This window comes from Schistocerca serialis, chromosome 8, assembly GCF_023864345.2.
Source record: "Schistocerca serialis cubense isolate TAMUIC-IGC-003099 chromosome 8, iqSchSeri2.2, whole genome shotgun sequence".
Taxonomy (NCBI): domain Eukaryota; kingdom Metazoa; phylum Arthropoda; class Insecta; order Orthoptera; family Acrididae; genus Schistocerca; species Schistocerca serialis.
This window is the reverse complement of record NC_064645.1, coordinates 106,767,238-107,055,595: the sequence shown is the minus strand read 5'-3', so window position 1 is coordinate 107,055,595 and position 288,358 is coordinate 106,767,238. Positions and strand designations below refer to the sequence as shown.

The 288,358-nt window shown below is 41.0% G+C and overlaps 2 protein-coding genes across 2 annotated transcripts; one reads left to right on the top strand and one right to left on the bottom strand.

Moving 5' to 3' along the window:
• Positions 1–53,421: 53,421 nt before the first annotated feature.
• Positions 53,422–132,609, bottom strand: LOC126416527 (E3 ubiquitin-protein ligase RNF14-like). The gene is made up of 8 exons (XM_050084274.1): positions 132,365–132,609; positions 132,160–132,290; positions 115,999–116,416; positions 113,639–113,904; positions 79,067–79,225; positions 76,536–76,764; positions 65,118–65,290; positions 53,422–54,378 (listed from the first exon to the last, which is right to left on the bottom strand). Exons 1-8 carry the CDS (start codon positions 132,531–132,533, stop codon positions 54,142–54,144), a joined length of 1,782 nt encoding a protein of 593 aa, XP_049940231.1. The 5' UTR covers positions 132,534–132,609; the 3' UTR covers positions 53,422–54,141.
• A 229-nt stretch (positions 132,610–132,838) lies between these two features.
• LOC126416312 (ribonucleoside-diphosphate reductase large subunit) lies at positions 132,839–214,399 on the top strand. The gene is made up of 14 exons (XM_050083973.1): positions 132,839–132,992; positions 135,917–136,005; positions 147,935–148,112; positions 156,881–157,041; positions 169,501–169,703; positions 171,801–172,026; positions 173,224–173,465; positions 188,844–189,045; positions 189,134–189,283; positions 189,499–189,720; positions 190,718–190,930; positions 205,804–205,899; positions 205,973–206,161; positions 212,474–214,399. Exons 1-14 carry the CDS (start codon positions 132,950–132,952, stop codon positions 212,687–212,689), a joined length of 2,430 nt encoding a protein of 809 aa, XP_049939930.1. The 5' UTR covers positions 132,839–132,949; the 3' UTR covers positions 212,690–214,399.
• Positions 214,400–288,358: the final 73,959 nt, after the last annotated feature.

Below are 288,358 nucleotides of genomic sequence, written 5' to 3'. Positions count from 1 at the left end.
TGTTAATTACATCCGGAGATATTGTAACCTAAAGTTGACACTTGAGTACCACTCCTCCGCTGTTCGATCGTGTGTATCGGAGAGCACCGAATTACGTAGGGATCCAAAGGGAACGGTGATGGACCTTAGGTACAGAAGAGACTGGAACAGCACATTATGTCCACATGCTAACACCTTTTTATTGGTCTTTTTCACTGATGCACATGTACATTACCATGAGGGGTGAGGTACACGTACACACGTGGTTTCCGTTTTCAATTACGGAGTGGAATAGAGTGTGTCCCGACATGTCAGGCCAATAGATGTTCAATGTGGTGGCCATCATTTGCTGCACACAATTGCAATCTCTGGCGTAATGAATGTCGTACACGCCGCAGTACATCTGGTGTAATGTCGCCGCAGGCTGCCACAATACGTTGTTTCATATCCTCTGGTGTTGTAGGCACATCACGGTACACATTCTCCTTTAACGTACCCCACAGGAAGAAGCCCAGAGGTGTAAGATCAGGAGAACGGGCTTCATCGGTAAACAGGTAGAACTGCAACGCATTCTCTGTTAATGCCCATTGACAGAATTTCACTCGATGATTAAAGTCATCACCTTCTAATTGCTGATGTAGCGACACATGAAACGGGTGAAAGCGGTGACGATGCAGTATGCGCATGACACTACTTTGACTCAGTCCACTGGCTCTCGCAATGTCCCGTGTACTCATGTGTGGGTTCATGGCAACAGCAGCTAACACACCAACTGCGCCCGCTTCTCCTGTGACGGGCCTGTTACGGACCGGTTTGCGTGCTACGACCATACCTGTTGCATACAGTTGACGGTAGATGTTTTGCAATGTGCGGCACGTTGGATGCTCTCTGTCCGGGTACCGTTCTGCATACACCCTGCAGGCTTCAGCTGCATTTCGTCGACACTCGCCATAGATGAGTATCATCTCCGCCTTTTCAGAGTTCGAATACACCATGGACACAGTTCCTACAACACTACACTATCACAGACGTCTGGTAACACGGTGTACTACAGTTGGTCTGCGTGCGGAGACGAATGCAGAATAACAATAGCAGCAAGCGCTACATGCGGACACTGCGACAGCTAGACCAAACCACAACAGTGCACTACAGCCACACTCGAAAACACGGTCGTCATCGTAAACGTGTCCCTGCAGATGCTGCTCGCCGACCGTGGCCCGTGTTTGTTACAACACGCAACTGAACGTCGGAGGTTTCAAGCGTCAACTTTAGGTTACAATATCTCCGAATGTAATTAACATTTTACAATGCAACAAACGGCACTGATTACGTATTTGTTTATATGTTCAGATGTGCTAACAAAACTGACGTGGTTCCATTTAAAAAAACGTATGTTTGTGTTAAAAAACATACTTCTGTGCATTTTTGTATGGCTTGTATTAAACAATTACACTAGTCCCTCTCCTAACGTTCGGTCTGTGGAATCGGTTCGTCAGTATTTGATGTGGTTTACGAAATATATCCAGCGGTAACGTTAGGTGACTCACCCTGTATATACATATATACACAGGGTGTTACAAAAAGGTACGGCCAAACTTTCAGGAAACATTACTCACACACAAATAAAGAAAAGATGTTATGTGGACATGTGTCCGGAAATGCTTAATTTCCATGTTAGAGCTCATTCTAGTTTCGTCAGTATGTACTGTACTTTCTCGATTCACCGCCAGTTGGGCCAATTGAAGGAAGGTAATGTTGACTTCGGTGCTTGTGTTGACATGCGACTCATTGCTCTACAGTACTAGCGTCAAGCACATAAGTACGTAGCATCAACAGGTTAGTGTTAATCACGAACGTGGTTTTGCAGTCAGTGCAATGTTTACAAATGCGGAGTTGGCAGATGCCCATTTGATGTATGGATTAGCACGGGGCAATAGCCGTGGCGCGGTACGTTTGTATCGTGACAGATTTCCAGAACGAAGGTGTCCCGAGAGGAAGACGTTCGAAGCAATTGATCGGCGTCTTAGGGAGCACGGAACGTTCCAGCCTATGACTCGCGACTGGGGAAGACCTAGAACGACGAGGACACCTGCAATGGACGAGGCAATTCTTCGTGCAGTTGACGATAACCCTAATGTCAGCGTCAGAGAAGTTTCTGCTGTACAAGGTAACGTTGACCACGTCACTGTATGGAGAGTGCTACGGGAGAACCAGTTGTTTCCGTACCATGTACAGCGTGTGCAGGCACTATCAGCAGCTGATTGGCCTCCACGGGTACACTTCTGCGAATGGTTCATCCAACAATGTGTCAATCCTCATTTCAGTGCAAATGTTCTCTTTACGGAAGAGGCTTTATTCCAACGTGATCAAATTGTAAATTTTCACAATCAACATGTGTGGGCTGACGAGAATCCGCACTCAATTGTGCAATCACGTCATCAACTCAGATTTTCTGTGAACGTTTGGGCAGGCATTGTTGGTGACGTCTTGATTGGGCCCCATGTTCTTCCACCTGCGCTCAATGGAGCACGCTATCATGATTTCATAAGGGATACTCTACCTGTGCTGCTAGAACATGTGCCTTTACAAGTACGACAAACATGTGGTTCATGCACGATGGAGTTCCTGCACATTTCAGTCAAAGTGTTTGTATGCTTCTCAACAACAGATTCGGCGACCGATGGATTGGTAGAGGCGGACCAATTCCATGGCATCAACGCTCTCCTGACCTCAACCCTCTTGACTTTCATTTATGGGGGCATGTGAAAGCTGTTGTCTACGCAACCCCAGTACCAAATGTAGAGACTCTTCGTGCTCGTATTGTGGACGGCTGTGATACAATACGCCATTCTCCAGGGCTGCATCAGCGCATCAGGGATTCCATGCGACGGAGGGTGGATGCATGTATCCTCGCTAACGGAGGACATTTTGAACATTTCCTGTAACAAAGTGTTTGAAGTCACGCTGGTACGTTCTGTTGCTGATTAATGTGATTTGAAGAGAAGTAATAAAATGAGCTCTAACATGGAAAGTAAGCGTTTCCGGACAAATGTCCACATAACATATTTTCGTTCTTTGTGTGTGAGGAATGTTTCCTGAAAGTTTGGCCGTACCTTTTTGTAACACCCTGTATATATAATGTTTCTGTGATGATGTGATTATTAATTACACTCCTGGAAATTGAAATAAGAACACCGTGAATTCATTGTCCCAGGAAGGGGAAACTTTATTGACACATTCCTGGGGTCAGATACATCACATGATCACACTGACAGAACCACAGGCACATAGACACAGGCAACAGAGCATGAACAATGTCGGCACTAGTACAGTGTATATCCACCTTTCGCAGCAATGCAGGCTGCTATTCTCCCATGGAGACGATCGTAGAGATGCTGGATGTAGTCCTGTGGAATGGCTTGCCATGTCATTTCCACCTGGCGCCTCAGTTGGACCAGCGTTCGTGCTGGACGTGCAGACCGCGTGAGACGACGCTTCATCCAGTCCCAAACATGCTCAATGGGGGACAGATCCGGAGATCTTGCTGGCCAGGGTAGTTGACTTACACCTTCTAGAGCACGTTGGGTGGCACGGGATACATGCGGACGTGCATTGTCCTGTTGGAACAGCAAGTTCCCTTGCCGCTCTAGGAATGGTAGAACGATGGGTTCGATGACGGTTTGGATGTACCGTGCACTATTCAGTGTCCCCTCGCGATCACCAGTGGTGTAAGGCCAGTGTAGGAGATCGCTCCCCACACCATGATGCCAGGTGTTGGCCCTGTGTGCCTCGGTCGTATGCAGTCCTGATTGTGGCGCTCACCTGCACGGCGCCAAACACGCATACGACCATCATTGGCACCAAGGCAGAAGCGACTCTCATCGCTGAAGACGACACGTCTCCATTCGTCCCTCCATTCACGCCTGTCGCGACACCACTGGAGGCGGGCTGCACGATGTTGGGGCGTGAGCGGAAGACGGCCTAACGGTGTGCGGGACCGTAGCCCAGCTTCATGGAGACGGTTGCGAATGGCCCTCGCCGATACCCCAGGAGCAACAGTGTCCCTAATTTGCTGGGAAGTGGCGGTGCGGTCCCCTACGGCACTGCGTAGGATCCTACGGTCTTGGCGTGCATCCGTGCATCGCTGCGGTCCGGTCCCATGTCGACGGGCACGTGCACCTTCCGCCGACCATTGGCGACAACATCGATGTACTGTGGAGACCTCACGCCCCACGTGTTGAGCAATTCGGCGGTACGTCCACCCGACCTCCCACATGCCCACTATACGCCCTCGCTCAAAGTCCATCAACTGCACATACGGTTCACGTCCATGCTGTCGCGGCATGCTACCAGTGTTAAAGACTGCGATGGAGCTCCGTATGCCACGGCAAACTGGCTGACACTGACGGCGGCGGTGCACAAATGCTGCGCAGCTAGCGCCATTCGACGGCCAACACTGCGGTTCCTGGTGTGTCCGCTGTGCCGTGCGTGTGATCATTGCTTGTACAGCCCTCTCGCACTGTCCGGAGCAAGTATGGTGAGTCTGACACACCGGTGTCAATGTGTTCTTTTTTCCATTTCCAGGAGTGTATATATATGACGAATAAGGCGTCAACCTTTGCAATAAGCAACCATTATCTTTTTTATAATCTTAGGTTGGAAATTTATCTATGGCACATATCAAATTGGAGGTTGTTGTTATTGTATCTTACCCTAAATGTTTGAGGAACATAACACACAAAATTTTGGCTTGTGCAATCATCTCTAGCAGCTATATTTAATCTGGGAGGGAAGGGAAAATAACTGGAGGCATGACAACTTCACTGTGTTCGTCCTTTTTTTGTACAGTTATCTCAAATAAGATCTGTCAGTTCTAATTTCCGAATAAAAATACTTGTTCTAAAATATGAAAAATTAGCAGAGTTGCAGATGGTGGATCTTTGAAAGTAGCTAGACAAGAACCAAAGAAGGTAGTAGGAAGAACTTTATGGGTTAAAAGTAGATAATAAATCTCAAATTAGGATCATAAATTAAAAATAAAAACAAATAATTTCAGAATAAAAATATAAACTATACATCTGGGAGGGAAGGGAAAATAACTGGAGGCATGACAACTTCACTGTGTTCGTCCTTCTTTTGTACAGTCATCTCAAATAAGATCTGTCAGTTCTAATTTCCGAATAAAAATACTTGTTCTAAAATATGAAAAATTAGCAGAGTTGCAGATGGTGGATCTTTGAAAGTAGCTAGACAAGAACCAAAGAAGGCAGTAGGAAGAACTTTATGGGTTAAAAGTAGATAATAAATCTCAAATTAGGATCATAAATTAAAAATAAAAACAAATAATTTCAGAATAAAAATATAAACTATACATTTGTTTATTTTATTTTCAGTTAATTACATCAGAGAAATGAAATAATTAGAAAAACTGTCTCTTGTGCATGTTGTTTAGTATCACACACATCCTTTCTAATCGTCCTGCTGGCTGTCCCCCTGCCAATACGAATGAAGTCTCCAATGGACAGAAGGAAATTACCAGAGGCAAAATATTTGGGTGTCTGTAGTAACTGGTTCATTGATGGAGCAGATTCATCTTTGAAAGAGCAGAATAAATTACATGAGACAAATCAAGACAAATTTAAAAACATAATTTGCTTGCCATTCCTTCTAGTGTTATGATTATATAGATTCAATAATGGAACATTTGTCTTAACTGAATGACAAGTACCTATGTTCTTATAAACACAAAGATAACAAATACTTTATGATAAATATGAATGTGGTTATGTGGATCATACTAATAACTGAGGAATACAACAGCCATTTGATGTAACTTTCTTAAAACAGACTGACTTCCCTGTTAATTTTCCTGTGTTACACTTGGCTTGAGTGTACACAAATAATTTACATGTTTATGGGAATAATGCGAGGTGGTAGACAATTTTGTTGCTCTGAAACTCTCATTAAAAGATGGAAAGTTGTTGTCCCAATGGGAGATAAGAGTGAATAATATTTTCTGCTATATATATGTCTGAGTGAACTTGGGACATTAGTGCACTATCAGACGTTTTGTTACATTAAACACTCATAAAACATCATGGAGTTCAGAAAAATGGTACTTTACACAAGTACACTATAATATATTTCAATTTATCTTCAGCTAGCAACAGTTAGATATAAAGGAGGACACTGAACATAACTTGATGCTGAAGGAAAGTTAAAAACATAGCATTCCAGGCACTCCTTCCACATTCTACACCTTTGCAGATTCAGTAACTAGATTCCTGTTGTGCACTTATATCATTCAAATATAACTATTATTTTATGATAACTACGTGTGGACTTAATGGATAATATTATTAATCGAGAAACACAAAAGCTATGTTTCATAGCTGAGGAAATATCAGCTTTTTAAAAAGATCCTAACTTTCCACTTAATTTACTGTGCTAAACTTAGCCTGTCTAAGAATAAATTCACAGGCTTCAGTTAATAATGTTATGTGGGAGACAATGTTGCTACTCTGAAGCATTCATAGGTTGTGATCATAATATTTTCACTAAAATGTGGAAAGTTGTTCTGACACTATTGTGGTGTTTACAAAAATGAGTTTTCCCAATAGAAAACAGCGTGCAACAACATTTTTCGCTGTTGATGTAATGTGGCTGAGTGGAACTGGGACGCTATACGTTGTATCAAAACGTTATGCAACACGAGAAATTGATGTTTTGTCTAAAACAGGAGAAGCTATTAATATAAACATTTCATGCAACTGGTGTAGATTTTCGATTTGGTTAAGTCTATTATGGCACTGTCTGCCAAATAAGACGAAACAGTTCCTTCCATAACTGCAGCGAAATAAACAAGAATATTTTACATGAATCACCATTTCAGTGTTCCTGACTTAAATAAACAACACGACGGAATTAACGAAGTACTGAAATCAAGTGCATATTACTGGAAATAAACAGTACTACTTAAGAAGAGAGAGAATTAATCTCACCTGTACCTTATATGCTCCAGTTTCTGACGGACAAGACTGAAAAGACATAGTACGGTTTTCTTTGACAAGCGAAATCTGGATATAAATTCGGAATCGGCCTCGTCTAACTTTTTCTTCCTTCCTCATTCTCAGGTACAGTTCAGACACAATTTCGTCATTGTTGTCTGCATCTGACACTATTTCTGTCATCTTGGCAACTTACTCCTCAGTTAAGCTCGCTAACTGGACAGATATCGGCGGTAAACTTATTTCGAGTTTATTCTCTGGTTACTCGTTATTCTGGGTTCGTACAACGTGTTTCTCGCCCTGTTCCGAGAACAGAGCTTAATAGTCTGCTAACCGGAAATGTGCAACCGGCACTGTGTTATCCCGAGCTTATTCTCCGGTTAGGCGTTATTCCGGGTTCGTATAACGTGTTTCTCGAGCTATTCCGAGAACGGAGCTTAACCTAGCGCTGTGCAAAAGATACTCGTGTTCTAACAGGCTCGTGGTTTCCCGATACGCCGCAGCTTTCGATACAGAATCGAGCTTGTTCGAACAATCACATCACAAAACTTCCTGGTAGTTTAAAACTGTGTGACGGACAAAGACTCGAACTCGGAACTTTTACCTTACCCGGGCAAGTGCTCTGCCAACTGAGCTACCCAAGCACGGCTCACGCCCCGTCCTCACAGCCTTAATTCCGCCAGTACCTCGTCTCCTACCTTCAAAACTTCGCAGAAGCTCTCCTGCGCACCTTGCAGAACTAGTACTCCTAGAAGAAAGGATACTGCGGAAACATGGCTTTGCCACAGCCTTGAGGATGTTCCCAGGATGAAATTTTCACTCTGTAACAGAGTGGACCCTGAAGGTCCCGAGTTGTAGTCTCAGTTGGGCACACAGTTTTCATCTGCCAGGAAGTTTCATGTCAGTGTACAATCCGCTGCAGAGTGAAAATTTCATTCTGGAACCACGTCACATTTTACTCGCTTGCCTCATGTGCAAAGGATGCGAAAGAAACTACACTCCTGGAAATTGAAATAAGAACACCGTGAATTCATTGTCCCAGGAAGGGGAAACTTTATTGACACATTCCTGGGGTCAGATACATCACATGATCACGCTGACAGAACCACAGGCACATAGACACAGGCAACAGAGCATGCACAATGTCGGCACTAGTACAGTGTATATCCACCTTTCGCAGCAATGCAGGCTGCTATTCTCCCATGGAGACGATCGTAGAGATGCTGGATGTAGTCCTGTGGAACGGCTTGCCATGCCATTTCCACCTGGCGCCTCAGTTGGACCAGCGTTCGTGCTGGACGTGCAGACCGCGTGAGACGACGCTTCATCCAGTCCCAAACATGCTCAATGGGGGACAGATCCGGAGATCTTGCTGGCCAGGGTAGTTGACTTACACCTTCTAGAGCACGTTGGGTGGCACGGGATACATGCGGACGTGCATTGTCCTGTTGGAACAGCAAGTTCCCTTGCCGGTCTAGGAATGGTAGAACGATGGGTTCGATGACGGTTTGGATGTACCGTGCACTATTCAGTGTCCCCTCGACGATCACCAGTGGTGTACGGCCAGTGTAGGAGATCGCTCCCCACACCATGATGCCGTGTGTTGGCCCTGTGTGCCTCGGTTGTATGCAGTCCTGATTGTGGCGCTCACCTGCACGGCGCCAAACACGCATACGACCATCATTGGCACCAAGGCAGAAGCGACTCTCATCGCTGAAGACGACACGTCTCCATTCGTCCCTCCATTCACGCCTGTCGCGACACCACTGGAGGCGGGCTGCACGATGTTGGGGCGTGAGCGGAAGACGGCCTAACGGTGTGCGGGACCGTAGCCCAGCTTCATGGAGACGGTTGCGAATGGTCCTCGCCGATACCCCAGGAGCAACAGTGTCCCTAATTTGCTGGGAAGTGGCGGTGCGGTCCCCTACGGCACTGCGTAGGATCCTACGGTCTTGGCGTGCATCCGTGCGTCGCTGCGGTCCGGTCCCAGGTCGACGGGCACGTGCACCTTCCGCCGACCACTGGCGACAACATCGATGTACTGTGGAGACCTCACGCCCCACGTGTTGAGCAATTCGGCGGTACGTCCACCCGGCCTCCCGCATGCCCACTATACGCCCTCGCTCAAAGTCCATCAACTGCACATACGGTTCACGCCACGCTTTCGCGGCATGCTACCAGTGTTAAAGACTGCGATGGAGCTCCGTATGCCACGGCAAACTGGCTGACACTGACGGCGGCGGTGCACAAATGCTGCGCAGCTAGCGCCATTCGACGGCCAACACTGCGGTTCCTGGTGTGTCCGCTGTGCCGTGCGTGTGATCATTGCTTGTACAGCCCTCTCGCAGTGTCCGGAGCAAGTATGGTGGGTCTGACACACCGGTGTCAATGTGTTCTTTTTTCCATTTCCTGGAGTGTATAAACTAGCCACTGTAAGCTAAGGCACAGCACAAATTTCTCTGTTTCGTGAAACAGTGAAGGAAACAGCACAGACTCTTATTCTGCTTGAATAATATTAAAATACCTTTTCCTCAGACAGCATGTATGGATATATAAACATTTATGGCGATTTTCAAGTAAAGATAACAAAGACAAAAATGTTGTTCTTAAAAAATTTTGCTTGACTGAATTCAGTATAAAATAGTATATAACATTATACAGATTTTACTCAGTTTGAGAAGAAAAAAGTAGCAACATTCAGATGGAATAATCAAGACAACTAATCAGGAATTAGATGTTGAAAAAAACGAATGTATCATTACAAAGTGACTTTAATTTTTATCGCGAGGATAAATTACAGTGGAGTGACCCTTCTTGCAGATAGTACCATCAGACCTCACCAGATCGCAGGACGACAGGAAGCTCGAGAATTACACAGAATCATGGTGCCAATATTTTATTTATTTAGTAGTTGGTGTTGTTACGCGGGCCTTACACCCTTGAAGATACTTTACTCCATGTTTCACAGTTTTCTTTATTGTCAAAATCCATAGCGCATTAAAAACGTTAAGACAGCACATCGTGATAGTACCAACAAATGTCAGTAGATCAAGCCTGATCAAAAGATCGAACAGAACCGGAGATTTCCCGAACTATGAGGTAAACTGCTCGAATACTTCGAGTTGTGTTCAAACACAGCCGTGACTTAACTGGCTGTTAACTGGAGATTGAACAAGACTGAGATAACCTTTCGATACCATGAGTGTAGAGATCACTTGGTTTCGAGGCAGAGAACTCGTCTAGCCATGTTCAAAGCGCATTTTCATCCAGAAAGGAAGTTCCTAGAAGGTTGTTCAATAGAGAGCGGAAAAGGTAAAAATCTAAGCGCGCAATATCAGATGAATAACATGGGTGTGGAATGAATTCCTAACCCAACTCCTGTACAGTAATTTTTCTCGGTCTAACAGAATGCAGGAGGGTGTTATCAAGGAGTATGATCACATCACGCAGTCTTACTGGTCGTTGTTCTTAGATTACATCTGCAAGACTTCTCAGTAGTTGACAATAATTGTCACTTTGGGAAAGCAATTCATAGCACACCACACTATCATTGTTCTAAATCAGATGCATAATGTTATCTTTTGTGAATGCACGCAGGTCTTTGCATGAGGAATTGCAGCTTTGTTTGGGCTTAAGGGGGGTAGGACGTCAAACGGGCCGACTTGAAGCAGGAGAGGCACCAAAGGAAATTTTAATTTCCACTGTCTGTACATTTACAAATAAACTCTTAAAACTTCGTCAGCAGGACCAGGAAGGTTTCGGGATTCACATTCATAGCAGTGGAAGTTCAAAAACGCAACAAAATAATCTTTTTACATGTGAATTTTCATTATTTTTTCACTTACTATTGGCTGCATTTGTTGCTATAGGTACAGTTCTCTTCATAAGTAAAAGAGATTCTTCGATGAATTTTGCACAGCCATACTTACAGGTGTGTGAAACTCTAGAATTTACTTAATTTATGAAAAATTGAATGATCTGTTACAGTTTAGACTTTGTTTGTAAAAAACTCTAATTGTATAGTTAATTATCTCGATTTTTACCACAGTTTTAATAGATTTGGAAAATTCTAGAGTTTCATACACCTGTAAGTCTTCATCGAAGAATTTCTCTTACTTATGAAGTGTTGTGACGTAACAAGACTGTTACGCCACACTGAAGTAGCCGAATGAAAGGCATGCGTACACACACGCCGACTGCCGTCAAGTCTGGAACAAGATACGTTATGACTGCTATCAAGAAAATACGTAGCTTTGGAATATACTTAACTTTATTTACTCCTTGTGATACATCTCCCTTGGCTATACAAATGAGACTCGTAAGATACATGCACTGTTACAATTGGCGCCTTGCTAGGTTGTAGCCATGGACTTAGCAGAAGGCTATTCTAACTGTCTCTCGGCAAATGAGAGGAAGGCTTCGTCCGTATTGTCGCTAGCAATGTCGTCCGTACAACTGGGGCGAGTGCAATATCGTATCTCGAGACCTGCCTTGTGGTGGCGCTAGGTCTGCGATCACACAGTGGCGACACGCGGGTCCGACATGTACTAAATGGACCGTGGCCGATTTAAGCTACCACCTAGCAAGTGTGGTGTCTGGCGGTGACACCACATGAAGAGAAGTGTATGTATAGCAGCAAATGCAGTAAGTGAAAAAAATGATGAAATTTCACATTTAAAAATACTTATTTTATTATGTTTTTGAACTTCGACTACTATGAGTGTGAATCCTGAATCGTTCCTCGTCAAGCTGACAAAGTTTTATGAATTTATTTATAAAAGTATAAACAGTGAAAATTAAAATGTCCTGTGGTGCTTCTCCTCCTCCAAGTCGGCCCGTTTGACGTCCTACCTCCCTTAACCATTTCTTCCTTTTCCTTCACATATGGCCACCTGCTGATTTTTGTGATTTTAGCTTAGAGCATGCAGTATCCGTACATCCAATTTTGGAACCTTCTCCATTGCATGCAAATGTCACATGATGGTGAAATTATCACAGTTTATCGCATTAGTAATACAACAAAAAAAGTGTCACCCCACTCTCCATTGTTGCCAAATTTATTCATGATGACATATCCAAGATGGCGGCGATAGATATGGCAACATGACAATGACGTCATAGTGGGAAGTTCAGATTTTGGTGGGAAGATAGGTCAATTGGGCTACTTCCACTAACCTAACACCCTCCCCTCCCCCCTCCCTACCTCCAGAAAATGGCAGGAAGTTCAAATTCCATCAGGATAATGCAACACACCACGGCTACCACTACTAATCTAACAGTACCTCGAGTGTTATACTGACGTCACATCTCTACATAAATAAGCACCAAGTCATCCTCTGCACCGTGCGCACGTGTTCACCATTGCTGGTGTGATCCCTCTCTCTATCTGCGGTCCAGCAAAGACTTAATTGTCGAGCGACTCACACTCGCAGACGCTGCAAAAATCTGTTCCATTGCTTCCCAGAATAGCACAGCCTGCTTTCTCCCTAGCGATCCTAATGGGACATGTGAGCTGCATCTAGATGTGCAAGCATGCTTACCTGCCCAGCGTGGCTGACGGATTGCCATGAAATGCACATGTGGTGACTCACCATCTAAAAGATTCTCAGTATTATACTGGTGTCACATGGCTATGTAAAATAAGAGTCAAGTCGACCTCTCAGCAATTGTATAGTGTCCCCAGAAATAGTTTACGGTCGCTTTTGTAGGAGATTTGGTGATGTCTCAGCTTGTCTACATGAAAATTCTTGCCCTAACAGAACCTGTTTACGAAAAAATAGTGCATAATAACGCTGATTGTGTGCCTAACATGGCATCCCATCCATCATGTGTTACCCTTCCTGCTTTCAACATATGCAAACGTTCTCACTACTATGTAGAGAGTCCTATGTCCAGGAACAAAAGATATCTTGTGAATGAATGGAGCATTTTGATTGGCTCTTATTGAATTTACGCGTTGAATTACTGATGCCGCCAGTGTGGAAGCACCATCCACCTTTTTTTCTTTCTGCAGACGAGACTTTGAGCGGCAAAAAATAAAAAAAACTATTTTTTACAGATCACCACATTGCACCGACAATTAAACCAAGCAAAGTGGCCTACAGATCGTCTAATATGTAAAGAGTCTTATTCAATTACACCACTCTGCCACTGAGGGCTGGAGCTTGAACATTAAAACGTGAAACCGATCTCCAACCTGGCAGTATATCACCGCGTACCATGTCGATATAGTTAACATACAATTTGTATCCTGCGCCATACAAAAATCGCCCCTTTTACATCATTAGTATAGCTATCGACCGCCAGACACTTGTACATATACTGTGCAGATGGACAGCTCGGTATATACTCCTCACTGCACTAGGTATTTCCCCATGAGGTCATGTGATCATCCATTCCCCACGCGTGACCAAACGCCCTCACTGGACCAAAGTCACTCTCAGAACTGTCTGGCAAAGACAGACTCGTTTCCCCTCAGCACAAACGCATTACTGTTTCTGGTCCGGACCTGCTTGCTTGCCTGTTTTCTACACACATCTCCAGACTCTGGGATTACAAGAACATATGTAACTTCGCATGGTTTTCCAGAATATCATACCATTTTTGCGGTACTTATCGTTATCAAGCACATCACTTGTTCAACATAATTCCAAAGATATAGACTGGAAATTATTTGTCTACAAACCCTTAACTTTAGCGAGGTGGAGCATGCTGTAAACCACTGAGTAACTAGAAACTTATCACGTCTGCAAAGATCTTTATGTGAGAACACGAAAAAAAAGAGGATACTTATATTTCCATTCGCGAATCAGTTCACTATTCGGCTATCTAGAGCACGAAACAGTTAAGTCAGCTACACCCCAACAGGCCTCTTCATTCGGACAGCTCCTACAGTTAACAGGAAATGTTAATCATTCCCACCACAGGCCACCAGCACTGCACGCAGCGACTGAATCGTCCTAGGAAAAAAAACGGCCTCATATATATTGTATCCCTGTACTTACAATTAAATATTACGATCGCGGCCTCAAGAGGATGATATTTGACAATGAGTGAAGTATCGGAAATACACCCTGCTGACGGCTGTGGCTCTGGAAATAGAAATATCTGTACCATTCTTATGACTTTCCATATTCTTCCCTTTGCTATCACAGTATTCCACATCTAATCTATACCTTCCTTATGACTGGACATAGTACTTTCCTTTGCTCATGTCTTAACACAAACACATACTTTATAAGCCTGATGCTCAAGGCGAACCTACCATGAACGCCCTACTACTAAGTAGAATACTTCGTCAGTAACTGATTGCTGGCGATACGAAATAATACAGACCGAAAATCAACGATGAGTGGACATGTCTCATAAGTTTATCTTGCGAGTGCTACAACTGTGTCATAGAAACAGAGGCGTAATCGTCTTACAAACCACTATACGTTAAAAAAAACACAACTATATTACCATCACAAGCGGTCTTGGTTCTACAGCTGCACACAAGCATCCATGTTAAAAGCTATAACGGTTTTATAAATCCACATATGGCATTGCATTACCTACGAATGATGTGATTTTTCCAGACAAATACCGTGACACTGAATATAGACGATGACGCCGGAGTGTGTATTATCAGACCAGCAGTGCTGTTAAACGTTGCCGACGGTGCACCCTCGTAATAAAATTACTGAATTTTGAAAGTGATTCGGTTAAGGAGCGTGGTATGAAACCGGTATTTGCAACTCCCTCACGCCGCCGCCATTAGATATTTCTCCAGTATTTGTAACGCATTCTGTCTCGATGTCGTATCAGAGGTTCTGTGATATATCCACTGAGTTATAGGCGATGATTGATTAAGAAGGATAACAAACAGTAGTAGATGGTGTGCTGATTGAGGTCGTAAGAAATGTACACTATCTTTTTAGATCTCTAGTGCTACACTTTCGGTAGAAATGATGTCTATCATTTGGAATCAAGTCTTTCCATTCAACCACATATCTGTGTTGGATCTATGGAGACGTCCTTTAATGATTACAGCCACTAGTTAATCCTACTTCTGGCACTCTCATCTCTCGAAACGAGTCACCTTTCTCGAACCTATCTGCTACAGAAAAATTCCAAAGTTGTTTTAGGTAGTCCCTATGCATCTTGCAACAGCCCCACATACTCTACGCTACCATCCCTGCAGCTTTGTGCATGTGATCATTCTAATGTAAGTCGGAACTGAGCAGAAGTCAGAGAAAGCTATATCTACCACCTTCTGTAACCCTTGTAGAAACAAGCTAAGCTGAGTTACTGTGACAGAACTGTGTTTTGACCATTTGATGGAAACGAAGCCTGCTCCTACAACACAAAGTAGTATAAAATACAGTACGGGAACTGCTGGAGGGACTTGGATTTTGCTACAGCATTGTGGTACTTCTCCAAACTACAAACAGGTACTACAGCTCCATGTCCCTCAGGGCCTATTCGCGTCTATCACTTCTATTCTGTACCATCCACCAGAGAAAAATTATGAACTATAAAAGCTGCACTAACTTCATCCGATAGAAAACTCGATAAGATTTTTACCGCATCTCTATCATCTCATATATTAAAAACAAATACCGCACGCGTGTCGGCATCAAGTACATGTGATGATCCTATTGAATATACAGATATTATAATGAAATGAACACCCTTAGGTGCTTACAGGCGTTGACATACGTCAATGGGGACAGATGAAAAGTGTGCCCCTGACCGGGACTCGAACCCGGGATCTCCTGCTTACATGGCAGACGCTCTATCCATCTGAACCACTGAGGACACAGACGATAGTGCGACTGCAGGGATTTATCTCTGGCACGCCTCCTGTGAAACCCACATTCTCAACGTATTGTCCTGCACTACATTCGTAGTATATATACAGGTATTGATCCACTGCACAGACCAGTTTAATGTTTCATCACCTGTACTGTAAGAGGATGAGCATATCCACAGACTTTATGGTAAGTCGCAAGAGATGTTCCCTGTGAACCTGTGTCATTGTTTGAAAAATTGTTTTTTTTCTGCTGTATCACTCTTTGTACACTGCCATATGTTTTGTTTTTCCACCACGACTTCGAGGTCTTCGTCAGGTTCTAGACTGACGTTAACACATTCGGATCCATTGCTTCTTACAGAAAACTAGACATCACATGGTATAAGTCATATTGTTACTGCTGCTACCATAACATACCACACACATTGGATGATTTTAAATAAAAGGCAGTTACAACTTAAGGAAACTGGAAGAGTTTGGCGGCGTTGTTCAGAGCTTCCAAACTGCAGTCCAAAGGTGATTGACAACCTCACAATTACACTCATCTGTCACAGTGACAGAATAGCTGATGGCTCTACATTCCATTTTGACTGATTCCTCATATTGCAGTCATGTACATGATCACTGTTTTGGTGCTAGCATTCCCCAGATGGTGTTGCCACTACACCAAAACTCTTTCGCCAACTCAAACAAGTGATACCAATCAATCATTATGTGGTAACCAACAGCGTACCAGTGGATGGATGGGATGGAAAAAACACTGCCGATATACTGTTATAATAAGCATTACAGTTGATAGTGCAAACAATTTTAGCGATTTTACAGTAATTTCAACACCAACCAATGATGCGACAGCATGTTTCCCCAATTTCAACATCATAGCTAAACCGCCCATTCTGTACTTTGCTAGTATCATTGCGAATGTAGATAGATGACTGTGCAGTACGTCCATTCATTGTTAATTCTCAAACATATACATCATCAAAGTATACCAGACAGCTCTCTACAGATTTCTAGCACTTTGAGCATAGTGCTTAATTAACAATCTGTCTCTATGTGGATGGGAGTCACAGAGCATTCTCACAGTCTTAGGATAAAATTAGAGACTGAAAGACCCCCTCGCACTGTCATTGACCAACCCGCCCCGCAGCACCGTTACCGATTTAATCTGCAGCCGCCCAGAAGTAGACCGCTACATTCCACGTCTCATGAATGAATGGCGCTTGCCGAGTCCTCGCCCATCCAAGTGCACAAGATTTCTCCACATGCACCCATGTCGAAGAGGTTAGCACTCCTGTATAGTAACTGATTTGAATGTGTTGTGATGCAATAACAGATAGTTAAGACAAACAAGAAATGGATGATTTTTATGCATGATGGAGCTCCAGACAGATGGAGTTTGAAGCATTTTACGTAAATCAACTATGCTAACAACTTTAAAGTATTGTTGTAGTGTCTTGTATCAGTACCAGGAGGGTATTGGGAAGAGACAACATAAACACACACACTCCTAAGGCTACACGGTTCAGCACTTAAAACAGGCTATAATGTTAGATCACTTGAGTATCCGACCTATCAGTGGTGTGGAATGCAGAGCTGTTAATATTCCAATGTAAGAAACATATTTCCAACGCATGACATACATCTTTCTTGCAGGTTTCTCTACGATAAACTACGGTAACAAACTGTAAAACGAAAAGACTAATTCCTTAAAACAGTGGCTCTGTGTGATACATGCACAATATAGATTTCCAGAGATGTACAGCATCCACTGTTCACATCCGATAACGGTTAAGAAATTATACTACGCCCACATGAGTCGTATATAAAATCATCGTTAGTAACGATAAACGCATAGCAGCAGCGTCCAACATGTGAAATTACAAGTCATGCAACTCTGTAAACTTCACATCTCCAAGCAGATGTATACAACGGTATTGCAGTGTTTCACAAACACCTATCGTTAACTTAATTATGAAACTGAAGTATCGATTTTACACCCAAGATGCGACAGGTGAATGGAGTACATCACATAAATCTTCGTTCGTTTAGATGATTGTGTCACGTTTCAACACACATGAGATGGAAGTCCTCTGATGACCGAGAGGTTTATTGTTAACAATTGCAAGTAGACACTGTTCTAACACCCACACAGAACACGGAGTTGTATATGAGTCGAACACAGGCTATGTCACACAACTGATGCATCCTGACAGAACATCAGGAAAAATGGTCAAATGACCTGCAACAACTTCTCCCTCTCTCTCTCTCAAGAATGCATCATCAGTCTAGCATTAAATCGCACCTCGTTACAACCCCATCTCAACCGACCACTCCACCCACTCCATGTCATCCTTTAACGCAGATGCAAGTAAGTTTAGAAGCAGATGGTTCTCTGTCTTCCTGAAAAGCGCCAAATACAGTAGTCAACTCACGTGTATCACTGTTACCTCAATAGACATACAGTAGAATGCTGCCTTGACGGAAAAAATGTGACTGCTTCCCTGGTTCCCTTCGCTTACATGTCGACGTTTTCTCGGATTTCTCTTGCTGTAGCATATTTGTTCCCATGTACAAATTGACCTGCACCAACCAATTCTTTCGATTTTATGAGTTCTACCCATGCGATCATGACATAACCTCTCATTCCATGTTCTAAAATTGCTTGTAAAAGTAGTAAATGTAGCGCAAATGCACTGATCTGGGGGCATAGTATACAGTCGCCTCCACACCACATATTCCACATTTGCTGAGCATCTGCTCTGTTTTCCGTGTGTCTGTGTATGTGCATGTGCCTGTGAATGGGGTATGGGGTGCCACATTAGGACCGCAAGGAAGAGGTAAGAATTTCCATGCAGACAAGTTGAGACATCACCAGAGCTCTTACAAAAGCGACCGTAAACTATTTCTGGGGACACTATACAATTTCCTAGAGAGCGACTTGACTTTTATTTTACATAGCCATGTGACACCAGTATAATACTGAGAACCTTTTAGATGGTGAGTCACCACACGTGCATTTCATGGCGATCCATCAGCCACGCTGGGCAGGTAAGCATGCTTGCATGTCTAGATGCAGCTCGAATGTCCCATTAGGATAGCCAGGTAGGGAGCAGCCTCTACTATTCTGAGAAGCAATGGAACAGATTTCTGCAGCGTCTGCGAGGGTGAGTCACTCGGCAATTAAGTCTTTGCTGGACCGCAGGTAGAGAGAGGGATCACGCCAGCAGCTGTGAACACATGTGCATGGTACAGAGGATGGCTAGGCGCTTATTTATATAGTGATGTGACGTCAGTATAACACTCGAAGAAGTGTAATTGTAGACACGACTTTCAAATGCCGTCAGCAGCGGCGCGAGAGCAAATGGCTATTGTTCCAGCGCTGGCTTGCCTCCAGCTGGCCTTGCAAAGCACGTATGCTCGTTGAAGCCTCTGATAGTTGCGGTTGATGGCAGTTCGAAAGTGTTTATTTTTTTACGTGCACTGGATTATTTTCGACTATTTAAGAGTTGTGAGCGTTACACATGCATTATCTTTTGACAGTTTGCGAATTGTTTTGGTGTCTATTACATTATTTTGTGAACAGGTGTGCAGTGCATGATTTCAGCAGTTGATGATTAGCAAGCGTGTTTGCAGTCTTTTAGATGTATTATTTTGACAATTTACGAGTTGTTTGCCTCTCTGCACATCCGTGTACTGCATTATTTCGGTGACTTACGAGTAGTTTGCAGCTCTGTAGGGTGTGCAATGCATTATTTAGGTAATTCACGAGTTGTTTGTGTGTCTGTACATCAGTGTACTGCATTATTTTCGTGATTCACAAGTAGTTTGAAGCTCTGTGTGCTGGCATGTCAGAGCGAGTGTTTTGTATCAGTATAATAAATGTACTATGTCAAATCCATCCCTAAATAAATTGTTCCAAAATAAATAAAGTACACACCTTCCTCTCTCCAGCAGCCCATCACAGACTAATTCCTTTCCCTGCCATTTTCCCCCACACTGTCATCTCCGATTATGTCACAAAGTTACTACTGTGCCCTCTGGTGGCAGTACTGTGTACTAGGTCTGTTGGACTCCGGACCTCATGGTGGACACACTGGATGGAGGTACTGCCTCTAACTGTTTAAATAAAGACTGCCTGCAAAATGAAGGCTTACATCCATCCTATCCAGCAGCCTCAAATGGGCTGAGTCCTTTTCCTGCCACCCCCCCCCCCCTCCCAGACCGCCATCTCGGATTACGTCACGGAAGGGACGACAGCGCCTTCTGGTGGAGTACTGTGTACTAGGTCAGTTGGACTCCAGACCTCGTAGTGGACACTGGATGGAGGTACTGCCTCTATCTGTTTAAATAAAGACTGCCTGCAAAATAAAGGCTTACATCCATAATATCCAGCACCCCCGAATGGGCTGAGTCCTTTTGCCGCCATTTTTCGCCGTCCAAACCGCCGTCTTGGATTACATCATGGAAGGGATGACAGCGACCTTTGGTGGCAGTACTGTGTACTAGGTCAGTTGTACTCTAGCCCCATGGCGAATACACTTGATGGTGGTACTGCCTCAAATTGTTTAACTAAAGTCTGAAAATAAAGACATACATCCATCCTATCCAGCTCAGGCTGAGTCCTTTACCCGCCAATGTTTAGGAAGAGGTGGTTGTCAGATGATGTAGGTTAGTGGACGTAGCCCAAATGCCCTTTTTTCCGCCACTTTCTTAGGTTAGTAGAGGTAGCCATGGTGTGTTGCATTGTGCTGATGGAATTTGAACTTCCCGACATTTCCTGGTGGTGGGGAGGGGGGGGAGGGGAGGGTTTAGGTTAGTGGAGGTAGGCCAATTGATCTATTTTCCCTCCAAAATGAGAACTTCCCGCCATGATGTCATTACGACATTGCCATATCCATCACTAGCATCTTGGATCCGCCATCTTGAGTAAATTTGGCAACAGTGGAGAGTGGGGTGCCGCTCTCTTTGTTCTACTACTCATATTTGCCAGTCCTCAAGTATACTGACATGGACAATCGTGGATTAATGCGTTTAAACGATCTTCATGGGTTCTGGCGTAACCGCAAGCAACGGAACGAAGATGTGGAACGCAGGAACAGAGAAGGCAGTGAGGAAACTTCGACCAACGGTGCATGGATCTAGACTGCACTGCACCAAGAGCGACACCTTGAAGAAGAGAATATAAGCTACGCTCCTACTAGCCTCAGCCGCTCAGGTCGGCCCGAGTCTGTAACGTATATCTGTGCTACGCTATCAGATTGTCGTGATCCGTATCAAGTGCTTACTGGTCTTTACTGTTTTCATGTCACCTCTCGTAGCAGAGAAAGTTAATTACTGCGAATTTGCTTTCTAGAAATAAAACTACTAATGTTATTTGTTTGAATTGTCGTATAGCATTCCGAGAACTTAACATCCTCTAGGCACTCTATAAGCAATGAGTGGGCATGACCCCACAACTGGCGACGAGTCATCAACTGAACTACGTGCCATAACTTTGCAGGCACCTTAATTCTCTCTTCTCTTTACTTTGCAGGGGCGCTCGCTTTGCTTTAACAGTTTCTTGTCGTTTTTGCTAATAAGTGTTTTCATGTGGGAGTTGCGAAAAATTTCTTTGATATATTTTTCATTTGTGTCTTCCAACATGCCCACCAATCCTGTCCTGCCCCTTGCTCAGGTGCCGCAGTTGCAAATATTAGATGCCACACAGCTAATGCAGTTGTTTCAGTTTCAGATGAACCATATTTCTACCCTGCTCAACACGGTGCAGAAGCTACTCGCCAACGCTGCGCGTCCAACGTAACAAGCACCGCCTACTACAGCTGTTACACCGCCTTTTCGACAGTTTATTGAAAAAGACGAGGAATGGCTCGAGTGGCTCCACCAGTTCAATGCGCATATGGTAGCTCACAACATCCCAGGTACTGTGAAACTTCCTTATCTATTATCAATGTAGGAAGTGCAGTGTTCAGACTTATGCAGAAGTTACACCCTAACGCCACTCTGAGTGAACTGTCATACGAACAAGTAATTGCTTTGTTAACTAACTACTATGACCAACAAGTGAATGTGGTGGCAGCTAGGTATCAATTCTTTAATTGCAAAAAACGGCCAGAACAAACATATCGCGAGTGCGTAAGAGTTTTGCAAGGTATGACAAGAAAATGCAAATTCAAATGTGCTTGCAGTTCTTTATATTTAGGTGTTATGTTGCGTGATACGGTAGTGTACAATGTGCCTGATGACAAAATCAGAGAACAAATTTTGAAACAGTCCAATCCATCATTTCAGCATGTAGTGCACATATTAGACCAGTACGATTCCGGTGCCTTGTCGGCTCATACATTTGAGCAGCCAACTATTTGTAGGGTTGACTCCCTTAGTTGTGATCGCCCCATTCCGTACCGGTGGCGTGTGCTAGCTAACCACACCGGATAAACAACCTTCCATGCCGCATAAGCAGTTCGCTAAACAGGCGGCCACACAGGCGAACAAAATTAATTCTTGGCCTCGCTGTTATACACAGCACAAACGCCAAGACTGCCCCTCCCGACAATCTCAGTGTTACTCTTGTGGTTGGAAAGGATATGTGCAATCCATATGTTTGCAACGGAACAAACATCAGAATTCAGCCCACTCACAAAATTCTCGTCACAAGGCCCGTATCATTAATGCAGTATATTCTAAGTCTGCAAGTAGCAAGGCAACCAGTGGTTGCTCAAGATCAATCCCTCCAAAACCCAGGCAATCATTGTAGATAAAACCACCCCTTCCTTCCGCCTCCTTGATTTCTATCTCACCGTCTATGGCCGTCCTATCGCCCTCACTCCAACCCTTAAGTACCTTGGCGTCACCCTCGACCGTCGCGTCTCCTGGACTCCCCATCTCCGGACAATCCAAGCTGCTCCCGACTCCGTCTCCTCAAGCTCCTTTCCGGCCGTACGTGGGGTCTTGACCCCTCCGCCATCCTCCACACCTATAAATCCCTCATCCGCCCTATCCTTTGTTATGCCCATCCGGCCTCCCCCTACCTTTTATAAATCCCTACAAATCCTTGAACGCCATGTTCTCCACCTCACCTATCGCATCCGTCTCCCCTCCCCCACGCTGATCCTGTATGATCTCACCCCCTTCCCCCACCTCCTCCTTTTCCTTGAAAGGATACGGATCCTGTACACCTCCCGCAAACTCGATCCTCCTCATCCGCTTGTCTCACCCATCGTCTCCACCCCCGCCCGCTGCCGCGCCTGTATTCCCACGTCCCACCCGGTCTCCATCTCTCCACCCTCCTTACCCTCTCCCAAGGTGGCTTCCGCCAGCTCCCCCTCCCTGATGATGTCCTCCTCCCCTCCATCTACCCCTCCTATCAACTTTGATCCTCCCCCCCCACTTCCTGTGTCCTTTCCTTTAGCCACCCTCCCTCCCTTCTCTCTCCTTTTCCCCCATCCCCCTTCCTCCATCCCTCTTCCCCTGGGCTTCCCCTCCATCTTCCTCCATTCCCCCTATCTCCTCTGCCCATGGCATCTCTGCTCTCCCCTCTCCCTCTTCTACCCCCCCTCCTCTCTTGGCAGGTCCCCGGACTCGCACACGCTTCGTGGACTTTCGTGCGCCGGAGATCATCGCCATTAGTGTCTCGTGTGTGTCGTCGTGTTTAGTGTTTAGTGTTCACCGTCGCACTCCATCGTTCACCTGTGCCATCGCCATCTTCAGTGTTTGTGCATCGTATCAACAGTTTGCAGTGTGGATTATCGTCAAGTGTGAACGGCTCTGTGTTTGTCTTTATGTGTCTACTGTTTTATTGCCCACCATTCAATAACTTATGTGTATTCTTACCGGTTTTTCTCATTGTGTATTCTATGGCTGAAGAGCAGCGTAGAGTGCTGCTGACAGCCTGCCTGTTGTACAGGTTTTAAAATAACAATAAAGAAAAAAAAGTAGCAAGTGTGCAGTTTCTACAGTAATACATCAGTCAAATAAACTTTTTTTCATTTGCTTATTTGTGAAGAACGTGTGAAATTTCTGTTGGACACGGGTGTCTCTGTCACATTGCTAAATCATCGCATATATGAACTGTTAGGCTCAACACACCTGTGGGGTACTTCAATGTGTTTACAGTCATGCAAAGGCAAATAACCCCCAGATGGGTGTCGAGTACAACGCATCCATTGATTCTAGTTACATTTTGTACTTACATGTTAACAACTTATACGAGTACGCCATGCAGCAATCACTGTTGATTGGGGTGTTTCGCTGGCTGTCCAAAGAGGAATGCAAGGGATTAGGTGGACAAATAATGTGTCTTATGGCTGATTCTGATGTAGGGTATGTGCTTGAGGCAGAGATCGCATACCCTAATAATTTGCTTGGAGAGACAAGCGACTTGCCATTATGTCCAGAGCAACAAATTCTGCGAGGAACCACCATCCCTAAACTGCTGACTACTGTTGGGGATAAGCAGAGGTACATCATTCATTATTGTAACCTCCAGCAGTGCCTCAGATTAGGGATGAAGCTTGTTAGTCACCCGGGCAATCTCCTTCAAGCAGTCCCCATGGTTGAAGGAGTATATTGAACTAAATACCGAAAAGAGGGCGGTCGCGATTAATGATTTTGAAAAAGACTTTTATAAATTAATGAATAATTCCATTTTCGGGAAAACTATGCAGAATGTGCGAAATGAACGCTATATAGTGATTAGAACCGAATGGGATGGGCATTATGGCGTGAGAAAATGTATTGCCAGGCCAAATTTTAATCAGTTCACCATCTTCAATGAAACCTTTGTTGCTTTGGAGATGTCGAAAACTGCAGTAGAGTTTATGAAGCCCATCTATTCGAGGATGTACATACTGGATATCTCCAAATTCTGCATGTACCGATTCCACTATGAGTTTCCAAAACCTCATTTCGTAGAACCAAAGTTACTGTATATGCATACAGACAGCTTTATCTACTGGATAAAGAACTGCGATCCATATGAAATAATTAGGTGCAATGGTAAAGAATTCAACACGTCTTCTTATGAGGCCAATAATCCTTATGGTATTGTTCAGCAGAACAAGAAGGTTATCGGTCTCATGAAGGATGAGTGGAATGGTTTACCAATTGCAGAGTTTGTGGGATTGAGATCCAAAATGTATGCATATCGTACAACAGATGGCAGCACTCAGAGGCAGGCAAAGTATGTTAGATGCATGGCATCTCGTGTTCTTATGGTCGAGGACTATTTGCAATGCCTGTATGGTCGCAGCTTCGAAGGCGTTCACCCACACATGTTTCAACAAACTAGCATTCAATCACGAGGTCACAAGGTGTACACTGTGCTACAGTCTAAAGTCGGATTGTCTCCTCATGATGATAAAAGAGTCATTTGTGAGGATGGGGTGGAAACCATCCCATACTCACACTATTTACTTGAAACGAAAGTAGGGGTGGGGGACTGGTTTGATAGAGAGGGAATGAGTGTGTGAATGCAGTGAATGGGGGTTATGCACAGAAATAGTATAGCTCTTTTATCATAGTGTAAATATTGAATGAGAGTGTTGTGTGGTGTGTATCACTTTGTATGCTTCCGTATATGTCTGAGTGTCTGAATGAGTGTAGGAGCCTGTGTTACATTTTTATGTGTGTTTATTTAAATATATTAATTATTTTTTGAAAGAAAATGATAAAAATGAAAAAAATTAAAAAGTAAAAAAAACTATATTTATGTAAATATTTTTTGAACATTATTAGTACGTAATATATGAAGAAAAGATAAATTTTCCTGCTTGACTTCTAATTTCTATATGAAGAAAAAAAATAAACTTTTCACACCTCATGTGTGCTTCCGTTTGAGTTTGTATAGAAATTAGATTTTAGTTTGCAAGTTTCACCTACCGCTAGCCATCCAGTCAGAACTAATTATAAGTATGTGAGTCTCACTAATTAAATTTTTTATATATGTTCACTTGCTTGTTATAGTGGACAAATGTTTAGAGCCATGGACTTCAGTGAAATATATATATATATATATATATATATCTTCACCTCGTTCTTGCAGTGGAAAATGTTTAGAGCCACTTACTTCAGAGAAATATATTTTCATTTGCTTATTCTAGTGGAAAATGTTTTAGAGCCATAGACTTCAATGAAACATATATGTTCACTTGCTTGTTGCAGTGGAAAAAATGTCTAGAGCCATTATTTGAATGAAATATATTTTCAATTGCTTGTCATAGTGGAAAATGTTTCAGAGCCACCCACTTCAAACAAATACATTCACTTTTAGTGAAAAGTATTTTCTTTTTTCGGGTGGAACTTCACTAGCAATAGTATTTACCTTGTAAGATAGTGTAATTAGGTTTTAGTACCTCTGTATTAGTTGTGAAATTATATATATATATATATATATATATATATATATATATATATATATATATATATATCAATTATCTGAGCAGAATGCTCATATTTCTGAATAATATAAGGTCTGAGAAAACGTATCTTCAAACAGCATAACGTTGATATTTTTCGTCAAAAACAATTCATGTATCTGTAAACTCATATATAAATGTGAAAACTGAATCATGTTACTGTAAATTGATATTTTTCAAATAGTGTTAAAAAATTCTGCATTCAATATTAAATTCACTTATTTTATTGTAAAAATGTTGAATTTTGTTATTATTATTTCACCCTCAATCATGATCATCCTTTTTTATTTAAAAATATGATAAATGTACTTTCTGTATTGAAAACGTGGATACAGCCACATTGCACTACAGATAGACATATAAGGTTTTACTGGCAGTGCACCTAAGCACTTCCTTTCAGCCCCTGATGCTGGCAGCTGCGTGGCTGGCATATGACGCATCGCCACGCAGGTGAGGTGAAGCTGGTCTGTTATTGACTCAGGTAACATTACTCAGCGCATCAAGGCTGTGGTAAGCGCCTCAGACAGTTCCATTGGAATTCGCTTCATATGCAATACCCGCCAATAAACTTACATTCTACGGACGTTGGGTGTCATAAAAAGAAAGAAAACGAACAAATTTTATAAATCATTATTTATTTGTAATCCAAGCCAAAAGTAATTTTACATTCTCATAGGCAGATACAAAAGCACTTTTTTCGTAAATGTTCTTGAGTCGATGGATAGATCGACATCCATACAATTCCAGATCTTGAATAGAAGCAAATTTAAATATTCGACACAGCCAGGTAATCTTTGCATCACCTTTAACGTAGATGATTGTCTCCTTGTGATCAAATACTAGGAGCACTCGCGCCAAATCTTTATAAGAGATGTCAGGGTCATCCTGGTGAATTCCATTATAGAAGTGTGTTAACCACATTGCACTTCTGCATGTTTTAATTCACTTCACTTCCTTGAATGGTTTCGGCGATGAAACTCTTGATGAAAATGTTCCTATGATTCCATCACTTTTTGGAAATGCTATTAACGCACAGTTTATAATTATGAATCGCCTGCTTTCGTCATAGTAAAGTCCTTGTATGTCAGCTACGACCCTCACATCTTGGGGTAACATCGTGATCTGCCTTAGAGCTAGCAGAGCAGAGCACCAATTAATTTATACAATTCGTTGCACTACACCAGTGAGCGAGCAGTACTTAACAATATGATCATGCAGAACTAGAGCATACACTGCAGTGTGATCTGGGAAGTTTTTTGAAGATTCAAATTCATCCCGTACATCTACAGGCCTTGTTTTAATTATCTCTTTCTGTTTTCAACAGTCAATCACGATTATTGGTGCTAGCTTCTTGAAGCTCTGTGGACTCAGTAGGCATCCTCAATTTTCAACGCCTTCATAATAAGATGCTCGGAATCTTGCATACATGTCAAATGCAAGACTGTATACATTGCTGTCCCACTGTTGATGTAGATTCTCGTATGGGTAGTATTCGGAATTCAGGTAGACTCTGGCGTTAGTTAACTTGCAGTGGTCGAATTCAGTTGAGTCCTTTGATACATTCCCACGCCTTTGAGTCTGAAATGCGAGTATGATGAATCGAGGTGCATCCAATTGCACTGATGTTTTAATAGCCAAGATGCTGTAGACAGGACTGGGTATTAAAAAGCTCCAATGATCGGAAGGTTAGTGGTAGATAGGTGTCGGCATTCAGAACTTTTAAGAGCTTCATGTGTTCCTCATCAGCAACAGTGATGTGAGGCATTTTCCACACTATGCTATTAATCTTTATTTGAACATTCTCTGCAGCTGTTTGAACGAATGAATTCGCGTCACTTGCACTCCGCAGCAAAATAAGTTCCTGTTTAGCGTTCATAATAATTCTTTGCATGTCCTCAAAATAACCCATGAGCATTTTCAATGGCACGCATGCGGTAAATCGACTGTATCTCCCCTCACCATCCGGCACCTATGAACCATCCCACATTGTCCAAGCTGCTTGAATCAGAGGCTGAGGCTGAAACGTATGTCTTAAGGGTTGACATTATGCCGACATTGCATCCGCAATCTATTTCTATACTGTTAAGTTCATAACGTATCTCTTGAAACAGGAATGCTAGAGCATTTCGCGTGAATTTCGATAGCGTTACCACAGTGCCGTCGGCTTTCTTAAATGTACAGTTCAGATGCAGGAAGCTCTTGCAAGGCAATGTTAAGGCGCCCTGATGCTGGATAACAATCCTAATTTCATCATTTTTGTTAAATGTGCTTGAAGTGTAGGGTTTGTATGAGTGGTATTCATGACATATAATTCGATCATCACACTCTACTGACTGAGTTATGCTGAGCGACATCATTTTGCAGTTGAAACCTGCTGAAATAAGGAATTCGTAATTAAGGCATAGTATCACCTTGCCCTTCAGCAATACACTGACGGGTTGTGAGGTCGGTGTGCTAGCTTTATACCTTACTCCCATCTTGCCTTAGATGCAAGCGTACAATGATCTCCTCGAAAGTTAACAAGCTGATTATTCTGGTCAACATTACGCAGTTCTAGGTAATCCAATGTCTGAACTGTCACTGCGAGATATATAGCGTTTGTGGGGGCTTGAACTATTTTATACCCAGTACCAACAGTAGAGAAGAATCCGTAAATTGAGTAAATCAACTTATCGTTGAGGTATGAGTTTGTGGAAATATTGCTCTCAACGTGGATTGTGCTGACTGGTAGTATATCTACAGCTTGATCCGATTCGTAAAATTTACTCGCATCTTTCACGAAAACACGATCCTTTGCAAAACCTAGCAGTGGACCTACTGAGTCTAAAGTCGATCGTAGCACTCTCTGTCCGTATTTCAGATTTAACAGTATTAATGTTTGCGCATAGTTCAATACCTTTTCCTGACTGTTTTAAGACTTCGTTTAAATCATCAATATCGTAGGCATCAGGTTGTATTTGTTGAATCTCCTTCCAACCATCCATTTCCAGATGCAGTTCACTGTTGCTCTTAGTGATATTTGGAATGCTGTTATACGTCTCCAGACCAATCAGTGCAATACTCCAGTCTCCTGCACTTAAATCAATCGGTGGAAAGTAATTTGCACGTAATACTGATCCTCACTCTTTTAAAGTCAGAGTGTACGACATTGCATCTAAACCTCAAATGATAGGTGTGCGTTCAATGATGGCTCTTTTATACGTGTGGATGTTCGTACCGGCTCTGACGAGGAGAGATGAAAGCGCGGATTCCAGACTTCTCACTGCTTGGTCTAAATATAGTGCACATTCCAGAGGTTCGCTGATGCAGGCGAAGGCTAATTTGTCATGGCTGTCATGAGGAACATAACACAGAGATGCCCGCACATTTATGTGTTAAAGTTCTGATATCGCCGAAAATTGTAGAAAACACGTCTTGTGCTGGTAAAGTAGCGTTGTAATTGTTCAGGTGGCTGTAAATTCCCAAATGAATCGAAATATTTTACTATATTTGCACTTTTCTTAACATACGCCACCCAATGGGTACCTGGGCCCCCAGCAACAACTAAATTTACAATTCCGCACTCATTAGTCCGCCACATGGTTTTCGGTCATGTATACCGCATTAAGAAGCCACGGAATCCAGGAATGTGAAGTTTTTCTTTAACAATATTAACGAAATCTTTATTCGTGAGTGCTCGATCAGGTAGGATAACTAACGGACTTTTTTTTATTTATGAAGAGACCTAGTCCTTTCCTGTATGGTTTCAAGTAGAGACCCTTTCCGATAGCTGCTGCTTCCATGGCCCAATTATGTCTTCTGGCTTCCTCTAGATGGGTATGTGCATTTTTTACCGTATTGGCTACGGCTGCAGCTCCACCTGTAATTGAGCCTACCGCAAACAGAGCTGCAAGGGCTGGAACGAAGAACGGAATAATTCCACCTGATGTGTTTGGTAGTGGTAGGACCCTAGGTGGTTTAACTGCAGTCTTCTTCTTCTCGTTCTTCTCCCCCCCCCCCCCCCCTCTCTCTTCAACACACGTTTAGCTGCACACATCGATGCGAGAATACAGTTTTTCAAACAACCGGGTTTCTTCTTTTTCACCCCCAAAGCCGTTCGCGCTGCATTCATAATTCGTTTGAAATTCATCACCCCCAAGCCCAACTTAATTTTTCCACGCATGGTAGTAGTGTATCCCGTACCGCTCCATCACAGTCTTGAAATGTTCATTGTAAAACTCACCGTGATTGGTTTGAAGATTGTCCAGGCATCAATTCGTTCCTGTCTGCAGCAAACGCTCAAACACTACAGCAACATCTCTACCAGTTTTAGTTTTGACAGATAATACCCTTGCGAATTTAGAGTATGTATCAATAACCATTAAAATGTATTTGAATCCATTATTCTCATGTGAATATTGACTCATATCTACAAGATCAGCCTGCCACAAGTCATCCAGCCCTGTAAACATAACATGCCTACGAGGGTATGTTTTGCGTGCTGGCTTGTGCAATTCTCGAACTACCGTCTCCATCCTTATGCAATGATACCTCTCTCTCGAAGCTCAGAGATTATCGAAACAACCTCATTCGAATGAGCTGTATTGCCCGCAGCAGCCGAAGCCATCAACAGTCAAAGTCTGTCTATTAGTTCATCCAGCTCATCATAATATATATACTGCGGGAGTTGATTGCTCACACCTTTATGCTGAAAGTCTACACCCTCACCAATGCTTTTACTTTGCTCATTCAGTAAAGATTGTATAATGATTGCGTATTTAGAGTTTTGCGGGTTTCTCAGTGTTCCGTCACGATTTTTATACAGCTCAGTCAATTGTAGTATTTCACCATACACTTTGCGTCCATTGGTAGAGTATTTTAAGTTTTTTGAGGCCTTAGGAAGATTAGATTCATTAAGCGAGGTGTTTCTTTAAACTCTGTATCCCCGATGCGTATTGTGCTATCAGATAAACTTATAGTTTGAGATCCTAGCATGTACGGTCTCTCCCGGCTGACACCAAATGTTCTATCTATCTTACCTGCCCCATGCTGGTTGGTGAATTCTGTGACTGGATCATTATCACGCGAAGCCATCTTACTGATAGAGTCGGTAACAGGTTTAAAAGTTTCTCTTAGTGTTTGTTCACGATCCGTATGTCTCAACCTCAGCAAAAGTAATTTCTCTCGAACCGCTTTGCACGCCTGAATGACTTTATGCTCTGTCGACATCTCGGAGCATACTAATCAGAGCTCTACATTTCACATGCTTTTATATATTGTTTGTTGTTGTTCTTCTTATTCTTGTTTCCTACACCTCCTTCTTCAATAACAACAACCTCAGCTTCTATCTTCCCCTCAAATGCGCTAATTCTATTCTCTAGCCGATTTTGGTTAAGCGCAAGAAGTTTCTGAGTGTCCTTTAATTCCCTTACAACCTTACCGAGTCTTGGCTCAGGATTCAGTGTACATGCGAGCATTCTGTCTATGCACACTTAATGTTTCAGACTGAGCATCTGCCATGAATGCGAATTTATCCATGGTGTAGTATCTACTGACGCACTCAGCTATTTTGTACGTTTGTATCCGGAGAAACTCCTGGAAGTTCTGGCTATACCTACTATCATTCATTTTCCGACTTTTATCAATAACGAGATACCCGTATTGTGAGTGGTTCCACCAATCAGCACATATCTTTACAAATTCATTGTATGACATGTTGGTCCCTACATGAGTGTGGTAAACGTGTTTTAAATTGAGATTGTCTTGTTTGAGGGCTATTATGAGGTTGGCATTATCCCTCACCAACTGTTTTGGGATCCTGGAATATGTCTGACTCTGATAAAATACGTCAACACCCATATGACGACCAAAGCTGAAATATCTACGAATTTGATCCTGCTTTTCAACAGCCACATCATCAAATATGAAGACAGTGTTAGGCTATACCTCTTCACGTGGGGGATTGTCGTCACTTTCACTGAGTGCTCTGTACGTTACACCATCTAATATTTTCTGCAGTAACTGGTACTTGGGTTGAAAGAGTATTTTGGAGAAGACGTAAAGGTGCTCGAAGCAGACTCCATCTATGTGTGTTAACAGAGCCATGAGGACATTTATCTTACCACAGTTGGAAGGACCTACAATTATCACTCGTATGCTGTTGGGAAGCAGTGCTCCATTCTTCTTCTTCTTATTGGTCTTCTGGTCTTGGTCATCATCACAGGACGAGTCACCTACAACAAAGTCCTTGTGGCGAGAGCGCTTCACCCAGCCTTCCATGATACCTACTGTGCTAGGTGCTGACGTGCAGTAGGCTTTTATATGATAAATAATATGTGTGTGTAGCCACTCTAGCACAGTCACCTTACCAACTGAGCTACAACGGCTACACTATAGAATGAACTCCAAGTGGTATATTTAAAGGGAAGAGTGTCACATACATTAACGTATACTAAAGTGCATTAAGGTATGTGACATTTTTGTCTAGAGAAATAAAAAAGACAAAGAGAAATTTAATATTATAAATATATTTATTAATTCACGATATACAATTATGATCAGCATGGAAAACAGTAGGTTCATTCTTTTTCAAGTGGTGCAACAGAAGTACAGTATTTCGAAAATAGTTGTTTCTTATAACCCTCAAATTCAGCATGTATATCTCGTAATGTTGTATGTGCATCGCAATTGTCTGGTATTCCATCAGTAAATTTGAGTTCAATATTTTCAACACCTATTCGAGGAATGGCACAAGACTTCGACACTGCAGTTGTACAGGTACTAAAACAATGATCTGTATCTTCTATGTGAATGCTACAGTATGAGCCAGTTAATGTCACTGTATACAGCTTGAACATATGGGCACGTTCTATTTAGTCTCTCTACTGTAGTAGTTACTGCCATGTCTAGATTGAATAAGTTATCAATAGTCGAGTGCTGCATGAAAATACTATGACACTCAGCACTTTTAATTCTTAATGTAGCATCGTCATACATTGACAGAATACTCACAGTTAGACTGCTGCAGTACATGTCCTGGTAGAAGTGGGATGGAGCGTATTCGGTGGTCATATGCTTCTTGATGTATGTTTTTACACGACAGAGTTCATCCCACTCATAGTCAGAAAACCTAACTTTAATATTTTTTGGCACATTTTCGAGCACTAGCACAGTTGACAGGCTACAGTCTTGTGAAACTTCAAGTCCTACATGAAGACACTTTGAACCACTAACTGTAACACATAGCATGAAGCGAACAGTATAGGCTTTGGTGCACTGGAGGTCGGTATCTCCTCATCCACAACATCCACACCAGCGTGGTTAGCCTGCTGTTCGTGCATTGATGGTTGTACATCTCTTGTGCTATGATCAATGGATGGCGCATACGAACGAGTCCAGTACTGTGAAGCCCCCTCAAATGCAGTCCCTGACACTGACATTAGCACCTCGCTATCCTGCTCCAGCACGCTGGAAGCTGTACTACAGGATCCTGCGTGGAAGAGTCCGAGGTCACCAAGTGTGCGGGCCCCGACAGGCTGGAACCTGCTGACTTCACGAGTGAAGCTAGTGGACAAAGAAGAATATTCATAAGCATAATATGCTGCTGTTACAGAAATAATAATAATAATGATAGTAATAACAATAACAATAATAATAATAATCCCCGTGCAGGTCCGAGAAAAGAATAGGCCTCCGGTATGTTCTGCCAGTCGTAAAAGGCGACGAAAAGAACAAACCACTAATAGGCCTAACCCCCCTTTTAGTGTGATTAGTTGGTTCAGGACAGAGCTAATGAAGCCTCGGACAAGTGCTGTCATGGTCGGGGATGACGCTTGAACCCTATGCCCGTCCACAATGGCAACGAGACTGCTAGCCACACGGCAAATGATTTAAATCCAAATAGAGGTGTTTTGCAGGATATGGTTCCTGCAACCACTCTAGAAGGAAAACAAAGACAGAGGATGAGATGGTCAGATGAAGTTAACCGACACCTCATGTTCTGTTATTTCGAAGCAACAAACTTAGGAACCAACACAACTGGATACAGATCACAAGTATACACAACATTTATTACCAGATACACGGAATTAAAATTTTTAACAGAACAACGACTGGCTGATCAGATTCGTGTAATAATAAAAAATAACAGGATACCCCAATCAGAATTAGAAAACATCAAACAACAAGTACAACAAATACTGGAACAAAATAATGTGCAATCAGAAGAAGTAGAAAATACAGTAATGGACTCAAACATCCCAGAGCAAACAAACAAAGAACAACATGCATCAATTAAACAATCAGAGGAAAACGAAATCTTAAGACAGCCACCAGAACAAGCACAAAAAGAACATGAAGAGACACACATGTTAGATATAGAGGAAAAATTTAAGTTGACATATATAGAATACAAAGACACAAATACAGACATTAGACCACTCTTGCATAGACCACCAAATAACCCACAAGTCGAAACAACAATAACAACTATCAAAACAATCATACACAACAAAATAAATGAAAATACAACTATGGAAGAGTTACAACTACTGGTTTATGTAGGAGCATTCACTACATTAAATATACACACTAGGCACAGATCAGAACCAATCAACACACAGAAGAAACCCCAAACACCACCTGGGCAACACAGGCTACAGATCAGAATAGAAAAACTGAGAAAAGACATCGGACAGCTAACACAATTTATAAGAAATGAAATATCAGACAAAAACGAAAAACGTTAGGTAAAATCTCACAACAAGAAGCGATAGAGCAATTAGATGAAAAGAAACAGAAATTACAAGAATTGGCCAAACGACTTTAAAGATACAAAAAAAAAAGTGAAAATAGAAGGAAACAAAACCAAACATTCAACACAAACCAAAAGAAATTTTACCAGACAATAGATAACACACACATTAAAATAGACAATCCACCAAACATAACAGACATGGAACACTTCTGGAGCAACATATGGCCAAACCCGATACAACATAACAGACATGCATGGTGGATACAAGCAGAAACAGACCCGTACAAGATGATACCACAAATGCCTGAAGTGATAATTTTGCAACATGAAGTCACCTGAGCAATTAATTCTATGCACAATTGGAAAGCCCCTGGAAAAGATAAAACAGCAAATTTCTGGCTAAAGAAGTTCACCTCTACACATTCACATCTAACTAAATTATTTAACAATTACATTGCAGACCCATACACAGTCCCTGATACACTTACACAAGTTATAACTTATCTGAAACCTAAAGATCAAACAGACACAGCAAACCCAGCAAAATATCGCCCCATAACATGCCTACCAACAATATACAAAATATTAACCTTAGTCATACACAGAAATTAATGACACATACAACACAGAACAAAATTGTAAATGAAGAACAAAAAGGCTGCTGCAAAGGAGGCAGAGGATGTAAAGAGCAACTGATAATAGATAGAGAGGTGACATATCAAGCTAAAACTAAACAAAGGTCACTGCACTACGTATACATTGATTACCAAAAAGCTTTTGATAGTGTACCCCACTCATGCTTACTACAGATATTGGAATTATACAAAGTAGATCCTAAATTAATACAGTTCCTAAACATAGTAATGAAAAATTGGAAAAAACACACTTAATATCCAAACAAATTCAAATAATATCAGATCACAGCCAATACAGATTAAGCATGGAATATACCAAGGAGACTCGTCCTTTCCGGTTCTGCCTTGCCTTCAGCAAACAGAAAGAGTCACATTGAGCAAAAAGGAAGGAGGAAGGGGATTTATGGACAAAAAAAACCTACATTATGGACAGGTAGACAATTTAAGAAAACTCTTTATCGAACGAGCAGAAACTAGCAAAATACACAAAGCAATCACTCATACAAATACATAGGTTACACCACTCCAATTTTATAACCACTTCTACAACCCTTTAGATCACATAACATCAACAGATACGAAGAAAGTAAATTGGAAAAAGAAAACACCACATGGCAAGCACCTGTATCATCTAACACAGCCACACATCGATCAAGATGCATCCAACACTTGGCTAAGAAAAGATAATATATACAGTGAGATGGAAGGAGTCATGATTGCAATATAGGATCAAACAATAAACACCAGATATTACAGTAAGCATATTATTAAAGATCCCAATACCACAACAGATAAATGCAGACTTTGCAAACAACAAATAGAAACAGTAGACCACATCACAAGCGGATGTACAATACTAGCAAATACAGAATACCCCAGAAGACATGACAATGTAGCAAAAATAATACATCAACAACTTGCCATACAACATAAACTAATAAAACAACACGTTCCCACATACAAGTATGCACCACAAAATGTACTGGAGAATGATGAATACAAATTATACTGGAACAGAACCGTTATAACAGATAAAACAACACCACATAACAAACCTGACATCATACTCACCAATAAAAAGAAGAAATTAACACAACTGATCGAAATATCCATACCCAATACAACAAATATACAGAAGAAAACAGGAGAAAAAATTGAAAAATACATCCAACTCGCTGAGGAAGTTAAGGACATTTGGCATCACGATAAAGTTGACATTATACCAATTATACTATCAACTATAGGAGTCATACCACACAGTATCCACCAGTACATCAATGCAATACACCTACATCCAAACGTATATATACAACTACAGAAATCTGTAATTATTGATACATGTTCAATTACCCAAAAGTTCTTAAATGCAATGTAACATATACCGTACAGTTAAAAGGAAGTCACGCTTGATCAAGGTCCGGGTCACTTTCCATTTTTAACCAGACATAACGTCTGAGACAGGAAAGAGAAATAATAATAATAATAGTAATTTTGTGAAATAGATATTTACTTTTCTGTTGCTTCCTCCTCCTATTCTGCTGCTGCTGCTGCGGTGACTAATACTTCGTCTTGACTGACTGACTGACCTGAACAGAGATCGAGCAGCTGCTGAGTCCTCCTTATATACCATCCACCTACGTCGTCATGATGCTGTGTTCATATTGGCTGAATCGTGTGATCTCATGACCTATCGAAGCGCCCCTCTAGTGGCGAGCTTGCGAACTAGATGAGTTCTTCGGTCTGCTGGATCGGAGGCAGTCGTCTCTTGTGGTCTGGGAGCTTATATGGTGCTTTTATAAAAGGCAGACAGTTGCAACAATAGCGGATGTTTCCATGAGATGGGTAATGCATCTGTAAGGCATCTCACTGCAACGCATTTATTTGCAGGACCGTATTCTTTCTCTTCATATGTTCGAGCATTAATGTGCACTTCCATCCGCATATAGGAGGCTATGGGGGCAGTCCTCAACTGTATGCTTACAAACATCATAGCTATTAAATTCAACCTACTCAAACATCAATAACGCATCGATAGAACACATTTGGCATGACCACGAGGATGGGGTGCGAGTGGCTGATCTTTAATGGTATATACAGAGTATACGAATATGCTTGGACCGAAGTGAATTTACATCAACTTGACGTCTCTTCCGTTTTGGGAGAGTGAATGCTTCATGATGAATATCTTGGCAGTTTGCGCATGTGCATGAGCATGTGCTGGTTACGATATGCATCCTGGCTCCATTCCTCTGCATTGCCGAAATTTGCAGAACAGAATTATTGCACTTATACCTCCTACACTCCTCCATTATCAGACTCTTCCATACGTGAAGTAGTGAACTGTGGCTACAGTCCTCCCTCGAATGTCTACATACACTCCTGGAAATTGAAATAAGAACACCGTGAATTCATTGTCCCAGGAAGGGGAAACTTTATTGACACATTCCTGGGGTCAGATACATCACATGATCACACTGACAGAACCACAGGCACATAGACACAGGCAACAGAGCATGCACAATGTCGGCACTAGTACAGTGTATATCCACCTTTCGCAGCAATGCAGGCTGCTATTCTCCCATGGAGACGATCGTAGAGATGCTGGATGTAGTCCTGTGGAACGGCTTGCCATGCCATTTCCACCTGGCGCCTCAGTTGGACCAGCGTTTGTGCTGGACGTGCAGACCGCGTGAGACGACGCTTCATCCAGTCCCAAACATGCTCAATGGGGGACAGATCCGGAGATCTTGCTGGCCAGGGTAGTTGACTTACACCTTCTAGAGCACGTTGGGTGGCACGGGATACATGTGGACGTGCATTGTCCTGTTGGAACAGCAAGTTCCCTTGCCGGTCTAGGAATGGTAGAACGATGGGTTCGATGACGGTTTGGATGTAGCGTGCACTATTCAGTGTCCCCTCGACGATCACCAGTGGTGTACGGCCAGTGTAGGAGATCGCTCCCCACACCATGATGCCGGGTGTTGGCCCTGTGTGCCTCGGTCGTATGCAGTCCTGATTGTGGCGCTCACCTGCACGGCGCCAAACACGCATACGACCATCATTGGCACCAAGGCAGAAGCGACTCTCATCGCTGAAGACGACACGTCTCCATTCGTCCCTCCATTCACGCCTGTCGCGACACCACTGGAGGCGGGCTGCACGATGTTGGTGCGTGAGCGGAAGACGGCCTAACGGTGTGCGGGACCGTAGCCCAGCTTCATGGAGACGGTTGCGAATGGTCCTCGCCGATACCCCAGGAGCAACAGTGTCCCTAATTTGCTGGGAAGTGGCGGTGCGGTCCCCTACGGCACTGTGTAGGATCCTACGGTCTTGGCGTGCATCCGTGCGTCGCTGTGGTCCGGTCCCAGGTCGACGGGCACGTGCACCTTCCGCCGACCACTGGCGACAACATCGATGTACTGTGGAGACCTCACGCCCCACGTGTTGAGCAATTCGGCGGTACGTCCACCCGGCCTCCCGCATGCCCACTATACGCCCTCGCTCAAAGTCCGTCAACTGCACATACGGTTCACGTCCACGCTGTCGCGGCATGCTACCAGTGTTAAAGACTGCGATGGAGCTCCGTATGCCACATCAAACTGGCTGACACTGACGGCGGCGGTGCACAAATGCTGCGCAGCTAGCGCCATTCGACGGCCAACACCGCGGTTCCTGGTGTGTCCGCTGTGCCGTGCGTGTGATCATTGCTTGTACAGCCCTCTCGCAGTGTCCGGAGCAAGTATGGTGGGTCTGACACACCGGTGTCAATGTGTTCTTTTTTCCATTTCCAGGAGTGTATAATGCAGCTACTGAAAGCTGCTCTATCCTTCACATTCATCTCGGTGATCGAACGCATGATGATAGTTTGACGACAGCTCAGCAAAGACTGAATGTGCACCACCAATTCCGGTTGTCTGAGTGGCGAAAAAAAAAAAGAAATGTCGTCGTCTTGGATAACAGTACTCGCATCATCAGCTGATGTCAAGACAGCGTCCTCTGTGTTCTAAGCCACATGGTGGATGGAGGATGCTAAGTTCACCGGACTTGGATACGATGTGACGTCATTATGATGTATACACGCTACATCGAAAACGATAGAAACCATATATCGACTATTCGACTTTTGTGAACTTTCGAGAGGTTGTGACAGGGTAGCGCTGTGCTCTGCGCCATTCGTTTGGATATGTTTTGCGTTCCTTGCGTTTAAATCGTGTATTGTACTGTGTTTGTGTCCTGTGCGTTGTTTTTCGTTTGCTCGTCTCTAATTATGTGTTCAGCATTCGAGAGACTAATGAGAGAAAAGCTGAAAGAGTTCAGCATCTTTGACGACTGGCAATTGCGTGGTTATTGTGAATCTCAAGCAGAAATTGATGTACTTCTGACCCAGCTGAAGTGCGTCGGTTATTCGTACTCGGTGAGAAGAAGCACTCAGCAGCCAAAATCTTTAGATGCATCAAGACACTAACCTTTGGTTAAGATTACATTGAGAAATCCACTTCCCCTCGTATTTTATCTCCGGTCGACGATTTTTCTTCAACAATGCCTCATATTTTTCTTTTTAAGTTTGAAATTCAATCATTCTACACACCAGTCATTAATGGACACTAAGGTACCTGTCTCTGCGGTCCGAGTGTAAAATTACTTTGAATTATGGTTGATAAAAGACTATCTTGGGATGGACATATAAATTACTTAGCTAACAAACTAACTTGCATGAGTTCTCTTTCAGCTATATAAATGAAGAAAAAAAGTCAGCAAGAGTATGCTGCTACAATCTAATATGTACTGACAAGACCAATTGTATGAAACCATACTAAAATATTGATAATAAATAAATATTATTTTCGGCGTAAGCATTCAATACAACAATCACACAATCTAATCTGGTCGGGACATAAGAAGACTTCACTTTTTTACGAAACGTGTTGTCCGTGGTGTTTTCAAGGCCACGGTCAGGAATATTTCTATTAATATCCAGCTTTTTTACTTTTATTTTGGCGAAATACATATACGCTGCCACACTGACCTGTTATCAGAATCGCACGTGTCAAAACAAACCACTAGCTGACGACAGTTTAGAATCTCGAACGTTCGTAAAAGTCGATAGGTGTGTTAATCGACTAAAGTGTATTACGTCATAATGACGTCACATCATATCCAGGTCGGGTGAACTTAGCATCCTCCCGTGGTGGATATACGGGGTGCAGCCATCTTGATTGACGTCACAGTCGCCATCTTGGATGGTGTCATGGTGGCGCTCTCTGGTGGCGACGATATCAACTAAGCCAGTTGGGCTCTAGAGCTCATGGAGAACACACATGCTTGAAACTGGTTAAATAATAAAGAAAAGCCCATTTTTCCTGTCTTTTTCTTGGTGTGATGCATTACCATGTTGGAATTGGAACTTCCCGTCATTTCCTGGGGGGTTAGGTTACTGGAGGTAGCACAATCGACCTTCTTCCCCCCAAAATTCAAACTTCCCGCCAAGATCCACCATCTTGCATGACGTCAGCGCCGCCATCTTGAATAATGGTACTTTGAGGTAGCACTCCCCTTCTTCCAATACTGAATTGATCTGTCTTTTTTTTCAGCTGTCAAATAGACATTTTATCTTTCATAGCAATTTATAGGTTGCTATAGGCAATGTATTACGTAAATTCACCACAAAAAGGATTGGTCCTATTCTCTTAATATATTTCCTTTTAACAATTTTATATGGATAACTGTATTCGTCTTTTAAAGTATCACAATTGGTTTCTATCACAGTTATCAATTTTAAAAGTCTGCTACATGCATTTTACCTAGTGCGTTTTTATCAGATTATGTTTTTTGCATAAATGATGACTACATCTAATCCCACAGTAGTGACATCTAGGGGGGATGTAGGCAAACATATTTCTGGTAGCTATTGTACTTCAGTAGCCAGTTGCGATAATGACTGTGTGGACAATGTGGCCTTTTCTATACCTTATTTTAGATCTATGTGACGATGCTGTGCTGATTATATGTTTTGACGATGCCAGTATGGCCTTATCACTTTAAGACATGGTGTAAAACAGGTAAGTTTCACGGTATTTTATCTGAACATTTCCCCGATTGTTTTGATAGTATATTGTGATACTTATTGCTGTATTATGCTGAAAGACACATTGCTCACTAGGTGTATATATTTGTATATTGTAGATCTGAGAATGGTCATTACGGACTGAAACTGGTCATCATCTAAAGAATTGATATTGTGATCAAAGACTGGAATAAAAAAACATTTGACAGTATCAGATCACTGTTTGTATACGCGACCATGTCGCACTTGGTGAAACTAGTGCCATGTCTGGCTTATAACAGAGTCAAAAGGCTCTGTAAACTGAAGCAGAAAATCAGTACTGAGGTAATGAATATTACATTCAACAAGCAGTGCCTTGCAGCAGGCGTCACACCGAATTATGAGAAAGTGAACATTAAACAACAGTCAGCCTTCGCCTTGGTAATCAAAGCCAAAAGTGAGAGGAACTGGATTAAGTCCCAATTACGTGAATCGTGTAACCATAAAGTCTTTCTAAGTAAAGAAGCTTTCGATTTACATTTGCAGTTAAGTAACGAACTGTCTAGTACTCTGTTTCAGTTTGTTTTGGCAAGAAATTTGTGTTGGATGTGGATGGATGGAGAGGGTTGGTTTTAAGGGCGCACGACGGCAAGGTCTTCAGCGCCCGCTCACTACCAGATTGTGACGGGTGTCAAGAAAAGGCTCAGAACAATAAGATAAAAAGCAAAACGTAAGACACAGGAAACAAGCTTGGAAAAATATGTGCCTACCCACACCGAAGCGTGGGATGAAGCATGCCGCCAACAGTAAAACATGGGCAACCCAGGAAGAAAAACAGAGTAAGAATTAATGTTGAAAGAATAGAAAAGAGGCACAACAAAAAGTTAGGTGTATTGCTAAAGTATCAGAAGACTAATGTTGTAAAAAGTAAAGATGGCGTTGAACAACATCGCTTTTATGATATAGTAGCTAACTTGACAAATATCGAATTGAATGAGGATGAAAATACTCTGCTGAATAAAGGTTTACAACATAACGTCACTCCTAATCCTGATAATCGAACCATTACAAGAGTCACAGTCGAAACTGAAATGGCGTGCAAAGCAGCTAAGATGACGAAACTAGAAGTTACGGACACAGCCGCTAAAGTTAATAAACCTTTATCCAGTCAGTGTAACTCTTCTAATGCCGTCAGTCATGAAAGTCGGATCTTAAAAAATCTTAATACAAAGTTAGAAAAAGGGAAGGCAATGGTCATTCACGCAGACAAGGGTAATACAGCGGTCCTTATGAAGAGGACTATATTAAGAAAACGGAGGAATTCTTCTCTGAAAATGAGATAATGGAAGTTCACAAAGACCCAACACAGAAGTTCCAAATAGATTTACGGAAAAAGATAGACAGCTCCCAATTTCTGCTTAACGATTACGAAAAGAAATCGCTAAAAATGATGCATCCTAAGCTCCCCCAACTGAGATCGCAGGTTAAGATACATAAGAAAGGAAACCCAGTCCGTCTAATTGTTGACAATTTGTCATTGCCTTTTGTCATTGCCATGTTGTAAATCAAATAAGTTTCTTAACAACGAACTTAAGGCAGCGTACACTTTCTCTGCCAATTTTGGGGTGAAGAACAGTTCTGACCTTGCTAATACGATTAAAGAGATACATAATCCAAATAATGCGACACTAGCTTCCCTAGATGAAAAAAACCTCTACAGTAGTGTCCCAATAAAGGAAAGGATTCAGATTATTAAACGTAATCTGCTAACTCATAGCCGGCCGGGGTGGCCGAGCGGTTCTAGGCGCTACGATCTGGAACCGCGCGATCGGTACAGTCGCATGTTCGAATCCTGCCTCGGGCATGGACTTGTGTGATGTTCTTAGGTTAGTTAGGTTTAAGTAGTTCTAAGTTCTAGGGGACTGATGACCTCAGATGTTAAGTCCCATAGTGGTCAGAGCCATTTTTTTTTCGACTCATAACAAGATTAGTACTGCAGAAAAAATCGAATGAATAAAACTTTTAGAATTTGCGTTAACTTATAACTATTTTACATTCAATGGCAAAATATATCAACAAAAAGTTGGTCTTGGGATGGGTAACAGTTTGGCTGGTACGTTAGCAGCCTTTTTCATGAAAGACTTAGAATGTAAGTTCTTTGCTATGTTTCCACAACTGAAACACAAGACTACATATTATGAACGTAATGTCGATGAGATCTTGTTACTGTTAGAGGGGGACGAGAATGAGGTTACCGCATTTGCTCAAGCCATAGGCAGCATGCACCAAAACATAGCGTTTACTACAGAAATAGAAGAAGTGGGCTCCATTAACTATTTAGACCATACCATTAAGAAGGTTGATAACAGACATAAATTATCGATTTTCAGAAAGCCTACATGTACAGATACTATTATCGGAGACGCTTCATGCCATCTGCCACGATATAAAACGGCCTTTTTCAGCTCTATGAGCCACCGACATTTTAGATTACCATTGGCCAACAGTGAAATACGTCAAGAACTTAGTATATTAAGGCAAATTGCAGTAGCCAACGGTTTCTCAGCTGAAGATGTTATGCGCCCATACAAGAGGATAAAAAAAAAAAAAAAAAAAAAAAAAAAAAAAAAAAAAAAAAAAAAAAAAAGTAAACAGTAGGCAGTCCCACAATCATGTAGAAGAAAGAAAGAATAAAGAAAACCTGAAAACTATTCCAATGAAATTTTACGGAAAATTGTCCCAACAAAGAGAAAATTGTTTGAATAAATCTAAGGTTAGATGTGGTTTTCGAGTTAAGACTCAAACTCCTTGTAAAACATAGTTCGAGTAAAGATTCTGATAAATTTGACGGTTCTGGGGTTTACAAGATCGTTTGTAGTAGTTGTAACAAATTTTACATGGATCAAACTCGCCGTGTTTTTAAAATTAGATTCAGGGAGCATTTGCAGGCGCATAACAAAACTGCTTTGGGAATGCATTTGGCAGAAACCGGCCACACTGTAGGCAATATCGAGAGTTGTTTGCGTATTCTACACAGGGCAGATAATGGTCGGGCTCTCAACTTCGGGATTTACGAAGCCAAAAAGCATGAGCCCACTAGGGTACTCAATGGACAAAGCAATTGTATACTCAACGCCTGCTTTGCTTGGTTTGATAATGTACTACGAAAACCAAATAATGCCTCTTGTATTTATACCTAGCCTTACTTGATGATTTATGCTGAGAACAATAGGCGTTTGCCTTACTTCCATACATTAGTTGCTCTAATCCTGTAACTGATTATGTCCTATTCATGGAATGTATAGCCAGACACTATAATTTTATTTATTGACTGTTAATACGTTGTTTAAACGTTTTCTGTGGGAGCCATATCACGTTGTATGTAAAGCCCTCTAGTGGTTAAGTTCTTACGATCGGTGCGTGGCTACATAACATCCTGGCGGCCGACCCAGCAGAGGGCGCTGATCATTGTTCAGTTTTTTTTTTTTTCAGCTGTCATACAGACATTTTATTTTTCATAGGCAATTTATAGGTTGCTACAGGCAATGTATTACGTATATTAATTGTTGACCATAAATTCACCATAAAAAGGATCGGTCCTATTCTCTTCATATATTTCCTTTTAACAATTTTATGTGGATAACTGTATTCCTCTTTTAATGTATCACAATTGGTTTCTACGGTAGTTATAAATTTTAAAAGTCTACTACTTGTATTTTACCTAATGTGTTTTTTTCAGATTATGTTTTTTGCGTAAATGATGACTACATCTAAGCCCACAGTAGCAACGATGTAGGCAAACATATTTCTGGTAGCTATTGTACTTCAGTAGCCAGTTGCAATAATGACTGTGTGGACGATGTGGCCTATTCTATACCTTATTTTAGATCTATGTGACGATGCTGTGCTGATTATATTTATACGTTTTGACGATGCCATTATGGCCTTATCACTTTAGGACATGGTATAAAAAAGGTACGTTTCACTGTATTTTATCTGAACATTTCCCTGATTGTATGATAGTATATTGTGGTGCGTACTGCTTTATTATGTTGAAAGACACACTGCTCACTAGGTGTATACAGGGTGGTCCACTGATAGTGACCGGGCCAAATATCTCACGAAATAAGCGTCAAACGAAAAAACTACAAAGATCGAAACTCGTCTAGCTTAAAGGGGGAAACCAGAAGGCGCTATGGTTGGCCCGCTAGATGGCGCTGCCATAGGTCAAACGAATATCATCTGCGTTATTTTCTAAATAGGAACCCCCATTTTTTATTACATATTCGTGTAGTACGTAAAGAAATATGAATGTTTTAGTTCCACCACTTTTTTCGCTTTGTTATAGATGGCGCTGCGATAGTCACAAATGTATAAGTACGTGGTATCACGCAACATTCCGCCAGTGCACACGCTATTTGCTTTGTGATACATTACCCGTGTTAAAATGGACCGTTTACCAATTGCGGAAAAGGTCGATATCGTGTTGGTGTAAGGCTATTGTGATGAAAATGCCCAACGGGCGTGTACTATGTATGCTGCTCGATATCCTGGGCGACATCATCCAAGTGCCCGGACCGTTCGCCGGATAGTTACGTTATTTAAAGAAACAGGAAGTGTTCAGCCACGTGTGAAACGTCAACAACGACCTGCAACAAATGATGATCAAGTAGGTATTTTAGCTGTCTTCGCGGCTAATCAGCACATAAGTAGCAGACAAATTGCGCGAGAATCGGGAATCTCAAAAACGTCGGTGTTGAGAATGCTACATCAACATCGATTGCACCCGTACCATATTTATATGCACGAGGAATTGCATGGCGACGAATTTGAACGTCGTGTACAGTTCTGCCACTGGGCACAAGAGAAATCACGGGACGATGACAGATTTTTTGCACGCGTTCTATTTAGTGACGAAGCGTAATCCACCAACAGCGGTAACGTAAACCAGCGTAATACGCACTATTGGGCAACGGAAAATCCACGATGGCTTCGACAAGTGGAACATCAGTGACCTTGGCGGGTTAATGTACAGTGGGGCATTATGGGAGGAAGGATAATTGACCCCCATTTTATCGATGGCAACTAAATGGTGCAATGTATGCTGATCTCCTACGTAATGTTCTACCAATGGTACTACAAGATGTTTCACTGCATGACAGAATGGCGATGTACTTCCAACATGATGGATGTCCGGCACATAGCTCGCGTGCGGTTGAAGCGGTATTGAATAGCATATTTCATGACAGGTGGATTGGTCGTCGAAGCACCATACCATGGCCCGCACGTTCACCGGATCTGACGTCCCCGGATTTCTTTCGGTGGGGAAAGTTGAAGGATATTTGCTTTAGTGATCCACCGAAAACTCCAGACAACATGCGTCAGCGCATTGTCAATGCATCTGCGGACATTACGGAAGGCGAACTACTCGCTGTTGAGAGGAATGTCGTTACATGTATTGCCAAATGCATTGAGGCTGACGGACATCATTTTGAGCATTTATTGCATTAATGTGGTATTTACAGGTAATCACGCTGTAACAGCATGCTTTCTCAGAAATGATAAGTTCGCGAAGGTAAATGTATCACATTGGAACAACCGAAATGAAATGTTCAAACGTACCTACGTTCTGTATTTTAATTTTAATTAAACCTACCTGTTACCAACTGTTCGTCTAAAATTGTGAGCCGCATGTCTGTGATTATTACAGCGCCATCACAAAGCGAAAAAAGTGGTCCAACTAAAACATTCATATTTCTTTACGTACTACACGAATATGTAGTAAAAAATGGGGGTTCCTATTTAAAAACACGCACTTGATATCCGTTTGACCTATGGGAGCGCCATCTAGTGGGCCAACCATAGCGCCATCTGGTTGCCCCCTTAAAGCTAGACAAGTTTTGTTGTTTGTAGTTTTTTCGTTTGACGCTTATTTCGTGAGATACTTGGCCCGGTCACGATCAATGGACCACCCTGTATATTTGTATACGATAGATCTGAGGAAGGTCATTACGGACTGAAACCGGTCATCGTCTAAAGCCGTGTCTACGGTCATGAATAGGGCCCCGATTTTAATGGCAAGTTTTATTTTTTCTGAACTATAGAGTGGATTTTAGAACAATTTATACGCAAATCTAGGCATTTTAGTGTCGAAAAATGTATTTTGATTGTGCGTATAAAGTCACATTTCAATAAATTTTAGTAATAGGTCATACTGCGGCTAACTTAATATAATAGATCATATATCCGTCAACTTTTCCCAAAAATGCATATACCCTTTTTCTCGTATCTTACGGGACACACGAATAAGAAAATACGTTGCTCACGAGACAATATTTAACGTGCTATTATGAAAGATAAACAAATAAATTAGTACACAGCTTTATTTCTCAGGACTGTAGCAGAAAATCGGTGTACCACAAGTCATTTCGCCAACATAAAACATTGTTGCGCAGTCGACAATGCGCTCTCAGAGCCAACAAAGGCGGCTTCTGCCGTAATAATCGTCGCAGTCGCAAAGGTATTCCCAGTAACCAGTTTGAATACATCCTTTGCCTTGTTCAACATGCATAAAGCAAAGTGTTCCGACAGCGTGAAGTTGCGAGGATATGTTCGAGAATTTGGAGAGAAGTTTTTTATTACTGATGGAAAAATATTATTTTGCAAACCGTGTGAAGTTACAGTTAGAACAGAAAAGCGCTTGAATGTGCAACAACACTAATACCGCTAAACACAGCAGCTGTGTGAAACGTAGTGCTGAAAATAACAGCAGGCAAACGCTGTCATTTGAACAGACAGGTCAATCGTCAACTGTGCAATCATTCTGCAAGGATTTGTGTGAGATGGTGTCCTGCAACATCCCATTGGAAAAGCTGAAGAATCCACGCACAGACGGTTCTTGGAGAAGTACACAACACATCTAGTTCCAGATGAATCTACACTGAGAAAGGATTATTTATCCGTATGCTACAATGATGTGCTCAACAAAATACGAATTACTATTGCTGAGCAAAAGATTTGGCTGTAAATAGACGAAACTACAGATACTAGTGGGCGATATATTGCAAATATTGTTGTTGGCGTTCTAGAAGTTGATGGCCCTGGAGATACGTTCCTACTAACGTGTGAAGCTCTCGATGGAGTAAACAATTCGACGATTGCCATTTTGTTTCACAACTCTCTGAAGCTATTGTGGCTGGATGGTGCAAAAAGAGACAACGTTTTGCTGCTTGTAACAGATGGTGCTTCATATATGGCCCAAGCAGCCAAAGGGCTTCAGATTCTCTACTCCAATATGGTGTACGCCACTTGCCTTGCACATGCGTTGCTGAAGAGGTGCGATCAAATTACCCTGACGTGGACAAATTAATTTCCTGTGGAAAGAAAATCTGTGTGAAGGCTCCGCTACAAGTGCAGAAATTCAAGGAAGAAGCACCTTCAACGTCCCTCCCACCTAAACCTGTTCTTACACGATGGGGTTCTTAGCTTAATGCTGCTGAGTATTACTGCACCAACTACACCTTAATAAAGACAATCTTCTGTGAGCTTGATAGCAATGGATCAAAGGCTATCAAAATCGTGAAAGAAGTTTTTACAGATACATTGTATCGAAACTTGGCATACATCAACTCCAATTTTTCAGTGATATCAAAATCCATCAAACGACTGGAATGCGTTGGCACTCAGCTATGTGAGGCCCTGAGTATTGTGCAACATGTGCAGAGTGAGTTGGATCGAGCTCGTGGTCATGTGGCTGACAAAGTGAAAACCAAATAGCAAAGTGTTCTCCAACGGACTCCTGGATATTCTACACTGTGCAAAATTAGTGCCAGCCCTTTGGGGAATGCCGCAACATTTGAAGATACTGCGAAACAAAGCTGAACTCCAGTGACATCGCTGCCTTCAAATACGCTCCAGTGACGTCTTGTGAAGTGGAGAAGAGCTTTTCCGGGTACAAACCTATCCTCAGCAACAACCGTAGATCTTTGACAGTGGAAAACCTGAAAATGCACCTTGTGATCCAGTGAAACTTTGCAGATACTGAAGATTGACATACGGTGTTAAATAATGTGAAACGCTTTAAATACTATGTAGAAATAAAAACATTGTTTTACTGTTTCGATAGATGATCTTTTCACTGTACTTTGTGTTTAGACAATAAAACATTTAGACATTCAAAAAATAGGATAGCAGAACAAACACTGGTAGCAGTTACTTCTGTAAAATATCTGGGAGTATGCGTGTGGAACGATTTGAAGTGGAATGATCATAATAAATTAATTGTTGGTAAGGCGGGTACCAGGTTGACGTTCATTGGGAGAGTCCTTAGAAAATGTAGTCCATCAACAAAGGAGGTGGCTTACAAAACACTCATTCAACCTATACTTGAGTACCGCTCATCAGTGTGGGATCCGTACCAGATCGGGTTGACGGAGGAGATAGAGAAGATCCAAAGAAGAGCGGCACATTTCGTCACAGGGTTATTTGGTAAGCGTGATAGCATTACAGAGGTGTTTAGCAAACTCAAGTGGCAGACTCTGCAATAGAGGCGCTCTGCATCGTGGTGTAGCTTGATGTCAAACTGTGTCTGGATGAGGTATTGAATATATTGCTTCCCCCTACTTATACCTCCCGACGAGATCACGTATGTAAAATTAGAGAGATTCGAGTGCGCACGGAAGCTTTCCAGCAGTCGTTCTTCCCGCGAACCATACGCAACTGGAACAGGAAAGGGAGGTAATGACAGTGGCACGTGAAGTGCCCTCCGCCGCACACCGTTGGGTGGCTTGCGGAGTATGAATGTAGATGTAGAACACAAATCCTTGGGATTAAGAACAGGGGAATATAAGGTAGGCAATGTACTGGAGCCCACTGCTCCTTAGATGCCCGTGTAAAGTATCCTTAAACATTTTGGAGAAAACTGGCTGGTTTTTCATAATGCACGGACCATGTGGGAATGGTACCTCCCCTAACAGGACAAGAACGTCATTTGACAGGAACTTGATATGGCACATGAGTCAACCTGTTCCACAATATGTAAGGCTGTTCGCAGTAGGAAAGAACTTTAAGTACAAGAGACTGTCTTTCACAAATGTGACAATGAATTAGTGCTCGTAACGCTTAATGTACGCATTTTATAGACAATGTTTACTGGATTTCTTTCCTTGTTTCAGTCCCCACTACCGCCTCTCTAACAAGGGGAGGCCGCCAATTGTGAAATTCAGATTCGATTCATACTGCGCATAATAAAAGCTCATGGCCAGAGGTGTAATGTGGCAAAGCACCAAGATGCACTTCTCAGCCGTTGTCGAGAAAATCTACAGTTAAAATAAACCGTTGCTGTGAAATGCCCTCTACGGTTAATAATTTTATACAGCGTCGTGGCGCAGCGGTAAGCGCTCGGGTTTGTAATCGGAAGGTCGCCGGATCGAATCTCACGCCATGCAACATTTTTTTATTATTAGTTTTTCGTAATTCAAATATATATATATATATATATATATATATATATATATACTATTAATGAGCTGCTAATGCATTTTGGTGAAGGCAGATCGCTCTCCAATTGTACCGCCTCCATTTTTCTGTTTGTTTAACAGGGTGTACCACAGCTCTCATGTCTGCACTGATTTTCGACGATGTTATAAGTTGCGCTAGGAACCGCATCTACCTTCTTTCGAAGTTAGCACGCAACTACGCTTTTATGCGGCGGCTCGTTTCGGCCCATTCAACATCTGTCCTTCAAGTGTAACGAGCGAGTAACGGAGCTTATATTTCATACCTGCCACAGCAAATTTGTGTTCGTGGGGTTTCTATTCTAATTCGAACGTTTGACTTACCCTATACGTATTCGTTTCGGAATATCGTTTCTACGTCTTCCGTTAACTATACGTGGTTAACATTATGAAGACAACAACATTTGTGAAATACAACTTTGTTTGCGGAAAACATGATGATGTTCGAAGTCACCAGTTTTTCCACGACAAACGACCTTCAACAACTTATTATATGCATAATTGTTGCAACTGATCGCCGGGAATTTTTTATATATATATATATATATATATATATATATATATATATGTGTGTGTGTGTGTGTGTGTGTGTGTGTGTGTGTGTGTGTGTGTGTGTGTGTGTGTGTGTGTGTGTATATACACACATTTGAATAACAAAAAACAAATACTAAAAAAAAAATTGCATGGCGCGAGATTCGATCCGGCGACCTTCGGATTACGAACCCGAGCGCTTACCGCTGCGCCACGACGCTGTCGATAATTATTAATCGTTGAGAGTATTTCACCGCAACGGTTTATTTTAACTGTCGATTTTCTCGACAACGGCTGAGAAGTGCATCTTGGTGCTTAGCCACATTACACCTCTGGCCATGAGCTTTTATCATGCGCAGTATGAATTGAATCTGAATTTCACAATTGGCGGCCTCCCCTTGTAAGTTTGCTTTATTTATCATGAATGACTGGGACTACTTTATACAGATTTTCTGGAAGCATTTTAAGATGCTAGATCCCTATTTATAAAGGACTTTTTTTATTTCTCGATAGATTGATGAATCTTTCATCTACTCAGAAAGTAATCGCTGTTAGTAGATCCTATATTACTGCCATTCACAGAGCTCTGTAGTTGGAATGATATTAAATGACGAACGGTCTCCGTAAGATTGCAAGTCTACCAATGTACTTAATCAGAAGAGGTATCAAAAGCACAGGCCGCCATGATGTAATGAGGTCCACTTAAGATAGGGAAGCTTGAAAGGAAGCACTAGGCCTCTCTCTCTCACACTCTCTCTCTCACACACACACACACACACACACACACACACACACACAGTCGTATTAGAAGTGTCACTTTGTACATTATTACACTCATTCTATTCAAGTCCATGTCATAAACAACATGTAAGTATTGTTACCAAATAAAGTCAGTGCCAGCCCACCAGTCAGGAACAACAGAGTAGAGAAGGCTGTGAGAAGAGGTCAGCCAATCACACGCTGACCATCCTCCCTCCAGGACGACAACATGACAGCAGCTGTGGATACTGGGGTTTCACAGCAAGAAAATCACCTTTAACACATTACTACAGCAGCATGTAGCCTGCAGCTGCAGCAGCAGCACGACAACCAGATCTACACTTTGGCATCAAGCATCCACATCCCACAGCGTTGGATGAGCATGCTTAAACTATGCATGGTTTCAGTGAGGCCACAAATTCTATAGGCGCCCTGCCCATTGCTGATGCTCTCATCCCTGTGGTACATCAAGTCCAACATTATAAGATTTCAGCCTAATATATGGACTAATTGAGGAGCAGTGTGGTGTCCCAGATGGTACTCTCATTTGCTGACTGCCAGAGAGAATAGATGACGCATCACATGCAGAGGGAGGCATGCCTATGTGGACATCAGTCAAGAAGTGACCCATACATTGTTTGAAGTATGGCTGTCAGATCTTGAGTATATTTAACAGTAAGTCTCTATATAACTTACATATCATGTCCGTAAAAGCAGTATTAACTTACAATTGAAACTCTAGGTCTTTTGGACCACTGCAATGAAGAGTGCAACTTCTACTACACATTCCAAATATATAATTTACTTTCACAGACAATGTCATGATAACTGTTGTCTTTCACACAAGCCAGAGCTGACAAGTGTTGCTCTTTGGAGGGCTGAAAAGAAAAAAGAAGAAAGAAGCTGAAAAGAAAAAGAAGGAAGGGAAAAAAAATCACAAATATACACAGTTTTAAAGAGACAAAATTATTCTTGTTGGATGACCACAAAACAGGAAACCTCACTTTATCTTATTAGATGTTGTTTACATTAAAAACAGATGCTTAAGAAATTTTTCACTGTGTTTGAAAACAGTAAAAATATATGGTGAACATTATTGTACATAGACTAACAAATTATATATTTACATTTTTTACATACAAGTTCCATAACAAAATATGCTGCATATGCCTGTCCAAGTATAAGAGAAAGCTGCCCATTTGAATTTTTTAGGGGAGGTTGAAAAAAAAAAAAAATTAAAAGGAACTTCTATTTTGAAACACCAAAAGTCTTGGTTTCAATACCCGTAATGACAATATAGTATACAAATAATAACAGCAAAAATAACAATAAGTGTATTAGAAACTTGGCGAGACATAAGAAAACAGTCAGAACCTTCGACTTTGATCTATACCTAGTTGCACAGAGCTTGTTACTACCCAAGTACAGCTCACTATCTAACAATTATTTTCCAACATTTCTATAAAATTATTAAATCAAAAATATATTCTTGTGTGTTATCTGATACAGTCAAAGTGTTTAAATACACAACATAATTTGTTTCTGCAACAGGGACAGATGATACTTTAAGCATAATATTACAGTAATAATTCTGTTAGCACTCTTGTACCCGAACATGATCTTAGAACATGCTAACTGTACAATGTTTAATAATCTATGACCTGTAACCCTGAAAGAACATTTGTCTTAACTTAATCGAGAATCATCAGACATCTGAACCAGATTCCAGCTATGCAACAAGACCTATGAAGGCACCGAATTCTTCCTCTTCATCTTCCTCTTCTTCATCCATTTCAGCATCAAGCTCAGCATCAAGCTCTACTCCATGGAAAAGCAGATTGAAGCACTTAGATGATCTGCTACTAAAATGCAGGTAAGGGCACTGTGGATTCAGACGAGCACTACAAATCCAGCAGAAATAGGTATTGCATCGCCAGCATACCATTTTGTTGCATCCATCTGATTTCTGTAATGTTAGTAGCAGTGATTCACAAAACATGTTAACATTTTCTGTATACAATGCATATATATAATGAATATTATGCATTTCATCTACAAGGTGAACAACCACTAATTTGGTGTACACAGTTCTCACGTAATTTAGTCTCAAAAATCATGTACTAAAAAGATATATGAAATTAAAGATGGCTGTGGGTTGCTTAATGTTTATGTAAATGCATATTCAATCAAGTACAGAGTTGTTCTCTTCAAACAACGGTCAAAGTTTGACATCATAATGTTTATTCTTTGAAATTAGTTAAAAAACAAATTTATATTAAATTCAAATAGCCAAAGAGCAATGTAAACCTCTAGAGGTGAAAAAATTTTGTGAGAATCATTCAGAAGGAAATGTTAGATATTAATTGGGTGCACAGTTTTGTCAGTAATACGTTGCACGACAAAGAAATAGTTGCAAAATTCCTATCATAAACTTGGCTCCTAATTATTCATCTTCAGGTAAAATTTCCTACCAACAACTACAGATGTGATGTGTTAGTACGCAGTATGAAAATACGTTAACATGAGTTAACAGACATTAACTGACAAAATTATACATAAAAAGCACAAAATTGTCATAGTTCAACAGTATACTATAGAACTAAAACAATTCTGTGTTTTTCATTTATAATTACAAAATTGTTCCACTAATCAGTAATGAAAGAATCACACTTAGCAGGATATTAACTGACACATTACCTATATGCAGCTTTACTGTACGATTAAACGATGATGGCGTCCTCTTGGGTAAAATATTCCGGAGGTAAAATAGTCCCCCATTCGGATCTCTGGGTGGGGACTACTCAGGAGGACGTCGTTATCAGGAGAAAGAAAACTGGCGTTCTACGGATCGGAGCGTGGAATGTCAGATCCCTTAATCGGGCAGGTAAGTTAGAAAATTTAAAAAGGGAAATGGATAGGTTAAAGTTAGATATAGTGGGAATTAGTGAAGTTCGGTGGCAGGAGGAACAAGACTTTTGGTCAGGTGAATACAGGGTTATAAATACAAAATCAAATAGGGGTAATGCAGGAGTAGGTTCAACAATGAATAAAAAAAATAGGAGTGCGGGTAAGCTACTACAAACAGCATAGTGAACGCATTATTGTGGCTAAGATAGACACGAAGCCCACGCCTACTACGGTAGTACAAGTTTATATGCCAACTAGCTCTGCAGATTATGAAGAAATTGATGAAATGTATGATGAGATAAAAAAAATTATTCAGGTAGTGAAGAGAGACGAAAATTGAATAGTCATGGGTGACTGGAATTCGACAGTAGGAAAAGGAAGAGAAGGAAACGTAGTAGATGAATATGGATAGGGGCTAAGAAACGAGAGAGGAAGCTGCCTGGTAGAATTTTGCACAGAGCATAACTTAATCATAGCTAACACTTGGTTCAAGAATCATGAAAGAAGGTTGTATACATGGAAGAACCCTGGAGATACTGACAGGTTTCAGATAGATTATATAATGGTAAGACAGAGATTTAGGAACCAGGTTTTAAATTGTAAGACGTTTCCAGGGGCAGATGTGGACTCTGACCACAATCTATTGGTTATGAACTGTAGATTAAAACCGAAGAAACTGCAAAAAGGTGGGAATTTAAGGAGATGGGACCTGGATAAACTGAAAGAACCAGAGGTTGTACAGAGTTTCAAGGAGAGCCTAAGGCAACAATTGACAGGAATGGGGGAAAGAAATACAGTAGAAGAAGAGCTTTGGGTAGCTTTGAGGAATAAAATAGTGAAGGTAGCAGAGGATCAAGTAGGTAAAAAGACAAGGGCTAGTAGAAATCCTTGGGCAACAGAAGAGGTACTGAATTCAATTGATGAAAGGAGAAAATACAAAAATGCAGTAAGTGAAGCAGGCAAAAAGGAATACAAACGTCTCAAAAATGAAATCGACAGGAAGTTCAAAATGGCTAAGCAGGGATGGCTAGAGGACAAATGTAAGGACGTAGAGGCTTATCTCACGAGGAGTAAGATAGATACTGCCTACAGGAAAATTACAGAGACCTTTGGAGAAAAGAGAACCACTTGCATGAATATCAAGAGCTCAGATGGAAACCTAGATCTAAGCAAAGAAGGGAAAGCAGAAAGGTGGAAGGAGTATATAGAAGGTTTATACAGGGGCGATGTTCTTGAGGACGATATTATGGAAATGGAAGAGGATGTAGATGAAGATGAAATGTGAGATATGATACTACGTGAAGAGTTTGACAAAGCACTGGAAGACCTAAGTTGAAGCATGGCTCCGGGAGTAGACAACATTCCATTAGAAGTACTGATAGCCTTGGGAGAAGGCTCTCCTGACAAAACTCTACCACCTGCTGAGCAAGATGTATGAAAAAGGCGAAATTCCCTCAAACTTCAAGAAGAATGTAATAATTCCAATCCCAAAGAAAGTAGGTGTTGACAGATGTGAAAATTACCGAACTATCAGTTTAATAAGTCACAGATGCAAAATACTAACACGAATTCTTTATAGACGAAAGGAAAAACTGGTAGAAGCCAACCTCAGGGAAGATCAGTTTGGATTCCATAGAAATGTTCGAACACGTGAGGCAATACTAACTCTACGATTTATCTTAGAAGAAAGATTAAGGAAAGGCAAACCTACGTTTCTAGCATTTGTAGACTTAGAGAGAAAGCTTTTGACAATGTTGACTGGAATACACTCTTTCAAATTCTAAAGGTGGCAGGGGTAAAATACAGGGAGCGAAAGTCTATACAGTTTGTACAGAAAGCAGATGGTAGTTATAAGAGTCGAGGGGGATGAAAGGGAAGCAGTGGTTGGGAAGGGAGTGAGACAGGGTTGTAGCCTCTCCCCGATGCTATTCAATGTGTATATTGAGCAAGCAGTAAAGGAAACAAAGGAAAAGTTCGGAGTAGGTATTAAAATCCATGGAGAAGAAATAAAAACTTTGAAGTTTGCCGATGACATTGTAATTCTGTCAGAGACAGCAAAGGACCTCGAAGAACAGCTGAATGGAATGGACAGTGTCTTGAAAGATGAACATCAACAAAAGCAAAACAAGGATAATGAAATGTAGTGGAATAAAGTCTGGTGATGCTGAGGGAATTAGATAGGAAATGAGACACTTAAAGTAGTAAAGGAGTTTTGCTATTTGGGGAGCAAAATAACTGATGATGGTCGAAGTAGAGAGGATATAAAATGTAGACTGGCAATGGCAAGGAAAGCATTTCTGAAGAAGAGAAATTTGTTAACATCGAGTATAGATTTAAGTGTCAGGAAGTCATTTCTGAAAGTATTCGTATGGAGTGTAGCCATGTATGGAAGTGAAACATGGACGATAAATAGTTTAGACAAGAAGAGAATAGAAGCTTTCGAAATGTGGTGCTACAGAAGAATGCTGAAGCTTAGATGGGTAGATCACATAACTATTGAGGAAGTATTGAACAGGATTGGGGAGAAGAGAAGTTTGTGGCACAACTTGACCAGAAGAAGGGATCGGTTGGTAGGACATGTTCTGAGGCATCAAGGGATCACCAATTTAGTACTGGAGGGCAGTGTGTGTGTGTGTGGGGGGGGGGGGGGGTATAAACTGTAGAGGGAGACGAAGATATGTATACACTAGGTAGCAGTAGGTACTGGGAGATGAAGAAGCTTGCACAGGATAGAGTAGCATGGAGAGCTGCATCAAACCAGTCTCAGGACTGAAGATCAGAGCAACATTACCTATAAGAACGTCCAAATAAATGTGTCTAAAGACGGCTAACTAGCAGCTATATTTGATCATAAAACTTGATTATTATGTTTCAGACTGTTGATAAACTTGTTATTTTTTTTAATGATTCAGTTATTTTGGTATATTAACAGAAAATTTTTAAGTTGTGGGTCGAATAAAATTATTGTGAGTAAAGGGACCACCGTGCAGTTCAGGACAGACACAAAAAGAAGATTAGACACGAAAAGAAGATTGAAATCATCACTAAGCTTTTGAACAATTTTCAATAAATAATGTGTATATAAATCATAAAAACCCTGACCAGGTTTCAGCATCATTAAGGCCATCTTCTTCAGAAGGAAAGTCACATTAATGTTTTAAACATATTATAAAATAAACATCTAAAATACTTCATACTTTTAAAAAAATTAAATGGAGTACACGGAATAAAATTATACATAGGATTCAGCATATGTTAAGAAGTAAGGAGGCAAAGCTGTTTTCTCCACGAACACAGTCAGGGGTGGGGTGGGGGGATGGGGAATTATTATCCATCGCCTGGGATATGTGCCCGGTGTTTAATATCGGACAGACTGGTAGAGCTTTTGACATAAGATATACGTAACATTTGCTAGGGGAGAAGGGTACTAATGTTCATAAATCTACTTTCATGGAATATTTCTTAATATTGGGGACACAAACCAAAAGGAGTAGAAAAAAATGATGATTCTACATATAGAGAAGACACTTCGTGTCTTGAAAGAACTTCAGGTCCTTATGAGTATGAACAGTAACTGTGGTCTTGTAAACAAGCAACTACAGTTAAGAAACAAACACTTCTTGAACATTTCAAGCCATTGCTCACAACTACATGAGGTTTTGGTTCACATTTCCATGTACTTCCATATCACAACATCATTTCTCCCTTTTCCATATGGACTCTATACTTTGTTACTGACAGCACTACAGATGACACTGTATACCACATTCTGTTTTGTAGATTTGTAAATAACCACTTAATTTATTTTATGCTACATACTGTTGTCATTTTTATAAAAATTATTTTATTCCTTTTATTATCTTTTATGAATTTTTTATACTACATACATTTTACTCTGTTTAAAACATCTAAATATATAGCATACTTATGTATTACTGTAACAATCATCTATTTCATGCCGTTGAATGTTTGTCACAATACCAGCACCAAGTACGTGGCGCACTCTACACTACATTTACCTGGTGTCACAACTAGTTGCCACATGTTGAGTCTAATGTCTGCTATTTTTACAAGCAGTAGCTGTTTAACAATTTTTACTGTTTCCATGGAGGGCTTTATTCCATATTTTCTGCTGTCTGACTTTAGCTTCATAGCTCATCACGTAAGTTTACAATTTTAACATAATGTAATTTACGTAAGTACCAGTTTCATTCCACATACTCCGTTTCAATGTTGTAAAGTATTAAGTATTTTAGACATTTATTTTATATTTAAAATATTATAGGTAACTTTCCTTCTGAAGGAGATACCCTCAGTGGTACTGAAACCTGATCAAGACTTTTACACTCATCTTCATGAAAAACAGAACAGCTTGAATGCCTAGAGATAGGATGTTCATATTCACAGGACGCGTACATTAGTAAGTTCTGCAGAAATGATTACCATTTCAGTCACCTCGGTTCGGCACGTGTCCTGCTGCCTAGTAGGCCCAGGAACTGCCATGGGTACTGATAACTTGTTCCATACCAACGCTTATAAAGCGTGAATGGCGTTATGTCACATACACCTGGTTCCAAAGTTCACCTGTGGTGGTTGGCATTCGGTTACAGCACTGCTCCCATTGTTTCACCATATCTGACACATCTTCACTGATGGAAAGTCTAGTAATACGGTGGGCCAGAGCAAAAGGCTGACATTCTGTGACACCAAGAAGGCATTCGTATGTGCAGCAACATGTGGTCATGCATTGTCTCACTGAAAAATGGCGTGTGGGGTGCTGTGTAGAAAGGGTATGGCTACATGTCACAGGATGCTGTTCACAAGGTCACTCTGGTCACAGCACTCTGGATATACACCAACTGTGATTTGTGGTTGTATGCAATAGCACTCCCACACCACAAGGCCTTGAGTTGGCACTTGGCACTTTATGTCTTGTGCAAATGCAAACACTGTGATGCTGCTCCCCATCTTTGGCAAACCAAAATACAGCCATTATTTTCAAATAAACAGAACCTGCATTCATCCAAAAACACTATCTAATGCCATTCCTGTCCCCATTGATGTCGTTCCAACCACCATTGCCGTCTAGCATGTTTCTGCACATTCGTCAAAGGTAGAAAGAGAAGGGGATAACACACATGTAACCCGTGCTGTAATAAACGGCGAGGGACTGTCACCACTGATAGTGTACGATGTGTTACACTGTTGCCCCCGAGCCAAGGAGGATGCAGATCTGTCCTGCAACCTGCAATGCCATTTTGATGGGGGGCGGGGGTCTGGGTGGTGCAACCTGACCCATCTTGTCGTGTTCTACGGTGTTCTGTGAACCATTCAGCAAACACCTGTTGCACTGCCGAAACACTTTGTCCCACACAAGCAGCAATTTCCCGGATGGATATGTCATATTCTCTCACACCAATAACGCATCCTCTTTCAAACACACCGATTTGATGGTACAGTTCATTCATACATCTGAGAGGCATCCTGCACGTCTGCTCAAGTCAAGCCACACTGATCTGTTATCTTCAGTTTACAGTGACAATGAGAGCCACAGGCACATTTTACTGGTACGTGACTTGCGCCACAATATTGATATTGACCTAGAACCCGTAGGCCGACATGGTAGAAATGCCAATCATTTCTTCAGAACATACTATTGTAGATGTCCTGTGAATAAGAATGTCTTATCTCTAGTTGTTCAAGGTCTTTCATTTTTTCTGAACATCAGTGTAAAATAAATTTATGCAGCCTGTTGACTGTATATTCCTTTTACTGAAAATTTATTTGCGGTTGCTGCTGTCAGCCACTTTTAAAATTGTGCTGCTGAACAATGTCCATCCTGTAAGATAATTAACAAAATCACACACAGACAAAAACAAACACATGTGCATATACATGGCTACACTGCCCCAGTTGGAACAGTATAACAACCCATCTTTACAGGTTTCATGATCAGTTTGTTTGGGGCAGGGGCCCAAACAGCGAGGTCAATCAGGATGGCTGGATGCAGGTTTGAACCGTCGTCCTCCCAAATGCAAGTCCAGTGTGCTAACCACTGTGCCACCTCGCTCGGTAGGTTTCATGGAACAGGTAGTTAACAGCATTGAAAACTGTACCTTAAGAAAGAGGCCAACTGTAGATATATATGGAAAACTATTGTCTGTCGTGGTTCACTGGTGATTATGTGTAAGAACATCAGAAAGTGTGTGGTAAGAACTCTGTACAGGCAAATGTTCAAATATATAAATATTTTAGCAACTGAACCTGCTGATTTTCCTTGTGGTTTATTGAATACAGTATCCAATTGTACTATGGTCAGTGGACCAATTTCTTGGCTTTGAAATTTATCTGTCAAACTCCTTGGACTTCTTTCTGTGCGGGTTATGCCATAGTGATTGTCTACGAACTTATGTGAATAATGACGTATTTTTAAAAAACAAAGATGATGTGACTTACCAAACAAAAGCGCTGGCAGGTTGATAGACACACAAACATACACACAAAATTCAAGCTTTCGCAACCAACGGTTGCTTCATCAGGAAAGAGGGAAGGAGAGGGATAGAGGAAAGGATGTGGGTTTTAAGGGAGAGGGTAAGGAGTCATTCCAATCCCGGGAGCGGAAAGACTTACCTTAGGGGGAAAAAAGGACAGGCACACACACACACACACACACACACACACACACACACACACACACACACACACACACACACACACACATCCATCCATCCGCACATATACAGACACAAGCAGACACTTGTAAAGGCAAAGAGTTTGGGCAGAGATGTCAGTCAAGGCGGAAGTACAGAGGCAAAGATGTTGTTGAAAGACAGGTGAGGTATGAGCGCGGCAACTTGAAATTAGCGGAGGTTGAGGCCTGGCGGATAACGAGAAGAGAGGATATACTGAAGGGCAAGTTCCCATCTCCAGAGTTCTGACAGGTTGGTGTTGGTGGGAAGTATCCAGATAACCCGGACGGTGTAACACTGTGCCAAGATGTGCTGGCCGTGCACCAAGGCATGTTTAGCCAAAGGGTGATCCTCATTACCAACAAACACTGTCTGCCTGTGTCCATTCATGCGAATGGATAGTTTGTTGCTGATCATTCCCACATAGAAAGCTTCACAGTGTAGGCAGGTCAGTTGGTAAATCACGTGGGTGCTTTCACACGTGGCTCTGCCTTTGATCGTGTACACCTTCCGGGTTACAGGACTGGAGTAGGTGGTGGTGGTGGTGGTGGTGGTGGTGGTGGTGGGAGGGTGTATGGGACAGGTTTTACACCGGGGACAGTTACAAGGGTAGGAGCCAGAGGGTAGGGAAGGTGGTTTGGGGATTTCATAGGGATGAACTAAGAGGTTACGAAGGTTAGGTGGACGGCGGAAAGACACTCTTGGTGGAGTGGGGAGGATTTCATGAAGGATGGATCTCATTTCAGGGCAGGATTTGAGGAAGTCGTATCCCTGCTGGAGAGTCACTTTCAGAATCTGATCCAGTCCCGGAAAGTATCCTGTCACCAGTGGGGCACTTTTGGGGTTCTTCTGTGGAAGGTTCCGGGTTTGAGGATATGAGGAAGTGGCTCTGGTTATTTGCTTCTGTACCAGGTCAGGAGGGTAGTTACGGGATGCGAAAGCTGTTTTCAGGTTGTTGGTGTAATGGTTCAGGGATTCCACACTGGAGCAGATTCGTTTCCCACGAAGACCTAGGCTGTAGGGAAGGGACCATTTGATGTGGAATGGGTGGCAGCTGTCATAATGGGGGTACTGTTGCTTGTTGGTGGGTTTGATGTGGACGGACATGTGAAGCTGGCCATTGGACAGATGGAGGTCAACGTCAAGGAAAGTGGCATGGGATTTGGAGTAGGACCAGGTGAATCTGATGGAACCAAAGGAGTTGAGGTTGGAGAGGAAATTCTGGAGTTGTTCTTCACTGTGAGTCCAGATCATTTTTTAACACAGGTTGAGAAACCACAAGCCCATACCAATTATGCTAGGTTCATTTGAATGTGTCTAGAATTCACTGGGAGACAGTAAAATGTAAACGACGTGTGATTAGGGCCTCCCGTTGGGTAGACCATTCGCCAGGTGCAAGTCTTTCAATTTGATGCCACTTTGGTGACTTGCGCGTCAATGGGGGATGAAATTATGATTAGGACAATTGACAGTGAACTAAATCATGTGTTCCGGCAGCAAATGGACATTTTGAAGACATTATGTGAGGTTTTTTACTTATCAGTAACACACAGAAATGATAAGTGTAAGGAAAGTTGACGCAACTGACACATACATGCAAAAATACTAAGCGCTTTTGGACTTGTGTTGATACAGCCCTATTGTTTTTTTAATTTTTTCATGATGCATCCAATTCATAAGTACTGTATTGTCCTCTATTTTTGATACTGCATCCACAATCAATTACCAAAGTAACTGGAGACAGATGTGAAATGCAAGCCATAAAAAATAGGAGAGAGAAAGTTTCAGCAGATTTTTGGGGCCAAATGTGAGAATTAGCTGAGGGAGATAAGTGTGTAAAAAGTAATGCAGTCAAATAATGATGAAATACCACGAATAAAAGAAGGAAAAATGTGCTAAATATGTCCAAATGCACTTGTAGATTGAAAGCACATAACCAAGATGGAGTAACTTTTGGAGCTATCAGTTCCTTTCACTGGAAGAACAGAGGGATAGGTTGAGAAATGTTAGAAAGAGGTGGAAGTCACTCACCCCAAGTTGAGAGGAACCCACCTCATGTCTTTGCAACCTCCCCAACCTATTCCTCTTTCCTTCCTAAAGAAGGAAAAGATAGTTCTGGAAGCTAGGAATAATTCTTTACTTTCTAATGAGTTTACTGGCAGTCCTAGAATTTATTTATTGCCTATCCAGCAATTCTGTGCCTTTGTAATTAAATGAACAATCACCATCAGTGATTGGAAGGGGGTAGAGTAGCATGGGGAAGTACTGCAACCCGTGGAACCAAGTGGCTAACAAGAACTGGCTAAGGGATAGAGATGGTTATGACAACCAAGGCTGGGTGAGAGGGTGACTGTGAATATAAGTCTAATTATTCCATGAATCAAGATGCCATAGCAAACTGAGTATCTCAAGATGAAGCCCCCATAGTACCAACTGTCACATTATAATGACATGCCACAATGCTCATTCTTCATACTTCTACATAAGAATTCTTAAGTTAATATCAGTTTTCTCCAGGCTCTATAAAATATTGCTACATTTCCTTTAAAAAACTCACTCATTCCAATACAGGGATCAGAAAGTTAACTGGAAGAGTTTCTCTTTACCACTGTCAGCAATTGTCATGTTGAGATGTTGAGCTCATTGCCTTAACAGCAGAAGTTCATCTAACTTCTTTATGAATTTTACACCCAGAATACTAGAGGTATTATTTTAGGTCACTGTCAGGCTGATCAGGCATAATATTTATGCATAATTGTTTCACACCATTAAAAAAAACCATCAGAACAAGAGAACTCTATTCGTCACTGTAAGAGACTTCTACAAAAATCAGTGCCACCCATTGAATTTACATAAAGAAGGTAAAGCTGCCACGATGAACCTGAAGCCTGATTTGAACACACAGTGCTTTACTAGGCATGGCTCTATTGGAGGTGGTATTCTATTGCCTTCCTCCAACCTCTGAACTATGGGCAACTTTGCATTTTTCACATTAACAAACATGACAAGTGGTGAAAGAAGTGGTAAGTGACAAACAGAAATTTAGTAGCATAATACAGAACAAATTATTGAAAAGGTACCTTCTAGCCAACAATTCAATTATTCTTACCTCTATGGCAGCATTACAATTAGGACAGTTCTTACTGTTGCTACTAATCCATGCTTCTGACATTGTATTGTCAACAAGTAATTGTAACTGCCTTCTACCATAACGCTGCTCCAGCACTTCCTTTTGCTTCTCATCTGCTGACCGATATTCCTCCACAAGCCGCATTTTTTCATCTATGTGCAAAGTGAGAGGGCAAATTGTTTAACAGAATATACAGTTTATATGTTTTAGATTGAGTAGTGCACAAAAATGTTAATTTTACCAAATGTTCTTTGGCTGCAATCTTTTAACGAAACATAACCTAAATGTTGTTTAACATAATCCTTTTACCCAGAACATAAATGCCATTAAAATGAAATATGATAAGAATTGGAACTCTACACAAAATAGGCGCATTGCCTTAGGGGAAACCAGACTGTCTTCTAAATGGAATTTTTTTAGTTACACATTTCAGACTCGGTTAAAAAATAAATGGTATCATCACGAGTCTAGACTTTTTAGCAAGTCATCATCAGATAATCTGTTTAAAAAAGAAAATGGGAGATAGTAAAATACTATGAAATTAAACTACAAAACCACATCAACACCTATACACAACTACACACAATTTTCTATCCAATCATTTTTTCAATACTTTTTTCCTTGGGTCCGGTTGCATTCAGTGCAAACAAGCAACGCATGTTATCTACAGGACAAGCCGCTAATGCCTGTGTCTGGCCAGTCAGCAGATATTGTAATGACAAGTGGCCCACGTGTGAAAGTACGTTGAGAGGCGTGCACACTGGTCATAATGGTGCAGTTACTGCAGCCTCTGAACAATCAACTACATGACTAAAATTATATTAAAATCTGTTCATAATTAATAAAGAAAGAAAATCCTAGGCAAAGACTCAATATTCCTCAAAAGACACCAAAGTACTACAGAAGACTGTAATAATTTTGCAGTTATGTGGGAATTGGATCGTAGCCTGATCAGCAGCAATAATTTATGAAGAGGTATGAAGGGGAATTCAAAGTTGTAACACCACTGATATTAGAGTCAGTAGAGTCTGAGCCCCCATACATATCTGTCACAATAGTCAAAGGGTGGCCTACCTTTGAATCCGATACAACATTGTAAATGTTCAGTTTTAGGTGACAGTCTACAATATGTGTACAACTACAGTCAGTGCAAGATGGCAACTGTTGGGAGGGCGGAAGTAGAGATAGTTTTGCATCAGGAGGCGCTCTCCCAGTTTGCTCCTTGTCTTTTTTTCTTCAGGTTGAGGCTGGTGACCTGTTGCCACAAGTAGACGCAGTGAAAGAATGTTCAGAATTAGTTATTTATTTCCATAAGTTTCAGTCAGTTTTTCAACTCGCTGTTGACATCGGCTGTCGACGCTTATTGAGGATTTGTGTCTTAAGTGGCGTTCAGCCCGCTTGAGGTAGCTGCTGCTGCTGCATCCTTTGTTCCCTGCTGTCTGCTTAATGGCAGTTCACCGACTGTGGTGGCTCCGGCACTGCCCATACAGTGAAGGCGATGCGTGTGTTGGACTTACTCATGTCAATCTGGACAGAACTCTGTCGCCTCCCATTCACCACCGCTTTTCTTCATCTGCTGAAGTGAGATGACGGTTGAGGTGTAGCTGCTTAGTACGATCATCCTCTGAAGTATCAGAAACACTTATGTTCCGATCCAGGATGATAGGGAAGACCCCAGGTTCACCCCTCTGCTACAGCGATGGGCTAATGTTGAACTCTGCGACTGGTGATCATAGCGAGGCACCCATCTTTTCCAGTAGTGGTTGTCGTCGTTCAGTAGCGTGCACTAAATCTACAACACGTTACTGTAATCTGGGAATTGAGTGTGTACTTTATTCACATCATCGATCTGTCTGACCAACTGCATTACAAGCTAAAATGCTGGGGTATTTATGGAGCAAAGTCGTGGCCAATGTTTACCAAACATCACTTGTCATGACCGTATAGGTCTAGCTGTTATGAAGGTATCAGCCCGGGGTTCTCACTCTTCCGTGCATGCTTAATGAGTTTGTTATAGTATATGACCGGCTCATAAAAACTTTTTGTGTCAACTGTTGCTTTAGTAATAGTATTTATTTCATCACGTCACAAAGTAGGCGTGATCCCGCCTAGCTGCTCCACACCACTACATTCCTGCTGAGGTCCATTGTTTGTTTCACCGGAAGTGCCAATGTTGTTTTTTCCCCTGACCCACTCTCGGTGCTGAAATATTCTTCTTCTTGCCCCTCATGTTGACACTGCCGTAATTTAAGTGAGATAGCTTTGCTCTGAGACTTTCAAAATTTTAACAGTCTGCTGCCTTCTACGAGGCTGGCCTGCAATCCCTCTCCTTCAAAAAATTTGTACCAAATTTTAGGAAAAACAAAAATCTTAATACAAAATATTTCTCTACTTACAAAATTCTTTACCATCTTAAGATTGTTAAATTTCTGTGTTCTTTCTGGCACAACCCACTTAAGGGGGATCTCATGTGCGGTTTCTAAATCTGCTTGCATAATTTTGAATCTTAGGAAAAGATACACTGCACAAATCACCACTAGTATGGTGATTATACTAGTGTCCGTAAGACTAATGGTAACTGTGTTCTGCTTTCATCCATGGTGATATCCCTGAAGATGTCTTAACATTTGTTCGACAGCAATTTGTCAATTTTTTGCACCAATTAAGCTGTATATGTCCTACAGTATGGTAGCACCTGGCGTGTAGTTTACAAAGGAAACATTTTAAATAGGTAAAATTCTGAAGGGATTTTCTGTCCAATACAATGTTGGTTGTGCACTACAAATTACTGTAGTATGCATGATGGTTGTTCATAGGTGAAAGTATACTCCTGCTATAGCACATTCTGTTCCGCTGATTAATATACCACTATTCTGCAATTCCACTCATCATTCCTGTAAAAGTATCGTTTTTGTAATGGTTCACTATTACCATTTGTGGCTTGTACACAGTATAAATCCAATGATTTCAACCCACTGAAAATGTGTTTCTGGCTTCATAACCACCTTCTTACAATTGGGTGCATTCATATTTCCTTAAAGTAGGTTTGCTTCGCAACATTGGTTATCTGTTTGAACTACTAATGCAGGACAAATAATAATAGTTTCCTTAATACAACTACCAAGAGATCTACTGATAGAACTACACACATTTTCAGTTATTTAGACACACGTAGTAGTTCATTAACCAAGAATTTAATCCATCTGTCAACAACACTCCACGCAAATGGATATGCACAAATCTTATTACATTTAAATTGTAAATTATGACTTACAGCTAGTTACAGGGACCTGTACATTAACATTAACACACACACACACACACACACACACACACACACACACACACACAAAATCGATCTTGTATAAACTTGTTGCTCTCATTTATGGAAATATCATGCCACAGACACGTGGTAAATTCCTTTTTCCTCTTGAAATATTCCTTACAAAAATCTTTTTGGTGTTAACAGTGTAGTGGTTAGTTGTTTATTTGTAGGATGCTGGACAGCTTCTCTAATTGAAACTTTCCTGGCAGATTAAATCTGTGCGCCGGACCGAGACTCGAACTCTGGACATATGCCTTTCGCGGGCAAGTGCTCTACCAACTGAGCTACTCAAGCACGACTCACGCCCCGACCTCACAGCTTTACTTCTGCCAGTACCTCGTCTCCTACCTTCCCAACTTCATTCTGGGAGCTTCTCTAATTATTTTTGATTTTATTCAATGGTCACAAACTGTTTGCTAATTCTCTTGTTAGCCTAGCTATCCCTACCACCCTGTGTAACATTTTCAGATGACTATGTTACACTTAAAATTCTTATTCATCGCAATAATTGTATCATTAACATATTGCAGTAATTCAATTGTTCTTTTAAGCATCCTTTTTAGTTATATTTAACAATCCTCACTCCAGACCCATAATTTGTGTCATATGCCAACCCACTATTGTTTTTGTAGTGTCTTGTTTCTTCTTGCACTTTAAAAATTGTACTATTCAGACTTGAAATATCATTATCTGAAGAGTCAAACATTCAGCCATCCTCTCTTTCTCTGTATTAGAGAATGTTTTACCCATTACTTGCTGCAACAGCTCTCTCAGCTTATCATACCAAAACTTAAGCTAATAATTATATTGCCCCCATTTGGTGTCTTTCGCACTTCTGACATGTCTTGCAAACTTTTCACTTCATTCCTAACCTCCCAGATATTGAAGGTCAGTATCAACAACCATCTGTGATTTTTTAGGACTATATCTGGCTGCTGTGCAAACAAAACCTCATTCCACAAAGACTGGTTGACAATTCCTTCTGCTCTAATGATGAGCAAGATAATAACACTTGGTAAACTCCATCTAAGTGTCACCCTCACCATCACATTGAGGACATAATTTATATGTACTACTTCCCTCCTTAGAAAAAGGTGGGAACACAACAAAAACACCAATATTCCCAAGTACACTACATAAATCAATGAAAACAAAGAAAATATCCTATTATTACCACTGTATCTCTACATCCCTGGCTATGTATTCCTTGGTATCAACCATTACACCCTATTCTGCAGTATTTCTTTACTCTTTTGCGTCTTAGTTCTAGTAAATGGCAATTCCCCTGATACTTGAGGAAAGGCGCGCGCACGCGCGCGTGTGTGCGTGTGTGTGTGTGTGTGTGTGTGTGTGTGTGTGTGTGATTTTTTGTTTTTACTGCTGAATGCTATGGTTGAAAGCTTTATGTAGGTGTCTTAACTGTGCCTGTCTGCAACTTGACATGTCCTCTTTATGGTAAGTAGCAATCTATCTTTTCCTGCATTGTTAATTGTAACCTTACATTTACAGGTGACTATCTTCACCACCTGATAAGGACCCTGAAACTTCACCAAAAACTTTTTTTCCTACCTTTCGGAATGCAAGGGTTCACAAGTACTACCCAATGACCCATCCAATACTGTGGTAAATTCCTCTTACTTAACCCCACATGCTCTTTACAGTCTAGCACTTTCATGTTTGCCTGTTTTGCCCTTTGCCAGACTTCCTTTAGAATTCTTGCAAACACCTTGTCGTGTTCACCATCTTTTCCCAATTTTAGTTGAATCACACCAAACGGAGATGGCACTCTGCATCCATGTACAACATAGTAATTTGATAACTCTATTCCTGTGCAAGTTTTTCAATTGACACACTAACTACAAAATCTAAATATATCAATTGACACACTAACTGCAAAATCTAAATATATGTCACAGTGTATGTGTTGAGAATTCATATAATGGCTTAGCATCTTTGGTTTAGCCCTATGAACTCTTTCTGTATGACCATTTGCCTGAGGGTGGAATGGACTCTTAAGTAATTTCTCAATTTTCAGGAAGCAACAACTGCTTAATGAGATCAGACATGAAATTTTGGTCCATAATAATTGCTTGCAGCACCCAAAATTTAAGTATCCAATGATTTACCATAGCATGAACTACGGTGCTCACTTTCTGGTCCGGTATTGCTATAATTACTAAATATCTCTAGAAGTGATCGATAACTGTTAACACATACTTGTTACCCGATGGACTCTCATGAAATGACCCCAAAATATCAGCTCCAATCATTTGAAATGCATAGTCGGACTCTGGCAGTCCTTATGATTTTATCTTCTCATGGCAAAAAATCAGAATGCTGCAAACATAGAATACAGTTCTTGACACACTGCTGAACATCAGCACGTTTTGTTTGCCATCAGACACTTACTGCTACTCTTCTGTGTGTTCTCCTCTTACCCCTGTGACCTAATGATGTATGATCATGTTCTTGCTGTAATACCTCTGTTCGCAAAGCTACTGAGACTACAGCACATGCACCACACTTTTTTGATCTGCATAATATCCCATATTGTATGACAAACTGTGGTGGTTTGCAATACGACTGACAGTCTTTTTTATTGCACTTTCTTCAGATCCTTGATATCAAATCCAGAGACTTGCAATGCCCAACCTTTTTACTAAGTATATCAGCATTTTTGTGTTTTAACACCCAGTTCTTGGATTACATCATACTGAAATTCACTTAGTTCCAAATCACATCTTGTTAGAAGACTTGATGGAATTTTTGCCATTGTAACCATTCTAAATCTGCATCATGATTAACCAAAGTGACAGATAAAATCAAAAATAAGAAATACCATATATCAATACCAACATCTCCTTTTCAGTGGTAGAATAATTTTGCTTGGCCTTATTAAGATGATGAGAGATATGTGATTGAGTGTTCTTTCCCATCAATGATTTTTCCAAAAATTACTCCTAAAACTATACTACATGTATCACAACACAATATGAATTCTTTTGTGAAATGTGGAAAAATTGAAATTGGATCTGAAGTTAACACATCTTTTAAATTTTGAAACACTGTCTGACACTCAGGTGTCCAGCTAAACATAACATCTTTTTGCAATAGTTTTGTTTGTGGTTGTGCCACTTCAGCACATCTCTTCATGATTTTTTCTGCAGTAATTTGCTAATTCAAGGAAAGATTGTAATTGTTTAACTGTCTGAGGGACCAGAAAGTCATGTACTGCTGATGTAAAGTGTTGATTTGTCCTTATTCCAGCTCTGCTAATTATATCCCCCAGACAGTTTACTTGTGATGGTGCAAAGAGACACTTATCAATACTAAGCATAAGTCAAGCCTCTTCCAACCTTTCAAATACCATCTCCAAATGCTGAGCAAGCTCTTCTAGACTTTTAGAGAATACAATTACATCATCTAAAGAGACCATGCATTTGTTTGGCACCCCTGAGGACTCCATCTAATAAATGTTGGATATAGCTGGCACTTCCAACCCAAAAGGCATCCTACAATAATGGTAGTGACCAGAAGACACAGTAAAAGCTGTTTTATGTCTATCCTCAGGGTTTACCTCAATTTGATGGTATTTACTTCTTAAATGTAGTGTTGAAAAGAACTTGCACTGACCTAAATTATCTAATGTGTTAGTGTATCCCCTATCCGTCTGCAATTTTTTTAAAAAATAGGAAGGAGGAGAGTATACAGTTCCAACAAAACCAGTATTTATTTCTTCCATCTGGTGACTTTTTTAATTTAATTACTACGCTCACTGGTCATGGCCTAACACTATCTTCTATAATCCATTCTAATAATTGCCAATTCATAAACCGATTTACTAAAGACTCTAAATGCTTAGGTAACTGATACTGTCTTCCAACTACTGGTGAATGATTGTCTGTATTCTATGCTGTGTGATTGGTGTGGCAGGTAACACTTCTTGTGGATTCAACAAACCCTTATATTGTATTAGCACCAATTCCAGTAACAATCTATCTTCACTCTTAAGATGCTTCACTTTTTCTTCAATGAATGTATGTCAACAGTTCGCTCTGTTCTGCCTTGTACCCTAGAATTTTCAATATCTTCCTTTCCTATAGCATCTAATCTGGCTATAAGTAATCCCTTTGGAAGAGTAAGTTCATCTTCCCCAACGTTATCCATGCTTATTGGCACTGTAACCTGACACTTAATAATAACCCTTGTATGCATTATACATCTACCTAAAAAAACAATGCTGCTCATCCAACATGTTATTAATTGCTAGTAGTTCTATGAAACACCCTTTGGAACATTAATATTACTGGTACCCAGAATAGTTTGCCTGTACCTGCTTGTACTCTGTCATGCAAAACAACTTTTAATGCACTTACACAGTTTATCTGATGCCACCTTTGAAATGGGTGCATCTTGTGATGTAGAAACAATTGCCACTGTTGTACCCTACAGAAATAATTTACCATCAAATACAACTGTCTGTTGTCAAAGGTTGACTCTAGTACAATGCCTAATCAGTGTTCACTTTTAATGCACTTCTATTTGATGGGAATGCTTCTCGAAAGAAGGAAGATTCCCACTGTTATTTAACAAGTTCCTTTTCCCATTATAGTTACTCCTTTTCCTTTGGTTTATACTCCTGTGTCTTATGACCATCCTGCCAACAAAACATTGTGATTGTGCTTTTAAATGATTCTTTCTCCCACAGTGGTAACATTCTCTGTTTGACACAAACATTTTCTGATCATTCCAATACTTAGCAGCACTATCTATCTCTTGCATATAAGTGGCTACACACAGGGCAGCTGGTACAAATTGTGGATTTGCCACTCTCACCCTTGAGAAAATTCTGTAGATATCCCCCATATAAACACATCTAGTGCCCCATCCTCAGTACTCCTCCCTCCCCCCCCTCCCCCCAGTGGCAGGCTGTGGTTTGGAGCTCAGTAACTGGTGATTATGGCGAACCACCTCTCCCAGTAGTGCCTGTTGTTGCTCAGTAGTGCGCAAGCAATCAACACCAGGCTTGTGCCAGAAGTCACTTTTGTGCAATCAGGCAATAGAGTGCAAACATTATGTACACCATCGATCCATGTGACTGACTGCCTTATAAGCTAAAATGCAGGGGTATTTATGGAGTGAAGTAGAGTCTAATGTTTACCCGACATCACTTGTCACGACTGCATAGTTCTTGCTATTATGAAAGTACCAGCAGTTTTCACTCTGCCGTCCTTGCTTAAAGAGTTTATTATAGTACAGGACTGGTTTGTAAAAGTTCTTGGTACGTGTTGATGCATTAGAGATTGTTTCTTTCCTCACGTAATGAAGGTGATGTGATACTGAAAAGCTGCTCTGCTCCACTACATTTCTGCTGAGGTCTGCCGTCTGGTTTGCCTGAAACGCTAATGTTATGTTTTCCTCCGACCAGCTCTCAGTGGTGAAAAGATATTCTTCATGCCCGCCTCATGTTGACACCACCTTAATACAAGCGAGATAGGTTTGATCTGGAACTTAAAAAATGTTAACCATTTGTTGTCTTGTATAAGGTTGGCATGCAACATTAGGCAAAAAAATCTTGTGTTGTTTTAGTGGTGTAATGATGATAAGTGGAGACTCAATTATGTGAACCTCAGTTATAAGAAACTGGTTATAAATTAGCCAATAAGTATGGTGTAGGTACATCTGAGATAAGTGATATAGAGAAGAATACAGGTTCAATTCTGACGAACACCTGCGAACTTGATAGTGAAGACTGGAGTCACTCCTATTCTTCTGAGGAGATCCTTGAAAAGTTAAGCAGATTCCTATGTTATATTGTTGATTGTGTTTAATTAAACTCATAGCTTGACTTTTTTGGGTCCATACACCTTTTATTTTATCTGTTATTACTTTTATGTTGTAATTTCATGTACTGGGACATTCCATGATCTTTGAGATTTGCTCCTCAATTTGGCCCTATGGAACTAGATGTGTAAATAAATAAATAAATAAATCAAGAAGTGATGAATAAACTGAAAAATGAGCTTGTGGGATAAGCTCTGTACTACTGATTTTTACAGGAACGATCACCTTGACATTATGTATTAATGGTAGAAGGGTAATCATATGACAACATACACAAAAGATAACCATATGTGGATAACGTACATTGTCTTTCTAGAGTTAATAATGAACAAAAATTGCTTTTCTTAATCATTCAGTTATCCAGATTTTTGATTATTCAAATGACATGACAATAATCTGGATAATGAAGTCTCCACTGTACTGTGTACCTTGTTGTTTATCACTGATACTGCTACCATCACGGAGTGTGAAGCAGTATAGAAGTGTTATCTGCATACAGTGTCTTATATTATAAGTAGTAGCATAACTGCTTATTAATCAAGGTAACTCATGTATGTCAACCAAAAACAACTGGCCACATAACTATTAAACAACCATACAGTAAGTGGGAAAAATAGTGCATCATTTACAACAGGAAATGTCGAATGTATGTATAATATGTAATAATACAGACTGCTCTACTGTTCCATCCATCAGCTGGTGGAGAAGAACCACGACAAACAATGACTTAAGGAATAATAGAGGCAGTACACTTTGGTTAGGTACCAGGAACGTTACCTATGTAAAGGGACTGGTAAGTACCTGCGACATTATAGTTAACATAATTTTCCAGTATTTTACTGTCCCCCCTTTCTTTTTTAACAGCTCATCTGATAATGACTTGCTAACTTGCTAAGAAATCACAATAGTTTTTGCATACCAGAGGCAGAAAAAAATATCAGCAATGTTACCAGCCTTAGTCTTAACTAAGAAACTGGGACTTCATGTGGAGAAATTGGTAAGTGTGAGTCACATGACAACTGTAAAAGCGGGATCAAAAGAAAAAGTAAGTTGGTAATCGTGATCAAAGCTGTGTGTATGTACAAACACTGGTAGACAAATAATATTAAGATGGCTACAATATGCACCATGGAACTACAAAATTCGGAAACTTACTTTCTGTACAGTGATTCCAGAATGAAAAGCTAGTATGGTGATACACATTTGTTGCAGCCATGAAGTCTAGAAATGAAGCTGAAAGTTCACAAGTAGTGCAGTAGCTGTGGCTTATGCTATTCATCATCTTCAGGCGCAATGTGTTGAGATTATGAAAGACACAGCAACTATAAAAGATATTGTGAAAGGTAATGCCAAGTGATACTGGATGACATTTCAACAACTGTAAACAGCCATTGTGGTCCAGCAAATGAAATTGTGCAGGAAGTGCTCTAATTTCACAAAGTAGCTTCAAAATTGATGCCCCGGCAGTTGACTACCGAACTGAAATAGTGATGCATGTCAATAATTTCTACGATGCGCTGAACAAGGTGAAGCTTCTCTTCATGAAATGGGTTTGAAACCTAAGTCCACTAGCACAGACCAGAAATATAATGACCAAGGAATGGCACTCAGCCTCACAATCCAAATGAAACAAGTATAAAATACAGCATGGAAGATTATAGCAACCTCTTTCTGGGATGAAAAGGAGGTTACACAGAGGCACTGTAAGTCATGAAGATTCATTGTCTCTCATGCAATAAACAAATATGCCCTAAAAGACATCCACACACTACAATCTAATTAAAACAACAGTTTGCTGTCTGCAAGTGCACTGCTGCAACATGACAATTCATGATTTCATACAACCAAACAACAGTTCTGGCCATTACAGATGTAAGGTTTGGGTGCCTTCTGCATTCATCTTACTCAAGACCCTAACACATTTAAGAAATAGAAGTAATTGTTGCCATTCATTACTAACAACAGGTACACAACACAACACCTTTCATGTAAAATGTGTGTTAACATTACGTGAAATCCAAAACACTATCTCTTACTCAGTAAAGTACAGAACTACTCCAATGCAGCATTACATGCATAAAAGTTATTTAGAAAAAAAAGTAGTTTCCTATGTTTATATTGTGAGACATGTCTGTACTTTATTCATGCTCTACTTCTTTAAAGTTGATGAATTATGTATAAAAATGAAATCTCATACATCAACAGTGTGTGAGAGAAATGACACATACCTGACTTATAACGGCATGGTTCAACACCGTGGTAGACCATCTTGCAGTACACACAAAAAACATAATTGCAAGCTGGGCATGTCGCCATTTTCTCATCAGGATCACGTGTTGTTGGGTACTGGCAAAATGACCTCGGACAATAAATTACATCCTCCATTGAATCTAACATAGCGTTTAGAAGCACAGAATCATATTTTTGAAATAATTCTCGGCTCACAAGTTCCTGCACCTAAAATGAAGAAAGGAAGTCTTTTTTTGAACTTTTAAAGAGTCTACACATTAAATCTACAATATTTTGTTCCTACAATGTGTGGTTTTATTACAATATGCTTGTACATTTGCATAAAATGTTGTGAAAATTAATAAGCAAACAGTGTGAGTGCAAAGACTTCTCACTACTGCCAACTTCAATGACTTAATACAGAATACAGTAGTTCTGCAGTGCTCATTATGAATTTGATATTTCATTTCACTGTGCTTTGTTTCTTCAACATCTGGGTAAAGGAGCATTTCCTAATTCACTGAGGGCACTATCTACCTGTACACTTCTAATTTCATGTGCCAGACACCATAAAACATGTCTTCCAACTACAGTGCTAGAGGGAGTCAGATTTAGCAAAATTTGTTTCCTGCCAGAGAACGTACTAATTCAAGAGTATTAGCAACTGAAATGTAACTGACCAAAAACATTTTCATTTAATAAATGACTTTTCTGATTTCTGATCATTTTAAAGAAGCATTTCATTTTTGCATCCTGCTGCAATAATGACAGCACTGGAATTTATATTTCAAAAGCTTAGGCAACAAACAAGAAATGAGTCATCTCCCTTGTGCCACCAATCCTTCAGTAACAAATTCTGTAAGGGAACAAATTGCATAAATGCAAGAAAGCCACACTAGATAAGATAAAGTCAGTAACTCATAAGTGTGAAATTCGTACATCCAGAATTTCCAAACTAGAGACAGTGAAGGACATCAAAAATCATTTGTTGCCCTAAAAAATGAGCAACCAAATCATTGAAGTCATTATGATATTTAATTACAGACAAGCTAAAGCAAAGGACAAGAAACTGAGTTATGTGCCCCGAACACAGTTAGAAAACAGTGTCATTGGCACCACTGATATTGATATTGACCTCTTTGTTACTGTTCCACAGTCAAGAGTTCTGTTTCATGCTATACTTAACACAAACTTGGTTTCTCTTAAATTTTTGGAAAGGAGATTTGGTAATTGTTTGCTGCCCACAATTCCAGCTCTTTATGGGAACCTATATGACTGAACAATTAAAAAACACATGGCAATTGTTCCAAAGGTATATGCCAATATATATGTATGTATGTGCAATCTAGTGAGCATACCTTCTTTGTCTTTTAGCGTATGTGTTTTGTTCAGCTCTTCTCATTCATATAATTTTGAATTTTACCCTGGCTGTTTCGAGCCAGATAATCTCTCTATATAGAGATGTGGGTTGCACCATACTTTTAACTGTTTATTGACAATTTTGTAGTCAATAATACTTTGTATCCATCAACAGTAAGTATATTTGCTTATATCTTTTGTCTGAAATAAAATTAGTTATTTTATTTTTTAAAACAGTTGTTCCTATCAATAGAATTGTGTCTGCTGTACGGATTCCTAATAGAGCTTGTTTTCGCTTTTCTTTTCCAGGTAGGTGCAGATAGTAGTCTAACAGTGTACTTTCCCCTCTTTGTTTTCAGATCTGCTAAATTATTCTTCCATGACCACTATATTAGCCTTACCTCTAATTTAATACCTCTTTGGATTCTTAGTCCCTAGCCCTCTTCTGCTCAGCAGCAATTAAAATGTTAATTTTGCACAGTTCCATGGTGTTTTATTTCTCTCTGGTTTAATGGCAATAACCAACATTCCATAGCATTACTTTAAAGGCTGGATTAACCCTTTTGCTGCAGTGAATTTTATCACCCTGAGATCCCTCAAGTCCTTTGACTTAGGAGTAGGAAAATTTAAAGCTGAAAATAATATCAATGTTTTGCAGAACCCCTGATGGACCTGGGCTTTCTATTGAGAGTTTTTTCTACCTGCATTTGGAAGGCCTCCATTTTAGGGCACTGATGACATCCTCCCTCCCTGCTTGTACCCTCTCTATTTGCTACACTTCTGAAGAACTGCACTGCCTTGAGAATACAGTGAAAATATGGAAGTGTAATTTGTAAGCAAGTTTACTAAGCAATAGTAAACAGGCATTTCCAGGGTTGTATCATTCTTACCCGTGTGCCATAATCAAGTCTCTTGATACTGTACCAATCTCGAGGAAGTAGAAAAAGGGAAATTTAATAAAATGCATTCCTGTGGAAAACAGAATAATTTCATGTCCCAATGAAGAAACTAAACGACATTAAGTGTAGGAAAACTTTCTAGCAATAACTAAAAAAGGCATTAAACACTTCAAAATTATCAGCAATTGTAAGAGGTAAAACAACACAATTTAAAATCCTGATTGAACTGCTTAATAAATAACATGTTACTAATCGTAAATAAAAAAACGTACCTGTGCAGGTGTCGCTTCTGAGGTGCATTTATCCTCAGGGCAGGCTATATGATGGACAGTGCCCTCTTTGATGCGGACTTCAAGGTACGAGGAGATGCAATTGCGACAAAACACATGACCACATGGGTCAAACTTTGTGCTCTGTGCACCCACTTTATCCTTCAAAAATAAGAAAGTATGCTTATAACATATTGCAAACACTGATTTTTACACAGGGATAGGACTCATGTGGCAAGAGGGTTGGGAGTGGATATGATGTACAGATGTACCACAAAATTGTGTAGATTCTATGGGTGGCAGAATACCACTCTGGGAGGAATGAAAAGGATGGTGGGCAGAATGTTCCTCATTTCTGGACATGATGAGAAATACACAAAGGGTATTAGCAATTGCATTTTTGATGTCTGGCGGTGACTGTACACACACCACATTCTTCAACTCTAATGCAAAATTCAAGGCATAAAATTATCTAGTGTCAGAAGAAGAAACTCCACAATGAACTAAGGTAGAACACAGATAGGCATTTTATTAAGTATGTAAGATGCTAATAAAGAAAATAAATAAAAAAATAAACAAAAGGGAGGAGGAAGAAGAAGAAGAAGCAGAAAGAAAAGAAAAGAAAAAGGCTGTGAAGGTAGCCAAACAAAGTTATAATGTTCTAGATGTGTTAAGTACCATTTCTTTCAAAAGTGATTTTATTCGCTCTAAATGTGCAACATCCATGTGAGTATTTTATACTACTGACAATGTGGAATTACATCAGTTTAATGTGCAATAGTTGCATACTGTTTGTTGTGTTGTGGGTACTTACAGCATTTTTAGGTCACAACTGTACTGTCTATACATTCCACTGTATGTGGAGAAAAATGGGGAGAGTTGTGCAGCATTTAACTGCACAAATAAATTCAGGAGTGGAACTAGTATTACCTTCCACAGGTATGTGGATATGTTTGGATGTTTTATATTTGGGACTTCATCATAGCACTTACATTTTCGGAAGGGCTACATCACTGACTTTACATTGTTTCATCGGTAGCTGTTATTTTTTGACAGTACTGGTGGACATGAGGCTCCAAACATTTCAGGTCCTGGTGCTATAACATAGCTTAGATATTGGTAACACCACCACTCGATCAGGTATCAGGGCAATATTGTAGTGTAACAGATGCCAGAACACTCATGTGAAGCTAAATACATTTAACTTTGAAAATTTGGAGCACTAAACAACAAAATGCTATGATTCACGCCTATGCTAACGTAATAAGCAGCACTTACTTGTGAATAAACAGTTATGGCACAAATTTCTTATTGCAAGTTAAAAAAAAAAAAAAAAGTTTGCTGAAATTGCTTGCTGTTTGTTCACAAATTAAATTCCTTTCTTGTAGTTATACAGGGCGGTCCATTGATAGTGACCAGGCCAAATAACTCACGAAATAAGCATCAAACTAAAAAACTACAAAGAACAAAACTCGTCTAGCTTGAAGGGGGAAACCAGATGACACTGTGGTTGGCCAGCTAGATGGTGCTGCCATAGGTCAAATGGATATCAACTGCATTTTTTAAAAACAGGAACCCCCATTTTTTATTACATATTCATGTAGTACGTAAAGAAATATGAATGTTTCAGTTGGACCACTTTTTTTGCTTTGTGATAGATAGCACTATAATAGTCACAAACATATAAGTAGGTGGTATCACGAAACATTCCGCCAGTGCGGACGGTATTTGCTTCGTGATACATTACTCGTGTTAAAATGGACTGTTTACCAATTGCGGAAAAGGTCGATATCGTGTTGGTGTAAGGCTATTGTGATGAAAATGCCCAACGGGCATGTGCTATGTATGCCGCTTGGTATCCTGGACGACATCATTCAAGTGTCTGGACCGTTCGCCGGATAGTTACGTTATTTAAGGAAATAGGAAGTGTTCAGCCACATGTGAAACATCAACCATGACCTGCAACAAATGATGATGCCCAAGCAGGTGTTTTAGCTGCTGTCACGGATAATCAGCACATAAGTAGCAGACAAATTACGTGAGTATCGGAATCTCAAAAACGTCGGTGTTGAGAATGCTTCATCAACATTGATTGCACCCGTACCATATTTCTGTCCACCAGGAATTGCATGGCGACGACTTTGAACGTCGTATACAGTTCTGTCACTGGGCACAAGAGAAATTACGGAACGATGACAGATTTTTTGCATGCGTTCTATTTAGTGATGAAGCATCATTCACCAGCAGCAGTAACAAAAACCGGCATAATATGCACTATTGGGAAACGGAAAATCCACGATGGCTGCGACAAGTGGAACATCAGCGACCTTGGCGGGTTAATATATGTTGCGGTGTTATGGGAGGAAGGATAATTGGCCCCCATTTTATCGATGGCAATCTAAATGGTGCAATGTATGCTGATTTCTTACATAATGTTCTACAGATGTTACTATAAGATGTTTCACTGCATGACAGAATGACGATGTACTTCCAACATGATGGTAGTCCGGCACATAGCTCACGTGCAACTGAAGCAGTATTTAATAGCATATTTCATGACAGGTGGATTGGTTGTCGAAGCACCATACCATGGCCCGCATGTTCAAAGGACCAGACTTCCCCGGATTTCTTTCGGTGGGGAAAGTTGAAGGATATTTGCTATCGTGATCCACCGACAACACCTGACAACATGCATCAGTATATTGTCAATGCATGTGTGAACATTACGGAAGGTGAACTACTCGCTGTTGAGAGGAATATCGTTACAGGTATTGCCGAATGCACTGAGGTTGACGGACATCATACTGAGCATTTATTGCATTAATATGGTATTTTCAGGTAATCACGCTGTAACACCATGCGTTCTCAGAACTGATAAGTTCGCAAAGGTAAATGTATCACATTGGAACAACCGAAATGAAATGTTCAAACGTACCTATGTTCTGTATTTTAATTTAAAAAACCTACCTGTTACCAAATGTTCATCTAAAATTGTGAGCCATATGTTTGTGACTATTACAGCACCACCTATCACAAAGCAAAAAAAAAAGTGGTCCAACTACATTCATATTTCTTTACGTACTACACGAATATGTACTAAAAAATGGGGGTTCCTATTTTAAAAAACACAGTTGATATCCATTTGATCTATGGGAGCGCCATCTAGTGGGCCAACCATAGCGCCATCTGGTTTCCCCCTTCAAGCTAGACAAGCTTCGTTCTTTGTAAAATTATATATATATATATATATATATATATATATATATATATATATATATATATATATATATATATATAAAAGAAGGACTTGTTTCCTACGTTACTGTTTACACCACACCACCATACACATTTTTTTTACGATTTGTGCAATGATACTACAAACTGATTATCTTTATTTTGTATTGTTTACAAGTCTTAAAACATTTACTTTTAGTCATCGTTCATCAACTATTATAGCGCAATATCGCTGTTGGACTTAGCCCGCTTAGACGGAGTAACGTAATGCTTGAGACACCTTCTGCTCTCAAATCTTTAGTTTTCTGTTTCTAGACAATCCAATGCAATTTTCTCTGGACTTGTAGCATAGTTTATGTTTCCTGGATGACCAAAAACGTTTAATATCATTAAAACATGGTTGCTAATTCATGTCACACAATTTTTTTGTTATATCTGAAAACATTACTTTTGGTCCTTAGCACATTTAAAATGAGAGACCTTCAAATGATAAACAGTAAGTATAAGAGTGTTCAAAATAATTCTTCATAAATGTAACAAAGGCAGATGGTGTTTTAGTAGAGTATCTGTGTAAAGTAAATCCCTTTGGACTTCATCACAAAGCTGAACATCTTGCCCACTTTTGAAAATTTTTGATAAAGGCTGTGGGAAATGTTACTGTATTAGCCAAGCACCCTTTTTTTCAAGACGCTTCTTGAGCAAATTTTTTAAACATATTCTGACTAATCACAATCACAAATTGTTTTACTAACAAAGAATCTGCCTAAAATGTTAACATTACACCTATTCTAAATTTATGCCATTTATTGATTGTCTATGTTTTGATAACACCAGGAGAAATCAATTAAATGGTTTACATTAATCTGACCATTTGTTTTATAATTTTACACTTGCTAACCCTGTCATCTGTGATACCACTATTTTTAATCATCATCATCATCATCATCCCAATACCACAGCTGTGAAATTTATATCCTCATTGTCACAAATATTTGTCTGTTTCTACCACATATGTGGCAATTTCGGAGGTTTTGGTTACTGCGGGACCTGAGAACACAGCTGGTTCTATCTGAATACTTATGGAATTTCATTTCTGTGACGATGTGAGTATTCGACAGTCTCTCTTGCTTCCAAACTTATTGTCTGCTTGCAGCGATGATCTCTTTGGCTGCGTAGAACCATGCACACCCTTTTGTTCCTTTCGTATGTCACGGTGACTGTCGACAACATTGCAGCATGAAACACATAACTACACCACTGGCATCCATTTAAACTTTTACTGTCTCCTGCAGAAATGAATACGTGCTACTGTCCAATTTTAAAGTCAATTCAATTCCAACAACACATGGATTCAGGCAAACTGCAGTTTAAACGTGGTAGATGTTCCTAAAAAGACAAAGTACACAGCACACATTCCCATGGTTGGTAACATGACGTTATTTGCTGTCTGCTCATAACCACCCCCCCCCCCCCCCCCCAACTCATTTAGTTTTTAGTGGAGCTTGTGTCGCTGTTTCCCCTCCAACCATTCTGTAACTGTGTGCTTCAGCAAGTGCGAAACATGCACAGCAATATCTCCAAGGAAGCGAGTTGTATGTAAGAACAGCTACTAATACATAAACAAATGATTGTAATCACGATTCAGTCCAATTTTCGAACATTTCCTCATCCCGCAATCTACTATTGTCTGTTGGTACTATTTCCACAATGGGTCTTAGCACTGTAATTTATTCTTGTGACAACAACAAGTCCATCTAGTATGATTTATTTCACTTGTTAGACATGTCATTCTGGGTTAAGTTTACTTTTTTCATCTTTATGTCACCATTGTATTCTAAAGCCGACTGAAAGGTGGTAATGTTTTTACCCCGTATTCTAATACGCAAACAGCGAGTGAATTTCTCATTTGCACATCACTTAGTAAATCATTACAGTCTCTCAGTACGAGAACTTTCGTTGCAAACCTGTTCAACTGTCAAATTTTATGCAGAACATTAGATTGTTGTACTAGGTAGTTCAAAGTTTTTCTCATATTCTTTGCACTAGCACTGTCCAAATCAAATGTCACGTGACTGTTCGAGTAACATCAAGATTGTATACACTGATAAGTCAAAACATTATGGCCATCTGCTTAACAGCATGTTTGTCTGTCTTTGGAACAAAATACATCACCGATTCTTCGTATCAAGTATGTGACTGTCGGTATGTTTGTGACGGTGTGTGGCATTAGATTTCTGCACACAGGCCATGTAATTCACGTAAATAACAGACCACTTATTAGCAAATATGGTGATGGTGCCCGATAGTGACCAAGACAGGTTCCGTTGGATTTACATCAGGCTGCCGAGGCATCAACACGAGTTCACTAAAGTGCTCTTCACACCAATGTATCATGATTCTGGCTCCAAGGCATGGACAATTATACTGCTAAAAGATGACATCACCATTGTGGAAGACATCAATCATTAAAGGATGCAGATGGTTTGCAGCTGTCAATGTGTCTTTGAAGACAACCACAGGCACCATGCAAATGCGGGAGAATATCTCCCGTAACGTAATACTACACCCATCAGCCTGCATCTGTGGCATGCTGCACGTTTCGAGCCACCATTTACCTCAATGAAAATGTTTGTGGAGAACCATCGACCTAGTGTACCAAAAATGTGATTCAACTGAAGAGCCAACAAGCTTCCACTGATTGACGGTCGAATCCTGATGGTCCCGTGCCCACTGCGTATCATAATTGATGAGGTTGCTGGGTCAACATGTGAACACGTAGGAGTGGTCTGTTGCGGAGCTCCATCTTCAACACTGTACAATGAACAGTGTGCTCCGAAACACTTGTGCATTCACCAGCATTGTGCTCTTATTCTGCTCAGAGTCATGTAACATATTTCCACCCCAAAACAAACTTAACAAATCTTCAATTTCCTGAACACCTTTCCACTGCTGAAAGTTTATGCTTCATGGTTTCAAAATCCTTTGACAATAGCTGTTTCGCTCCGACTGCAGTAAGAGAAAGCACAAGAAGCTTCACTTAATGTAATTGTGTTCACCAAACACATCAAGTGTGCAGAACCGGAAAATACACTTTGTGCTAACGAAATTGCAAATTTCAGCAGAGCAATATATTAGACTGTGATAACACATCAATGTGCCATGCCATCTTGTCAAATCTGGTTTAATTTTAGGTGATGATGCAAAAAAAATTCCAACCCCTATTGAGAGAACACTTGATATCCTAAAAAACTAGTGCCAGTTAAAGGAACTGAAAGCGAACACTGCAAAAACTATATGGAGCATTTTGAAACCAAACATGTGGAGCTTAAAATGCAGCATAATCATGAACATATCGAGGAAACTCACTTGACTGAGTTCCTTGGGTTAAACACTGACAAGAACCTAAGCTGGAATAGGCATATTGACTTCCTATTAAATAAATCTAAGTATTTTGCTTATGCAATGGAAATACTAGCAAACGATACTGACTTTACCACTAATTAATGGTCAGAATGTAGTTAACATGAAGCTAGATACTTTAGAAAATGCTGTAGTGGATTCTGTGTGAGAAATTTTACTATTCTGCATAAGAATTCAAGGATTAGGATCTGTTATTAGCTGCCCATCAACTGGTCTGCATTTAGAGTTAATGGTTTTGACTTGTCTCCTGTAACTGAAGTAAATGATTTACATTACACATGTTATGACACTAACAAACCACAAATTCACAATGACACTCTTCGGTACGCACTTGTGATCTCCCGCATTTATAACCATTTAAAAGCACTCCACTGCATAATCTGCAGGTGCACTGATCCTATGCCTTCCACTACAAGACTACTGGTGGCTCTCTCTCTCTATGACTACCTGGCTTTAAAACACACTATAAAATGTGTAATTCAGAAGTTTCAAGACTGATTCATTTCTGAGTAGGGGAGCGCGTGCGTTCTGCCAGGTGGGGGAAGTAGTGGGGGGTCTCAGGGAACGAACTGATGCTGCAGCAGTTGCCTCCAGAACCCTGGAGAGTGTGCATTGCTTGCAGTGTGGGTGCAGGTCATTGACCTCAGTCGAATAGTGGGATAGGCGAAAATGGAGTATCACTTGGAGCAGCGTTATGCGATTAGGTTTTGTGTGCGACTGAACAAAACCGCCACGGAGACTCTCAGTATGATTTAAGAGGCCTTTAAGGAAGAAGCCATGTCCCATGCAATGGTTTTCCTGTGGCACAAACGTTTCAAAGATGGCAGTAGGAATGTTGAAGACGACGACTGCTATGGGAGGCCATCATCAAGGCGAACAGATCAAAATGTGGAAAGTGTGCAGGAACTTTTAAACAATGACCATCGACTTAGTACTAGATTAACTGCCATTGAACTGGGACTCAGAGTGTGGAGTGTGGAGGATTGTGACAGAGAATTTGATGATGCGAAAAGTTTGGCAAAAGTTTTGTCGGTGGGTCAGAAGAAACGGCACCTGACTGTTTACCAGGAAATACTCCAGCGGTTGAATGTTGATCCAAACCTTCTATGGAAAGTGGTTACTGGTGATGAGACCTGGGTCTACAAGTATGATCCTGAGTCGAAGCGTCAAAGTGTAGAATGGCACAATGCTTCTTCACTGAAGCCTAAAAAAGCTCGCTTGAGTAAGTCATGTGTGAAGTGCATGCTGTTTTGTTTTTTTATGGTAAGGGAGTGATTCACAAGGAGTTTGTTGCTCGTGGTCAGACTGTCACAGGTGGCTTTTACGCTGGAATGCTCCACTGCTTGAGGGATTGAGTTCGCCGCATCCGCCCGGCGATCAAGGGCGACTGGATTCTCCACCACAACACACCCGCTCACACGTCGCGCACTGCTGCCAATGTTTTGGTCAAGTTCAATGTGACAACACTGCCACAGCCACCCTACAGCCCCGACTTGGCTCCAAGTGACCTTTTCCTCTTTCCCCGAATCAAGACTGGCCTAAAAGTGAAGCGATTCGACTCCATCGATGCCATCAAGCAGGCTTCGATGAGAGCCCTTGGCAGCATGATGCCTGAGGCCTTCCTGAAGGGCTATGAAGAGTGGAAGACGCACTGGCAGTGCTGTGTTGATGCTGAAGGATCATATTTTGAAGAATTTTAGTCCACCGTACTTAAATGTCCAATAAATTTCTAGTTCTGAGTTAAGTCTTGAAACTTTTGAATCACACCCTGTATACATCCTAAAGTGATATTTCACAAATGACTGACTGGCAATTATTATTATTATTATTATTATTATTATTATTATTATTATTATTATTATTATTTTCCATTATTCCCAATTAAGAGAGCGTTTGAACTTGAATTCCTTTATGATGATTGTTTATGTTTTTTCTGAGCCCAAATTTTCTTCATGTTTTCACTGTCTTGTTTCTTTCGTTCCGCTGTCCATTTGCATCCTGGTCTCTTCTGTGTTGTGGTGTCAAATTTATGTTTTTTGATGACGTTCCTGAATTCAGTTCTATTTTCTGCATCGTTTACTGTTATGTGTGCTTGTCTGAGGTCCTCTTCAACTTCTTTTATCCATTTTGTTTTTCCCCTGCCTGAGTTGATGACTTTAAGAATTCGCTTTGAAATTCTGTTTTCATTCATCCTGTGGATATGTCCGTAGAACTGCATTCTTCTTTTCCTTATTGTATCCGTAATCTTGTCTGTGTATTTATATAATTCTGATGTTGATCTCTTCTTCCAGATTCCTTGCTCTTGTATTGGGCCAAAAATTTTCCTGAGAATTTTCCTTTCTTGTTTCTCTATTTCTTTGATTTTAGTTTGCCCACCTATTTGTGTTGTTTCAGATGCATACAGTGCCTCTGGAAGTACGACAGTGTTGTAGTGCCCCAGTTTTGCGTTAATGGATATGGACTTTTTGTTATAATAGTTCCACGTGAGTTTATATGCTTTCTGTAGTTTTTTTATTCTTTCCTCATTGGCCTTTAGGTTGATCCCTGATGGCTGGATGATTTCTCCCAGGTACTTAAAATGTGGTACTTGTACGATTTTCCCATGGGTTGTCACAATAGGCAATTTGTCTTGTGGCACTCTTTCTATGTACTGGGTTTTCTCATATGAGATTTGCAGGCCAGTTCTTTGTGCAATTTCGTGTAACTTCTCTATGGCGTTAGTGGCTTCTTTTCTATTATTTGTGAGGATTGCAAGGTCATCCGCAAAAGCTAAACACTTCACATTGAATCTATTATCTTTTCTAATGCCAATTTGGATTCCTTTGACTTCTTCTTCCCATGTCCTGATAATTTTTTGAAGAATGATATTAAACAGTAATGGTGAAAGTCCGTCACCCTGTCGCACTCCAGTTTGGATTTCAAATGGTTCCGAGATATCCCCCATAAATTTAACCTTGGAGACTGTGTCAGTTAATGTTTCCCGAATGATTGCTCTTGTCTTTCTGTCAATGCTAAATTCTTCCAGCGTCTTGCAGAGCGCTGCTCTGTCTATTGAGTCGTAGGCCTTTTTAAAATCTACAAAAGTAACCACTGTGTTTCGGGTGTTTCTCATCTGGAGAATCATTTTCAGATTCCAGATCTGCTCTATGCATGATCGTCCCTTGCGAAAACCAGCCTGGTATTCCCCTATTAGTGGGTCAGCTTGTTCTTCTAATCTATTCATGAGAACTTTTGATAGGATTTTATATGTGACCGGTACAAGTGAGATACCCCTGTAATTATTTGGTTCAGTTTTGTCCCCTTTTTTGTGGAGTGGATGGATGAGTGCGTATTTCCATTCAGAACGGATCTGTTCTGTTTCCCTAATGTTTAATACGATTTTGTGAATTTTTCCTGTTAATCTTTCATCATTTAGTTTCCATAGTTCTGCAATAATTCCATCTTCTCCTGGGGCTCTATTGTTTTTCAGTGTCTTGATAATTTCTACTATTTCGTTGATGGTTGGCGGTTTAGTGTCAGGATTTGGTGTAGACGTCTTGTAGTGAATATCCTCTGTACGTCTTTCGCAGTTGAGAAGTTTGTTGAAATAGTCTGCGAGGATTTGGCAGTTATTCTTCGTGTTAGTTTCTAGTGAACCATCCGGTTTCTTGAAACAAAGATTGGGTGGCTGGTATCCTGCAATATGCTCTTTAAACGTCTTATAAAAATTCCTGGTGTTGTTGTTATTAAAATCTTGTTCTATCTCATCTAGTCGCCGTTTGTCATAATTTCTTTTTCCCGTGCGAATAGTTTTCGATGTTTGTTTTCGGATTACTAGAAATTGTTGCCATTTTTCTGATGTTTTGTGACTATTGAAGTTTTTCCAGGCATTGGTCCTTTCTTCTATTGCTTGGTCACATATTATATTCCACCACCTGTGTTTTCTCCTTCTCGGGGGTTGACCCAATTTCATCGTGGATTTGATGACGTCCGTAAGTTCTGTCCAGTTTGTGGTGTTCGTCTGACTAATTTCCTGTAAGATGTTTTCCTTTTTATGTATTCGGGGTCTGGTCTCAGCACTTTGTTTAGTTTTGGCTTTTTTCTACTGGGTTGTAATCTGGACTTTATCTGTAGAAGATGGTGGTCTGAGTCAAAAAATCCTCTTCTCGTTTTCACATTCAGGATTTCTGCAGTGTTACTCTTGGAGATAGCCACATGGTCTATCTGGAATTCACCCAACATTGTGTTGGGCGACTTCCAAATATACAGTTTCTTGTTGGGTTTTTTTGAATTGTGTTGACATAATTATGAGGCCGAAATTTTCGCAAAAGCTTATCAATCTTTCCCCATTCTTGTTAGTTCTCTTGTGAGCTGTATGGATTCCAGTGATTTTCCTGTATTTTTTCTCTTTACCTAATTGTGCGTTAAAGTCGCCTAACAAGATTATTACATGGTGTTTGGCAATTTTGTTTGTCGTCTCTTCAAGGTCATTCCAGAAGTCATCCACTTTATGGCAGTTCTTCTTGTTATAGGTATTTGTGGGTGCGTGTGCGTTGATCAAGGTATATGCTTTGCTGGCCGATTTGACGGAGAGCATTGATATACGTTCTGAGGCAGACTGGAAGTCAATGACAGAGTCGCTGATAGATTTGTGGACTGCAAATGCTGTGCCGAACAGTTTGAGTCCTTTCTCATTAGTTTTAACTGCTGGTTTCCCTTTGTAGATCCTGTAGTTGTCTGTATCAAAATGGTTTTCGTCCGTAAATCGTGTTTCATGGATTGCAAGGATTTTGATCTGGAATTTTTGCAGCACGTCTAAGTTGTTTGATCTTGCCCAGTTTGAAAAGAGTATTAGTATTAAGTGTACCGATGAAGTGTCTTTGTTTTGTGTGTAATAATTTGGATGTCGTCTGGTTCTCAACCTTAGGCGTAACATGATGCTCCTGGTCCCCCGGAATCCGATGACCAGGTAAAGCCAGCCTTGCGACTGGTGCCCAGGGTAGTGGATTCATTCCTTGTGTTATCATCATGTTTGGTTTTCAAGTCGAAAACTAACTTGGTGGTGGTCCTTCCGAGGAAAGATCACGAGGAATACAACTTGATTGTTGAGATCAAGAAGGTTGCTGCAGCCGCACAATCTAGGGGAACAGACGCTGACCCCTAACCGCTGGATACCAGGCAGACGTTAGTGGATTTCGGTTGATAGTTTTGGTCCACCCCAGGTATTTTATTTCCCCGGTACCCTCCATATCTGGAGAGCATTCCCCTATCTGCCACCTTGGGAGGCGCCCGATGGGAGACTATCAACTCCACACAACTCCACATTATTATTATTATTATTATTATTATTATTATTATTTCTCTTTCCTGTCTCAGACATTATGTCTGGTTAAAAATGGAAAGTGACGCGGACCTTGCTCAAGCGTGACTTCCTTTTAACTGTACGGTATATGTTACATTGCATTTAGGAACTTTCGGGTAATTTAACATGTATCAAAAATTACAGATTTCTGTAGTTGTATATATACGTTTGGATGTAGCTGTATTGCGTTGACGTACTGGTGGATATTGTGTGGTATGCCTCCTGTAGTTGATAGTATAATTGGTATAATGTCAACTTTATCCTGATGCCACATGTCCTTTACTTCCTCAGCCAGTTGGATGTATTTTCAATTTTTTCTCCTGTTTTCTTCTGTATATTTGTTGTATTGGGTATGGATATTTCGATTAGTTGTGTTAATTTCTTCTTTTTATTGGTGAGTATGATGTCAGGTTTGTTGTGTGGTGGTGTTTTATCTGTTATAATGGTTCTGTTCCAGTATAATTTGTATTCATCATTCTCCAGTACATTTTGTGGTGCATACTTGTATATGGGAACGTGTTGTTTTATTAGTTTATGTTGTATGGCAAGTTGTTGATGTATTATTTTTTCTACATTGTCATGTCTTCTGGAGTATTCTGTATTTGCTAGTATTGTACATCCGCTTGTGATGTGATCTACTGTTTCTATTTGTTGTTTGCAAAGTCTGCATTTGTCTGTTGTGGTATTGCGATCTTTAATAATATCCTTGCTGTAATATCTGGTGTTTATTGTTTGATCCTGTATTGCAATCATGAATCCTTCCGTCTCACTGTATATATTGCCTTTTCTTAGCCATGTGTTGGATGAGTCTTTATCGATATGTGGCTGTGTTAGATGATACGGGTGCTTGCCATGTAGTGTTTTCTTTTTCCAATTTACTTTCTTCGTATCTGTTGATATTATGTGATCTAAAGGGTTGTAGAAGTGGTTATGAAATTGCAATGGTGTAGCCGATGTATTTGTATGAGTGATTGCTTTGTGTATTTTGCTAGTTTCTGCTCTTTCTATAAAGATTTTTCTTAAATTATCTACCTGTCCATAATGTAGCTAAAAACAAAGATGATGTGACTTACCAAACGAAAGCGCTGGCAGGTTGATAGACACACAAACAAACACAAACATACACACAAAATTCAAGCTTTCGCAACCAACGGTTGCTCATCAGGAAAGAGGGAAGGAGAGGGAAAGACGAAATGATGTGGGTTTTAAGGGAGAGGGTAAGGAGTCATTCCAATCCCGGGAGCGGAAAGACTTACCTTAGGGGGAAAAAAGGACAGGTATACACTTGCGCCCCCCCACCCCCCCACACACACATTTGTAAAGGCAAAGCTTCTAGGTCTGTGTTACTCCAAATGAGTAAGTCAATATTGGTATAGCATAGGTATTTATAGCTTTTGTTTTGTTTCTTGCTGTCAATTCTGTTTTCAGTATTTTTGTTGGTCTTTGTCTATATTTTCTTTTAGTTCTTCTTTAATATTTGTATTATCTATTCCTATTTTTTGTCTGTATCCTAGATATTTATAGGCATCTGTTTTTTCCATCGCTTCTATGCAGTCACTGTGGTTATCCAATATGTAATCTTCTTGTTTAGTGTGTTTTCCCTTGACTATGCTATTTTTCTTACATTTGTCTGTTCCAAAAGCCATATTTATATCATTGCTGAATACTTCTGTTATCTTTAGTAATTGGTTAAGTAGTTGATCTGTTGCTGCCAGTAGTTTTAGATCTTCCATGTATAGCAAATGTGTGATTTTGTGTTGGTATGTTCCAGTAATATTGTATTCATAATGTGTATTATTTAGCATGTTGGATAGTGGGTTCAGAGCAAGGCAGAACCAGAAAGGACTTAATGAGTCTCCTTGGTATATTCCACGCTTAATCTGTATTGGCTGTGATGTGATATTATTTGAATTTGTTTGGATATTAAGTGTGGTTTTCCAGTTTTTCATTACTATGTTTAGGAACTGTATCAATTTAGGATCTACTTTGTATATTTCCAATATTTGTAGTAACCATGAGTGGGGTACACTATCACAAGCTTTTTGGTAATCAATGTATGTGCAGTGTAGCGACCTTTTTTTAGTTTTAGTTTGATATGTCACCTCCGCATCTATTATCAGTTGCTCTTTACATCCTCGTGCTCCTTTGCAACAGCCTTTTTGTTCTTCATTTATAATTTTGTTCTGTGTTGTATGTGTCATTAATTTCTGTGTAATGACTGAAGTTAATATTTTGTATATTGTTGGTAGGCATGTTATGGGGTGATATTTAGCTGGGGTTGCTGTGTCTGCTTGATCTTTAGATTTCAGATACGTTATTCCATGCGTAAGTGTATCAGGGAATGTGTATGGGTCTGCAATGTAACTGTTAGATGTAAATGTGTTGAGGTGAACTTCTTTAGCCAGAAATTTGCTATTTTATCTTTTCCAGGGGCTTTCCAATTGTGCATAGAATTAATTGCTCGGATGACTTCATGTTGCAAAATTATCACTTCGGGCATATGTGGTATCATCTTGTATGTGTCTGTTTCTACTTGTATCCACCGTGCATGCCTGTTATGTTGTACCGGGTTTGACCATATGTTGCTCCAGAAGTGTTCCATGTCTGTTATGTTTGATGGGTTGTCTATTTTAATGTGTGTGTTATCTATTGTCTGGTAAAATTTCTTTTGGTTTGTGTTGAATATTTGGTTTTGTTTCCTTCTATTTTCACTTTTTTTGTATCTTCTAAGTCGTTTGGCCAATACTTTTAATTTCTGTTTCTTTTCATCTAATTGCTCTATCGCTTCTTGTTGTGAGATTTTACCTAACCTTTTTCGTTTTTTGTCTGATAATCCATGTCTTATAAATTGTGTTAGCTGTCCGATGTCTTTTCTCAGTTTTTCTATTCTGATCTGTAGCCTGTGTTGCCATGCTGGTTTTGTGGGTTTCTTCTGTGTGTTGGTTTCTTCCGATCTCTGCCTAGTGTGTATATTTAGTGTAGTGAGTGCTCCTATTTATTATCATCATCATAAACTAACATCTTTTGGTATCTTCAACTCTCATACAAAGTTTTTATTATCACTTATTTCTATGAGGGTGGTTTGAAAAGTTCTTGGAATCAGACCGAGAGGTCAACGCTAGCACAACAAGTTGTTCATGTGATATTCATTGGACTCCTGTCTGTAAACAGGTGCCATGTCAGTGCTCTTGGAAGAGAGCTGTGGCGGTGATGTGGCTCTGTTGTTGTTCCTCCGTAGTGATTGGCGGGAGGGGGGACCAAGAATTGAGTTGTGATTAAGTACTTCGTAAAGAAAGGTATGAAAGCAAAGGACATTCATGCCGATTTCCAGAATATACTGGGGTGGGGGGGGGGGGGGGGGGGGGGGGGGGGAACGCGCCTTCATAGTCAACTGTTGCCACGTGGACAAATGAATTTAAATTGGGTGGGGAGAACTTAGATGATGATCCGTGCAGTGGTCGGCCAAGATGCGTCACTACTCCAGAAATCATTGCAAAAGTGCACAAAATGGTCATGGAAGATGGCCGACTGAAAGTGCGTGAAATTGCTCACAGTTGCCAGATGTCATCTCAAAGGGTATATCTCATTTTAACTGAAGAATTAGAAATGAAGAAATTATCTGCAAGATGGATGTCACAACTCTTGACGCTGGATCAAAAACCATTGAGAATGGACATATCGGACCAATGTTTGGCCGTTTTAGGAGGAATGAACAAGATTTTTCGCACTGGTTTGTGACCACAGATGAAAATTTGGTGCACTACTATACCCCAGAGACAAAACAAAAGTCAAAGCAGTGGAAAAATGCTGATTCTCTGCCACCAAAGAAAGCAAAGAGAATTCCTTCGGCGGGAAAGGTCATGGCATCAGTCTTCTGGGATGTGAAGGGGCTTCTGTGTGTAGATTATCTCCCTACAAGGCAGACAATTACTGGAGAATACTATGCTAACCTCCTGGACAAATTGCAAGAGAAGACACACAAAAAAGGCAAGGTTTAGCAAAGAAGAAAGTCATCTTCCATCAAGACAATGTGCGCCCACACACGTGCCGTCGCTATGGCAAAATTACACGAACTAAGGTATGAGTCCCCCCCCCCCCCCTTCCCCCCGCCGCCCCATTGAACCATGGACCTTGCCGTTGGTGGGGAGGCTTGCGTGCCTCAGCGATGCAGATAGCCGTACCGTAGGTGCAACCACAATGGAGGGGTATCTGTTGAGAGGCCAGACAAATGTGTGGTTTCTGAAGAGGGGCAGCAGCATTTTCAGTAGTTGCAAGGGCAACAGTCTGGATGATTGACTGATCTGGCCTTGTAACACTAACCAAAACGGCCTTGCTGTTGTGGTACTGCGAACGGCTGAAAGCAAGGGGAAACTACAGCCGTAATTTTTCCCGAGGGCATGCAGCTTTACTGTATGATTAAATGATGATGACGTCCTCTTGGATAAAATATTCCGGAGGTAAAATAGTCCCCCATTCAGATCTCCGGGCGAGGACTACTCAAGAGGATGTCGTTATCAGGAGAAAGAAAACTGGCGTTCTACGGATCGGAGCGTGGAATGTCAGATCCCTTAATCGGGCAGGAAGGTTAGAAAATTTAAAAAGGGAAATGGATAGGTTAAAGTTAGATATCGTGGGAATTAGTGAAGTTCGGTCGCAGGAGGAACAAGACTTCTGGTCAGGTGACTACAGGGTTATAAACACAAAATCAAATAGGGGTAATGCAGGAGTAGGTTTAATAATGAATAGGAAAATAGGAATGCAGGTAAGCTACTACAAATAGCATAGTGAACGCATTATTGTGGCCAAGATAGATACGAAGCCCACACCTACTACAGTAGTACAAGTTTATATGCCAACTAGCTCTGCAGATGACGAAGAAATTGAAGAAATGTATGATGAAATAAAAGAAATTATTCAGATAGTGAAGGGAGACGAAAAATTAATAGTCATGGGTGACTGGAATTCGAGTGTAGGAAAAGGGAGAGAAGGAAACGTAGTAGGTGAATATGGATTGGGGCTAAGAAATTAAAGAGGAAGCTGCCTGGTAGAATTTTGCACAGAGCATAACTTAATCATAGCTAACACTTGGTTCAAGAATCATGAAAGAAGGTTGTATACATGGAAGAACCCTGGAGATACTAAAAGGTATCAGATAGATTATATAATGGTAAGACAGAGATTTAGGAACCAGATTTTAAATTGTAAGACATTTCCAGGGGCAGATGTGGACTCTGACTACAATCTATTGGTTATGACCTGTAGATTAAAACTGAAGAAACTGCAAAAAGGTGGGAATTTAAGGAGATGGGACCTGGATAAACTGAAAGAACCGGAGGTTGTACAGAGTTTCAGGGAGAGCATAAGGGAACAATTGACAGGAATGGGGGAAAGAAATACAGTAGAAGAAGAATGGGTAGCTTTGAGGGATGAAGTAGTGAAGGCAGCAGAGGATCAAGTAGGTAAAAAGACGAGGGCTAGTAGAAATCCTTGGGTAACAGAAGAAATATTGAATTTAATTGATGAAAGGAGAAAATATAAAAATGCAGTAAATGAAGCAGGCAAAAAGGAATACAAACGTCTCAAAAATGAGATCGACAGGAAGTGCAAAATGGCTAAGCAGGGATGGCTAGAGGACAAATGTAAGGATGTAGAGGCTTATCTCACTAGGGGTAAGATAGATACTGCCTACAGGAAAATTGAAGAGACCTTTGGAGATAAGAGAACGACTTGTATGAATATCAAGAGCTCAGATGGAAACCCAGTTCTAAGCAAAGAAGGGAAAGCAGAAAGGCGGAACGAGTATATAGAGGGTCTATACAAGGGCGATGTACTTGAGGACAATATTATGGAAATGGAAGAGGATATAGATGAAGATGAAATGGGAGATACGATACTGCGTGAAGAGTTTGACAGAGCTCTGAAAGACACGAGTTAAAACAAGGCCCCGGGAGTAGACAACATTCCATTGGAACTACTGACGGCCTTGGGAGAGCCAGTCCTGACAAAACTGTACCATCTGGTGAGCAAAATGTATGAAACAGGCGAAATACCCTCCGACTTCAAGAAGAATATAATAATTACAATCCCAAAGAAAGCAGGTGTTCACAGATGTGAAAATTACAGAACTATCAGTTTAATAAGCCACAGCTGCAAAATACTAACACGAATTCTTTACAGACGAATGGAAAAACTAGTAGAAGCCGGCCTCAGGGAAGATCAGTTTGGATTCCATAGAAACACTGGAACACGTGAGGCAATACTGACCTTAGGACTTATCTTAGAAGAAAGATTAAGAAAAGGCAAACCTACGTTTCTAGCATTTGTAGACTTAGAGAAAGCTTTTGACAATGTTGACTGGAATACTCTCTTTCAAACTCTAAAGGTGGCAGGGGTAAAATACAGGGAGCGAAAGGCTATATACAATTTGTACAGAAACCAAATGGCAGTTATAAGAGTCGAGGGGGATGAATGGGAAGCAGTGGTTGGGAAGGGAGTAAGACAGGGTTGTAGCCTCTCCACGATGTTATTCAATCTGTATATTGAGCAAGCAGTAAAGGAAACAAGAGAAAAATTCGGAGTAGGTATTAAAATCCATGGAGAAGAAATAAAAACTTTGAGGTTCGCCGATGACATTGTAATTCTGTCAGAGACAGCAAAGGACCTCGAAGAACAGTTGAATGGAATGGACAGTGTCTTGAAAGGAGGATATAAGATGAACATCAACAAAAGCAAAACGAGGATAATGGAATGTAGTCAAATTAAGTCAGGTGATGCTGAGGGAATTAGATTAGGAAATGAGACACTTAAAGAAGTAAAGGAGTTTTGCTATTTGGGGAGCAAAATAACTGATGATGGTCGAAGTAGAGAGGATATAAAATGTAGACTGGCAATGGCAAGGAAAGCGTTTCTGAAGAAGAGAAATTTGTTAACATCGAGTATAGATTTAAGTGTCACGAAGTCATTTCTGAAAGTATTTGTATGGAGTGTAGCCATGTATGGAAGTGAAACATGGACGATAAATAGTTTGGACAAGAAGAGAATAGAAGCTTTCCAAATGTGGTGCTACAGAAGAATGCTGAAGATTAGATGGGTAGATCACATAACTAATGAGGAAGTATTGAATAAGATTGGGGAGAAGAGAAGTTTGTGGCACAACTTGACAAGAAGAAGGGATCAGTTGGTAGGACATGTTCTGAGGCATCAAGGGATCACAAATTTAGCATTGGAGGGCAGCGTGGAGGGTAAAAATCATAGGGGGAGGCCAAGAGATGAATACACTAAGCAGATTCAGAAGGATGTAGGTTGCAGTAGTTACTGGGATATGAAGTGGCTTGCACAGGATAGAGTAGCATGGAGAGCTGCATCAAACCAGTCTCAGGACTGAAGACAACAACAACAAGGTACGAGTTGTTGCCACACCCGCCTTATTCACATGATATGGCTCCATCAGACTTCCATCTCTTCCCAAAACTGAAAATTTTTCTTGGTGGATGAAGATTCATTTCAAATGAAGAACTTATAGCCGGAATTAACAACTATTTTGCAGGCCTGGAGGAAACTCATTTTTGAGATGGGATCAAGGCACTGGAACATTGTTGGACAAAGTGCATTAATCCACAAGGAGTCTACATTGAAAAATAAAAGAAGTTTCAGTGATGAAAGCACTTTTTTTTTCTGTTCCATGAACTTTTCAAACAACCCTCGTATGTTGACGTTGCAGAGAAGCAGTACAGAAGCCTGTCAAGAATTTTCAAACATCAATGCAATACTACAATGATCACAATTGAAATTTCTTATTCATATAGCACTACTGCAAAAGTTAACCATGCGGTAACACCATGGCCACTGATCGATAGTGCACTTAATGAAGTAATTTAAGGTAAACATAAAAAAATTCTCACAATAGCAGTCATAAATACTTGTAAAGAAGGCTTTAAGGTAGTTCTTTCTTCACTGACCACTTCGTTAAAAAGCTATGCCATCTATGAAGTTTTGTAAAGTTTTTGAAATGGTAATCAACAGAGTTATATTTTGTAAAATTAGTGCTACAGTAACCAATTACAGTATATAATTTTAAAAATATTATTAAAAACATCACAGTGAGGGGAAGGAACAGATAGCAGCAGTTCCTTTTTTTTTTTTTTTTAAAGGGGTGGGGTGGGGTGGGGGTGGGGGGTGGGGGGGGGAGTGTGTTGGTACTTGTTATTTTGTGTAATCAGACAACGGAAAATCCAGGATGGAATGTAACAACATAATGAAAAGGAATGTTGCTAATCACCATCGTTGCTATATACTGAGCAGAACTCCCCTTTTCATAATGTTGTTATTTTGAGTAAGTTATTTGTCATTTAAGCCAGACATAACAACACCCCCCCCCCCCCCCCCACACACACACACACACACACACACACACACACACACACACACACAGAAGCACAGAGACTGAAATTGTGTAATCAGGGAGAGATGCATCACGCACACACTAAATTGACAACTAAAATTTATATAAATTTATATACCACACATGCACAACCAATGACAAAACATGTGCAGTGCCAGTTATTATGACTTATGATGTAATAATGAAGATAAACAGTTTTAACGAAAAACTAGACAGCTACAGCAAAAGTATGTGGCTTGCTGACAAGTAATCAAATCATAGTCTTCTAGTTAAATAGACATTTTATGGGATGATGGTACAGTCAACTAGTGGATAGATCATATCTTAAAAAGCTGAAAGTTGTACACAGTAATACAAGCAATATAGTCCAGGGACATTATTCTGACTGGGGAGAAATCACGTATGGGGTTTCCCAAGGTTCAATCTTAGGTCCACTATTGTTCCTCAGATATATAAACCCTCTTCCTTCTCGTATATAACAAGCAGAATTAGCTCTGTTTGCAGATGACAAGTATGGCAATCAATCAAGGCACATTTACAGGAACAGAAGCAACAGTAAAAAAAGTTCTTAACATTACCATTGACTACTTTTCTGCGAACGGTCTCACCCTCAATTTTAGAAAGATACAAATTACACATCTAGCATATTACACCAATGATAAGTGTAACACGTGGCGAGGAAACGATTGGTAGGGTGGAAACTTCAAAATTCTGATGAGAATTTAAAATGGAAAAAATACATATTGGAACTTCCAAAACAACTTAGTGCACCCACATTTGCACTTGGAATCACAGAAAATCTTGGTGAAATAATGTACATAATTAATTACAATACCAGAAGGAGAAATGACATTCATTACTCCACATCGTTTTTCATAGCACAAAAAGGGGTGCACAATGCTGCAACAAGATTTTTATCACTTACACAGTGCTATCTGGGAAAGTTTCTCCTTCACAACTATTACCAATAGGAGAATCTCTATTACTGTAACATGCAAAAGGTGGCGGGTAGGAATAACAAACTCATGTGTGTATATTTTTTTTCTTTTTGGGAAAAAAGACAAAGAAGAATGTAAAGTTCAGAAAGTAATCACGTGTACAAATATATTTATGATGGGATGTAAGATGAGTCATTCCACTTCATAGAAATCTATTGTGCAGAATGACATATGGAACATGCAACTAACAAACAAAAAATAAAATAGACGAGCCACCCACTCCCATACACACTAAAATCGCCAACCTAAACCCTTAAGTCTGGAGTCCAGATGACACACAGAACATTAAAAGTTTTAAAACCCTTGACTCACTGTAAGCTGAAATACAGGACCACTTAAGCTACCATTTGTCCTCTTGTCCAAATACAAGGGTCACACAGAAAGTAATGCCCCACACTATGCTCTCTCAGATTTTCTCGGCATATAGTGCGCTTTCAGGTGTTCTGCTGAGTAGTTGTTTCCATTTTCTGCACAATATTTCAATGACAAATTCAGCCATCATTCTTCATATGCTGAAAGTGTTGCTGTTATGTGTGCTCACTGTCTGGATTCCAACCGCCCTGGTTGGCTTTCTAAACACAGTACAGAAAATGCTAGCAATGACTTTGCAGAACACCTGGAAGCACACTACGAATGGGATTGTACACTGGCACTAACGAAAGCAGGAGCAGACAACCTCTGTAAGCTCCCCATATGCTACATACAAACATTTCAAATTTCCCACAAGTTTTCAGATCTCTGAACAGTGATAATCTTGTTGGTTGATGAATGTAAGATGAGACCCTGAAGCCTCCCTAAATTTTTAGTATGGTCTTCCCTTCCTTTTACATCCTCACACACACACACACACACACACACACACACACACACACACACACACACAGACACGCCCATACATAAATAGCACTTTGTGGGACACTTTACACACACACACACACACACACACACACACACACACACACAAATAGCACTTTGTGGGACACTTTACTGGGGACCTAATGCTGCCCATAGACAACAAACAATATCATGCTTAATGAACTACCTTTAAGGGCACTTCTGTTGTTCCAAGGCATCAGAAAGGACACTACAGGTTACACAAGGATGGATTCATAAATCCGTGAATGACAAGAGAGCACACTGAAATCACTTATTTCTTATTGGCGCAGAAGTCATATTTACTCTGTGTATAATCCGAGAAATGTGCCAACAAGAGTTTCCAAAGGAATTGTTGAGAGTATGTTGTTTCATGAAATTGGAGAATTGTGTTTTGATAAGAAACAATTTTTTGGTGGTATAGTGATGAAAAAAAGGGAGGAAAAACTGAGAAAATGTTATGGGGACCCTGCTCTGTCACAAGGCATCATTCACAGAATTTTTATGCGAACACTAGAGCACGAGAGATGCCAAGCACACAGAACACATGCTTGATGTTTGATTTGTACATGGCACGTTTTAGTTTTCATAGCTTGTACAGGCCACTTACTTGTCTGGCAGACAAACCAAGTGCCGCAGACTGTGAGTTATATTATAGCTGGCCACTCACTTAACATCATGTACCACTTGATTCCTACCACATGTAATGCGATCATCAGATATTTCACACTATAAGAATGTACTCCCTTTAATTGTGTCAACATATGCTTCATTTGCACTACTTGGAAATTAACAATCTATCCACAGCAAAGATATTTTTTAATTGTTATTGCTTTTACAAACAATAGTCTTAGCATAAAAAATACCTATGCAAATACTGCAAGTGGCTGGATAAGATTGGCACTATAGTGAAGCTCAAACATTCATTGAAACTTCCATTCACATGTCCCTAGATATTTAATGGAAATAATAATAAAGGGGATTTTGAGATTTGCTGATGATGCAGAATGTAACATTGCAAAAGTGACACACTAGCCTGAGAGTTGGGCTCAGCTGCATGGTCTTGTGACCCATCTGGGTGGGCCCATGTACAGGATAGCACATGATGCAAGACACAGGTTGGGTGGGCTGAAACCAGCACAGTGCACGGCTAGTTGAGGTCACAAAAGAAGAAATCTTCAACAAAGTTTGTGATATTGCGATGGAAGACCTTCACATGAAAATCCACACAACAGCCAAGACCATAAACATTTTGAGTGAACATATAAATAATATTCTGCATGAAAATTTGGTTATGAGAAGTGCATGGGCAAGATGGGTGCCACAAATGTTCACAGTTAACAACAAGCGTAGCCATGTTTCGTATCACACGAATGTTCGAACATGTTTAAGTGTAATTCTAACGAGTTTTTGCAGTGTTGTATCCTGGCTGATGAAGCATGGATTCATTACTTTCACTGTGAAACAAAATTGAAGCAGCAGACTTCCTCTGGTGAACATGCTCAAAAGGAAGCAAAAACATTTTGTCACTGGGAAAAGTCATGGCAACTTAACCCCCCCCCCCCCCTTTCTTTGGGAGGCAAGGGATTCTCAAGGTGTGATATTTAGAGACTACCTTGTGAAGAATAAAATAATCACTCTTTTATACTATGCTGAAGCACTGTATAAATTTCGCAAGAGACTGTTAAAGGAACAACCACATTTGATAAAGAAAAAGGTTCTCTTTCACCAAGAAACTGTCTGCCCACACATCTGTTGATACAATGACAAAATTTGCTGAACTGTATTATGAACTGCTATCTCATTCACCCTATACTCCAGAGATTGCTCCGAGGAACTACTTCCTCTCCAACAAGCCCGAAAAACTGACTTGGTGGGGAGGAATTAATATTCAAGGAAGACTTCATGTCAGAAACAAAATTTTATTTGGCAGCCCTTCAAGAAGTGTGTCTTCTGAAACGGTTAACACATTGTGGAACTGTTTGAGGAGGAGTAATGAACTGAAAATCCATTCTTGATAATTTTGGAAATACACCAAACAAAATGGAGAAGGGATGGGAGGTGTGGGGATGACCATCACACAGAAAGATCAGAACGCCATATGTTGAACTGTCCAAGGGCATTATGCCTCCATCTAGTATCAAATGCTATTTCAAAACTGATGAATATACGAATTAGGTGAAGCTTGCACAGCATAGCCTGTGACATGGCCACCTCAGCTAGGGTTAAATTTCATTCCAATCCAACACTGAAAAATATTGGAGAGTTGCCTGTATTATAAGATCCAGATAAAGCAAGGGCGACCATATGTACCAATGTCTTCCTGCCCTACTGGAGAAGTGTAAGTACTCTGGTATTTCTGGTCAAATCCAGGTGTAAGGAAGAGAATTAAAATAGCTTCTGCTTTTAAGTCAAGAAAATTTTCCATTTCATAAATTTAATTAAAAAGGTATCAGATAATTTTTTTTATAACTTCCAGTGATACACAATGACATGTTGAACCTTATTTTGTTATGAGCAGGTATGTGACAGACACCAATGTATCCAACTCTCACACGGGGATAGGCTAGTAATAAAAATCGTTGCTAGAACTGAAGCCAAACCACTCCTCTCAGTGTCCACTTGATGGTCAGAAAGGTGCATTCTATGTGGCAGCAACAGTAATTCAAGTAAATTACTCTGCAATTTTCTGGGTTTTCTCTCTCTTACTGCTCTTGACAACACCATTTCTGATTACAAAACGTGTCCATACAATCAAAAGCTTAGTGTAATGATTTATGGAGCTCAGGAAACCTAGCTAGGATTTCTTGCAGCATTTGGCCCTCACTACCTGGAAGACAATGTGAAGTTCTCTCCAGATGATAAGTATTTGAACCTAGACAGTGCCATATGCCCACCACTGATACAAGAAACATTTATCACTCTACTAAAAGGTAGGTAGTTGTTATTGCTGCCTTAAGGATTTCAGCATAGATGTGTCATTATTTGGTGAATTGTATACATGCAGAGTGTGGAAAAAATTTGGAAACACCAAATTCACAACACATTATCATGCCTAATGTGTTGTAGGAAAACAAATGGCATTAAAAAAAAAAATTAAAAAAAATATTCCAGTTTTGTCAGAATGGATAAATACAGGTCCTGTATTGTTTTCTAGGTAATTTTATACCATTCTTCCTGCAAAATAGTTGAGAGTTCAGATAATGACGATGGAGGTGGATAGTGATCATGCATTCTTCTCTCCAAAGTAGATCACAAAGGCTCAATAATATTGGGATCTGGTGACTGTGGTGGCCAAGGGAGATGTGACAATTCATCCTTGTGATCACAAAACCAGTTCTGGACAATGTGAACTGTGTGAACAGGAGTCCTGTCATCCTGGACCATAGCATTACCATTAGGGAACAAACACCATACCACAGCACGGACCTGATCTGTCAAAATGGTCACATAATCCCTGGCAGTAATGTAACCTTGCAGGGTAACCAAAGACTCATGGAATACCATCTTATGGTTGCACAAATCGCCACCGAACCCAGGTGTATTTCACTCTTTGGACATAAACTCCACCAGAAGTTGGAAACTGCAGAAATAAGACTCATCTTGTGCTGGCATACGACTTCGCCAGCACACAATTCGGCACTAAGAAACACTGCGTATAAGGCGCTGAATTATGCGGACCTACGACAAGAGAAGATCAAGAGACACCCCCCGACTACACACCGATAATGCTCCCGGAGTAGTGTACATACAGGCCACGGCCGCTGACAGACAGCTCAGTCTCAGTACCTCAGTATGTCACATCGGGACTAAATTCGCATTGCACCTCAATACGTTGCACAGTGCTCTAGTCTTCCACAGTGATAGTTGTCGCCTCGCACCTTAGCTAGCTGTGAGGGCATGTTAGTCATTGTATATAGCTGTGATATGACATGGACAAGATTCAGGAATTAGTCATTTGATTGCCGTTAACCACAGAACTTCAGATTGGACATCACTGAAGTTAAGTACACTATTGGTTCATATAATTAAGTGTATTTTGTGTTGTAGTAAGACCAAACCGGCCACCCACCAATCATACCGTCTCTTCATCCAGCCAGGAACCACAAAACATCAGAGGAGGGAACACCAAGTGGCGATGATTCTGATCAAGTTTTGTTTGCTTTTCATGTGTTTTACATTGCTGCAGGGGAGCTGTCATAACAGTGATTCTTTTCACTAATTTGTTCTTGTTGTTGCATGTATTACAGGATGAGAGCTGCAAAAGAAATCTAGTTCTCTTTTCAGAGGCTTTGCACATTGCTTTCATTTTGTCTTTTCATACGAGGGTCACTCAATAATTAAAGAGACAAATTGGTCTGGAGAAAAAAGCATTTATTTTTACAAAACAATACTTTTTCTACTTTTCAATATAATCCCCTTGAATATTTATGCACTTGTTCCAACGGGCTACAAGCTTTTTTATTCCAGCTGCAAAGAACTCTTTATCTTTATGTTTGAATCAATTTCCCACAAACTTTTTCACATCCTCGTTGTCCTTAAACCTCTTCCCACGTTTGCCTCCCTCAGTGCACCAAATAAATGGGAATCACTAGGTGCTACATCAGGATTGTAAGCGAGATGGGGCAGAACTTCCCAGCCCATTTTGTCAATGGTTCCATGGGTTAGTTGAGCAATATGAGGACGTGCTCTGTCTTGCTGGAGAATCACACCTCTCCTCTGAGTTCCACGTCATCTCTCTCTCATGACTGGCTTCACCTTGTTTAAAAGCAAATCCGAGTAGTACTGGGTGTTCATTGTATGCTGCTCTTCGAGATGATCACAAAAAAAACTGGGTCTTCAGCATCCCAAAACACCGTCAACATGACTTTTCCTGCTGATGCTTGGGTTCTGAATTTTTCTTGACAAGTGAGTTGGTGTGCTTCCACTTGATGCTTTGTCTTTTTAATTCTGGCTCATAATAGTGAGCCCAAGTTTCATCAAAAGTTAAAATTTTGTTGAAGTGCTCACCTTCTCTTTCACAATGTTCCTTTAGCTCTGTGCACACTCTCAACCTTGTTTCCTTGTACAGCCACCCCAACTTCTTTGGGACCCATCTTGCATGTGTTTTGCGGTACTTCAGCTCGTTACAGATAATGTTATGAACTGTACCAGTACTAACTTGAACCTTATCAACTATCATTTCCACAGTCACACGGCAGTCGCGGCATGAATAATGTCATCAATTCAACTTTCATGTGAGAGAGTTGAAACTGCAACTGGTCGGCCAGGATGGTGTTCATCAGTCACCGAGTCATGACCATTTTGAACTGTTCTACCCACTTGTAAAAATTTGCACAATTCATACAACCTTCACCATAAACTTTAGACAATCTACAGTATATATTCACTGGTTTCTCACCTTCAGCAAGTAAAAAACTAACAACAGAACGTTGTTCTACTAATGTGGACGTTTCAAGTGGACTTGCCATCTTGAAATGTATTTTTGAGGTTATAAACAAAACAATGTTGATACATCAGCTGATCAGGGCTCATCCCAGTGATGCCAAATTAAAGCCATAAAAGTACCAAACTTGCCCTAATAACAGTTTTTTCCCCAGGCCAATTCGTCTCTCTAATTACTGAATGACCCTCATATTTTGCTGTAATTTGTTAGCGTCAGTATGGCTACTCCGCCCCCTCCATCCTCTGCCCCTGTGCCTCAGCCATAGGCTGCTCCTGCTCTGGAAGTAAACCAGATTTTTCAGTTTCAGAACCAGCAAATCGCCACACTGCTGTCTACTGTACAGCAACTGCTTGCTGCACAAGCAGGGTCGGCTGCCCAACCGACCAACCAACTGATCCAAAAAGTGGCACCAAACAACATTCCACTGTTTCGGCACTTCGACGAAAAATATGAGCAATGGCTCTAATATCCCACCCAGTTCCAGGCCCACTGTCAAGTCTCAAATTCCAAGTACTGTGAAATCTCACTATTTCCTGTCCATCGCGGGAACCCCTGTGTTTTGCTTAATTCAAACACTTTTCCCTGCGTTGTCTCCTGACGCTCTCTCCTATGATGAAGTATAGGTGTGTTAGGTCCGTATTACGAATAGCAGATTCAAGTCACAGCAGCCATATTTCAGTTCTTCTGCCTTAAGAAAAAGCTAGTACAGATGTATCGTCAGTGATATGCAGACTTACAGCATCTCACTTGGAAGTGTAAATTCAAGTGTAATTGTGGCAACTTTTATAGTGACACGATGATCCGTGATACAATCACATACAATGTCCCTGATAGCAGAATTAGAATTAGAGAACTGATTATCAAGTACTCTGATCCTTCACTTCTTAAGTATTACAGACATTAGAACAATTCGATTCTGGCACCACAGCCGCAGATAAATTTGATCAGGACTCAATTCGTCGGGCCCAGTCGGCTCTTGCCAACGACTTCCCCACTCAGCTGCCACAATAAGTGCACACACAGATGTGCAGACAGCCCAGTAAACAAGTAGCCAGGCCTGTAAATCTAGTGAAGTCTTGCCCTCACTGTTTTGCTCGCCATAACCTGTAACTGCCTATCTTGCAATGCGACACATAGATCACGCGTAAAGAAAAGCCATGTCCAGGCAATATGCTTGCAATGGCGAAAGAATGCAAATTCTGCCTGCTCTCGCAGCAACCAGTCTCATGCACATTCTGCGAATGCAGTGTTTGCAAAACTGACTACAGGTTCCTATTTGTAACTCTACAAATTGCTGGCCGCCACGCTGACTTTCAATTGGACACAAGTGCTTCTGTAACTTTGCTTAATCTTGGCAAGTACAAACAGTTAGGCTCACCACAGCTGTCAAACTCTAGCACGCACCTCATTGCATATAACAGACAGGAAATCCCAGTACTTTCACAGTATAGTTTGCCTGCCACTTACAAATCTCACGCTAGGACAGTGAAATTTACTGTGTTGCAATCAACAGACAGTGAAAATATTTTTGGGTAAGATTCATTTGACTTGTTTGGCCTTAGTGTCCAACACAATGTAGCTTCTGTGACTGTTTTTAATCCAAACGACAGTGTAGCTAGGTTACTTAAGAAATTTCCTGAACTCTTTTCTGATGGACTTGGCAAAGCTAATAATTTTGTAGTGCACATTACCCTGAAAGACAACGCACAGCCTAAATTTTTCTGGACTCGGTCTGTTCCCATTGCTTTAAGGGACAAAGTGGCCAGTGAATTAAAAGAATTGCAAGGCAATCATGTGATTGCTCCAATACAAGCTACTCTGTCAGCAAGTCCATTAGTTTTGATGTCCAAGCCTGCTGATTGCATTCACATTTGTGTTGACTTAAACTACAATCAATCCACAGACAATAACCGACACTTATCCATTGCCTCACCCTGAGCTTGGCGCAGGCCATTACTTTTCTAAGATAGATTTGCATGATGCTTATCTGCAAATAAAATTAATTGAAGAATCACAGAAAGTGTTCATTTTTAATACACTGTTCGAACTACCTTGAAGATAGTCATCTGAGGTCGTACGCCAGAGAAACACATTACAAATTTTCGTACTCTTTTTCAAAAGTTCTTAGATGCAGGACTCGAGAGCCATCTCAAAAAGTGTGACTTTTTCCAAACAGAACTACAGTACTTAGGTTATGTGATAAGCAGTCAGGGTGTGCACCCCCTCTAATTTCATTTGCCTGCAATCCATGACCTACCAGTTCCTCGCAATGTATTTGAACTGCAGTCAGTGCTAGGCAAGTTGACATACTACGTTCGTTTCACTCTGAACGCTTCACAGATCGCTTGTATTGGAAAAATGTGCCTTTCGTGTGGACCAAAGAGTGTCACTACGCATTTCAGAAACTCAAAAATGCCTTGCTCAGTGACAGATGTTTAGTATATATTGATCCTGCCAAACCAGTGATTTTGCAAGTAGACGTTTCCTCAAAGGAATTGGCGCGTACTTTCGCACAGAATTGGTGCACAAAAGACATATTGCTTTTGGCTCAAAATTGTTAACACAAACTCAGCGCAGTTATTCACAAATTAAAAAAGAAGCTCTCATTATTGCGTATGGTCACAAGTTCTATTTAGTGACAGATCACAAGCCTTTTCAGTCCTTGTTTCAAACATCAAAGCCGATTCCTACATGTAATGCTCAAAAATTGCTACATTGGGCTTTGCTTTTATCCCTGTAATATCCTTTTACAACACTGAGAATGAGCACATGTGATTGTCCACTGTAAGATTGTACTGAGATCACACCTTGTTGTACTGAAAGGTTACGCCGATGAGCAAAGTATCGGCGCACTGCTGAGTTCTGAATACTGTTCAATGAGCAAGGCGAAGACGTGCGATGTGATGCAACAAAATCTTCAGATCAGGATCCGCTTCCGTGGTCTGAGCGATTTGTCTGCTATTCAATGGAAAAGATTGCAGCAATTCAAAGCCCTGCGCGTTGATCTGGCAACAAGATGTGTCAGAGGAAAGATCGATGAAAATAATCACCTCTTTATAAAATTTTGTAGTTTTTGCACTTGCTATTATTGCTAGATAGGATGTTGTAACAGTTATTTACTACACATAACCGCCCAGTTAAACAGTTTACTAATTTGCTGAAGGCCCAGGAGAACAGAGAGAATGAAATCACAAATATAAGAAGGGAAGAATCTCTGATTGAAGTCCTTGTTTTTAATGTTACAGATTGTCATATGTGAATGGACATGTACCATGAGGAAGAATAGAATGAAAAAAAAATAATAATAATAAATACTTACACAAAAGCAAGTAAAAGAAAACAATCACAGGAAATGCCAAGGTAAGTATGGCTGTACACACAAAGATAGAAATGCAGCAGTCAGATAAAAGAAAAACAACAAATATTTAAAAATGGGAAGAGTTGGTGAACTTCAATAAGGATTTTTGGGTATATTTGCCATATTTAACAAGCAACTGAAAGCAGTTGAGAAAAATTGCACAGCAAAGCAACTGATACCTTCATACAAGAGTACAGTAAGAGAAGCTGTTGCCAGAACAGGTGCGATCTTTCAAGGTATCTCAGTGTGCAAAAATACATTACTGTATGGGTTAAGGCATTCTGTTCCAGTGCCTGCCTGTCGGCTTGCAGCAGGGCACCACAGACACATGTGGGCAAATAGCTGATGTGTGAGCAGTAAAGCTGCTAGGTAAAAGTTCTCCAGCGGCTGAAAGCACACTGTCAGGGTTGGTCAAGTAGTTCACGCATGTGCAGAATGAATGTAATAGGGCTGCCAAGTTGGTAGCCTATACTGGCTGTGCCTGCTCCCGAGTAAGTTGAGCAGTGCTTGGTAGAGTTGAGACAGCCTGGATTAAGAGGTAACATTTTGTATAAAACCAACAAGAGACAATATTATGAAAAGGATAGATTGCTACTCACCGTATTGTGGTGATGTATAGTTGCAGACAGGCACAACAAAAAGACTGCTTAACAAGTAAGCTTTTGGCCAAACGGCCTTCTCCTGAATTAGACTACACATACATTCACGCAAACACAACTCGCGCACACACATGACCACTGCCTCTGCCTCTGGCTGCTGAGGCCAGACTGCGAGCAATAGCACATGATGGGAGAAGCTATCCTTCCAGGTGGTGAGGGTAAGCCTCCTAGGCATGGTCCTGTTGCGGTAATAGTTGTATTTACTTAATTGCAACATAAAAACACATCGTAACTCATATGACTCCTTTACTAGAAAATTATACAACAGAACAACATAAAAACAAATGAAGAAACATAAGTCCGAGACTGCACCAGAGATAATAATTACAAATGGCAATCACTTGCACACAGCATTACACTGCACTTCACCACTCCCCCCTTAGTGTCAACAGTACTTTCTGTTGAAACGGACATGTCGTCCAGAATGGGTTACAACGGGTTGTGCAGAGGCTGCTGATGGTGCATTAGAGGTAGCGTGAGTCCCATTGGAGTTGGTATGACCTTACACTCCTCAAATCTTCGAACTGACTGATCCAGCTAGTTGCATGGAGTCCTATAGTATAATGTGAAGTCTGAACCAAGGTGCAACTTGGCATTTCTCAGTGACAAATCAATGTCACTGGAGAAAAATGTGGTAAGAGACTGAAAAAATTCCACGATCACATCAAGGATTGAATCTCGGAGCTTTTAACATTTACCTACTTAGCTATCTGGTCTTGCACATAAATCGCAGCACATCGTATACGAGGCCAGCACTGATAGTTCTTTTTGAATGTGAAATTATGTTTCAACAACAGGCATTTGTGAGTATAGGGAGAAGAGACCTATTTGATTGTTGGAATATGAAAAAAGCTTTTGTACTCAGAGTATCCGCAATAACGACTGACATCAACTGAACACATGAGAACTGTGATTACCATTGGAGACACACATGCACATGTATTTATGGCCATATTAAAGGTTTTCTAATACCGTATGATTTAATGTGCTGTTCTTCCTCAGTAGTTACCATCTTTAGCTAACACTGCGCGGTGAATTTTTGTTAAATAGTGTGCCAGATTTAAAAATTACTGACATCGCTGCAATACTATTTTTACTAATTAGGGTTTTAAAACAAGAATTATTTATCTCTGCCTTGAGTATGTACACGTTAAGTGTGGCACTGCTCTTACAACCAGCCTGTGGTGAACTTCATCCAGTGGTGATACACCATATAGAAGGGACACTGTGCCTGATGGGAGAAACAATCTGGCTTGGGTGATGGGGTTACTTAGGTGGAATGGGCCAGAAAGTGGGAGGGATGGCAGGGTAGGGGTGAGGGAATGTGTAGTGCTGACTGTAGGAGCGTGCACTGATAGTTATGTGGCTGTGAAAGCAGTCAAGTGATCTACAAACTTGGGTGCAACTACTGAGCTGCTTTCTACTAGGGTGTGACAATCATCAAGCTGTCTGTCCGCACAAATTGCCACAGACAAACTGTGCCTACAAATAGTCACACCACTCAGTTGTTGAACATGCTGTCCAGCAAAATGTGCTTCATTCAATGGCTGCTTCACAGCCTGCACCATTTGGAGCCTTCCTACCAGCATCAGTTTTTCTGAAATGCACAGGTGCGAACCCTGCCTGCAACATATACTACATCCCCATAAACATCTTGCCCCAACCTTAGTTAATCCCCGTCCTTCCCCTCCTTATCCCCTTCCCTGCTCCCGCTCTAGTACTACAAAGCCTTTTATTCCACAAATGCACCCAACAGCCTTTTTCCTCTTCTCTCCTGCTCCCCTTCCCACCAACTCCTCCCCAAATGTTGGATTGCTTCTCCCATCAGACACAGTTGCAGTCTGTAGTACAGACACAGAAATTGGACGTGTGTGTGCGTGTGTGTGTGTGTGTGTGTGTGTGTGTGTGTGTGTGGTTTTCTACATCATGAGGTGGTCTTTTGGCCGAAAGCTTAGATGTATTGTAGTGTTTTCACTGTGCCTGCCTGTCACTCGTCTCCTCTACATGATGAGCAGCAATATATTCTTTTCCTAAGATTGTTATTAATCCATCCTAGACTTTCCATTTTTAATCCAGATGTGGTGGTATTTTGCAAATACCCATTCAGCTACTTCTGATGTAAAAGTATTGACACACACACACACACACACACACACACACACACACACACACACACACACACACACAATATTATAGTGGTATGCCTGTAAGAAGGTAGCTGCATGATGTATTCTGCACAGAGACAGATATGGATGGAGAATATTTTGTGGCATCGTCTGAGCATTCTGCCATGCTATATGCACTCTATAGTAAGACACAACAGCAGCCTGGTATCTTTATCAGACATAAACTGACGTGAAAATCTAAGCTTAAATGTTCTACACTCAAGTCTAAGTGCATGGTAACAGGTCATCATATTGGAATGAAGCTACCTGCTCAACTGCCATGTGGCAATATGGCCCTTGCTGCTGCACATTGCTCTATCACCGACCTTATTACGTGCACACCACTATAGCAGACGTAGAAATAATTTTTTCACTGATAACAAAATGAGAGAAGGACATTCCAATGTACAAAGAAGAACAGTTATAAATAATGTAAGGAATAAACAGACAGTAACTAGGAGTATATAACATATGTAACAATTACTCTGCATTTGTTTCTACTACTCATGTCAGTAGCCACACTGTAATTGCTCGTTTCAATGACCTAAGTGCTTTCTTCTTACTGTGGATCAATTGCTCACATCCTACTCATTTGTCTCTCATATTTTGCATTTATATAGTATATTATACTTGACATTTAAGCCAAACAATTGTCACATTCATATACATGCACAACATACCTGGAAACAGATCTTGCAAGTGTAGAAATTGCGTTTGAAAACTTCTTCATCTCTGATTTTATTGTAGTCCACAATCACTCTAACAACTGAAGTGAATGGACTGATGTCCAGAACGGCACGTGGGTCTCCTGTTCTGCTTTGCCTTGAAGTGAATGCTATGCCATTTGCTTGTGAAGCAGTTTCTGGCATTTCAGATGACTTTTCCAGAATGTTTTCTTTAGTTTCAGTTTTCCTCTGTCTTATCCCTGCGTTATCTTCTTTAGTACCTGCCAGTTTTATAAATAATAAAATTGTTAAACAACTCAATATAAATTAATGCTTATTTTATTATATCAGGCCAGAAGGTTGTAAACTGAAGACATTTTTCAATTATGCTAGTGAAAATTCCAAATGACATGAGCATACATAGGATTGAAATTAACTTTTAAAAGCCTTTATAACTACATTGCCTGACAAAAAAGTGAAGTACCCAGAAGATACTGTAAAGTGTCAATGTAACTTAGTAATCACACTTAGCACCGCTGGGTCTGGAAATGATTAAAATTGCAAATCTCTGTAAAAGGTAAAATTACCACTGGAGTGTACTAGTGTTGTGTGTTCTTACCAGGCCTGGTCAGGTATATACAGGCTGTGCACAGCATTACTTGTGAAGGACACAGAGATACCATATACTTGTGTGAGACTGCGATAACACCTATTAAGAATATGAAAGGAGCCCCATTTCAGGTCTCCATTTGGCTGTCTGGTCGAATCATGCAATATCCATATTTTTGAGGCATTCAGATGTAATTGTGTCAACACTGGATTGCACTGGAATGTGAGGACAGGCATACACATAGTCAAAGTTGTCAGGTCTGACCGTCACAAGGGAGGATAGCCATACTGTATATCAAGCACCACATTGTAACCTCTTAACATCTGCGCCTGGCATCCAAGAACAAGCAATGGATTCACTGCAACTTGATGTGTCATCCTGCACCACTGGTCAGAGACTAAAAGCAGCCAGACAAGGGAATAAATATCTCATGCACATGCTGCTGCTAACACAGCATAAACGGCTTTGTTGGAGTGGCACCTTGAGGGAGGAAGCACAGACCGCTGATTAATAGCATCACACTGTGTTCAGTGATGAAATGTGGTTCTGCACTTCCCCAGATGACCATCAGTGAATATCGCAGTGACCCGGGAACAGGGTCCATTCTTTCAATGTTTTTCGAGATGCACAGCCTTGTTAACCTGGCATTATGGCACTAGGAGCTACTGGGAGGGGGTGGGGGGTGGGGTGTGTGTGTGTGTGTGTGTGGGGGGGGGGGGGGGGGAGGCACGTTTCTCCAATGTTCTGAATATAATAAGATTATTTTCTTTCAGAACAATCAGTAGAACACATCACTAGTGATCAAAATTATAAACTTTCATGGCTATGTAAGACTTGTTATATGTACGACTGTTTCTCAGTATTTTAGGCCAATGTTCTGTATTTAATGTTTTTGTTCCTGTGGGTGGCCAAAATTCAACAACAGTAGTCACTTCATAACTGAAGCTTCCTTATACTGAGGCCACTGATTACACATCTCACCATGTGCTATTGTACCAAAACAAATCTCAAAAGTCGTGGGTGGCTTTCCTACCTATTTCCGAAATATTCCTATTTCCTGCAACATTTTCCTTTCTCTTGCTGTGCGAAAAAGCTTATCCAAAATCCAGTGTTTCTTATGTCTGCTTTCATTCATCTGTTACTGCCATTTGCTACAAATCCTTTTCTACATTTTTAGTAATTTTTTTCTGCTGTTTCACACTTCTGTGGATCGAAAATAATGTACCATGTAAGGTTACAATTGTCTTTAATACTTCTTACACCCACAGTCTAAGATGCAACTAAATTTTTCTGTGTTTACAAAAATCCCTTAGTGTCAGGTTGTTTTACGTAACGAAAATTGTGTATAAGCTAACATTCACAATGGGAAGTCCTGGACAGAATGACAACAGTAGGGAAAGGACAAGTTGCTACAACCCACATAAAAGGGTTTGAGTTGCCGACAGGCACAATGAAAAAGAATTTCTGAAACAGAAGCACACACATTCACAGCTTACACACAAATGGCCACTGTTGTCTCCTTAGCACCCGGAGACTGTGTGTGTGTGTGTGTGTGTGTGTGTGTGTGTGTGTGGTGGGGTGGGGGGGCGCTATTTCTGATGAAGGGGACAGTCCAAAAGCTGAACATTTCTAGCATTCTTTTTCACTGTGCTTGTTTGTGACCCAATGCCATCTTTATGTGATGAGTAGCTACCTATTCTTTCCATATTGTAACTAAAAATCACAATCACTTTATACATGTGACACAGTCCTCAAGAAAACTTACCTGTATCACTTTCACTAGGTGGCGATGGAGTGTAGGTGTAACGATTTTCCCAGTTTCTTTGGGATTTCCAGTTAGTTCTATATCCTCTTCTTCCTCTGCTTGAGTAACCCCGACCACGAGTGTTGTGGCCTAGCTTCTTGTCTTTCCCATCTGTAGTCAAAAATATATTCCTGAGACTTTTGTTTCCATGTTTGTTTTCATTACTGCTTGGATCAAAAATAACCTTCTGAATGTTCTCTGATCGATGATTGGCAATGAACTTCTGGTTGAAAGTGTACATTGCACTCAGATCTAGCTTTTCTTCATGGCCTAGAAATTTCAGTGCTTCCTCTTTCAGAAACTGAGTCCAAAGGAAAAGTATTTCCATGCCTTTGTTTTCTTCCCATATATCATCTAATTTTCTGCACAATTTTGAAATCTGAAACAAAATGTTAATGTATTTGGTCAAAATTTATTAGTGAGAAGCATGTTTACAGAGAGATACTATTAAAATGTCCAGTGATACTTTAAAACACCCCCCCCCCCCCCCCACATACTTAGGACATTCAATGAGATTATTAGCACTATTGCATAAAATAGAGTGCTTACAGTATCTAATATTCATATTACTAAATGAAACATAATTAAAAGGTCAGTTACAAATGTCTCCTAGTCTGCCACACATTTAAACTTAAGAATAATGCTTTTAAATACTGGTACTAGAGACAGAGAGGAGGGTGGGGGTGGGGGGAGAGAGGGGGAGGGAGGGAGAGAGAGAGAGAGAGAGAGAGAGAGAGAGAGAGAGAGAGAGAGAGAGAGCGCATTTTCTCTGACGTTTCAGCAGATATTTGCAATTTCATTTTTCAATGTGTAGTTGGCGCCACCTCAAACGAATATTGCCCACTATGTGTTTCATCTAACACCCAGCGATGACAGAAAGCACTGGTTTGTTTTTCGTCACAAATAAATTTGTTATTAAAGTGGAATTTCATGTGCCTGTTCAATAGAGCCATGTCAAGCAAGTCATTTTATCAATATTTATTATCAGGGACAGTAAAACACTAAGAATAACCAGTGCTCCAGCAACAACTGAGCAGCACTGCCTCAAGGTGGTAGCAGCCAGTATGGGTGACGGCACTGTTCTACATCTACATTTACATTGATACTCCGCAAGCCACCCAACGGTGTGTGGCGGAGGGCACTTTACGTGCCACTGTCATTACCTCTCTTTCCTGTTCCAGTCGCGTATGGTTCGCGGGAAGAACGACTGTCTGAAAGCCTCCGTGTGCGCTCTAATCTCTCTAATTTTACATTCGTGATCTCCTCGGGAGGTATAAGTAGGGGGAAGCAATATATTCGATACCTCATCCAGAAGCGCACCCTCTCGAAACCTGGCGAGCAAGCTACACCGCGATGCAGAGCGCCTCTCTTGCAGAGTCTGCCACTTGAGTTTATTAAACATCTCCGTAACGCTATCACGGTTACCAAATAACCCTGTGACGAAACGCGCCGCTCTTCTTTGGATCTTTTCTATCTCCTCCGTCAGACCGATCTGGTACGGATCCCACACTGATGAGCAATACTCAAGTATAGGTCGAACGAGTGTTTTGTAAGCCACCTCCTTTGTTGATGGACTACATTTTCTAAGCACTCTCCCAATGAATCTCAACCTGGTACCCGCCTTACCAACAATTAATTTTATATGATCATTCCACTTCAAATCGTTCCGCACGCATACTCCCAGATATTTTACAGAAGTAACTGCTACCAGTGTTTGTTCCGCTATCATATAATCATACAATAAAGGATCCTTCTTTCTATGTATTCCTTCTTTCTATGTATTCCCTGCTAGAAGACTGGTTACTCTGTTTTAGTGTCCCTATTAATATGTATCGACAAAATGAATACTGCACCAAACAAATAAATTGTTTAAAAATAATTCTGTTTGTAAAAGTAAACAAACTGATGCTTTCCGTCAACATTGGGCACCACAAGAAAGATGTGATGACCACTATTTACAGCATGCGTGAAAGAATATCATGTCTGTTTTGCATTTTTAGAGCTATCACTAAACATGATTTCAGCGCCTTGGTATTCTCATAGAACTGAAAGAATGATATGTCTGAAAACAATATGGGGGTGACAGATTTTAGACTCTTGGAATAGGTTTAGCTGGACCTATAGTCTGTGTACACACCATGGGGTCTGGCCTGGACACGGACCACCAAACAAAATGGGAGCAATATATACAAATAGGGTCACTCTCCAGGTATATTCGAGTTTCCAAATGCATTCCTATATTCCTATTTCAAAGCTTGAACTGGATCTCTCTCTCTCGTGTGTGTGTGTGTGTGTGTGTGTGTGTGTGTGTGTGTGTGTCGGAGGGGGGGGGGGGGGGGGGGGGGGGGACGACGACATATTCCTGGAAGAAAAAATTAACAGTTAATTCAGATGGCTAGGGTGGGGCCAGTAATGGCATGTAAAGCCGCACATGTGCATTATATGCTGCACACATGCAGTCCATGGCTCAGTCTGTCTTTACACTACTCAGTATGTTTCGTCTTTGCTCAGTCCTTCTGGGAACTGTTTATGGAAGCAACAGAACCACTGAAACATTGTCATAGGCATTACTGTGCCTAGACCAATGCACTGAGGTAACAAGACTAGAAGAGTACATGTCAGATTGATGGCTGGGAAAGTGCCAAAGCTGCACTAAAATGTGCAGATTTTCCGTCATTGAGATAACACAGGCTAAAATCAGACAGTAGTTGTTCTATCAGAGGACACCTTCCAAGGTGCTTTTTACTTCCCCACTGAAGTGACTGAACATGAGGAATAGTTCCGGGTGAGGGGGGAGTTGCTTTGTTGGTTGATCGTCTTTGGATACATTATCTTCCTGTCTGGAGAAGGCACGTAAATACTACACCGGATGAATCAGAGGTCACTCAAACCCACAGGGCTACCGCTGTACGAAGACGCACCCATTCACCATGAACATATGTCCGAATGAGCATACAGATTCCTCCTCGGGATGTAAGGGGCTGGTACAGTTCCTACAGAAGGGATGGTAAAGTTTGTAGGTAAGGTGTGGTTACCAGAGAACTGTGCAGACTGCCAAGTAGGATGATGGTAAAACGCCCATACATGATCATACTTGTTTGTCAGATTCACTTGTTTCTGCTCACAGGCTTGTCAAACAAGCCTGTACATATACCAGCAAAGTGTCAACTTAACTTCACTTCTGAAACTGACGTTGTTCACATTGTGCAGTACTCTGACTGTAGTGGGAATGGCTACCAATGCAAAGTATTACTTGCATTGACTTTAGCACTGTGTAGAAAGAAAAACAAAACAAGATGCTGGTCCAGGGAATGGTTAAAATTTACAAAAATATATCCATGAAAATGTGCTACGAGAAATAAACATGCAGAACCTGTTATTTACATCAACTTTCTCCAAATGGACAGTTAAACTTTCAAAAACCGAGTTATTTTGCCCTCACACAGAAAAAGGTTACACAAGTAAGAAAAAAATCTCTTCTACTTTGTCCTCTAATGACAGTTCATTAAAATACCACAACATGTGAATATATACACTGTCTGTGGAAGGTCTGGAGAACTTCAACAACTTTTTTTCTTTCTCACTCTCACTTTTATATTGTGTGTTCAAAATTTATCTTCTTAACCACTTCCTGAGTGATATATGGCTTGGAAGGATGCAACACCTCTACCATTTTGGTAATTGCCAGTGATATTTTGTTCTTTTTTCTTTATTTCAGTCTCCATAGTTTTGGAAACTCATGATACAGGGAGATAAATTTTAATCAAACTCTTTTTAAATAGACATGCACAGTGAAACATAAGACAATATCAATGTCTCTTACCTTGTAAAATCTGCCACCAATCAAAATTTCTCAGAAACACATTAAACACACAATATTTGACAAACACATCTAACAAGAGACACGCCACATCAAATATTGGATATTGTGTAAAGAGGAATTGCTGTTACAGTTCAAATGTGCCTGCACTTCTGGTCAGGTGAGTACAGAGTTATAAATACAAAATCAAATAGGGGTAATGCAGGAGTAGATTTAATAACGAATAAAAAATAGGAGCATGGGTAAGCTACTACGAACAGCACAGTGAACACATTATTGTACCCAAGATAGATACGAAGCCCACGCCTACGACAGTAGTACAAGTTTATATGCTAACTAGCACGTAGATGACAAACAGATGGAAGAAATGTATGATAAGATAAAAGAAATTATTCAGTCTGGGAATGGAGACAAAAATTTAATAGTCATGGGGGACTGGAATTAGATAGTAGGAAAAGGAAGAGAAGGAAAAGTAGTAGATGAATATGGAATGGGGTTAAGGAATGAAAGAGGAAGCTGCCTGGTAGAATTCTGCACGGAGCATAACTTAATCATAGCGAACACTAGGTTTAAGAATCATGAAAGAAGGTCGTATACGTGGAAGAGGCCTGGAGACACTGGAGGTTTCAAATGGATTATATAATGGTAAGAGAGATTTAGGAACCAGGTTATAAATTTTAAGACTTTTCCAGGAGCATATGTGGACTTTGACCACAATCTATTAGTTATGAACTGTAGATTAAAACTGAAGAAACTGTGAAAAAGGGATAATTTAAGGAGTTGGGACCTGGACAAACTGAAAGAACCAGAGGTTGTAGAGTGCTTCAGAGAGCATTAGGGAACGACTGACAAGATAGGGGGAAAGAAATACAATAGAAGAAGAATGAGAGATGAAATAGTGAAGGCAGCAGAGGATCACATAGGTAAAAAGACGAGGGCTGGTAGAAATCCCTGGGCAACAGAAGAGATACTCAATTTAATTGATTAAATGAGAAAATATGAAATGCAGTAAATGAAGCAGGCAAGGAGGAATACAAACGTCTCAAAAATGAGATCGATAGGCAGTGAAAAATGGCTAAGCAGGGATGGCTAGAGGACAAAAGTAAGGACGTAGAGGCATATATCACTAGGGGTAAATAGATACTGCCTACAGAAAAATTACAGAGACTTTTGGAGAAAAGAGAGCCACTTGTATGAAGATCAAGAGCTCAGATGAAAAACCATTTCTATACAAGGAAGGGAAAGCAGAAAGGTGGAAGGAGTATATAGAGGGTCGAGGGTCAATACAAGGGTGATGTACTTCAGGGCAATATTATGGAAATGGAAGAGGATGAAGATGAAATGGGAGACATGATACTGCGTGAAGAGTTTGACAGAACACTGGAAGACATAAGTCGAAACAAGGCCCCGGGAGTAGACAACATTCCATTAGAACTACTGATAGCCTTGGGACAGCCAGCCCTGACAAAACTGTACCATCTTGTGAGTAAGATGTATGAGACAGGCAAAATACCCCTCAGACTTCAAGAAGAATATAATAATTCCAATCCCAAAGAAAGCAGGTGTTGACAGGTGTGAAAATTACCGAACTATCAGCTTAATAAGTCACGGCTGCAAAACAGTGACACGAATTCTTTACAGACGAATGGAAAAACTGGTAGAAGTCAATCTCAGGGAAGATCAGTTTGGATTCTGTAGAAATGTCGGAACACGTGAGGCAATACTGACTCTACGACTTATCGTGGAAGACAGATTAAGGAAAGGCAAACCTACATTTCTAGCATTTGTAGACTTAGAGAAAGCTTTTGACAATGTTGACTGGAATACTCTCTCTCAAATTCTGAAGGTGGCAGGGGTCAAATACAGGGAGCAAAAGGCTATTTACAATTTGCACAGAAAACAGATGGCAGTTATAAGAGTCGAGGGGCATTTAAGGGAAGCAGTGGTTGGGAAGGGAGTGAGACATGGGTGTAAGCCTATCCCCGATGTCATTCAATCTGTATATTGAGCAAGCAGTAAAGGAAACAAAAGAAAAATTTGGAGTAGGAATTAAAATCCATGGAGAAGAGAAATAAAAACTATGAGGTTTGCCGATGACATTGTAGTTCTGTCAGAGACAGCAAAGGACCTGGAACAGCAGTTGAATGGAATGGACAGTGTCTTGAAAGGAGGATATAATATGAACACCAACAAAAGCAAAACGAGGATAATGGAATGTAGTCAAATGAAAGCAGAAGATGCTGAGGGAATTAGATTAGGAAATGATATGCTTAAAGTAGTAGATGACTTTTACTATTTGGGGAGCAAAATAACCGATGATGGTTGAAGTAGAGAGGATATAAAACGTAGACCGGCAATGGCAAGGAAAGTGTTCCTGAAGAAGAGAAATTTGTTAACATCAAGTATAGATTTAAGTGAGTAACGCCTGTGACTGGGCAGAGGATGCTGTTTTGATCAAGAATGACCCAGATCTAATTCTGGACAATCCCTCCACCTACCCAAACTTGTCCTCTAAATGTTCAACAAAAAACTGAGGCTTCGTCGTCATGAAAGATTCCCCATCAGCTCTCAAACATACCAGGTACCGGGGCGAATAAGATCCACTGCCATCCTTAGCCTGACATTCTTCCCACGGTGCAGCCGGGGAGGGGAACAATTTGGGGTCAAACTTCTGAGCAACGAATTGAGCTCGTGAATGCTTAGAGACTGCTGGTGTTTCACCACTAGCAAGAGATGATGTACTTCACTTCATCGCGTGTCATCCACCTTGATGTCACCCAATCCAATCAGGGGTCCTCCCCACGGGTGCCACCCAGCCGCAGCAAAGCCCACCTGGCAGGATGGCCATTGCCAGGAGTCCTGATGCCTCAGGGGGATGGGCATCTACCCCTTGGCATACGTGGGGAGTTAATGGCGCAGGTATCAGCAGAGCGATACCTGTGTGGTCAAGGGGCTACAACTAACAGGGTACATGGTGGCCCCACCACAATGGACTGGCTACCCTGCTGGATATCAGGTGCAAAAAAGTCTATGGTCATCATCGATGCAGAAAGCGACACTGCATAGTGCATGGTGGAAAACGCACCCAGGAAGGTGTCCTTGCCGAAGAGACGGAGAATGAGTGGGACTGAAATGCGACGACAAGAAAGTGGGCTAAAGATCTCAATGCACGATGGACACAATGCATCATGTAAGGCACCCTTCCCCAATTGGCTCGCTCTTCGGGAAAATTTTGAAGAATGGAGGTCAAACCCTACAGGGGACCATCACATAAAGGCCGAACCGTGCGAAACTCCTTTTAGTCGCCTCTTACGACAGGCAGGAATACCTCAGGCGGGGGCACAGGATAGATGGTTGATTTGAGTACCCAGTATACTCATATTGGGGGTAACATTGTGATCCCTTCAGAGTGACTGTATCAAATGGGACTGATCTGTTTGCAGGAGACAAATGCCAGCTATGGTATTGTAGTAGTTTGCAGAAAGAATGAGATCTCTCTTCCTGGCTAGCCTCCAGCTGCAACTACAAACCACAGCCCTGTTGAAAATGTACAGGCAGAAATGAAACATACTTGCGAGAGAAGTAGCCTCATCTCGCAATGAGCACCTGCAATCAATTTTGGAATGTTATACTAAATGCCTGGGAGGAGGTAGTCGAAAATGGGAACATTACTTACCTGTCTAATTTATTGTGTACGGTTATTTTACAAATTTTATGAATGTCTGAATTGTATGTTCTTTTGTTGAAAGGTAGGAATTTAAGCTTGCAAGTGACAGGTTGGGTATAATTGGATATAAAGTAGCCAGTGAGTGAGCATGACAGGCAGATGGAAGTGCAGCGCACTACGAACAGTCAGAGTTAATACAGTGAGATAGGCATTCATCAGTGCAATCAATTCTCTGAAAGGATAATTTGTGTAACAATATATTAAATTTTGATCAGCATGGTGTAAAGCTGTCATAGGAAGATGTGTACTGAATTTCAGGAGATTGAAGTGCACTGTTGGGCACTATTACAAAAGAATTGCTAGTTTGATGGAATTGCTAACCACTGTCAAGTTGAAGTCAAGTGTATGCTGTTTATGGATCATTAAATGAAGACTGAAATTATATTCAATCAAAAAATGTTTGTGAAAATAATATTTTTACCCATTTCACCTGACTGTATTAGGTAATGTGACTTTACAGCAAAACAGGGGTGCGTATGCTTGATTATGAGGAAGAGCCTACAAATAATTATACAATCTGAAGCTAAAGGTTCAGTTCAAAAGTTTGTAAAAGTTTTCCACTCAGTCGAAGCTGCAGGAGCCAACTGCCTACATAGCAGTTTGTCACTGAACTACGATGATCTCCGCAGTTTCATGCACACTGTATTATAATTATTATAAACGAAAAGAAATAACAGAACATTACAGGAATCACTGAAGTTTCAGAGACTGGCTGACCTACTACAAATATGTGATTTGTGGTTTGCGTACATGAGGGAGCAGATAATTAATTCAGACTGACGATGATCTTGGTGAACAAATCTTGGCAGTGTATGTAATTACTGGTGTGTGGTGAGATGATTGACTATACAGTTTACATTAACCTCCTGAAGATTAATTACTTTGTTGATATATACTGGGTATATCAAAAAGAATCATCCAATTATAGAAAAATCATAACTTCTATATTATTTGAGATACGCACATGAACAACATACTGTTGGGAAGAGCAAACTCTCAAGTTTACACGGTTCCTGCTTGTAGCAGTAGTGCGTGCCCACTGCAGTTCTAGTAAAATGGAGTCGGGCCAACAAAGCATTTTGTTTTATACATTTTGCACAGTGCAGGTCAGTAATAACTCTTCATCGTAACTTTCATACTATGTATAGTGTGGGTCCTCCTACAGTACAGAGCATTAGATGATGGCATGAACAATTGCGAGAAACAGGTTGTTTGTGTAAAGGCAAATTGCCGGGCCGTCCCCTGGTGTCTGACACAGACGTCAAACACATCCGCCATAGTTTTCACAAGGAGTCTGCAGAAATCTTGTTCACCGTGAAGCTCGACAGCTCAGCATGCCCCTGATGTCACATGGCGTGTGTTGCATCGACGTTTACACATGAAACCATACAAAATTCAGCTACTGCAAGCTCTTTATGAAAGTGATGAACAACAATGTGTGGAGTTGGGTAATTTCATTCTTGGCAAGAGTGAGTATGACAGTATTCTTCCACACTTAGTGTTTAGTGACGAGGCAACCTTCCATTTAAATGGAAAGGTGAACCATCAATGTGAGAATATGGGATACGGCACAACCACATGAAGTTGTAATACAGCATGAGAGGACTCTCCAAAATTTAATGTGTTTTGTGCAGTTTCATGCGAAAAGGTATTTGGTCCATTTTTCTTTGTGGAAAACACTTGTTACGGGAAGCAAATATCGTGATATGGTTGAGAACTTTCCCACAGTTGGAAACTGATTCGAACGACTTCATTTACCAACAAGATGGGGCACCGCCACACTGGTATCTGGAAGTGCAGGAATTTTTAAATCAAAGGATTACTGAATGATGGATTGGTCGCACTGGACCAAATGATTCAGCCTTACATTACTAGCCTCCAAGGTCACCGGAACTGACTAAATCTGATTATTTTTGTGGGGGTATTAGAGGAGGAAAGTTGCTACTCAGCATATAGCAGATGTGCTGAATCGCGATAGGCACAACAAAAAGATTCACGGTTGTAGCTTTCGGCCATTAAGGCCTTTGTCAGCAGTACACACACACACACACACACACACACACACACACACACACACAAACTTGCACACATGTCTGCAGTCTCAGACAACTGAAACCACATTGCGAGCAGCACTAACAGTGCATGATGGGAGTGGTGACTGGTTGGGGTAAGGAGGAGGCTGGGATGGGGAGTGATAGTATGGTCGGGGTGGCGCAGTTTAGACAGAGGGCAGGAGAGAAGTTGGGGAGGGTGGGGTGGGGGGGTAAGTAGCGGAAAGGTGAGAAATGAAAAGAAATTAAAAGACTGGGTGTGGCAGTGAAACGATGGCTGTGTAGTGCTGGAATGGGAACAGGGAGGGGGCTGGATGGGTGAGGACAGTGACTAATGAAGGTTGAGGCCAGGAGGGTTAGGGGAACGTAGGATGTATTGCAGGGTAAGTTCCCACCTGCGCAATTCAGGAAAGCTGATGTTGGTGGGAAGGATCCATATGGCACACGCTGTAAAACAGTCACTGAGATGAGGGATCTCATGTTTGGCAGCGTGTTCAGCAACAGGATGGTCCACTTGTTTTTTGGCCACAGTTTGTCGGTGTTCATTCTTGTGGACAGACAGCTTGTTGGTTGTGATGCCTACATAGAATGCAACACAGTGGTTGCAGCTTAGCTTGTAAATCACGTGACTGATTTCACAGGTAGCCCTCCCTTTGATGGGATAGGTAATGTTAGTGAGCGGACTGGAGTAGGTGGTGGTAGGAGGATGTATGGGATAGGTCTTGTATCTAGGTCTATTATAGGGGTATGAGCCATGAGGTAAGGGATGGGGAGCAGGGGTTGTGTAACAATGGATGAGTATATTGTGTATGTTCTGTGGATGGCGGAATACCACTGTAGGAGGGGTTGGAAGGATAGTGGGTAGGACATTTCTCATTTGAGGGCATGACAAGAGGTAATTGAAACCCTGGCAGAGAATGTAATTCAGTCGCTCCAGTCCCAGATGGTACTGGGGAATGCTCCTCTGTGGCCGGACTGTGGGACTTTGTGAGGTGGTGGGAGACTGGAAAGATAAGGCACGGGAGATTTGTTTTTGTACAAGGTTGGGAGGATAATTACGGTCAGTGAAGGTTTCAGTGAGACCCTCGATATATTTTGAGAAGGACTGCTCATCACTGCAGATGAGACCACCATGGGTGGCTAGGCTGTACAGAAGGGACTTCTTGGTATGGAATGGGTGGGAGCTGCCAAAGTGGAGGTGTTGCTGGTGGTTAGTAGGTTTGATATGGACGGAGGTACTGATGCAGTTATCTCTGAGGTGGACGTCAACATCTAGGAAGGTGGCTTGTTGGGTTAAGTAGGTCCAGGTGAAGCAAATGGGAGAGAAGTAGTTGAGATTCTGGAGGAATTTGAATAGGGTGTCCTCACCTTCAATCCATATACAAAAATGTCATCAATGAATCTGAGCCAAGTGAGTGGTTTAGGATTCTGGTTTTTTAAGGAGGATTCCTCTAGATGGCCCATGAATAGGTTAGCATAGGTTGGCGCCATGTGGGTGTCCATAGTCGTACGCTGAATTTGTTTGTAGGTAATGCCTTCAAAGGAGAAGTAATTGTGGGTGAGGATATAGTTGATCATGGTGACTAGGAAGGAGGTGGTTGTTTTGGAATCCATAGGGTGTCTGGGAAGATAGTGTTGGGTAGCAGTAAGGCCATGGGCATTAGGAATGTTAGTGTACAGGGATGTGGCATCAACAGTGATGAGCAGGCCACCATGTGGTAAAGGGACAGGAACTGCGGAGACTCGATGGATGAATTGGTTGGTGTCTTTTATATAGGAGGATAGGTTGAAGGTGTTGGTCTAAGAGAGCAGAGATTCTCTGTGGCGGCACAGTAACCAGCCACAATGGGGTGGCCTGGCTGGTTGGGTTTATGGACTTCAAGAAGCATATAGAAGGTGGGAGTGCAGGAAGTGGTAGGGGCAAGTAGAGAGATGGACTCTGGGGAGAGGTTCTGGCATGGGCCTAAGGATTTGAGTAGTGACTGGAGATCCTGTTGGATTACTGGAATGTGGTCACTGTGGCAAGATTTGTAGGTGGCAGTATCTGACAGCTGACTGAGTCCCTCTGCCACGTAATCCTTGCAGTTCAAAACAACGGTGGTGGAGCCTTTGTCTGGAGGTAGGATTATAAGGTCGGGGTCAGTTTTAAGATTGTGGACTGTGTTTTTTTTCTGCAGATGTAATGTTAATTTGCATGTTGAGGGATTTGGGGAATGATGGTGAGGCAAGATTACTGGTTAAGAAATTCTGGGAAGTTAACAGGGGGTGGTTTGGAGGCAGCGGGGGTGGATTTCGGTTGGATAGAGGAATGAACTAAGTTAGGCAAGGTTCAGTATTGGTGTGTGTGTGTGTGTGTGTGTGTGTGTGTGTGTGTGTGTACTGCTGATAAACGCCTTAATGGCCAAAATCTATAATTGTGGCTGGCCGAAGTGGCTGAGTGGTTCTAGGTGCTACAGTCTGGAACCGCCCGACCACTACGGTCGCAGGTTCGAATCCTGCCTCGGGCATGGATGTGTGTGATGTCCTTAGGTTAGTTAGGTTTACGTAGTTCCAAGTTCTAGGGGACTGATGACCTCAGAAGTCAAGTCCCATAGTGCTCAGAGCCATCTGAACCATTTTTTCTATAATTGTGTGAATCTTTTTGTTGTGCCTATCGCGACTCAGCATCTCAGCTATATAGAGAGTAGCAACTTTTCTTCTCTAATATTGTTACATCCCAATCTGGATTTTCCATTGTTTGATTTTATTTTTGTGGGGGGTAATAATAGACTGTTTACGTGTCTCTGTTGCCAACAATGATAAATAAACTGAGAGATCGCATAACAGCAGCTGTAGAAGCTGTAACTCAAGACATGCTTGCTGTAGCGTGCGAACAATCTGAATACCGCACTGACGTAAGCTGTGCATCTCAAGGGAGGCATATTTAACACCTATGAAGAGGTATGAAAAAAAAAAAAACTTTTTGAATTTCCCGTTCACCAGAAAACAAAATTCATTACATATGTTTATTAGTTTCAGAAATATAGATGTGGCAAATTGGTTGATTCTTTTTGATACACCCTGTACTTTATTGGTTTAATAGCCACGACATGAAGAGAGAACGACATTCTGAAATTTATTTTGTGGAGAAATTTCAAATAGCAATTTTGATCATGCAGACTGACTGTATGTTTGTACTGTATGAGTGGGTGGATAGGACATACAAATGCATACACCACTTGCAACATATTTATTCGAGATCATTCTGTACTAGAGAGACTTTCCACATACAATCAGATGACCACAATTACACGGCCACATAGTAACTAAGTGGTAGACATCAGTACACAGACACATACCTAACAACTTCACACTAATAATGGCAAGGACAATACATCTCGAAGATACCCCTCCTAAAAGGATGCTGGTGGTCACTGAAGTGTATGACCTTTGAATTTGACAAAGAGGGATTAAATCCAAATCCTACTGTCATGCGCCTGCTTATGAGCCTCTTGAGTCCATCACCAAACTATGAAGTCACTCTACCAAGTTCTGCAATATTCATGTATTTCATACTGCTCTTCTGCACTTGGTGCCATATCTCAACTTTAAGTCCCTTTTCCACAGTACTGTACACTCTTGTGTTACTGGCTCTTGCATAAAGCAATAAAAATTTCAGTGACAAACTTTTGCGCTGTCAAGTGTACATGATAACACTCCAACCTGCTTATAATGGAGTGGCTACTGAGTTTGGATCTCAGCCTACGTTGGGCTTCACCAAGGTCAGGGTGCCACGATGGCTGCACTCAGGTGGCCACCTGCTGCTACATTGGATGCCCTCCACTGCACAGTTCACACAGAAAAAGGAATGCTTGGGAGCAGCACTGAGGTTGACATTAGGAGACTTACAGTGAGAGAACAGGTAGAGACTGCAATTGTGTAACATAAAAAATTGGTGTACTGCAGTAATTCAAAGCTCATGCTTGCTTCTGTGAACTTAAAAATTTCTTGAGCTCACTTTGTGAATTTCTAACTGTTCAGTTAATGAAATAGCAAATTCATTATGTTAACTACAACCACAGTTTAAAACAAGAGGAGTATGCTGTTTCCTGTGGTATGTCTTTTCCATAATAAGACTGAGCCGTTCAATTGGTTTTGATGGTGGCCTACTCCAGCCCTGACAAGTATCAACAGTTACTGGGAATACGGAAGTGTTCAATTTGACCCGTCTGCTTTGACCCATGACGTCATCAATATGGTGGAAATGGCTATTCTACGCATCTCCAATATGGGGCCTATGATATCACTACATAAACACGGCAACAAACACAAAAATACGTATAAATATGACAATAACATCTCCCTCCAAAAATAAAATCAAATTAATGGGACAACCACAGAAAACTGGGGGTTTAGGGAGGGGACAACTAAAATATAGCAGTAAAAAAAAAAAAACCACGATCCCAAAACACACAAGATGAAAAAAAATAAAAAAAAAATAATAATTTTACAAAATCTACAGGAATCAGACACTTCCCTAAAATTGTCAACTGCAGCTGACAATACCAAAACACCAACACCTACAGCAAAAACTACTGAAATTGGAATTAGACATTTCCCTAGACAACAGCTGGTGGTGCCAAAACACCTATAACTACATATAAAAATAAGAAAATTGGAATCAGTCAACTATAAAGGTCAACTATAATTACTTATACGAAAAAACCAACACCAACTAAAAAAAAAAAAAAAAAAACAACAACAACAACACACCACCTCAAAAATTAAAAACTTAAACATCCCTAAGTAAATTAAAACACATTCAATACACAAAACATTACAGCTCGAGAAAAATAGACCAAAAAAACAATTACTTACAACCAACAAATTTCGGCCAGCCATACCAAACACACACACACACACACACACACACACCACACAACGCCATCAAACACAACAAGACGACATCTACAAACACAACCAACTCAAACTCCGTGCCGTAATGATGTCACACACAACAACACCCTTACGTCATGGGTCAAAGGAGACGGGTGGAATCTGACACTTCCGTTAACCCCAGTTACTGACTAATTTCACAAGACATTCTCATGCTCTAATCCCAGTTGGTTTGCATACTCCCTTTTTTCTGAAAAACTGCTCAAAACACGATTAAACGACTTTATTGTACAAAATTACAGGAGTGAAAGATCTTTAGAGCAAGTCTCATGAGGCAAGGCCATCTAGGTGAAGGTTTACTCACCAGCCTCAACAAATCCGCTAGGTATCAATATGGTTTGACTAGATCTGCCTGCCTTGTAGAACCACATAAAATGCATCTTTATTGAAGCTGGGATCAAACAAATGCCTTGTAAAACCACAGGAAGTGAGACCTCTGAACTCCCCAGCTTTATTTGACAATACATTTAAGAATGTGAAGATCTTTCTGGTATCTGATTTTCAGCTCCACACCATGCCAATTTACTACAAAAATGACACATTTTAAGTGTGAGGACTGCAACAAACAATATCAAGTGAGATATGCATTGTAAGTGATGATCAAAATTTGATGTTGGCAGTTTATTAAATTAGTTACATGTTTGTAAGCTCATTTCAAAGTTTTCTTCTGAAATAATGTAGTATGAGTGAGTTTACTATTTTTCAGACCACCACATGCAACTACAGTTAAAAACTAGTTTTTTTTACAGGCTAACAGTTTTAAAATGAAAATTCATATACGAAATAGGAGTAAAAGAAATGATTTCAGGTTAGATTTGAAACATGCTTTGCTACCTGTCACACATTTTATGTTATTGGCTAAATTTTTGAAAAAAACTGTTGATGCATATTGGACTCCTTCCTGAGCCACTGACACCTTTGTTAGCAGGTAGTAAATGTCATTTTGACCATTGCTGAGGTATGGACACGACTATTCGTCTCAAAGTGCTGATGAATATATTTGACACAGCTAAGTGGCTCCAAGTTTGTGTTACATGCTCATGGGGTGGTTCATCCAATAATGTATGTCTGCAGAGGAGGAAGTAAATATGTTTACAAACTAGTTTTTTAATTTTTTTATTACTGTTATAGAGAAGTTATAGAAGATTTTACTTACAAGTGCGCACATGCACAAGATTTCAATTAATTGTGGCTATAATGACTATGTCTATCAACTACGACTCTGTAATGAACTTATTTGTGTTACGCTGCTCTAGATCACTTTTAGTAAGTGACTAGTAACATAATGTATGTATATTAATTCAACAATAACAGTATTACTTTACAGGCAAACTACCTTCATGCATTAATCAGTAACCCAACCTACTTGAGAACTATCAAAAGAAAATTTTTCTCCACCCTGTACAACTGATTTTTAACTGTGGACACCCAGGTTAGTTACAGTATAACTGCTTTCCTAGCGTTAGAGATGCAGGTATCATGAAAAATTGAACATAGTGTGAACAGTTGTGTTGGTTTCATGCGAAGTACAGAAGTTCTTTCCTGCATTTGTTTTGTAATTATTTATACATGCAAGACGTACTACATACCTCAATCTTTCTCAACCATTTGCACGATAATGTGAAATCCGGTGGATTCGTCGATGGGTAATCGGGAGGTAAGCTGAAGTATAAAACCAATGGTGGCAAGTACCTGATACTAACTTCGGTGACTTCATTATCTGCAAAACAGTTGAGTTTCACAGCATACCATAACACTTATTTTAGACTAGCAGCAGACATTGCATCACAGTACCTTCTTTCCTTAGGTCACGATAAATGATTTTAAAATCAGACGAAATATCTGGGTACGCATAGAATTGTCCGCCAGATTTACCACTGTCTTCTATAATTTTAATTTCTTCTGCATTATATATGCTTTCCAACGCAGAAAGTTCATTTTCTTGACTTTCTTTATCTGACATCTGTATATTTAATTTTCTTAACTGTACGACCGACTTCTGCTGGTCTTAACATTTGCTTACTGCAGAGTGCAGACTCTTTGATCCGCCGCCGTTTGTCGTAGCACTATTGTCTTATCATTGTTCTCTCGTTCGTTGTCGAAAATAAATATGTTGTACTTACCCGGATATCAGTTGTGATGCACACTGTGCTGGAATCTAATTCCTTAAACTTCAAAAACTTCGTGCCGATTAAAATGATGCGTTACATAATTCTTCTTGAATTGTCGAACAACAAGCAAATACGACAAGTCTGGGAAATTTAATTGTATCCGTTGGCTCACCTGACTACTATTTTACCCGCGCTTTGCATCGAAATACACCGTGGCGGGTAGTTGTGTACGTTAGGCGAATAAGCGGCAAACGTAGGTTTTTCCGAGATGGTTGTTGAAAGATCTGGTAAAATGTTTGTTTTGAAGAGAGGTAAGCTTGTAAATACACAAATAAAATTACATAAGCAGCAAAATAATTCGCATTTGTATGTTATTTTTACGAATATCAATGACTGAATTCTTCACTGTGTAGTTTTAAAGGATTACCATCATATTTTTTTCTTTTTTTAAAAAAAATTGTTTTACAGGAAGATGCACTCCATATAGATTCATAATACATAATTCTAAGGTATCATTGGAAGAGCACATACGATGTAGAACACTCATTCATATTTGTTAGAAGTAGTCATAGTGGCACGTATGCAGGGTCGTTTATTCAGTCATCTTCGTTGACTAGTAGAGAATAAACAACTGTTGGAGTGCTGATTTCAGGAATATCGTCTGTCGTGAACCAGTAAGATTAGACCATCTAAAATCGTTAACGTACTTTACCTGACTCAACAACAGTGTGGGGTGTGTTAAGAAGTTGCACTAACGGCCTTACTCGTCAATTAATATTACCTGGCTTTTAAGTAATCTCAGACATCGCCGAACCATTGGTAACTAATTAGGTAGAGGATGAGGGAAGACGGGAAATTTTTCAGCGGTTTTGGATGTTTCTTAAGCTGTTTTTTCGCAGCCAGTTGCTTAATATTCTTTAATTTGTGAAATGATGCTGCTTTAACGTTACTGACAAAGCGAACTTGGGAAAGTATAAGTGTAGAAGCACTATGGGACATTGGCTTGCAGGTAGAACTGGTACTCGCAGTTTAAGTGTGAAATCAAAGTAACTGTGTTATTTACTTTTATTTTAGGAGGATTAGTAATAGTGTGTTCCCAAAGTTTCCCATTAACTGTGGCTGTTTAAGTTACTGTTCAGATTTGACGTTTCCAGTGTCTAAATAAATATAAGTGTTAACCTAACTTAAAAATGTTTCTAATCTTCTTTTACTGTTGAATTCGTGTTACTTTTGCCAGACTTAGGTCACAAACAACAGATAATGAGGTGGCAGTGAACTGGGGGACTTAACATATATGCCACACTTTTTTTTATCATTATGTAGCTCTACTAATTAAATTGGGGAACCGGAAACAAATGGAAAAGATGGTTTTCTTATAAGGTCACCTATTAAAACTCCAGTTGCATATAGGTTAAGCTTTTCTAACCAATTCACTTGGGTCCAGCACGTAGCAAAGATAGGGCCTATACTTAAAAATTGCTCAAGGTCTGCCCCCACACTTCCTGAATACAAGCACACAACTTGCACCAAATTACATGACACAGCCCTGCTGTACATTTTTAAAGTCACGGTTGTCAATAATAAAGTGCTGTATCTTTGTGTGTTGGATTGTTAGAGGGATGATGAAACCATTACAAAGTATAGTTTTTTGGAAATGCAAATCCACCATGGATGTAACAAAAACAACACTAATTTATGTAACAATCACACCACAAATTATGTACATGATCATTCAGAAATATTAGTATTAGAGCTGTACATCCTTGCTGATGCTAAGAACTTGGCATGGTTTGGAGTCCCTGTGCCACATTGTCTTTAACTGTTGTGCCAAAGAGTTAGTGTCTCTCGATATTTATTGGCAAAATCTGCCTCCAGGTGATTTGAAGTAGTAGTCACAAAGGATCAACAGGTTGCTGGAGAATTGTGATGAACTCGTGGGTGACCATATCTCAGGTATGTCTGATGGGCAACATGTCAGATGAGTGGAGAACAGTGGTACCCATTATTCTCCAAAGGAGGCTGGCCATAAGTAACTAAGTATTGCTGAAATATAGCAAATGGGCCGGCCGCAGCAGCTGAGCGGTTCTAGCTACTTCAGTCCAGAACCACGTGACTGCTACAGTCACAGGTTCGAATCCTGCCTCGGGCGTGGAAGTGTGTAATGTCCTTAGGTTAGTTAGGTGTAAGTAGTTCTAAGTTCTAGGGTACTGATGACCACCAATGTTAAGTCCCATAGTGCTCAGAGCCATTTGAACCATTTATAGCAAATGGATTTAACTTTTGAGATGATCAGTACCTCAAGCTCTAAACCTTTCTTGAAATGTCAATTGATCAGTGTGACCACATAATGCAGAAGTGGGGTGTGACCACATAATGCAGAAGTTGAAGACACATTTTATGTCCAGCATAACCTACCAATACTGAGTAGTAGCTTCATCCGGTGATGTAATGACGTGGCATGTGAATCCATACATGCACAAACAGGAAAGAGAACTGAACACTGATTTTTTTTTTTATTTATATATATTTTTTGGAATGTAGGCCTAGGTTGTGATGACAGATCTTTAGTGTATTGTCAGACTTATGTTACTTTGAGGTGAAGTCCTATTTGTAGCTCCAATTAATCCACATGTTGTACCCTTTGCTGGTAAAAATCATCACGTTAAGAAATTGTATTCTGTAGTGCTCAGTGGAAACTGTCAGAAATGAGTCACTGTGTTAGGTCCTAACATGTATGCAACATGCTTTATAGTAGGCCTATGGTATGAAGGGGAAATATGTGAAATAATTATGCCTACTTTATATATTTGAGTCCACCAATAGTCATTCATTTGCCCATTGCAGCACTGGTCATTTGTTGCTTTTGGGCATTGGAAGCCTACGCGGTTAACATTGAGGGCAAAGCTGTAGGCCTGCACTCCCTTAGTTGCTTATTTATAGCACTCTGCAATCTTTTAGTCAGATAGTATGAAAATCAGTTAACAAGATACCGTACAATACTGTGAACTGCACAATGAAGAGCTATTGAAAAATCAGAGAGTAGAAGTTTATCATTCAAGTTTGGTATAATCTTTTAGTCTTCCTTTTTTAGAGTGGTGGGTGGGGCATCAGCTTGAGTAGGGCGGATGGTAGAAAGGGTTTTGTATCACGTAAGGCACAGTGCTCACCTCTCATTTTGTGGCTTAGGCCCTGCATCAAGTTTTTTCTTAATCTATAATTTTGTGGTGTTTTACAGATGGAAGGAAAGAGGAAGTCCATTTTGACAAGATCACATCCAGAATACAGAAACTGTGCTATGGATTGAACATGGATTTTGTGGATCCAGTAAGTGGTATTCTGTTGTTTTATATAGTGTAGAACAATATATTTTTGTCTAGAAATCGTGTGTTCGTGTCGTAATTGAATTTGCATTGGCCATAAATTTTTTTACAACTTTGAAATTCACTGCTGAATTTGTTTTCCTCAGTAACAGGTCTCACATGTTTTTATGAGTTTAAAACACACATAAAAGTGTAAATACCTATTACAGGGTGGATACGGCCTGAGAGATACGGGAAAAACCCGGGAATTTTTTCATCCGGGAAAAACCCAGGAATTTTGTAGAAATCTGGGATTTTTCATTGTTTTAGATTTTAGTTAAATTTTTGTAGGTTTGATGTGTAAGATTTGATACGCTGACAAAGAACTTTAGCCCACTACTGCTGAATAACACTGCAGCAATGAAACATAAATCTGAGAATAACACCAAAATAAAAGTTTAATTGCATAGAAAATGGGTAATTTAGACAATGCACAGACCAGTTTGCCGACACCAAAAAGTGTCAAAAGGCTTTATTTAGGTCAAAGATTATGCTGTACGTCCTTAACAACTAACGTGCATTCAATGTGTGTGACGTCACAATTGTTTACATTTGTAACAGATCACTGGAAAATATTCCGAATAGTGGCTTGAGAAGCGTTACTTTCAAAGTAAATTTCCACACAAGATGATTTATGTTACGTGTGAGAATGTGCAGTGAATTTCTTAAATCACAGGGCATTATAACTCTCATTCAAAACGTTATACTTTGAGGATCAGCCATTTGAAAAAATTCAGGCCCAGAATATAAGTCATTTATGCCACCATTTAAAATTTTACCGGCACATTTGTATTTGATATGACTTAACGTGTAACACATGCTAAAAGAAGATCGAGCTTCAAGTTAGTTTTCATATTTAATGTTGTTCTTTCATAGATAAAAAATTATGCAATCAATGGCAAAAAGTATAATTGACCTTCAAAAAAGTGCATAATGTGTTACTGAGCAATGTCACAAGTCTCTTCATGCAATAACACTTCGACTTTTCTATAGTATAGAAAAGATGAAGTGTTCTAGCATGCAGAGCCATACCAGTTCGCTTCTTATCTACTCTTTTTGCCGGTGAATTGCCTCTTCGTCTCTGAACAGCTCTAACGTTCGCTACTACTTCTTTCTAACTAATACTATGAATGGGCAACAGAAGGCAGCACCGGTCAAGCGACAGGTAGCGGGACATCCGTACCTTGCTCTCGTACGAAATTAGTCCAGTTTTAGAGCGAAAACCTGTGTCAAGCACAGCTACTACATTCCCTGCTCTAAAATTTGCTTTCAGTAAGGACAAGTATGTCTTCTACCTCTTCCATTCCTTAATTTTTCTGATTTTATTATTGTTTTTATATAAATACAAAATCTTGCCGTTTAACCATTGTTAAAGACCTTTAATTACTTTCTTTCGTTTTAGAATAATAAGAGATTTTTTTCCGTAAAATTTGTCCCGAAAGTTTTGCAGATAATAAAGTGACTTATGTCACAATGACTAAATTAAGACTCATCTACGAGCTTGCCACTTTTAGTGAGGAATACCCAGAATCTTTTTCACAAAAAAGAGCTACTTCGAGAAAAGGGGCCAAGGGTCACTCCATCGTGTAGAATACAATGAAAATCGAAAGAAAGAAATGTCAAGAAAGAATCGATCAGATCCAGTCCAATCCTGATGGTCACCTTGACCCAGTATCTTGAATGACAGGCCTTCTTTTCCATTAGTAGCCTTTCCTCTGCACCGTTCTTCTATTTTGTCAAATAAACCTTTGTAATTGTAAGGTTGCCAGAAGGAAGACGACTTCTTTTCGCCTTCCCAATCTTTGCATTATCCTTGTCAGACCCTATGCTCCTTCTGGACCCATCTCCGTGCCCTACAGCTCCTAATCCAGTGAACGTCCCCACTGCAGGACGTGCCTAATGCACCCTCCTACCACCACCTATTCCAACCTTGTAACTGACAAAACATATAATATGAAAGGGAGAGCCACCTTTGAAACGACACGTCATATACCATCTGTTGTGTAAACAATGTTTTCAGCCTTTTACATTGGCACGACCACCACCAAGTTATCTGTTAGGATGAATGGGCATAGGCAGGGGGTGTATACTGGAAACACGCAATATCCTGTAGCTGAGCATGCTCTACAGCGTGACAGTCATGACCTCGGTGCCTGTTTCACCACATGCGCCATCAGCATTCTTCCTCCAGACACCAGTTTCTCTGAACTCCGCAGGTGGGAACTAGCGCTACAACATTCCCTTGGTTCTCGCCACTTACTTGGCGTTAATTTACTTGAACTTCTTCCATGTCAACGTATCTTCACAGTAACTGATCCTTTCTTCACTCTGTTTTAGTTTTCCACATATTTCATTTTATGACTTGTCTATTATTTTATTTTTTTTTTCTCCCTCTCACCTCTGTTGCATACAGTGCACTTAGCTTTTCACTCTTATTAACTCATGCATGATGTTTTAACTATAACCTGTCCTAAACTTCTCCAGTCCTTTTCCTTCACCCCTCTTCATTGGAATCTTCAACGTTTCTGCCAGAGGAAGGAGCCATGGCTCTGAAATCTTGCATAAGTAAAACCTTTTTTTTATATGTGTGTTCTTCGAATGCTGATTGGTGATTTTTTAGCCATCCAGTTGAATTATATTGTTAAAAATTGGTTAAACTCTTATAATATTGGTGGTGGGTTATATACTACAGCACATATTGTTTTGAAAGAAAGAAGTGAAACATGTAGAAGCTCTGTCAATGTAGTGACAGATGAGACTGTTAAAGATCAGATGAATTGATCATCCAAGGGACAAAGTGGTTCTGCAATGAATAAATGAGAAAAAGTGCTTGTAAAGAACATGGGAAAAATGAAGTGGTTTGGCACATTGTGACATGAATAATTACTGAAAATTTTAATTGATGGATGGAGAAAGGAGAACACACACACACACACACACACACACACACACATTACAGAGCCACATTTGATGGATTCCTTCATGTTAGTATTCATATTTAAACATTCAGTTGTACAGCAAGCAGTACTGAAACACCATAAAACGTGAATATATCGTACATTTGTGACAAGCCAGTGCAAACGTAAAGTAAAATAAATAACATGAATATCTGTCATTTAGTTATGTGTGCATTCAGCAAAATAATCACAATTAACAAATATCATATCTGTAATTATCTAAAATACATTTGGACTGTGCTTGCAGATCTGTGGCTTATGACTGAAGTGTCACATCTAACATCTTGTGGGGTATCACTAAGAATATAAATCATTAATTTGTGTGTTAGCGTGGGATTATCATTTAGGACATTACCTATTATAGTTATTGCACATAGTGGTTTCACATGCAAGAAGTTCAAGTGAATAAAGGCAATGTGTTCGGAGCTAACATAGCAAAACTAGCATAATTAACAGACAAGACAAAACTTTGTATTCCCAAGTATGAGAGACCCCCCAGGGGGCTTGCCACTCTTTGGTGGGTTCATGCTTGGCTGCCACGGGGCCCCAGTCTTTGCAGCATCTTTTCACTTCTGTGGTGGATGTCTATTCTCTTGCTGTTCTTTATCCCTTCCCTTGGGGAACATCTCTCAGGTGTTATTTGGAATGTTCTGCATTGTCTGTCACTAATGTAAGAACAGTCTCACCACTGTTTTTCATTCCTTTACCTTTCTCTGTTTCCCTTCTCCTCTCGTTCCTCCGCTGCGGGGTTTGAGGGTCCTTTTTTCGTCTTCCCCCCTGTGCACTCCTGAAGGCCAGCCCATGCGTCTGACGCATAACAGGTGACTGGGTAATGCGTAATTCCCAACCCCGGATCGACAGGTAGGGTTCGCACATACCCCTGGCACTGGCCAGGCCCAGTGATTACCTGAGCTGCAACCTTCGGTCCCTCTGTCAGGTGTTCAGGACGTGTGGCCTGAGGTGTGAACAATCACCTAAGGTGGGTGTGTCCACTTGTGATGGGGGCCCCCAGTTAGAAGGAGTGCGTCATTGGAGACGCCATCATCTTTCCAATCAACGTCTACAAAACGTAAATGTAATGAGGCTAACAATTCAAAGACCCTTCCCACTGCACCACGGTTCCTCGTGGTCTCATGCACAGAAGACTGTCAGTCCTTCGCCATGGTAAATACGTTTATTATTCAGAAAGGTGTTGATGCATTTGCTGGCCCTGTGAAATCCTACTCTCGTTTATGGAATGGCACTTGGCTTTTGGAGACTATTGGGATTCTCAAGCACAACAACTGCTTGTTGCCTCGCTTCTCCACGGTTACTGTGTTCGTTTTGAGGGACATAGAACTCTGAATTCTTCCCGTAGTGTAATTTACACCAGGCTGCTTGACGGTCTAACAGAGGCCAAAATCCAATCTTACCTCTCTGATCAGGATGTCATTGCCGTCCATTGGGTGATGCAAAAGGTAGATTCCTCCATAGTGCCTACCTGCGCTCTTTTTCTCACCTTTGATAGAGTAGAGCTTCCATCCGAGATCAAAGCAGGCTACGAAATTATCACAGTCCGACCATACATCCCGAACCTGATGCGCTTCTACCTGTGCCATTGTTTCAACCACACTAGAACATCTTGTCAACACCCTGCCAAATGTGTAACCTGTGGTAGGGATGCACATGAGGGCGATTGTCTGCTTCCTTCTCCCCACTGTATCAACTGCAATGGTGGCCATGCCACCTCCTCTTGGGATTGCCCATGTATCTTGATGAGTGGGATGTCCAAGAGATGCGGGTAAAGGAAAAAGTGCCTTGCACAGTCGCTCGCAAGTTATTGGCTAGTCGCAAACCCTGCGTTCTCGTGTCTGGCACTTATAGATAGTTCTGTTCTTGGAGACTAATGCCCAGCATCCCCTTTGGGGCTCTCCAGCATCCTGCCCGAGAGGCTCCCTCTTGACCTTTTCAACCACCTCAATTTAGTCCGCTTAAATACTGGTGTGCCTACCTTCCTTTCAGACACAACGCATACCTATTCTCACTTGGACCTCTCAATATCCACTATCCAACATCCACGTTGGTTCGCGTGGTATGCTCTGTCTGACACATACTCGAGCGACCATTTCCCCTGCGTAATCCGTCTCCTACATAACACCCCTTCTCCATGTTACACTAGCTGGAAGATCTCCAAAGCCGACTGGGGGCTTTTCACCTCCCTGGCGACCTTCCATGATCAAAACTTCTCCAGCTGCGATAGTCAGGTCGCATACCTCACGGATGTTATTCTCACTGCTGCTGCATATTCCATCCCTCGTACTTCCTCTTCTCCATGTTGAGTCCCAGTCCCCTGGTGGACTACAGCATGCAGCGACGCTATTCATGCTCGGCGACATGCTTTATGCACCTTCCAATGCCACCCTACGATGGCGAACTGTATCAGTTACAAACGGCTCTGTGCACAATGTCGTTGTGCTATCAAAGAAAGCAAAAAGGCTTGCTGGGTGGCTTTCACCGGATCGGTCAACAGTTTTACTCTTTCTTCGGTTGTGTGGGGTGGCCTGTGCCGGCTATCTGGCACCAGGGTCCACTCCCCGATTTCTGGCCTAACTGTAGCGAATGAAGTCTTTGTGGATCCTGAGGATGTCTCAAATGCCTTTAGCCACTTTTTTGCGAAGGTTTTGAGATCTGCCCATTACCACCCTGCCTTCCTCCCCGGAAAACAAGCATAAGAGGCATGGCCACATGTTTTCCAGTCTTTGAATCGTGAAAGTTTCAATGCCACCTTCACCGTGCGGGAACTCGAAAGTGCACTCGCCCAGTCCTGATCCTCTGTTCCGGGGCCGGATGGTATCCATATTCAGATGCTGATGAACCTTTCTCCTGCAGGTAAAGGCTTTCTTCTTCACACCTATAATCGCATCTGGACTGAAGGTCATGTTCCCACACGCTGGCGTGAAGCAATTGTTGTTCCCATACCCAGACCAGGAAAGGACAAATGCCTTCCTTCCAGTTATCGCCCCGTCTCCCTTCCCAGCTGCGTCTGCAAGGTGATGGAGCGCATGGTAAATTCTCGATTGGTTTGGCTCCTTGAATCTCGATGCCTCCTTCCCGATGTCCAGTGTGGCTTTCGTAGGCGCCGCTCTGCTGTTGACCACCTAGTTATCTTCTCGACCTTTATTGTGAACAACTTTTTGCATACGCGCCAGATGGTGGCTGTGTTCTTAGATTTGGAGAAGGCTTATGATGCCTGTTGGAGGGCGGGCATTCTCCGCACCATGCGCACTTGGGGCCTTCACGGTCGCCTGCCTTTTTTTATTAATGCATTTTTAATGGATCGAATGTTCAGGGTACGTGTGGGCTCTGTTTTGTCAGATGCCTTTCGCCAGGAGAATGGGGTGGCCCAGGGCTCCGTTTTGAGTGTGGCCCTTTTTGCCATAGCTATCAATCCAATAATGGATTTCCGTCCAGCTAACGTTTCAGGCTCCCTTTTCGTGGATGACTTTACTGCAGTGTTCTCTGACTTTACTGCAGTGCTCAGAGAACATGTCTCCTGGAGTGCTGTCTTTAGTTTTGTCTAGACTGTCTATATTCCTGGAGTGTCAGAATGGTTTCCGTTTTTCTGGTGAGGAAACGGTCTGTATGAACTGGCGTTACAAACAGCTTCTTCCACCATCCTTACATCTTGGTCCCGTTGCTCTGCCATTCGTGGAGACAACAAAATTTTTAGGTCTTACATTTGACAGGAAACTTTGCTGGTTTCCACATGTGTCTTACTTGGCTGCTCGTTGTACCCGTTCCCTAAATGTCCTCCGTGTTCTCAGTGGTACGTCATGGGGAGCAGATCGAATGGTCCTGCTTCACTTATATTGGTCCATTGTCCGATCAAAGCTGGATTATGGGAGCTTTGTCTACTCTTCTGTCCGGCCATCCATCTTATGCTTTCTAGACTCTATCTACCATCGGGGGTTACGTCTGGCAACTGGAGCATCTACACCAGCCCTGTTGAGAGTCTGTATGCCGAAGCTGCCGCATTACCACTAAACTACCGGCGCGATATGTTGCTTTGTTGGTATGCCTGCTGACTGATGTCAATGCCTGACCACCCGTCGTATTTCTCCTTCTTTGACGACTCTCTAAACCGCCAATACGGCCTGTATGTCTCTGCCCTGTTACCTCCTGGAGTTCGCTTTCGTCGCCTGCTTCAGCAACTTTATTTTAGCCTCCCTACGACTTTTCGAGTGGATGAGAGCCCGACGCCACCTTGGCTCCAGACTCAGGTTCGCGTGCACATTGAACTCAGCTCGCTCCCAAAGGAGAGGACCGCGGATTCGATATACCGCTTGAGGTTTGTCAAACTTCTTTCGAGGCTCACTAATAATGTCTTCATTTACACAGATGGCTCAAAGACTACTGCTGGCGTCAGATGTGCCTTTGTCATTGGGGATGATACCTTTCAATTCCAGCTCCTTGACCAGTGTTGAAGCTTTGCAGCTGAGCTTTTTGCTCTCTATCCGACTGTTCAGTATATCCGCCGCCATTGTCATTTTCCATATGCCATCTGCTCTGATTGTTTGAGTGCAATTCAGAGTCTCCGTGACCCATATTTGCACCACCCTCTCATGCAACGAATTCAACGGTCCCTTCAGTCGCTAGCTGATACAGGCGCTCGTGTCTTTTTTTTTTTTTTTTAATTCCTGGCCACATTGGTGTGCCTGGGAATGAAGCTGCTGATGCTGCAGCCAAGTCTGCTGTCCTCCTGCCTCGGACAGCTTCCTTTTGTGTCCCATCAACTCATGTTAGTGGGGTTCTTTATCAGCGCGTTTCATCATTGTGGCATGAGGCTTGGTCCTCTCTCCATGAAAATAGCTTAGGGCCATCAAACCGATCCTGACAGCTTGGATGACGTCCTCACGCCCTTCCCGACGAGAGGAGGTCATTTTGGCCATTGTGGATTGGGCATTGCCGATTTAGCCACCGCTACCTGTCGTCCAGTGACCCGACCCCGCAGTACCCCTGTGGTCATCCATTGACGGTGCGCCATGTTTTATTGTCCTGTCCCCGTTTTATTCACTCTCGTGTTTTGACGGACTTGTCCAAAGAGATCTCTTTTGTTTGTCTGCGTCTTTGTAAGTACTTTCTGGTGTTGCTCCCTTGCGTTTTTGTATACTACTAGTGCACTAACGTTTGTGACTGGGCGCTAATTACCTTATTAATTGAGGAGGCACTACCCCACCACTTTGTACACATTGCGCCCAAGTTTTAACTGTCCACCACTTACCGACAAAATGCCCATTTTTTTTTAACTGTTTACGTTCTGAAGGTGGCAGGGGTAAAATACAGGGAGCGAAAGGCTATTTACAATTTGTACAGAAACCAGATGGCAGTTATAAGAGTCGAGGGACATGAAAGGGAAGCAGTGGTTGGGAAGGGAGTAAGACAGGGTTGTAGCCTCTCCCCGATGTTGTTCAATCTGTATATTGAGCAAGCAGTAAAGGAAACAAAAGAAAAATTCGGGGTAGGTATTAAAATTCATGGAGAAGAAATAAAAACTTTGAGGTTCGCCGATGACATTGTAATTCTGTCAGAGACAGCAAAGGACTTGGAAGAGCAGTTGAATGGAATGGACAGTGTCTTGAAAGGGGGATATAAGATGAACATCAACAAAAGCAAAACAAGGATAATGGAATGTAGTCTAATTAAGTCGGGTGATGCTGAGGGAATTAGATTAGGAAATGAGGCACTTAAAGTAGTAAAGGAGTTTTGCTATTTGGGGAGCAAAATAACTGATGATGGTCGAAGTAGAGAGGATATAAAATGTAGGCTGGCAATGGCAAGGAAAGCGTTTCTGAAGAAGAGAAATTTGTTAACATCCAGTATTGATTTAAGTGTCAGGAAGTCATTTCTGAAAGTATTCGTATGGAGTGTAGCCATGTATGGAAGTGAAACATGGACGATAAATAATTTGGACAAGAAGAGAATAGAAGCTTTCGAAATGTGGTGCTACAGAAGAATGCTGAAGATTAGATGGGTAGATCACATAACTAATGAGGAAGTATTGAATAGGATTGGGGAGAAGAGAAGTTTGTGGCACAACTTGACCAGAAGAAGGGATCGGTTGGTAGGACATGTTCTGAGGCATCAAGGGATCACCAATTTAGTATTGGAGGGCAGCGTGGAGGGTAAAAATCGTAGAGGGAGACCAAGAGATGAATACACTAAGCAGATTCAGAAGGATGTAGGTTGCAGTAGGTACTGGGAGATGAAAAAGCTTGCACAGGATAGAGTAGCATGGAGAGCTGCATCAAACCAGTCTCAGGACTGAAGACCACAACAACAACAACAACACGTTCCTTTAGGGTTTGCCGTCTGAGTTATCAGCCGTTTTGGCAAATGATGCGCGGGTTGTCGACTGCGTTTTACTTTCTATCCACCAAAGGCCATTTAATTTGCAGTCTTGGACCTCCGTTTCTATATGGTGTCTTTTTAGCCCTTTCCCCATGTCCCTGTTTTTCACTGTCTTCTCTTCTGTCAATTTGGGATGACATATAGTCGTTTTTTTAACTCCTCTCTGTCTTTGTGTTCTATAGTTTTGACTTGGGTGCATACGATCCCAGTTGTGTTTGCTCCCTAAAGCAAAACAAAACAAATCAACCTTGACTTTGGAAGTAAAACTTTGCAATTTGATCGGAGTAAAAACCCCAAGAGATTTTGCTTGTATGTAAAATAAGTAAGTGGGTCAAAATCACCTATTCATTCACTCAGTGACCATACTGGCACTGAAACGAAAGATGACAGAGAGAAGGGTGAAATAATGAATCCGGTTTTCCAAAATTGTTTCACCATGGAATATCATAACATGGTCCCTCCTTTCAATTGTCATACGAATGTCAGAATGGCAGATATTGAGATAATCCATCGCGGAATAGGAAAAAAGCTACAATTGCTTATCAGTGGAAAGGTGTCAGGACCGGATGAGATACCCATAAAATTCTACAAATATTATGCAAAACAACTTGCTCCCCTTCTAGCAGTTGTTTTTCATAGATTGCTTGAGCAACGAAGGGTACCTAGCAACTGGAAGAAAGCGCAGGTCATTCCCATTTTTAAGAAGAGCTATAGGACAGATGCACACAATTATAGACCTATATTGTTGACATTAATCTGTTGTAGAATTATGAAGCATGTTTTCTGTTCAAGAACTATGATGTTCTTGGAGAAGGAAATTCTCCGCTATAAAAATCTACATCGATTCAGCAGACAGAGATCCTGCGAAACTCGGCTCACTCTGTTCCTCTGCGAGATCCGTAGCGCCATATACAATGGCCCTCAGGTTGATGCCATGTTACTTGACTTCAGGAAGGCATTTGACACCATCCTGCACTGCCGTTTAGTGAAAAAAAAATACAAGCTTATCGAGTATCAGAGCAGGTGTGTGACTGGGTTCAAGACTTCCTTGCAGACAGAACTTAACAAGTCGCTCTTAATGGAACAAAATCCGCAGGAGTACCCCAAGGAAGTGTGACATGATCATTACCGTTTACAATATATATAAATGACTAGTAGAAAGCATCAGGTGCTTTCTAAGGCTGTTCGCAGATGATGTGGTTGTCTACAACAAAGTAGAAACGCCAGAAGATAATAACGATTTGAAGAGTGACCTCCAGAGAATTAATAAATGGTGCAAGCTCTGGCAGTGATCTTGAATGTAAATAAATGTAACATATTGTGCATACATGGGAAAAGAAATCCAATACTGTGTAGCTACACTATTGATGACAAACTGCTGGAAACAGTGTCTGCCATAAAATACTTACGCAGTTGGACCTTAAGTAGAACTTTTATATAAAACAAATAGTGGGAAAAGCAGATGCCAGACTCAGACCCACAGGAAGAATCTTAAGGAAATGTACTCATCCACGAAGGAAGTGGCTTATAAGGCACTTGTTCGGCCCATTTTTGAGTACTGTTCATCTATCCGAGATCCCTACCAGAGAAGATGGAACGAAGAGTGGCATGTATCATCATTGAATCGTTTAGTTGGCACGAGAGTGTAATGGAGAAGGTCAGCAAACTCCACTGGCAGACATTACAAGAGAGGCGTTTTGCATCTTGGAGAAATTTACTGTTGAAATTTTGAGAGAGCACTTTCTGGGAAGAGTCGAACAACATATTACTTCCCCCGACGTATGTCTTGTGTAATGACAATGAGGAGAAAATTCGAGAAATTAGGGGCAATACAGAGGTTTACCAACAGTCATTCTTCCATTGCGGTATTTGCGAGTAGAATAGGGTTGGAGGGCTTAGTTAGTGGTACAAAAAGCACCCTCCGCCACACACCATTGGGTGACTTGCGGAGTATGATGTAGATGTAGATACAACTACTTGTAACATGCTTGTGATGGGTGATACTGCTTAAAAATGCATTACATGTGTTTTTTTACCTCACTTGTATGTAATAAAATATTTAGATGATAAGGCCTAAAGTAATCAAGCAATTGTATAAGGTTCTTTACTAAAGAGATTAGCTTTATTGGATGTAATATGTGCTTAGAGTATATGATTGTATATGAATTTTAAGAGGGCAGAACATTAACCTCCCTGAATATATAGATACACTTATTTAACCATTATTTGCCAACTATATAGTAATCACCTTTGGGGTAAGGCCATTGTTATACACATTGTAATAGCAAAAGAAATCACGCAATCCCCATTTGTGAGCAAAGCACAGTTGCTCCTCAGACAGCAACGTATTTCCAACAGTGTAATAACAAAAAAAATTTCATTGAAGATAAACTTACTGTTTTGCAAGTGGTGCAATATTAGCAAAGCATTTATCATCTCCTCTCATGCAATTGTGTTGTGTAAATAATCTTTCTTATGTGCATTACAAGAGTTATTTGTCAATGTTTTGAAGTTTACCGCAGCTAATACACAAGTATCTTACTGTTACAGCCAGCGATCACTCTGAAAGTTATCAGTGGTCTATACTCTGGTGTGACAACAGTGGAGCTGGACAATCTTGCAGCAGAGACTGCCGCCACGATGACAACCAGACATCCTGATTATGCAGTACTGGCAGCAAGAATTGCAGTTTCAAACCTACACAAAGAAACTAAGAAGGCTTTCAGTGGTAAAAAAATACTTTTGTCACACTATGAAATGTATACACAAGTTTTATGAAATGGTTTCTTAAAATAGTTATAAATGTCTAAGATAAACTTAGTATTACTGCTAAAATGAATCGGGTTACAACCACCTGCCTCAGTTGTCCTGGAAATTTTGTGACTGTCTTTGTTCAGTGTGGACGATTGCTGGCTGAAAAATGGGAGCATACTGCTAGTCATGAGCATGTATAAAGACTGGTGATTGGGAGGTGCCCAGAAGCAGACTGCTCTATATTACAATTAAAGAAACAAGTTAAATTTTCCCACATTGGTGGTGTAAAGTGCTGATGTTGGCTATGATCATTGAATACTGGGAATAATAAGATGTTGGCATTAGCCAATTGACTGATGGTGTCCAGTATCCAATGACATTTGCTATTTTGGTTTGGTGGATTATAAAAATGCAGGCCATAAGCAAAATTTTACTGTTTACGAAGATAATTACTTTACTGGGCAGATAAGGGTACATACAAGAACGTGTCAACCATAGAGCAGGAACAGCATTAATTAGTTACTTCATGGTCAACACAAAAGACCAGTCCTCTTATTCTATATGGTTGGGTTTTCAAAGAGTAGTGATATCTTGGACAATAAATTTCTAGCGTCTTGTTGATTATAATGTTAGTTGTCACAAATGTTTCATTGTTTTTTTGTCAGTGTCTCTAGTTACTAGAAAATAATCACTTCAGTTTTGCGACAAAACTACATACAATAGTATTACTTCTTTTATTAATGGAAAACACCGGATTATTCTCTGTGTGGTTAGGTTTGTAGAGTCTATTTTCACATGGGCAGTCTGTTCAGCCGTTTCACATCCGACAATTTTTTGAAGCAAATTTGTCTGACACTAAAACATTGTGCACATTCTGCTATGGATGCCTGGCACTACTTACGTGACATTAAAGAATGCTTCAGTCAAGCAGTTTGCGATGTGTTTTGCCATCGGTGAAACAATTCTAAGAGCTGTTACTGCTTGTGTGGACCATGTACATACTAAAATTTGTGCACTTGGCAAGTTCTGAATTTAAACCACAAACCAATATTTGTTCCACTTTGTGGAACTGGAACTCCCAGTCGACCTTATCAAACTAATTAAGTTTATTGTGGGGATAAATTAGGTGTTACCGCCCAAAATCTGATTGGCTGCCTGCATATGTGTCACAGTTGGTCATCGTGAATTCCCAGTATTCAACAGTCGTTGCCAACATCAGCACGCTATTCCAACGTTGCTGTAAGTAAAATTTTACTGAAGCAACTTTGTGATTGGCATTTCAGTGAGTAGAGTGATAGGGCCAGCCACCAGCCAATTGTAGGTCTTTTGTGAGCTGTGTGTGCTCACTTTGTTGGCCATTTTATTGGCACATGTAGAGGGTGTGCACTGGCAACATTGCCCCTTGCCTTTACAAACTGTATCTCAAACTTATTTTAATAGAGCCATGCCATGAGGTATAATAGTTGGTAGTGTAATAAAACCTTGCCAGTTCTACATTGCTGAATTAATGCTGAATATTTACCAACAATTTTCATGATGGTGTGTGTCTTACCATCTGCTGTCCTGTGTTGCTCATTAATGGGGGGCAGGAAATGGATATTGTCATACATGGGTCACTCTCAATTTCAGTTGCTTCTTTGCCCATTTTTTGAACAGTGTGTGTGAAGTACACTGACTTCCCACGTGTTGCACAGCCCAGAATTGCCACTCTGTAGGTCAACCAAAGTAAGTGATGTGGATTAACAGAACTACGCTATTAACTGATAACCAGTTATCTTCATCAGTGTTTGCACTATGCATTTGAAGAATTTTAAGCTCTCACCAAATGAATTTTTTAAAATAAAGATAACAAACTGTTTTATATAGGCTGCTGATATTCTGGGTGACCCGTGCTAGAATCTGAGAGCGATTCTAGTTTTCTTCAAAGTCACACTTTTCAGTACAGAATAGCAGCTCAGAATAACCTCTTATGCATGAAAAGTTAAGCTTGCAGTTTATATATGATTGGAAATGCAGCATGTGAACACTGTAAGCCAGTCATAAAAGTTGTCCAGAAAAATGTACATACAAAATATCTTTGTTATAGTTTAAATAAATCTACCTTTGGGGGGGTCGTATTCTTCTAAACATATTGTCAAAAAATAAAGGTGGCTGGTATCGGTTATTGGTGCATTCGCATTTGTATTCACATTCCACAGTTTGGTCCTACATTAAATGTTCACTCTAAAAATGATACGTAGCCTTCAAAAAGGAAGATCAAACTGGCAGTATGAGGAAGTATTTCGTCCCAGTACAGAACTGTGGTTATGTACCTTAGTACACGCACACTGCACTACCAAGCCTCAACATCTCTCACTACAATAAAGGCAGCAGCTTCTTTTGTGTTCTCAATGAAATGCGTGTATAGTCTGTTCAAAATTACTTCAGGATGGACAGTTCGGCTGGAGCACATGGAGGTGCGGAGAAGTGTCAAAGATGTTCCACGTGGAAGAGACGTGTTATCATACATTTTATTCAGCTCTCTCAAACAGGGAAACTATTCACTGTATAAATGTGGAACTGGCATCTGTGTGTTCTGTAGAAGTTGCACTATGTTTTTATTCTGGTTTCATATGTGGCAACAAATCATTAAGGCATTATACAGACGGTTTACAAAATTGCATTTTCTGTTGATGTTACCGAATTTTTCACATGCGTGGAAGTTTTTTGTTATTGATTTAAGGTGAAGATGTTAAGTGAATGAAATCTTAAAAATACATTGCATTTTCATCTACTTCATACTGACTGTCAAAGTTTTCTAACACGAGATAATGGAGATAATGTCGGCTGAATACGATCTGCTATGGTCCGCTGGTGCGTAAAGTACTAAGGGGTTGCCTATATGGTTACGTTATGACAAATGGATCGCTAAGTTTATAACTAACCTGTTATCAAGTTTTTTGCTCCAACTGCTTATTTCTAACATAACAAAAGATAAGATGTGAGAAATCCTATTTTATACAATATGATATTTGATGAATTCTTGAGGAGACAAACTTCATTTGGAGTTTCACTGACAAAGCCTTGTTATTAAAATGTCAAAACTTAACAAATTACAAGTTATGTAACTTGTGCACTTCAGACATGCACCTTAATCCATCCACATTTCATTTTGAAGGTGATAATGGAACTCCGACATTGCTCTCATCGCTATGACATACTTGAAATAGCACTGTAACTGCCGCTGTTCTTATTTAATCACATAATCACCATCCACATGGAATCTTTGTGAAACAGTTTTATTGTGCCATGCTCTCGCCATCATGCTGTACATATCTTTGTCTTATTTCTTCCAATATTCAAAGATGAGGTTTCTAACATCAGAGTGCTTCATCTGCAGAAAATTAAATTTATACTGTTCTTGGAAGCATAACCTTCAGTTTGAGCCTTTATTAACTCTGCTGGGTTGAAATGGCAGTGGTAAGGTGGTAGGCCAATGCTTGAATGCCCATACATTTTTGTGAGCTCGTAAATTCCATATATGCAAAACTGTGGTTAATGATGAGCTGTTAGTTCCATAAGCTCCAACCTTCTAAGGTTAGCACTTACATTGATGTTATGAAATTGAAGCCAGTCAGTCATTTCCCCCCTTTCGCCTTGGTATGGTAGGTGCTATTTCAGCAGCTGAATGATAAGAAGCATTATCAACAAAAATCTTTGACAGTTTTCCCAGATTTTGAATTAATGATTCTACAAAACTGCACTGTAAACATGATTTGGTTAATTTTTTGTGATTATCTCCTGTCTCTTTTGATTGATTTTATTCATTTATTTATTAACATTACAAAGTGACTCCCTTCCTTGGTAACATTGGTGGGTCTTTTGCCGTTAAAAATTAGTAATAATCTTCATACACACACTTCATCTTTTTCTGCAGCTTCTCTGTGCTGTTGCTTTTCTTGTGTTTTACATAATTACATTGTTAATTAATCCTGTGATTTAAAAAGCAAGAGACTGTTTGAGAAAAAGCAAGAAACCATTGGAGAGAGAACCTTGTGGTGGTGCATACATGGCAAATAATGAGTATGCTGGAAGGTTTTGTTGGGATTGTTCCTTACCTTTCACCTGTCCAGCCATATTTGACAACATGTTCAGAGTTGACATGTTTCATACAGGGTGTATACAACCTGGGAGATTCGGGAAAAACCCGGGAATTTTTTCACCTAGGAGAAAACCGTGAAAAACCTGGGAATTTTTAAAATTCTTTGTATTTTTCATTGTTATAGTTTCCAGTTACATTTTTGTAACTTTGACTGGTAAAAATCAATACTCCAACATTGGATATTACTTACATTTTTTAAAATTTTAAATTCAGTGCATTGATGCGATCTTAGTAAATAAGTGTTTGTAAAATGATTCTTTCATATAGTGTTCATTAAAAATCATTCCACTTGGAACCCGTGGAAGGTACATTAGCTTATTTGTTTCAGTTGTAAATATTTGTCATGTATTATTGTTTTTCTGACATGTTCTACATCCTGGGGGACCTCCTCACTATGGATCAATTGGAGTGAAAGTAAATCTAATCGTATCTGTATCTCACTACTGCAGAATAATACTGCAGCAATAAAACATGAACAAGAGAAAAAGAATGTAAATTGCAAAGGAAATGAATCGTATACAAAAATAAAACACAGTGCTCATATAAGTGTCCGCCAACAGCAAAATGTGTCAAAGGCTTTAGAAACACTATGCATTGCTTGATAACAGCAAATTGCCTTCGATCAGAGTGATGGCACAACTGTTTACATTAGGTTTGTTTGAGCAGTTGCGAGCGAGCACATGTGCATGCGCAGTCGAGTCATGTATGAGTAGTACCTTCTCCCGCTTCTGGCTTCATAAGTGTGGCAGTTAGCTGTATAAGCAATAGCAGCAAGCAGCCAGATGCTACTCGGAAAAATTTTATTCATGCGCCTAAGTTGCCAGATTCGCGCAGACCCAACGGGCCTGAATTTAGAAGTGGGGGCAAACCGGAGTATCTGCCCCGGGCAGCAATTTGCGAGATGGGGAGGGAGCGCCAGATTCATGTTTTTGAGGAAAAGACCTTGTTTTACACAGCGACTAGCATCCAGCACACGTTGGTCTGTCGATTACTCATATGATTTTGAAACATATCCCTGTTGGTATTTGAACGAATTCTAAGTTTATTTCTGAATGAATCGTAAGTTGATTTTTGAATGCATGCATAGTGTACATGTTGTCTCTGGTAGGGGAATCCTTGTTGCATCTAGAAATAAACTGTCCTGCAGACAAAAGGGGACAGGGCTATACCAGCTGAGCAGAATAAAATCGAACGGGTGAATGCCAGTCGCTGTTTATGTGGTTGACTCGGTTTGCGAATGATCAGCGTTGTTATAATTATTAATGAATCCATTGATTCAGACTACCAGAGTGGAAATAAAAGACTATCAGGAGTAACAGGTAAGAGAGATTATGTATTATCTTCTCGGTGTATCCAAGAAAATGAAATGTTGACAAAAAGTTCTTGGTCAGAACGCTACACTAGTAAGGGCCAGTTTTACAGTCCCTGGCTAGCAGCTGCTAAAGTTCTATTCTGGGAGCAGCGTGGAAAACGCGTTGTACGAACACGTAATAACGCCTAACCATAGAGTAAACGCGGGATAACTAAACTGGTGATTGTGGCAGGGGTAGTGAAGTTAACTGGAGAATAAGTTTTGACACTAGCAGGAATTGTTACTGAATTAGCGATGACAAAATTGTTTGTTAGAATGAGGAAGGAGAAGAAACGGGGACATCACATAATTGTGGAAGAATATGACAATTCCAAATTTATATAAAAATTTCGTAGTAGTACTTTTCAGTTTCATGCTTCAGAAGCTGGAGCGTATGAATGAAATGTGAAGCTGTTTCTTAACATAAAACGTTTTGCTAGTATTAGGCAATACTATCTAGTATTGCCCTGGTTGTGAAATATCGTAGATCTGGTGCTGATGTGCAGCGCATTCTGAGTTACAGTGGGGAGATGAGTAGTTTCCACGTGACCTTAGTTTGCGTTCAGTGATTTTGTTGTTTCTTTTAGTTTCATGTCAAATGAAAACAAAACAATTTCTGTGGCCGGGAGCTATCAATAAAGTGGATTAAAATAAATTGACATAATTATGGAAGGCTAAAATATGTTATTAATTTCATGTTTTATTTTATTTCCACCTTTCTGACAGACAAGCATTAATCGCCTTGCGAAGCAATGAAGTTATTTTTGTCGGTTTTCTAAAGAAATTTGGCTTTTATTAATCTTTTCCGCTGAGGCAGTCAATTTATTTGGAATGAAGTGTTTAATTCCACACTATTGGCTAGTTTCAACTGTTTGCTGCATTTAAAGTGCATGTTTTCATCTGCTAGCATGTATGGTATTATGCCACAATAACGAACCAACCATGAGAATACAGTATCGGCACTCCAAGAAAATTTACATCCGAATGTGCATTTAAGCCAAATTATGCATTTTTAGTATTGTTCATGAAATTCCGATGCTGTTAGGGTATTCTCTAATGTCTTGTTTCTTCTACGACATAACGTAAAGTCGTTTAATGTTTTACACGTACAAACATACAGGCTTCCTGCGTCATTGTAGCTGCGCAAGCTCAGTGACTCCTGTTATCAGGTGCTCTCTGGCAGCTGCTGAAGCAAACCTGTTTCTAACAAGTCGCTGGAAAATCCTGCGAATGGTTGTTTGAGAAGCATTACTTACAAAGTAAATTTCCTTTAAGCAAGATGAACTGTGTGCGAGAATGTACAATAAATTTCTTAAATTACAGAGCGTTTGAATCTTATTTAAAAATCAACTCTTTGAGGATGACCATTTAGAATAAGTTCACGAGGCCCGAAAATTTGTGTCATTAAAAATTATACTGGCACAATTGTGTGATGTATCGTAAAGTGTAAGATCAACATTACATGTGAAAGCTTAGCTTCTCTTGTTGCTTATTAACCTTTGAGACCAATTTTAGATGTGAAAGCTTTTCTTTTCTTGTAGCAACACCATGTATATTAATTTAAACCATTAACTTTTCCTATTTCTGTGTTTGCGCTATTTAAGTGTGTTGCTATTGGCTGACTACATGAGTGTCCTATGCTCTGAATATCCATTGTCATCGGCTGGCGAGATCACGTGATACGAGCTATGACTGGCTTACAAAAGCGCATCAATGTCTAGATTTCAATGCTTCGGAAAGTAATATATGGTATTTGGTGGAATTAGAGTTTATACTTTAATAATACGAAAATATGCAGTTTACATGTTGCTGAAAATCAGACATCTTTCCAAAACTTGTTTTTTTCCGCTATGTTTTGTTTCCTAAAGTGCCGGGAAATTCTACGCCGGTGTATAAAGCTGTAACCATTCAAAGGACTGATAACTTTTATAGTTCCGAGGAAAAGTGTACTATCACTTAACACAGAAAAAGTGTATTTTCACCCGGGAAAATCCGTGTATACTTCCTGTTCATAAAATTTTATTGGTATTCATGTTACTGATCTACCTTAAGTCAGCACTGCATTGTAGCTATATGTTCCCTTCCCTTTACACTATACAGTGACAGAAATGTCCAAATTAAATCCTATGTCATGCAAAACAATGAAAATGGTATGTGTGACTGCCTTGAAAAGCACCTGACTCCTTAAGGATGACTAACCTGCTGTGTGTCAGATGATCCTTTCTACGATAATAATTTTAAACACGACAAATCACGTCTTCAGCAAATTAATCTGTATTGGTAATCCATTTATCCACATAACACTTTTCCCCCGAGTTTCAAGCTTCAGTGTTTCTTGGGAATAGGGTTTTTTTATTTATTCAAATTTGGAGAAGTTCTATCGATCACGTAGTTAATAGATAGCATCGGGCCACTATTAAGTTTTTCAATCTCAAAGCAATCGCATATTGTGCAAACCATTTTTCTCATCTTACCTCATAAAGCAACCCACTGGCTGAGGGAATGACGTCAAACTTAACCGCTCATAACTTCTGATTAATTTCCTTCTGGTACTGCTGAGAACCCCACAACAACTAACAGTAACAGCAAATAAAATAAAAACTTCTACAAACAGTGAATATTATAACAAACAAAATGTCAGGGTGCAGCGAACACATGGGGCAGCAAGCTGTCTAAAACGCCAGCAAAGTGCAAGAGGAAAGTGTTGTGACGATGGGGGTGAAGGTTTGGCAACTGTGAGTGCCTGCTGTGGCTACAGGTCTCGTGGTATTGGTGAAATATGTGCTGTGCGGCCCGTGTGGTCTCGCTCTCTATTGCTTCTGCCGTAGCTGTCAATCCTAAAGTAAGTTTGAACAGACTATAATTGATGTGTACTATAGTCATCTCAAACTTAAATAATGTGTGTTTGGAGCTTGCCCTTTCACTTCTCACTGTTGGGATATTTTTAATTATATTAAATGTTATTATGGTTTGTAAGTAATAAATAAGGAAAGTTATGTGGCTGTAGATCATATGTTGTGTGTAACTGTTTCTGACTGACTAGACTAAAGATCTTATTTGTTATGTACTGTAAACTTACTGCTGATGTTTCAGGGACAAAATTTAAAGTGTACTGGAACACATTAGAATGCTTTTTGATGTGTTCCTTAAAACACTGTAGGATTATATTAATAATTACAGTATGTTGTTTAAGTTCCTTATGTTAACATTTTAACTTCTCTTGATTCGCTTATGACATTTCTTCCCACAGATGTAATGGATGATTTGTATAATATGGTCAATCCTGTGACAAAAAGGAAAAGTCCACTTATATCAGAATTCCACCACAACGTTATTATGAAAAATGCAGACAGGCTTAATTCTGCAATAATTTATGATAGAGATTTTAGTTACAACTACTTTGGATTCAAGGTAATGCCTCTAAAAATAATCTCGTTAGCAAGTATTGTATTTAAACTTTGCTTAGTGTCATGGGGATAAGTAAGTAATTGGAATTGTTTACTTGGTTACAGCTTTCAGCTGTAACTTGCTTGTGGCTGCTCTTTGATGTTGATACCTGGTAATTTAATCTTAAGTGCCACTAAACTTAGGGAATTTCTTATTACTAGTATTTGAATTTTTATATAGTATCTGCAGATTTTTTCCCCTTAAAACAGCAGCGTTAGTTTTTGCACTTTGAATGGTTCTTACACTTTAGGTTTAATTTGTATACATAGTTATTGTTTCAATGACTTAAGCTTCTTTCTTCTTTTCTACACCATCTTTTCATCCCTTTCCTTTGCAGCTTTCTCATAGCTTACAATTTTATTGCCTTTTCCACCTCACTCAAAGAAATATGTGTAAATGACCTCCTTATAACTTTTACTTTCATTACAGAAGGGTTTCGCACATTGGTAATCGATCTTTAGGTTCTTTACTTTCCGTAGCTTGCACATACATAGTCTCTCACAATTTTTGTAGAATTATGGTGGTGTATCATAACTGTGGTTTTAGGTGAGAAGTGCAGTTGCTGGAAATGACTCTGTTTAACCTAAGAATGTAGACATGCAGGGAAGTTGACTGAAGGTGGTTTTTGTCTGAATTGTTAGTCATGTTCCACTGGATAATAGTCTCTTTTGCACCCTGCATCATATGATATGGATTGTAGCTCTGAGCATAAGGCAAGAGGTTGATTCTAGATCTGATCACTGAGAAGACTGTTGCACACTGGAGCTTTTGGCCAAAGCTTTCTTTAGACAAGAACGGAAAATGCACACATATTCACACAAGCACACACCTCTCGCATAATGACTGCTGTCTCAGCTGTTGAGTTGAACTAAAGCAGCAGTCTGGAGTGAGTTGGGGGAAGTAGAGGGTACAGGTGGGGAGAGAAGAATGCTGTCAGGCGGAGCATGCATGGACTAAAAGGTGGCAAGCAAGGCTGCCAGGTGCGGCTTGAGACTGTGAGGAAAAGGTGGAGGGAGGGTGGTGAATGGTGAGCAGAAAAGGAGAGGAAAATACCTGTGAGTTCACTGGCAGAGAGCGGTTCACAATAAGGATGAGGGGTGTCAGTTGGGAGGAGGTGATAGGACAGAGGGCCGAAAATGTTGTGTGGAGTCGGGGGGGGGGAACGGTTGAAACCGCATACACTCTAACATCCGACCACACTATATCAATGGTCTCATCTGCGTGCAATACACCACTACATGACCAAGTTGATTGTTAGTGCAGCTTATCATTTGCCAAATTCTCTCCCCCCTGCAGGTCTGGGGATTAGAATAGGCCTGAGGTATTCCTGCCTGTCATAAGAGGCGACTAAAACGAGTCTCTCACTTTTCGGCCCTATACGTTCAGGTCCCATTTTCTGGTTTGACCTGGCACTTTCCAAACTCTGCAGAAGTGCGGGCCATAAGGGGAAGGACGCCTTAAGTGGTGCACAATTTGTCCATAGTGCCATTAGCTTCTGTCTCCTGAATCTCTTGTCATCATAGCTTTGCATCTCCACCTTCAATTCAACTATTTGGGTGAGGACACTTCCCAGGGTATGTCATCTTTTTCCATTGTCTCCTGCCGTCTTTCACCCCCATGACAATACTGGATTTCTCTGCACCCAATATCCAGCACAGTACCCAGCCTGTTGTAGTGGGGGCCATCATGTACCCAATCGCAATCTCCTTTTGCAGTCCAACAACGAGCTCCACGCCATTGTAGAATGATGAGTTGTTCATTTCGTCCGGCGTTTTTACAGGGGACCCAAAGACAAAAGGTTTGCTACTGGTGCCTTCATCTCGGCCTTTGAGGGTGATTCATTGCCTGAAAAGGTCAAGGTTATGGTTTACCGCTGTGACGTTAAACCATATGTCCCTCCCCCTATGCGATGCTTTAAGTGGTGGAAGCTTGGTCACGTCTTCCCGCTGCACTTCCAGTGCCACAAGTCGAGACTGCGGACATACACGGCAGTCAGATACTCCACGTGGGCCTCCTCCCACTTGGATCAACTGTGGAAAGCTCCACTCCCTGTGCTTGCCAGACTGCCCAGAACTCCGAATTGAGCGGAAAATTATGGAGTAAAAGACCCTGGACTGATTGACTTACCAAGAGGCTAAATGTAGATTTGAAAGATTACACCCCATTCGGTTAACGTTGAGATATGCTGCAGCTACTTCACCATCGCTGTCCCAAGTGCCAGTGGTTCCTCACTCTGTGCCACGAACAGTGGGCCCCCTGGACCGCAAGAATACATCCGCCCCCTTGGTGGTAGAGGGCAAATCTTCCTCCGTTGCTCCCGAAGCACCTAATTCGGGAGCAAGGCTCCCCAAATGCAGGGGACATCATTCCTCTCTCCCCTGCCGGAGAAGCAACAGCCTGCTCTGGCTCCTCGTGTGGAAGGGGTCCCTTGGGACCATCTCTCCTGAGGTCTCCACTAATGCCACGGCGGACACTCGCCAGTGGCTAAAGGAGCCAAAGGCTGCTGGACGAAGAGCCTCACATTCTTCGTCCAAGCCTGAAGCTGCTTCGGAGAAGTCTTCCCAGCAAGCCCCTAAAGCGAAGTGAAGTGAGAAAGCAAGCAAACAAACAAAGTAGTAGTCTGCTAAGAAACAGGACCCTCTGGTGGCCCCATCACCACCACTCCCTTCCAGTTCTGCATCTGAGGGTGATGTGGAGATCTTAGCATCTCCTGAGGACATGGATCTCACTGATGCCTCATCCACCATAGCAATGGATAGAAACACTCAATGGGTGGCAGCAGGTGACCCTGAGGCATAACCTGCCTCCTTGCGCGCTTCGTGCCTAAACATCAACCTCCAGTGGAAATGCTGTGGTTTCTTCGACCACCTAGCTGAGCTACAGCAACTGTTAAGTTTTACACCTGCTTTCTGCATTGCCCACCAGGAAACCTGGTTCCTGGGAATGCAGGCCCCTGCCCTCCGTGGCTATAAGGGATTTTAAAAGAACCGTAGCGACTATTATAGTGTGTCAGGCAGAGTTCGTGTCAATGTCCTGAACTTAGTATGCAGTGAACCCCGAGCCTCTGCGTCAGAGAATTAACCCCCCCCCCCCCCCCCCCCGGCCTTTCACACTCTCAAATGGTGGATGGAAGGGAAAGTCCTGTCATTCACTAAACGCCACAGTGAACCCTATAATGCCCCATATACAGAGTGGGAGCTTCTCAGTGCCCTTGCATATTGCCCCGACACAGCTCCTGGACCAGATCGGATCCACAGACAGATGATTAAACATCTGTCGTCTGACTGCAAGCGATATCTCCTCGTCATCCTCAACTGGATCTGGTGCAATGACTATTCACCGCAATGGCAGGAGAGCACCATCATACCAGTGCTCAAACCTGGTAAAAACGCGCTTTATGTGGATAGCTATTGGCCCATCAGCCTCACCAACATTCTTTGTAAGCTGCTAGAACCTATGGTGTGTCGGCAGTTGGGTTGGGTTGGGTCCTGGAGTCACGTGGCCTACTGGCTCCATGCCAGGGCAGTTTCCGCCAGGATCACTCTACCACTGATAATCTTGTGTCCCTCGAGTCTGCCATCCGAGCAGCCTCTTCCCGACGCCAACATCTTGTTGCCATCTTTTTTGGATTTACAAAAAGCTTACGACACAACCTGGTGGCATAATACCCTTGCCACATTGTATGAAAGGGGTCTCCGGGGCCCCCTCCCGATTTTTATTCAAAATTTCCTGTCGCTCTGTACTTTCCGTGTCCAGGTTGGTGTCACACATAGTTCCCCCCCTATCCAGGAGAATGGAGTCCTGCAGGGTCCTGTATTGAGTGTATCTCTATTTTTAGTGGCCATTAATGGCCTATCAGCAACTGTAGGGCCGTCTTTCTCACCTTCTCTGTACGAAGACTTCTGCATCTCGTCCTGCTGCTCCAGTACTGGTGTTGCTGAGTAGGGCCTACAGGGAGCCATGCACAAGCCACAGTCATGGACTGTAGCCCATGGCTTCCAGTTTTCGGCTGCAAAGTCGTGTGAGGGTGACATGCACTTCTGTCGGAGTCGTACCGTTCATCTGGAACCACAACTTTACCTTAATGATGATCCACTCACTGTAATAGAGACATATTGATTCTCAGGACTGGTTTTCGATGCCCGATTGACTTGGCTTAGTCACTGTCGTCAACTTAAGTGGAAGTGCTAGGAGCACCTTAATGTCCTATGCTGCCTGAGCAACACCAACTGGGGTACAGATCGCTCTGTGTTGCTGCAGCTCTACAGAGCCCTTGTTCAATCCCACCTTGACTATGAGAGTCTGGTTTATGGTTCGGGGGCACCCTCAGTGTTGAGTTTACTGGATCCTGTGCCCCACTGTGACGGAAGCTTTTAGGATCAGTCTGGTGACCAGCGTCCTGGTGGAGGCTGGAGTTCCTCCATTGAAGATTTGGCTCGCCAGTTACGTTGGACACGTTCGTAGTTCTCCTGCGCATCCGAATTACTGTCTCGTTTTCCCACCCAAGGCAGTTCATCTGCCACATTGGTGGCCCAGGTCAGGGCTAACAATTGCTGTTCGCATCCGATCCCTTCTGTCCGAACTGGAGTCTGTGCCTTTACCACCTGTACTTGAGGTCCATTCACGTACACCAAGGCCGCAGTTTTTCCTGGACCTTTCACATGGCCCTAAGGACTAAGTTAACCCCGCGGCTCTCCGCTGTCACATCCTCTAGATTCTTGACATGTACCGAGGCCATGAAGTGGTTTACACTGACGGCTCGACGGCTGATGATGACATTGCCTTCGTCCCTGGACGACGTATTGAACAGCATTCAGTGCTCGATGGCTGCAGTGTTTTCACTGCAGAGATGGTGGCTATATCTCATGCTCTTGAGCACATCCGTTCATGCCCTTCAGAGCCATTTCTTGTGTGTGCTGATTCCTTGAGGAGCCTACAAGCTATCGACCAGTGCTACCCTCATCACTGGGTTTTATCATTCAGTGTCAGTTTTAGTGCATGTCCTTTGTCCCTTTGTGTTCTACATCCTAGTGCTTTTTAATGTGTCGCAGAGTGGCTGCTCTCTTGCTTTCATCCCTTCTACCTGTTTCTTGGATCTATGGTTTTCTTGTCCAGTTTTGTCCATTTTAGTCTTTGTTCCCCTTCTGTCATTCTTGTGGTTTTCTCCTTTCTTCCAGCTGTGTTTTGTATGTCTTGATTATTTTACTCCCACCCTTGTGGAATTTTTTTAATCAGAACGAGGGACTGATGACCTAGCACTTTGGTCCCTGCCCCCTGTTTTAAACCAACCAACAAATCCACAGCACTGCCATCGGCACCCACTTGACATCCTCATATGCCATCTTGTTTATGGATCATCTAGATGAAACCTTTCTAGCTAACCAAAACCCCTAACCCTTTCAGAGGGTGGGCCACCTGTAAAAACTACCATGCCATATGTTAGCTGTCACAATCATTGTACGTCTTTTCCCCTCTTCCAGTGCAGGTTTATTGATGATATCTTCATGATCCTAACCCGGGGCCAAGATACCCTATCCTCATTCCTTCACAGCCTCAACACCTTCTTTCCCATCCCCCCCAACTGCTTCTCAACCTAGTATGCCACCTTCCTTGGCATTTACCACCACCTGTCTCATTCATGCCGGGATGGTTCCTTAGAAAGGGCACGGCCGATTTCCTTCCCCATCCTTCCCTAATCCGAGCTTGTGCTCCGTCTCTAATGACCTCGTTGTCGACGGGACGTTAAACACTAATCCCCCCCCCCCCCCACCTGTCTCATGGCTCCATTCACACCTTTGTTCACATGTAACACGTCAAACACCAAAAGTACCAGCATTTTGGCAGCTGCCATCCATTCCACACCAAAAAATCCCTTCCATGCAGCCATACCATGCTGGGACAGCATATATGCAGCGAAAAGAACACTCTTGCCCATTATGCTGAATGTCTGACAAGGGCCTTCATAGAGGCACTATCCCCCCTCCCCGCGACCAATCCACGATCCTATGCCGCATTCCCACATACACCTGAGTGCCCCTTTGTTGCCCAGTACCAACCTGGAATGGAATGAATGAACTACATTCTTTGCTTGGGCTTTGATTGCCTATCATCATGCTCCGAAATGATGGAACATTGTATCCAATATCCTTCCCACCCCTCCTCCCATTCAATCTCCAAAAAATCCTAGTCCATCCTTGTGCCACTCCCAATCCCAGCCCCTTGCCACATGGATCATTTCTCTGGGGGAGACCCAGGTGTAAGACTTGCTCAGTCCTCCCACCCAGCACTTACTATCCCAGTGCTGTCACAGGCTGAGCCTACCCCTTCCGAGGCTGGGTCACCTGTGAAAATAGCCGTGTCATATACTGGCTCTGTCACAATCATTGTACGGCTTTTTATATTGGTGTGGCTATCAACCAGCTGTCCACCATGCTGAATGACCACCACCAAACTGTGCCCAAGAGCAGAGTGGACCACTGTGTGGCACAACATAAAGCTGAATATAACATGCAGTATTTCAGTGGCTGCTTCATACTCTGGGATGTCTAGATCCTCCCCTCCATGACCAACCTTTCCGAATTGCACAGATGGAGTTATCCTTACAACACATTCTGCATTCTTGAAATTATCCCCGCCCCTACATACAATCCCCTCACTTCCATCCAACATTTTCTATCCCCTGTCCTATCACCACCTCACACCTGACGTCCCCTCTCTGTTCCTATACTTTTCTGCTCACTATAACTACCCCCCCCCCCCCCCCCCCCACCCCATCTTCCCCGTTCCCACAGCCTCTCAGTGCTGGACCTGACAGCCTTATGATGCTGTTTTCTAATCCCTGTGCACTTTGCACCAGACAGTGCCCAACCCCACCCCCACCCCCATTCAGCTGAACTGTGACCTACACTGTCACAGTAAAAGACACAAAAATAATTTTCTTGTGTGATGTGCATGTGGGTGGGTGGTCCAATGCCTGGTGCAAGTCTTCTTATTTGGCCCCACTTCGGCAACATGCACGTTTTTGATGATGAAATAATAACACAACACCCAATCTGAATGGAGAAAATATCCTACCCAGCCAAAATCGAACCCTGGCCCTTAACAGGCATTCATCTGTGCTGAGCACTCAGCTACAGAGATGGACTAATTTCTTGTAGACTTTGCCTCAGAGTACTCTGTTACACAGGTATTCAACTGGCTCCCATCATACATAAAAAAAAGAGATTGGGAATTCCTACCAGTTCAAAAGAAAATGAATGGCAAGTAGTAGTGTTCTTTGTAAACCTGCATGGCAAGTACTAATGTACTGCAACAGGGGTGTTTGTGTCACAGATGTAGGTAACCACTTAATTATACCAATGTACTCTAGTGAGTATTGAGCTGCAAATGAAGTTCCTCAGAAGTAGGATAGGAGTAATGAGGAGAGATAGTAAGAGGAATGAAAGAGTAAGGGAAATAGTGGAAAGAGGAACCCTTGCAGATCAAGATACACACATCAAGGCAAAGACGGTATAGGCACTTCAGGAGACAGGAAAGTGAGGGGATTCCCAAGGAGATACACAAAGGAAATGACCAAGAGGTAAACCAAGGGACAGATGGCTTTAATATGTGGAGGAGTGTATTGAGAAAGGATGTGAGAACTGGACCAGAGTGAACACTGAAAGGTGGTGGGAAAACAGGAGTAGATAGTGAGGCTTATGTTCCAAACAGATGATGATGATGATGATGATGATGATGATGATGATGATGATGATGATGATGATGATGGTTGAGCTACCAATAGGGGTACATAGTAGGTAAACATAAAGGAACAGTGTTGATATTGTAACCAAAGGACCACACAGTATGAAATGCATGTAGTATTGGAAGTGTTGCAGGGGTACCATGATAATCACATCCTTTCAAATTGTACTATCTGTAACATAAAATGGAGATGCTCAGTGGAATGATGAAGTTGATTGTGAATTGTTTCAGTTTAGGTAGGAGAAGTAACATGGCACTATGATTTGCGCCTAATCTTTGCTTGGTTCAAAATTAAAAAGTTACAATTATGTGTAGATTTAATTCTGGTCAAAAATAACTTATTTCATCAGGAGAAAGTTTTAAATCACAATCAAAGTTCTGTCTGCAACAAATGGCTTGGCTGCTGCCTCCACGCCAGTATCAGCAGTACACCAAAGGAATAATACTACTGTGAGTGGTAATAGGGTCATATACAGAGGCAGACAGAAAGGTTGTCATGTTGCCTCTGTCAGTGACACAGTTTATAAACGCTAAGGATGAAAAATTTGGCCTCAGTGCATCTGAATTTGTGTTGCAAAGTTTCTGTAGTTTCTTGTTTCAGGAAAGTGCTCAGTCATCCCCGTGTCCTTTCAGTGTTACTTCTTTCATGAACTGCCTTTTTCATTTTGCTGTTATTATGTATTTGTGTATTTATGTCCTTCGTTTCTTCAATTTAGAACAAGGTGTTCTGTACTTTGTACATGCAGTTATATGTAACATGTACAACTATTAAAGTTTCCCCTCTCCCCCCCCCCCCCCCCCAACCTCCTCCCTCCACCCCGGGGTTCACTACTCTTTTTAAGTACGTGCTTGGCTACCACGGGGTCCTGGCACGCCAGCCTTTGCAGCATTGGTTCCTCTTTCTGTCCCGCAAACCTACACTTTCTCTCAGATGGTCCTTGTGGTACAGACTCTACTTTTATTCAGTTTACAATTTTGGTCTTGTTTTCTACTTTCATTCCCAGCCCTATCTTCACCTTCCATTAATACAGGGTCACCATTGTTGGGTTTGTCTTGCCATTTTTTCCAAATTTTATGAAGTGCATGTCGTGCAGGGAAGGTCGTCCACTGTTGTGTATTCAATGCCTCCATGTCCTTCTACCCTGGCAGCCTTCCTTCCTATTGTCGTACTCCCAAAACCCAGCACAATAACCATCCTGTAGGGGGGGGGGGGGGGGTTGTCAAGTACATGGACATGGTAGCCACCTGATCACACAGGGATTGCACTGTTAGTGCCGGCGTTGCACATTCCCCATGTATGCCATGGAGTATGTGCCCGTCATGACTGTGGCATGTCTCAATATGGTCCAAGGCGTCATCTTTCACTGTGATCTTCAGCAACTTGACGATGAGCTGCAGACCAGCTTAGAGCGACAGTGTGTGCACTTCACCTGTTGTGCCCACAGGGGACCAAGGGAAAACAAGAGTTGCTACTGTGGCCTTCATATTGACTTTTGAGAGTGATACATTGCTTGAGAAGGTCAAGGTGATGGTCTACAGTGTGACATGAAACCCTATGTTCCTACTCCTATGAGATGCTTCAGGTGTATGAAGTTCGGACATATATCTTTCCATTGCACTGCTACCCTTGTCTGCAGGAGTTGTAGACATCGACTCCATGTGAATGTTCCTTGTGCCCCTCCCTCCATCTGTGTAAACTGCAGTGAGCTCCACTCTCCCTGTTCACCAGTTTGCTCTGTTTTTAAGCAAGAGAAGAAAATCCAAGAATATAAGACCCTGGACAAGCTCACATATCAAGAGGCCAGAAAAAAGTAAGCATCTAAATCCGGACAAATGACGCAATCTTATGCTACATCTGCAACGATGTCACCTTCACTGATGACAATGCCTTCCTCTGTTGTGTCTCTTATGGTGGACCCTCTGAGCCACCCACCAAAACCTGCCCCCAGGCAGTTGGGCCCCTTCTGTGCTTCCACCACACCCACCTTGGGAGCATTGGTTCCCCACCTGCTGGGAACGCCTCATCCTCCTCCGGCTTCTCTAGCAACGGAGAGACACTTGGGACTCTTCCTTCCATGGTTCCTGCTGCCTTCCACGGTTCCTGTTGGTCCACAGCCGTACACCAGCTGGTAGCTGAAGGAACTATAGGTTGCTATCCATCAGACTTCTTGTTGCTCCTCTGTACCTGAAACTTTCTCACTCCTTATCTTCTAAGGAGGAGGAGGACAAGGACAAATAGGAGTCCTCTAAGACTAAACAGCTGTCAATAAAGAACTTTGATATGAAGGACCAGTTAAGAACACTGATGGGGGAGCATTTTAAGGAGCTTCTAAATTGTTCAGACAACCTAGAGGAAAAGATGAGGTAAGTTCCGGAGGAACTCTGAGCATATCAAAATAGAAATCTAAGCATCCCACAGTGGCTGCAATTAGGAGTGCTTTGAGAAGCCAGAAAGATGAATAGGCTCCATTCTTAATCAACATAGCACCAGAACTCTTAAAATCTGATATCGAAAGTACTTCAAAATGTTCGACCCATTGCTGTGTATTTGGCTGGAAGAGAAATCCTAAAGGGGTGGAAAAATGGGTTTGTGGTTAAGTTTCAAAAAATGGAGAATCTGCCAGGTTGCAACAGCTCTCATGGTATTACATTTCTGTCGGTGCCCAGTAAGGTCCTGATCAGAGATATTTAAAAAATGGATTAAAAATTCACTTGAAAATAGACTGCATAAAGAGGACACTTTTTGGGCACAACATAATTTCGTTGAGCTTATGTACACTCTTAGGGTCATATTAAAAAAAAGCAAAGAATTCCAGGCAACTATGTGTGGTATTCATTGATTTTGAAAAGGCCTTTGAGTCTATGAAACATAAAGTATGTGACAGGTGTCGCAGAAGTTTAGTATACAACAAAATGTCCCAAACATGAGAGATCTGTATAATGGCTACAGATGTTTTGTGTTCCACAAGGGAAACCTCACAGAGCCAGTAAGACGTCAACTGGAGTCCAGCAGTTTTATATTTTGTTACAAAACACTTTCTACTGGTCTATGACTTTGTTGTGAGCAGAATCACAGCAGGCAGGAGATGAATCCATGAATTCACTGAAAAAAGAAGCAGAGACTGCTGAATTGAAGATATATAAGTCAAACGAAGGAAGTGAGAGTAAATTCTGGGAACGTGGAAGTGTCGCTGTGTGTAGGGGAGCAGGAGGGGGAGATTATCAATTCAGTCATGTATCTGGATAGTGATGTGAAAAAACTAAAATCTGTGTTTTTAATACAAGTGTGAAGGCAGTCCAGTCTGTCTGTATGCTAGTGAAAGTTGGTTAGTAGACAAGAACAGAACATCATAGTTACAGAGTTTCATAAATGCGTGTCTCTGGCACATAATGAATATCCTGTGCCCAGAAAAAATGTGGAACCAAGTTCTCTCAAGAAAAACGAACCAGATTCCTGTAGAAGAACAGAATGCGAGAGAAAGTGGAGATGGCCAGAGCACACATTGAGAAAGCCAGACAGAGCAGTTGGGAGGAAGACCTGGGTCGAACCATGTGAAATGGATAAAGACAAACATGGATGGCAAGTTATCCTGGGTGCCCTATGTCCCCATAAGGGCCAAATGAATTAAATCATGTAAGTTTACCAAAGAATTTTAAGAATCAATTTCACAGATAAGATACAAAGTGAAGCACTAATGGAAAAGATATGTGAGGATTGAAGTGTTTGAAAGACACACAGCAGAAGGGGTGGGTTAGTGGGACATGTGCTATGGTATATCCTGAAGCAGTTAACCTGGCTGTAAAAGGCGCAGTCAAGGGGAAATACTGATACAAGAGCAGGCTGGTCACCAGCAAATAAATAACACAATTAAGAGTTGTGAAAGAAAGGAAGTGGTAGCAATGTTTCTTAGGTGATAGCTGTACTGTAAGAGAAAAGTGTTCCAGGTCCACAATGAAGAAACGAAAACAAGGAAAGAAAGTGTGGGATCATAAGTAGAAGTAAGCTTTCGTACCAAGCACTAGTGTCCCAGTGCTGACATTTCCCTTATGTGTTACTTGTTCGTAGACTATAGTAAAGGTCTATGTTAAATTCTTGTGTGTTTTTGTAAATGTTGTAATTTTTACTGTGAATTGCATAATGTTCTCATGGTGTGTTGCCAGATTGTTGTTCCTGGGACAATAGTTCTGCCTAGCTTATCATTGAGCATTCTGTCATTCTGAATTCATGGGGACTGCCCTTCCTTTTATAACTGCTGATTACCCCTCCTGTCTCCTTTCCATGGCCGTTGCTTTCCATATGTCACCCTTGCCTATCTGAACCATTCATGGTGTTCAGGTTGTACCAGTGACTGAATTCCTGGTTTGTGACCCGAGTTGAGTTTCCTGAGACACTTGTTGAATTTAAGCCAAAATCCTGTGTCTTCCTCTGATTATAGCTGGCATGTCCATTAAGACAACTGAATCTCAACTGACTCTGTAATTATGCTACTATATAACCCTCACCTCTGAGCCAGGATTTCAGTAGCACTGCAATCCAGGGAGTGTTTAAGTTCCAGACAGTGTTCAACATGCCTCTAAGGCCCTACTGTCTGGCAGCATATGTGTGTGAACATTATGCAGCACCACACTGGCAATATGTAAGATCATTCTTATTGTGAATTATTTAAAATCTCTGTTTAGACACTAGAACGTTCATATTTGCTACGCATTGATGGAAAAGTTGTTGAACGGCCTCAACATATGTTGATGCGTGTGTCTGTTGGCATACATGGTGAGGACATAGATGCTGCCATACAAACATATAATCTGTTGTCTGAAAGATACTTCACGCACGCTTCGCCTACACTCTTCGGAGCTGGTACTCCTAGACCCCAGTTATCAAGGTAAGTATTGTGATAGTAATTTATCATTAAACTATAAAATTACGTGAATTACAGTAACAAGTACTTCACAGATGTTAGTAGGTGCTTTAGTCTTCCAACTATGAAGAATACTATAATAGAAGCTCGAAATGTAGATGAAGAATGTTCAGAAATTTAGTTTAAGCTGATACTTGAAATAAATAACTCCATTAACTTACAGTTTTAGGTCGTGAATATTATTTTGCTTTCGGCCTTCATTGCCAACAAAAAATTCTGTCATATCTGCATTTTTTTGGTCGGGGTCTTAAAGGCAGATTCTTTCCATGCTTAGATGCATTCCTTGCAGCCCTGTGGTCTGAGAAACCTGATTTTCTTGTTTAATATTCCCCACTCTATCCATCTCTCCTTCCCAAAGAAGGAACTAATAGTTACAAAGCTAGGATAACATTATCACTTCTACTTTAATGTATGTGTATTGGCAGTGCTTAATATTGTCTGCTAAAGGTAAGTAGTGGCTGGAAATTCTCTCATATTTATTAGTCCTGCCATTTGAAATTACCTTCAACACATTACTAAGTGTGCTATGCACTGATGTGGCAAGTTGTGAGATAGTGGTGTGCACATATACAGATGGCGGTAGTTTCGTGTACACGTGATATAAAAGGGCATTGCATTGGCAGAGCTGTTATTTATAGTCAGATGATGCATGTGAAAAGGTTTCTAATGTGATTATGGCTACACACAGGAACTGACAGACTTAGAACTCGAAACAGCAGTTGTTGCAGCCAGATGCATGGGACATTCCATTTTTAAAATCAGTAGGGAAATCAGTGTTCCCAGGTCCACAGTATGAAGAGTGTGCTGATAATAGCAAATTTCAGACGTTAACTCCCACCATGAACAGTGCAGTGGTCAAGGATCTTTGATTAACAACCAAGAGCAGTGGCATTTGCGTAGAGTAGTGACTGCTAACAGATAAGCAACACCATGTGAAATAACTGCAGAAATCAATGTGGGGCATACAACGAACATATCCATTAGGACAGTACAGCAAAATTTGGTGTTAATGAGCTATGACAGAAGCCAGTGCCTTTTCTAACAGCACAGCTTCACCTGCAGTGCCTTTTCTGGGCTTGTGATCATATTGGTTGAACCCTAGATGACTGGAAAACCATGGCCTCGTCAAGAGTCCGGATATCGGTTCATAAGAGCTGATGATAGGTTAGTGTGCCGCAGCCCATGAAGCTGTGGATCCAAGTTGTCAACAAGCCACTGTGCGAGCTGGTGGTGGCTCCATTGTGATGTAGGCTGTGTTTACAGGGAATGGTGGGTCCTCTGTACCATCTGAACTGATCATTGACTAGAAAGGGGTATGTTCGGCTGTTTGGGAACCATTTGCAACCATTCATGGACTTCATGTTCCCAAACAACAATGACAGTTACTTGTGGTTGGTTTGAAGAACATTCTGGAAAATTTGAGGGAATTGTTTGGCCACCCAGTTAGCCCGGGCTGAATCCCATGAACATTTATACAATATAATCGAGAGGTCAGCTCGTGCACAAAATACTGCACCAGCAGCAGTTTCACAATTATTGATGGTTATAGAGGCAGCATGGTTCAGTATTTCTGCAGGGGATTTCCAATGACATGTTGAGTGCATTCCACGTCGAGGTACTGCACTACACCGAGTGAAAGGTGTCCAGCACAATATGAGGAGGTATTCCGTGACTTCTGTCCCCTCGGAGTATGTAAACAAATGAGACAACGTGCACAAAATTTTGATACGTGTCTGGCAAGTAAAGCAGAGCGAGTTCCTTTATTCGAGATTGCCTATTCTTTCTTTTGCCTATGGCGAAAGAAAATATTTTTTGTTTTGAAACTCAGTGCTTCAGTTTTTATCTGTAAACATCTTTAACTGTGAAGTGGCTTCATCCTGGAGGCACCGACTTTCGATGTGTAATTCATTTTCTTTTTCATTCTTCTGCTTTCTTTTTTATGTGTAAAATGTGTTGAGTACAGCATTTTTGAGAGGAAAAAGTGTATTGAGTATAATGTGTAATATAAACTGGAGGAAAAAAGGATCTGCTGATAGAATAATGGAAAATGTATTTTTGCAGCTGTTTTCTGCTGTGCATGAAAGAGGACAGCATTGAAGGTATTTATGATACTTTGAAGCAGTGTGCAATGATTTCCAAATCGGCGGGAGGTATTGGTCTTAGTGTACATTGCATACGAGCTGCTGGAAGTTACATTGCTGGCACCAATGGCACGTCCAATGGCTTGGTTCCTATGCTGCGTGTATATAACAATACATCCAGATATGTGGACCAGGGGGGTAACAAGGTACGCATTGAGCTGTAAATTTAATCACAATAATATAATTTAATTCGCCCGCATCCTTTCTTTGCTTAGAAGTGCTTTAAAGGAAAAACATGTATATGTTAAAAGAAAAATATTTTCACACCATTTATTTAAGGAAAACTGCTGTGTGCGAAAGTGTCACATATTCTTCTTGATCCTTTTATTATTTTTTCTTAAAGCAAATATTTACATGCTAGCTCACATGAAAATGATGTTTCTCAATATGGCATCATGGTATAAAATTTGTTCACTCTTCTTGGCAGCGTGATGTCACAAAGGTGTAGGCTCACAAATCAGCATCAATTACAACAGGCAGCTGCTCCTGACAAAAGACAATGGATGTTATCATTGAAAGATTAGAGTTCTAACTCAAATTAAATGCTGCAAGCAGACCGAGCAAACAACTTTTCCCTTGTGCATGAGAACATCTGAATTTTTAAATAAAACTGGCATAGAATGTGATTTTTAGTCTTAAGAGATTAATAAAGCAAATTAGAGTTTTATGGTTTTATTATCTGTCTGTCTTTTTACCTAAAATTTTAGGTAGATGTTCTTAACATGGTGTCTGGCTCGCCCACGTTTTTTTGTAAGTAGTCATCCGTCACACTTCCCCATGTCTTTTATTTTGGCTCTTCTGTGGTTTCACTTGTGTTTTAATTTCATGTGTAGGACCTTTTGCCTTTCTCCATTGTACCAAGACTTGAGAGAGTGATTGTACAGATCGGCATGAGTGTAGTTCACTACGTGACAATGGTTTTAGTCCTTTTATCCACATTTGTTTCTTATAATATGTATAAGGGTTCAGAATTAAGATCTAGTATTGACTGTCATTAATGTCTGCAAGTAATGGTGCACCCCATTTTGGCATTGGAACTTTGAGGAAATTTGATTTGTTAATTTACACTGTCCGTTATTGATTTAACTTTCTTTCTGGAAGTTGACGTGAATTGGGGAGAACTGCTATAAAAGAACACTTAATTTTTGATTATATATTTACAAATTTCTTAAATGTGCAGATTGTTGCAAATGAGATAGTTAAGAAGAAATATGCCCCTGAAATGCCATTTACTGTAACTGAGTTTACAATAAACTTGTAATGTCTGTCCTGATCTGTTTCTAAGTGAATAAATAAGCAGTCATGGCAAATATGATGTACATCCTTTGCTTCACTACTTACAGAGACCTGGAGCATTTGCAATCTATCTGGAGCCTTGGCATGCAGATGTCTTTGAATTCCTGGACCTGAAAAAGAACACAGGGAAAGAGGAAGTTCGTGCTCGGGACTTGTTTTATGCTCTGTGGATCCCAGATTTATTTATGCGTCGTGTGGAGGCCAATGAAGAATGGAGTTTAATGTGTCCCCACAACTGTCCTGGTCTCCAAGATTGTTGGGGTGAAGAATTTGAAAAACTCTATACAAAGTGAGTATACCGAGCATGTGGGAAATTATAGATATGTTTTAGATTTGAACATATGTGCTTCTGTTTCTCTTCAAAGCCAGTTTCCTGTGCCACCACATTTTGGTCCACTCTCCTTCAATAAAGAAAGAGCAAAGCTTATTAATTACCTGTAGTAGACAGGGTGCATTGGTGCATGTGCTTCTAAAGCTCCCTTTACACTGGAACAGACAGAAGCAAATTTGCATATGCAGAAACAAATCTGCATCTGCTAACAATGTACAGAGTATTTGGTAGTGCGCAGTGTCATTGACTTGTACCTGCCCATAAGCATTTACACTGGAGCTAACGGAGAAGAAAGTGAGAGACTGTATTGTTTATTAGTGCTAACATTATTGCAGTAAAGTTGCTTAAACTTATACTTTATACACTGTATTACAGATCTGATGGCGAACAGAAATGTACATATTGGTGTAGGAAAGGGAGAGTGTAGTTGTACGGTCTGTACGTACACATGTAATAAATGGAGGCAGTGTACTTCACTCTGAATTGCAACTCCAGCTGTCCTTAACATTAGCCCAAAACAATGTACATATTTCATGTGGTGCTTTTTGCTGTCTTCACTTTACAATGGATGTGGAAATTTGAAAACAGAATACTAATTACTGACTACTAACATAATATAAAGAGAGGCTAGCACTTACACTCAGGTTATTAGCAACTGCGAACATATGTGCATTTCAGTAACTGATTTATATCAGATAGTTTCTGATGTCTGCAGTGATCTAAGAAAGACAGTGTAAATGAAATATAATTGATGGATATGTGAAATATACATATGACCAGTCACATACCGTATTTACTCGAATATAAGCCACACTTTTTTTCAGGTTTTTGTAATCCAAAAAACCGCGTTTGGCTTAGAATCGAGTGCAAAGTAAGCGGAATTTCTGAAAAATGTTGGTAGGTGATGCCACAACTAACTTCTGCCATCTAATATATGTAGCACTACACAGGCATGCTTTGCAGGCACAAAGATAAATACTGGCGCCAAAACCTATGCGTCAGTAAATAAATTAAAAGAAAAGGTAGAAGAATGTAAACATTATGCCATGTATTCTTTTGTGTTTGCTGCTATATTATTTAAATCCTGTCTGCCTAATAAACTACGAAATTAGAGTGAGGCAACAGCAAACGCGGAAGAATATACATATAATGCCATGTTTATATTCTTATTATTCTTATGCTGAATAGTGATACAGTCAGAAATGAAGCACGAATCTAAGATGACTCTAATTTCTGTGCAGAATGTAATGTACTAAAGAGGCGTCTGCAAAGATTTTCAAATGGAGAAAAATGTTCGCTAAACTCTCTTTCGAAACAAATTCTATCATACGCAGTCTATTATTTGGTTCTTGTTGATCATTCTCAAAGAAAGCAGCAGTGTAAGTAACAACAAATAGCAGTCTCTTGCCGTTGTTTCGGTTATGAGACAATTCCTCTCTTTTTTTTTAAAAAAATTCTAAGCCGCGGCAGCACGCACAAAAGCAAGCCATGCTGTGAGCGGCGACAGGTCGTAAACACTCATTGTCAGAATGCGACAAACAATCCATGACACAGTACAATAATGCATTTCAGCTTAGAGTGACGTAAACACGTATAACAAAGAGAACGGCACTGATCAGATCAAAGCAAAATAAGCAATTGATTCAAACAAGACGAAGCACGTGAAAAAGGAAGGGTACCCGTTTAAGTACAGACAGAGCGCCCGACACATAGCAATGGCTACTTGGTAAAGCTTAACTGTTAAGCTTACGACTCGAACCAAACTATTGTAGCTGTATCTTCATCCATTGGACCTCAATTGTGTCTCATGTTACAATGGACCAACTTTGTTTCTGTTTGGAGGGGCGGTCTATAACTTTTCTCCCCTCTTGAATTTCGAGTCTGAAATTTCAGGTGCGGCTTAGATTCGGGAAAATTTTTTTTTCCTTGATTTCGAGTCTCATTTTTCAGGTGCGGCTTAGATTCGAGTAAATACAGTAGGTTACTTGATAAAATCTACTTTAACTGTAGTTTGTTAGGGGACAGATAGTGTGATTCTGGGTAAACCATTTTTATTTATCGTAAAAAATCTCTTAACATAAGATACCATTAACGTAAGCAATTAGAATGATAAGTCTTTTGTTTATTTTTAATTTTAGTCAGCATACTAGATATATATTTTCACTTCTTTGCTTTCAAGGAAATTTATTGTTTTTCTCTTTCTCAATAAAAAAAATAATTGAACTTATTCACTCCATTCATGCTTGATGCAAGCATCTAATAATATCATCATCTTTCTCACATCTCCAGTAGGGCATTTTTAAGTGTTTTGCAGATTTTGACCAATCGTATTTTTGTTTTGGTTCAGCACTTCCGCTGTAGATCTCTTGGAACCTAGAAGCACATACATGTATACTTTTCTATCAGCAACATTGCACTCTCTTCAGACCATCCCATTGCTCATGGAAATCCTGTCAGCAACACAAGTAGACAAAAGCTTTCTGCATTGCTACAGTGAAGTAGAGAGGATTCAAACTTCCTTTGATGGTTTGCTGGGAAACCAACTGTTGGCAGAACATGTGAATGTGAATGTGAATACTAGGGGTGATTGAAAAGTCCTTCCAAAGTCCGAGAGATGGCACCAATGGTGCATATCAAGTTAGTAGCATCTTTGGAAAGAACACACACCAAGTTTCTGCCATATTGGTCTATTTCTTTGCATTTAGCATTTGTGTTTGTCAAGGAAGTAGAGTGATCGTCAAAAAATGAACAAAAAAGAATTTCATGGGGTGATTAAACATTACTTTATATGAGACAAAACACCTCAGGAGACTAAAGAGAAGCTTGATAAACATTATGGTGACTCTACACCTTCGATTAGAACAGTTTATAAGTGGTTTCAAAATTTTTGTAGTGGCCGTATGGGCACAAGTGATGCCGAACGTTCTGGACGCCATGTGGAGGTTATGACTTCAGACATCATTGATAAAATCCATGATAGGAGATTGATGACAGAAGAGATAAGGTGCGTGAGATTACTAATGCTGTGGGCATTTCAAATGAATGGGTACATAATATTTTGCATAAACATTTGGACATGAGAAAGCTATCCGCAAGATGGGTTCCGCGGTTGCTCATGCTTGACCAAATATGGAATCGTGTGAAGTGTTGCAAGGATTGTTTGCAGCTGTTCAGGAAGAATCCGCATGGCTTTAAGCGTCATTTCGTCACTGTGGATGAAATATGGATACGTTACTATACTCCTGAGACCAAACAACAATCTAAACAATGGGTTACCAAGCGAGAATCTGCACCAAAAAAGTCGAAGACCATTCCTTCGGCCAGAAAGGTTATGGCGACTGTCTTTTCGGATACCGTAGGTGCAACCACAACGGAGGGGTATCTGTTGAGAGGCCAGACAAACGTGTGGTTCCTGAAGAGGGGCAACAGCCTTTTCAGTAGTTGCAGGGGCAACAGTATGGATGATTGACTGATCTGGCCTTGTAACACTAACCAAAATGGCCTTGCTGTGCTGGTACTGCGAATGGCTGAAAGCAAGGGGAAACTACAGCCGTAATTTTTCCTGAGGGCATGCAGCTTTACTGTAGGATTGGACGATAAATAGTTTGGACAAGAAGAGAGTAGAAGCTTTCGAAATGTGGTGCTACAGAAGAATGCTGAAGTTTAGATGGGTAGATCACATAACTAATGAGGAGGTATTGAATAGGATTAGGGAGAAGAGAAGTTTGTGGCACAACTTGACTAGAAGAAGGGATCGGTTGGTAGGACGTGCTCTGAGGCATCAAGGGATCACAAATTTAGCATTGGAGGGCAGCGTGGAGGGTAAAAATCATAGAGGGAGACCAAGAGATGAATACACTAAGCAGAGTCAGAAGGGTGTAGGTTGCAGTAAGTACTGGGAGATTAAGAAGCTTGCACAGGATAGAGTAGCATGGAGAGCTGCATCAAACCAGTCTCAGGACTGAAGACGACAACAACAACAAGGGATAATCCTCATCGACTATCTGGAAAAGGGTAAAACTATTACAGGTGCATATTATTCATTGTTATTGGACCGTTTGAAAACAGAGCTGCAAGAAAGACGCCGGCGATTGGACCACAAAAAAGTCCTTTTCCATCACGACAGTGCACCAGCACACGCCTCGTCAGTTGTGGTCGCAAAGTTAATGGAAATAGGATTCCAACTCATTTCACATCCCCCCTCCTCATTCTCCGCGGACTTGGCTCCCTCGGACTACTAGTTGTTCCCCAATTTGAAGAAATGGCTGGCAGGACAAAGATTTTATTCAAATGAGGAGGTGATTGCAGCAACTAATAGCTATTTTGCATTATTTTTGCATAGACTTTTCAAAAGCCCTTCATAGTGCATGACTAAATGCTGTATGTGCACACATAAATAGTTGTTACACCAAGAGACTTCTCATTCACTGTTGCATGTTTGCTTGGGTTTGCTTCAGTGTAAAGAGGGCTTAAAAGCAGAGGGATTTTGGCTAGCTTTTGAGGCACACGCATGCAGAATAACATATGGCATACTTACAGTGTAAAATTAGTAATAGTTTCAAAAGTAGTTGCGCTGTTAAGAGTATAAGTGAGAGAAAAGTCTATATGTATCAGTTTAACTACAAGCGAGTTGGTTGCTCTCCCTCATTTTTCTGTACTGTTTCCATTCTAAAATTCCAATTATTATAGTAAAGATTTTTTTCTGTTGCACACAACTGAAAGATAAAATAAATATCATGTTGCTTCTATCCTAATGCAAGCCTTTTTATTTCATTTTGGATGCTTGTCAGCCATTCAAAGTACGTATTTATTTAAGAAATTTATTATGTGGCTTTACAAAACTGGTAGAGCCTTGTCTAAAAAGAAAAATTCCTAGGTATTTGCGAATGAAACACCAGTGTGTTTCCATTGGTTCCAACTTTCACTGGATGAAAAATGCTAAAAGGGAAATCTAACTCTTAATACATAAATTACATTGATCCAGAATTAATATGTGTGGGAAACTAAAAATATGATCTCATTTTATCATCTTCATCACAAGACACTCTTTCTGAATGGAACAAGACTGTTGACTTGTCTGGAAGAACACACATTGTGATAAAGAATGTTAAGGAATTTCACTGTAGGGGTTCATGGATTACAGTAGTATTTCACTGCTTATGAAATCTTAGGCTCATCACATAATACACTAAAATTCAGTATTGCATTGCTTTGAGTCTTGCTTCAGAGTAATTCAGTATTGGTTTATGAGCTTGCTTTCTACAAGGGTAGTCCCAAAAGTAAGGTCTCCTATTTTTTTTATAAGTACAGAACTCTGTTTGTGTGGCAGTTGGTCACACTGTTATGAAGAGTGCTTCACGCACTGTGTGTAAACATGCACACGCCACACTGAGGCGCTCAGTCTTGGCTTGGCAGCCATTAAGAATGGAGCTCCCGTTGGATGTTACCGCCAAGTGCGAATTGCCCGCAGTTATTCGGTTTTTGAACGCAAAGGGCACTGCACCGATTGAAATCCATCACCAATTGACGGAAGTGTATGGTGAGTCATGCATGGATGTCAAAAATGTTCGTAAGTGGTGTAGAGAGTTTGCAGCTGGTCGGACCGAAATTCACGCCGAGCAAAGGAGCAGGAGACTGTCAATTTCTGAGGAGACAGTGTTGGAGGTTGAGCAAAGTATGCGTGAAGATTGGCGGATCACCCAGGACGATCTCTGCACTTTGGTTCCTGAGGGTTCCCGAATTACTGCTCACAGAATTTTAACGGAAGCATTGAACTACCAGAAGGTGTGCGCAAGATAGGTGCCACGCATGCTGACTGAGGGCCACATGCAGCAATGAGTTGATGCTTCCTTTGCATTTTTTCACCGCCTTGCAGACAAACAGGACAATTTTCTGGACTCAATTGTCATGGGTGACGAAACCGGGGCATACCACTTTACACCTGAGAGCGAGCAACAATCATGCCAGTGGCGGCATCCTTCTTCACCAAAGCCGAGGAAATTCAAACAAACACGATCTGCTGGTAAAGTCATGACAACCGTTTTTTTGGGATTGGAAAGGGGTATTCTTGGTCGACTTTATGCCCACTGAGACCACAATTAATGCTGACAGGTACTGTGAGACTGAAAAAACTCAAACCGAGCAATTCAGAACCAGAGAAAAGGAATGTTGAGCAAGGGCGTACACATTCTCCATGACAACGCTCGCCCACACATCGCTCAGCAAACTGTTGCTCTCCTGCAAGAGTTGTAGTGGAACATAATCACCCACCCACCCTATAGTCCTGACTTGGCACCCAGTGACTATCACCTGTTCCCTAGGTTAAAAACATTTGGCCTGAAAGCGATTCAGCTCCGGCGACGAGGTAAAAGAAGAGGTTCATAACTTTCTGAACAGCATGGCAGCGAGCTGGTATGACATGGGCATACCAAAACTGCCACAGCGTCTACAAAAATACATCGACAGAAATGGTGATTATGTCAAAAAATAGGTAAATGTTCAAGCTGTAAACTGATGTAAACCACTGTAGAAATCAACAGGTCTATGTACTTATAAAAAAAATAGGAAACCTTACATTTGGGATTACCCTCGTACAATTTAATCTGTCAGTGATGTGCTGGTTAATGAAAACCTTTCCCAAAAACTGATAAAGTGATTGGAATAGTAAGATAATAACATATGTTGTTAGTGTATTTCAAATGTTCAGGTTATTTGAATGTGCTCAACATTGTAAATAGAATGCCTATATGAGGAAAGGTAAAGACACCAGAGAAAGTGAAGGAGTATTACAAGATCTGATAAATGGAATGAACAAGTACAGAATATGAATTGAGAGTAAATTGAAGAAAGATTAAAGTAATGAGAAGTAGCAGAAATGAGAACAACCAAAAACGTATCATAATAGTTGATCATGAAGTAGATGAAGTTAAGGAATCCTGCTACATAGACAGCAAGATAACGCGCGATGGACAGAGCGAGGATGAAATAAAAAGCAGACTAGCACTGGCAAAAAGGGCATTCCTTGCAAATCATTACCAAACGTAGATAAAAATCTACTCACCAAGTGGCGACAAAACACACACATAAAAGACTGTTATGATAGGCAAGTTTAAGGAGCCAGTAGCTCCTGTCGGCAAAAGTTGAAGGAGAAGGAAGAAGGGTGAAGGAAAAGGACTGGAGAGGTCTAGAAAAAGGAGTAGATTTTGGAAAAGTCTCCCTGAACTGCGGGTCAGGGCACAATTACTGTATGGGATGAGAAGGAAAGAGGACAGCATCGTATGTTAGTGAAACATGGACAGTGAGAAAACTGGGAAAGAAGAAAATTGAAGCATTTGAGATTTGGTGCTACAAAAGAACATTGAAAACTAGATGGACTTGATGTGGTAAGGAATGAGGTGGTCTTCCAGAGAATCAATGAGGAAAGCATCACATGGAAAACACTGATAAGAAGAATGCACAGGATGGTAGTACATCTGCTACAACATCATGGAATAACTTCTATGGTACTAGAGGGAGTTTCGGAAGGTGAAAACTGTAGAGGAAGACAGATTGGAATACATCTAGGAAATAATTGAGGATTTAGATTGCACGTGCTACTCTGAGAAATAATTACATAAGTATATAATAAGGAAATGTTGTGCCTTAATCAAACACAATTTATCTTGTTTAAGTACTGAAACAGGTTTCTGACGAGTTTCTCTGTCATCAGTGAGTCCAATTATTCTCTGTTAAATAACATATAAAGAATTTATGCATTATAATACCTAATGTCTTAATAAAAGTACTGACAGAAATATTTACAGGAAAATATATACAATAGTATTACATATTGGTGTTCACGTGGCACTCTGTTATTTGCAGAAATAATTATTGCCTTCTAGTATATCATCTGCAATTAATAAGAGTTCTTCATTGCTTTGATATATAATTGGCCAAATTTTAGGCATAATGGGAAACTGTAGATTTTTAAAATTAGTGACCAGTCATTGTTTTTTGTTGTAGACACTGATTTGCTGTTTTATCCTTTGACTAGTGGTTTTTTGTAACTACTAGTTTTCAAAAAATGTGTTAAAGTACATGCTGATTGTTAATAGGCTTTGTGGAGTGGGCAGGGATGGGTGATTGTATGTAAATGTTTGTAGTTGCTTTTTGAAGATGACATTTTTTCACTTGTCTACAGTGTGGTTGAGTAGAACTTCTGAACATGAACCATTACATTGTTTGTGTGATGTCCACTTGTTCTGTGGCGTTGTGTGTGTGTGTGTGTGTGTGTGTGTGTGTGTGTGTGTGTGTGTGTGTGTGTGTGTGTGTGTGTATTTTGGTCTCCTGATGGTTATTTTAGACCAAATTATTTGCTGGATGTGAATTTCAGGAGACCAGCTGCAATATCCAATTGTGGCATGTGAAAATTTGTAGTGGACCGGGAGTCATGGATTTGCCACTTATTGTGAGAGGTGGCTATCTTTGCAGGCTTCACGACTCGACTCTTAACATCCTAATGTCACAGTCCACGTCCTTATATTGTAGTCTTACGTGTGCCTTCCTTTAGGCCGTATCCTACGTAAGCGATAGCAGCGATCAACAGCACGTGACAGCTTCAGGCAACAGAACAAAGTATTAGGTAGTTATGGAAATATCCTAGGTGAATGACACCGGTGGGGCTGCCTGTCCTCAACGATAACTTGCGACATTTGAATATTGTCGCTGCTGCATGCATGACAGTGACGGTGAGAGTGACAGCAATGAGTCTTCTTGCCAAAGCATTGGAGTGGACATGCCGAATGCTGTGAAATACTTACCTGGTTTTTCGAAACAGTACAATGAGAAAATTTAATTTTTGGTATCTTTGCTTAATAAAGAACTAATTTTTTAAATTTTTTTCCCCATCATAGTTACTGTGCTGTATGAAACTAAATAATGACTGTGTGAAATTTTTGAGAGTGTAGAGGTAAAAAAGCATTTCATAAATTTTTCATATGGTTCATTTTAGGTCACACGTATTTGTGTATAAAATATATCCAACATATTGAAATTGTATTTAAAGTTCTCTCTTAGTTCGGGAGATTTCAGATGGTATGTGTGGCGGAAGGGTCATACACGCTGTGCCAAATTGTTTCCCTGTGCATCATGAATAATATGGTCATGAAAATTGTCATTTTGTAAACAATTAAAGATATTGAACTTTGTAGAGTTCTAGTTTTCTGCTGGCTGTTTAAATGAGGTGTCAAAAAGTTCATCTCTTCAAGGCCTAGATATTTTGTGCATAAAAGATGCACTGGTGTGATATTTAATTGTCAAAAAGACTTCATTCGAATCGCGTACTAAATTTAGGACACTTCGAGTATAGGAGATGCTAGGAAGGTGAATGAGGTTTCAGTCAGATCTTACTTTCTGAATAAAACTTAAATAAAAGAATGAAAGAAATCAACCAAATATTTTATGAAATGCTATGTCTAAAGGAAAGAAACAGAATAGAGAAATGTTTTATGTGGCTTTGAATTATGCTTGAAATATTACACAGCAAATGAGGGCATCAGGAATTATTTTTCTCTGTTTCATATCATACTTTTAGACAAAGTATTTCACTAAGTGTTTGACTTTTCTCCAAAAATTTTGTGTGCTTTATTTATGCAGACTATTTAGATTAATCAAAACACTTGGCATTAACATCAATTGCCAATAAATTAAATTTCCAGCAATCAAATATCAGTAAAATTTCATGGTTGTTTAATGTGTTTCATTAGGAATAAGAGATATACTGGGATAGATGTGTATACACTGTTTCAGATCGAGTACTTCAGCAAGACCTTAAAGATATAGTATGAGATGCAGTATAAAGAGTGTAATAAAACTTAGTTCACAGAACAGGTGATAGGACTGTAGTTGAGTTAGTTACAGTGTAGCCTGTGCTGATCCCGGACCCATGATGATTCACATTACTGGGCAAAGATGCTCTTGTTGCACAGCAGACACCTTGTGGGAAAGTCATTCATTTTTCTGTATTTACATTGGTCAATCATTCTTCTGCACATATTGGCTGGTGAAAGTTTTTGGTCACACAAGAATTCAATTAATTAATGAAATAGTCGAATTTATCTCTGCTCGTTGTGTATAACTGAAGAATTTGTCTAGGGATCTTCATAGTTCAATAATTATGAAATTCTTCATGAAGATCTTTCCCTCCATAAATTTCATGGAAAGCACTCCTTATTGCCGTATTTTCCTAAGTAAAGCTGTCAACAGGGGATGTCAAATTGATTCCATATTTTTAGATTTCCAGAAGGCTTTCGACACCGTTCCTCACAAGCAGTCTTATAACCAAACTGCGTGCCTGCAGAGTATCGCCTAAGTTGTGTGGCTGGATTCGTGATTTCCTGTCAGAAAGGTCACAGTTCGTAGTAATAGACGGAAAGTCATAGAGTAAAACAGAAGTAAGATCCAGTGTTCCCCAAGGAAGTTTTATAGGCCCTCTATTGTTCCTGATCTATATTAATGACATAGGAGACAATCTGAGTAGCTGTCTTGGATTGCTTGCAGATGATTCTGTCATTTAGCGTCTTGTAAAGTCATCAGGTGGTCAAAACGACTTGCAAAATGATTTAGATAAGATATCTGTATGGTGCGAAAAGTGGCAATCGACCCTGAATAAGGAAAAATGTGAAGTTATTCACATGTGAGTAGTAAAAGAAATTAGCTAAATTTTGACTATGCGATAAGGCTGTAAATTCAACTAAATACTAAGGGGTTACAACTACAAATAACCTAAATTGGAATGATCACATAGATAATATTGTGGGTAGAGCAAACCAAAGACTGCGATTCATTGACAGAACACTTAGAAGGTGCAACAGGTCTACTAAAGAGACTGCTTACACCACACTTGTCCACCCTATTCTGGAGTGTTGCTGTGCGGTGTGGGATCCACATCAGGTGGGACTGGCAGATGACATTGAAAAAGGCCAGCTGGTTTTGTATTATCGTGAAATAGGGGAGACATGATACATGAATTGGAGTGGCAATCATTAAAACAAAGGAGTTCTTCGTTGCAACGGGATCTTCTTATGAAATTTCAATCACCAGTTTTCTCCTCCGATTGCGAAAACATTCTGTAGGCACCCACCTACATAGGGAGAAATGCCATTACGATAAAATAAGAGTTTGTTCTTTATCTTGATCTCGCTAAGTGGAAAGCAAGAAATGTTGCGAGCTTAAAGGGCGGCGTACATATGACTGAGATATAAGGATGTGGACTGAGACAAACGGAGGTTTGGAGTAAGCTGTGAAGTGTGCACAGATAGCCAAAGTTGTTAAGTCGACTGCTTGCATAATTGGAAAATCCAGGTTCAAGTCACGATCCAGCACAAATTTTAATATGTCGCAATTGGTTAATGCATCTATATCTGTTGCAGCTGATGTCCCAAAAAAACTCGTATTCAGTGAATAATTTGGAATACTGTTTCGTGAAGCTGGTGGTTGTCAAATAATATATAAACAATGTAGGAAAAGATGGATTGCTACTTACCTTAAAGAAGGCCCCTTAAGTTGCAGACAGGCACAGTTAAGACACTTACACAAAGCTTTTGGCCACAGCCTTTATCTGCAAAAAAGAAATGGAGAAATAACGCACAGTTTGTACACACAGGCAAGCACACATGACCACCAACTGTGGCAGCTCGGGCCAGAATGTGTTTTATGGCTCCAGCTTCCAGAGTTGGGCGAAAGCTTTGTGTAAGTTTCTTTTAATTGAGCCTGTCTGCAAACTTAAAGTTCTGTTGCATAGTGCTGTGTATTCACTCATTACTTCTTACTTTGGCTTTTTGTACATGGTAAATTTCTTTTCTTGTGAGTTTCTGTGGAGCGATATTGCTGTGTTTCAGAATTTTTAAGTCTGTGTTTATATCTGTTGGTCTGTTTGGTGATCAACAAATGCAGAATGATTGCCGTTACTTTCAAGTGACCCTCTGTGTTCAGTGTATATGATGATAGAATTTCTACTTTTTGTCCAATGTAAATTGAGTTGGTGTTTTTATATGTTAGTGGTAGATTCCAGTTGTGTTGTTTCTTTGTATTAGTTGCCCTCAGTTTGTGTTGGATAGAGTTGTCTGTTCTGTAGATAATTTTCAAACCTTGTTTTTGGAATATGTTGCTTATTCTGTGAGCTGCTTTGTTTTTGTAGGTGACATTAGTTGTTGTGGATGCTTCTTTTTTAGATGTGTTGTTTTTTCCTATGTGTTTTTGTCCTGTGTGCCAGTGGTTGTGCTCAGGTGCTCGTCTGTTTACAGCATTGTGTTGGGTGCATCATTTTTATTTTAATTTTTTGGTCTAGTTTGTCTGTAATGTTTGTTTTTGTATCTATTTTCAACAACTGTTTACTTATTTTTAGCTCATTGAGGGGTACTCCATTCAGTCTGTGTAGCACCTGTCTGAAACTAGCTTTGTTGTGGGTAAGGAGATGGTTAGATTTTTTTGTTTGGTTGTGCTGGTGTGTGTGTGTGTGTGTGTGTGTGTGTGTGTTTTCTGAATATTGAAAATTGCTGTTGCTTATTGTGTCTGTGAATTGTGATGTCTAAGAAACTTAGCTTTTTGTCGTTTTCGGATGGTAAGGTGAATTTTATTTGTGGTGAACTTTGTTTAGGTCATTGTGGAGTTGTATATCTATGTACATCAGTGTATGTTTAACCTCTAACACATTCTTTTTTGTTACTATCCATACTGTGTGCAACGTCTATAAATTAGCATTTCTTGCCTACTTTTTTATGTACAGATTATGTACTGCCATTTATGTGCTCATCGTATTGCATACTTGGAAATATTGGTACGCAGCTAGTGGTCATTGGAAGAGGTTCACTGCTCAGTTAACTCTTGTTTTGCTTGTGGCTGTGTTTGTTAATGTGAAAAATACCAGTGGCACCATGGTTCATAAACCATGTTAAACTGGGTTTCCCTCCCCTGTAATGTGCTGAATAAGTCAACTCAAATGTCTGAGAAAAGTAGGGTCATTCCACACCCAATTGGACCATGCCCAGTAAAGCATTCAAACCAGCCATGGGTTGGTGTCAACTTCGTTATCAGATAAAGCAAAAGTGCTGAAGCAGCTATTTTGAAAAGGCAATAGTTCTATGATTACAAAGAAGAGCGGATTGAATGGCCAATGGAAGAGCATCATAGGGACATCGAAAAAGCTGAACCGGCAGATGGCTTGAAGATACACTGGTGGAACTGGAAGTAGTATTTGTATCTGATACAGTGGGAAATATCTTTGCCCTGTATTCAGTGGTTCGCACAGTACTGATGTATATTAACATTTATTGCAGAAGTATTTTATGGAGGTGTTGATGTACAGCATTAATGAATGTTACGAACTGCTTTACGCAATACACAGCTGTATGTCGGTCTAGGATCAGACGATCTTTGGTTCCCCAATGATTGTGTGATCCTAGACCGAAATCTATCGTATGTAATAAAATCTACGTATACAGCTGTGTGTTGAATAATGCAGTTCTTAATTTAACATTTGTTATTCCATCCTGAGTAACTCACTTCTCTCACTAACATTTTACCAAATATGGTGATGAAATGGTTAAGATACAGGCTTTACATTCCAGTGGAGTGGCGCTTGGGGCATTCCCTAGCCATCAGAGTTTAGGTTGTGTATGGAGTCTTGAATTAAGCTGCGTATCTGGATGATACTTTTGAAACGGATGTGGCTGATTTCCGTATCTGTCCTTCTGGAATTCAAGCTTTTGTTTCATCTCCAGTGGCCACATCAGTGCGACATTTAACCATATCTCCTTTACTCTTGCTATTAGCCTCCAAATTTTAGAATTTTATACAGGGCTGCCTTCAGCAATGCAGCATGTAAAAACTTTATAGAATTGTAAATAATGGCCAACCAGTTGCAGAGTTGAAAAGATTTATTAACCCTTTTTCATAATATTTCAACAAATACAATAAAACCATGGTTTAATGAATGTCTAGTTAACCAAATATTTTTTCGTTAAATAGGGGTTGTCCATAAAAGGGGGTTTTGTCAGAATACACAGGAGGAGTGACTCAGCATTGTAATTAAATCACATTTAGGTGGTGATATACCACAGCCTGCCTTTGTGGAACAATTTAACACAGTGTATTGTGTTAATAGCATTTTCATGTTTTGGAATCGCCAGAGGTTTAACAGTGGCATCAACTTTTCCCTCCATAACTATTTAGTTTACATGCAGTAGCTCATCATCCTTTCTTCTTCTTCTTCTTCTTCTTCTTCTTCTTCTTCTTCTTCTTCTACCTCTGCGGCATTTTTCTCCCTTCGCAGAATAGGATTTCGCAGGAAGTAAATCATAAATGCTGCCAGTTCCATCAGCATTCAAAATGTATCTCGGCTCACAGACCTTATTAATCGTGGCAATGTAATGTTCTTCCAGTAGTTTACACTTCCTGTGACCAGGGCCTCACTTTCTCCTCTTATACTTTGAAAAGACAGATTATGTCGTCTTATAAATTGATTAACCATCCTTTCAACGCACTGAAATTTTCAGTGTCAATCTTCAGAGTGATTTCATGCGCTTTCTCTTGCAGTATGTTTTCACGTATAGGAATGCTTTTTCCACATCATTGACTGTAGACATATGAAATTTGTTCCTTTTTGGAGCCACAGAAATCATAAGCTTCGGGATTTAAGAACGCTTCCTTGTTTTTGAATATGAATATGCAACACAAGTAGATGAGGCAAAATTGTATTTCATCGCCGTGTCTGAAAGATTTACGTTAAGATTGTGATCAATATCGCAGACAATTGTCAGCGTTTACTGAATTGTAAGTTTCCTGTGTTTGCAGCCCAGAACTTCACAAAAGTAAAACTGGTAACACTTCAGCGAACATACAATTACACGTTTCTCACTTCATAGACACAGTATGGCAACATAAGATCACGTGACTTGAGCCACATGGAAATTGATTTCATTTCAATGCCTGTGCTGATATTGCTACAAGGGAAGTTGAGTTATTGATTGCAATCTAGGTACGTTGAGTGATTTACTCTATTACCATTTTTGCATCACATAACCTGTGTGAAATGGAAAGAAATTAGAAACTCATTTGAACACATTAGGATTTACATGAAAACTATGTCAGTTTGCAAAATGTTTCATGATTTTTCCTTAAAAGTGGATTTTTTCTTGTATTCTTCTCAAAGGAAGTGGACTTACGGAATCACACATTTACAAAGTGTCCCTCCCCCCCCAAACCCCCCCCCCCCCCCCCCCCCCCCCCAACTGTTAAATTTAGCAAAGTGTTGATATTATTTCGTGACATTTTTAACATACCATCTAATATAACTTACAGATATGAAGCTGAAGGAAGATATGTACGCAAAGTGAGGGCTCAGCAATTGTGGTATGCTATTATAGAGTCACAAGTGGAAACAGGGACACCTTACATGTTGTACAAGGATGCCTGCAACCGAAAGTCTAATCAACAAAATCTGGGTACAATAAAATCCAGCAACCTGTGTACGGAGATTATTGAGTACACATCACCAACAGAGGTAAATATCGTGGTTTCATAATTATTTCATAGGTCTCATCGTGGAATGATGTTGGAAATTGTTATCTAAATGCACCATGTATTTTCAGATTGCTGTATGTAACCTTGCATCCATAGCTGTCAATATGTTTGTGAAACCTGATAAGACGTATGATTTTGACAAGCTGAAAGAAGTCTCAAAAATTGCGACAAAAAATTTAAATAAAATAATTGAAGTCAATTTTTATCCTGTACCAGAGGTAAGTTGATTAATTTTTTGTGTTGTGCTCTCTTAATTTCAAATCCTGTTGCTAATATTCCATCAAGTAAGCATATAGTTGTGAAGGGTGTACTTTATGCAGTTCTGTGAAGAAAGGAAACAGATTTCGAATTTGGGGCATGTCTGTATTAAATACAATGAGACAGTGAGTTAAGATAATGGTGCATCTGATAATTCTTGATACTTTCATTTCAGGCAAGGACATCAAACATGCGACATCGTCCTATTGGTATTGGTGTTCAGGGCCTTGCAGATGCTTTTATTCTAATGAGATATCCTTTTGAGAGTGAAGAGGCTCAGAAGTTAAATATCCAGATATTTGAAACTATCTACTATGGAGCTCTAGAAGCAAGCTGTGAACTGGCAGAGACCTTGGGTGCTTATGAGACCTACGAAGGAAGTCCTGTCAGCAAAGGGGTAAGTGTGAGATCATGATAAAACAGCCAGTTATATTTTTTTCTATTTAAAATGTGGTGCCCACTAAAAAGTAGGACTTTAAATGGCTGTTTGTCAACCAAATAAAAATTGGGGTTGGGAGGGGGGGGGGGATGACAATAGAATTGCGTGTGAGCTCTTTGTGATTAACATTCTTTGTAATTTAAGCATGTTCTCACTGCTTAGGTTGCATATAGTGACTGTAGAGTGTATTTTAAAGACATTGAAATTAAATCAGTGTGTGTTAGTTGCATGTACACTCGTTTGACAATGAATAGGGTTATTTTGTAACTAAACAAGGTCACTGAACTTTCAGGAGAAGCAGCCAGATTTATGTTTTCCTTCATTATTTTAGATGAACACTGGCATGAGTTATTTGAAATAGCTGTGGTTGACTCCACACATGGATGTTGAGATATTGAACAGTTATCTTCCTTGTTTCTACCTTTTTTAGATACTAGTTTTTTAAACTTCACTGTGTGGCTTACAGTGATAGTGAAGGTTTGAAGTCCAAAATGCATCTGAAGAGATAAATAGGTAAAATTGTAGAAGAAATATTTCAAACTATTTCTTCTGATAGTTCCATTTATTGTTAACCCCCGCCCTCCAATCATGTGCCCAAGTGACCCACATTTACTTTGTATTCTGCCTCAACCTGTCCCTATTACTTCTGTCATGGAAGGAAATAATACCTCTGACAGCTAGGATGTGTCATCACTTTAATTTTGTGTCTCTGTTTGCCTCCTGTAGGTAAGAACGGACCATTGATTCAGTCTCATAATTTTAGTTTTATCAATTGAATTTTCAGTTCGGTAAAATTAATACCCTCCATTGCAAAGTTGCTGAGAATGTGGAATGTTACAAGTAACAACATCGCATACTCAGAAGTCATATTAAAACTATGTATTTTGTCCATCAGAGTATCAGAGCTTGTGTTTGCAGCTGTGAATACTAAAGTTTTGGTAATTGTTTTTTACAGATTTTGCAGTATGATATGTGGGATGTTAAACCTACATCACTTTGGAATTGGGCTGCTCTCAAGGAAAAAATTGCAGCCCATGGTGTCCGCAACTCTCTCTTGTTGGCACCTATGCCAACTGCATCAACTGCCCAAATTCTTGGGAACAATGAGTCGTTTGAGCCGTATACCAGCAATATCTATACACGCCGTGTTTTGTCTGGAGAATTTCAGGTATGACAGACTTTTTTTGCGTGTACAATTTTTAAAGATCTGTTTGTAAGACGTGGTCTCCCCCCCCCCCCCCCCTCCCCCCTGCACTTCTTCATTGTTGTAAGATTAGTGTCCTTTCATGACCCTTTCCATGTGTAGAAGTAAGATAAAGTTGCATGGAGCCAGGTCAGGAAAGTAAGTGCGTGGAGCAGTGGAACCATGCCATTTTCAGCCAGAAGCTATCTTAACAGGGATGGATGCATGTGCAGGTGCACTGTCGTAGTGGAAGAGCCAGTCTCCTGTGTGCCACACTGTTTCTTTCTTTCTCTCCCACTGTTACGCAATCTACTTAAAACTGCCAAATAAAAGGTTTAATTGGCGGTCTGACCTAGAGGAACAAACTTTGAATAAACTATGCCCATGGCATCAGGAAAGCAAATCAACAATGTTTTTGGTGTTTGATTTGACGTGACATTTTTTGGGACGGGGTGATGATGACATTTTCCATTGCCTTGACTGTTGCTTTGTTTCTGGGCCGCAACCATAGCACCGTGACTCATCACCAGTAATGACCTATGACAAAAAAAATCTGGATCAGTTTCAAGCTGTTGCTTCGAAGTATGACATGTTTCAACTTGATGTGGCTTTTGGTAATCAGTCAGAACCCAAGGAACAAATATTCCGTTAAAATTCGCTGAACCGAGCTCCCAAGATAATCCACTAATCTCTAACAGTTCATCAGTTGTCTGTCTGGAACTGTGAGTGCAAGCTCTGCAATTTTTTCAATATTTTCATCGATTCGGGTAGTTGATAGATGTCTTGAACGAGATTTGTCATCAGTTGATATGTCACCATTTTTAAATTGAGCAAACCACTCGTAATCTTGAGTTTTCCCTCTAGTGTCATCTTAGTAAGCTGTTTTCAACATTAAAACAATTTCAGCAATATTTTTACCAAGTAGAAAACAAAATTTCACAGCTGCATGTTGTTGACTTAAACTTGCCATAATAAAAATCGAAACAAGAACCAAACAGTGCTAGCAAAAACAATCACTGCATATGAACAGAACAAGCCAGATTGACATCATAGGTGGCACTGAACTGACAGTGAGTTGTGTTATACACGGCTAGTAGCAGAAATGGCTACTACACAAGCTCCACCCATGGCAATGTAGAGATTGTGGACATCTGTTGCACTCGAATGCTCCTTGGGCCTCGACCCCCATCTGTATCAGCTGCGAGGAGCGCTATTCCCCGGTTCACTGGACTGCAGTGTCTTCCAAAGAGAAAAGAAAAGAAAATCCAAGACTACAAGACTCCTGACTAGAAAATCCAAGCATACAAAACACATGACCGGCTCTTATATCAAGATGCCAAGTAAGAGTGATTTCTCTACATCCTACATGTATGATGATATGCTGCAGCTATGACATCATCCTCTCTTAACGACTCTACCCTTGCCGTCTGTGTCTTGTACTCCAGGTCCTTAGGGCCTCTTGACTAGATCCACTCTCCTGGTGATTGGGGGCCCGCCTCCTCTTGCCTCTCCCACACCTGGTCCTCTAGTGGTTGGGGACCCTCATCCTACTGCTTCCCCCACACACCCTTGGGGGCTGTTGACTCTGCACCCATTGTGGTTGTCTGTCCCCAATCCCCGGCCAAAACAGCAATGCTCTCTCCAGCATATCTTACCAGGAAGGGATCCCTTGGGATGCACCCTTCCCAGGAATGGGTCCCTTGGGACGCTCCCTTTCCAGGAATCTAGTGATCTGTGGTTCAGAGTCATTGTGTATTGGCGCCATTTTCTCGATTCCAGTGGCAGCAGGTGGCCATGAGGCGTGACCTGCCTCCTTGGTCCTTTCGTGCATTCCAACCTCACCATCCTCCGACCCCCCCCCCCCCCCCCCCCCCCCCCCCCCCCCCACCACCACCACCACCACCAACTGGCTGAGATACGTTGTCTCTTATGTGTTTCCCCTGAGTTGCATCGCCCTTCAGGAAATGCTGTTCCCACCAATGCGGACCTACCCATCGTGGCTATCAGGGCTATTTTAAGAACAGTGCTGACTAGGAAAGAATGTTGTGTGTTGTTTGCGTGTATGTTCTGGACTCTGTCTACAGTGAACATGTGCCACTCAATATGACACTGGAGGCTGAGGATATTCATGTGGCTCCGAAAGCTTGCCTAATTACAACCCTCTTTTAGGTGTGTGTTCTGCTGCACTTGGTGAGTAGATTTTTTATGTAGCCAATTAAATTATTTTGTCAAAAGTTGTTTTCATTAATATATTAGCCCAAGTGATCATTGTCAGATTGTTTTGGCCCTCCCTTGATGTCACTTGCCTGGGTGTCCACCCCAGTAGGCTCTCAGCAAAGCTGATTGAGATGCCTTTGCCTCTAGCATTGCTATTAGCACCCCACCAGGTGGGGAGTTATCAGTGAGGCTGTCCAGAGTGCAACTGCAGCCACTCTATCGGCAGCTGACTTAGAGGTCCCCTGCTCCTCAGGACCTCTCTGTCAGAAGACTTGTTGGACTTCTGAAATTGCTGTGGCTGTTAGAGATCTCAGAGGGACTCTTCAGTGCCATAAACAATGTCTGTTGATGGAACACCTCGTTGCCTTTAAACGGCCCTGTGCCCAGGTCGTCCGCCACTTCATAAAACAAACAAGAATACTGGGAATGGTATGTTGTTACCATTGGAAATAGTACCAATCCCTCAGGTTTGGGCAAAGATTAGACACCTCTGTGGACACCAGTTCCCCACAGGTGCATCTGGCAGTTTTCACTGAGGTTGATCCACTGCTGAAAATTTTATCTGCCTGGAGTCTATCTGGTCAGCTTTGCCCTTTATAAAAACCTTGTCGCTGTTTCTTGTCGAGAACTTCTTGCTACGCTGTACATTCAAGATGGTGCTTCCCACAGTACCCCATATTTAAAAGAGAATGGGGTACCACATGACTCAGTATTGAGGGTGTCCTTTTTACTAGTGGCTTTCAACAGTCTAGCACAGCTGTGGGCTCTGCAGCATCACCCTTCCTGTATGCTGATGATTTTAGCATTTACTGTTGCTCCTGAATTGTGGGTGTTGCTGAAAGCTTACTGCAGGGTGCCATACAAAAAGCGCAGTCCTGGGCTCTAGCCCATGGGTTCTGGTTTTCTGTCACCAAGACATGCGTCATGCACTTCCATCGCCGTCTTACTCCATCCCCAACCAGAATACTAACTCGACTGCCAATTGCTCAATGTGGTGGGGCCTTACCACTCTTTTGAACTGGTCTTCAGTGCTCTCTTGATGTGCCTTCCTCATCTTCACCAACTTCAGCAAATGTGCTAGTTACAACTTAATACCCTTAATACACTTGTGCCTCAGTAACATCATCTGGGGTGCAGATTGCTCTACACTATTCTGCTCCGCAAACTCTGATCCTGTTCCATCTTGATTACTGGAGTCTGACACATGGCTTGACATCACCTTCAGTTTGGCAGATGCTGAACCAAATACAACATTGTGTGATCCGATTTGCAACAGGTGTCTGTTAGAACAGCTCTGTGAACATTGTACTTGCAGAGGATGGGGTCCCATCCTACAGATCAGATGCCAACACTACTGTTCATCTGTGTGATGCTTACTCCCTGCTCCAATAAGCATCTGAACTACCGTGTCCTTTTTCATAGTGGTGAGATCCACCTCCCACAACAGAGGCCCAGGGCTGGAATCGTGCTCACAGTTTACATACCGGCTCCTTGCTCTGAATTCAAGCTACCATCATTGTTGCATCTTATTAAGAAACAGTCGTGTACACCCCATGGTGTGTACTCTGTTCTCAGATCTGCCTTGATGTATCCTTTGAACTGAAAGACTTGATCCCATTGTCTTTTACCAACTTTTCCTGCCTGTGCTTGATGCATTTCTTAGTTTGGACATAGTTTACACTGATGGCTCCACGGTTGACAGACAAGTTGATTTTGCCTTCACACATGCAGGGCACAGTGAACTACATTCCCTGCCAAATGAATGCAGTGTATTCACTCTAGAACTGGTTAGCATAGTTCAAACCCTCAGCCACGTCCATTCTTGCATTGATGAGATGTTCTTAATCAGCAGTGACTCCCTGAGTAGTCTTCAGGCTGTTGACCAGTGCTATCATCGACACCCATTGGTTGCGACTAACCAGTACCTTCTTTGTGACATCATCGGCAGCTCGAGGGATTGGAAGGGTGTCTTGTCACCTGCTCCAACCCAAGTGGCTCACAGCTGCCCTAGTTCAGTGGCCCGATTGGCTTCTGCCCTTCCCATCTTTTTAATTTTTCTTTTACATTTACATCTGTCATTGGTTGAGACTCATCATTGTTCTCTCCGTGAGATTTTATCGTGTCCACTTAGTAAGCTTTCTTGTGGTAATGGAGTGTGTGGAAGCTCCAGTCAGATGCAGAGGCTGCTTCTCCAGTTACATAACGTGTCCCAGGGACCTCCAGCTGCTCTATGGGTGGGGGAACTCTACCACCTTCACTCTTTTACCCCTCTCTCACTTCCGCATGCTTGTGTCTTTTGGCTTTATTGATTCTCGGATGTAATTGAGTTCATTCGGATTTGTCTTTTGTCTCTCTGGAGACCATTCCTGGCTTGACACACAGGGGATTAACAGACTGATGACCTTGTGGTTTGGTCCCCCTTTACATCATCAATCCATCCTTACAGACATCTCTCCATCCATCCAAAATACCTGTGAACAACCTCTGAAATTGTCATCGCAGATCAGTTCCATCCTGTATGTGTGAGGGAGGAGGAGGGGGGCACTTGCCACGTGTTTTCAGTACTTTTTTTTTAATACTGCTGATTGTCTTTGACCTTTGAAGTGAAATATTACCACAGTATATAACAGTACCTTAATGATCGATATTATGAGAAGGAAAGTTGCTACTCGCCATATAGCAGAGATGCTGAGTCGCAGATAGGCACACCAAAAAGACACTCACAATTAAAGCTTTCGGCCTTTAAGGCCTTCGTCAATAACACACACACACACACACACAAACTGCAGTCTCGGGCAACTGAAACCACACTGCCATACTTTATCAGGATTACAGAACTAAGTGATCCTGGGCTTAAGTCTGTATTCTGTGAAGCTCTCATGTACTGCAACCAAATCCTCTGAATTTGCTGGCATGGAATCAGAGGAGGACAGAGTATGTAACTGATAAATTCCCCTTCACATGATTTATGTCAAAACCTCAGATCAGTGCAGGATTATGATGAACAGCTGCAGACCAAATAAATACCTGACACATTAAATGCAAACAGTGACATGCATGCCACAGTTTCTGCCTGCAGCGATGGCTTTTAGTAGATAAATAGGTCTGAGCCAGTTGGATTGTTTGTGTCAAGGTAATGATGTCGGGGTTGCCACAAGTTCTGAAAATCAGGGAATTTCAGATGTGTCTAGAAAATTGGGAAAACGCCAAAGAAATTAAAAAAAAAAAAAAAAAAAAAATCTCAGTTTGTCTCAGTAGATGAAATGGTTTGTTTAGTGAGATGTCGCGCATCGTCACTGGCTGGATATAGCTTTCTCCCCTTTGTACCACTCACCTCAGCTTGCAGTCAGCATTGCCATCACTTCTTGCCACTAGCCTAGCAGCTGCCACAAGAGGCAGGAAAGTGTGAAGAGTGGTTTGTTTGGATCTGATTCTCAGAGACTGTTGACACAGCGGCCAGAGACAGTAGTCGTGTGTCCACGAGTTGTGTCTGAGTGATTGTGTGAATGTGTATGCGCTCTCGTTTTCTGACAAAGGCTATGGCCAAAAATGTAGTTGTGAGAGTGTGATTCTTTCCTGTGTGCCTGACTGCAGCTCAGCAATCATTATACGGTGATTTACTGCCTATCGTGATTAGTATTGATTCTCAGAGTATTTGTGCAAGTTATCTATTGCATGGATTGATCACTGGGGTCTTATTTCATCAGTATGGTGTCTGTGACCTGTTAATAGCTGGCTGCATGAGTGGACTTCCGGGCCAAAACTGCAGGCCATTTTTGTGGGTATCTCTTAACGGATCAGACCTGCCGATCTGAAGACCATCGTTTCCCACTAATGTGTAGGCCCTACCCATCAGATTTAGTCTTACCGATCTGCCTGCAGGCCAGGTCTGTTCGTGTGTGGTGTAATGCGGTGGATATTCGTGGTTTATCAGTGGACTCAGGACTGCAGTGCTCCTCGGCAGGCCAGAGGCCATGGGCGATGGATTTCAAGAATTGCAACTGTCTCACCGCAAGTACATTGTACAGTGTGGCATTTTATAGACGTTTTATTGATTCTAATACATTTTGGCACTTCGGAAATAGTTTGTGTTAGGAAGTATGGACGATAAGAAGAAGAAAATTGTGTCAGTCACTGGAATTTGTACACTGTGTACTCATGTATTTCAAGATAGAAAAATCACACAATACCTGTAAAATAAGATGTAACACAATGAGTAATAACTGACAGTAACAAACATAGTAGAACCAACATTTTATTGATGATCACCTATAGTGTTAGTTTACACAACATTTCCTGTCTTATACGCTTCTTTCAAGAGTCATGCTTTTTACTGATGTTGTTCATGAAATCAGTGACGGGATTATAAAACTATCTTGAGACTCCAAGGAAATACATATTTTTGTTGCCGAATATGTTTCGCTTTATTGAAATAAAATAATTTCAATGGTCTTAATGAAACATATGTATGATTTGACTTGCTTTCTCCCTCTAAAAACAGTTCAGTACAAAAGATGTTGATGCTGGTACTTACAGAAGGCCTTACATTTTTTGTCTCCTTATGGGCCGGCCGGAGTGGCTGAGTGGCTCTAGGCGCTACAGTCTGGAGCCGTGCGACTGCTACGGTCGCAGCTTCGAATCCTGCCTCGGGCATGGATGTGTGTGATGTCCTTAGGTTAGTTAGGTTTAAATAGTTCTAAGTTCTAGGGGACTGATGACCTCAGAAGTTAAGTCCCATAGTGCTCAGAGCCATTTGAACCATTTGTCACTTTATGTCTTTACTTAACCTTAAGATCTCAAAATTTGTCTGGGAAAAACGCTAAAACTTGAATGAAATTTTCACCATGCAGCCGAGTGTGTGCTGATATGAAATTTACTGGCAGATTAAAACTGTGCGCTGGGCCGAGACTCGAACTCAGGACATTTGCCTTTCGTGGGCAAGTGCTCTGCGGACTGATTTACCCAAGCACGACTCACACCCCACCCTCACAGCTTTAATTCCACCTGTACCTCGTCTCCTGCCTTCAAAATTTCACAGAAGATCTCCCGAGTTCGAGTCTCGGCCTGGCACACAGTTTTAATCTACCAGGAAGTTTCAATGCTGAAACTTCTCTGAAAATCAGGGAAATACCAGGGAATTCCTCTTGGTGAAACTGGTGGCAACCCTGAATGTTTACAAAGCTTTGTAAACAGTATTACCTCTAAGTCGTGCAATCAGTTACTGCTGTGGAGAGAAGGTGGTGGTCATCTCATGCTGTGCTGATATTGATTGATCCAGTATTTGATGGTTGCTACATTCTGTCCACTGGTTCCGCACAAACTCCTTTTTTGTAGCTACATGCACTTTTGGAGATGATTGTTCAGTACAACACGCATTTTCTGTGTAATAAGCCTTGTATCCCATTCCAACTGCCATATTCCGATGTTGTCCTTTACTATTGATGAGACTTACTTTGTTCTAAATTCCACCTCCTTCAACATATGTTCATTAACTAAACAATGGAAAATCCAGGAAGAAATGTAAGAACATTATGAAACGGATAGTTGCTACTCACCATACAGCAGAGATGCTGAGTCACAGATAGGCAACAAGACCTTCGTCAAAAATAAAATACACACACACACACACACACACACACACACACACACACACACACACGACCACAGTCTCTGGCAGCTGAAGCCACACTATGAGTAGCAGCTGTAGCAGTGCATGATAGGAGGAGGCGGGGGGGGGGGGGGGGATATAGCAGAGTTGCAGTGGGAATGGTAAAGTGCTGTTGGGGAGCATGCAGGGACGAGATGGAGAGGGGGGAGGGCAGCTAGGTGCAGCCAGGTGGTTAGACGGTGGGTGAGGAAGAGAGGGGGGGAATAGTGGAAAAGGAGAGAAGTAAAAAGTGGTGTTCGTGGAACAGTGTGCTGTGTAGTGCTAGAAAGGGGACAGGGAACAGGCTGATGAGTGAGGACAATGACTAAGGAAGGTTGAGGCCAGGAGCATTATAGGAACATAGGATATATTGCAGGGAGAGTTGCCACATGGACAGTTCAGAAAAGCTGGTGTTGGTGGGAAGGGTCCATGTGGCACGGGCTGTGAAGCAGTCACTGAAAAGAATAATGTGTTGGGAGGCATGCTCAGCAACAGGGTGGTCCAGTTGTTTCTTGGTCACAGATTGTCCGTGGCCATTCGTGCAGACAGATAGCTTGCTGGTTGTCATACCCACATAGAATGCAGCACAGTGGTTTCTGCATTATATGTGGGAAAGACACCAACACCAGCTTTTCTGAATTGCACAGGAAGAAACTCTCCCTGCAATACATTCTATGTTCCATAATCATCTTGGCCTCAATCTTCGTTGGTTATTGTCCTCACCAATCAGCCCCTTCCTTGTTCCCATTCCACCACTTCGCAGCACTCTATTCCATGAACACACTTTTTACTTCTCTCCTTTTATCGGAGATAGATTTATCTGTGTAAGATTGTGTGTTTAGCTGATCTGTATTTGCTAACTCTTGTGCGCCGCTTCATTCCTTCAGTGGACGCAAATAAAGTTTTGTTCTGCAAGGCCACAGCGATAACTTCTTGTGCCTTCATGCTATTAACAGACCCGTTATCACTGTCATGTCAGTGTCAACCAAAGTGGTGACCCAATGTGATTTGAAGCCTGGAAAACGCCGGGATGTACAGTTACATTGCATACGACTTCAGGTGTATACGACCCGGGACAACTGGGAAAATCCAGGGGAATTTTTTCATCCGGGAAAAACCTGGGAATTTTTCGGAATTCCAGAAATTTTTCATTGTTTTAGCTTTCAGTTAAAGTTTTGTAATTTTGATTGGTAAGAATTGATTCTCAAGCAAAGAATGTTACTGTATCCTGCTACTGGAGTAAGATACTGCAGCAATTAAATATAAACGAGAGGGGAAAAAATAAAACTTGAGTGGCAAAGGAAATATGCCATTTATGACAACAAAACACCATGCACGCACAAGTGTCTGCAAACAGCAAAAATATATCAAAGGCCTTAGGATGAAGACTGTGTAATACTTCCATGTATCTTAAAGTATAACACAACCAAAAAAAAAGATCAATGTTACATGTGAAAGCTCAGCTTCTCTTGTAGCTATACTTTGTATATTAATGTAAACCATTAACTTTTCCTCTGTATGTTCGTGCTACGTAACAATGATCATGCTATTGGATGACTATTAACACGTGTCCTATGCTCTGAATATCTGCTGTCATCGGCTGGCAAGATCACGTGGCATGAGATATGACTGGCTTACAAAAGGACATTGCAATCTCGATTTCAACGCTCCAGAAATTAACGTGCTGTGTTTGGTGCAATTCAAATTTATACTTTCGTAATACGAAAATATGCAGCATTTATGTTGCTGCACATCAAAGGTCTTTCGAAAACTTCTCTCCTCCTCCTGCTTCTTTTCCTCCCTTTCCACGAAGCTCTATGCCAGTGTATAAAATGTAAACCATTCAAAGGATTGATAAGTCTTATAGCTTCAAAGGAAAAATCTACGGAAAACCTACTATCACTTAGCACGAAAAAGTGTATTTTCTCCCGGGAAAAAGTATATTTTTTAAATGGGATGTCTGGGAATTTTTTTTTCCTTGTCCGCATTTACACCCTGGACTTCACAGAATTGTCAAGAGAAATAATTCCAAGTCACGAGACTCTCACTCTGCTGACCCCATTTATGGCTGCACAATCTGGCACTCTGGTTTGTGCAGGTTGAAGCCAGTTTCCTCTGTGATGGTGTTACTTTGGACTCCTCAAAATTTGTACTGGTCGTCAGTCATTTATACCATCTTTACACTGCGGAAGTACAAGATGTTATCAGTGGTTAGCACACTGGACTCGCATTCGGGAGGACGACGGTTCAATCCCGCCTCCGGCCATCCTGGTTTAGGTTTTCCGTGATTTCCCTAAATCGCTTCAGGCAAATGCCGGGATGGTTCCTTTCAAAGGGCACGGCCAATTTCCTTCCCCATCCTTCCCTACCCGAGCTTGCCCTCCGTCTCTAATGACCTCGTTGTCGACGGGACGTTAAACACTAATCTCCTCCTCTCCTCCTACAAGATGTTATCACCACACCATCAGCAGTCAACTCAAATAAGAGATTGAATGCGGATCTGATATGATTAGTTTCTGCATTGGAAGAGGAATGTATATGACAGGTGTTAACTCAAGAAGTAATGGGAGACTGCATACTCTTGCAGTTTTTGTGGCACATGCACGGCAAGGTAGTCATTCGTACTGTGCCTGATAGCCTGCTGCGTACATTGTGGAGTCGCTGTCTGCTGCCACACATACAATCCAACATAGCATTGCAGACCGACAGGCCCTTGGAAGCACTGGCCAACTTGGCTGCCCATATAGTGGGTGCTACAGGCCAGGTTGCCATTAGTATGTGGGTAACAGCATGCAGTGGTGCGCCGGCAGTGTTGAACAACCTAACACAATCCATGCTGTCTGCAGCCTTGACTAATACACTGGCAGCAACACATTTGGGCCTACTGCTGGCAGGAGTCACATATGTTGATCATGATAATCTGGCAGCGAAAATCGGCCGCCTCACCAAATGAGTTGAGGAGCTACTCTCTTGACAAGACAACAGTTCCAACTTGCACTGGTACCGCAGGAGGTCCGGAAGCCGTTCAACTACCTCTTCCACTACAGGACAAGAACAAACCTCCTTCTGTTGGTACCATAAGAAATTTGGAAACCGGACATATAAGTGTACATCTCCTTGCACGTACACCAACACCAATGGTCATCGCACGTCAGATGCTGTCACCGGTTGCAAAACATCATTCCAATGCCTCTGTCAGTGACATGAAGACAGGCTACAAATATCTAGTGGATACTGGCTCAGATTTGTGTATTCTTCCCGGAGACTGGTACATTGTTGTAGAACCACAACATTATTCTACCTGTCTGCTGCCAATAATTTGTCCATCAAAATCTATGGCACCCAGTGCATGAAACTAGACCTGGGACTACACCAAGCATTCATGTGGGACTCCATCACAGGCGTCACCAAGCTTGTCAACGATGTCGATCTGTTGGCGCACAACAACATGCTGCCCGATGTCAGGAATGCACTGTTGGTTGATGGCATCAACGGGCTGTCGATTTCTAGGTTTCACAGCTGAGTGCTCTGTTTCTCATACAGGCAGGTGCTGGGGAGAAAGCCCGCCTACTCAAACGGTTTCCGGCCATGACGCAGCCCCCGGGAGGACCCAGAGAAGTATGTCATGACACCTTACATTACATCAAGACCACAGGCGGCCCTCAAGTCTCTTGCCACTTTCAGCATCTAGCGCCTGACTGGTTAACTATTGCAAAAGCAGAATTTGATGTTATACTCAGAGTAGGGATCATATGTAGCAGTCCCTTGGTCGTCTCGCCTACATCTCATGCCTAAGAAAAGCGGCGCCTGGCACTCATGGTGATTATCGTGCTCTCAATGCCCGGACAGTATCAGATCGATACCCTGTGCCTATACTGCGCAGCTACAATTATGTACTACAAGACGTGACGATTTTTACTTTTTTGGACTGCGTTGAGGCATATACACTGATACCAGTTGCAGAGGAAGACATTACGAAAACGGCAGTTGTCACCCCTTTCGGGCTTATTTGAAAGAAAGTCATGACATTCAGCTTGAGGATCGCTGTACAATCTTGGCAGCATTTTGACTCAGTACTGCAAGGACTGACATGCTGTTTCTCATATGTAGATGACGATTTAATTTTTTCCTGGATCACAGAACAACACAAACATCATCTGCTACAAGTTTTAGAGCAGCTCAGGAAATAAGGGGTAGTGTTAAATACAGCCAAATGTGTGTTTGGCCAGTCGCAGATTGATTTTTTAGGACACACTTCCCCTCCCAGAACAAGTGGAAGCTGTATTACAGATCACACAACAGCACACAGCTCATGATCTACATCAGTTTCTTGGTATGCTCAATTTCTGCTGTCTGTATGTGCCATACTCTGCTGAAGTACAAGAACCACTCACTGCAGCACTGGCTGGTCCGAAAAACGGGGGAACTTCATTGATTCAGTGGACTGAAGACATGAATTCTGCCTTTGAAGCATGTACTAGACTCACTGCTTGCACTAGAATTAGACTTGAGCCAGGCAGTGATTGGATCTGCGCTGCAACAATTAAACGAAGTCGCGTGGCAACCTTTGGCATTTTACTCTCAGGATGTCGGCATCTTAACATTTGTGAAGTGCGTGTGAGCGTGAACTCCTTGCAATATAGGAGGCAATACTTATGACCTCAACTGGAAGTGAGAGAATTCACTATTTTCACTGATCATAAGCCGTTGATGTATGCATTCAGACAGAACAGCAACAACTGTTCACCATGCTGGCACAAGCAACTAATGTTTATTGCACAGTTTATTACAGACATCAGACATGTGTCCGGAATCGACAAGGTGGTAGCGGATTGCCTGTCTGATGCTGCTGCCAAAGGAAAAGCAAGATCATTCTTGTCGGCAGGGTTTCATAAACCAGCTTTGGGCAAAGTACCCAATTGAAGTCATCCTGGTGTCAGGGCAACAGTTCACGCCCTCTCGCACCAATTTGCTTCACCCAGTGTGCAAAAAGACTCCCGGTAATAGGCACGTACCTGCATACACTGGCAACAAAGCAAGATTCGTCGTCACGTTCATGCACTGATTGGAAACTTTCCAGTGACCTATGTGAGATTTGCACACATCCACATTGACATCTTAGGCTTACTGCCTCGTTCCAACGAACAGAGATACATTCTAACAATGATTGATCGCCTCGTACGCTGGCCTGAGAAAACTCCAATAGACAACATAACAGCAGAAAAAATAGCTTTCGTGTTTACCTCAAGCAGAATTTCTTGCTTTGGCTGCCCACTACATGTGACAACGGATTGCGGCCACCAGTTCAAGTGGGAACTAGTCTCTCAATTAGCCAAGTTCTGCAACGCAGTGCACCACAGGACTGCTAGTAACCATCCAGCCAGTAATGGTTTAGTTGAGTGCTGGCATTGCACACTCAAGGGGGACATAATGTGCCATGGATCAGACTGGACTACTGTGTTACCGATTGTTCTTCTGGGGCTCTGCATGGTGTAGAAACCTGACTTACACTTCACTGGTGAAACTAGTGTGCAGCGAAACGCTGCACCACCTGGAGAATTCATTGAAGCACCGCTGCCACAGACATTTGGTCAGGATCATGACGACTCTGTAGCTAAGCTCATGGAACATGTCACTCGACTTCGCCCTCTCCAAGTTTCAAGACATAGCATTCCTGCTACTGACTTTCATCGAGACTTAGTGTCCTGCAATAGCGTCATGCACCAAACAGGTGGCGCCAGACCTGCACAAGTGCCTTACACTGGCCCAAGGAGAAGAAACCTTTGAAATACTGCTAAAAGGAAAACTGTATACAGTGCCAATTGATAGTGAAACCAGCTTATGTTCCGCGAAACCAGCTTACGTTCTGCATGAGGATCCTGCTTACAACTGTCCACAGCCACAACTTCCTGCTCAAGCACCGGTGTCGCTTACCTCTGTCGCAGAACTGCCTCCAACTGCTGCAGAACCACCTCCCGATTGTCACAGAACCACCTCCTACCACCATCACCTCGCACAACGAGATCGGGACAGCGTGTGTGCTTCCCTGCGCATTACCTGGATGGTGCTCTGCTTGTCAGTTGGCTTTTCGTGATAACCACCAGGGGCACTGCAACCAGCATGGAATATTTTACAGCCACCACGGAGCGTAGATATTGTTTTGAGTAACAATAGTTCTGTTGTTATTTCCTACTCTTATTATTCTCTTGTAGTTACATCAACTAAAAAAAAACATTTTTTGGAGTACATTTATCAACGTGAGATTGAGTATTTATCTTATCTGTATTTGCTAATTCCAGTGCACCTCCTCATTCTTTCAGCATATGCAAATAAAGTTTTGTTCTGCAAGGCCACAATGATAATTTCTTACACCTTCAGGCTATTAACTAACCGGTCATTATTGGCGCATCAGTAACAGCCAAAATTCAAACATTAACAGGTGACAATGTGATTGCCATATAATTCTATATTTAAAAAGTGTGCCATTTGTTTACGTAATCTTAAAGTAGTCAGGCATGTTCTCTGGAAAAACATACAGTGTAGATTTGTACCAAAAAGCAAAAGTATAGTAGTTACATAATGAATGAACCCTGCATCTTATGAATTAAGAAGATATTTTCCGTTGATGCTTTGAAAGCTTCAGGGCTTCTTTTCACACTGTAAATCTGAACAGAAAAACTTACTCAATTTCAAAAAATTACACAAGCAAACTGTTGTGGACTAAATATCAACTGCTGTCAAAAATAATTGACCGCTAGATACATGTCAGTTCAGTTACTAATACTTGTAATGTTTAAGTTGTTGAAGTAATACACTGTCAACCTTTTATGCTGATATGTAAAAGGTGAATTACCAAGCATTTTATGAAAATTACACGGTGGTAACAGAAATCATGTTACACTTCTAAAATCTATTTCTTGCACAACTGATCTTGTAAAGTTATGCAACTTTCCTTAATCCATTTTAATTTCATTTCAATTATTGTATGTTGCAGGTTGTAAATCAACACCTCTTGAGGGACTTGACTGAGTGTGGTCTGTGGAACGATGATATGAAGAATGAAATAATAGCAAGTGGTGGATCAATACAGGCAAGTATCTAAGATTGCACTCTACAGTAAACCAAAATTTGGACTTCCTTAATTAAATGTTGTTTGTTTGCAGAACATTGCTGGCATTCCTGATGATCTGAAGGCGCTGTACAAAACTGTGTGGGAGATACCTCAAAAAACTATTATCAAGATGGCAGCTGATAGAGGAGCTTTCATTGATCAGAGCCAGTCTCTCAACATACATATTGCTGAACCAAATTATGGAAAGCTAACATCAATGCATTTCTATGCATGGCGAATGGTAATTACATTATAGTTCCTCCATAGCATTACTTGCTTTGTCAGCACAATAATTCACTAGTTCCTTTCCAGAATATTGTGACACAAGTTATTTAAAAAAAAAAAAATAGTTTTTGCAACCAACTGTAAGAGAAAGAGGACAAGGAAAAGCTAATGTCGAAAATCAGTTTACTGTTAATTGGTGTAGAATTTTTGTTTTTACAAAATAAAAAAGTGTACTTGATGTTACAAGAATTATGATTTGTCAAGTAAACGCATTCAGCTGTATTATCATAGATCTGTTACTATGGTTAGTGTAAAGTATATCAACAAGCTGTAAAAGTATTTTATGCTTAGACGATTTGCCTTGCTGGCCTGTACCTAAGGTGCAACCCACAAGGCTTTGTACGTGCCAGAGTGAGGAAAGTTACACCCTTTTAATCAGGCAGAAAGATTAAACGATTTAAAAAAGGAATGGGTAGATTCAAGTTCAATGGAAATTAGTGTAGTGTAGTGACAGGAAGAAAAGACTTCTAGTCAGATGAGTACAGGATTATAAATACAAAATCAAATAGGTGTAATGGAGGTGTAGGTCTGATAATGAATAAGAAAATAAGAATGCAGATAAATTAATATGAACACTTTAATGAATGCATTACTGTAGCAAATCAACAGTAACCCTTAGTATAAGAATCATGAAAAAGGGTTGTACAGTTGGAAGAGACCTGGAATTGAGAGAGATGTGAAGACACGAAGTTTATGTAACGGTAAGACAGATTTCAAAATCAAACTTACAACTGTAATACATTTCCAGTTGCAAGTATATACTCTGACCCTGATTTATTGGTTATGAACTGATATTTAAAACTGAATAAACTGCAAAAAAATGTTGGAAATTAAGGAGATGTGGTTTTTCACGTATTTGGAGGGAAGAGTAGGTGACGATTGATGGACACAGAAAAGGAATACAATAGAAGACTATTGGGCAGCTTTGACATATTAAATGGTTAAGGCAGCAGATGATCAAGTTGGTAAAAAGGTAATGCCTAGAAGCAGCCTTGGATTGCACTGGAGATAGTAAATTTAATTGATGAAAATAGAAAGTAAGAAAATGGTGCAAAAGGGAATAAAGACATCTAAGGAATGAGAGAAAGGTGAAAAATTGGTTAAGCAGGAATGGCTAGAGGACAGATGTGACATTGTGGAAGCATGCATTACTAGAGTAAACATGGAAGCTGCCTACAGGAAAAAAGTAGACCTTTTGAGGAAAGAGAAATCTCTGAATGAATATCAAGAGTTCAGATAGCAAGCTAGTACTAGGCAAAGAAGGGAAAGCAGAAAGATGGGAGGAATTTATTTAAAGGCTATACAAGAGAAATGAATTTGAAGACAAATTTATAGGAAGGGTAGTAGTAGTATATGAAAATAGAGGGTCACATTAAAACCTTTACAAGAATTTCATTGAGCACTGTGAGGCCTAAATCTAAACAAGACCCACGTTGCCTACAACACATCCTCAGAATCATTAAGTCTTGGGAGAGCCAATCCTGACAAAGCCATTCCACATGGTGCAAGATGTGAGACAGACGAAAAACCCTTAGATGTCAAGAAGACTCTTAATAATTCCCAATCCAAAGAAGGCAGGTGCTGACAGGTGTGAATATTACCAAACCATTAGCCTAATAAATCATGGGTGCAAAATACTGACACAGTTTATTGACCAAAGAATAGAAAGACCTCTAGAAGCAGACCTCGCAGATCAGTAGGACTTCAAAGAAATCAAGTAACATGTGAGGCGATACTGACCCTACATTTGTGGCATATGCAGATTGAGAGAGAGCTTTTGGCAAAGTTTATTGGTAGACACTCTTCGAAATTCTGAAGGTAGCGGGGGTAAAATGAGGGAACTGTTACCTGCAAGTTGTACAGAACCTGAACCAGAGCCTGGACATTAAAGGGAAGCAGTAGTTGAAAGGGGAATGAAACAGGTTTTTGGCCTAGACCTGGTGTTATTCAAACTGTACATTTAGGAAGCAGCAAAGGAAATCAAAGAGAAATTTGGAAAGGAAATTAAAGTTCAGGGGTAGGAAATAAACAATGTGGTTTGCTGACAACATTGTAATTTTGTCAGAAGGCAAAGGATTTGGATGTTGAACAGAATGGAATGAGTCTTGAAAATAGGTAATAAGATCAGCAATAAAAGTAATGGAATGTAGTCATTAAATCAACTGAGGGAATTAGGTTAGGATATTAGGCACTCATAGTAGTAGATGGGTTTTGCTATTTGGAAAGCAAAATGGTTGACAGTGGCTGGATAGGACATAAAATACAGCCTGCCAATAGCTTGGAAAATATGTGTGACTTTGTCACACACATGACACACACACACACACACACACACACACACACTGAAATAAGTTGCTTGCTTCAGACTGTATGTGCAGGCTAATCTCAGGAACTGATGTAGGGATTTTATCTGATAGACTAATAGGCACACTCACTTGCAAGGAAGGCTTTTGTGTATAAGTTGTGAGAACAATGCCATTGCCACTTAACGAACAGTTGCTATAACTTGAGAGAGCAGAGGACACAGGAAGTGCAATCTGATTTGCATCCGGTGTGGTGATCTAGTGATAGGGCGTGTGGCTGGTATCTGAAAGGGTGTGGGACCGAATCCTGACTTGGTCACTTGCTTTCACTCTACCGTTTAACCTTTTCACTGACTGAGTTAATGTGTGGTTGCTGTTATCCCCGGGTGCCCTGGATATGTTTACTCACACCTTTGATTCTTTTGTCAGGTGCTCTAGACATGTGTACATCCACTTCCTTGCTGCCACCTTTATGCTCCCAGTAGATTAATGTGGTCAGCCGCTTGAGTCTGTACTCTCCAGGCGCATTAATGCACGAGGCACTTAGCGACCAGATAGTGTTCGCGTAGTTGCATTTCTGCCCTGAGTACTCGGCTACTTTCCATTGTTCGTCCTGTGTACATTTGCTCATGTGATCTTATTTGTGTTGGTGTATTCATCTTCTTGGTTTTTGATTGAGAAAATGGCACACTGTCGTGGTGGTGCAGAGGAAGCAGAACAAAAAAAAAAATGAAGCAGAGTATCTGACACCTCCATATAAGAATTGTTGTGTTCAGCAAGTATGGTGTGGAAACTATCTTCAGACCCGCCAGGAACATAAAAGATCGGCAAAAGACGTATGACATCCTTTGATTGCACTTGGTTGATATAACATTCTTTGTAGTTGTGGACTGATTTATATTGGTACAACAGAAAGCAGCGTTAGCACCCGTCACGTTGAACACAAGAGGAATTGCTGCCTGGGATATGTGCATTAATTGGCCGTACTGGAACACGTTTACCAGGAGGGTGATATTGAAATAAAATTCACCAAGACAAGCATCATATTGAAACATCGCATTATCATGCTCATATGTATAAAGAGGCTTTTGAGATTTATAAACTCCATAATAAATTTAACAGAAAGGAGAAAGGTATTAAATAAGATAAAATTTGGATGTCAACATTGCAGCATAAGAATGTTGGCATTACGAGCAATAATCAACACTACTTACATGTTCCGCACTCCCTCGAGTTCTGATTGTAGTTCACCATTTTGCCTTGAAGATGTCTCTTGCAGTCAGAGAGGAAATGTTCGGAGAAACTTTTATGCATCTAGTATGGCCTAATAGTCCAGAAGTTTTAAGTGATTAAGTTACTTAGCAAATACACATTGTAACATAACGACAAACAGATTCCGATTGTAGCTGAGTGTCCTACATAGATGATCATAAATATTAATGTGTGTAATCCCAGAGTATTCCTTTTTGACGAGATATTAAATGCTGTTCAGACAAATACAACTTTCCATTGAAAAAAATTATAGTTGCATCCACATCTCAATCAGTGAAAAAGTTTAAAGTATTAGTCAGACGGCAATATAATATACGCGTTTCTTTGTGTGCTGTCATTTGCCAAATACTCGTTTAAATATCTTGAATCGTTTATGAAGTACTGCAAAATTTTATCTGTGTTTCGTATGCATCAGTCAGTGCCCTAAAACGAACCACCTCTGCAAAACAAGTAAAATTTCATTCAATGTTTTCTTAACTGGATGCAGCACAGTAACTAAAATGAATAATGAAAGGAAACTCAGTCTTCTATTGAGCAAAGAAATCATACTGCAAGGTGTGAAAGAAAAAATTTTCCCACCAGATAGTTATCTTAAAATCAAGTGATAAGTATTTCATTAGCATGTCCACTCAGTCACATCACTGACAGTTCGTGGACAATATCAACAAATGTGGAGCAAAAAAGTTATTACTGTGGTTCCCAACAACGGCTATACTAATTATTACAGCTACACTAATTATTACAGCTATTAATATATGGAAGATAGGAAGTTTATGGAGAGTAACTATGGAAGAACACTTAAGTTACAGAGATGAATCCAAAGTGAAACTTCACTTTCATCAAAGGCTTCTAACTTACTTATAAAACCTCCAGAAAAGATATAATTCCTAGATGTGAAACACTATTGACATGCGTATGTGTTTTGAAAGTGAAAAACTTATGTTGTTAGAGTAACTGTACTTACATTCCACCAACAGGGACATAATGTAAGGATCAGAAATGACCTCTGTATACTCGCTTTAACCTCGTCAGCGGGTCTTGTGACATCTCTGAACACGCCATCTTCATGTGCACATAAGACTTGACTCATGAGTCTCCGCTGCAGGCCACTCGTCGCCTGTCTTTTGTCAGGTGCAAGTGGAAATTAGAGCAAGTACACGAGTTTGCAGACTTGCAGCATTCCTGCTACATACACAACAGTTTTGAAGGAAATTCCCACCATGAAACTGTAAATATCTATTAATTTATTTCACGCAGTCATGTTTTCGGCTGTATAGCCATTCTCAAGTGCAAGCTGAAATGTCACAAAATATCCGACCTGCCTAAATGACAGAAGCAAGTTATATACTGACGTAATGGACATAACGACTGATTGGTTAGCAGTAAATAATATTCTGTTCACACATAAAACAGTTTTTGAAGACTGCTATAAAGTTATTTTAATATTTAATATCTATTTAGAGAATATCTAAGGATTACGTTGACACATAGACACGTTTGGTGTTACAGAGTCTGTAATGTCAGAACGAGAAAATATGAAATAAATTACAGAAATGAATGATAAGCCAGGCACCTTGTTTTAGTCGACAAACGCAAGTTACCATGACCAAACTGAGTACAGTATTATTAGTGCACTTTTTTGTCACAGTGATATAACAGTGAGAAAAATATATCTAAAAACAAAGATGATGTGACTTACCAAACGAAAGCGCTGGCACGTCGATAGACACACAAACAAACACAAACATACACACAAAATTCAAGCTTTCGCAACAAACTGTTGCCTCATCAGGAAAGAGGGGAAGGAGAGGGAAAGACGAAAGGATGTGGGTTTTAAGGGAGAGGGTAAGGAGTCATTCCAATCCCGGGAGCGGAAAGACTTACCTTAGGGGAAAAAATGGACGGGTATACACTCGCGCACACACACACATATCCATCCACACATATACAGACACAAGCAGACATATTTAAAGACATATAACAGTGACATTGCTAGGTGTCCAGTTTTTGTTTGATGCAGCAGATATGTTTTCTCATGATTGAGGGGGAATAAACAAGAATGAAACCATTTTGTTTACATTGCATGAAATTTGTATTTTTCGTGTGAAGTGTGGACTGCTGTTTGAAACTTTCTCCAAGTGTCGCTCCTCCATTTGAATTGTATACCTTCATCAACTAATTTTTGTCTTACTACACACTACACAGACACTCAAAACACAGCTTGTTAGTTCTACTTTAAAGTAGCAGTATCATCAACTCATCTTCTATGCTCTGCTTACATTATGTAAGTTATATTAAACTGATGGTATTCAGTTAATTAACATTGTTCTCTGAAATGTAGTCATAACTCGACTCCCTGGCCCACAAACAGAATACTGTACAGCAGTTCGAAGCATTGTATTTATTTTGATTTAATGATATAACAAAGAATAAGAGTATTAATGGAAGTAGACACCTTTGACGTATAGGGACAGTAGATTCATTGGCCTACAGAGAAACAAGATAACGTACTTGTCTTATGAAGAAAGAAAAGTTACAAGAAGTAACCGTCCATGTAGATACATGTGGGAGCTATTGCTTGTGTCCCATAAGGAGATAAAGTTATCGAAAGCAAAACATTACAGTAATTCTTACATCTGTTTTTATTGTTCTTATAATGGTTAAATTTCTTCTTTTTGTATCTGTTCATTTAGGGGCTGAAGACGGGAATGTACTATCTTCGTACTAAGCCTGCGGCTCAAGCAATCCAGTTCACAGTCGACAAGAGTAAATTATCACGCAATGTTAGCACCTCAACAAATGGCCATTCCACCCCAAAGGTGCAGAACAACAGCGATGAAGCATACAATATGAGTGCAATGGTTTGTTCACTAGCCAACAAAGATGAATGTTTAATGTGTGGTTCATAGAGTATTTACATACAATGCTTAAAAGTGTATCAATGTGTATAACATACAACATTGCAATTGTTCTGAGCCATATTGGCTAAGGAGAAACATATTTTTGTGCTGTTTCGTTTAATCAGAACTAGTCACATAGACGTTTATTACATCCTGTATATCTTTTTTGAATGCTGCTTACATCCATTAACTATTACATATTTTTGATAGATCTGAAGCTTTTCTTTTTTATGAATATATATGTTTTGTGGGAGGCATTTTAGTCCTTCATTTTATATTTTTCTTGTAGTGCATGTGATACAGGATTCCATCCTTGTGGCTAACTATGGTTAAATGAAATATGCCAGGAAAACAGTTATGTCAGATATTTTTCAAGAAATGTAATACATCACATGAACGCAACTTAATGTTCTGTTACAAACACGAATACTTCGGGTTTGATTTTGAAGTGTGCAATATTTGATGATGTTGCAGATAACTGAAACTATCAGATCATCTTTTTCATGTACAGTGCAATCCATAGTGTATCATGTCTATCTTTACTAGTTTTTTTCCCCAAATAATTCTGTAATTTCAGTTAATCAGATAAACTACTGGTAGTATGAAAGTTCAATATATTGTTTGGAGTAGGGAAGAAGTGCAGCAGTTCCCTGTAAATCTCTGTCTGTTTACAATTTATTTCTGTATTTAAGTTTTTGGTTACCTTGTATTTAACTGGTTTAATAGAAAGCAATTGCTTTTACATTTTAAATGAAATCTCAGTTTTATATGAAATCTCAGTTTCTTTTATGTATATTTCGATTGTGTTGTGTGCATTATATTTAGAAATGAAACTGGTATTAAACGAAGAAGGGTGGTAATCAGATTTTCAAAGTCTTTTAATGCAATGGGTGAATGATGTTGATATTTATTATTAAAAAAGGAGTCTCATTTGTAAAAGTAAAAGGGTATCTTACAGCACTGACTCTACCAAAGTCAGATTATGCAATAGAAAAAATGATAGTGCCCTTATTGAGAAACGTAATATTTGTGTATGTGCATACATCTGAACATAAAATGGGTTTCACACACACAACGCCTTATTACTGTATATTAATAACTCACATTCATTTTGTGAAAAAAATTTTGTGGTTCATTATGTAGATAACTCGTATTGTGCACTGGGCTGACAGCTGTTGAAATTGTTTCTTTGCGTGTACTGCCATTTCTCAGCTTATTTTCACTTCCAGGTCGGAGTGTTATCACAACAATCTGTTCCTAATTAAAGTAAATAGAATGGAAGTGGTACTAATAGAATATTTATAAGTACTTTAGTGATTCATGAAGGTGGTGGCATTTTATGTTTGGCTTAGGAGTAATTTATTGCTGATCTGTCATTTTAGTCAGTGATGAGGTGTACAAAATACATACTGAAAGGATCTGAGCACTCTTTGAAGTGAAATGTATATTTTTTATATTTTTATAATTAAGAAGTGTTAACTTACGTGTTTCTTCCTGCTGTGTGCACTGTTATCTTGATGGTATAGATATTAAAGTAGGAATTTTACATGCACCATTGTTACTGTTGCTGGACATCTGTTAACATCTGAGTGTTATAAATGATTTCTACTGAGGTCACTATGTTTTTGCACTACATTTGTATGTGAAGGATATGTACATTGTCTGCTATATCATAAGTAAACGGATTGTTTACAAATAAATTTCTTCGATGTTTCCTAATTTTAATGCTCCCTAAAACTCCCATTAACTGAGGACAGTATTCAATAAATAGAATCAATTCTCAGGCACATTTTAGTTTCTGTTGTGGCATAGAAATTTATCTGGTGGTAAAGTTGTAGGAGCAAATGGGTTAAGGACCTCTTCGATTGAAGAAGTGCATAACCAAAATGCAATAATTGTTCACATTTCTGAGCTCTTGTCTGAATGTATAGCTCCAGTGCATGATCTGTAAGTACTGATTTACCTATGTTGTCTAGACAACAGTTACTCATGCATTCCTTAAGGTAAGTGTTAGTTCTTCATTTTGCAATTCCTATGACACCTGATTACAACTGCAAAGGAGTTTTATATACTCCTGCTATGGCAAGTGGCAGGCTTAGGTCCTTTGCAGTATTCAAATATTAATACTGCTTTAATGTTGGTTTAAACAGTGTCTTAATACCTTGTTTTCTGAGTGCTCTGCCAGTGACAATTTTTATAAGTGGAAGGAACACAAGCAACTGTGATAGGAATAATATGGATTAGTCAGCAGCAGTTGATGCACTGGACTAGGGAACCAGTAAATTAGTTACTCTGATATTGTGGTTTTATTAAGATCTAATCATATCTGTGTTAAGATGTACAGGGAGGCCAAAGGAATTCAAAAGCAGAAAATCGACTTTAACACCAATAAAGGATTGAAATTAGACAAGTTATGGGTCTATGTACCTACTATAACGTCCATAACATACGTCAGCACAATGCTACGATCTTAGGTAGTGGTCTGATTATGCCGCAAACCGATTGTGGCATAGTTATGTATATAAACACTTTGTCTCACTGAGTTCGTTTGAGACTGTAACTGCTTTCTGGCTCATTAAAGCCTCTGATGCTATCTCTAGCATTGGAAGATGAAACAGGTAGGGAATTATGTCTTGGACCATGGGCCATAAAACAAAATTCACCTATAAAATTTTATCCTCACTCGCCCAGTGGACAGTAGTTCTACAACTGGTATATGACTGATGAGGCACAGAGGTCGTGTACGTGTTTCTTGACCTCACTCTGATTACCCTTAATGAACTGCAGTAAATTCTAAAAATACTAGGTCCATCACATTCCCTTGTGACAACCTTCAAAGAATTTCGCATCCTACATGATCACTGCATTTCTACGGTTTTTCAACCAAAAATAGCCAATGGTAACAACCCGTACTGTCCTACAGCTTCAAGCCCCCAACCACTCTGAACAGTGATTTTGGGCATACAGGTTCCAACCAATTTAAGCTTTGGTTGTAGCCCAGCATCTATCAGCCCAAACCTTCATTCATATAGCAATGATCCGAGCCAATTGCTGGAGGATCTCTATTCCTTTCTGACTTCTTTTGTATCTCAAATCTTGCATTCTTACTATAGATGTAACTACTATCTACCTCAGTCTCTCACATTCAGGTGGCTTTGAACCTTCAAAATCCTCTCCCAATATCCACTGAAAACACTTCCACAATCGTCTTCCTTTTCGCACTAGCGAACGTCGTCACTCATTACTTCTTAACCTTTGATGGTCAACAGACAAACAGAGGTACAGCTATTGAAACTAGGATGTCCTCATCCCTTGCGCCACTTTCGTTAAGCTATGAGAAAGAGAAGGCATTCCTTAATTCACAGAAACTGCAACTCTTGGTTTGATACAGCTTCATTGATGTTGTCTTGGTGGTCTGGGCTCCTCTTCTAACAGTCCAGTGCCTTTGCCCAGCTACATTTAACCAGGTCTGTCTTCATCTACATACAAACTCAAACTTAGCAGACCACTGTGAGGTGCATGGCAGAGGTTACTTAGCATTGTACCACCTGTTTTTGTGGTCCTTATGAGACTGATATGTACGGATTAATTACTACATTCCAAACTTAAGCCTGGCTCTAGAAATTTTGTAATTAGGTATTTGTTAGATAATTGGAGTTTATCTTAAGATGTGTGACGATGTTTTTCAGCATTTCTGTGACTCCTTTGTGTTAAACCCGTGACCATTTGCACTGCCCTTCTTCGTACACATTCAGTATTCCTGGAAGTTGAATGTGGTGTGAATACCACACACTTGAGCAACATTCTGAGATGGGACATGCAGGTGTTTTGTAAGCAGCCTTCTTTGTAGACTGTTTTCTCATTATCCTGTATGATAATTCCTGCCGTATGTGCTAAACATTCAGAGGGGGCTTCGTGTAATAGAGCCGATACTGATGTGTATGGATTGGTAATTACTGACTTGATATCTCCCTCTAATACTTGGTTCAAGAATCATAAAAGAAGGCTGTATACATGGAAGAAGCCTGGAGATACTGACAGGTTTCAGATAGATTATATAATGGTAAGACAGAGATTTAGGAACCAGGTTTTAAATTGTAAGACATTTACAGGGGCAGATGTGGACTCTGACCACAATCTATTGGTTATGACCTGTAGATTAAAACTGAAGAAACTGCGAAAAGGTGGGAATTTAAGGAGATGGGACCTGGATAAACTAAAAGAACCAGAGGTTGTACAGAGTTTCAGGGAGAGCATAAGGGAGCAATTAACAGGAATGGGGGAAAGAAATACAGTAGAAGAAGAATGGGTAGCTTTGAGGGATGAAGTAGTGAAGGCAGCAAAGGATCAAATAGGTAAAAAGACAAGGGCTAGTAGAAATCCTCGGGTAACAGAAGAAATACTGAATTTAATTGATGAAAGGAGAAAATATAAAAATGCAGTAAATGAAGCAGGCAAAAAGGAATACAGACGTCTCAAAAATGAGATCGACAGGAAGTGTAAAATGGCTAAGCAGGGATGGCTAGAGGACAAATGTAAGGATGTAGAGGCTTATCTCACTAGAGGTAAGATAGATACTGCCTACAGAAAAATTAAAGAGACCTTTGGAGAAAAGAGGACCACTTGTATGAATATCAAGAGCTCAGATGGAAACCCAGTTCTAAGCAAAGAAGGGAAAGCAGAAAGGTGGAAGGAGTATATAGAGGGTCTATACAAGGGCGATGTACTTGAGGACAATATTATGGAAATGGAAGAGGATGTAGATGAAGATGAAATGGGAGATACAATACTGCGTGAAGAGTTTGACACAGCACTGAAAGACCTGAGTCGAAACAAGGCTCCGGGAGTAGACAACATTCCATTAGAACTACTGATAGCCTTGGGAGAGCCAGTCCTGACAAAACTCTACCAACTGGTGAGCAAGATGTATGAGACAGGTGAAATACCCTCAGACTTCAAGAAGAATATAGTAATTCCAATCCCAAAGAAAGCAGGTGTTGACAGATGTGAAAATTACCGAACTATCAGTTTAATAAGTCACAGCTGCAAAATACTAACGCGAATTATTTACAGACGAATGGAAAAACTGATAGAAGCCGACCTCGGGGAAGATAAGTTTGGATTCTGTAGAAATGTTGGAACGCGTGAGGCAATACTGACCCTACGCCTTAGAAGCTAGATTAAGGAAGGGCAAACCCATGTTTCTAGCATTTGTAGACTTGGAGAAAGCTTTTGACAGTGTTGACTGGAATACTCTCTTTCAAATTCTGAAGGTGACAGGGGTAAAATACAGGGAGCGAAAGGCTATTTACAATTTGCACAGAAACCAGATGGCAGTTATAAGAGTCTAGGGACATGAAAGGGAAGCAGTGGTTGGGAAGGGGAGTGAGACAGCGTTGTAGTCTCTCCCCGATGTTATTCAATTTGTATATTGAGCAAGCAGTGAAGGAAACAAAAGAAAAATTCGGAGTAGGTATTAAAATCCATGGAGAAGAAATAAAAACTTTGAGGTTCGCCGATGACATCATAATTCTGTCAGACACAGCAAAGGACTTGGAAGAGCAGTTGAACGGGATGGATAGTGTCTTGAAAGGAGGATATAAGATGAACATCAACAAAAGCAAAACGAGGATAATGGAATGTAGTCTAAGTCGAGTGATGCTGAGGGAATTAGATTAGGAAATGACTCTTAAAAGAGTAAAGGAGGTTTGCTATTTGGGGAGCAAAATAACTGATGGTGGTCGAAGTAGAGAGGATATAAAATGTAAAGAGAAATTTGTTAACATTGAGTATAGTTTTGTCAGGAAGTCATTTCTGAAAGTATTTGTATGGAGTGTAGCCATGTATGGAGCTGAAACATGGACGATAAATAGTTTGGACAAGAACAGAATAGAAGCTTTCGAAATGTGGTGCTACAGAAGAATGCTGAAGATTAAATGGGTAGATCACATAACTAATGAGGAAACATTGAATAGGATTGGGGAGAAGAGAAGTTTGTGGCACAACTTGACCAGAAGAAGGGATCTGTTGTTAGGACATGTTCTGAGGCATCAAGGGATCACCAATTTAGTATTGGAGGGTAAAAATCGTAGAGGGAGACAGAGATGACTACACTAAGCAGATTCAGAAGGATGTAGGTTGCAGTAGGTACTGGGAGATGAAGAAGATTGCACAGGATAGAGTAGCATGGAGAGCTGCATCAAACCAGTTTCAGTACTGAAGACCACAACAACAACAACAGCATCTCCCTCTTAATATCTTCTTTTTTCCTTTCGTGGACTTAGTCTCCCATGCAGTTTGACCTGCGTTGGAGAGGGAAGTCGTGCTTATCTATGTTCACAGGCTACCAAATTAAAGACGTCAGTTTTGAAGATGTAAATCTGTTCTTCCAACACACACAAATTCTAGAACCTCCCATATACAACTGCCTGCAGTTCAGATTTTGTCAGTTATGTAGAGTATTACAAATTTGTAGATGGTTCAGTGTCTACTCTCTCTAGAGCTGAACTGACTCTTTCATCATTTCATAACATGGTCCATTGTCATGAAGTGCACTACTCCACGGAGTGCAATGTGTGAGGCAGGGGCACAGCTCCGTGGATTAATCACCAAACCAGCTGGTGCTACAAAGCGGGACCAAACTGCAGCACTGTCACTTCTTGCAGAAATGCTGTGTTCATCACACTCGTAAACAATACATATTTCCTGCCCAATATGCTTATCCAAACTCACTAAAGCTGCTAATAAGAAGTAATTTGTGTGTTTGACAACCATCATTTGTTGGTACTACAAACATTGTGCAACACATCACTTCGCTATGCCCTAACCATGTAACATTAGCAACATACTGAAAATAAAATTCCTGCAAACTCTTCATAGAATTACATGTTAAACATTACTCTGTTATTTCTATTAGATATTTATTTCTTTCAACTTCAAATAAATAAAGCTATGAATCCTGAACACAATTCATTTGTATTCCTTCAGGTAAGTTCATTTTAACCATCTTTTTCGTTATATCTCAGATTACAAGTGCCAGTACTCAAGGTTAGCTGATTCTAATTATGTAGTTTGTACACCACGTTCATTTAAAGCATGCTATACAATTGTGACTGACCACTTTTGTTAGAACCGGTATTTGTACCTTTATCGTAACATTGTTTTTGGTACTACCCAAGTTTGTTACTTAAATTCACTTGTAGCAATGATTTCATCATATATTCTTTGCATACTATTACAATAGTTTTCCTAGTGTTGTAAAGCTGTCATGAACTTTCACATATAGTCAAACTCCTTTGGCAATTAATGGCATGTTTGCTACATCATAATCAGTTAAACTAAAGCAATTACATGGACTAAATTAACCACAGCATCTAAAATACTCTTATAAACCCAACTATGTAATTTATACCTAAAAACAAAGATGATGAAACTTACCAAACGAAAGCATTGGTATGTTGATAGAAAAACAAACACAAACACACACAAAAAATTCAGGTTTCGCAACCCACGGTTGCTTCATCAGGAAAGGGGGAAGGAGAGGGAAAGACGAAAGGATGTGGGTTTTAAGGGAGAGGGTAAGGAGTCATTCCAATCCCGGGAGCGGAAAGACTTACCTTAGGGGGACAAAGGGACAGGTATACACTCGCACGCACATGCGCGCGCAAACACACACACACACACATCCGCACATATATTTGACATATCCATAAAAGGTATATGCGTCCTTGTATCACTTAACAAACACGCCTCTTATTCATTGTGTGAATAGTGCACAAAACACTACAAAATTGCAAAGGAACCTTCCCCAGCTATGCTCAAAGATGTGGTTACTCCTTTGTTGTCAAAACAAAATTTTTCATGTAATTTCCAGGATACACGACAGCACATGAAGGTAAGTTTGCTATATCTTTATTTATATTAAGATTTAACTATCAACTAAGAGTCACATGCTCAGAACAGCTTGAAACTTTTTTTTACTGTGAGACTTTATTAGTCACGCACGTCCCTTGCACTATGATTTACTTAAAACTCTCAGATACTTGTCATTCAATCTCTAAAATTGTTAATTATTTGACCTGTTAATCTGGTAAGTTTATTCAAACGAGTTTGGAGTAAGCCTCAAATTCAATGGGATCCTTCAATTGTAGGAACTATCCAATATACCTCTCATTGCAGAAAAGTTAACTGCCCAGTAATAATCCATTATATCTTCACACATATTTTTGGTGTAGATCATCCTTTTATTGGCACACCCATACGTCCCATTATTTCACCCAGCTCTGGGAAAGCACCTTAATAACTAATGAAGCGAAAAGAGTTCTGGATTCCTTGATTAAATCAAAGGAAGCCCGAGACCATTTAATACAGGACTGTTAATATACTTGCGACATTATTAGATCCTAGATTTAAGAAACTCGATTTCAGGACATTTCAAGAGACAGACAGATGCTGCGCCATTACTTCGGAAAGAGTATGCTGCTATTGTTGCATCAACACCAAGAATAATAACTGAAACAGAAGAATCCATGAGCAGTGCTAATACATCTACTAGTTTGAAATTGAGCAAAAAAGTTGACCATCCAATCAGTAACAGCGCAACATCGACGTCGTTAAATCAGTCTGTGATTCCGTAATTGCCTTACGTCAATGTTTTGAAAAGTGTAACAGACAAGCATGCTTGTGTGTTACAATAGTGGAAAAAATCTAGCAGTATATTGTGTGTAATGACCACTAAATATTTGTGCTGTACAGAGACTTCATTTCCTGCGGAGTGGGTTTTCTCCAAGGCAACAGAAATAATCAATGAAAAATGCAACAGACTTAAAGTAAAAGGGGTTTACCTTTATAAAACGAATTGTGCGTATCTTGTAATGTTGTATTTTAAACAATAAATTCGTATAAAGTTTTTTCATTTGAAATACTTGCCCAGAAGAATCGGTAATAAATCAATAGTTCCTATAAACACTACCGATAATATCGGTAGATGTTAAAGCGGTAGGTGGATCAAAACAAAATGTCCAGAGACTCTGTGACCAAAATGGTACTGAAACAGAGGATGACAGACTAAAGGCCGAAATACTGAATGTCTTTTTCCAAAGCTGTTTCACAGAGGAAGACTGCACTGTAGTTTCTTCTCTAGATTGTCGCACAGATGACAAAATGGTAGATATCGAAATAGACAACAGGGGGATAGAGAAACAATTAAAATTGCTCAAAAGAGGAAAGGCCGCTGGACCTGATGGGATACCAGTTCGATTTTACACAGAGTACACGAAGGAACTTGCCCCCCTTCTTGCAGCGGTGTACCGTAGGTCTCTAGAAGAGCGTAGCGTTCCAAAGGATTGGAAAAGGGCACAGGCCATCCCCGTCTTCAAGAAGGGATGTCGAACAGATGTGCAGAACTATAGACCTATATCTCTAACGTCGATCAGTTGTAGAATTTTGGAACATGTATTATGTTTGAGTATAATGACTTTTATGGAGACTAGAAATCTACTCTGTAGGAATCAGCATGGGTTTCGAAAAAGACGGTCGTGTGAAACCCAGCTTGCGCTATTCGTCCACGAGACTCAGAGGGCCATAGACACAGGTTCACAGGTAGATGCCGTGTTTCTTGACTTCCGCAAGGCGTTCGATACAGTTCCCCACAGTCGTTTAATGATCAAAGTAACAGCATGTGGACTATCAGACCAATTGTGTGATTGGATTGAAGAGTTCCTAGATAACAGAACACAGCATGTCATTCTCAATGGAGAGAAGTCTTCTGAAGTAAGAGTGATTTCAGGTGTACCCAATTCAAAAGTAATAGCAGTGTGCATAACTACAATACTAGGAGAAAGGATGATCTTCACTATTCAAGATTAAATCCAACTTTGGCACAGAAAGGGGTGAATTATACTGGCACTAAAGTCTTTGGTCACTTACCAAATAGTATCAAACGTTTGACAGATAACCAACAAGTATTTAAGAAGAAATTAAAAGAATTTCTGAATGACAACTCCTTCTACTCCATAGAGGAATTTTTAGATATAAATTGAAAAAGAAAAACACAAAAAATGAAAAAGTTGTTATATTAACTTTAGTATGTTGTTAAATTAACTTAATTATGTCATGTATTGGAAAATTTGACTCGTTCCACATCATTGCGAAATATCGTATTCATGATCCATGGAACTAGTATTAATCTAATCTAATCTAATCTGATTTCAGGTGTGCCGCAGGGGAGTCTCGTAGGACCGTTGCTATTCACAATATACATAAATGACCTTGTGGATGACATCGGAAGTTCACTGAGGCTTTTTGCAGATGATGCTGTGGTGTATCGAGAGGTTGTAACAATGGAAAATTGTACTGAAATGCAGGAGGATCTACAGCGAACTGCCGCGTGATGCAGGGAATGGCAATTGAATCTCAATGTAGACAAGTGTAATGTGCTGCAAATACATAGAAAGATAGATCCCTTATCATTTAGCTACAAAATAGCAGATCAGCAACTGGAAGCAGTTAATTCCATAAATTATCTGGGAGTACGCATTAGGAGTGATTTAAAATGGAATGATCATATAAATTTGATCATCGGTAAAGCAGATGCCAGACTGAAATTCATTGGAAGAATCCTAAGGAAATGCAATCCGAAAACAAAGGAAGTAGGTTACAGTACGCTTGTTCGCCCACTGCTTGAACACTGCTCAGCAGTGTGGGATCCGTACCAGATAGGGTTGATAGAAGAGATAGAGAAGATCCAACGGAGAGCAGCGCGCTTCGTTACAGGATCATTTAGTAATCGTGAAAGTGTTACGGAGATAATTGATAAACTCCAGTGGAAGACTATGCAGGAGAGACGCTCAGTATGGGCTTTCGTTAAAGTTTCGTGAACATACCTTCGCCGAAGAGTCAAGCAGTATATTGCTCTCTCTTACGTATATCTCGCGAAGAGACCATGAGGATAAAATCAGAGAGATTAGAGTCCACACAGAAGCATACCGACAATCCTTCTTGCCACGAACAATACGAGACTGGAATAGAAGGGAGAATCGGTAGAGGTACTCAAGGTACCCTCCACCACACACCGTCGGGTGGCTTGCGGAGTATAGATGTAGATGTAGATGTAGATATTAATGTTAAGTAACACTCTTTGCGGAACATAATATTGCGTTTTCTTATTTATTTATTTTTTACTTTTATTTTATTTTATTTTTTTTTTTTTAGAGTGTAGCTGTTTTTGCAGATTTTTTTGACATTTTTGTGGATAAAGAACTACCTTTATGCGACACTTTTATCCACTCGGATGGTTTATCACATTTGTCTTGCCCTCTTCACTTGGTTTTTGTTTGAATCGTAGGCCCTGGTTTTCTTTCTTCAGTGCATCGATGCTCTTCGGAAAGACTTGATTGATAGTTGTAGGCTTGAAATTCATTTGTTTAGTGTTGTTTTTTCAACTTTACAACTGTCACAGTCGCCCTTCTTGACCACACAACTGTAACTTTTCATAGCTTAGAACTACGTGCATCTACGCTCGCGGCCATGTTAATGTTCTGCATCATTCTTCTTCCTTCTGCTACCCTTTGTTTGCAATTTTCACAAAAATTCGTTCTTCATCTATTTTACTGCCTTGCTACCACTATGACATAATAATAATATATTATTATGATGGAGCACAGAAGCACAAACTGCTGCTCTGCACGGATACTTCTGACCATGACGGGAATGGAAAACATGTCTCAAATCAGCACCTCCTATTGGTTGTAATGGACTCATTCTTACTTGCATGAAAGGTAAATGTTGACAAATTCGTGTTTGCTCTGTACCATAGATTTTCACAGGCTTGTATCATGGGACATGTTTGAATTCTTTTAAAGAGAGAGAGAGAGAGAGAGAGAGAGAGAGAGAGTGGGAGGAGGTGCAGTAGCTAGCACTAATGAATTGTAGGGTTCCTATACAGTAAAATGTGAAGGTAATGTCTAGCTGTGGATACTCTAAAACTGACAAATCACCAGGGGTTCTTACTTGTTTTCACAAAGTGGGAAGACAAAGATACCCATATTACAAGCATTTACCATCACTCAAACTACCAACAAGCAGAACAGGCAGTTGTCCATCATTGCATGCACTAATTTGTGTAGATTGCCTTGAACTGGATTGCAGTTCATGTTGAAAAGTAATGAGACATGTTATAAAGTTTATACATGTGAAAATTACAAAGTTCTGCATCATAGTTAATAGTACTATGCCACACAGTAAAATGCCATGACAAATTGCTTGTGAAAGTCTGATCTATATCTTGCTTAGCAGAGGGAGCGCGAGAACATTTGTCAGGAGAGAATGGGTGGGCAAGTGCATATGAGTAAGTTAAACACTAAAGCATGTATTAAAACTGTACAAAAATGCATTGAAACATAGAGGAAGCTCAGGCACACTGACTAAACACAAAATTAGTGAAAGGAATGAAAAACAGCCACGAAAAAACAAAACTATGTGAGATAAATTATAATTAATCTTAATCTGAACTTCTTGTCTATCTGTTTTGGCTAGAGGTCTGCCATGTTTGGTGTGAGAGTATGCCAACAAATGATTTTTAGCTAAAGTGTGTCAATAATGTAAAGCAAACATTTTTTCCCAACAATATGGTGGCACAAGTACATAGTAATTTGATGGAGACCAGAGGCTGTACCAATTTTAGTTTGTAAAATGTGGTTTAATAAATTTTGTATTTCGACATAATTGTCACTGAGGAGTGTGACCGAATAAAATTTAAAATATTTATATGACTCCACAAATGGTTGTCAAGCCACAGCCACTAAAACAATAAATTATTAATGCATTTTTCCAGGTTTGTGATTGCATTTGAAAATGATGACTCAGTGCATCTAAACTAGTAACCTTTATGGTTTAATAAAGTTGAATTGCTAGGGTAGGTCAAAAATTATCTTGGCTTCCTTAAAGAAATGCTTTGGCAGTAGTTATACTGTGTTCTGCGAATGTGTGTTTACAGTTGGTACTAATGTGGTGATGTGTGCCTTTCTTGACCTTCATCAGAATAGTAGTGAGCCAGCAGTGGCGGTGTAAACATGCCCACTCCTCTAGTGGTTTGCACAAAGGAAGAAAAAAGGACAATGATACTATTTTTTTGGCCAGAAGCAGTGAAACTGGCTGAAATTCATCGTAGTGCAGTATTGGGACAGTACATTGCTGTGGTCAAGTGAATTGAGAAGTTCAAAACTGGCTGGACAATTTTGATGCACAACAGGGTGCCTGTCAATGTCCACAATGGCAGACATAATGGAGCAAGCTCAATTGATGGTTTTGACAAATAGGTAGGTTGCTATTGATTGTGTAGCATCTGCACTGAACATCAGTTATGGTTTTGCCTATACCATCATCCATTATAAACTTAGCTTCCGTAAACTTTGCTCGTGATGGGTGCTATTGACAACTCACTGAAGAACACAAACTCAAACATTCTGAGAGCTGTCATCGCTTACGCAACCATTACGAAAGAGGTGGTGAGTCATTTTTTCAAGGATTAGTGACCTGTGATGAATTGGCTCATCACTATGAGACAGAATCAAAACTCCAGAGTATGGAGTGAAGCACCGTAAATCACCAGTGAAGAAAAAATTCAAGTGTGCGGCATAAGCGTGTATGGTTATGCTAATTGTGATTTGGGACACGAAAGGGCCTGCCGTATTTACTCGAATCTAAGCCGCACTTTTTTCTGTTTTTTTTTTTTGTAATCCAAAAAACCGCCTGCGGCTTAGAATCGAGTGCAAAGTAAGCGGAAGTTATGAAAAATGTTGGTAGGTGCCGCCACAACTAACTTCTGCCGTAGAATATATGTAGCGCTACACAGGCGTGCTTTGTAGGCACAAAGATAAATACTGGCGCCAAAACCTCTGCGTCAGTAAATAAATTAAAAAAAAGGTGGAAGACGAGCATTTACTCCGCCCCGAGTTTCGATCACTGCATTTTCATACATTATCCAACGAAGTAAATACGAATTCCGTATTGTTCATGTTCGAATGTAGCAGCATTTCAATGTACTACGAAAATCCGACTGGCAAGACTGGGATGTTTGCCAATGTGGCCAATTCTACGTTCTGAATTTTTTCCTACTTGTGAGAAGAGATGGTTGCTAATAGGAACTTTTATGAACTGTGAATCACATGCAGTATTCTCTTCACCTTCAGAATAATACGAATATAAACATTTTGCCATGTATTGTTTCGTGTTTGCTGGTATCTCATTTAAATCCTGTCTGCCTAATAAACTACGGAACTAGAGTGAGACAACAGCAAACGCGGAAGAATATACATATCATGTCATGTTTATATTCGTATTATTCTTATGCCTAATAGTGATACAGTCAGAAATGAAGCACGGCAATTGACTAGATTTTTAAATCTAAGATGACTAACTTCTGTGCAGAATGTCAGGTACTAAAGAGGCATCTGCAAAGATTTTCAAACGGAGAAAAATTTTCGCTAAACTCTCGTTCAGAACTTCTATCATACGCAGTATATTATTTGGTTCTTGTTGATCATTATCAAAGAAAGTAGCGGTGTAAGTAACAACAAATAGCAGTCTCTTGCTAATGAGACGATTCCTCTCTCTCTCTCTCTCTCTCTCTCTCTCTCTTTTTTTTTTCTCCTCAATTGTAAGCGGCGGTAGCGCACTCAAAAGTAAGCCATGCCGCGAGCGGCGACAGGCCGTAAACACTCATTGTCAGAATGCGACAAACAGTGCATGACACAGTACAGTAATATATTTTCGGCTTAGAGTGCCGTAAACACCTATAACAAAGAGAACAGCGCTTATCAGATCAAAGAAAAATAAACAATCAATTCAAACCAGACGAAGCACGTGAAAAAGGAAGGGTACCCGTGTCAATACGGACAGAGCGCCTGACACATAGCAATGGCTACCTGGTAAAGCTTAAGTGCTAAGCTTACGACTCGAAGCAAACTACTGTAGCTGTATCGTCATTCATTCGACCTAAATTGTGTCTCATATTACAATGGACCAACTTTGTTTCGATTTGGAGGTGCAGCCTAAAACTTTTCTCTCCCCTTGAATTTCGAGTCTCAAATTTCAGGTGCGGCTTAGATTGGAGAGATTTTTTTTCCCTTGATTTGGAGTCTCATTTTTTAGGTGCGGCTTAGATGCGAGTGCGGCTTAGATTCGAGTAAATACAGTATACTGGAAGATTACATGGAGAAGGGGAAAACCCTCAACAAAGACTATTACTGTGCATTGTTGCCTAAGGAACATGAAGCAGCAATTCGCAGCAAACAGAGATCTTTTGTCATGGAGAGTTTCTTTGTCACACAGAAACGCTCGTACTGAAACCCTCCAGAAATTGGGTTTTGAGCTGCTGGAACATCTTCCTGGAAGTTCAGATCTTGCTCCATCAGACCTTTATTTGTTGCATCAGTGAAAGGCACTCTGCAAGGACATCTATTTTCTCAGACACAGAGGTGCTCCAAAGCAGTGCATCAGTGGCTTTGCAACCAACCAGAAACCTTCTTTTTGGCTTGTGGCTCACTGGACTGAGGGCATTTCAAAGAAGGGAGACTACTTTGAAAAGTAATGTGTAAATCAAATTAAATTAAGTGTTTTATGAAAAGTCTGGATAATTTATGACTTACCGTCGTACAACAAATGTATTCTTGAAGCATTCAGAAACACACAAAATTTTGTCAGTGATCTATTATCTGCTGTAGCCCACAGTCTCATAATACTATTATTGTTTTTAGTTTATTTGTGGTAATGGCTTATTTCCCCCCCAAGAAACTGTGCAGTATAGCTACTAGGCACCTGACGCCATGAATCCCATAACACATGCCACATAGATAAACAGCCTCTATTCCTGATATATCACCAGTTCCTCTTAATGTGGATTATGTGACATTACTCCCCTCTCTTTCCTACACAATGATTTCATCGTTTGTCCCCTGAAAAATGGCCTTGTTGCTCCAAGAGATAAGAATATTGCTTGATTTGTCTACGTCATCTTTACAGAAAGTTGTCTCCTACAGGTAAATACTTTCCATCCTGTCAGGCTCTTCGTGAATTTAACAAATTTATGAAAGGAATATACCCTCTTACAAAACTATTGCACTACTTAACAATGCAAAGAGAGAGAGAGAGAGAGAGAGAGAGAGAGAGAGAGAGAGAGAGAGATCTCCCAGTACTTCTTCACTGCTCCCCATCCAGCTGCCCCAGACAGAGGGGGTTTGAACCAGTATCACTCAAAAAAGTAAAAGAGCTGATTTTATGATGTTTCTAAGTGTTCCTATGTATTGTCCATCACACATCTGTACTGAAGTGACTACCTAAAATTATCCTTTTTTTACATTATTTTGAGTATTCAGTGATTTACAGATTCTAGATTTTTTTTAAAAATCATGGGTTGCACGCAGCTGTATTGCCACTTTATTAAACAACCAGTTTCAGTCAGAAACAGACTATTCTCAGTATCAGCATACCAGAAGGAAGGAAAAAAATAGGCACAGAGAGTAATTACAAAAACAAATATAATAAACTAATCATCATCCATGACCTATTGTATACTAACAGTGTGACACCATTAATCAAATGCATAACAGATCATAACTATTAATAAGCATCATGCCATTAGCTAAGAAATGAAATCCAACTATAAATACTGTAGTACATACAGCACAAAGTAGGTAGTTGCTGGAATGTGTGGCAATACTGAAGTAGGACGTAATCTTTAATCATATCACCGTTTGCTGAGGTGGTAGAATCATAACCAAATACTAAACCCATCTAATGATAATTGGTTGGAGTTTAATCCAAGGCCCTCACATCACTAGATGCCCTCCTATATGTGCTCAGTTGGATTGAACACAGGTAAGCTGGGGAGCAAAACATGCACCCTAAAGTACGTGAAGTGTTTCCAACAATCTGGGAATGATAAGCTGGTGTGTGTATTGCCTTGCTAAAAACTCAGGTGGCCTGTGGTGGAGGGGAGAGGAGGAGGTGTAGGCAAACAAATGGATGATTGTGACTGGACAGTAAGTTCCTGTACCATTTGCTAGTGAGAGACAACGGCAACTGTGTCAGTGTCCACACACAAAAACTCCCCTATACTGTCAATTGGGATGCCCTGCATTATTTTGCAGCATTTAATTTGCTCAGACACCACCATTAGCATAAACCCACATATACTGGGACTCGGCTGTCTATGTGACCTTTCTCCAAGATTCTAGTGTTCCATGGTGGTTTTGTAATGACCATCTTTTTCTTATGCCCTGTGACATACACTGAGGTAACACGAGGTGGAATCCAAAATTTTTGGGACTGGTGCTGCCATCTGGAAAGTAGGAGTAATAGATCTTTGCACTGCTAGGTGGCAAGAGCTGCCTATCTGATGAGTCAGTGTGCGGAGTGTCATTCAGCTGGGAGGATGTGTTGCATGTCCACAGGGATTTCCGTAATACTCTGTGTTTGGTGTGTGGTGATTTTACGAAGGATCTGCGAAGTGTTCAAGGACCTTCGTCAGACCGCATCTGATGATCCACCCTTCTTGTCATGGGTTATCACCATCGACGAGAGCTGGATTTACTGTTATGACCCAGAGACAAAGCAACAATCGTCCCAGTGGAAGAACCTGGGCTCTCCAAGACCCAAAAAAGTGAGACAGGTGAAGAGCATGATCATAGTTTTCTTTGGATGTTTAAGCATTTGGGAATTGATGTGGTCTGGGCCAGGTGATATATCAGGACAGTCAGCAAGGGAACTGAAAAATTCCCACTCACTGAAGGGAGAATTATATGGCTCAGGGTGGTGTGGAGCAAAAGAATAAGTGTGGTCATTCCACCCGCTGTTTGAGGAGATGAAAGGCTGGGCAGTAATTCTCAGATGCAGAGGTCTGAGCATCATGCTCAGCAAGACACTTTGCGATTACTTCTGGGTCGGCAGATACAGGTCCATGTGTAGAAATTCGAGGTAAACTTGCAGAGGTCTGATAGATGTAAAGACATCGGAGCTCAGTCCAAACCCAGGAAGGAGAGGTTCGTATTTCAATGGTGAAGACGTAGCATTCCCAACACTCCTGCTTCTGTCATTCGATGAGTATGTGGACCTGGGCATGGCGCCGTTTGAAGGCAATGAGGATCTCCAGGGTTGGGTGGCACTTACGACATTGGAGGGCCTGCCTCCGGTCTCTAATGGCCGCAGCAATTTCTGGAAATCACCAAAGCACTGACTTCAGATGGGGGCAGCCTGAGGAACAAGAGACTGCCAATTCAGCTGCAGCAACAATGGTAGTAGTGATGGTGTGGATCACATCATCAATGTTGCCATGCAATGGTGGTAGCGGAAGTGAAAACATCCCAGTCAGCTTTGGAAAGAGTCCATCTGGGCAAGCGTTCAGATGAGGGACACAGGCAGAGGGGACAGGAAGAGTGGAAAGTGGTCACTACCACACAACTCATTGTGAGCTCTCCAGTGGATAGATGGGAGAAAGTCAGGACTGTAGACCGAGAGATCAATGGCCAAGTATGTGCCACATGTACACTGAAATGTGTGGAGATACCTGTATTTAGGAGGCAGAGGTCATGTTAAGTTAGTAGGTCCTCAACACCTCTACCATGGCCTGTAACCTTGTTTCTGTCCCACAAAGGGTTATGGGCATTAAAATCATCCAGAAACAGAAAAGGTGGAGGGAGTTGGGGAATTAATGCAGCCAGTACATCAAGTGGCGCTTCACCGTCTGGCGAAGGTAGATGTTACATCTGGTAATTTCCTGCATTGTCCGCACCCTGACAGCCACAGCTCCAAAAGGTGTTTGAAGGGGCGCAGGTTCGCTACAGACAAAGGTAAGGACATAGATACAAACTCCAGCTGACAGTCTGTCACAGTCAGTACATTTTTTTGTCGCAGCCCCAATAGTCATGCAGGGCAGGGGTCTGCATCATGGGAAACCGGGTTTCCTGAAGGGCAATGCAAAAAGCAGGTGTAATGCTTAAGAGTTGATGTAACTCAGCCAGTTGTGAGGAAAAACTGATGCAGTTCCACTGGAAGATGATGCTTTCTGGAGTCGGGGAAGGCATGTAGTGACCAAAGAGGCAGGTTATGCCTCAGCAGCACCTGCTGCCACTGGTTGTATTTGTATTCTGGTGACTTCCAACAACTTGTTGACTGCATGCCATTTCGAGCTGCTGCACTATGCTGGGCAAAAGGAGGTCTGACATGATATCATGAGGTATCTCGCGACTTTTGTCATTTCAGTGTATAGTGAGCAAAGGCCTACATTTGGTGTGATGACCACTGTATCTATATTAGCATCCACATATAGGCTCTGCAAGCCACTTTGAATTCCAAGGCAATGGATACTTAGAATGATAGCACATGTTAGGGCTTCTCCTCATTCCACCTGCATGTAATGTGAGAAGAATGACTACTTTATGCCTCTGTGTGTGCTGTTATTAGTCTCTGGTCTTTAAGACGCTTGCTGGAGTGATATGCAGAGAGCTGAAGAACATCTCTTTATTTTTCAATTGATATTGCTTGTTGAAATTTTGTAAACAGACATTCATGGAATAATTTGTGCCTATATTCAAATGTTTGCAAATTCAGGTTTTTCAACACTTGTGTGATGGTATCCTTTAAATCAAATGAACCCGTGAGCATTTATGCTGACCTTCTTTGTAAGGGTTCAAGATCTTCTGTCAGTCCAATATGGTATGGGTCCCACACACTAAAGCAGTATTCTAAGATGGGACACACAAATGATTTGAAAGCAGGCTCAGCCTGCCTCTAGGCTTGATTAAAATTTTTCAAAAATAATAAGTGGAAATGTCAGTGACCATGAAAGTTGGAATCCCAGTCTAGCACAATAACTTTCTGTTGTCACAACCTGTTCACCATATGCCCTGACACTGAACACCTAGCCCATCCAGCATTATACTGTCATGCTGATGGATAGTAGATGGTCTAAAGACATTTTAGTCATGTGACATGCTGAACTACACTGTCTGTCCAAAAAATTCTGAGATTGATTTTATTCCTGGTGTATAAGTGAAGTCAGGTCAGTAACTGTGGTAACAGCTTGAACTAGCAGCTGTAGACAACAGACACATATTCAGACAGTCAGTCATGAGCATGCATTGTTAAGTCGTGGATGTTACACCACAGCACGTCAATGTTGTTGTCACAAACCAAACTGGAGCAACATTTCAAACAGTTCAAGACATTCTCCAAAATGTTTTGAAGAAGAGAGAAGAGTGTACGTCTGTCCTGCGCACCATGACTCTTGAACAAAAATGATGCTACTTGATTGAAATGTAAAATATGGACAATTATTTTCTGGGAACAATCATCATAGGTGATGAGACTTTGCAATAGTATGGTGGCTCAGTTTTGTATTTGCATTGGTGAGTGCACCTACTGTGTGAAGTGCTCTGTCACCCTGATGCTGTTCGTAATACCAGTTACACTGAATATGTTCTCACAGTGATCATGTAGTCAACTCTTGAGGCTATGGCCCTGCTATGCAGTGCCACTAATTGTACCATGGAACTTTGTCTCCATCTGCAGAGGGTTAAGCGCTGTAAGAGAGCTTGTGTTCTCTAGGAACTAGCTACAAAATCACATATCCACTCTTTAAAGGACTCTTCTGTATTTCAATTTTCTCATAAACTATTAAAGCATTGAGTGAACAGATCATTCATTTACAACATGCTTGTAGCGGGTCTGGACACGATAATTAATCAAATGATAGATAGTAAGTAAGAGATTTCGTAACATAGCTTATTTTGTTCTGAGACTAGACAGTTGTCATCATACCACTTATCCACTGTAGTCCACAACATCCCCAGAGCACGAATGCAATGTATAAATGACTTCACTATCGCAAATAAAAGCATTCACACTTTGTTGTATCTTGTTGATGCACTGTGCTCACATTTCTTCCTCCATGTCCACACATAAATCCAAAAAATGCATGCACAGTGGGCAGTCCTTTTTACACTATTAATTAAAAATCATATTTCTCCACAAATGTCTTTCAATGATATAGTAGAAAGAAGGGAGACATGTTGCTATATTAAATAACAACATGTACCACTACATACCTCGAAACACCCTCCCTCCACTAAGATGAAAGATGTTGTGTAAAATAACTAATTGTAACCAATTAGACTATCTGAAAACTATGACCATTTGATAAATTGTTACTATTTCTACATATTTCCATTTTGTCCATAACAAAATAAATACATTCTGATATCTTAAATCAAGCACCTTTTGAATTGGTAATCACTTTATTCGCCAAGAGTAAATGTGAATGTTTATATTTCCACTAAGGGTAATTTTATTGTAACATTAAGCTTCATTGATCACAAGGAATGCCCTCCTTTCATATCTCCATTTAAACATGTGACTGTCATAAACTAGTAAATGACTGCATTACTTCTAACAGTCAATTATTTCACTCAGAAATCAGAGCATGGTCATAAAAACTACACAAATCCTTCGTCATGGTTGTTCATGCTCTATCCTGACTACATCACTCTTAATCGGGGCAATCCTGTGTGATTAGTTTGTAACAACATAGTTTTCTCAATTTGCTTAAGATATAAAAGTTCAAACATTTGTTTACATGGTGGCTATTCCAATCTACCTTGCTCTCCATGTCTTCAAATCTCATATTTGTATTCATTCAACATATATGGAAAATGGAGTTCCAAAGATCAGCAGCAACCAGGTCAACCCATGTGTCTTAAATTGTTTTTGAGAATACTTCCTTCATTTTACTTACATTCACTTTACAGTTTCATCTCTCTGTACTAGTTGTGTTTTCAACTCATTTTCTGAACAAAATACTGTGACCATATCTTATTGTATGCATGATGTAAATGTCCCTTTACTTTTCCTTTCCTACAAAAACAGTTAAAGTCAATCCTTCCACGGATTTACCTGTCCACGTGTAGAGCATCCCTTCTAAGGGTTCGCCTAACCTTCCTTCCTCCTATCCCTACATAAATTCAGATACACCCTCATCTTATAAATTTTTCAATTGTGTGCTCAGTTTTTGTCCCTTCCCCATCACACCTACCAATTTTGAAGTTTTCTCCATAGCACAGTGACCTTCCCAGGCTATATAAAACATTTTGTTTCCTCCCTCCTTCTGTTACACCATTCCCTGTATTTGGCAGTATGTCAACTTGTTCCATATTATTGAAATATTTAATGCTGAGCTTTCCCTCTCATGTATCTGTCTTTAAAAACTGTTCATCAAGAACCTATTTTCTGTTACTATATTATAACATTTTGATGTGTTTGATATTACAAATTGTCACACAGTAAAAACGAGCTTGGTTAAAAAAGAAATGAAAAATTAATAATAATAAAGAAAATAAAAAGACCCACAGGGTAACTGATTGTTCATCTCTTTTTTTATTAATCTTAGCTTCTTATCTTTCAGTCATTATGAAATTCAAAAACTGTACTTAACAGCTTATCAGTCCCCACATTTTGTGCTAGAATAGGTAATATATCCTTAACTATTGCATTTTTATTATATAAATGCCAATTTTTAGGCACTACCACACTCCTCAGAGCTAATGAAAGTTTCTTAGATAAATTTCACTCCTCATTTCTTTATCATTTCATTACTGTCATCTTACTTGGGATACTGCTACTGCTACTGCCACTGTTATCTATCATAGCAGTGGTGAAACAGTTTTATGCTCTGTGCGTATTTTACCCATCCTTAGTCGAGGGACATGAAAGGGAAGCAGTGTTTGGGAAGGGAGTGAGACAGGGTTTTAGCTTCTCCCCGATGTTATTCAATCTGTATATTGAGCAAGCAGTAAAGGAAACAAAAGAAAAATTCGGAGTAGGTGTTAAAATCCATGGAGAAGAAATAAAAATGTAAGGTTTGCTGATGACATTGTAATTCTGTCAGAGACAGCAAAGGACTTGGAAGAGCAGTTGAACAGAATGGGCAGCATCTTGAAAGGAGGATATAAGATGAACATCAACAAAAGCAAAACAAGGATAATGGAATGTAGTCAAATCAGGTCGGGTGATGCTGAGGGAATTAGATTAGGAAATGGGATACTTAAAGTAGTAAAGGAGTTTTGCTATTTGGGGAGCAAAATAACTGCTGATGGTCGAAGCAGAGAGGATATAAAATGTAGACTGGCAATGGAAAGGAAAGTGTTTCTGAAGAAGAGAAATTTGTTAACATCAAGTATAGATTTAAGTGTCAGGAAGTTGTTTCTGAAATTATTTGTATGGAGTGTAGCAATGTATGGAAGTGAAACATGGATGATAAATAGTTTGGACAAGAAGAGAATAGAAGCTTTCGAAATGTGGTGCTATAGAAGAATGCTGAAAATTAGATGGGTAGATCACATAACTAATGAGGAGGTATTGAATAGAATTGGGGAGAAGAGGAGTTTGTGGTACAACTTGACTAGAAGAAGGGATCGGTTGGTAGGACATGTTCTGAGGCATCAAGGGATCGCCAATGTAGTATTGGAGGGCAGCGTGGAGGGTAAAAATCATAGAGGGAGACCAAGACATGGATACAAGCTGGATAAACTAAGCAGATTCAGAAGGATGTAGGCTGCAGTACATACTGGGAGATGAAGCAGCTTGCACAGGGTAGAGTAGCATGGAGAGCTGCATCAAACCAGTCTCAGGACTGAATACCACAACAACAACATATCAGTATGTCATTTTCTGATTTTGTTTTTAGTATTTACAACCTTCCTCCCCTCCCCCCTCCCTTTTCAGTCAAGAAAAGTGATCTCTGATTTAGTTCTCATTACTGTAAGTAAATTGTATAGTGAATAGCCACCATCATTCATGAGAAAAAGATAGGAGAGGATACAGTTTGCACAGATCCATACAAACTTTTATTACTCCAGTGTTCTATTTGTGAAGGGAATAGGATAGTGAGGGGCTCTGGTACTGCTGTTTACTGTGTTAAAACATTTAGTGTGAAAAAATTCTTTACTTGTACTGGGGTTGTTTCTCCCTTAATTTTAGATCTGCACCTAAGTGATATTTCAGAATTGCCGTTATTGAATCTTGCAGTGGTAGTTAGGAAGCTTACTGTGGTGCTATATAAATTGCTTGATTATCATTGTGTAAAATTCCTGTGTTACTCATGAATGCAAATATAACCGAACCATTACTGTAAAATGCTATCCTATAACTTTAAATTACAATTCACTGTTTGAGAGATATACTGATGAGCTAAAACATTATGACCACTGTCCACTGCAAGAATGAATGACACCTGGTCACACTGTGGGCATGTTGTGTGATAAGGAAACTGTATAAGTGGAGCATAGATGAATGGGAAATTATTCTAGTGATGATGAGGAAACCCTCTGACATAAGCTACTTTGACAAATTGCATATTGTTATGGTCCTGTGCCTGGAAACGAGCACTTTGGTAATGCCAAGGCTAGTTGGCCATTTACATGCTACAATCATGAGCATCTATGGCAAATGGTTGAAGTACAGTTAAAGTACAGGTAGGAAACAAAGAGTTGGATGTCCACAACTCGTCACAGAAGTTGAGGTCAGTGGATTGTGCTTTCTGTAAAGCAGGGTAGAGGGTGATACACTATTTGATCAAAAGTACCTGGGTGTCACTGTATAATGCAAAATTGATTGCTAGATGTCATGAGAGGCAGATAGACAATTAGCTTGCATCCCACAGAAATGAAGATACACACAAGATAATACTGACTATACAACTTACCTTAGAAGATAGATTTTTAGAAAAAGGCGAACTTATGTTTAAAGAATTTGTAGATTTAAATAAAACTTCTGACAATGTTGACTGGAATACACTCCTTGAAATTCTGAAGGTAACAGTGATTACAGGGAGAAAAGATTATTTAAAACTTGTATACATATTGGACTGCTAATTGTCAGAGGAAGACAACTGAAATCACTGACTGAGAAGTGTTATTAAGATATGTAAAGTTCTAAAAGTAGTAGATGAATTTTGCTATTTGAACAGCAAAATAACTGATGACTGACAAAGTAGAGAGGATATAAAGTGCAAACTGGCTGCTATAAGGAAAGCACTTCTGACAAAGAGAAAGTTGTTAGTACCCAATATAAATTAACATGTGAAGGTCCGCCCCGGTAGCTGAGTGGTCAGCGTGATAGACTGTCAATCCTAAGGGCCCGGGTTCGATTCCCGGCTGGGTCGGAAATTTTCTCCGCTCAGGGACTGGGTGTTGTGTTGTCCTAATCATCATCATTTCATCCCCATCGACGCGCAGGTCGCCGAAGTGGCGTCAAATCGAAAGACCTGCACCAGGCGAACGGTCTACCCGACGGGAGGCCGTAGCCACACGACATTTCCATTTCCAACATGTGAAGAAGACTTTTCTGAAAGAATTTGTCTGGAGCATGGCCTTGTATGGGAGTGAAACTGGGATGATAAATGATTTGCACCAGGAGGAGGAAGGAAGGAAGATTGATTGGGTTTAACATCTTGTTGACATCAAAGTTCAGACAAGAACACACGTGGTGCTACAGAAAAATGCTGAAAGCTAGGTTGGTAAATAACGTAACCAATGATGACTTGCCAAATCAAACTGGGGACAAAAGTAATTTATGGTTCAACTTGACTAAAAGAAGGGGCCATTTAATAGGACAGATCCCGGGACACCAATGAATTATAAATTTGATAACGGAGGCAAGTATAATGGATAAAAATTGTAGTGGAAAGACAAAGGATGAATACAGTAAGCAGGTTCTATGGATGTAGGATGCAGCCGTTATTGATAGATGAAGAGGTTTTCACAGGATAGACTGGTGTGGAGCTGCATCAAACCTCTTTTTGGACAGAAGAATGCTGCAACAAGAGCAATTAAGCAAAATGTAGTAGGAAGGACAAGGACAAAAATGGGTATTGAAAATAATGAGTGAAGTAACAACAACAACAACAATAATAATAGTAATAATAATAATAATAATAATAATAATAACAGAAAAGGAGAAATAGCAGCCAAAAGTAAAATAAAAATTACAGATTGCAGGGATATGCAAAGGGCCCTGACACTGCTGTTTGGATCTATTGAACTTTATTTTCTCTGTCTTTAACAAGTGATAAAATATCTCAAGAACTTTTTTCTTACTATGGTGGGGACAACAGCATGGCAATGATTAATGGAACAGAACCAGCTTTATCCCAATGATTTATGACCTGTCATCCTTATCTCCCCCTTATCAGTGATTTATGGCCCCCTATCTTCACTTCTCCTCTTCTGCCTTTCCCTCTTGGCCAGTTAGCAATTTGAAAATGGTGGGCTGTTATGCTGTTAGTTGGGCTGCTGATCTTGAATGTCTAGACATTTCCCACCCACTTTCTTCTTCCCCTTCCCCTTTCTTCTTCCCCTCCCCCAGGTATCTAGGTCCTTGAACTTTGTTTGTTTAGGAGCTAACTTATTACCCAATTAGGACTACCCCTTTCTTTATCATTGTAATTTCTTACCTTATCAGTGGTGAAACTTCCTGGCAGATTAAAACTGTGTGCCAGACTGAGACTCGAACCTGGGACCTTTGCCTTTCGTGGGCAAGTGCTCTACCAACTGAGCTACCCAAGCATGACTCTCTTAATCTGCCAGGAAGTTTCATATCAGTGCACACTCCACTGCAGAGTGAAAATCTCATTCTGGAAAATCTTATCAGTGGTATTTATTATCCTGGTAGTATAATTCATGAGACAAGGCGGGATGCAGGAGGGTGGAACTGTGATATCACAATCAAACATGCCTGCCCAATTTGGTGGACACACAAATCATCCAAGAATTTCCCCTCCCCCCATCCCCAGTCCAAAATCGTTCTTCCAGTTCCCATAAAGCTGCTATGACCTATCCTCACAACTCATCCATAGCATCTGGGCATGCAAGCTATCAACTGGACTTGGAAATCATGCTACACCATAGTGAAAAGATCAATTATCATCATCATGAGGTGTCACCAGAGATCTGCAACCTACAGACAGAGTAAAAAACTGACCCGCACAGTCAAATGTAAGTACTAACCTTTTCCTTTCTCTCACTGTCCATTATTATAATTTCTTCTGGATTATTTATTATTACTACTATTTTTTCCCTTTGCACAATGGCATCCTGTTACATTGGAGCAGAAATCAGCAGATGGACTGCCTGACATATCGAGCAGGCCACATGGTTATTTCCAGATAATATCTGTTCACAGCTCCTTATCAGTTGACTGTCAGTGGATTTAAACCTGTAAACATAGGCAGAGCACCAGACAGTGACTGCCAAGTACTAACAGAAACTGAGAATATTCATTGCAATGCTAAAGAGCAGTTTACAGAGATGGTGTGGGAGCATCTGTGTAACATGTTGGAATACATCAATCACTGGATGACCCATGTCATCCTCCAGTCATCTACATATTTAACAAGAGGGCATCCATTGCTGACATGTATTCAGTTTCAACACTGAAGTTAACATCAGGAGACTCTTTGTGGTGCATTTATTAGTCATTCAAAAGTTGTGAACTTGTGTGGCCTATAAGCCCCTTCCGGATTGTGACAGACAGGCTAAATTGGTGACAACCCTATGAGAAGGTGCTATTCAATTATTCTGCGAGCTATGTGTATGAGAGGAGAGTACATGTGATAAGTAAGATCAATGTATAAATTCATGTATTCATACAGTACTGCAGTCTGCTATTATTACCCCCATTCAGGCAGAATTTACAGACAGAATACCTAAGTATGTCATTATTCCTATCAGTTTGAAAGCAATACAGGGTGAAATTAAGGCATATAAAACCAAAAATTATTCTCATAATAGTGCTGTGGATGATGGTTATATATAAATAAAAGTGATTGTATCAAAAATATATAATAAAATAATATATCTTAAAAAAATTATGTTTTATTTCTCATCAATCCTATCATTTTTTATAAAGACATACAATCATTGTGGCTCAATTGGTAAGGTAATTGCAGAAGTTTATTTAAAAAAATAGGGTAGTTGCATTACTATACTACTCCACTGGCTAAGCTATAATGACTGCACATTCTTTTGTTAAGGCTTACAAGAAAGAGAAAAAAGAATCACAGAAAAAAATATTATTTATTCCTTTTTACAATCATCACAGTGAACAGGAGGAGGTTCATCAACTTCATATTCTCTATTCAGCTCAAAATGCTTATAACAATAATCATACCTAGAAATAAGGGCATCTCTCTGAAACACTTGAGTAACTTGTAAAGGCTGCATGAAGCATTATATAAAAAGGGCCATCAGTTATTTAGGAAACAAATTGTATTTAAATTATAGCACTCTTGTACAAGTTTCTTTTTTTCTTTTTTTGAGAAGCAAATTCAAACACTTTCAGATTTAAGCCACTCAAACAAATAATAAGCATGGACACTGTCTGTCTTGGCAAATTCACAGTCTTCTAATAGCAGCACCATCACATATTCAGGAATAATTTGTTACAGAACATTTATGATGTTTGGGCTTAGTAGATTTTGTGAGAACGCCAACATCTTGCAGCCATCATTTTTTTTAGCAGTGGCTTAATGGATAAGTTCAAAGTGCTGAAAGATCCTTCAGTGTTCAGAACCTGCACTATACATTCATCGCCACCACTTAAATTAACGACTGATACTATCACTCTGTGTTTATCAGGTTTGGTGTCAAGTATCATAACCTTTAGCGGTGCTTGTGGTGATGACATGAGGGATAACCCGACAAACTGGCTGTAGAGACCAGTATATGTTTCTTTTATACTCAAAGCAGAGATGGTATAGCTGTACATTTTTTTGCATTTTAAAGGTGCAGACACTGCTGCAAGCGATATTTATTAACAACAGCTGAAAAAGCATTTTCCCAGTTGCATAAGAACTCTCAAAGGGTCAACGTGCTGCAACGTGCAGCAGCTACACACTTCCCCTCCTTAATTGCAGCTATTATGGAAGTATTAGTGACATTGGTGATGGTTACAGAATATAGTCATATATATGTGTAACCTTTTTTTTTTCTGGTTAGGTGAGGCACCCCACCCCAACTACCTCATGTGAAAATAATGTTGTTTAATTAAACATACAGTTTAAATAGCAGTAACAGTAAATGCATTTCTACCAAGTGGTGGTTTTCAAAAATCCTTGATATAGGGATATGAAAGTGATATTTTCCTTGAGTAAATGTATTCAACTATGTGAAAGTTCAATGTAAATGGCTGCCACATTCAGCGAAGATGCTCGGACTGCCTCCCTGATAGTAGGTGATCATACAATCTCCACAGGGTACTTCCTATGCACAGTTTAACTTTTTAACAAAAGAGAGTTACATGAGTAAATGGTTAAAAATTTAATTGTGCCACTTACATGATCCAGCGTACTCTAGACAAGTGACTGAGGTGGCAGCCATATGTGTACAGGTTGTATGAGAAACCATAGACTAGTCTGATGGAGTTAGCACACCAAGCTCTGCATCCATCAGAAGAAATCGTTACTAGGCTTTACGACACATGCTGTGTATCAGTACACGGAAATATGTATAAACCTGCCATGCCAGATGTAGGCACAGAACTACATTCTTGTTTAAGCGTATTCATATATCCAAGTACATGTAAGAGTTTATAAATAAAAAAGTGTAAGAGTGTAAGAGCCATATGTATGTGCCTTTTTCCTCCATAAAAGCCCTTGTATGGTAATATAAAAGTATAGTTATCATTAGGGCTGAGTGGACAAAACACCCTCATCCCAAGGACTTCATAGTAACTGATTGGTCCTGCAATACTACCAAAAACAAGAAGAAAAAGAAAAAGAAGAAGAAGAACAACAACAACAATAGAATGTTTCTTCCCTATAGCTTATGGCTGATAACTGTTGGTCTGTGATACTGCAGCATGATGAATGTTATTATGTCATTGTTAACACAACCTGTTAGGATTTGCATTGATCATGTGTATATATTTTAAAATCATAATTATTCTAATCCACGTAACAGTTATTACAGGAGATACTGTCCAGCATTGATGGTGTAACATACATGACATTCAGCAAAAGCAGTGATATCATATGACTAGAAAGAGTAAAGCTGAGCACTGTTTTTATACAGAGTGTCCAAAATAAAAGAGGCCCCTCATCTTATAAACAATATACAGAGAATTCACTCATTCATTGTAAATACAAAATTCAGAGTAGTAAATTATTATTATGAAAAACAATGTACTTAACATTCAATAGGGCAGTAGTTCACAGGAGGTGCTGAAAACGTCACCATAAACTTTATACACAACTCAGCACATCTCAACTTGTTCCTGGAAACTTTTGTCAATTGATTTGGTGTGATTTTTTCAATAGTATTGTGAATGTTTGTATTCAAATCTTCTGTTGTATATGACTTGTTACTGCAGAATTTGCCCTTTAAATTACCTCAAAATAAAAATCACAGGTAGGTAGATTGAGTGATCTGGAAGGTCATAAACATTCGGAAACTGTATGTTCTTCTCCAAAAGCTTCATTGACGTATGACATTAAAAGCCACGAAGTATATGCTGTAGTGCCATCTTGCTGGAAAAATGCATACTCTCTTTCTTCCTCCATTAGCTGCCCTATGAATGGTTGCAACAGTTCTGTTACATACACTTGAGAGCTTATGGTGTTGTAGAAAATTGTGCTTACAATCCATTGGCATGAAACTGCACACCAAACATCTACTTTCAAATCATGCAGAGGCATCTCAAAACATTTCCTGGGATTGTCTGTTGACCAATAGAATGTGTTGTCAGAGTGCAGATAAAGTCAAACCAAGCTTCATCTGAGTTGAAGTAAAGATCTGAATCCAGATAACCATCGGCAACATGCGGGAGTGACCATCTGCAATGGTGTTGTCATTATGCATACCCATCTTACAGTGTATGTTCACATATGTAACAGCTTAAACATGTTCTAATGTGATATTCATTTGATGTTTAGTTGGGAAGATAGACATCCAGTTGATTTCCATGGACTTCTTACCATAGTCTTCTGAACACACCAGTATTTTTGGGCAAACTTACTTTCTTTACCTGGTTACATTTGGAGTTAGTGACTTAACCTGTGGCTCTAAGTTCTGTGATCAATTTCTGCACAATGCTTTTTGCAGGAGCAACTGTATCTGAATGTTTTATCCTGATACTTTAATTTAACATTTTAAACAACTGACAGACAAAAAAGTTTCAACAATAAACACTCTTTATTCAGCTGATCAAGGCATTCTGCTGAACTGTTTTTGCAGCAAGCTTCAAACTGACTGCTGACAAAGCAGCACTGATCACTAAATCACTGCTTGATGTCACATCATATCATGAGACCATGCTCAAGTGACACCCTAGCATTACAAAATAATAACATAAGAAATAACAACACTCGAGATAGTTTCAAATATCATGTTCAGTATAACACAGGGCGTCTTTTATCTTGGCCACCCCATATATGATGATGTTGCTATGGAAAACCAGGATCAAGTATGGGAAGATAATGGGGTTGATGTCTTTTATTTGACTGAAACATATTCTAGGATTTCAAAGCAGGTGGTAAGGGATAACACAAACTTTATTATTGCTTTCAACCAAGATAGTATGAGCTAAAACACATTTATCAAGCACACATAGGAACTGACGTAATTGTCAATGAATTGACAACCGTACATGGAGATTGATAGAATCACCTGCAGTACGGGTTACTTTTATTGATAAAACAACAGAACTGAATGATGGGTGGCACAGAGGAATTTCCAGGATATTCTTTTTAAAAGGTAATGTACCAATATGTAACTGAGTCAGTATATTCCACACCATGGGCAAATTTGCATGCATATCATGCATTTATTCTTAGGATATGGTGCACAGGCCAAATATCCACATTTATGTTGATGCAAAAATTCTGTATTGACAAAAATAATGAAATCTTTAAAGCTGTTCTACAAAAATTAAAACCGTACCAGTGTGGTTAATGCAAATTCTTTGAGGGCTAATCAGCAAATTACACAGAGACTGAACAGCAGTTGAATGTGAGACTCGAGAGCACATGGCAAACAATGAATGTGCTAGCTGCAAGGCTTGTAGTACTTGCAGAAGATATCAAAGTACCCCATCCTGAAGACATCTGCAAAAGTACTGGTATTGTAGATACAACTGCCTGAAAATAAGCATGAGCAAAAGTATCAGGGATATAAATGCTATAAAAGAAAGCATCACTAAAATAATACAGGATATAAATGCCTGAAAAGAAAGTGTTAACAAGAGTATCATGAATGAAAATGCTCAAGAAGAACACACTGACAAAGGTATCAAGGATATGAAAATTGAGCACAGAGGCAACATCAGAACCATCTTGAAATTAATTGATAGGTAACTGCATGGATAAATTAGCATGTATGTTATGCATTTATTCTTGGAGGGGGGGGGGGGGATATTGCATAGATGGATCCTCTGTTCATATGCAGACACACAGAATTAGATAGATTTATCAAGGTGGCAGCTATAAAATTGAGATATATGAATACTGGATGGAAGAGTTGAATGTGTAGGATAAAAACAAAGTAAACAGACACCACAATAATTATGTAGACACAACCTCTGAATACATACATTTATTGTACTTTACACTACATGAAAGCTTCTTACAACAAGCAAAAGCACATTACAACCCAGAAAGTACAAAGAGCACAACCTAGAAAAATATCACTAACAATTTGTCTTTTGTTTCTTCAGGACTGATTGGTTGATTCTGAGGTTGCTACATCAACACCCGTCTCCTTCTTCTTTGTAAGCCTGGAGCAGTGGGGATTTTGGGGAACTGATGTTTTACTCCTCTTCCTGCTCTTGTGACCACTGATTGTGGTGGTTGAGGTGTTTGTAGATGGTGTTTCTTATGCACCGTGAGTCTTGCACCACGTATTCTGAGGCCCCCTCATGTACAATTGGAGGAGATGGCCTGAAGTTAGAGCCCGATGGAGTAGATGGTGTGATCCATGGCCTCCAGTCCATCAAGTTCCCCTCTATGTGCGATGGCTTCAGCCCTTTGATGCAAGCCATTTTTTCCCTATCATTGCTTGCTATCTTAAATGTGTTTGCTCCATGTTTATACAGTCCTGTGTAAAGTGGTCCTAAAGATAGTGGTTTTTGGTGCTGAAGGTTGAATTTGGTTCATGCTTCTTTGGAGAAGCTGTTCAGATTCTGTTGTCTTCATTTGTCAGACATGATTTCAGCCTGAAGTTTCCAGTGCTCTCCAAACACTAATTGCACTGCTGTGTCTGTAGCTGTTGTCTGTAGCACCGGGGGGTAAAGCTTTGGGCCATTGCTGTCTTCTACACATAATGGTCACCTTCAAGGTCCTGTGGAGACTCTCCATTATCCCATGGCTAGCGGGTTGGCAGCTGGTTGCTCTAATACACGAGTAACCACATAATCATAGCAACTGGAAGAACAGTGAGGATCTGAACTGTTATTATCATCTGATGTACCCGAAATCTTGTGATCAAATCATTTACAAAAGTTCTGGCCACTGTTTCTGCAGCCACATCAGAGATTGAAGAGGCCTTGGACCAGCATGTAAATCTATTAACCACTGTTAATAAGTACTACACTGATCTGGTACATTACTAAGGTGCCACCATGTCAATGCAAACATGCTTAAAGTGCACCGTAGGCATGCTTTCGGTGCTAAGGGGCACCAGTAAGGGCCTGCCAGTCTTGTACTGTTGCCATCTGGTGCAAGCTTGAGCCAATGTTTGGCAGTCTTTCTCAATGCCCAGCCAAACTACTTGTTGTTATCAATTTGGCAGTATCTCTCACCCCTGGGTGTTCTAAATTGTGGAAGGCCTCAAAACCACAGAGCCGGAATTTTGTGGGTATAGAAACGAGCAGTAGGTTGTGTGATGCATCACTCCACAATGAAACTTGCAGTTTGCACATGTACTTGTGACAAGCTGAGACTGGAATGCTGCTGCTCAAGCATAAAATGTAGGTCATTGTCATTCTATTGTTGTTCCAGAATGCTATGCCATGGAATGGCCTTCATGTTTGAACAACAACGTGAGAAAAAAGTCAGCAACTATGTTTCTGCAGCTGCTGATGTGGTCTATGTAGAGGTTTGAGAAAGGCAAGGCACAGCACCTTGTGAGCCATGTGCAGAGACTTTAGAAAAGAAGGCTGTAAGTGGAACATTGTCTGTGTAGATATTGAAATGCTTGCCTTCCACTGAGTTGTGGAAATTTTGTATTGCAGCGAATTTACTGTACAACTCCCTGTCTATTGTGCCTCATTTTTATTGTGTTGTTGTAAGCATTTGTGAGAAAAATGCTAAAGGCTGCGAGGCTCCATGCACAAGTTGCTGCAAGGCAGTTCCAACTGTCACTTGGCTAGTGTCCACGATTAATGCCAATGATGTGTAATGCCATGAATGTATGAGTACCACTGCCTGAGCTGCATATTCATTGATTGAGTTGAATGCCATGAGTGTTTCTTGACTCCACTTTACTTTTCTCCTGCCAGCCGTACATTTTCCTTTCAACAGGTGTGTGAGCGATGCATGAAGTTCTAGTGCTTTTGGCAGGTGCCTTCTGTAATAATTGAGGAAATGCTGCAGATGCTTGTGATATCGCTACCCTCTCATACACTGGAGCTATGATCCCTGCTGACATGTCAGTACTGAGAAAGTTCACATTGCTTTTTCCCCAAGATGCATTTTTCTTTGTTGGTGACAGCCCCTTATTGGCATAGCAATCAGAAACACTGTATGAGATGGTTCAGGTTCACATGCTGCTCTAGTGACTGAAAACACTAGAATATCGTCCATGTAACAAAACAAAAAAATCAATGTCTTTGAGGACCTGGTGAATAAAACGCTGCCATGTTTGTGCTGCATTTTGCAAACTGTACTGCATGAACTGGTACTCGAACACGCCAAACGCGGAAATGATGGCTGTCTTTTTTATATATGTGGGCACAACCAGTATTTGTGAATAGGCCTTTTCATAAGTGATGATGCTGAATATTCAGACTTTTGCAACAGCATTGTTGAAATCCATTACCTCTGACAGAGTTCTGGCATCCAAACTCTGTAGTTGCTGCGCAAACACCATTTATTGTTCCACTTTGGCAGCATGCATAATGGAAAGGCCCACTGACTGTCTGAAGGTGCCATTTATTTATTTAGTCTTTGATCCTGTGTAGTGTGATGTACAACATGATATATGACTTAACTCTGTTTATTATAGTGGACAGTATTCAGGGTTATATATAATACTACATGTTATATGTTACAAAAGTTACAGTTATATATAAAAACAAAGATGAGGTGACTTACCGAACAAAAGCACTGGCAGGTCGATAGACACACAAACAAACACAAACATACACACAAAATTCAAGCTTTCGCAACAGACTGTTGCCTCATCAGGAAAGAGGGAAGGAGAGGGGAAGACGAAAGGAAGTGGGTTTTAAGGGAGAGGGTAAGGAGTCATTCCAATCCCGGGAGCGTAAAGACTTACCCTAGGGGGAAAAAAGGACAGGTATACACTCGCACACACGCACATATCCATCCACACATACAGACACAAGCAGACATATTTAAATATGTCTGCTTGTGTCTGTATGTGTGGATGGATATGTGCGTGTGTGCGAGTGTATACCTGTCCTTTTTTCCCCCTAAGGTAAGTCTTTACGCTCCCGGGATTGGAATGACTCCTTACCCTCTCCCTTAAAACCCACTTCCTTTCGTCTTCCCCTCTCCTTCCCTCTTTCCTGATGAGGCAACAGTCTGTTGCGAAAGCTTGAATTTTGTGTGTATGTTTGTGTTTGTTTGTGTGTCTATCGACCTGCCAGCGCTTTTGTTCGGTAAGTCACCTCATCTTTGTTTTTATATAAAAGTTACAGTTATATACATTTATTGCAGTTCAACTATTCACTTACTGGATAACAGCAGTGGCACTATGGATGTTCTCTAACAGAACTTTCAAAAGCAGTAATATTTAGTACATAAACTAAAGTGCAAAAAAACTGGTATAGGCATGCATATTCAAATACAGAGATATGTAAACAGGCAGAATACAGTGCTGCAGTCGGCAACACATTTATAAGACAAGTGTCTGGCACAGTTGTTAGATCGGTTACTGCTGCTACAATGGCAGGTTTTCAAGATTTAAGTTAGTTTGAACATGATGTTATAGACAGTACATGAGCAGTGGGACACAGCATCTCCGAGGCAGCGATGAAGTGGAGAGTTCCCCTTATGACCATTTCACGAGTGTACTGTGAACATCAGGAATCCTGTAAACCATCAAATCTCCGACATCACTGCAGCTGGAAAAGGATACCTGCAAGAATAGGACCAAATTGCTACAGATTTCAATGTTGGGTCATCAACAAGTGTCAGCATGTGAACCATTCAATGAAACATCATCAATATGGGCTTTCAGAGCCGAAGACCCATTTGTGTACCCTTGATAAATGAATGAGAAGGGACCTCCACCCCCTCATACTCCTAAAGATTTATGGACAGCCCTGCAGGATTCATCATGGTATCAGTTCCCTCCAGCACTACTTCAGACATTAGTTGAGTCCATGTCATATCATGTTGTTGCACTTCTGTATGCTTGCGAGGGCCCTACACAATATTTGGCAGGTGTACCAGTTTCTTTGGCTCTTCAGTGTATATTTACATTTGGAAACTTATTACATAATTTAATTGCCATGTAGCTTGTAACTTTCTGATACAAACTTGTATTGGCTAGGAGTAAATGCAAGTTACTTTTTAATCTGGTGTTGTAATCATGTAAGTCACAATTTTTTTCTAATATTGTTAGTATTTCCAATTAAATCACAACCTTATGGATCTGCATGTTAATGTCTTCTTGTGCAGCAGCGTTATGCCACTAACAGTGGTTCGGGCAATGTTCGAATGAAAAGCATAGTATTGTGTTCGCCCAAGGAGCTTGCCTTTTCTACTGACTCAATTTCTGGAAATTCTTATATGACACTGTTAAAGTTCTGGTTACACCATGTAGGTTCTGCTGTTGCTATTGATAATAGTTTTCCACTGTGGAAATCTGCTGCTAGCAGAAAGTGGTAAAGAAAAACTGCTCCTATTACAGGTTCAATAACATTCATGACTATAAAGATCCCCAGGAACTTCCTGTCCAAACTGAGGTCTGAATTCTACTGTCTCCTTCCTATGTTTGAATAAAAGAGTCATTAGCTGCTGTCAAAAGTTGTGCTCCAGCAGAATCGCCTGTGAAACTGTCATGCAGGAGCACACCAAGATCATACCCTGTGTCCACCAAGAATTTGGTTTCAGCTAACCTGTCCACGACAAACAGTATTTTGGAGTCGTTTCCAACAGACTGTGTGAAATCACAAAACTGTTAAGGCTTTCGTGGCCACTTGTTGACAAACTGCCTATTGGCTTCAGTCTTGCGTTCTTTGGCCAACATTCATCTGACAATTTTACTGATGTTTCGCCAGCATAAGTAGCTGGCATTGTCAAAGCTTCACCCTCCATTGCCAGTGGTGAACTGGAGCCGAGCTCAAGGCTGCAGACTATATGTACCTGGCACGCCAACGTCTGAAGGCTTCTCCGCGGTCATTTCCGGTGCAGTTCTCCGCGGAGAACGAGGTGGGTTTGTGTCTGCGTGTGTGTGAGTGTGTGTGTGTGTGTGTGTGTGTGTGTGTGTGTGTGTGTGTGTGGGTGGGTGGGTGTGAAAATATTAATGAAACTGATTTTTTAGCAACCAACTTTTTTTTTTCAAACAGCAATATTGTTCCATTCAAAGTACTGGGTGATCAAAAAGTCAGTATAAATTTGAAAATTTAATAAACCACGGAATAATGTAGATAGAGAGGTAAAAATTGACACACATGCTTGGAATGACATGGGGTTTTATTATAACAAAAAAAAAAAAAGTTCACAAAATGTCCGACAGATGGCGCATCGTTTGGTGATGATTGCGTGCTCAGACGCCACTTTCGTCATGCTTGGCCTCCCAGGTCCCCAGACCTCAGTCCGTCCAATTATTGGCTTTGGGGTTACCTGAAGTCGCAAGTGTATCGTGATCGACCAACATCTCTAGGGATGCTGAAAGACAACATCTGATGCCAATGCCTCACCATAACTCCGGACATGCTTTACAGTCCTGTTCACAACATTATTCCTCAACTACAGCTATTGTTGAGGAATTGTGGTAGACATATTGAGCATTTCCTGTAAAGAACATCATATTGCTATTCTGATCAGATGAAGCGCCATCTGTCGCACACTTTTTGAACTTTCGTATTTTTTTGGTTCTAATAAAACCCCATGTCATTCCAAGCATGTGTGACAATTTGTACCTCTCTATCTACATTATTCCGTGATTTATTCAGTTTAGAAATTTATAATGACTTTTTGATCACCCGGTAGTTCCCTTAGGCAGCTATACACCAGTGGAGTCATTGTTCCCCGTCTTGGTAGCAGCGCTGAAAGGCTTCAACTGGTAGGTCCTTTAACAAGTCATTCATATTCTTTTGAATGTTCTCCAGAGTCCCCAAGTTACGTACTTTTAAGATATTTCTTAATTCTGGGAGAAGAAATAAATCACAAGAACTCAGATCAGGTGAATAAGGGGACTGTGGAATAACAGGAAAGCCTATTGAGATCAAAAATTCCATGATGGAAGGTGCCATTTGACATGGGGCATTTCCAAGATGCAGCATCCACTTGTCTGCAATGTCCAGTCTCACTCGATTCATCCTTTTCCTGAGCCTTTCAAGGACATCTTTGAAACACAGTAGGTTGACAGTTCATTCTGAAGGAACAAATTGTTTATGCATGATAGCTCCTACTGTTAAAAAAGCAAACCAGCATTGTTTTGAGCTTTCACTTGCCCATTCGAGTTTTTTCAATCAGAGAGATGTAGTGTGCCATTCTTCACTTTGCCACTTTGTCTCAGGATCATACTCAAAAGTCTGGAATTCGTCACCTGTGATCATTTGAGTGAACCATTCACGGTCATTGGCAATCCTCTCAAGAAGGTCAAGGCACGTGTTCCTTCGATTGTCATTCTGCTCAGTTTTGAGGATTTTTGGCACCATTTTGGCACAAACCTTTTGCATGTGCAAAACTTTGGTGAAAATCTGATATACAGTGATAGTCTTTAACAGATCACCCATCATCCTTACTGTTAAAAGTCGGTCTGATCTTACCAGAGAACGCACTCGTTCGACATTTTCATTAGTTTTTGGAAATGAAGGTTTCCCTGTGCGAGATTTATCTTCAACGTGGCTCGGCCTTACAAAAATTATGTGTTTCAGCAAAAAACTTGCGATCTTGATAAGAAAACTTTCCCATAAGCCTCTTTCAACGTTTTCAAAGGTCCACTCGTGGATTCCCCAACTTTAACACAAAACTTGATGACATAAAGTTGCCCTAAAGTCCTCTGTTCCATTTCCGAAACAAACAACAAAAATATAACTTCACTGATGGTGCTCTCAAAAATCACGTGATGGCTGTATGGAGCTGAAACTCGGGCCGAGCTCCTGGAAAGGATGAACGCACTGGTCTACTCAAGCAGAAAAATGCAGCACTGCCAGTCAGTCTCATTACGTTTCTCACGTACGTTGTACATCCATCTGACTGACATCATTCAAAAATCGTGCGGAAATAAAAAAAAAAAAAAAAGCAACAGATATCATATAACTCTTGTGTGCAATCACAAATAATTTTGTCACTTACGTATGTATGAAAGACTAGTACTTATGAGCACAGTCATCATTGGTTAGTGGTGGTGGTTCTGCCATTCCGAACCAGCTCCCTCCCTCTTCCAGTCGACCACGTCCGACCACCACAAGGGAGGATTATCGTATTGCGCATGAAGCACATTGCAACTCCCTTGCATCCGTGCCTGCCATGTGAGAACAAGTAATCGTTATGACCAGACGAAGCTATAATCGTCCAGCCAAAATTTTGGGTTCTTTGTTCTGGGAGATGCCTCATTGGAATTACAACATTTTAAATACTAGTTCACTTTATTACACCAATCAATAAAGAGATTTACTTAACTTGATACAATCCTTTGCCACAGGAGTTGTCGATAATTTATGAGGGTGGCCCAGAAAGTAATGCAGTGCATTCTTTTTCTCAGCCGAGAACAAAGCTACGAATGCGAAACGTTACGTATGTATTATCTGAAGTCTCCTGAGTGAGCGCGCGAAGTTTCAGTGGTTTCTCACAGATAGCGTAGCTGCAGGACAGTTTCAAAATGGCGTCTGTAGATGATGTCCGTTACAAGCGTTATGCCGTCATTGAATGTCTCACTGCAGAGAAAGAAACTGTGGGGAATATTCACAAACGCTTGTGCAAAGTCTGTGGAGCATCTGCTGTCAACAGAAATACAGATAGTCGCTGGGAACAGAGGCTGACGTCATCAGAAAGAGGTTCGGCGAAGCTCCACGATTTGCAGTGGTTGGGGAGACCATCCACGGCTGTCACACCTGACATTGCCCCCTCAGACTTCCACTTGTTGGGCCATTAAAGAATGCCATTCGTGGAAGACATTTTGTGGACGATGAGGAGGTGATTCACACAGTGAAGCACTGGCTCCACCACCAGGACAAGGATTGGTTCCGACAGGGCATACACGTAAGGTGGCCAGATACAATTGTTTAAGAAGGAGGACAAACAGCTTCAAAATGGAGGACAAAGGAATCAAAAAGAGGACACACCAAACGGGTCAACTGCAGATGAGGAAACCACCCGTCAGCTTTGGACAATTCATGTAACTGCCTAGAATTACCGGTAAAACTAGTAGTTAATTCTTACTGATGGTCAGGTGGTGGTTAACTGAGCAATATAAGAAAATTGAAAACATTGATTGTGGTGACAGTGTGGAGTCAATTGTTTTGTTATGTCAACAACACGGAATTGTTTATAAAGCGAAAAACGTAAGACCATTCACCTCCCTTCATTCAACGCACCGCTACCAACATCTACAATTCAAGCAGCAGCTGACGACATGTAAACTGCACTTTAACCCTCCGAATAGAAATAAATTGAATGACTATGAAATAAAATCATGACAGTTAATCTGTCGAGTTATTTCTTACGTTTATTGGCCACTGAGACATATGTTCCAGCTCCACAAATCTTACATCCCGCTTCAAATTCATTTCTCCCTTTCTTAAAGCCGGATATTTGCAGGAAAGAACATAATAATATATACACTTTCGTTTAGGTATAGCCAAATATTTTATGTAACTCACTCGGTTAAAGATTATACTCACAAATCACATGTGCACTGCAGGAAGCCAAGCCAATACAAATCGAAGATACGAATCGAAAATTTTAAATAATCGATATTTGCATTCGCTTATAAGTAGATGAACGATAACATCGACGATCCTGGTGCCACCTACTAATACCGCCTTCATGCGGGTTTGTCACGAAGGCTGTGCCAATAGTTAAAGTATTTAAGAAAAGAGCAGTAGAACGGGACGAATTGTAAATTTAACTGTATTACGCTCAACTTTGCGAAAAACCCAGACACCATAAAAACCCGCCAGGACCATGGACAAAGAGCGGAAAAGGAGGACATGTCCGGATTAATCCGGACGTCTGGTCATCCTACATACATGACCTTGTTTCACACTGGAGGAAGGCCATACAGTGGGATGGAGATTTTGTGGAAAAATAGGATGTGTAGATAAAACATCATTCTTTTGTGAGTGTAATTCTAATTGTTGAAGAAAAAAGATGTGGTGCATTACTTTCTGGGCAACTCTCGTACAACTGACTTGGCTATTAAAGCATCACTTGATGCATCAATTAACAAACTGTTCTTTTGATGTACAATATTAAAGATTTAGAAAATTACGTTACCATCTGAACCTTGAATAATACACAATGATGCTGACTGCTTCAGCTGAGTTCACGAACTGGGGCTGAGTGCTTCCATGCTCGGCTCTTTTTTGACTTCCATGCAAGAGTGCTGCTGTGCTGAGGGAGAGGGCGTGTCTTCCTCAGCCTCTCCAAGTAATTGTTGCAGATTGCAGCGAGGCATTGCTAATGTCTGTGGTATAGATGCGCATTGTGATGTGGCATTATGATCTTTGGACGATACCACAGTAATTGATTCTGTGCATCATTGGTTGGACACAAGCAGGAGCTAGACTAGAGAATTATCGTCCCATGTGTAGGCTGCCATGAACGCCACAAGACAAATGTCTGCGTCTGTACTGGTGCAATGAATGGCTTTACATTGTGTTCAGTGATGAATCGCTGTTATGCACTACCTTGGATGACCATTGTTGGCGAGTATGACGGTGACTTGGCGGTGGGGCTGGGGGGGGGGGGGGGGGGGGGGAGGGAAAGGAATAGAGGTGCTTCCATTCTTCAAACGTTTTGGAGAGGCACAGTACTGTTACTCCTGGCATGGAGATGTGGGGGGCCATCGGATACGACCTTAGGTAATGGCTAGTAGTGATTGAGGGATCTTTAATGGCACAGCAGGATGTCACGCACATCCTGCATCCTCATGTGTTAACACTCATGCGACTGTCTTGGTGTGATTTTTCAACAGGGCAATTCTTGTTCGAACAGACCACATGTACCTATGAAATGTCTATGTGTTACTGAGTTACTCCTACAGCCAATAGAATCCTCAGATCTATTCTTGGTAGAACATGTTTGGTACCAGCTTGGATGTCAATTCCATCGCAGTGCCGATGTACAGGACATCAAGTAGACCTACAAGTTACAACAGTTGTGACTTATCTTGCATCACGAGAGGACGGAATGGGTTTACGGTATCTTTCTCAATCGAATCACTGCATACATCCTGGCCATATGGGGTGCAGCGTCATATCGATAAATGGACTCTACTGCCAAGTTGCTTATAAATTTGACTCAATTTCGTAACCAACGAAATAACATCACTTACTCTCTCAATTCAACAAGTTTCATTTCCTTTCCTCCTCCCTTCCTGGGTGCTTCACTTTCCTTACTACGCAGTGTGTCTCTCTACTGTGTACTCGTTCTCACTTTTCACAAACGAGAAAAGAAGGTTACCCTTGTCTGGTAGCTGTGGAGTTGAACAGGCGTAAACTGAGAAGAGTGCTTGTATTTTGTAAATGTTTGAGTAACAAATGAAGCGTAACATCATCTGCATTGCCTACATTACTTCTGCTAACACTAATATACATTGGGTGATTCCATGATGATATTACAAACTTGCAGGGATGATAGAGAAGGGTAAATAATCATTTTGAGGTAAGGAACCCTGGTCCGAAAACGACCGAGACTTTAAGTTATAAGTGAGAATCTTTCTGATACCTATGGTAGTGTAATACGTGTGCCAGTACTGTCCTTGCAAAGATTGTAGGTTTGTACTGTAGTAGAGGGACAGGCTATGTTCTGGGCAATTTTGTTAGTGTGGGTTGCCTACATCAGGGGCAGGTATGTAGTCAGGGGCAAACATATTGTTCTCCTTTGATTGATAGGTACTTAACCCATTGCCCTGTTAAGTGGTTTTCCATGTCACCACCCTTAACCTATTGTTCCACCACCCCTACCCCTCTCCCCAAACCCCCCTCTCCCCTCGCTACTACATGCACACTTTCATGTCGGACTTTTTGGAATAGGCCCTGTCACTACTATCAATTTGATTGACTACTTAATTAAGTTCATCAATTAATTAACTTCTGCTCATCTGGTAAATCACCTCCTCTCCCTCCCTCTCCCCCAACAGGAAAATGACGGGGAAAAAGACTCAGTTGATTGGTCATTTGGAGGGAAATCGATTGCTGTGTATGGAATATTGTTTTAGGGGATTAAAGGCAGTCCATGGAATATATGGAAAGGGTATATTGTTTATTTATTAAAAAATTCACTTTTGGGGGGGTTGGATATCTCTTACTAATGATTCTAGTCTGTTTGGAAACATATATGTCTTGCAACAAGCAGTTACATGGGGGCGAACATGTTGCATAACCTAATGTTTAGCATTGTACTCTGGGTTTCTTAACCTAGTGCTTGGGCCTTTGTCGACACTTAACCTATTGTTCTGTTAAGTGGTTTTCAGTGTCACCACACTTAAACTATTGTACCACCTTTGATACGAAATTAAGTAATAAGTTATGTCCTCCCACCATTTTCTGATACAGTTTTCAAATTTCACACGCTTTTGAACACCATTTCTGGCGCATTCTTCTTTGTCACCCACCCCTTAAACTATTGTACTTCGTTTTGCATAAAAATTATTCAAATTAACTTAGTGGTCTGCAGGTAACCTGCAGTTCTGCTCCATGTCACCCACTCACACACACCACCCCCTTAACTATTGTATCGCTAACACCACACTGATATAAAAAAAACTTATATAAATTAATTAAATCGATATTCTTCACATGTATTGGATAGTTTTTTTTATAATTTGCGACAGCCTAATTGTCTTAGAGTATTATTTGTCTGTATGAGGCCCTTACAAGTTGGGTCTGATTCAAGAGATTGAGAAGATCCAAAGAAGAATGGCAAGATTCGTGACTGGTATATTTAACCATCACGAGAGCATTACAAATCTCATCGAAAGTTTGGAGTTGGGGCACACTTGCAGATAGACGACATGCTAAAGGGTAGGATGTAGAGCATATATTAACACTACCAACTTCCATGTCACGCAATGATCACCATTCAAAGATAACGGAAATTAGAGCTCATACTGAGATGTTCAGACAATTGTTCTCTCTTTACGCGAACCGTCAGTGATACAGAAGGAGGGAAATATGACTCTGGCGCAAATAGTGCCCTTCACCACACACCGCTTGTTGGCTAGCAGAGTATATATGTAGATGTAGATGGAATATAGTTTAAACAAAAGATCGCTAATAATAAAAAACACATCCCACCACTCGATGCCCGACACTGACGCCAGAGTCTGGGTGTACTAGTGCTCCCAGCGAAGCCACGACGTGACAGTTGGGGCTCCCTCTTTCATACTTTACACTTGAGAAATGCCTACCGAAATACGTGTTCACTTAGGTACCATTGCTGGTGCGATGATGCACAGCTGCGGTTAGGTCCACATCCTAGAGATTTCACAATGCTTCACAGAATAGCACAGGGCACATTCCTTACAGGCTAACCTGTCTGTCAGTGAATTTACCCATCAAACTACCAGTCTGGGAGCACCATCTGCCATTGTTTTCTGCAGACAAGACCTTCAGAGGCAAAATTCTTTTGTACAGATCGCTACACTGCGAAAGCTGTCTACAGATCATTAAATACATACAAAACTCACAAGAATATTTACCGGTGTAACTACAATTAAATATTACGATTTCTTCTACAGTCTGACACCAATCGATGTACAGGTAATGTCTTCTCTTGATGGCTGTGCTTCTGGAACGAATATCAGTATCTATAGCACACATAATTTTCCAAGTAAAAAATCTCATACCCTCGCAGTTATCGATGTGTTGAATCTAAATGTCCTTTCACGATAGGACCACAGTCATCCTCTCTAGTCATGTCTCAACATAAACCACACTTACTTTACAAGGCAATATATGCACATTTTACACCACATAAGTCATAGTAACTTTATAATGCAATATATACATATTTTACACAAACAGAGCAGTTATGTTTTATGTCTATCCAGCACCCAAAAAAATTATAGTGCTCCCACACTCACAGCGGCTATATGTCACGATGCTCCTCAGTCCTAGGGAAGCACCATCTCCCATTTCTTTCTTTCTGCAGACATGACATTCAGCGGCAATAAACTATTTCACACTGATCGCCATATTGCACCAACAACTAAACCTCACAAAGTGCCATACATATCGTCAAATATGGTCAGACTCTTACTCAATTACGCTGTTCTCCCACTGAGGACAGGAGCTTGAATATTAGAGCGTCAAACCGATCTCCAACCCAGCAATATAACACCGCATACCATGTCGATGTAGTAAACATACAATTCATATCCTCCACCATACAAAAGCACCCCTTTTACATCAGAAAGGGCCTTCCAGTGTGGCCAAGCAGCTCTAGTCACTTCAGTTTGGAACTGCGGGAACACTAAAGTCACAGGTTCTAATCCTACCTCAGTCATGGATGTGTGTGATGTCCTTACGTTAGTTAGGTTTAAGTAGTTCTAAATTCTAGGGGACTGATGAGCTCATATGTCGGGTCCCTTAGTGCTCAGAGCCATTTGACCATCAGAAAGCCAACAGTGGATCGAAGTCACTCTCAGAACTATTGTGCAAAGACTGGCTCGTTTCCCCCCCTCGGTACAAACGTGTTACTGTTTCTGGTGGGGATCTGCCTGCTTGCTCGCGTTTCTAAATCCATTTCCAGACTCTGGGATTACAGGAACATATCTAATTTCACATGGTTCGCAAACAGCAGTATCCTACCGATCGCTCACGCAACATAATTCCGAAGATATAGACTGGGAATTAGTTCTGTACAAACCCAAAACTTTAGCTAGGTAGAGTGTGCTCTAGACCACATAGTAACTAGAAACAAACAGACGAAAATGATATTTCCACCTGTGAATACCGAATTGGTGAAGTAACAGATTCGAATTAATCCCTATAATTTACACCTACTACTAAGTATACTACTTCGTAAATAACTGATTACCTACAATAAAAAATAATGCTGAGAGAAAATAAGCGATGAGTGGTCATGTCTCATAAGTTTTTCTTGTGAGTGATACCACTGCATCTTAGAAAGAGAGCTGTAAGTGACCAGATGTTAAAAAACCCGATCGTAACAACTACTGAAAGTAACTGTTACAAGCTGTCTTAGTTCTACAAGTGCACACAAGTATCCATGTCAAAAGCTATACTGAGATTTATAAATCGAGGTACACATTACCTCTGAATGAGGTGGTTTTTTGTCCAGACAAATACCGTGACGGCGATCGCAGGAGTATATATCATCAGATCAATATGTCACGACGGTGTAGCCTCGTAATAAAATTACTCAATTTAGAAAGTGATTCGGCTAAGGAACGTGGTATGAAACCAGTACTTGCGAATCCCTCACGCCACTGCAGTTAGATATTTCTACAGTACTTGTAATGTATTCTGTATCGATCCCGTGTCACAGGTTCGGTGATATATCCACTGAGCTATAGGCGATGGTCTGCCCCTCGTGGTCTCGCGGTAGCATTCTCGCTTCCCGAGCACGGGGTCCCGGGTTCGATTCCCGGCGGGGTCAGGAATTTTTCCTGCCCCGAGATGACTGGGTGTTGTTGTGTCGTCTTCATCACCATCATTCATTCCCATTACGGTCAGAGGAAGGCAACAGCAAATCACCTCCATTAGGACCTTGCCTAGTAAAGCCTTGCGGGTCTCCCGCATCGTTCCCCTACGCTCTGTAAAGAAGCATGGGACTTCATTTCCATTTCCATAGGCGATGATTGATTGAGAATGATCACAAACAGTAGTACATGGTGTGCTGATTGAGATCGTAAGAAAATGTACACTAGCTTTCCAGATGTCTAGTGTTACACTGTCCACTAGAAATGATGTCCATTATTTTGAATCAAGTCTTTCCATTCAAGCAGATACCTGCTTTGGATCACAGCCACAAGTGAATCACATTTCTGGGGCACACTCATATCGCGAAACGAGACACAGTTCTCGAACCTTTCTGGTACAGTAAAATTCCAACGTGGATTTAGCCAGCCCTTACGCATCTTGCAACTGATCCCAATTCTACAGCTTAGCACATGTGATCACTCCAATTTAAGTTGGAACTGAGCAGAAGTCAGAGAAAGCCATAACCACTACTTCTACGGCGCATGTAGAAACAGAACGACCTGAGTTACTGCAACAGGACGTGTTTTGACCATTTGGTGGAAATGTATGCATTGTGGTGCGTCTCCAAACCAGATACAGATACTACTGTCTGAAGCAGATCTGCATCCATTCAGATCAATCAGTCCAACATGCTATCATCGTTATTCTATAGCATCCAACAGAGAAAAATTACGAACTATAAAAGCTCCACTAACTTCATCCAATAAAAACTCATCTAGATGCCGTTGCAGGAGCAATGACGCATAACTGCGATATGGATATGGCACACAGAGAGAGTTGCGCGATGCCCCCCCCCCCCCCCCCCCAGAATAGCATTCCTAATAGAACACCTTGTCTGTCACTGAATTTATCTCAAACTGTTGCTGCTGCTGCTGCCTGTGTGGGACGATCCTAATAAATATACACGTATTGATCCACTGCAGAGGCCACTTTAAAGTTTCAACACCTATAAACTAGGAGAATGATCGTATCCCGCAGACTATATTGTAAGTCGCAAGAGAGGCTCCCTGTGACCCTGTGTCGTTGTCTGAAACGTTGTTGTCTAACACGCTTTTGTACACTGTGAAACATTTTCTTTTTCTGCCACAACTTTGAGACCTGTGTCAGGTTCTAAACTGACATTAAGACTTTTTGATCCACGGCCTCTCGCAGAGAACTAGACATCGCACAGTGTAAATGAAAGACAGTTACAACATAAGGAAACTAGAAGGGTTTGGCTGCATTGTGGAGAGTTTCCAAACTGATGTCCGAAAGAGACTGACGACCTCTACATGTAAACTCATCTGTTACAGTGACAGAATAGAGGATGGCTCTGCGTTCCCTTTCGACTGATTCCTCATATTGCACTCATGTACGCGATCACTGTTTCAGAGCTAGCAACCCCCAGAAGGTGTCACCCATCCACAAAACTCATTGCCCAACTTAAACAAGCGCTGTCAGTCAATCATTATGTGATAACCAACAGCATGCCAATGCACGGATGGGATGGAAAAGACATCGTCAATGTACTGTAATAATAAACATCACAGTTGACAGTGTGAACAATTTTAGTAATTTTATAGTAATTTCAACACCAGCCAATAATGTGACAGCAAGTTTTCCTCTGTTGGATAGTACAGAATAACGATAATAGCAACTTGGACTGATAGATGTGAATGGATGGGGATCTGCTTGAGACAGTAGTATCTGTATCTGGTTTGGCGACACACCACAATGCGTGCGTTTCCACCAAATGGTCAAAACACAGTCCTGTTGCACTCACTCACGCCGTTCTGTTTCTACATGGGCCGCAGAAGGTGGTGGATATGGCTTTCTCTGACTTCTGCTCAGTTCCGACTTAAATTGGAGCGATCACATGCGCTAAGCTGTAGAAATGGCAGCAGTTGCAAGATGCTAGGGGCGGACTAAACCCACGCTGGAATATTACTATAGCAGACATAGTCGAGAAAGGTGTCTCGTTTCGAGATATTAGAGTGCCAGAAATATGATTCACTTGTGGCTGTGATTCAAAGCAGGTATCAGCTTGAATGGAAAGACTTGATTCAAAATAATGGACATCATTTCTAGCAGATAGCGTAACACGAGACATCTGGAAAACTAGTGTACATTTTCTTACGATCTCAATCAGCACACCATCTACTACTGGTTGTGATCATTCTCAATCAACCATCGCCTATAGCTCAGTGGATATATCACCGAACCTCCGACAATGGGATCGATACAAAATACGTTGCAAGTACTGTAGAAATATCTAGCTGCGGTGGCGTGACAGTTTCGCAAATACTGGTTTCATACCATGTTCCTTAGCCATATCACTTTCTAAATTGAGTAATTTTATTACGAGGTTGCACCGTCGGCAACGTGTTGATCTGATACAATATACTCCTGTGGTCGCCGTCACGGTATTTGTCTGGGCAAAAAACCACCTCATTCAGTGGTAATGTCGTACCAAGACCGCCTCTGACAGTAACATACAGTAGTTGTTGTGATCGGGTTTTTTAACATCTGTCCAATTACGGCTCTCTTTCTAAGACATAGTGATATCACTCACAAGAAAATCTTATGAGACATGTCCATCTATCGCTGATTTTCTCTCAGTATTATTTTATATCATAGGTTCAAAAAAATGATGGTTCAAATGGCTCTGAGCACTATGGGACTCAACTGCTGTGGTCATAAGTCCCCTAGAACTTAGAACTACTTAAACCTAACTAACCTAAGGACAGCACACAACACCCAGCGATCACGAGGCAGAGAAAATCCCTGACCCCGCCGGGAATATATCATAGGTAATCAGTTATTGATGAAGTATTATACTTAGTAGTAGGCGGTGCGTAATAGGTTCGCCTTAAGCATCAGGCTTATAAGGTATGTGTTTGTGTTTCAACATATGCAGAGGAAGTGACTGTGTCCATTCATAAGGAAGGTATGGATTTGAAGTCTAGTACTGTGATAGCAAAGGGAAGAGTATGTCAAGTCATAAGAATGGTACTGATATTTCTATCTGCAGAGTCATTGCTGTCAACAGCTCATTGTCGAATGTCATTCAATGGAGACAGCGATCATAACATTTAGTTATAAATAGAGGGATGAAATATATATGTGACCGATTTCTTAGGATGATTGATTCTACCTGTGCGTGCTCGGCCTGCAGCGCCGGTGACCTGTGCGGGAGCGATTCATATTTCCCTTTAATGGTAGGAGCTGTCAGAATGGAGAGGCCTGTTGGAGTGTAGGAATGTAGATGAATTAAGGTGTTGTCCTCTAGATTACCGAATAGTGAACTAATACCTAATATGTGTTGGATAGCTTTTGTGATCGCGTGGAAATTTGAGAATGAATATGGAGGTGCGTTTGTGCTGTACCATTATTCCCTCCCATGTAAATTGTTCATTTGACTGCTTCTGCAAATTTCACGCCTTTATTTAGTTGAGAGGAGATCGATTGTGGGATGTGCATCTAACATGTGGAAGACACATTTTCCGGTTCTCTGGACATGAGAAACACCTTCATTGAACTTGTAAATTATAGGGATGATTTAGAATCTGTTACATCACCGAGATCGGTATTTACAGATGGAAATATTTTTCGTCTGTTTGTTTCTAGTTACTCTGTGGTCTAGAGCACGCTCCACCTAGTTAACGTTTCGAGTTTGTATAGAAATAATTCCCAGTCTACATCTCCGGAATTACGTTGCGTGAGCAATTGGTAGGATACTGCTGGGTGCGAAACCATGCGGAATTAGATATGTTCTTGCAATCCCAGACTCTGGAGATGGGTCTAGAAACGCGAGTAAGCAGACAGGTCTGGCCCAGAAATAGTAATGCGTTCATACCGAGGGGGTGGGGGGGGGGGGGGTGGGGGAGGGGAAATAGCCACTCTTTGCACAACAGTTCTGAGAGTGACTTCTTATCCACTAACGGCTTTCTGATGCAGAAGGGGTGATTTTGTATGGCAGAGGATATGAATCGTATGATTACTACATCGACATGGTATGCGGTGTTATATTGCTGGGTTGGAGATTGGTTTGACACTCTAATATTCAAGCTCCTGTCCTCAGTGGGAGAGCAGTGTAATTGTGTAAGAGTTTTTCTGTGTTTGACGATATGTATGGCACTTTGTGAGGTTTAGTTGTCAGTGCAATATGGCGATCAGTGTAAAATAGTTTATTGCCACTGAATGTCACATCTGTAGAAAGAAAGAAAAGGCGGATGGTGCTTCCCTAGGACTGAGGTGCATCGTGACATATAGCCGGTGTGAGTGTGGGAACACCATAATTTTTTTGGGTGCTGGAGAGATATAAAAGATAACTGCTCTGTTTCCACAGGTGGAAACACAAGCGGCCAAAGACACTGCTAGCTAGGGCATAACCACCTATGGTAAACTAACATACGCAAACAGCGACAAACGCCGGTAAGCCCCTGCATATCAGCAACACTGACTGGCAACTACCAGCTGCTATTAGAGCCAACCAACAGGCCGCAGCAGGGACACCGACGAGCTCGCCCACAGACGCACGAACAATCTGCCAACACTCCCTCACACTGTGCCTCCGGTATATGACCTATCGGACACAAGATCGATAACAAACCTAACTGGTTCAGGTTGCAGGACGCTGAACGAGGACTCTGTACCAGCACCCAGCGCCAGCCGCCGAGCAGCACAAACGCACAACGTCAAGGTATCGACATGCATGATACCCACTACTAACAAAGCCTATCCTTACACAACCTATCGCAGGCAGCAAGACAACCGCTACTGCTCTTGCCGCCCGACCTAACTTTCGCAGAGGTTTTTTTCCCTTGGCTCTTGCTTTGGCACTTTTTTTCCTCTGCCCTTCAAACCGCTACCCTTCGTCAGATTTCGACCAATCTATCTCCAGATGAGCGCGTATAAATGGTTAATCCTAACCAGACGTACGCAGACATCGCAGTACCCACATCCTGCGACACCTCAGTTTAGTGAATACTAACCCTTATGCAGAGATGGCAGAAGACCTTTTGTGTTGGCCATCATGCCGGTGTGGGCGTGGAGGGGCTCCACCTCTTTAAAATTGTGTAAAATGCGTATATATTGCATTGTAAAGTAAGTGTGGTTTATGTTGTGGCATGACTAGAGAGGAGGACTGTGTGTCCTATCATGAAGGACATTTGGATTCAGCACATCGACAACTGCGAGGGTATGAGATTTTTTGCTTGGAAAATTGTGTGTGCTATAGATACTGATATTCGTTCAAGAAGCACAGCCATCAAGAGAAGACATTACCAGTACATCGATCGGTGTCAGACTGTAGAAGAAATCGTAATATTTAATTGTAGTTGCACTGGTAAATATTCTTGTGAGTTTTGTATGTATTTGATGATCTGTAGACAACTTTCGCAGTGTAGCGATCTGTGCAAAAGAATTTTGCCTCTGAAAGTCTTGTCTGCAGAAAGCAATGGCAGATAGTGCTCCCAGACTGGTAGTTTGATGGGTAAATTCACTGACGGACAGGTTGTCCTGTTAGGAACGTGCCCTGTGCTATTCTGGGAGGCATTGTGAAATCTTAAAGGCTGTGGACCAAACTGCAGCTGTGCGTCATCACACCAGCAACAGTACACAGGTGAACATGTATTTCTGTGGGAATTTCTCAATTGTAAAGTATGAAAGAGATGTCGCCACCTCACCCTTGCAGGGCTTGAACTGTCGCGTCGCAGCTTCGCTGGGAGTGCCAGTACACCCAGACTCCGGCGTCAGCGTCGGACATTGAGTGGTGGGATGTGTTTTCTACTATTAGCGATCTTTTGTTTTAACTATACTCCATCTACATCTACATATATACTCTGCTAGCCACCAGGCGGTGTGTGGTGTAGGGCACTATTTGCACCAAAGTCATATTTCCCTCCTTCTGTATCACTGACGGTTCGTGCAAAGAAAGAACGATTGTGTGAACCTCTCAGTATGAGCTCTAATTTCCGTTATCTCTGACTGGTGATCATTGAGCAATATGGAAGTTGGTGGTGATAATATATGCTCTACATCCTTGGAGAGCATGTCGTCTATCTGCAAGAGTGCCCCCACTTCAAACTTTCAATGAGATTTGTAACACTCTCGTGATGGTTAAATGTACCAGTCATGAATCTTGCCACTCTTCTTTGGACCTTCTCAATCTCTTGAATCAGACCCAACTTGTAAGGGCCTCATACAGGCAAATAATACTCTAAGACAAATAGGATGTCGCAAATTATAAAAAAAACTATCCAATACATGTGAAGAATATCGATTTAATTAATTTGCATTTTTTTTTATATCAACGTGGTGTTAGTGGTACAATAGTTAAGGGGGTGGTGTATGTCAGTGCTTGACATGGAGCAGAACTACAGGTTACGTGCAGACCACTAAGTTAATTTGAATAATTTTTATGCAAAACGAAGTACAATAGTTTAAGGGGTGGGTGACAAAGAAGAATGCGCCAGAAATGGTGTTCAAAAGCGTGTGAAATTTGAAAAGTGTACCAGAAAATTGTGGGAGGTCACAACTTGTTACTTAATTTCGTATCAAAGGCGGTACAATAGTTTAATTGTGGTGACACTGAAAACCACTTAACAGAACGATAGGTTAAGTGCCGACAAAGGCTCAAGCATTAGGTTAAGACACCCAAAGTACAATGCTGAACATTAGGTTTTGCATCATGCTTGCCCCCATGTAATTGCTTGTTTCAAGACGTACATGTTTCCAAACAGCCTAGAATCATGAGCAAGAGAAATCCAAACCCCAAAAAGGAATTTTTTATAAATAAACAATATACCCTTTTCATATATTCCAGGGACAGTCTTTAATCCCCTAAAACAATATTCCATACACAGCAATCAAGTTCCCTCCAAATGACGAATCAACTTAGTCTTTTTCCCGCCATTTTCCTGGTGGGGGAGAGAGAGGAGGGAGGGGATGGGTATTTACCAGATGAGCAGAGATTAATTAATTGATGAACTTAATTAAGTAGTCAATCAAATTGATAGTAGTGACAGGGCCTATTCCAAAAACTCAGACATGACAGTGTGCCTCTAGCAACGAGGGGAGAGGGGGGTTTGGGAGGGAGGGGGAGGGGCGGGGGAACAATAGGTTAAGGGTGGTGACATGGAATACCACTTAACAGGACAATAGGTTAAGTACCTATCAATCGAAGGAGAACAATATGTTCGCCCCTGAGTGCATATCTGCCCCTCCTTGTAGGCAACCCACACTAACAAAATGGCCCAGAACCCCCTTCCTGAGGGGGAGGGGAGTGGGAGGGGTGGGGGAAGACTAGGTTAAGTGCAGTCACATGGAAAACCACTTAACAGAACAATAGGTTAAGGACCTGCCAATCAAAGGAGAACTACAGGTTTGCCCATGAGTGCATACCTGCCTCTGATGTAGACAACCCACACTAACAAAATGGCCCAGCACCCCCTTCCTGAGGGGGGAGGGAGTGAGAGGGGTGGGGGAACGATAGATTAAGTGCAGTCACATAGAAAACCACTTAACAAATGGCTCTGAGCACTATGGGACTTAACATCTGAGGTCATCAGTCCCCTAGAACTTAGAACTACTTAAACCTAACTAACCTAAGGACATCACACACATCCATGCCCGAGGCAAGATTCGAACCTGCGACCGTAACAGTCGCGTGGTTCCAGACTGAAGCTCCTAGAACCGCTCGGCGACTCTGGCCGGCAAACCATTTAACAGAACAATAGCTTAAGGACCTGTCAATCAAAGGAGAACTATAGGTTAAGCACCTGTCAATCAAAGGAGAACAATATGTTTGTCCCTGCATGCATACCTGCCCTGATGTAGGCAACCCGCATTAACAAAACGGTCCTGAACATAGCCTGTCCCCCTCCTTACTGTGCCCGCCATTTCGTTTAATAAGATTTAATGTTGTACCATACTTGGATGTTAATTACAGTTTTATCAAGCAATAATTACACTCCACTCACTTGTAACAAGACACAGTATGTACACGAGAAAAATATATACTTAAAAAATAATGTGCATAAGAGTATCTGATGTACTGTACCGATTCCAGTATGTAGTTTCTGACAAGGATTTAACTGAGGATTATTAATTTATTGGTTCCCGTTATTCTATTTGTTAGAAATGCATTGTCAGAATTTGTGCCACTTCTTATTAATTATCAGTTATCTGTTATCATTTCCAGGGTAAAGCTAGAGAAGAAGACCAACTTTCTCCTCCAACATGATAACGCCAGGCTCTACACCAGTTTTGCGACCACACAACTCATTTGCAAAATTCGACTGGACTGCCTTACCACATCCACCGTACAGTCCCGATTTAGCGCCTTCAGACTTACATCTCTTTGGGCCTCTGAAAGATGGACTACTTGGCGAACATTTCCAAGACTCGTATGCTGTTGTCAGAACTGTAAGAAAGTGGTCATTCTCAGTGAGGTACGCAGGCTCTGGTTCATAGTTGGCAAAAGTGTGTATCGAATGGTGGTGACTCTGTGAAAAAATGACAGTTTGTAGCTGAAATATTGCTCTATTTAGCCGCGCTGTTGTGTTTAATGTAATTCCTGCAGCTTCCATAAATAAAAATAGGAAGCACTACTTTCCGAACGTCCCTCGTAGAACACAGCTCAGATCACGACCGACACTTGCAGTGTATTGAGGTCACTGCGCAGGGGCAGTTCGTGGTCAAGTATAACAGCACAACCCGCAGGTTTGGCTGGCACTTATGTTCGAGCATGAATATCTCTTGGTGTTTCCGCATTTTTGTCCAACCCCTTGCATATGTACCTGTGGTCTAAAGCACCAGCTGCACACCTGGCAATTGCCACTAACAGAGAAGTCCACCTACAGGAGATAGGCAAAACAATGCGAACAGTGGTAGTAATGGGATGGTTGTGTTTGACGGTCAACAACGCAGGTAAGGCACATGTCGCGCTCGACTGTGCTTGTTCAGTACGGACTAGACATCAGTGTAGGTTGTTTACGAGTAGTGCACACTTCGTATTTGCATTCAGTAGCCGAGGTCGACGTGCAATGGAAGACCTAACAGAGTTCCAAAGATGGCGGATTGTGAGGGCCCGATAGCTGTAGCATCAGTAACCAAGACAGCCAACTTATTGAATGTTTCAAGAACAACTGTTTCAACAGTCACGACAGTCTACACAAAACATGGATAGCCATCATCAAAACTAAATGACAGTGATCGTCGTACGCTAACACGAATTGTATCAAATCTACGGCGGCAAAAGTGACTGCAGAGCTCAATAGCCATCTTCGAGACCCCATATCTATCGGCACTGTCCGCCGAGAACTTCATAAATCGAATATTCATGGACGAGCTGCTATACCGAAACCATTAGTGACGACAACCAACGCAAAGAAGCGTAAAACATGGCGTCAGGAGCATAAATCATGGACGGCTGATCAGTGGAAGCACGTCATATGGATCGACGAGTCAATGTTTTGGTTATTTCCAACATCGGGCCGGGTTTACGACCGAAGAACGCCAAAAGAAGCCCACAATCCAGACTACTTGAGTCCCAGGGTTAAGCATGGAGGTGGATGTATGATGGTGTGGGCATCAGTATTATGGTATTCTGCTGGTCCCATCATTATTCTCAAAGGCCGTGTTACAGTCAACGATTATGTGAACATTTTAGGTGATCAGGTGCACCCTATGATTCAAATGTTGTTCCCCAACAATGACGCCATATTTTAGGACGATAATGCACCCATTCACACAATCGTGGTGTAAGGAGCAAGCAGCTGAACTGCAGCGTCTTCCCTGGGGAGTGCAGTCCCTGGACTTGGAACATTATCGAACCCTTGTGGGCGGTATTGGTGCGCAAATTCCGGAGCAATTTCCGCCTCCCTCGACACTACAGGAATTAGAAGAGGTTCTGATCGAAGAGTGGCATAAGATTCCACCCGAAACTAAGTATACAATCATTGTATGCCAGTATTCCAAGAAGAATCGCAACTGTATTACGGGAGATGGGGGTCCGACCCCTTATTAATAAACCATTCCCAAGTAAGTACAAGTGTTCACATTATTTTGCCTATCCCGTGTATAACAGGCTACCTCACGTAGAGGGACGTTGACAACTTCGAAGAAAGCGACATCTGAGCTTAGTCTCAGACGGACTGCTGTGTTCTGCATTCGCTCTCCCTTACACCAGTTACGTAACGCGGGCGGACAGAACTGCGTGGATGGACGATGTTCCCGCGTGATCAGCCGCCCATCAGATAGAGCGAGCGTAGGCCAACACCCCCGCAACGCAAGCGCCATTGTTCGTGGGCAGTCGCCACGCCCTTTCCCAGAACGCCCTATCTCCGCCGGCTGGCTCCGGTGTGGCCCTATGGCTGCTGCGCACATCATACGCACTGAATTCCGCAGCCCGTCGATATCTCACTGCTTTTCTACCTGCGCGACTGTGTAACTACTGTCTGCAAACATCTCAGCTACAGTGGATGCAACCACACAAGGAACGTGATTCGACACGTGTCTCGGCCAGTGAATTACTGTTCAGGTATCGCAAGGATTAATTTCTTTGTGCAGTTCCTCAGTCTTCTTAGGTTTCCCATGTTCGATGGGGTTCTACACAGTTTTCTCACCTGTGTCAATCTCTTTATCTCAGAGTTGCAATTACACCAAACGTCATCAATTATTTATTGGATATACGATTACAATCTCTGTCATTCTCTTCAAGGCTTCCAATTTTCCCTTCCTGCCCTGCAGTCTGTAAAGGGACATTCTCCTCTAGCATTACTTTTCCTCAACAGTTGTAGTCGATACCAGAAATATTTTTCGAACTTTGGACAGGTCAATTTTATCTACACTACTGACCATTAAAATTGCTACACCACGAAGATGACGTACTACAGACGCGAAATTAACCGACAGGTAGCAGATGCTGTGATATACAAACGATTAGATTTTCAGAGCATTCACACAAAGTTGGCGCCGGTGGCGACACCTACAACGTGCTGACATGAGGAAAGTTTCCAACCGATTTCTCATACACAAACAGCTGTTGACCGGCGTTGCCTGGTGATACGTTGTTGTGATTCCTCGTGTAAGGAGGAGAAATACGTACCATCAAGTTTCCGATTTTGATAAAGGTCGGACTGTAGCCTATCGCGATTGCGGTTTATCGTATCGCGACATTGCTGCTCGCGTTGATCGAGATCCAATGACTGTTAGCAGAATATGGAATCGGTGGGTTCAGGAGGGTAATACGGAATGCCGTGCTGGATCCCAAAGGCCTCGTATCACTAGCAGTAGAGATGACAGGCATCTTATCCGTGTGGCTGTAACGGGTCGTACAGCCACGTCTCGATCCCTGAGTCAACAGATGGGGACGTTTGCAAGACAACCATCTGCACGAACAGTTGACGCTGCATCACAGACAGGAGCGCCTGCGATGGTTTACTCAACGACGAACCTGGGTGCACGCATGGCAAAACGTCATTTTTTCGGATGAATCCAGGTTCTGCTTACAGCATCATGATGATCGCATCCGTGTTTGGTGGCATCGCGGTGAACGCACATTGGAAGCGTGTATTCTTCATCGCCATACTGGCGTATCAACCGGCGTGATGGTATGGGGTGCCATTGGTTACACGTCTCGGTCACCTCTTGTTCGCATTGACGGCAGTTTGAACAGTGGACGTTACATTTCAGATGTGTTACGACCCGTGGTTCTACGCTTCATTCGATCCCTGCGAAACCCTAAATTTCAGCAGGATAATGCACGACCACATGTTGCAGGTCCTGTACGGGCCTTTCTGGACACAGAAAATGTTCGACTGCTGCCCTGGCCAGCACATTCTCCAGATCTCTCACCAATTAAAAACATCTGGTCAATGATGGCCGAGCAACTGGCTCGTCACAATACGCCAGTCACTACTCTTGATGAACTGTGGTACCGTGTTGGAGCTGAATGGGCAGCTGTACCTGTACACGCCATCCAAGCGCTGTTTCACTCAATGCCCAGGCGTCTCAAGGCCGTTATTACGGCCAGAGGTAGTTGTTCTGGGGACTGATTTCTCAGGATCTATGCATCCAAATTGCGTGAAAATGTGATCAGATAATATATATCTATAATATATTTGTCCAATGAATACCCGTTTGTCATCTGCATTTGTTCTTGGCGTAGCAATTTTAATGGTCAGTAGTTTATTTTCCTGAAAATCTATTTTCCTGAAAAGCTTCATATAATTTATACCCAATATGTTATATTTCAAGATAAAATTTGTGAAAGGGAATTACTTTGTTGTTACAATCGATTGTTACAATCGATATGTACTAGCTTTGAATGTATAGAAACATTTGAAATTACGAAATATTTGGAACACTTAAAATTTCTATTATTAATTACGCAATCTAGTACTGCGTATTACGTTTATTTTTGGATTCATTTATGAAATACTAATCTAAACTAATAGAAATTCATTTGTCAAGAAAAATTGTAAATCATTTGGAATAATGTTGTTAACGCAGAGTGAAGTAGTAGTAAGCATCCCTCTGATGTGATCGGACGTATTTTTGTATTTTGGGCGAACAATGTAACTTCGGCTTTCTTAATGTAAAAATTCAATAGACAGTATGATACAGTAAAATGTGAGATTATAAATTATTGTGAAAACAAAAATTCTGCAAAGACATTCTTCAAAATTATTTAGATCAATTGAACCATGAGAACTTAAAACATGAGAATTTCAGCTTCAAGAATCAGACTCCTAGACATGAAGAACTGGAGCTAACTGTGCGAGAAAAGTTAAGTAAAAAGTTTATTGTAAATCTTACTCATATCGAATCTTCTGAAAAGGTCGTTGTGAACAGTGGCAACAACAAGAAAGGGAGGGGCAGATTACAAGTCCCTACCCCCTCACTAACTATGGTCCTCGCCACGGTAGGGAGCCTTGCGAGCCTCAGTGATGCGTACAGGGCGTCCCAGGTGAAATGGTCGGTCTTCAGAGATATGGTAGGAACTATCATTCGAAGCAAAAAGGTCTAATAAACATGGACTCTAAAATGCTTACCTTAAGAGCTAAGAACACTTCTTGATCTTCGATACTGTGAAACGAATCTCTTTTACTGCATGTTCTCTGCTTTCCATATTTTCGGTGGAGGTAGTACGGACCAAAACAAGAAAAAAATGTCTAGTAAAGATGGGCTGTAAAAAGCATACCTTAAGAGTTATGAGCAGTTGTTCACTAGAAGATAACAAGTGCTTGTAATTCTTGAGGTATGCACTTTAGAGGGCATGTTTACTGTACCTTTTTTTAGTTCGTACTATCGTAAGGAAAGCAAAGAGCTATCAGTAGAAGAGATTTTTTTCACAGTATCGAAGATGAAACAGTGTTTATAGCTCATTAGGTAAGCGTGTTTACTAGACATTTTGCTTCGAATGATCGTACCTGTCGTACTCCTGAATACTGAGCATAGCACTTGGGATACTTCGTATTGTTGTATCCTTGGTGCAATCTCAATGGAGGGGTATATGCAGAGGGGATAGACTACTATGGTACTTGGTTCCAGAAGAGGGGCAGCATCCTTTCTCATACTTCCAGGAATAACTGTCCGAATGACTGACGGATCTCTCAATTATTAGCCAGGACTGTCTTGCTATTTTGGTACTGCGAACGGCTGAAAAAAGGGGAAACTACAACCGTTATTTTTCCCGAGTACACGCAGCTCTAGGATTAAATGATGATGAAAATTTATTTTGTAAAATATTTCAGAGGTAACATAATCCCCCATTCGGAGCGGCAGGTGGGGGATACTCAGGACGGTGACGTAACTTAAAAAAATAAAAAAAATAAAAATAAACTACTGGTTGGAATGTTGGAAGTTGCGTTCCATAATCAAGTAGGTAGGCTAGAAAATTTAAAAACAGAAATAGATAGGCTTAAGGATACGTGGACGTGAAAGGCCTGTGTTTTTATACTTCGGTATCGGTGCGCATTACCCGTAACCTGCAATGCGGAGGAGGTTGCGGTTTTGTACCAACACTGAATGACATTAACTGAAGCTGTACAGCCGGCCGCGGTAGCCGAGCGGTTCTAGGCGATTCAGTCCGGAACCGCGCGACTGCTACGGTCGCGGGTTCGAATCCTGCCTCGGGCATGGATGTGTGTGATGTCCTTAGTTAGGTTTAAGTAGTTGTAAGTTCTAGGGGACTGATGACCTCTGATGTTAAGTCGCATAGTGCTCAGAGCCATTTGAACCATTTGAAGCTGTATCCAATTTATTAAATTGTCAGTTCTAGTTTGAGAATTACAAAATTTTGTCCAATAGATGATTTTATAATACTCGTTTCATTTCTGGTACTATTTTCTTGTGCATCATTCATACTGTGGCAGGCTGCTGTCAACATTCATAGGAACACATTATGCCTCTCTTTTTGTAGTTTGTAGTGCACCTGAGGAAACAGAAAAATCTTTATTATACCACATAATTATTTTGCCCAGAAGTTACCGCTAAAATTATTCACAGAATGACAAACACAGAAATTTTCTGCAATGTATTAGGCGTAATACAATGAGAATATACCATTCTTCACTTGGGAGAAATTTGGTGAACGTAGCTCAAACCATAGTGAGGATATATGTACCCAAATTTCGTATAATGTAGTTTCGAGAAAATGAGAAAAGACTTTTTTGTAGTGAACACATAGTGCGTAGTGGGGCTATCACTCTGTTTTAGAAATAATTCAAAAGCCAAGATCGCTTAAATACAGTTTACTGGATAATCGGTTTCAACACACTAAACGTGCCATCATCGGATCTGAATGTTAATTAAATGTTAAGCTACATTCAGATCCGATGATGGCACCTTTAGTGAGTTGAAACCGGTTATCGAGTAAACAGTATTTAAGCGATCTTGACTTTTGAGTTATTTCTACTGAGAAAAGACTGTTCACAGTGCTTTTGACTCACCGAATGCCTCTTTCAGAACATTCCAGCAGCATATTCTTGCTGGCCAGCTGTTTCTTTATCCTCTACACTTTTTCAGGAGTCCTTTCCTTACTCTGAATTCTTCAGTGGTGGCCTCCGCAGCCTTTCAGCTTCAACCACTTTCTGACGATCTATGGCAGTCGGAGGAACTATCATATTATTTTCTGGTTAGATAGCCAATTTGTCCATTGTTTTTGTCCCGCTAATTGCACCATCATTGAAACAGATGACAGCCTATCACCAGTCGTGACAAAGGGCAGATAAATGTAATATAAATGGAAGGAGGCAAGCCGGGCTGCTTGTAACCTTCCACCTTCTCTGAGTCCTACCTAGGACAGATTGTTCGGAAGCCCTTTCATGATGGAAATATATTGGATCTCAAAGCAACAAACAGACCTCACTTAGTATTAGTGACCATGATGCAGTTGTGGAAACAATGATAAAGAAAGAAACATTAGCGTCGTACTAAGGAACTCGAAGCATTTAACTCTGGAGGGGAGCGTGTAGAACTCAAGTTTAGAAGAATAGTTCACCATGCACTTGATAGAAACGTTCCTCATGGGAGGATCTCTCCATGGTATACAACATGTGTAAGGAAACTTCTAAAGAAACAGAGACGAGTGCATAATGGGTGCAAAATAAAGAATGGGACAATAGATACCATGTTGAATGAAATGCATTTGGCTGTCAAGAGGGCAAAGCGTGAACCCTTCAACAACTACTGCAGCAAAATATTGTCGAAGGATCTCTCACAAAACGCAAAGAAAGTCTGGTTATATGTACACTACTGGTCAAAAGTTTTCAATCACTCATAATAAAAACTATATACTTAAGTTCAAGGTACAAACACATCGTACAAACTAAACAGACCAAAACAATAAATATTTTCTCTATCTATCATTAAGTACAATACAGCATGGTTTACAATTTTTGCCTCTTCACAATATCCACACTTTGCCCTCAGAACAGCTGCGCAAACTTTTAGTATTCTGGAGATGAGATACTGTAGTGTTTCTGAAGATATTGGAGTCCAGAACATCTGAAAATTATTACAGACGTCTTCAATGTCAGGTGGCTTCAGTTTTCTGATCTCCCTGTCATGTTCATGGATTTAAGTCAGGTAATTCAATAGTCATGGGTGACTGGAATTCGATAGTAAGAAAAGGAAGAGAAGGATATGTAGTAGGCGAATATGGGATGGGGGTAAGAAATGAAAGAGGAAGCCGCCTGGTAGAATTTTGAACAGAGCATAACTTAATCATAGCTAACACTTGGTTCAAGAATCATAAAAGAAGGTTGTATGCATGGAACAGGCCTGGAGATACTCGAAGGTTTCAGATAGATTATATAATGGTAAGACAGAGATTTAGAAGCAAGGTTCTAAATTCTAAGACATTTCCAGAGGCAGATGTGGACTCTAACCACAATCTATTAGTTATGAACTGTAGATTAAAGCTGAAGAAGCTGCAAAAAGGTGGGAATTTAAGGAGATGGGATCTGGATAAACTGACAGAACCAGAGGTTTTAGAGAGTTTCAGGGAGAACATTAGGGGACGATTGACAAGAATGGGGGAAAGACATGCAGTAGAAGAAGAATGGGTAGCTTTGAGGGATGAAATAGTGAAGGCAGCAGAGGATCAAGTAGGTAAAAAGACGAGGGCTAGTAGAAATCCTTGGGTAACAGAAGATATATTGAATTTAATTGATGAAAGGAGAAAATAAAAAATGGAGTAAATGAAGGAGGCAAAAAGGAATACAAATGTCTCAAAAATGAGATCGACATGAAGTGCAAAATGGCTAAGTAGGGATGCCTAGAGGACAAATGTAAGGATATAAAGGCATATCTCACTAGGGGTAAGATAGACACTGCCTACAGAAAAATTAAAGAGACCTTTGGAGAAAGGAGAACCACTTGTATGAATATCAAGAGCTCAGATGAAAACCCAGTTCTAAGCAAAGAAGGGAAAGCAGAAAGGTGGAAGGAGTATATAGAGGGTCTACACAAGGGCGATGTACTTGAGGACAATATTATACACATGGAAGAGAATGTAGATGAAGATGAAATAGGAGATATGGTACTGCGTGAAGAGTTTGACAAAGCACTGAAAGACCTGAGTCGAAATAAGGCCCCGGGAGTAGACAACATTCCATTAGAACTACTGATAGCCTTGGGAAATGATGGAACACGTGAGGAAATGCTGACCTTACGACTTATCTTAGAAAATAGATAAAGGAATGGCAAACCTACGTTTGTAGCATTTGTAGATTTAGAGAAAGCTTTTGACAATGTTGACTTGAATACTCTCTTACAAATTCTGGAGGTGGCAGGCGTAAATTGCAGGGAGCGAAAGGCTATTTACAATTTATACAGAAACCAGATGGCAGTTATAAGAGTCGAGGGGCATGAAAGGGAAGCAGTGGCTCTCTGAGCACTATGCGACTTAACTTCTGATGTCATCAGTCACCTAGAACTTAGAACTAATTAAACCTAACTAACCTAAGGACATCACACACATCCATGCCCGAGGCAGGATTCGAACCTGCGACCGTAGCGGTCACGCGGTTCCAGACTGAAGCGCCTTTAACCGCACGGCCACACCGGCCGGCGGGAAGCAGTGGTTGGGAAGGGAGTGAGACAGGGCTATAGCCTCTCCCCGATGTTATTCAATCTGTATATTGAGCAAGCAGTAAAGGAAACAAAAGAAAAATCGGTGTAGATATTAAAATCCATGGAGAAGAAATAAAAATTTTGCTGTTCGCTGATGACATTGTAATTCTGTCAGAGACAGCAAAGGACCTGGAAGAGCATATGAACGAATTGGACAGTGTCTTGAAAGGAAGATACAAGATGAAAATCAACAAAAGCAAAACGAGGATAATGGAATGTAGTCGAATTAAATCGGGTGATGCTGAATTTATAAGATTAGGAAATGAGACGCTTAAGGCAGTAGATGAGTTTTGCTATTTCGGGAGCAAAATAACTGATGATGGCCTCTCTCCAAGAGGCTAATTTGGATGCGGCACCTTAAGGAACTACTCCTGGGGATAAAGTAGTTTATATCCGATGAATACCTACTACCCGCCTTCTGCAACACTCGCACCTTCACAAAGACTATGTGTCACAGAAATTGCGTCACGATTGAAAACTACAGCCTCCATGCCTTCTTCTCTCAAAGAGACTAACGTCATTACGATCACCAAAAGGAACTACTCCTGGGAGTCCAGTAGTTTATAGGAGATGCAACATTACCCACTTGCTGTAACCATCGCCCCTTTGCAGTGACTATGTGCCACAGATATAGCGTCGCGATGGAATACTAAAGCCACCATGCCGTCTTCTCTCCAAGAGGCTAATGTGGATACGGTCACCTTACGGAACTACGCCTGGGAGTCCAGTAGTTTATAGCCGATGAACCACTACCCGCTTACTATAACACCCGCACCCCCACAACGATTATCATTCGACAGAACACGGCATGGAGGCCGTAGTATTCAATCGCGACGATATATCTGTGTCACATAGCCGTTGTGAAGGTGCGAGGGTTACAGCAAGTGGGTAGAGGTGCATCGGCTATAAACTACTGGACACCCAGGAGTAGTTCCTTTTGGTGACCGTATCCACGTTAGTCTCTTTGAGAGAAGACGGCATGGAGACTACAGTATTCAATCGCGACGTCATATCTGTGCCACGTAGTCATTGCCGAAGTTCGAGGGCAAGAATAAGCGAGTAGTGGTGTATCTGCTATAAACTACTGGACTCCCAGGAGTAGTTCCTTGAGGTGACAGCATCTACGTTAGTCTCTGAGAGAGAAGACGGCATGGAGGCTGTAGTTTTCAATCACGTCGCAATTTCTGTGACACATAGTCATTTCGAAATTGAGAAGGTTACATCAGTCGGGTAGTGTTGCACCGGCTATAAACTACTGGACTCCTAGGAGTAGTTCCCTTCAGCCACCGAATCCACGTTAGTATCTTAAAGAGAAGACGGCATGGAGGCTGTAGTATTCAATAGCGACGCAATCTCTGTGTCACATAGTCATTGTGAAGGGGCGAGGGTTACAGTAAGCGCGTAGTGGTGCATCGGCTATAAACTACAGTTGACCCAGGTGTAGTTACTTGCGGTGAATATATCCACGATAGTCTCCTGGAGGGCAGACGGCATGGAGGCTGTAGTATTCAATCGCGACGCAATTTCGGTCTCACGTGGTCATTGTGGAGGTGCGAGGGTTACAGTACGCCGGTAGTGGAGCATCGGCTATAAACTACTAGACTCCCAGGAGTAGTTCCTTGCGGTGACCGTATCAACGTTAGTCTGTTGGAGAGAAGACGTCTTGGAGGCTGTAGTTTTCAATTGCAACGCAATTTCGGTATCACTTAGTCATTGCAGAGCTCACCATCTGCAGCATCGTCGACAGGACTGACTGCGGACCTTTGGTACAGAGCCGAGTGGAGGGTCTGAATCAGAGGCAGAGACGGTTCTGCGACCGTGTGGGCTGCAGATTCCTCGACTTGCGCCATGGGGTGGTGGGGTTTCGGGTTCCGTTGGATAGGTCAGGAGTCCACTACACGCAGCAAGCGGCTACACGGGTAGCAGGGGTTGTGTGGCGTGGACTGGGCGGTTTTTTAGGTTAGATGGCCTCGGGCAAGTACAGAAAGGGCAACAGCCTCAAAGGGTGCGGGGCAAAGTCAGGACATGCGGGGACCAAGCAGCAATCGGTGTTGTAGTTGTATACTGTCGAAGCTGCATTGGTAACGTAGCGGTACTTCAAGCGCTGATAGAAAGCACCGGATCTGAAATCGTTATAGGTACAGAAAGCTGGCTGAAGCCAGAGATAAATTCTGTCGATATTTTTACAAAGGCACAGAGGATAGATTGCATGCAACCAGTGGTGGCGTGTTTGTCGCTGTTAGTAGTAGTTTATCCTGTAGTGAAGTAGAAGTGGATAGTTCCTGTGAATTATTATGGGTGGAGGTTACATTCAACAACCGAGCTAGGTTAATAGTTGGCTCCTTTTACCGACCTCTCGACTCAGCAGCAATAGTGGCAGAACAAGTGAGAGAAAATTTGGAATACATTTCACATAAATTTTCTCAGGATGTTATAACCTTAGGTGGAGATTTCAATTTACCAGGTATAGACTGAGACACTCAGTTGTTTAGGACGGGTGGTAGGGACAGAGCATCGAGTGACATTATACTGAGGACACATCCGAAAATTACCTCGAGCAATTAAACAGAGAACCGACTCGTGGAGATAACATCTTGGACCTACTGATAACAAACAGACCCGAACTTTTCGACTCTGTAAGTGCAGAACAGAGAATCAGTGATCATAAGGCCGTTGCAGCCTGAATATGGAAGTTAATAGGAATATAAAAAAAGGGAGGAAGGTTTATCTGTTTAGCAAGAGTAATAGAAGGCAGATTTCAGACTACCTAACAGATCAAAACGAAAATTTCTGTTCCGACACTGACAATGTTGAGTGTTTATGGAAAAAGTTCAAGGCAACCGTAAAATGCGTTTTAGACAGGTACGTGCCGAGTAAAACTGTGAGGGACGGGAAAAACCCACCGTGGTTCAACAACAAAATTAGGAAACTACTGCGAAAGCAAAGAGAGCTTCACTCCAAGTTTAAACGCAGCCAAAACCTCTCAAACAGAAGCTAAACGATGTCAAAGTTAGCGTAAGGAGGGCTATGTATGAAGCGTTCAGTTAATTCGAAAGTAAAATTCTATGCACCGACTTGACAGAAAATCCTAGGAAGTTCTGGTCTTACGTTAAATCAGTAAGTGGCTCGAAACAGCATATCCAGACACTACGGGATGATGATGGCATTGAAACAGATGATGAAACGCGTAAAGCTGAAATACTAAACACCTTTTTGCAAAGCTGTTGCCGGCCGGAGGGGCCGTGCGGTTCTAGGCGCTACAGTCTGGAACCGAGCGACCGCTACGGTCGCAGGTTCGAATCCTGCCTCGGGCATGGATGTGTGTGATGTCCTTAGGTTAGTTAGGTTTAATTAGTTCTAAGTTATAGGCGACTGATGACCTCAGAAGTTAAGTCGCATAGTGCTCAGAGCCATTTGAACCATTTGAACCAAAGCTGTTTCACAGAGGAAGACCGCATTGCAGTTCGTTCTCTAAATCCTCGCACAAACGAAAAAATGGCTGACATCGAAATAAGTGTCCAAGGAATAGAAAAGCAACTGGAACCACTCAACAGAGGAAAGTCCAGTGGACCTGACGGGATACCAATTCGATTCTACACAGAGTACGCGAAAGAACTTGCCCCCCTTCTAACAGTCGTGTACCGCAAGTCTCTAGAGGAACGGAAGGTTCCAAATGATTGCAAAAGAGAACAGGTAGTCCCAGTCTTCAAGAAGGGTCGTCGAGCAGATGCGCAAAACTATAGACCTATATCTCTGACGTCGATCTGTTGTAGAATTTTAGAACATGTTTTTTGCTCGAGTATCATGTCGTTTTTGGAAACCCAGAATCTACTCTGTAGGAATCAACATGGATTCCGGAAACAGCGATCGTGTGAGACCAAACTCGCTTTATTTGTTCATGAGACCCAGAAAAATTAGATACAGGCTCCCAGGTAGATGCTATTTTCCTCGACTTCCGGAAGGCGTTCGATACAGTTCCGCACTGTCGCCTGATAAACAAAGTAAGAGCCTACGGAATATCAGACCAGCTGTGTGGCTGGATTGAAGAGTTTTTAGCAAACAGAACACAGCATGTTGTTATCAATGGAGAGACGTCTACAGACGTTAAAGTAACCTCTGGCGTGCCACAGGGAAGTGTTTTTTGGGACCATTGCTTTTCACAATATATATATAAATGACCTAGTAGATAGTGTCGGAAGTTCCATGTGGCTTTTCGGGGATGATGTTGTAGTACACAGAGAAGTTGCAGCATTAGAAAATTGTAGTGAAATGCAGGAAGATCTGCAGCGGATAGGCACTTGGTGCAGGGAGAGGCAACTGACCCTTAACATAGACAAATGTAATGTATTGCGAATACATAGAGAGAAGGATCCTTTATCGTATGATTATATGATAGCGGAACAAACACTGGTAGCAGTTACTTCTGTAAAATATCTGGGACTATGCGTGCGGAACGATTTGAAGTGGAATGGTCATATAAAATTAATTGTTGGTAAGGCGGGTACCAGGTTGAGATTCATTGGGAGAGTCCTTAGAAAATGTAGTCCATCAACAAAGGAGGTGGCTTACAAAAGACTCGTTCGACCTATACTTGAGTATTGCTGATCAGTGTGGGATCCGTACCAGATCGGGTTGACGGAGGAGATAGAGAAGATCCAAAGAAGAGCGGCGCGTTTCGTCACAGGGTTATTTGGTAACCGTGATAGCGTTACGGAGATGTTTAGCAAACTCAAGTGGCAGACTCTGCAAGAGAGGCGCTCTGCATCGCGGTGTAGCTTGCTGTCCAGGTTTCGAGAGGGTGCGTTTCTGGATGAGGTATCGAATATATTCCTTCCCCCTACTTATACCTCCCGAGGAGATCACGAATATAAAATTAGAGAGATACGTGACTGGAACAGAAAAGGGAGGTAATGACAGTGGTACGTAAAGTGCCCTCCGCCACACACCGTTGGGTGGCTTGCGGAGTATAAATGTAGATGTAGATGTAGATTGTGAATTTGCGAGGTTTACAGTAAGCGGGTAGTGCTGCATCGGCTAAAAACTACTGGAGTCCCAGGAGTAGTTCCTTGTGGTGACCGTATCCACGTTAGTCTCTTGGCGACAAGACGGCGTGGAGACTTCGTATTCAATCGCGACCCAATTTCTGTGTCACATTGTCAATGTGAAGGAGTGAGGGTTACGGTAAGGGGATAGTGGTGCATCGGCTATAAACTACTGGACTCCAAGTAGGAGCTACTTGTGGTGACTGTATCTACGTTAGTCTCTTTGTAGTCTCTTTGAGAGAAGACGGCTTGGAGGCTGTAGTTTTCAATTGCTACGCAATATCTGTGTCATATAGTTATTTTGATGGTGTGAGGGTTACAATAAGCGAAATGTGGAGCATTGGCTATAAACTACTGGGTCCCCAGGAGTAGTTCCTCCAGGTGACCGTATCCACGTTAGCCTCTGGGAGAGAAGACGACATAGAGGCTGTAGTCTTCAATCGCGACACAGTTTCTATATAACAAAGTCATTGTGAAGGTGCGAGGGATACAGTAAGCGGATAGGGATGCATCGTCTATAAACTACATGACCCACAGGAAATGTTACTTGCGGTGTATGTATCCACGTTAGTCTGCTGGTGAGAAGACGGCATGGAGGCTGTAGTTTTCAATTGGGACGCAATTTCGGTGTCACTTAGTCATTGTGAAGTTGGAAGGGTTGTAGTCAGCGTGTAGTGGTAAATCAGCTATAAACTACAGAACTCTCAGGAATAGTTTCTTTCGGTGACCGTATCCGCGTAAGTCTCTTGGAGGGAAGACAGCATGGAGGATAGAGTATTGAATCGCTACGCAATATCTGTGTCACATAGTCATTGCGAAGGTACGAGGTTTACAGTAAGCAGTAAGTGTTGTATCGGCTATAAACTACTGGACTCCCAGGAGCAGTTCGTTGCGGATACCATATGCATGTAGTCTCTTAGAGAGAAGACGGCAGGGAGGCTGTAGTTTTCAATCTCGACGCAATTTCTGCGACACATTGTCATTTTGATGATTGGAGTGTTACAGTTAGCGGGTAGTGGTGCATCGGCTATAACCTACTGGACTCGCAGAAGTACTCGTAATTCCTTAAGGTGACCATATCTACGAGTACGTTAGCCACTTGGAGAGAAGATTGCATTGAGGCTGTAGTATTCAATCGCGTCGCAATTTCTGTTTCACATAGCCATTGTGTTGGTGCGAGGGTTACAGTAAGCAGGTGGTGGTGCATCGGCTATAAACTACTGGAGTCCCAAGAGTAGTTACTAAAGGTGACCGTATCCACGTTACCCTCTTGGAGATCAGACGACTTGTAGGCTGTAATATTCACTCGTGATGCTATTTCTGTGTCACATAGTCACTGTGAAGTTTCGAGGGTTACAGTTAGCAGGTAGTGGTGTATCGGCAATTTACTACTGGACTCCCAGTAGCAGTTCCTTGTGGTGACCGTATCCACATTTGTCTCTTCGAGAGAAGCCGTCATGGAGGCTGTAGTATTCAATCGCAACTCAATTTCAGTGTCAAATAGTCATTGTGACTGTGCGAGGGTTACAGTAAGCGGGTAGTGGTGCATCGGCTTTAAACTACTGGAATCCCAGGAGTAGTTCCTTGCGGTGACCGTATGGACGTTAGTCTCTGGGAGTGAAGACGGCATGGAGGCTACATTTTTCATTTGTCACGCAATTTCAGTGACACATACTCATTTTGATGGTGTGAGGGTTACAATAAACGGGTAGTGGTGCATTGTCTATAAGCTACTGGACCACCATAAGTAGTTCCCTGCGATGACTGTATCCATGTTAGTTTCCTGGAGAGAAGACGGCAAGGAGGCTGCAGTATTCAATCGCGACAGTATTTCTGTGTCAGATAGTCATTGTGAAGGAGTGAGGGTTACAGAAAGTGGGTAGTGGCGCCGCGGCTATAAACTACTTGACTCCAAGGAGTAGTTCCTTCCGGTGACCGTATCCACGTTAGTCTCTTGAGTAGAAGACGTCATGGAGGCAGTAATTTTCAATTGCGTCGCAATTTTGGTGTCACTTAGTCACTGTTAAGGTGCGAGGGTTACAGTAGCTGGTAATGGTGAATCGGCTATAATCTACTGGACTCCCAGGAGTAGTTCCATGCGGTGAGAATATCTACGTTAGTCTCTTGAAGAGAAGAGGGCGTGGAGGCTGTATTATTCAATCGTGAAGTAATTTCTGTGTCACATAGCCATTGTTAAGATGTGAGAGTTACAGTAAATTGGTAGTGGTGCATCGGCTATAAACTACTGGGCTCTCAATTGTAGTATCTTGCAGTGACCGTAACGATGTTAGTCTTTTGGAGTGAAGACTGTATGGAGACTGTAGTATTAAATCGCAACGCAATTTCTGTGTCACATATTCATTGAGAAGGTGCGAGGGTTACAGTAAGCGTGTAGCGGTGCATCGGCTATGAGCTCCTGGACTCACAGGAGTAGTTTCTTGCGGTGACCGTATATACGTTAGTCTCTTGGAGAGAAGACGGCTTGGAAGCTGTAGTATTCAGTCGCGATGCAATTTCTGTCTCACATAGTCATTGTGAAGGTGCGAGGGTTACAGTGAGCGCGTAGTGGTGCATCGGTTATACACTACTGGACAACCCAGGAGTAGTTACTTGTGGTGACTGTGTCCACGTTAGTCTCTTGGAGAGACGACGGCATGGTGGCTGAAGGACTCAATCGCGACGGAAATTCTTATTCACATAGCCATTGTGAATGTGCGAGGGTTACAGTAAGCGGGTAGTGGTGCATCACCTATAAACTACTGGACTCCCATAAGTAGTTCCTTGCGGTGATCGGATCCACGTTAGTCTCTTGGAATGAAGACGCCATGGAGGCTCTAGTTTTTAATCGCGATGCAATTTCTATGTCGCACGAACAGTGTGAGGGTGCGAGGTTTAGAGTAAACAGGCGGTGGTGCATCAGATACAAGCTACTGGACGCCTGGGAGAGGTTTCATGTGGTGACCGTAGCCGCGTTAGTCTCTTTGTGAGAAGTCGGTATGGAGCCTGAAGATTTAATCGTGATGCTATTTCTGTGTCGCATCATTAGTGTGATGGTGCTCGGGTCACAGTAAAGGTTCAGTGGTGCATCGGGTATAAGCTACTGGAGTCCCAGGAGATGCTCCATGCGGTGACCATAGCCGTGTCTTACTGTTGCAATTATTTTGTTCGGCTGACCGATTTGTGGATGGCTGCAAGCCTGATGTCTTTTCTATGTGCCATCTTGCAGAATGATTTTGGTGGATTTTGATGCATAGTGACAGAAATATCCATCAATACCTGTTCCTTAACGTGTAATTATTGGAAAGAAGGTCTGTGATTGTATGGGAAGCGAATGTATTAGAGAATAAATTTCAAATATTCGCAGTCGCTTGGAAAGTAGAATGATTGTACACCGAGATGGCAAAAACTATGGGCTACCAACAAGCACATATACACTGTACTGTTGCGTACATAAGGTACAAGAGGGCAGTTCATTGGCGAAGCTGTCGTTTGCACTCAGATGATTCATGTGAAAAGATTTTCGACGTGATTATGGCCGCACGATGGCAATTAACAAACTTTGAACGCGGAATGGTAATTGGAGCTAGACGCATGGGACATTCCATTTCGGAAATCGTCAGGGAATGAAATATTCCTAAATCCACAGTGCCAGGAGTATGCTGAGAATACCTCTGACTACGCACAACACAGTGGCCCACGGCCTTCACTTAACGGCCAAGAAGAACGTTGTTTGCGTAGAATTGTCAGTGCTATTAGACAAGCAACATTGCGTGACGTAAATGCAGAAACCAATGTGGTACGTACGACGACCATATCCATTACAGCACTGGGACAAAATTTGGTGTCAATGGGCTATGGCAGCAGACGACCGACCGAATACCTTTGCTATCCGCTCGACATCGCCTGCAGCACCTCTCTGGGCTCGCGACGTTATTGGTTGGACCCGTGACGGCTGTAAAACCGTGGCCTTGTCAGATGAGTTTCGATTTCATCTGGTAAGAGCTAGTAGCATGGTTCTAGTGTGGCGCAGATCCCACGGAGCCGTGGACCCAAGTTGTCAATAAGGCACTGTGCAAGCTGGTGGGGGCTCCATAATAGTTTGGGTCGTGTTGACATGGAATCGACTGGGTCCTGGTTGTGTTCGGCTATTTGGAGATTATTTGCTGCCATTCGTGGACTTCATGATCAAAAACAGCGAAGAAACTTTTATGGATGACAATGCGCCATATCACAATTGTTCGTTGCTCGTTTAAAGAACATTCTGGACAAATCGAGGGAATGATTTGAACACCCAGATCGTCTGACGTGAATCCCATCGGACATTTATGGGACGTAATCGAAAGGTCAGTTCGTCACAAAATCCTACTTTGGCAAACACCTTCGTAATTATGAATGGGTATAGAGGCAGTATGGCTCAATATTTCTTCAGAGGACTTCCAAAGCGACGTCGGCGAACCGTGTTTTTATTTTCAAAGAATTTTCTTAAGAATTTATTTTATTTACTAGCGATTCGTCAAGAACATTAACACATTTAATCACACTATGTGAGTGGGGAAGTCGTTGCCAGGGAGTAACTGATGAAATTGTAATCAAATTGCTTTTAACAAATGGAAATTTTATTCCTAAAAGTGTTTTTTTTTCAGAACAGATTTAAAATTATAATCAGAATGCACCCTCTAAATATCAAGTTACAATTTATTCAGAGGTAGAAAGAAACAAATTTTTGAGAGTATGAGCTTTCGGGCTGAGAACCTTGCCGCTCCCTTTTGATACGGCCGTAGTCACGACCGCTCACAACAACCTCTGAAAGACTACACTGGTGCAAATCTGCAACACACCAGATTACTTTAAACTAGAAGTTTTAACAATTCATACAAGCACACAAACTATGCACCCTGTAGGAGGGATGGAAATGGTACAAAACACTAAAATTAAAAGATTAACTTGCCACCGAAGGTGCAACTTGATTTGAACTTCTAAGAAAAGTCTTACGGTGGAAGGGTGGCAACTTTATATACTAAAATGACCATTTAAATAAAAGCCCGTGAAATGCAATCTTATATAAAATTATACAAGGTTGGCCAAATGAGTTAACAAGCTCTACAGTACACATATACCGCCTCTCAAGATGATAGGCAAGATAAAAACATATTTCAGGAATTGGGCCGTTACACTCCAAGCAATAAATTCGTTAACACACCGAATCCGACAAACATGACAGAGGCAGCTCCGAACGACAAACATACTAGCACTCCGACCGACAATCTGACCGATTTCCAACCGTCAGATCCAACTGCACAAACAACAGAGAATATCGGCCGATGTCGAGTAAACCAAGATACCTACACCTTCTAGCTCGGCCTCACCAAGATCAAGGATGAAGGCATCAAACATCACTCAAGACAAGTTTAAAAGAATACAGAAAACACAAATCACAACTGTCAAATCACTACGGAAGAAGGCTGCGGGTTCTAGACAACAACATACACCACTTGCTGTCACACCGGTGAACGGCTGAGGAAACAACAATCCACAAACAACGAACAAATCGTAACAGTCGAGATTTAAAAAGAAGTAACTAATTACTCAACTTGAAGATCCTGCTTCGGAGGAAAGCGAAAAGTCGTTCTCGCAGCTAGCGCCTCCAAACGCAACAGCGCGTGCCCGC

What these genes read in the sequence shown, in the direction of transcription:
- LOC126416527 (XM_050084274.1), bottom strand. Translation starts at nt 132,533, where the DNA reads ATGTCAGATAAAGAAAGTCAAGAAAATGAACTTTCTGCGTTGGAAAGC. An exon ending in CTTGCAAGATCTGTTTCCAG is followed by an intron (nt 79,226 to 113,638) that starts GTATGTTGTGCA and finishes TTATTTTTGAAG; the next exon opens with GATAAAGTGGGTGCACAGAG. An exon ending in ATTGTAATGCTGCCATAGAG is followed by an intron (nt 54,379 to 65,117) that starts GTAAGAATAATT and finishes CTAACATTACAG; the next exon opens with AAATCAGATGGATGCAACAA.
- LOC126416312 (XM_050083973.1), top strand. Translation starts at nt 132,950, where the DNA reads ATGGTTGTTGAAAGATCTGGTAAAATGTTTGTTTTGAAGAGAG. An exon ending in TTTGAAAAACTCTATACAAA is followed by an intron (nt 173,466 to 188,843) that starts GTGAGTATACCG and finishes TATAACTTACAG; the next exon opens with ATATGAAGCTGAAGGAAGAT. An exon ending in CAAGTGGTGGATCAATACAG is followed by an intron (nt 205,900 to 205,972) that starts GCAAGTATCTAA and finishes GTTTGTTTGCAG; the next exon opens with AACATTGCTGGCATTCCTGA.